The sequence below is a fragment of the Emydura macquarii genome, unplaced genomic scaffold (assembly GCF_026122565.2).
Source record: "Emydura macquarii macquarii isolate MOO-44397 ecotype Brisbane River unplaced genomic scaffold, CSIRO-AGI_Emac_v2 contig_705, whole genome shotgun sequence".
In the NCBI taxonomy this organism is placed as follows: domain Eukaryota; kingdom Metazoa; phylum Chordata; order Testudines; family Chelidae; genus Emydura; species Emydura macquarii.
Window position 1 is genome coordinate 1,801,285 of NW_027130842.1, and position 288,358 is coordinate 2,089,642.

General features: G+C 40.5%; 1 protein-coding gene and 2 long non-coding RNA genes across 3 annotated transcripts; 2 read left to right on the forward strand and 1 right to left on the reverse strand.

Moving 5' to 3' along the window:
* Positions 1–4,900: 4,900 nt before the first annotated feature.
* AHI1 (Abelson helper integration site 1) lies at positions 4,901–168,859 on the reverse strand. Its single transcript, XM_067542267.1, is given in 28 exon segments — positions 4,901–6,744; positions 12,725–12,804; positions 30,594–30,694; positions 32,074–32,236; positions 34,904–34,969; positions 49,804–49,862; positions 84,724–84,841; positions 104,133–104,335; positions 110,362–110,502; positions 112,070–112,200; positions 119,292–119,410; positions 120,111–120,214; positions 122,067–122,296; positions 123,826–123,949; positions 125,253–125,385; positions 134,599–134,751; positions 137,130–137,315; positions 141,329–141,424; positions 142,972–143,164; positions 143,954–144,173; positions 147,253–147,434; positions 148,200–148,510; positions 148,512–148,811; positions 153,979–154,100; positions 154,570–154,641; positions 157,562–157,586; positions 166,483–166,577; positions 168,681–168,859. Coding segments are annotated over 25 exon segments (3,768 nt in total). The 5' UTR covers positions 154,580–154,641; positions 157,562–157,586; positions 166,483–166,577; positions 168,681–168,859; the 3' UTR covers positions 4,901–6,521.
* Positions 168,860–184,289: 15,430 nt separating this feature from the next.
* Positions 184,290–241,635, forward strand: LOC137149145 (uncharacterized). Its single transcript, XR_010918676.1, has 4 exons — positions 184,290–184,423; positions 189,595–189,778; positions 193,573–193,755; positions 241,354–241,635. It is a non-coding gene; the product is annotated as an uncharacterized lncRNA (long non-coding RNA).
* Positions 194,873–214,806, forward strand: LOC137149146 (uncharacterized). Its single transcript, XR_010918677.1, has 3 exons — positions 194,873–194,970; positions 213,462–213,510; positions 214,500–214,806. It is a non-coding gene; the product is annotated as an uncharacterized lncRNA (long non-coding RNA).
* Positions 241,636–288,358: the final 46,723 nt, after the last annotated feature.

Sequence of the window (288,358 nt, forward strand, 5' to 3'; positions counted from 1 at the left end):
AACAGCGAGCCTATTCAGACCATGATTCTAAACTGGACCAGCCAGACCAGAGACCTCCCCATTCCCCCTGCCTTCCCCCAGTATTTTGTAGTTTTGAGAAATCTGTATTAATTTTTTTCAGCTCTTGAAACGAAATAAATGGTGGCCTCTTTCAATATTATTGAACAAAACTGAGCATGTCTAACATCCAGAGGGGCAAAAACAGAGTCTTCTTAGCCCTGACTCACAATACGTATGGAGTACAGTTGCTTTACTGAACATGGGGGGTACTGGACTAGATGACCTCCTGAAGTCCCTTCCAGCCCTACATTTCTATGATTCTATACCCTGACTATCACTGTCTGGTCTATCACTTTGACTCCTTGAGGATCAGGATCCAGGTCTGTATATTCTGGAGAATGGGGCAGGTTCCTTTCTTAATCTGAGTCGCAGTCTATACTTACCCAGGGACGTTCCAAGAGTTTGAAGCATGTGGCTCTGGGAATGATTGCTACTTTTGGAGAAATAATGTATCAATTTAATATTTCTCTGCTGTATTTTTTCAGCTATACCTGCATTTTATGTGACTACAGAGTTTTCAAACAGCTATATCATAACAGTCTGTCGCAAGTGTATTGGGTGTTTCAGTTTGCCAGACCTGTCATAATAAATTAATTACAGGATGTTGCAGAAATGGCTAAGTTCCAGCAGCATCTTGCACAGTTTAATATAGCCCCATTTCCCCATTTCAATGTATTTGTGGTTAGATAAATCCTCAGAAAATTTACAGCTGCTACAGACTAGTTTATTACACTCCCTTGCCTGTGCAGGAGATATAAGTGTTACAAGAATTTGATGTCTTCTCAGTGCATAGATTTTACTGATATTTCTTTACCGGTGTGGAAACTTTTTTCCGCTAAAAGTGGCATCTGCAGTTTCTATTGAATATTCACATCTGAGCATTAGACAGGAATTGTAAAACTGGTTTACCACAGCTGACCATAGTGCAAAGTGACAAAATATAGTCCATACAGACTATCAGGTGGTTGGAGTTTATTAGATGAAACACAAAGTGGCCATCCACATGTGTCAGAGCAAAATGACAATATAGCCTTTTGAACCTGAAGGGTCACAAAGTAATGTGTAAATGATAGCCCCTCATTCTACAAAGATCTCCAACCATGGGGAAACCTGCTCACGCATTGACCCCCGCCATCCCCACAGATTTCAGTGGGGTTCTACTTGGGCATAGGGGTCTGCACCCACCAGCTGTGATACAGCAGATAGAATGCTAGAGAAAACTGTGGCAAAAAGACACAGGATGATACTCCACTCATAGGAAAAGTGCCATAGAATCTTTAATGTACAAAACAAGAGCAGCCAGGAGGTTGGTGTGAGATCCTCATCCCCGCTCTAGCTATGACGTGTCAAAGGGCTTAGATCCAGTCAGGAAAAGAGTCCCCTGGTACAGGCACAGTGCAGACAAAGCTGCCCTCTAAGGACTGCCACACAAGTGCCCATATAGGGAATCTGCCAGAAGTGGGGATGGAGGTCCTTGTGCAGGAATAGGGCTGTGGTACCAGAGCTTCAACAGTTCCTGTCAGCACCAATCTAACTTATGGCAGGTGCCTCTTCAGACTCTGGAGCAGCCTAGGAGTGGGAGGGCACAAAGGTAGCTTTAAGTCACCATAGTCTCCTTTCCCCCTGGGCTGTGAATTCCATGCTGCACCTCTTAGAGGTACGGCCCAGAATCTTCCTCTTGTTTTCTCAGGTTTAATCTGAAGGACCCAGTAAATAGCACGGAACTCAGAGTACAGACCACAGAAGGATGAAGAGCTTGGTGGGATGATTAAAAGGTCTTAGCTCCTAAAGATTAAAAAACATGATGGAAGACACCAAAGCTCTGTTATAATGAGCCTTTCCGCTCTCTTCTCTTCTGTCTTCTCAAGCTCCAATTTCGAGTCGCTACATTCTCATACGTCTGCCCCAGACAGCAGTTTTCTTCTCAAGCTGCTCATTTTCCTCTTTCAAACCTCCATTCCCTTTTATTCCTTACGCTCAGTAGTTCTGTTCCAAATGCATACATTTATACTTTTAAGCAATAAAAAACTTTGAACTGATGCAATATGTTTTTACAGGCACAGCTGCACATCCATAAATTACTTTCTCCAAAACATTCTGGGTACTTTTAGGACAGAATGCTAAGCAAAAAATATGAAAGACCTGTAAATTAACCTTTCATCACCTTTAACATTCAGCAAATACTTCTATTTTTTCCTACTTCTAGACTACTACTACTACTACTACTACTTTTAGACTATACCATATGCACTGAAAGCTTGCCCAGTTTTATACTTTGCAACTGATGTAACTTTTTCTGGCACTCTAGATTATCCCCTTAATTGGAGAGAATACAGCTTTTATAAAATGAATGGTTAGGATAAGCACTAAACTGGACTTTAAGTCAACGGTGGAAAACTAGTTAAGCTGTTCCATCAGTCCTGTGGCAAACTGAAACTGATAGTTTAGTTGGGGATTCGGTTTAAAAATTAGAGCTGCTTAGTTTTAAGCAGTTTGATGCTGTACACTTTTAAAAATATACCACCACCACTAGGATAGAGCTAACGTCTAACACGCATTGTACTTGGAGACAAAAGTTTAAACAGGCACACATGCTAATGCAAAGGTAAGTATGAAACTGAAGTTCATACTAATTTCATATATGTTATAAAGGAATCATTAAAAAAAACTTCTGTGTTTACCAAACAAGTGTTTTGGCTTTAGCCTGTTCCCGCCTTAGATGAAGTATTTCCTATTCACCTTAATAATTAGAGCAGAAAGATGTGGTGAATGAAGTGCCTCATTATCAAGTTTGCATCCACGGTCTCTGCAGAATGGCTACCATGCCGGCTATTTTTTATAGCTGTCTGCTTTTGCTTGTGTTGGACCATTGTTACCCCTAAATGATCCTGACATTCAATTCTCTATCAGACAATCGGGTCCAGCCGGCAGATTTAGTTCACTAGTCAACAGAGACTTTCAATTGTCATGTTCTTCTGTGTTCTCATTAGCCCTTGTTTGACTGGGATCCATCGCGTATTGCCTTTTGAGTTGTGATGCTACAAATACACTACTTGTGTTTTATGATGTCCATTTCTTAAAGCATTAAGGCAAAAACCAAATGCAAGCTGATGGTTATGGGGGAATGCAAGGAAAAATGCGTAATCTCTTCCTTTCCATTTTAATTGTTCACATTTGTGTATTGTTCATCACATTCTTTGCTGAACCACAAATGCATGTTACCAAATGGAGAAACGTATGTATCCAGAAAAAAACATACAATAGAATCCCAAAACAACAAACTACTACTATACTGTTACTGGCCAGGTAGTTATAAACTTCTGTAATGTTTCATCTTTTTATATAGCTGTCTACCTGCTTTGTTTCAACAGTGATCACCATTATCATTATTACATTGACACTATTTGTGCCACTAGATCAAGGTTAAGTCGGTGTTTCCTCTACAAACCTCTCATGCAGGTATTTATAATTCTGCCATTCTGGGCTGTAGCTTAGTGAACAAAATCTCAGATCGCTAACATTTTGGGATGGTTAATGTTCATCTCTAAAAAAAAAATAGGGAGAAGGAAAAAAATTCAGATAATGTATGCAGTGTGCATTCTGAATCCTTCTGGGATTTTTTCCTTAAATTAAAATGTAGTCCCGCTAATTGTCTGGAAAGTTTCCACCAAGTGTGTGAAGTTCACCATTTTTTATAACTTTTTAAGTGTGTGTGCTGCATTACCATGAAAAAGGCATGCTACAAAAGGACACAAAGTTTCATTTCCAAGATTAGTTTACTAAACCACCCCCGTGCTAATACAGATTGACTTGACAAATAGAAAATGTGTTCTTCTACAGTTGGAAACATATTTAATATATAAACTGCATGTCTGAAAAAATCACTTATTCTTTTATGGTTGTACGTATATTTAAAATAATCTGAATGCCTGGAGGAAAAAAGTGGTGCCATTTCTCAGATTTCAACACTACTGAAAGAAAAAAAAAAGAGATATTTTTTAATGAATTTATTAGCTACATTTCTAAACACAGGTAAAAACTTCGAGTCCTTGATATTATGTTCTATATGTACTATTTTAAAAGATTAATAATAATCTTAATCTGACTCCTAATTTGGATATTGAAAATGGTTCAGAAGTGTCGTTTTGTTAAATGAAGATCTTTGTTCTTTTTCATTTCCTCTGAAATAAATGCAGATCACTCTAACACTGCAGTGAGGGAACACAAAGCAGTAAAAGAATCAAACCTCTATGAGGTGGAGAGAAAAGGATAATGCAAATAAAGCCAGTGATTCTGTAATAATGAGAATAGTAACAAAACAGTCTTTAAAAGTATATTTTCAACTCCATAAATTTTCATGTTAGATGTTTTATTTGATTTCTGTTATTTGGAGCCAGGCCTTGGAAGACACTTCTTCTGCCTCTTCTCTCTCAATCTGGAAAGTGTGGCAAAGCAGCTCTGCTCAGCTTCAGAGCAGTGAACGTAATTGGAGCCCTAGTTCGCAAGCATGAAAGGAGGTACTGTGCCTTTGATTAGAACTACCCTTTCTCTCTGGTGTGCATCTGAAGTGTTATTTTTATCTTCAGCATCCACAATGCCAAATTAACATTTTACTATGCTTTCCAAATGAGCACCCAGCTCTTGGCTACTGCTTCGCTCTCCCTGACGTGTAGCCTGATGTCGAGCGCTGCCCTTATCTTTAAATGTGACCAGTGACATTTCAAAGTCATATGATGGTGAAATTTTCCTTTCATAAAACATTAAATCCCACACACCTCACTGAAATAGCAGCTGAGCTGTATTTCTACAGCAGCTAGACAAGAAGCCAGGCTAAAACATTAAGCAGATTCACTACACAGGAATAATATGCTTTAATAATATATGGCTAGGGAAACGACACATAGGAGTTCATTATCACCCCAATGCACACATGTAACTCCCATTTAGGATAATCTGTAATTTGCATACATACACACCTGGGGCAAACAGAGCCCATACCAATTTCCATGAATAAAGGATTTTTTTTTTCCTGGGGAGATTTACGCACCAGGAACATGTTTACAGATTTTTATGTCTTCAAAACATGTGCAGGGACGATACTACAATATATGGCAACTAGTCCTTTGCATCTGGGTGCATTTCACACATCAGTGCCCAACATTGTTATTTTCACTTCTTTTTTTAATGGAATCAAGTGCCCTGTCTACTAAATAAGGGTTTTCTAATTTTATGTTATTTATTGCTTCAGAGGTGGAGGGGAAAGATTTTCATAGCTGAGTAAAAATAAACTGGACACTGTCAGAAAAAATACCAGCATTAACTGATGGAAAGTATTTCATTTAATATCAAATGTAAAATGTTTGATAGTATTGTAAGAAGTTATTGAAAAATTAATAACGGTTCACAACATAATACTATTAATTTTAAAAAATAAACTAAACATATAAAGCAAATAAATACTACACACAGCATAAAATAACAAACTACCCATTTTGATATGAAACATTTCTTCAAAACAAAATAAAATACATTTGGCAATGCTATCAGTTCAGCAAAAATTGAATGTTACAAAGTTTTAATGCACATTTATATATGTATAAAAACCCTTCATTTTAAAAATCAATGTACCAAAAATATGAATTTTCCAGTCCCTACTCATTTTGGTGAGATTTACTCGTGAGTAGTTCCATTGAAGTCAATTCTCTTGCATTGGTAGGTGTTCACCAATATGAACAAGGGTTGCAAAATCTAGTCCAAAATGAAAACTCAACAAGACATAAAAAGTGTGTGTTTTCATAAAGACCTGTGTAATGTCAAGATTCTTTCAGAGTGGTCACATGCTACATACAGAATACTGTCAGTCTTTTTATTTGCAAGAAAACAAAAACTGCTAACACAAAACCTTCTGTCCTGGTCAAGCTTGTTTCATTTTAGGTCACAGAGTACTAACAATTTTGGACTTCACTCTACCACTTTTGCTCATGATGATTTCAGTGGGACTATTCAAATGTGGTCCGGATACAAACAAAGCCCATTGAAGTCAATAGGAATCTTTCCAACAAGTAAAATTTTATTCAGCATGAGAAAGACTGCAGAATCAGAGTCTAGATTATTTTAAAATGCATCTGTACATGCTGCTCTTGAGAAATATGAAAGTCAAACTTCAGGCTTTAACTGTCTAGAAGCCCAATCCTGTAAAGTGCTGGATACTCATGTTTCATTAACCTCGGTAAGAGCTGGAGGTGTCTGGTTCCTTGCAGAATTAAGTTCTACACTACATGGCATGTCTTGATTGGCCATGCGGGAATTTTGTGGGTTTGTCTATGTTTAATGTTTTGGTTTTCAAGTGTTTTTTTTTAATCCTGAAAGTGAGATCATCATTTCAGCACAAATCCCATTCAAATCCAGTTTTTGCATATAATATTCTGAATGTGATGCCAATATCTGGAGTTAAATGATGACTATACTTCATAACAGTCAGGCTCAAAGGCAACATTTGTCTTTCCACCTGCATGTGAGTTTTTCACTGCTCTTTTCTTCTTCTTCAGTTCCACACCATGGGTTCTAGGTTCCTCTTCAACACTGTTAGTGGTAATTGATAATGCAGGGATGTCAAGAGCCATTACATTTGGCTGATTTTCTGTTGTATCATTCTTCACTATCCTTTTCTTCTTCTTTGTACCTCTATTGGGGGATGGGGAGAGAAAGAGGATAAGAAACCTATAGAATTAATTAAACTTCCGAGCATTTTCCACCCACAGCTGACATGATAAAACAATTGTCTGCCTTTCCCCCTTGAATATAGTGATGAAACAGCTGTAAGTTCTACTGTGCTACTACAGAAACAAAACAGACAAAAGCACTACAACCAAGTATGGCAGTCTCTATTCCAAATCCATTGGTTTGCTTTGCAACGTATGTTCTAACAGTCCTGTTTGATGACAGCTGCCCGTGGTTTTTAAAACCAACTAGAGCCTTGAGTAATCAATAAATTTAATTATTTTAAAAGTGTAAAATTATCAACCCTCCTCTGTGCCCCCCGAAATGCCATTACAAAATATTTTTCATCCTCCAACTTCAATTTCCACAATATTCCAGTCAAAGAGATTCTTAGTTTATTTATTAATTCATCCACTCTAGGAAAATCATGCAAAGTGGAATAACTCAATTGATCATTTAAAGTATCTGAACTGGGATGTATTCATAGAAATGTAAGCTGCTTTCATTTTAACTAATGTATTGGGCACTTCATATAAGCACCAAACACCATGCTTCAAGCCAGTTTCCTTATGTACCCTCCCCAACTGCTGCCACCCGATAATGGGATTGTGCTGGCCCTCTACAGACCTCCAACGGGAGCCGGCATTTGAGTGCATTATGGTGTTGCAACCCTCATCAAGGCAAAGTCAGGGCCCTCTGTTCTGGGCAGAAATTGATGTAATCTTACTTAAATAATTACATAGCTCACAGGTGCTGACTTTTGTTTTTGCCGGTGGGTGCTCCTCTCTGCCCCCATTGCCCGAGGAGCTCACCTGCCCATTGCTTGCTCCTTTCTGGCCCCTTTTGCCTTAAGGGCGAGCGACTGGGGGGAGGGAGGGAGAAGGGACAGAGAAAAGCAAGTGGCAGGTGGTGGGGGGGGGGGGTTGCAGGGAAAGGGGCAAAGCGAGGGTGGGGCCTTGGGGAGAAGAGGCAGGAGTGAGACCTCGGCATGGAAGGTGGGTGGGGCCACGGTCCACATGTTGGTGGCCCACCCACTTCTCAGGAACTTCTAGCGGCGGTGCTCCAAAGGTGGCAGGAGGGCACGCCTCCAAAGGGAGGTGCACCGCATCTGGCACTTCTTGCCTCATGTGGGGAGACTTAGCCTCCCCAAGCCTCATACACCTGCTGCCCATGCTGTGGCTCAGATGCTGAGCACCCTCTATTTTTTCTCGGTGGGGGTGGTCAGCAATTCTGGAACACGCACGGAGTTGGCGCCTATGACATATCTTAGATTGTAAGCTCTTTGGTCAGGGGCCATCTTTTTTATCTGTGTTTGCACAGTGTTTAGCACTAGGAGGTCTGGGTCCATGACTGGGACTCCAAAGTGCTACCACAATAAACATGAATAAATAATAAGCTCGGATGACTGAAATCCAAAGCTTGTAATGAGCTTCATGGAGTTGCAAGGCAGAACAATAGTTGATGTTGGTGATACTGCTCTAGTGCAATAAGCATTCATATGCAAGACCTTCAAATGGCAGTCTTGCTAAAGAAATGAAGGTCATTCACCTGTAGATGGAGTCCTTTTGAGATGGACTATGCACATTCACACCCCTGGGATGTGGCGGCAGTACAGCTCCGAGCACAGCATGTTTGACAGCAGCGCCTGTTGGAGCTCCCTCATGCCCCCTCCTTCCCTGATCCTCAACATTCTGAGAGGGAGACTATAAAAGGGGCATGGCACTCTGGCCACCATAGCTCTTTCCACCACTTCTTCGTCAGTTCCAAGATTACATTAGGAGCTTGGGAAAAACAGGAAGGTGGGCAGGGAGTGTGAATGTGCAGAGTCCATCTTTAAGAATTCCAGTTTCAGGTGAGTGACCTTCATTTTTTCTCTTCAAGTGGCCTGTGTACATTCCCACTCATGGAATAATTTGATAAGCAGTTCTGACATGTGAGGAAGATAGGACAGGGAGTCCTAATTAAATAATGACTGAAATTTACCAAAGTGAGCATCTGAATGGGAGGCTAGGTCTACTGCATAATGTTTTGTAAATATGTGTATCGAGATCCATGTAGCATATCTTCATGTTCCTACAATTGAGAGCTGAAGTTGAAGCCATTCTGACCACTAGTTCATGAAAATGAATGGCTTCTTCTCATGGGAAAGATGTTAAAGCAACTTCTACTTTATCCTCAGGAGAGGTTTCATCGTCAGGAATTCCATGGGTCCCACTGATTCTTCCTTCCTCTGAAAGTATTTCTGGGACTACTGACAAGAAATGGTCTCTATAGCCCAGTGATTGAGACTGATCTGGGAGCAGCAGATCCAATGAATGAAGCTTCCCCTCACCTCTAGGAGAGGATTGATCCCTGTAAGGACGAGTTGTGTTCAACATCACCATAACACCTAGGTGAGGACCAGTAAGGTTATCTGGCACAAGGAGGGAATTGCCAATCCTGTCAATATGTTGTATCAGGTTCTCTATCATAATACCTACTGGGGTAAGGGCATGCATGGTCTGTGTCTATGTGAACTGTGTAGAGCAGTTAAGCAGCATTTGCCCTGATATGCTTTCTTGAGAACAGAAATGGTAAATTAACCTGTCTGTAACAATCTAATTCAATGTTAAATTAAGGATCTGATCTCTGATATTAGGCAGTAAGTAAAGGGGAAACTAGAGGCCTTAGAATATTGAAAAGAGAGGAAAAACCTCCCAGGTGATCCCATAGGTGTTCTAATGGGAGGGAATGAAAGGTCTGGGGGAATCTGAATCTGCCCTGTGATCTTTTGCATTTTCTTCTCTTCCCCCATTACCCTACCGAGGGGATATAGGGATCTGTGCAACCTTAGGATCAGATTGTAATTGTGGATCTGGGTGACGTGTTTGGGCAACTACCATTATAGTAAATGTTGATGGTACTAAGGAGCCAGAACTGATATGGTTCTTGCATTAGGTGCATGACAGTTCTTTAGGCATTTGCACTGTGCCATGGCCTTACCCTTTGCCCCAGGGTGTTTTCATAACTGACCTGAGAGATCCAAGAGGGATCTGGAACAGTGCTTTACCTGCTAACAGGAGTCATATCTCACACGATGATCTTATCTGGAGTAGAGGTGCTGGATGCGAAGGGGTGCTCCCACTAGGACTGGCTCTGCTAACAGAGGTTGACACATATGGTGTTCCATTAAGTCTCAAACTGGGATCTGATGATTTATGATCTTTTGGTACCAAAGGTTTTGCTTTCACTCCAGGAGCAGAGGACAGCACCTTCAGCAGGATCTTGAGTTTTTTATTCCCTGTGGGGCTAAGGGCTGACATGGACCTCTCAATACTCACAGAGGTGGGTAGGGTGTGACTGCTAGCACCTCCTGAAGTACCAAGACTTGGTGCTGGTTCTGACACTCCTTGTGAGCTTTTGGGATGAAGATGCTGCAGACTGAGCAACATGCAGGAGAGCATTCCTTTCCCCAAGCACCAGACACCTGGTATGGGTATCCAAAGTGGGAATACCACAACTCTTAAATCCTGGTCTCTTCCTCTGCTGTAGAAGCCCGAACCGAGCTGTGGGAACTAATTAAAACTAATAAAATAAATATTTTTAAGAAAGAAAACCAATAAAATTTCTAATATTAATCCTAACTAAGAAATCTAACTAATGTACCCAGTCTTCAAAGAGGATGGATCAATCTGGAGAAGTTCCTGGTCTTCCTGCTGCTGTGTTTGGAAGGAACTGAGGTGGCTGGAGTGTCCTGCCCCCTTTTTAAAGCCTCCTTCTCAGAACAGTCAGGAACAGTGAGGTTAGTGGCAGGAGTGGGCATGAGAGCGCTCTGGCAGACACTGCTATGTAACGTTCCACTATCAGGAGCTGCACCACCAGCGCATCCCACGAGTGGGAATGTGTAGAGGCTACTTGAAGAACAATTAGAAATGCATGAAGGATGTTATCGCCTCATACTTTCTCCATAAGGCACGGCACTTCCTGTCTTCAGAGATCATGAATCTTAACATCCAGTCCAGATAATGTATTTTCAAGAACTCTGACACACAGATCGATCTCCTGAATCCTGCTTAAAACTCTTCCTATGTTTTTATCTCTCATGACTGAACCCTTATCTACATGGATTTTTTGCGTGGATTAACTTCACAATCTCTTTCTCTGCTGCTTCGTTTGCACAGATAACTGGCTCCTTTCTTTCAAGATTTCTTTCTTTCAACATTTCTTTCAAGGTTGCAGAGGAATTTGAGAAGAATATTGTTTTAGGCTCAAAAGCAGGTCTCCCCATGATGTCAGACAAGGCAAAACAGCAGGAAGAAAACGAAAGGTTTGAAAAACCTAAAATGTCCCTGAGAAAGGAGCCCAGTAAAAAACTTCCCTGTCTATCTTTCAATTTAATCCCCTTTCCTTCTAAATTAGCTCCTTCCTGACAGGGCAGAGCAGCAGACTTTGAGCAGGAGTGTCTCTCCCGCTCCTATTGTCAAGTTCAAACTACCTCAGCATACTCAAAGACTGAGAACTAAACCTCTCTGTAGCACTGCTGCCTGCCCAAACAGGGCAGTGATGACATGAGGCACACCCTTCAGTCCCTCTCATGTTTAGAGTGGCATCTCTGTGTCACTCCTACTCCCCGCTGCGTAAGAAGAGAGACTGTTAGAATTTAAATTCCATTGACTCACTCAGGCATCCAGCATCTTTCTGAACGGCAGCTGAAAGGGTTCTTAGGCTCTTCATTTCCTTGATACAATCCAGCATTTGAACCAGAATGCCAGTGTGACCTACTCTCATGACACACTTACTTCTCATTTCAATGAAGACCATTATATACCTAGTAATACCCCCCAAATCCTGAATCTGATCGTATCTTTGTAAATTCCATATTTTATAAATCCATGGTCCTACACTCTTCAGAAGACACTTAAAAAAACAAACAAACCAACCCACCTTTGCTGAAGTTTAAACAATGCAATCCTATCACACTGTAGCCCGAGTCTTATCTTTAAAGGACTGTACCAAGTCTCTGTGTACTTCTTCTAACCATGCATTTTTTTCTTGAAGAAAATCCTATTAATACAGTTATGCTCAAAAGTCAACCTCACATTGTGTCATGGTGCAGTTTTACAGCCCCTTTCTCATGGCACATGAGTGTTAAGCAAACTTTCTCTTCACCATTTATTTCTGAATCTACACACAGAGATGGAACAATGAGGATTTCAAGACGTGGTTAAAATTAGAGATATAAAACCATCTCTAATATTCAAGCATAGATTATTATATGATCAGCTCTCCATTTCAGTGGGGGGTTTGCTTTTATGTATCAGCTAACACAGTTAATGACAAGCAATGGAAGTATTTTCTAGGCATTTTTCAAAAATAAATGAATGCAAATAATTCAAATAAGGGTTAGGATAGCTGAAGATGACATGGAAAAGCAAGAATGTAAGCATCCCCATAAAATGTTTTGTCAAAATATTTAGATCTTATTTATTTCAAAGTTTCACACATTATATAGATACATATATGTGCACGCGCGCGCACACATGCTTAAAATACAAATGCAATAATGAGGGATGCTGGCTTGTTTGTCTTCTTTACATGTGACAAACTCATTCAATTTACATTAATTAATTCTTAGAAGGTGCAAAAAGCAGTTGGCAGCTCATAACAATATGGGTTAATCAAAAGAGCTGAGGGATGTGGCATGGCAATCCTGCACCTCTGGATTACAGCTCAATTCTCTTACATTATACTCCTTACAGTATCTCTGTAACACACCTATGCAAAAAAGTACAACAAACCATTATTTCCTTTTCACTTTATTTTTCTTAAACACTTCTCTAGACCAATTATACTAAATTTAACTTCTTGTTTTGCTGTCTCGTTTAAAAGAACAAAACCACCCCTCCACCGACAATATCTCAGTTTCCTAAGAGCAGTTGTAGAAGTAACACTGCCAATCGCTTACTGTGTCGCAGGTGAGTCTATATCTGTGTCACGCTCTGAGATAAATTTCAGGTTCCCTGACTTGGTGATGACTGCTGACATCTGCAAAAGAAAACAAGCAGGAAGGTAGAAAGAAGAAAGACAATGGGGCTAACACATGTACATTGAAAACCCACCAGCTTCCTGAATAAGGAGAGAATATACCCAGTCTGAAAAAAGAATGTCTATCAGCCATGAAGTCTTCACTCCTATGTGGTTAAAAACAAGGAAACAGTTCCCTGCTTTAACAACTCTTTGCAAACAAAGACAGTTTTCAGGTGTGTGGCAAAAACAACGGGTTATGAATCTTTGCTTGAATGAATCTTAAAACACACACAGACTGTAAGGGATTAGGTTTATTTTAGCTATTGAATTAGTAACTAAAGAATGCTGAGGAGTCACCCCATCACAGCCTTAACTAATGCACAAAGCTGCCTGCTTCACTTCATTGGGGTTTCGTTAACCTAGACTTGAGGATTTTGTTCAAAGTGGTTCAAATCTCTTCAGATTCGTTTGGAGTTTAGGGTTCATACAGACTCAAAACCCAAAGTGAATTCATGCACAATTTTCTAGTGTCCTATGAAACCAGTGAGGATCAGCCCAGTTTGCACTCCATGTCCATAAAGCCTCTCTAATCCTAATAGGATTGGGACACGCCTTTACCACAAAAATTCCTTTCAGGAGTGGGAAGGAATGGCTCAATGGGCTGCAACTTCCTCTGCCCAAGGTCTGATGTCTTCCAGGACAGAAGGCTCTACTGCCTGCTCTTCCTCCTGGAGTCTTCAGGGGCATCAGGTGGCCATTCTTGACTGTTGAATTTTCAAGGAACAAAGGGCACAACTGGAAAGCCTACTGCCTCACTCGCTCTCCCCAGATCTTACTCAGAAAAGCTGTCCTGGAATGCAACACGTACCTCTCATCATGCAGCACTTACTCCTACAACTTAAGTACTAAGCCTTAGGATATGCATACACCACAGCTGGGAGGTGTTAGTCCCAGCTCTGGCAGATGTACACACGCTAGTTCTGATCAAATTCGTACACACGCTAGTTCTGATCAAGTTCGTGTGCAACAAATAGCAGCATGGCCATGGCAGCATGGGCAGCAGCTCAGGCTAGCCACGTGAGTATGTACCCAGGATTTCAGATGGTACTTGAGCAGCTAGCTCAAACCACCACAGCCATACTGTTATTTTTAGCTAGCACATGTATGTATACCTGAGCTGGGAATTACCACTTCTAGCTGCAGTATGATGTATACTTGGGGTAAATCCACATGGCAATCAGAGGTGTGATTGCAGCTTGGGTAGGCATACCCTCCCTAGCTTGAATCTAGCTAGCACAGTTAAACATAGCAATGAAGATGCAATGGCATGGAGCCTAGCACAGGTTAGCAACCCAGGGTTCCAGGTGGGGTTGTACACATTAAAGCTAGCGTGGTATGTCTACTTCAGCTGCAATAATGATTGCAGTGCAGACATATTTAGGTCTAAGGAGCTCCACAGTACCTTACACACTTGGCTACAAAAACCACACAAAGAAGTTTGGGGCATCTCTTGTTCCATGCATAACACCACAATGCTACAAGAGGAAGCGTTCTTGTCTCTCTGCAGCAGATTGAAAGGGCTCTGCACCCTAGACAAATCTTTCTGATTCTGAAGTGGATGGGCAGAAAGATAACAGGCCTAACAGGTGATTTTCTGAAAATTGGGTAGTGCTCCCCATGGAGATTTTCAGACACTGGAGCCTGAAGGAAGGCAAGGGATTGAGTTGAAAACCTGGTATTTTCTAAAGCTAGTAAATTTTTCCAGGTAGCTGATAAGAAGTATGAACTTAAAGTGAATGCAACCCACAAAACTTGGACCAAGTTTATGAACTTTTAACAAAACTAAGTTAAGTTTTGGGTTCAAATCGAAACTAAGCAAAACCCTATGGGTTTTGTTTTGGACATTTCAAACAGCTCTATTTCTTAAATTCACCCTACTGATTTACACTAGAGATGGACCCAGCTACGCCAACTATAGAGGTACTCTTATCTGCTCATAAATCACACATTTATTTCAGTACTCTCATACTCAACCCTCACTACTCCAACAAATAGCCAGGTACCATATCCTCTGCCATTATTCTCTTTGAAATCCTCTCTCAAGAACCACTAATAGTATTGGGAATAAAAAGTCCCTTCAGATCCTCCTGAGTAGCTGATGTAACTACTGGAAATAGCACTCTCAAAAGGCAGCAAGCACCTTCTGGGAGAGATGTCAAGAAAAAAATGACCATTTTTGATAGTCTGCCAATTGGTGACTAAAGTTTGTATGGCCTAATGGGTGAGGTATATCATGGGCATGCCTTCTCTAATCTAAACAAATAAGAGAAAACAAATATTGCCTTCAAGGTAATATGATCTTATTATAAAGTTAGGTTAGCTTCCCTATTATAAAATGAAATAATAATAAGGCTTTGCTCTTCGATAATTTCATAGCATTTAAGGCAAGAAGAGAACTTTGTATCATACAGTCTGACCTATCGAATATCACAGGCCTTTAAATGTCACTCTGTAGTGAGCCCAATAACTTGTGTTTGGCTAAAGCATGTCTTCTAGAAAGACATCAAGTCTTGATTTGAAGACATTAAGAAATGGAGAATCCACCCCTTCCCTTGGTAATTTGTTTCAACACTCAGACCTAAAAATCGGTGCTTTACTTCTAATTTGAATTTGTCTGGCTTCAGCTTGCCATTGGCTCTTGTTATGCCTTTTTCCACCTGACTGAAGAGCCCTTTGGTAGCCAACATTTTCTCCCCCTGTAGGTACTTATGGTACTTATACAATGTAATCAAGTCACTTCTCAGTCTTCTTTCTGATAAAATAAACAGATTGAGCTCCTTAGTCTCTCACTGAGAGGCATTTTCTCCAGCCCTTGAATCATATGCGTGTCTTTTTGCACCACTGCCAATTTTTTAACATCTTCTGAAATGTGGGATACCAGAACTGGACACGGTAGTCTAGTATCAGTCTCGCTAGTGCCATATACAGAGGTAAAGTCATCTCCCTACTCCTACTCCCCTGCTTATATATTGGCCTATATATTAGCTCTTTTTGCCATGGCATCACACTGGAAGATCATGTTGAGTTGCTTGTCCTCTATGACTCTTAGATCTTTTCAGAGTCACTGCTTTCTAACGTACATTTCCCCATTCTATAGCTCTGGCCTGCATTCCTTGTGTTTAGATGTATAACTGAATCTGACTGTATTAAAACACATTTTGTTTGAATGGGACCAGTTACCAAATGATCTAAATAACTCTTTATGACTGTACTGTCCTCACCACTGTTTATCACTTGCCAATCTTTGAGTCATTCACACATTTTATCAACAGGGATAATAAAACTTTCCATCAACAGTTTCAAACTCCATCACAAACGTTAATGAATTAAGCCTCACAATTCTACAGTCAAGCATCATCATCCATATTTTGAAGCTGGGCAAACTGAGGCACGGATGTTAAATGACTTGCCTCACAGTAAGTCTGTGGCAGAGCTAGAAATACAACCCAGATCTGGATCCCAGTACTGGATGTTAATCAAATCACTAGATCATGCTTCCAATAACATTAATTAAAGCAAAGTAAACAAATCCAGTCTGCATTAGCTGTCGCGTAAGCTCCTGCTCCTATGGTTGATTCTGCTCCGTCAAAGTCAAAGAGAGTTTTATTACTGACTTAAATGGCAACAGGATCAAGCCCCTAATGGCCAGGGAATTCATGTATGCACATTACTAACAAGAGCCATGTTCAAACATGAGCCATCATGACACATGACTTCTGAAGAGGTTCCAACATAGTTTCTTTGGCTGGTGCAGACAGGATCACAGTGTTAGAAAATACCATATCCAGTCAGTGAGTGTATTAATGTGTAAGAGTATTGGTTATGACAGAAAAAACCTTGGTTAAATTCACACACAAATCTACATTAACATAATATAAAATTTGAGACTGTACACAAAAGAAGGAAACACACTGTCACTCTCTGATAACGATATACAATGGAGTGCGTTAAAGGGAGTGTAACTATGAGTGATTACCACATTTTTCAGTGTTCACACCCTCCCGATGTTTATTTTTTCTTTTTTACACTCCTTTTCTTGCAGTCAGAGCTAGGCCAGGTCATTCTCTCGGAGTTTCCCACATGAAAGAAATTAAGGCTTTTCATCTTCTCTATTTTCAAAAAAAGGATAATACAGACAACAATCGTTAAGAATGGAATCTCTCTCCTAACTCTGTTAATACTGCAATCAAACATCTGGCTTTACTAGACAGGGGAACCTCATTAAACTGCACTGCAGCAAAATGCAAACCTAGCCCAAAAATGGATTGTTGAGTTTTTCAGAATGAAGCATAGCCAAATGAGATTCTCCCAGAGTCACGACTAATGAGGGTAATAGCTAGTTCTCCATAAGAAATGTGGCAACACCCCCATCACCTCCTGGTCAGTCGCTTCCTGAAATATATTATATATGTATATATATATGTATATATATATAGTTTAATTTTAATTAGCCCACAATGCTGATGTCTTTTCTCCAAACTCAGCACTCATTAGTATAAAACTTCACCAATCCACAGTGGGTCTTTCCAGTTGATCAGTGATGTTCTATCATACCTCTGTCTGATACAGTATTCTTCATATTATTAAAATCACGTTTTTGTTAAACTTAAAAGCTGAGTAATCTGCAAGCAGTCTCCCTGTCATTCATGGGGAATTAAAAGGGTTCTGTGCTGGTGATACAAAGAAAATAAATCTAGTGATAGTTAAGATTATAATTATGGGCTATGCAAATGCACTCAAATACTCCCACTTGTCAGTGAAGAGATCCTGGATTTGTTGAGTGTTTACAGAATCACAGAAATTCTAAATGGAAAGTATCACTAAAGCAGTTTCTATTTTAGCAAGGAACTATTTTTTTTCAACAGGACCACTGCCTCAATCAGTGCACAAGATGGATGGTGCTCACTTAGGGGACATCCCTTAAGGGAAGATCTATGAATGGAGATTCTCTATAGCCTATTAAGGAGAAGAGAATTGAAGAGGATAAAATATGGGTAGGATCTGATGAGAAACAGTCAAGTGAAAAAGAGTCCCATTCAATTACATCACATAATGGCAGACAGCTAAAAGTGGCAGTTTTTAAAGTGCTTATATACAAATGCTAAAAGTCTAAATTCTAAGATGAGTGAACTTGAGTGCCTCGTATTAAATGAGGATATTGATAGAGTAGGCAACACAGAAACTTGGTGTAATGAGGATAATCAGTGGGGCACAGTAATAACAGGGTACAAAATATATTGGAAGGAAGACAGAATAGGTTATATTGGTGGGGGACTGGTGCTATATGTGAAAGAAAGCATAGAGTGAAATGAAATAAAAATCTTAAATGAACCAAACTGTGCCAAAGAATCTCTATGGATAGTAATTCCATGCTTGAATAACAAGACTATAGCAATAAAGATATACTACCAACTACCTGACCAGGATTGTGATAGTGACTGTGAAATGCTCTGGGACATTAGAGAGGCTACAAAAATAAAAAACTCAATAATAATGGGCAATTTTGAGTAATCTATCCCTTATTGTCTAGTCCCAATTTCTAGCAGTCAGAGGTTTACGAATACCCAGCGCGTGGGGTTGTGTTCCTGACCGTCTTGGTTAATAGCCATTGCTGGACCTACCCTCCATGAACTTATCTAACTCTTTTTTTGACCCAGTTATACTTTTGGCCTTCACAACAGCCTCTGGCAACGAATTCCACAGGTTGACTGTGCATTGTGTGATGAAGTACTTGCTTATGTTTGTTTTAAATCCGCTGCCTATTAAATTCACTGGGAAATGTTAGGCAACTTTAATAACAGGTGGTACTACCTGACCTGACTATGAGAAAGACTACCTTCATTCTTCATAGGCCATTAAAAGTATTTTTCCTTCATAACTTGAAGTCAATTGAGACTCAGTGAGTCCAGCATTCTAACATACTTAGTATTAGTGACCAAAGCAAACCAGATTCCAAGAATCAAATGGCTAATTTGCAATTGTTGGGGCTGGGATTTTCTTGATGTGAGATTGCTAACACAGGTATCTGAAGTTTTTCTATCCACAGAACAGATAGCATGTGATACAGACAGCAAGTTCCCTCATTCTGCCCCACCTCAACCTGCATGCCTATTTCATTCTTTGCCTTTTGACAGAGACTGCCAACAGGACCGTCAAAATTAGTGCCAACTGTAAAGGGATATTTGTTTTCCTTTTATTTACTTTTTAATTTAATGATATGGCCATTTGTTCCCTAGGAGGTACATGAAGATCACCCCTAGCCTAGTATGATGGAATAATTATAAAAAATAAATATTTTGCACTTCTATAACACCTTCCATTCAGGGATCTCAAATGCTTAACCATCTATTTAGCCTTATAACACCTCTGTGGAATGTATTATTGTCTCAATAATGCACATAGGAAATAGAAGTAAGTTACTTTCCTAAGGTCACACAGAAAGCCCGTAGCACAGACAATAATAGGACCTGGCTCACAAACATATACTCAATGGTAAGACCATCCCTTCCTGCCCTAAATTACAGTTTTAAATTTATGATTTGCAGATTGTGGCCTAGTTCATCTTCCAAAGATTTAAGTGTGTGTGGGGGGTGGGGTGGGGGGAGCGGTCCTCTGCATGCAGGTCCCTCCTGGCCTGCTTGGAAGGGGATGAAGTTTGTCTCTCCATGGCAACATAGTCATTCTGCCTAGAAGCATGTAGATGCCTCATGTAGAAAGTGCTCTCATGAGTTTTGGAGACAAGGTTGGGAGGAGGGCCATGCCACCACTTCTTGTTAATTCTGCGTTATTTCTCCCCATTCTAGGCCCCCTCCAAACACTTGCCCATTTAATGGATAATTGGCAGGGAACTCTGTAAGGTGAATCCTATAGAATTTTCTTGCCCCCTTTTTGGGACGTAATATGGCCCCAAATTACTTATATAGACAACGGATATTTTTAAATTAGACTCACCCTGGCATATATATTTCTGACACTATCAGCTCAGTTTTGAAGGGTTAGTAAAGCACAGGGCTCCAAACACAGTGGAGATGTGGAACTCAGTTTTTTTTGTTCCTTGTAAAAGATATTTTTCTGAAAAGCATTTGCATGAGGTTTTGTTTAGTGCCAACCCTAAGTTAGCACTTGTTAGATTCTCCAGCTATGAATGCGATAGCATTTATATTCAACAGGCAAGGAAGCAAGACACTCCTGACTGGAATGAAATGGGTTACATTAGCTTCTTTCAGCCTTGGGGTCACAGCTCCAAGTCATCTCTCATCTGCTTGTAGGTCTGCAGAAAAATCTCCACAAAATAGTTCAGCCCTGTTCAATAACAGGCTACAAAGACCCAAGATGCAAGCAAAGGGGAGGGAAGGAGAAGCCTGCCTGTTCCTGCCTGCTGTTGCTACTGCCATCCAAGTCCTGCAGTAGTTTTGTTTCTCTTTCATCTCTCCTCACAAGATGAGGGACTTAGAGATGATGAAGATCAGGCTGCATGGACTTCATGGTCTCAACCACTTAAGAGTGAGTGCTTATCAGCTTCACATGATCTTTAAGTGGCACCTTTTCACAGCACCCTTGCTATTCAAAACCAGATGCAGTTTCTTGCTGTGACTCAAATAGCATTGTAGAATGCAAGCAGAAAGAATTATGAGATGGAACACATTAAGGCCATGTCTACATGGAGGTACTCATGAGACTTAAGGCAAATCAACTAAGGGTGTGAAGTCAATGCACATAAAATCCCTATGTGGCTGCTCTAAGTTGGGAATGAAGTAGCCTTAGTTTGTTGTAACTCAGTTCTCAGATGCAGTTAGAAAACAGTTGAGAACCCCAGTGTAGAGAGAGAAAGGCACACCCCACTTAAGCTTAGCAAGTGAATAATCTAGCTAGAAAAGTGCAAATTAAAATGTTGGTAACAGTGGCTACTTTTGAATAGAGACATTTCAGAATGACAAAATAACTGAATATCTGCAGATAGCATCATAACAGATCAAAAACAAAAGATGGAATATGTTAGTGTCTGATCTCGTCCACCAGAGAAATACCGTTTACAGGTAACAAAATTGTCTGTTCTCTCTGGATGGGTTTTTAGTATCATTTCTTTCAGAAAAGACTATGATTATTTTTCCAAGAACAAGAAATGGAACTATTCTGTCAAGAACTGCATTTGCTGAGGTGTATGTATTCTATAATGTCTAGTGATAGTTTGTGTGCAAGACCACACAGCAGCTTTGCAGATTTATTCTAGGGAAGCACTGTCTCTGTCAGTTCAGGAGATGGCATTGCTTCTAGAAGAACAGAACTTTAAGCATAGTGGACAAAACTGGACCTTGCATTAAAGCATTATTGAAACACATTCTGATCTGATTAGATAACACCAATTAGTGGGGCTTCAGCCTCTTCTTTGGCTCTTCAAAATGCACGTACAACTTTCATCAACTTGCAAATCTTTTGTTCTGTTTAAAGATGAATGTTAGAAGGGCTATGAAGTGAAGTCATGGAGGTAGTTCCTTGTTTAGCTGAGAAAAGGCACAAGGGAGGGAAGATTATATTCTATTTTTGATGGACTCCAGTGCAAAACTCCAGACATAATATGTAGAAATACTCTTGAATAATGTTTCCAATCACTTTCAATCTGGAGTCCTGATACACTAAACCATACCCTGCAAATGGATCCAGGAAGATGGACCCCTACAACATGAAGAGCCCCAAGGATTCAGGGGTTAGTCCACATGGACTCAGTTGCAAGACGGAGGCCATAGAGAGTTGATGGCAATAGCCACTTCTGGTGGTGGGGAGGGGAAGAGTATTATTTATTTTTGTTTATTTAGATTTATAAACATAAAGAGTGCTTATCCTAGGCTCTGGTCAACCTCATATATAACTTTCAGAATAGCACTAAAATGAATTTAGAGAACGGTTAGTACCGCCTCTCCCCATGCCCAAGAACAGAGCAAGTTCACAAGTGCTTATAACAAAAGGGGCTCCTAACTAAATTTTAAACTTTGTTGGATAAAAAGAGCCCTGTAATTGTACACCATGAAGATTCTGAAAGGATTTTATATTGACAGTTTAGATGTATGTTGTAATTAAAGATGAATATGAGCTAATTTTGTGGCTGAGGAGTTAAGTAATTCAAAAGGCAGGAGAACGAAATTTTGCATGAAGTTATTATATTATGTATACAAAGTGAATGGTAGAAAGTGATGATACCCCCCAAAAAACACAAGTGGATCTTATACTGAAAAAAATGGTCTGTATTTGCAGGACTCAAAGTACTCTCTAAAAAGTAAAATACTTTGCCACTGATGTGATTGGATTAGTCTATTATAAAATTCTAAGGCTCAGATTAGTTATTGTAATACATTTAAATTGTCTCTTGCCAGCAACCAAACCATCTCAGTTCTATTTTTTTTTTTTTTTTTTTTTTTTTTTTTAAGGATTTAGCCATATGTGGAATCCTTTGTGACCCAAACCACATTAATCTTCATCTATTTTTTTTTAAGGTGCACTTATCAGTCAGTTAGGACTTAAAAATATCAAAGAACAATCACCCTTATAACTCTTATTTTAGCGGTACTTGTAAACTTGTCCCCTTAGTGGTACCTGTACAAGCTGGCTCTAGCGCCCCCTGCAGTGGCATGCACATGTGCCTGCATATAGGCGCTGCCAGCTCCCCCTCCCTCTCAGTTCCTTCTTGCTTGAACTCTGACTGAGCGGGTGTGGAATGGACATGAGCAACACATTTCGAAGAACAACAGTTGCAGGTAAAAGTAACCATTCTTTCTTCTTCAAGTGCTTGCTCATGTCCATTCCCAACTTAGGTGACTCACCAGCAACTTAGGTGTCCCTGGAGGCGGGCAGGAGTTCGTGGACGTGACATTTGAAGCACCGCTGTACCGAAGCCAGCATCGTTCCGCGCTTGCTGCATCAAGGCATAATGGAACGTGAAGGTATGTACTGATGACCAGGTAGCTGCCCTTAAGATGTCCAGCATGGGGACATGTGCTTGGAAGGCCGCAGATGACACCTGCGCTCTCGTTGAGTGGGCTGTCAAGGACACCAGAGACACAACTCCAGCATTTTCATAACAGGCTCAGATGCAGGCTGTGATCCACTTTGAAAGACGCTGCGAGAAAACAGGTAGACCCTTCATCTGGTCTGCAACTGCCACGAATAGCTGTGTAGAATGATGGAAGGGCTACATCCTGTCGATGTAAAATGACAGGGTCCTTCTCACATCAAGAGAGTGCAGATGCCTCTCTTCACTGGAGCTGTGCAGTTTGAGGCAAAAGACAGGTAGGAAAATCTCCTGATTCAGGTGAAAATGGGAGACCACGTTAGGCAAAAAAGCTGGGTGCAAGAGTAGCTAGACCTTGTCCTTATAAAACACTGTGTTAGGTGGTTCTGATGTTAATGCCCTGATCTCTGACACTTGCCTGGCAGACATGATAGCGACCAGGAAAGCAACCTTCCAGGACAAGTAAGTGAGGAAGCACAAGGCCATGGGTTTGAAAGGTGGTCCGGTGAGCCTGGATAGGACCAAATTCAAATACCACTGAGCGGAAGGGTCCCTTATTGGCGGGAAACGGTTTTCTAGTCCTTTGAGAAACCTAGTTGTCATTTCATGTGAAAAGACCATTCTACCTCCCACCAAGGGGAGGAAAGCAGATATGGCTGCCATATGGACCTTTGCTGATGAGATGCCCAATCCCTCTGGTTTCAGATGGAGCAGGTACTCCAAGATTGTTGGGATCAATGCCTCTGTCAGGGACATGCCATGTTTGGTTGCTCAGCAGATGAAGCCCTATAGGCTTAGCCTTATAGCCCTATAGGCCGATTTGGTCGATGGCTTCCTGCTCTCCAGGAGCATGCGCTGAACCTGGGTTGAGCAGGCCTGCTCCTCCTAGCTCAGCCATGGAGCATCCAAGCCGTCAGGTGGAGGAAGGCCAGTTCTGGAGGAGCAGGCGACCTTAATCTTCGGACAGAAGGTCCGGTCACAGCAACAGGGTCTAATGCCTGGGTCCCGCCATGTCTACCAGCATCCCGAACCAATGTTGACAGGGCCACGCTGACACTACAAGGATGACCTGAGCTTTGTCTCTCTTCACTTTAAGGAGAACTTTGTGGATCAAAGGCATTGGAGGGAAGGCGCACAGGAGGCTCCCCAACCAGGAGAGGAGAAAGTTGGTGGTGATAGAGTCTGCACTGAGACCCTGATGGGAACAGAAGCAACGGAACTTCCTGTTGGCCCTTCTGGCAAGGAAGTGAACTTGGGGATTGCCCCACCTTTGGAAGATGTGAGCCGCCACCTCTGGATGGAGGGATCACTCGTAGTGAGAGCAGAAGAACCTGCTGAGACAGTCTGTCAAACAGTTATTGACCCCATCGAGATGAACTGCTATTGGGTGAATATTGTGACTGATGCAAAAGTCCACAAGTGCATGGCCTCTTTGCATAGGGCAGGGGATCGGGCTCTCCCTTGTCTGTTGATATAATACACGGAGGTCATATTGTCCGTGAGAATCTGTACCACCTAGTTGGCAAAATGTGGTAGAAAAACGGCACAGGCTAGATGAGTTGCCCTGAGTTCTTTGATATTGATGTGTAACCCCAGCTCCTCTGAAGCCCATGTGCCATGGGTCTTCAGGGAACCAATGTGAGCTCCCCATCCCAGGTCCGAGGCATCAGAAATCAGTGTTACTGATGGCTGTGGTGCTTTGTAGGGCATTCCCAAGAGGACGTAACCCTGATTCATCCACCATACCAGGGAGATAAGTATTTTTGGAGGGACTGTGAGTATCCTGTCTAGGTGGTGCCAGATTGGAGAATACACTGATGCCAATCACATCTGGAGGGGTCTGAAGTGCAGTCTGGCCTGGGGAACCACGTAGGTACAGGCTGCCATGAGGCACATCCTCGCTGTTGTGAGGGGATGAGTCAGAATGCGGGTTATAATATCTGTCATTGCCCCGAATCTTTCCTCTGGAAGGAATGCTCTGGCCCTGGATAAGTCCAGCATTGCTTCGATAAATTCTATTCTTTGTACAGGGACTAATACCGATTCCTGTTAGTTTATTAGGAGGCCCAGTGCCTGATAAACGCTTTGGGTGATTGTGATGTTGCCCTGAACCTGAGACCGTGACCTACCCTGATGAGCCAGTCCTCCAGGTAGGGGAACACCTGCACTCCTCCCCTCCTGAGGTACGCCACTACCACTGACATGCACTTGGTTGAGAGGCCAAAAGGGAGCACCACAAACTGGTAATGGCGGTCGCCTACCATAAACCTCAGGAACCTCCTGTGATCAGGGAAGATGGCAATGTGAAAGTAGGAATGCTTTAAATCGAGAATGGCATACCAGTTGCCAGGATCCAAAGAGGGAATGATGGTGGCTAGGGAGACCATGAGAAATTTCAGTTTTCTGAGATACTTGTTGAGGCGTCTTAAGTCCAGAATAGGCCTCAGCCCTCCCTTTGCCTTTGGAATCAAGAAGTAATGGGAGTAAAAACCTTGACCCAGTAGGTATCTGGGAACCTCTTCCACTGCACCCACCTGCAAGAGTGCTTACACCTCCTATTTGAGGAGTTGCTCGTGAAAGGGGTCACTGAAGAGGGATGGGGGGGAGGGTGGGTGGGAAGGCGGGAGTGAGGCAAACTGGAGGGTATAACCAATAGCTACTGTGCTGAACAACCATTTGTCTGATGCTATGGTAGCCCAAGCTGGGAAGAAATGAGCTAAATGAGAAGAAAACAGAAGGGGGGCTGGATCCATGGGTAGAACTGGTAGGTTGTTCTTGGATGCAGCTTCAAAAGGCCTGCTTTCTCCCTCAGTTATGGTGGCTAGAGCCCAGTCAAGGACTGGCAGATGACAAATGGCTCTGGTGCCTCTTGTAAGCTTTCTTTTTCTTCTTGTAGGAGTCTCTGAGGGGGTGCACCCCAGATCGCTGCTCATGATGGGGCTTGAAGTGCCTCCTAGAAGAAGAAGGTGTATAAAGGCCGAGGGACTTCAAAGGAGCCCTTGAGTCCTTCATGCCATGCAGTTTGGAGTCTGTCTGCTCAGCAAAGAGGGCTGCGCCATCGAAAGGGAGGTCCTGGATAGACTGCTGGATCTCTGATGGGAGACCTGAGGAATGGAGCCATGACGCCTGCCTCATTGATATCGCTGAAGGCCATCATCCTGGCTGCAGAGTCCGCTGCGTCGGAAGTCGCTTGCAGGGATGCCCTGGCTACCAATCTCCCCTCTTCTAAGATGACCTCTAATTCCTGTTTGGAGGAGGGGGACAATGAGTCCGCAAACTTGTCCAGAGACTGCCAGATATTAAAGTGGTATCTACAGAACAGCATCTGTTGGTTTGCCACTCGTAGCTGCAGGCTGGCCATGGAATAAATTTTTTGACCGAACAAGTTGAGTCTCTTGGCATCTTTATGTTTAGGGGTCGCGAGCTGACTTTCCCGTGTCTGTCCCTTTCATTGGCGGCTGTGACGACCAGGGATCCCAACACAGGGTGGGTATAGATATATTCAAACCACTTTGCCGGTACATAATATTTTCTTTCTGCCCTCTTAGAAGTGGGGTGCAGGAAGGCCAGGGTTTGCCACAGAGCCTTGGCCAGTTTAACAGCCTCCTCATGCACTGGGAGGGCCACTCTACTACTACTACTGATGAGGCCAATATTCCAGAAAGTTCGTCAACTGGCTCATCCAGCTCCTCTATCTTGAGGCCCAAGATGGAGGCGACCCTTTTCAATAAGCCCTGGTGTGACTTAAAGTCGTCCATTGGCACCACATCCTGCGACCACCTCGTCCGGCAATGATGAGGAAGAGGCTGGTATCTGAACTGGGGGAGGGGCCTCTGTTCTAGGTGGGGAGGAACCCACAGGGCCCAAGGCGCGTTAATTTTCATGATTCGAGTCCATATCCAGGTGCAGTGCAGCGCTCGGAGGAATGGAGGACTGCGCTACCAATGTTCCTCTCACAGAACCAGCCTATGGAATCCCAGAGGGAAACCCCCACCAGTACAGCCACAGTCCAGGCCATTGAACTTGCGGCCACGTGCCCATTGCTGGCATCGTGGGGAAACTGGGCACCGGAGCTGGGGCTTGCCTAGTCTGAACAACTTCTTCGCTGTCCAAGGATAAAGTGCTGCAACCCGACGGTCAGGGTGGTGCCATCTCTGAATACCCTGCGTTGCCATGCAGAGCACGTTGTTGATGCACTGGTGAGCGGCATGAGGAGCCCGAATGCTGGGTGTGACAGGACCAGCTCTTGTCCTTGGGCTTCCTGTATGGACTAGGTGAGCGGGGTTGTGGTGCTGAGGAAATGCGCCATGAGTCCGGCGACCTGCGTCGCTCTATGACTCCATGACAGCGCTCCGCTCACTGCTGGTCCTCTGGAGAATGGTGGTGGGAGCCTCATCTGGCAGTGTCCTGACCCAGGGAGTGTGATCTCAACTCTGGGGCCCGCCTCCCACCAGTGAATGGTGCTTCTGTGACGTGGACTGTCAAGTAGATCTGTCCCTCAATAGGCTGCCCCTAGGCGCTGATGACAAATTGCGGTGTGGCATCCTTCGTCATCTGCGGTACTGGCAGTGCCGGGAGGTCCTTCGTCGATTGGAAGGCCTCTGGAGTCAACAGCACCACTAAGCGATGAGGGCCTCTCCCACTACCCTGAGTCGGTGGAGGGGCCGGTGCCGGAGTCAACGCTTGCAGGGGTGAGGGATCCTTCTGAGGCGGGGAGGGTTGGCGGCCTGACGCAGGTCTCGCCAGGTCCCCCTTAGCCTTCTTCGCAGGAGAGTGTCCCCGTTCCGTGAGTCTCCTACTCCTATATTAGAGACGGTAAATTGGACATTCTGTCTTACCTCTCTAACACATGTGCATGCCACTGCAGGAGGTGCTAGAGTCAGTCTGTACAGGTACCACTGGGGGAAAAATTTTCCGGCACTGGTGCATGTGGCGAGCACACACACCTACATTTGGAATGGATATGAGCAAGCACTCAAAAACCAACATTTACAACGTAAGTAACTCTTCTTTCCAAGGCCAGAAGGGACCTCTGTGGTCATTTTTAAATATCTGAACCCCTCTTATTTCTGCTGTATCTCTTTTGAGACAGGATGATTGGAATGGAATGCAGTGTTACAGGGATGGCATCAGATATATAATGGTATTATAATATTTTTAATATTATATTTTAACCCATTCTTTATAGATGTATAAACTAATATTTTGTTTGCCTTTCACACACCCACACAATTCCCTTTCAACAATATGGCCTTAAAAAGAAGTAAATGACCCTGCAGACTGTGGGTAGCGTTCCTTTACCAACTTGGTTATTATTTGTTACAAATTTGTTGTGATTGATGTTCACTGTTACACCGGAAGGTTGTTGTGATTCAATAATCTAATTTGGTTTACTCTTGATAAAAAAATTTCAGGACAAACAAAACACCTATCTTTATTAATGCTAACTACTATAGATCTTTCCCTTTCTAATTTCTATGTGTCTTTGTAAACAGAATTTCTAAAGGTAACACAGATGAGCTGATTAGGCTATCTACAGCTGGAATAAGAAGATAGAGGGAATGGGCAGAGGTTTTCAAATGTCGATCAGTGTAATTAACCAAGAAAATGATCATGCAGATATTGGGAAAATCCATGTTAGACTATATAAACAGAAATTATTACTGAATGGCGAATATAATATCTTTTACTATATTTTGGCCACTGTGCTTTACACTAGGGTATACATTTGCATTTAATTTACGCTTGCCATTTGAAACACTGTTTTGGCTATGAGTTTTTTTACACAGTCTTATAGTGGAACAGCTATGAAATAAAGAAGCAGTAGAAATATTTCAGAATTATTATTTCTGGTCAATATAGTGATTAATTTTACAAAAATATAATTAGAAGTATTCAGTAAGCGGATTTATGATAATTGTTGGCTTCAGTAATAGAGCTGAGTGAATAATTGGAATAAATAATTTATTTGTTACATTTCACCTTTCTCCCCCCTATATGAAATGTTATTTCTACACAAGGAGGTTTCAAATAACTTTGTGAATATTTAAATCTCAAAATTTGCAATATGTTGGTAACATAAGTTACATGGTGGTATTTTCTTTTTTGGATGATTTATTTAACTAAGCAATTCAGTATATATTTTGAACCTTATAAAATTTGAACTTCATTTTGGAAAAATATTGAAAATGGTAAGTTAAAATTATTTTTCGTAAGTATTTATGGTAGTGAAGTTTGATTACTTGAATGTTTGTGGGACGCAAACAGAAGAGGGTCACAAACACATTCAGTTAAAAAATCATTTTTAAATTCTAACTAACGTTCCCTGAATTTGTATGTTTACTTTTGCTGACAAATTATCCTATGGTTTAAGGCAGTAATTTTCACCCTTTCTTCAGTGGATGAGAATATTACTTATGGAAAGGTTCTAATTTGCATTGTACGGAGATGCGAAAGTTACAGTCTGTTTTACACATACCCTTTTCCATATATTTTATCATCTTATTCTCTGTGATACACCAACATTGAATTTCTTTTCCTTCTTATACATTTCCTGTAACTTGAGCTGGGACAGGTATCTGTATCTTTGTTCTAGTTCTTGTGCCCTGAATTCACTCTGCCAAGCCTTAAAGTTGTGTAAAAGCATGGAAACAAGAATTCTACAATGAAACAAACAAACATATAATAGAGAATGAGATACATAGGCAATAATACACAACGTGATGTGAGCTTGCCAATCATGATCATATACACCTTGGGAATAGTGATATAACAGGTCCCAGCAGAGTCCATAATATAGCTCTACGGTAGGATATTGGCTGATGAAAACCCTGCTATGGAGTTATTTTATTTGTAAAGTGGTTTAATGATTAAAAATTACTTTTGTAAATGTAAATTTCAGAAATATGTTAAATATTTTCAATGGAAAATAGGGTTTTTTTGGAACAAAGAAAATGGGATGAACCTGAAGAAAGAGGAAGGGGCTAGAAGAAACAGTATTCTACTTCTGTTTATGGATTTCCCTGCATCTCATCCTTCACTCCTCCAAATTAGACAGATGATATAATAGGCTGCATCACTGTAGACTGCTTTCTCCAAATCACCTGGAGGGAGTAGGGGCTGATAAAAGGGACTTCAGCTCCTTTTGAATGAAAAATATCTGTTGCTCAAGTAAGCAGGTTTGGATATAGCATATCACTGTTGCGTGAAGAGGCTTTAGGATCCCCAATGTGTGTGTTAATTAGGAAATTATTACATGGATTGAAAACTTCTTCCATCAGTCATATCTTAGCTAAGCCATTTGATAAATAAGAAATTTTACAGAACAAGGAGTGCAATTATGCAGAGATACACACACATGCCTTGTACACTTGCTGAATGCCAGTATCTAAGTAACATAAAGTAACATAAAGGGTGATCTTTACTCATTTATCTTCATACTCATCTTTCAGTAATAATGTAGATATGGGTCACGTTCCTGCACTCTTTGAAATAAATGGGAGCTTTGCCATTTATTTCAATGATGCTTTGCTGTTGACTTCAATGAGAGCAGGAGCAGGCCCAGCATTTAATTGACACATCACGGAGGTAACTGGATCCACTCAACAAATTTGCATTATACACCAGCTGAAAACAGAGTTGTTTGCCTAAGAAAAGGTTCTGCATGTTCAGTATTTTATCAAAAAAGCAGGAAAATTAAAATGCATGTTCTACAGTTTATTGGCCCCTCCTCCCAAATAATTACCGCATGTGGAGTTGGATATTTTTCTTCTTCTGTTTGTTCACTATGTAGAAGAGGAGTAGAATCTGGTACTAATCCAGAAGACTGTTCCTCTTCATGTTCGGCTAAAAACATAACACATGATTAAATTCACCATTATGTTTGTCATGAAAGTTATGCAATTAAGAATGTTGTTAATGGAAATGTATGTTTTACTTCATGTGAACGGCAGTGATATTATTATCTGGTTAACACTGAGACGGTTAGCTTAGCTGGTCATAAAATATTTTTCACAGCATATTTTAATTAGAATTTTCCTTTTTTTAATTAAAATTTTCCAATAAGCACTAATCTTTAGCATGATTATTTACTTTAGCCTAGTTATTACCACTACAATCATAAATAGTTAGCAACTATTAAAAAAGGATTAGACATTTATATGAGTAAAGAATAGCATGTGGGGTTATAGCAACTATATTTTAAAGGCTATCAAAAAGTACCATGCTCACCGCAAGTAACATAATATAACAGCATAATATATGATGGTCACATATCTCCTAAAGTTATTTTGCACAACTGGCAAGGTTTATTATAGGATTTATTTCCCGAGCAGTAAAGGCCACTGCTGAAGGCTGGATCCCAGATTAGATCAAACTTTGGGTTGTTCGGGTTAGGGAATTCCTATGTTCTAAATACCAGTATCATCACTAATTTAGAAAAGAAAATTAGTTAACTGTAATTCTTATTCTCTGAAGAAATATCCCAGTGGATTCCTACCCTTGGGTCCATGTTTCCAGCATGAAGCAGACAGATGTCCCGTAATTTGAAAGGTCTGAACTGATAAGGAACCCGTAGCAGCAGAGGGGCTCCCTACGCTGCTCTCTATGTTCTGTGATCAGTTCTTAGTTTAGTTTTGAGGTTCAGGCTGCATTAGTGCACTATTGAAATTGTTTTTAATGGCTAGGACCCAGCACCAAATTCAGAACTCGTACTTGGGATAGCTGCTTTAGCTGACATTCCTCTTTTAAATCCTTGGACTGGAATGAAACATTCTCCACTGGAGTGGGGAAAAGTTGTGCAACTTCAACAGCTAAATTAAAGTCTAGAAGCCTGACATGGCTGAGTCTGGGAGCTATTACCGAGTGAAGCCTCAGATGCTGTGAACTGTCTAGATGCTGTGGGAGCCCCAAAGAGCTGCAAAGATACTATGTGAACCAGGTGGTTGTGTGCGGGGGGGTAAGTGAGGAAAGGGGTGGTTGGTAACTGCGGAGATACTGTGTGAACTGGAACGTGAGACTGCAGTGTTGATACTTTCAAATGTACAAAGTACTACATGTCAACACGCCATTTTATACATAATTTCTGCATCAGAGTAAATTCTTGATATGTCATGTGTATTGTATAAACAAATACATTCAGAATTATAAAGCAGTATAGCCTGGTAAAATCTTGGACCATCAGTTAAACCCACACCGGTATACCAGGAAGAGAGCAGTAAACTTACTTTCACCAGCCACATAATTAGTTGGAAAATAGCCTTGCTGTCCATTTGCTAGGCTGCCAAACCACCAGTTATCATTATCTTTGTATAACACTTGGATAATGTCACTGCGATGGATGGTTAGCTCATCTGATCGATGCGCTGTGTAGTCATAAAGAGCCACTACCTAAAAGAGAGATAAGACCACCACATCTTTATCACAACTGTGCCACAGAGAAAAAAGCCCAACATTCACTTCCTCTTGCAGAAAAGCAGCTGAAACCAAAGCTGCACTTTGGTAAAAGCTGAGGCTGTCTCACTTTTTGCTAATGGGATCAGGGGTGGTGGGAACGCAGCAGGAGAAGCAAGATAAAGGACTGTGGGATTGTAGAAATGGTTAAGAACATTCAATACACTAAGATTAGCTTCAAAACAGCAGCTGTTAGCTTTATAAGCAATTAACTTGTTAAGCAAAACAAAAAAAAAACTTAGTACATTCACTTTCTCAGAATTGTTACACCACTTTCAGATCCAATTCTGTGCACATGCACATTAAATATATACATTTGAATAAATACTTCAACAATGTGACTGCTTTACTAGACAGAAAACTCCAATGGAACCATTTCATTGTAAAACTTTATTTTGATCCTTTCATTTATTTGTAATGTTTTGTTTTGAAACAAATATCTATTATAAATGTTTGCATATTGGGTCTACATATTACCTACAAAATAGAGCCATTTGCCTTTGAAACATACTACACTGTTGCATCAACATTTCACTAGAAACATTTTAATAGTCTTCTCCCACCTTTCATAACACATAGAATACACAACCACCAATCACAGCCTTTCTGACTGTCCTGAAAATAAAAATACCATGGATCATTTCTTATTTAGCTTCCACAACCATATGATCAGGGTGTGATTTCTGTCCCATTTTCATCAAGAGAGAGTAAAAAAGAGTAAAATGAACAGAGGAAGTTTAAAAGGATACTGGAATCTCCACCCTCCCCAGAACTCACCCAAAAAAGATATAATACTTCAACAACTGATCTCTAATCTGGAGCTCTACTAGACGAAAAGGCTAGGGACTGCTGCTTGCAACGGCAAGTGGCAGAAGTTCCAGCAACCGTCAGAGGCGGAAAGAAGGAACTGGGGACCCGCGGGGACAGCAGCGCCCTTTATAACGCGACATGAGCGCGGCACTCCAGGGGGCGCCTGTGCTGGCCCTGCGGGGCTTGCTAGGGAAAAAGTTCCGGGAATCTGTGCACGGGGCACGCACACACTAAATTGGAATGCATATGAGCAATCACTCGAAGAGAGAACAGCGTAGTTACTACTAGACAGGAATCTATCCAAACCTCCGCCTAGCTGCCAGTAACATAACTGAAGGACCAAAGAAACTGAATACCTCCCTCTCAATTATAACTCTCCTCCCCACATCAGGAAAGGCAAGCATGCTCAAAAACAATACAGAATGCCAACTAGTTGAAAAATGTAAGGACTCTTTGGAGATAATACTGCAAAAAGTTCACTTAAGGTAAAAGGACCATAACTTGAGGTAAATATTCAACAGAATGCATAAAATGAAAGCAGACCAGAAAGTGCTGTGCATTTTTGCAATGTCTTATAAACAAAATTCACAGTATTTCCATAGTAAAATGCTCAGCAGTTGTCCAATGTCTGAAAAAAATTACAAAAATCTAGTGACTTGACAAACTTGCAACATGCTTAAAAACAAAAGCAAGGCAAATCAAAATTTTGGTACCATTGTATTTTGTATTGCGATTGATTTAGGGAAATTAGGGAATCAATGATTAAAACAAAAGTGGAAGTCACCATTATTTTCATGATCCCATCTGAGATATCTGAACTAGAGCTGGGCAAATAACTACTTTTTTGGTTCGCTGGCAGTTCCAAAAAAAAAAAAAAAAAAATTGGGGTTGAACCAGACCCCAAAATTCCAAAAACTTGCAGGAAATCAAAAAAGTCTGTTTTAGATCCTGTCTATCTGGCAGGACCCCCACATGAGGTGGCAAAGGGTACACTTTACCATGGCCTGGAGGCCCTGGCCCAGGCTGCAACCCCCATTACCATGAGGAAAAAATTGAGGCTAAATTGTAGATCATGCCTGACGATATTTATAGAAACTTATTTCCCTTTATCTATTGTCCAGATCTTGGTGTTCTACAATGTGGCAAGAATGGTTAAACCACCTAGCTATCTTGTCTATTCAGTGTGAACTTGCAAGAGAAATTGACTTTGGGGGGCTAACTCATGATTTTGCAATGAAAAAGGCCAGAAAAATAAAGCTTTAAAGTTAATTGGCCTAATTATAAAATGTTTGCAGTCACATTGGTCCATTAGAATAAAAAAAAAAATCAAGACATTGACAGGATATAATACCTTTATAATGACCAAAAAGTTACAAAATAGTTAGCAAACTTGTAGGACTCTCAGGCTGGGTGTTATGTTAAACAAAAACAGCAAAGAGGGGGCATTTTTCAGAAATGTAGAATATATAACAGTAATTTCAGAATTCAAACTTTTTTCGTGGCTCATGAGATTGTATGTATGGGATGAGGGATTGTGGCATGTATGTGGGAGGGGGTCCGTGTTACAAGTTTGTACTAGGCCCGAAAAAATTATGCTTGGACCCTGTTATCTGGTAGGTAGTTACATTCAGCCAAAATGTTTGGTTTCCAGGCATTTTTAAAGGGCTAGATTTAGAAAATGGTTAGAGGAGGAGGTGTGATGGTGGTGATAGTGATGGTGTAGATTAATCTTTCCAAAATGCATAAATACAGTGTAGCAGGTATGGAAATAATAAACAATTGCACAATACTTACTATCTCTTGCACTGGTGTAGAACTACTAGCTCCTCTCATATATGATGTAGCCAGAGGATCATCACCCTAAAAGAAGAAATTATTTTAACATTAACATGCAATATTTTGGTAAGGACACTTTTCCAAATGAGCATTTGTTATACACTGTAAACACAACGGTGTACTGTAATAAATATTAATTGTTGTTTTTCCTAGGCAAAATACAAATGATGTTGGATAATATTCCTAACAATATTGATTACAGGTATTTAGGAGAGGATTTAATTAAAACTCCTTTGTTACAATTACACCCCTGAAGACAACTCGTTGTGGTAAAAAAAAAAAAAAAAAAAAAAGGCTGATAATGAATATTAATTCTGAGCATGCCTCATTACAAACTACACAATGGTGGTAACCTGGAGACAATGCAGTGAATTTCCCTTCCAACTATTATGTTGAAACTGATTTTTTTTATTATTAATATAATGGCTCATTTTTGGTGATTTGAAACAATCAATCTTTTCACTGTTGGTTCTTAACTGCACTTTGCTGCCATTATTTATTAGCATTTCACTGAAATAAATGGAATATTACCTATAACTAGCATTTCAGTAATGCTGTAAATGTGCTCAAACCTGGATGTACCAATACCTGGAAAGTTTGACATAATTCAAGTAGCTGAACTACAAACCTTTGGCAGGTTTCTCCAAATGTAGAAGTATTTGCTGGAAGTAGATTTAGAATTGAATAATTATGACAAAACTGTTTTTCTCCACTATACCGAAAGCGGTTCCCTCGTGGTAATTGAACTGATACAAGGTATTGTCAGTGCTACTGAAATAGCTAAGGTGCCACTTGCCTAATTTATTAAAGGGAAAACCAGATTTGCCTGGATTTTTTGCATGCCAAAGGGTGCATACTACAACTCAGAATACAAACATTATGAATACGTGAGCCAGCATGTAACGAGGGTGAAAAGGACTAAGATATTTTAATGGAAGAATCAACTATGGGCATTTGGAAGTGGCATTTCAACCCATAATGAATTGTGCCAAATTATAAACCATTTTAAAATACATGAGAAATCTCATTCATTTTACCAATTTTTCTTCCATCTCATACTCACTTCAAATGTTTTCAGCATCTATAACTTTCTCTTTCCTTCCCTCTTAAAAAACCGTTTTTTTAACCTTTTTTTCAAACGAATGCACATCTTAAATTTGATGCTATTTTTATTCCCTCAGTATTATTTCCATTAGGCCCTCACCGTGTCTTTTTCAAAGGATCATCATTATAACAATCTTCAGCAAGGAGAGCAGAATTTGTGGTCTTCTTTGAAATCTCAAGTGACTTGCATTCCTGCCTTTGCAGAACTATAATGCACTTTCATAGGATGACTAGTCTTAACCCATCTAGAAGAGGGTTACTTGGTGATCATGAAACTTAAGCTTCTCTAAACTCATCTCTAGCTCATTTATGATACAATATATAATACGCAATATGGCTTTTGCTATATTAACCATACAATAATAGAATTATCAAAGTAAACAGCTGCAGTCAATTCTTACATTTTACTAGCATATCTATTCCTACAACAAAGTGCTACTGAATTTTTGTTATGTTACACACACGGAGTAATAAATCTTTAAGTCTGATCCGATAAATACACAGGCTCTGAACATATCTATATTACAGTATAGTTTAAGGGACTTGTAAATGGCATGCTGGTAGTTAACACAGCCATGCAGGTTTCAGCCCATTCCTCATCTTTCATTCTCTGAACTGAGAGAACTCTGCAGGCAGTGTGTTTAGCCTGGAGGGTGGGAGTTGCTGTTCAACAGTGATTCATCAGGATTATTATTAATATTATCTAGGTAACTAGTTAAGGAATTTATATAGCCCCCATTACCACACTGAATTTTTCTCTTGCTCTTTCTTTTTTTTTAAAAAGATATTTGTGTTCTATAGAAGGTCTCATCAAGTTTTCCTTAAGAGTGAGGTGAGTTGTTAGGAAATAATATTTGGAAAGCCATGAGCCACCCCCTAGAATATTTGGAATGTTCTCAGATGTTGTGTTAAACTTTTTCAATAACGTGAATCCAAAGAGTTTCCACTTGAAGGAGTATTGGTATATTTTTAAAATGGCAGACATGACAGTGTGTGAGTACAGACCCCATCCAAGAGCTGGCATAGTGAGAGCTCAAGCAGCACTATGATCACAGCTGTATGCTTCAAACACGAGGACTATCAAGACAGCATGGTGGGGTCTGCTGTGGTGAATAAGTAATTTCCCCAGTACACTAAGCTTTCATCTACATTTCAAAATAATACCATGGAGATATAGGTGGCTCCTCCAATACTTTTAAAGCATGATTCATTTTCACAGTGTCAATAAAACGTAACAACTTTTTTCAGAATCGTGCTCAAGCCTTGGACATATCTGTCTCTAGCATGAACACATCATTACATCCCCCTTTGCTGTGAAGTGAAAACAATTCAATCATGTTGTATTCAGATTCCCTGCATTGCTGTTTTTGGAGCATAGGATGAATGTGTTCAGAGGAGTTGGAGCTAGCACACTAAGAGCCAGCACACCTGTGTATGTACTCTTACTCTTATTTGGTCCTTTCACTATGTTTTTTAATTTGGGGTATACATTTAAACTGACCCTCTATTACGGTGTCTTTAAAACATTTCCATGCAGCTTGCAGGGATTTCACTTTTGGCACTGTCCCTTTTAATTTCTATTTAACTAACTTCCTCATTTTAGTGAAGTTCCCCTTTCTGAAATTAAATGCTGCTTTGGTGTTCCCTTGCCAAAGGGATGTTAAATTTTATTATGTTATGGTCACTATTACCAAGCAGTTCAACTCTATTCACCTCTTGGATCAGTTCCTGTGCTCCACTTAGGACTAAATCAAGAATTGCCTCTCCTCTTATGAAAAGTTCCAGAGGGGTAGCCATGTTAGTCTGTATACAGCAAAAACAACGAGAGTCCTGTAGCACTTTAAAGACTCGTTGTCTCTCCTCTTGTGTGTTCCAGGACTAGCTGCTCCAAGAATCGGTCATTTATGGTGTCAAGAAACTTTATCTCTGCATCCCATCTTGAGGTGACATGTACCCAGTCAACATGGGGATAGTTGAAATCTCCAATTATTATTGACTTTTTTATTTTTATAGCCTCTCTAATCTTCCTGAGCATTTTACAGTCACTATCACCATCCTGGTCAGGTGGTTGGTAGTATATCCCTACTGCTATATTATTATTCAAGCATGGAATTACTATCCATAGAGATTCTATGGCACAGTTTGGTTCATTTAAGATTTTAATTTCATTTGACTCTATGCTTTCTTTCACATATAGTGCTACTCCCTTCACCAGTACGACCTATTCTGTCCTTCTGATATATTTTGTATCCTGACATTACTATTCCATTGATAATACTCATCCCACTCAGTTTCTGTGATGCCTATTATATCAATATCCTCATTTAATACGAGACACTTAAGTTCACCCATCTTAGTATTTAGACTTCAAGCATTTGTATATAAACACTTTAAAAAATTGTCACTTTTTAGCTGTCTGCCATTAAGTGATGTAATTGAATGAGACTCTTTCATTTGACTGTTTTTCATCAGATCATACCCATATTTTATCTTCTTCCTTTCTCTCCTTCTTACTAGGATATAGAGCAGTTCCATTAATAGATCCTCCCTTAAGGGATGTCTCTGTCCAAACCATTTGTTTCTCCACATCTGTCGGCTTTCCTCCAGCTGTTAGTTTAAAAACTGCACTATGGCCTTTTTAATTTTACGTGCCAGCAATCTGATTCCATTGCAGTTTAGGTGGAGCCCATCCTAGCTGTATAGGCCCCCCTTTCCCAAAAGGTTCCCCAGTTCCTAATAAATCTAAACCTCTCCTCCCTACACTATCGTCTCATCCACGCATTGAGACCCTGCAGTTCTGCCTCTCTAACTTGTCCTGTGCGTGAAACTGGAAGCATTTCAGAGAATGCTACCATGGAGGTCCTGGACTTCAATTTCTTACCTAGCAGCCTAAATTTGGCCTCCAGGACTTCTCTCCTATCCCTCCCTATGTCATTGGTACCTCCATGTACCACTAGCTCCTCCCCAGCACTACATATAAGTCTGTCTAGATGTCTCGAGAGATCCGCAACCTTCACACCTGGCAGGCAAGTCACCATGTGGTTCTCCCAGTCATCACAAAGCAAGCTATCTACGTTTTTGATGATCGAGTCCCTCATTACTATTACCTGTCTTTTCCTAATAACTAGAGTTCCCTCCCTGGAGAGGTATCCTCAGTGTGAGAGGATACCACGACACCATCTGGAAGGAGGGTCTCAACTATGGGATCGTTTCCCTCCATTCCAGTTTGATGTTCTCCTTCCCTGAGACTTACTTTCATCCTCCTCAACGGTACAGAGGTGGTCCTACTGGAGGTGTGGGACCATTTTACCGTGTCCAGGAAAGTCTCATCTATGTACCTCTCTGTCTCCCTTAGCTCCTCCAGTTCAGATACACTGGTCTCCAAAGCCTGTATGCGGTCTCTGAGGGCCAGGAGCTCCTTGCACGGAATGCACACATATGTCACCCGCCCACAGGGCAGGTAATCATACATGTTACTTTCAATGCAATAAACTGGATACCCCCAACTCTGTTGCTGGACTTCTGCCTGCATTCTCTTTTTACTCCTGCAGCTCTTTCTTTTATTGTTTGTTTTTTATCGGGAGGGGAGAGGTAGTTTATTGTCTTTAGTTTACAGAACGTTAATGAAATGTATCTAACCCCTCCCCTCCGCACTCTCCCACTCCCCCTCTAAACTCCCTTGCAAAACTCCTGTTAGCTAGCTCCTCTGGTCACTTAGGACTGGGCTTTTCAAACCCTGGTTCTCCCTGAGTAGCCACACCCCCTGGTTAAGGGTTGATGGGTGCTGAAGATATCGGGGACCAAAGCCTCATTAAGAAGCTCTCAGTCTTGCTTAGGAAGCCACTAGTATCAGCACACAGCTAGCTAGCAACAGCCCCCAAACAAACAGACCACACGATACATTTCAGTCAAGCAGCAAGCACACCACAAACACACACACTACAGACAACAAATTCACCCCAAAGATCACATAGTCGTGCCTTTGTCACCTGGGAAACTCCTTCACAAAATTCCCCCGTTAGCTGCCCCTGTTCACCTGATTTTTTTTTTGCAGCCTTATTGCTAATTTGCTATCACCCCTAGATCTTTTTCACTATTATTACTTATTATGGATATTGTGGTAGCACCCAGAGACCCCAATCAGGTTTGGGGTCCAAATGTATTGGGATTTGCACAAAAATATAGGAAGACACAGTCCCTGCCCTATAGCTTATGGTCTAAAGATTCAAAAGAACCAAAAGAGATAGGAAAAGGGCCACTACACACAAGCAAAGTGATAAGAGTGATGAGGGCAATACTGGTGGGGGATGATGTCTCATTAGTTCCACTCCTCCTTTCTTTGTTTATTGTAATTATTGAGGCAGGGGTGGAGGAAAGGAGAAGGGCAGGAGAGGGCAGATGAATAAGCAGGAGCAAGGAAGCATAAGGAGGACCCTGAGGGGCATGAAGGAAAGAGAAAATGGTGAAAGGAGAGCAGTTGGAGACAAGAATGGAGAAGGAGCATGGAGGGCAGAAAGAACGCTGGTGGTAGATGTACTATGAGGTAGAAGGGTGGGAGGATGTTGAGACAAACAAGCGATTAGCATACAGAATATAATGGTGTAGTCTGCTGGCGACAGGCTATCTAGGAGGTGTCAAGATTTTGAGATTGAAGAGGGACAAGGGACACCCCTTGGACCACTCTAGCAGGTTGTTGCTTGGGAAGTCCTTGTCGCTCCAGGGAGCTGCTCCCTCCATTGGGAGATCCTGCTGTGTCTCCCTTAGACCATATAACTGGAGAACGGGAGCATAGCTGAGCTAGGGAAAAGTATCTTTTCTTAGAACCTGCAGATGGAACAGGTGCTGAGCTGGGTATTTTCTCCATTACTACTGATGCAGTTCTTTCAGGCAGTTATGATATTTTCTAGATTTCTACTTCCCACTCAGTATGTGCATTCCAGATTACTTTTTCTCAGGTGTATTAAGCTAGTATTTTTCAAAGCAGATTCTCATTTTTAATAAGACTGGGACTTCTCAGTTTGGAAAAGAGGCGACTATGGGGCGATATGATAGAGGTCTATAAAGTCATGACTGGTATGGAGAAAGTGAATAAGGAAGTGTTATATCTCATAACACAAGAACTAGGGGTCACCAAATGAAAGTAATAGGCAGCAGGTTTAAAACAAACAAAAGGAAGTATTTCTTCACACAATGCACAGTCGACCTATGGAACTCTTTGCCAGAGGATGTTGTGAAGGCCAACACTATAACAGGGTTTAAAAAAGAACTAGTTAATGGAGGATAGGGCCATCAATGGCTATTAGCTAGGATGGGTAGGGATGCAAAACCATGCTCTGAAGTGTCCCTAGCCTCTGTTTGCCAGAAGCTGGGAATGGGTGACAGGAGATGGATTCGTTGATCCATCCTGTTCTGGACCATTGGTCTGACCAAGTTTGGATGCTCTTATGTTATTTTCTGCCCATGTTTTTGATCTCTAAACCACTTTGTATTATTGCTCTGCCCTGATTAGTATTCAAAACTCCTTCCAGACAAGTACCATGTGCAAATTTTTACTATGATATTCACTCTCTCTCCTAGATTAACAAATGTAAAATAAGGCTTGTCCAGCATCGGTCCCTCAGTATCCCACCCACAGCATTGCTAACCCTCACGCACTTAAAAATCATGAGTCTCCCCACCACATCTTGATATTGGCTTAAAAATCATGAGATTATTAAAAAACATAATACATTTTGGGTTCTTTTTATTTTACTTGACATTTCTGAGCCTTTAGGATGCACTCAGGTCACATTTTCCAATTTTTCTTTATAACTATGAGGGCTAGAAACTTACTTTTAAAAAAAATGAAAATTGTGATTTTCATGTAATCACGTGGATTCTGAAGCCAAGGCAAATATTGCAAGATGTGATAAAATAACAAGAACTGCCAATACTGCCAGACACTCCCCCCCCACAACTCTGTTCTATCAAAATATCCCTTATTTGTTTGTTTAGTCTATTTTGGGTATGCAAGAGTATGGCAATCTAAACCAATTTGTATTATATTTGTCATGCCAGATTTTGTGAGACTACTTTACTAAATTCCAAATATAGTAAGTTTTCTGCATACATACATACATACCTACACTAGATGTCTGGATTTTATAAGGACAGTCCTGGTATTTGGGGCTTTGTCTTACATAAGCACCTATTACCCTCCACTGTCATCCTGATTTTCCACACTTGCTATCTGGTCACCCTAACCTACACAATCCTTATGTACAACACATAAGGACGTTCTCTTGAGTAAGGAGCCAGTACTCTTTCACTGGGTGTATTTTTGTGACTGGAATGATCCTGAACCATAGATAGAACCAGAAGAAAAGTAAGAAAACCTTAAACCAGTCATCTCTCAAAAAACAGGGAGCAGATGCAAAGAGAAGTAGACCAAAGAGGTATCAAAAGTGGCAGTCTTAAAACACAGGCAATGCACAACCATTTACTTAACCTGAGTAATCAAATTATACACCCGACACTTCATAGAAATTCACATCCAAAGAGAAAAATACCAGGAAAGAAACGACTCTTTACCTGTATCTTTCATATAGTCTGGAATCTGACATCTGATTCTCCTCTTTCATACTATGCTTGATTTATACCATATATTTCTGATGCCTACAATGACACTAACCCCTATTTCACAACTATGTAAGAAATAGGAAAATCAGGCCCTAGATGTCTTGCTGGGTGACTGCACTGTTTGCATTTTTGCTGAGCGTAAGAGCAACCAGACTCCCTTCAAGGTGACCAAGAGACCAAGGAAAATTGACATCAATAACTCCCACTTGAGTTTCCCCACCTTAGAAATCCTTTAATTTTTTTTTCTAGGGTTCTGCCAGGAAAATACAATAAAGCATAGGAATCAAGGAAATACACTTCCATTTCTTTATTGCCTTTCTTTTAGTCCCACTCTACCTTTCATTTTATCCCTCTTTTCCATTTCCTTTACTGTCTAGAGTTTGCTCTTTCCCTCAAGCATTTATAGGATGTCCATCATAGTGGTATCAAAACATCAACATCAAACTAAATCTTGCTTCTCTCAGACAAAAAGGATCCTTTTCTTCAGATCCTTCCTCCTACATATATGCAATATATTATCTCTCCCCTTTTATTCTGTTTTCCAGTCCCTTTTACTTGCCTATGCTATTCTTTCATCTCTCTGGTCACCCCCTGTTCTGTTCACACATCTTTCACTCCTTCTTTGACCCTCTTCCATGTTGTCTGCTCTTTCCTGCTCATTTTTGAGACTACTGTTAAATGCTCCCCTTGCTTATTTACTGTTGTTTCTTTTCTTCCTTCTGCCCACACACAATCTCTCCAACTTTTGCCTCTTAATATCCTTTTTCCCTTCACTTTCTTGTTCTTTAACTTCTCATGTTCCTGACATTCCTCTTGCTGTCTTCTCCACTCTCTGGAACTGTAATGAGAAGAGCACCAATGGATTTTGTAGGCTGACTTCTGGCTGCTCCACTCCCATATGTTCATGAATACATAAACAGTGTTTCTGTTTGAAGTTAAATCCCCAGTCCTGCAATGAGCTTCATGCATTTGGACACCTAAATCAACATACACTTTACTGAAATCAGTTGAGCTCTAGATGGGCACAGAGGTCCACCCGCATTGAACTCATTGCAGGACTGGGGATAAAGAAAGAGGTTACAATCTAAAATCAGCATCCCTTTTTCCTCAGTTATGGGAGGGAGAGTTGCAGCTGCAGGGACAGAGAACTGAGGTTTTCTGGAGATCTTTCCAAGTTCCTCCACTGCAGTTGGGAAGTTAGTTAGGACCTCATACTCTTAAAAAACTTAAGCCATAATAAAGAAACAGCTAAGGGGAAGAGTAAATAGATAAATGTTTTGCAGATTTCCAGATCGCAAAGTGGAGACCAAATGACATCACCAGCATGGCGCCTGACAATGGAACTATTTAAAGTGTTTATAGTTGCTTCTTATATTAGCAATTTCAGTGTTACTGGGTGGTGAGGGCTGTGCATGCATGCACTGGATTATTCATGCACGTTCACTGAGCACACATCAAGAAGATTTGGACCTTAAAGTGCCTTGAAGAGAAGAGGCACTCTGAACACATAAAGGAATTGTATATGCATTTATTGTCATCTTTCCTGTATATACTGCAAAGTTTTATTTCTACTACTCAACACATAAGTTATGATATTGGGATTTCAAGTATAAGGAAAGTAATAGGAAAGCATTTCTAATGACAAAGTTTGCTTATGCACTTAGGTGCTGTTTTTCTTTGATTTGCAAACAGGTTCTTCACAGCAAGGGAGCAAATATGTGGACTGTCTTCCTTTACCAATTAACTATTAACTAACTCTTTTACACCTGCTGACAAGGGCAGTGGAGACCAAAGGTCAGAGCAGGGTCAAATCTGAGGCTGAGAGAAGCAGAGGAGTTCATAGTCAAGTTCCAGGCCAGGGCTGATACCAAGGATCAGAGTCTGAGTCAGTTTTCAGGTCTGGGTCAGGAGGCAATGTCCAAATCGAGCCAAGATTGAAGCCAGGAGCTTGTGAATAGGAAGCAAGAATGGTTGAGGTAGTTACAGGAGATATGGGCTGTTGTTTGGACACTTCCTGGAATGCCCCTTGGATTTATATAGGGCAGGGAGCCAATCAGGAGCCATGAGGCTGCTGCCTCATGTTCACTGCGGGTGATGGGTAGAGGAGTGTGAGCCAGTTACAGCTGCCGCTGGGTGACAGTGTGGAGGTGTTCACTGCCTGGCAGCTTTGCAGGCCTGGTTCAAGACCCACTGGGCCTTACATTACCCTCTCCCCAGGCTCTCCTATCCCGAGGTGCCCTCTGCCTGGATGGGCTATTATGAGGTCAGGAGCATGGACTTGGGACGCTGGCTCCCAGGATCGCTGTTCTAAGGCATAGTCCTCCCAGCCTACAAGGTACCAGAGAGAGCTAGAATTGATTTTGAGTCCAGTTTTTCATGGACCTCATACTTGTGCTCTTGGGTCCACTTCAGAGAGGGCAGTGGTTGGGCCTAGTGAGTGAAGGGGTTATTGGAATAAATTTTTAACAAGGATACGTGGAACACTGCATGGATTTGGAGGGATCTGGGCAATTAATGTATGTCTTGAATTCTTCTTGGACATTATGGATCAGGCACACCCAGTAAGCAGCGGCAGGATTTGGTGGAGGTGACAGATACAGCTTGGTGGAGATGGAGACCATAGCTTGGATAGAACGAACTCTGAGACATGCTCAGCGTTTCTGTAAGCAAACTCTGCTTGGGGTAGGAGGCTTGACCAGTTCTCCTGGTGGAAATTAATGAAGCACTGCAAATATTGCTCAAATACTTGATTGCTCGCTCGGACTTACTTATCAGTCTGTGGGGGTTAGGTAGTGTATTTGTAAGCACAGACCCTGAGCAATCACAGGGTTTTGTGCCAAAACCACAACAAAAACTACAGACCCTGATCAATTGTGACTGACTTTGGGAGTTCATGGAGACAGATGAGTGTGCCCGATAGATGCAGGGAGCTTGACTATGAAGTCGAGGGTAATGGCTGCTTAGAGTCTGGATGGGGTTTCAGAAGGCATTAGAGTGCTGAGGGGTTTTGAGTGTGGCATCTTGGTGCAGGAATCAACATACAAGTGGATTGTTGTGTGCATTCAGGGCCACCAGGAGTGGGTGGCCAAAGAGAGGGTCTTAGAGCCTACTAATGGCAAGTCATAACACAGCCATAATCCCTCTAAATGACGGGGTCACAGCAGAACATACCAGCAGCCTTTGATAGAGAGCAAGCTATCCTAGACCTGGTGTTGCCCTTGGCTTGCTGTCTCAAGTTTCTTGGGAGGGGGATCCTTCCCTGCAGCTGAGCAGATCATTAAAGCCCTACAAATCCACAGATATCTGCTTTATATCTGTGGATATCCGCATCTGCAGACCATTTTTTGTGGATGATGGATTGGATATGGATCTCAAAGGCAGGGAAGCAGCTGTCTGCAGCCCATAGCTTTTGAGGCTGCTTCCTTGCCTTTGAGATCCAGGGGTGAGGGCTGACCACTGATCAGCTGTTTCGTGGGGGCCCCAGGGGCTGGCCACCCATCAGCTGTTCGGCTCCCCTTCCACTCCTCGAGGGCTGCTGATCAGCTGTTTGGCACCCCCCGCCACGGGATGCCAATCAGCTGTTCCATGGGGCTCCCCTGCCGGCTGCCAATCAGCAGTTCCGTGGAGCCCCACCATTCAGCTGTTATCCATGGGGCTGGTTATCCAGGGGCTGATATCCATGCAGGGCTCTGCAGATCAGTGATATGAGGTCTTCAGGAAATGCAGCATCCAGGATGTTCTGGGGCTAAAGAATGCATGGGGAGAGAGGATGGGAAGAGGACTCTTGGCTGGTGAAATATTCCCCTTTTTGGTACAAGGCATTAGCAGTCTTGTTCTGGGCCCCTGAGTGGTAAATGATGGTGAAACTGAAGTGTGCAAAGGACAGGGCCCAGCAAAGCTGCATCTGGTTCAGCGTCTTGTCTCGGTGGAGGTACCTGGGTACCAAGCACCCACCACATAGCGGCAACTCTCGTCAAAAGCTGCTTTGACGGCTAGAAGCTCCTTATCTAGAATTTCATAGTTCTGTTCATCTGCAGTGAGTTTCCATGAATAATACACGCAAAGTAGGAGGTGCTATTGGGGACCACCTCTTTCAGAGGGTATGGGCCCAATTGCCACATTGGAGGCACTGGTCTTGACAACAAAGGGTCCTGATGGGTCGGGATGTGACAGGATTGGGGTGGTGATAAAGGTCATCTTGAGCAGGACGAATGCTTATTGGGCCTCTGGAGACCAGCAGAAGGTGGTATTTTCGAGGAGATGTGCTGTCAATGGGGAAGTGTGGGGAGTGGATCATCCTAAAATGAAGGATTTCCTGATGATCCAGAATGGCAACTTCTAGAAGCAATGTTTCTTGTGTCACTGGCCCCAACAACAGAAGCGAACCATCTATAGTTTCCAGTAGATCAGCGGTTCTCAACCGGTGGTACGCGTACCACCGGTGGTACGCGGAAGTAGGCTGGGTGGTATGCGAGGCCACACCGCCAAATGTGCCGCAGCGGGATGGGCCCTCCCACCCACCCTTGCGAAACTGTGCAGCCGAAAAGGGGAAACGGCAGAACTGTTTCGGCGGAGGGCAGTGTTTCTGGCATGGAGCTCGCTGCGAAACTCCATGGAGCCTGCTGCGAAAGTGGTACTTGACCTGACTGTACCTGACCCAAGTGGTTCTCGGGGAAAAAAAGGTTGAGGACCGCAGCAGTAGATCAAGGACCACCTTTGGTTGTACAAGAATAGCCAAAGCTTGGGCCTTATTAGCATCTATGAAGTTGTCTACTGCACCAGAATCTACCAGTGCCCACTGTGGGGGAATTTGGTAAGACTCCCCTGTAATATCGAGGCAGACCCAGCCTAAGGCCACAGGGAGCGCTCACTGTGCCTGAGGTGTGTATCGATGAGGAGTAGGTGGGATGTTCTCTCTCTACCAAGCCTCACTGTGGTCATTTCCCAAACCAGGCCATGCTAGAGTTCATGATGGGCAGTTGCATGGTAGATTCTCCACAGTAGAAACATAGCTTATGGTGGCAACGACACCGTTCGTCCTCAGGGATCACATGGTGGTGGGTGGTATCCAGCTGCCTAGGTTCAGGTTCCAGGTTGGAGATAGGTACCAATGGGCATGATGCCCAAGACCTCTACCTTTCCTCATGTCTCTTGCAAAGCTTTTTGTTTATGCTTATGACGAAGTCAATGAAAGCATCTAGGTTGGTTGGGAACTCCACATGAGCTAGTTCATCCTTAATTTCCTCATGTAGTCCCCACCAGAACTAGTAGATCTGGGCCATTTCATTTCACTCGGTGTCATCTTCAACAGTAAGAATGAAGGGACTCCAATTTTATGTGGAATATAGGTGACTTTGGGACTAAAACGTTGGACTGATGTTCCTCAAATTGAAAATGTTTGAGAAATATCATCCAAGTTAGGTTATTATCTTGAAAATGGGAAGCACATATAAATGAACACTTAATATTGAATCTTAAAGTGTACACTCAGTGTAAACACAAGGGAAAGTGTTAATAGTTGCATTAAAATGCTATAAGCATAGAAAAAGAAGTAACATCTTAAACTATTGTAGTGGGCTTTGGTCTTAATTAATACATCTAATATCCTGAAACTACTATAAATGTTACTTCCTTGGGTTTCAGATGAATATGATCCTTATTTGACTATAGTCCTTCAGCATTTAATGAGCATGGGAATCTATAATCTGCCTAGAGGAAAAACTGTGCCAGGCTGCACTTTACTGAATCCCACAATGTACAAACAGAAAACAGAAAGGCAAACACAGCTGCCTCAGCAAAGCCTACAGGGATAAAGAAAATAAAAAAAAAGATGAAATCAGAAGTATGTGAAATAATCCAACTCCTGAGATTAATCAAACATACAGCAAAACTATTTTGACCTACTTTGTCCTTAATTGGCAACATTTACTTTCAAGAGTATCACTTCCATGCTATTCCGACTGTATTTATAACATCACTAGAAAAAGGGTTAATGAAAATATACTCAATCCCACCAAGTTTAACAGAAAACTGCTAATTTATTTATAAATCCCTTCCCAAAATGAGTCAATTCCACAGATACTTTTAGGGGCTGCTGTAGCAGAAAAGCACTGTAATACATATTGAATACTTCATAATTTTTCCTAATAATTGGCTATCTAGAATTAAATATGTATAAAATATGCAAACAACAATAGTCACTTAGCCAACCGAAAAAAGATGAGTGCAAAATATATTTTCAGTGTTTTTCTCAAGACAAGTCTTATTTACCATATCTGCCTCATACAAAGACATAAAAGTATTCTGTGAAGGAAAGGTCTGAATAAGATGAAAATAAAAGAATGGAACAGGTTCTGGGAATTAAAGACACAACCTAATTTATGTCCCTTTCTGATGAACCCTCTGGCAGTCAGCAGTTAGCACGCAATTACTGTAGCATATTAGGTCAGGACATTTTGACTACAGGCACCAGGGGCTTAATGTCACAATACAAGAGGCCTATTTTTTTTAGGGGATGCACACTAAGTGTTCAGTACATCACCTCTTCCACAACTAGTCCCTCCTTGATATTTTAAATATATATATATACTTTAATAATCTTATAGTTTTAGTTAACTAAATGTATAGAGTTTGGGGTTCTTTTGTGTTGGGGGAGAAGGATCAGGATGAAGTATACATCATTACCAACCAATTCCTATATATGCAATAAAAGAAATATGCAGAAGATATCTGAAATTTCACTTTGGTTACCATAAGCCAACTGGTACAAACTGCTTGAAAAGAAAAGACTGCTGCAAATTGAGCCAAGAGCCAATTTTAAGTTACAACCACCTTTTTCTCTCCTGACTTAGTATTGCCTATATTCCCACTAAATACCAGGAATACAGGAGTGTGATTCTGACACATTCATTTCTAAACAAAGAGAGAGATAAGACAATTTTTTTTTTAAATCTCTGACCTCTGTGCCAACTATATGAGGTAAAAGCCTACACAGCCACAAAGAAGGTTTAATTGAAGATACTTCTTTTGTGAATAAAGGGAGGTAAGAAAGCTTTTCTACAAAGCAACTTGTGAAGAATGCCACTTTATAGTTTAACATTATCAATTTTTTAAAATGCATAAATAGAATTCCTTACCGTCTGTAGTCTTACTGATGGTATTCGGCTAAGAGGATTTCCTACTGGGCTGAAACTCCCTGTGAAAAGACAAGGCTGTGAATTTTTGCTTGTTATTCCCTTCCATCTAATAAACCACTTTATTTTAAAAACATCATGTTAGCAGGACATGTTTCACAAAACTCTAATGAAAAGCAGCAGCATCTTTCAGTTGCAACTACACATCCTTCAGTCAGGAACAGCTGGAGGGTTTAACTAACTAATAGACCTGACACAAGGTTAGCTAATCCAATATTTCCATTCAAATGATTCAGAGCAATAGCACAAGCAATGTCCACATGCCACCTCGTGCTCAGAACAGACACTATTATCTAGGCTAGGCTGCCGTTCTTTTGATTGTATTTCTGAGTAGCACATACAAAGTTTCAGTCAGAAATGATCACAAAACCTCTCAAAGGAATTACTTCCTTATTTTATCTGAAAGAATATGTCTATTCAGTATCTCCCTTTGATCATCTGACTTTCTACCACAACACATCTTGCTGTTTATTTTATTCATTCTTTATACAGTGCATTTGAAAAAGTGCTACTTGTAGATGTGTTTCTTTTGAAATTATTACATTGCTTAAGCTCAAGAAAATCCTATCATCATCTATGGATTTATCTTTTTGTTATTGGTTTCTTCTCCTGTATATCGCCTAAGAAAACATCTTTAAAAGATAGACATCTGAAAATTGCTAAACAAGACAATACTAAATGCTGTAGCTTTGCTCAAGATATTTCACCTTTCTTTTTTTCTCAAGCAAGTGGAGCAAAGGGAGGCCAAACATCACAGAGTTAAGCTCACCAGCTTTTTGCCATGAGACACCAGGGTTCAAATCCAAGGTTAGGTTTCAAGTAAAAATGAGTTCTAAGGTCTCGCTCTAGTCTCCCACCACAAAACCAAACTTACAAGAGGTAATAGTTGCTCATAAGGAGCCCAGAGTTTGAATAATGGGGATTTTTCAGGTTAAGAGTCAGGTGAATTCACACAAATCCTTAGGAAACCTTGCACAACCTCCACCTGCACTATACCCCTGGGAAGCCAGTGGTATTAGTCATATTCATAAGAGATTTACTCATAAATATTTAACCATTGGAAGATATTTATACATGTAATTAAATGGTGGAAGCTCAAAGAGCTACAATTTGTGAGGCCCTGGATTTTGCAAATGTAACCCACGTGCCTAACAGGGAGATACTTGTTAAAGAGATCTATTTGGGATGGGATGGGCTGGGGTAGTAGGAATGAGCTGTGTCTGGGGCATTGTTGCTAGGCAGATGCACAATTAGCACTCAACACTCAGAAGTTTCTGAAGTTGGGTGTGGTAGTTTTGGGTATGCTCAATAAGTTCCCTGTAGCTGGACTGAGAGCTGAGACAGATTCCATAAGGTCAAGTAGTCAGGGCAGCTGCTTTGCAAAAAGTCATGTGTCCTGCGAGGGTTGGGAGAAGCTGAGCACAGGAGCAGAAAGCAGGCTGTTTCTCCCTAATTCTGAAGTTTTGTAGCGGTTAGTGATATTGCTAACCCTCTAACAGGGAAGCCTCGGCAGTGTGTTAAGTACAGAAAGGGGAAATTGGGAGAGAAAACTAATTTTTTATTTTAATTGTATACTTGGAATGTTTTATTGCAGTCAAGCTTTTATAGTTAAATTGTTTCAACTAGTATGATTCACCAACTTTTCTTTTATTTAAATGTGATGATGGGGAAAGAGTCACTGAAGTTTTGCTATTCTCAGTATGTATTTTTCTTGTAACAGGGTGTTTTTTTTTTTATCTGTATACTTAAACTGAGTGGTTGGTTAATTAGTTAGCTAACTGAGTGATTTCAGTAGAGGAGGAAAAATCTGCATGAATTCCAGCTGAAGATTTCTATAAGCAAGCGGAGGGAAGATGTTGTTGCAGTGCTTTTGACTCAGCAAACTATATAGATTTTGGTGATCAAAGACAATAACTGAGACTCAGGAAACTCGGAGTTTCTTCTCATTGTGTTTCTGTAGGGACTGACCTGATTAGATTTGATTTCTTTTATTTATGTTTATGTATAACTGAAGATTATGTGGATTATAAAATAGTTATGTTATATTGTAGAAATTAAATTGTTAAAATTATTGTAAGATTTTATAAAGTTGGTACTTAAGAATTAAGTTAATTCCTTTTGTTCTTTTTGGACTTGAGAGTGGGGAGGCTGCCTGTAATCCTTGCTGAAAATCCTTAATGACTAAATTCTGGGTTTCCAGGTGCTTTTCTAGAGGAGTTGGCTTTTTTTAGGCTCTGGAGAAGGGCAGTGAAATAAACGCTGGCCTACCCAAACGTTACACAAACACTTATGCATGTGATTAATCCCCAAGTCAATGGGACTACTACATGCATTAAAATCATTCATGGGCTTATGTATCTGCAGAATCAGAGCCTTTGTGTATCAGAAGTAAAACGTAACCACTATTACATACACAGTCTATGCAAAGCATGCACAGGATTTAAAAGGAAACTGTCCAGTTAAATTGCTCATTTTGTTAAAAAACAAACAAAAAACTTGTACAAAACTCAAGACCACCAGAAATGTTTTCATGATTTAAAAAAAAAATTTCCACTAGAAATAGTTTTTTTAAAATTTTAAACAATTAAACTTTCTAATGCTATTTTTTCCAAATCAAACAATGCAGCATTGTGCTGGTTTGTGAGAATCTGAAGGTCACATGAACTCAAAAGAGACTAAAAACAATTGAAATGTATTAGCCCTGGTCTACACTTACCTGGAGTCGACAGGAGTTACACAAGCTATGCAGAGTAGCTTGCATAACTCCCGTCGACTGCTGTGCTTCCCTTCTGCGCGGCGTCTTCACTGCACTGCGCTGATGGGAACCATGTTCCTGTCGATGCAGTGCTACGCTACTAGAGGGGGTGGTTTTACTGTGTCGACTTCTGGATCGATTGAGTGGGTCTTCACTGACCTCTCAATCAATCCAGATAGGTCGATCTGACGGCAGTGACTTTGCTGCCGTCAGTATAGACATACCCTGAGTCTATTTTAATTCGCCAAGGTGAGAGAACTGCAGAATGTAAATATAGCTAATGAAAAAAACTAGATTTGAAAATTCTTTAAATTTTAGTAATTTTAGATATTATTTATAACAGAGATATGGAATTTGAATTACTTGTTTTTTTAATCTCACAGTGCCCCTTTAAGGAAAATGTATATTACTTGTCAGGTTCCAAGATAACCATTTTAGGGTCCGATACTGCACATCCTTACAAAGGTGAGTAATCCTGTTCAGTTAATTTGCATAAATGTCTGCAGGATTAGAGCCAGACTGGCGTCTTCCAATCCCGCCTTAATAAGAGCCAGTCCATAGCTGTACTGCCGGAAGATAAAGCAGGGCCCAAATTGTGACTCTGAAAGATTTTACTCCCTTATTTTAATGGGTTTATTATAGTTTGCTGTAAACCAAAATAACTGATTGAATCTTAGCTTTAAAAGTCTGAGACAGGGAGAAATTTTATTTAGAAAAATCCTTTTAAAATAAAATTTTTTGGTTCAAAGTTATAAAGTTAAAAAAAATAAAGTGTAACAATGTATATGTTTAATGTTTTTATGACTCAAGAAGAAATGAGTTAAAAATAAAATCTAGGTTGATTAATCCAAGAAATGATAATAAAATAGGACTCAGGTTTTTTTTAAATGTAGTGAACCAGATACTTATTCAAGCTGATGGTTGGAGAGGCACACCATATGGAAGAGTGGAGGGAAAAGGTTGGTGTATTAAAAATAAATGTTTATATTGATACTTCAATTATGGGCCTATAAAAAGATAAATCAACGGAAGAAGAAAAACAAAATACACTGTGACAGAGCAATGAAGAAGGGAATATTCAAAACTAGTGTATCCACTTTAAAAATGTAACATGTATCTTTATGGGTTGCCTAGTGACTATTCCTGGCTCAAGTGGGGAGCTAAAGGGTTTCCTGCAATCAGTGGGGGGCAATTAATGCAAATCCCTCCTGCAAGTAACACTTCTGGAGAAGCTTAGCCCTCTGGGGAGACAGCACATATTGATTTGACCTTGGTCAAAAAGCCTGCTAAACTGAATTGTAAACTGTATAAAGTTTCTCACCCTGCCATACAGAAAGAAGTTACTCATCATCAATCCAATAACAGAGATGAGACTGTAAGCAAGAGGGACCGCTCCTGGAGAGGGACCAGAAGTATTCTGGAACTTGCCCGAGTCTCCATATGGAAGATGGGCTGGTAAACTAGGTAGATGTATAAGCTGTTTATTGCTTTTAAGATATGTTTTTTCTATAATGTTTTTTCTGTAATGCTTTTGTTCTGAATAATTCGTTCTTTGCTTTATGAAAGCTGGCTGGTCACTGGTTAACCCTGTCACTGCCCCTAAGAAAACAGGACTGCAAGTGCTGATCTAAACTCAAATCCTGCTGAGATAATCAGTGATTTACAAGGGTCTGCATCCTAAGGCCCAGGTCTAGAGGTAGAGACTCTCAGGAGTCTACCCTGAGAGCAGTGACTAATAGAGGCCTGAGACCTAAGAGGGTGCCTTCAAGGAGGCCATGAAGGGATTAGAGGTGCAGTTAGCTCAGGAATTATGACACATGCAACAGAAAATAAATTTTCCTGCAGTTTTGCAACCTTTCAAGAGAGTCAAGGACTGAAACAAAGAAACTATAATATGAACAAAACCCTGGTTTATTATTGATAGAGTTTTAATGTTGATACTTCATTTTATCACAATACTGTGGCACCTGTCACCTCCAGTGTCATCATTTTATATGATTTTTAACAAAAATGAAGGAAAGAGCCTCTTTAAAAACAGTGTTTTAGCCTTATAAGCTATAAAACACTATTATAGGCTCATGAAATTGTATCTTTAACAAAGTGTGCCTTCTAATGAAAGTCAATACTGCTAGGCTACTATAGGAGCATAAAACAATACAATGCCAGAAAACATTTCCAATTACTCTGTGATTAAAAGCATTTTCTAGGAGTTATTACAGTCCTCTGCCAAAGTAATCAGCTAATTCATGTAATTTTTGCTTCAGACTGAATGATAAACTGTACACTGCACTTTTACAGTGTATTCACTACTCCACAGAGACAGCATTATTTGTTGGCAGTGGTCAGGCCCTGCTAAGGCTTGAAGTAATTATTCAGTTTTCTCCATATAATCTTTGGTCACCTCCACTTCTTTTCTCTAGACTTGCCCTATGGTTCTTTGTGTCTGTTGTAAATCTCTTATTAGTCATTTCATCCACATGAATTTCTTCTAAATCCATGTTTAAACATTTGCTAAAAAGTCTGGTTCATTCACAAAAGAAGATCCATTCAGCAAGTAGGTGAATATCCAATTCCTCTTCCTCAAATGGTGCTAAGTAGAAGCCCAGTTTTTTAAGCAGTTCTGCGCAGTTGTTGGTTTGACAGTTCCATTCTCGATGAAGCATGTAAATTACACTGAGCAGGCGTGTGATTAAATTTCAGCCAGGCTTGGTTTGGTTGTCCCTCACCCCTTTCCAACCACTATAATTCAGTATTGGAATTTAGCAATCAGAATTATGGGAGGACATTTTCATTTTATCTGGTGACTTACAATGGAGAGACAGGAACCTGTTGTCCCACTGGGTCTGTCATTTAGTCTAAGCCTGTATAACGGTCACTAAGTCTTTTGCAGGGCTGAACCTGAATGAACTTCTTAAACCAGGTTACTTGTCCTAAACAATCTCACAGACATTTCAGGATCACTCACAGAGAACAAGTTTTATAGTTCCAGATGATCATCCACATGAACTCTTCCCATCAATTTTCCTTCTTAGCAACTCCTGCTGCCGTCACTTTCAGATCCTTAAATGCCCTGAGAAGCTGGTTTTCCCTGTGAAAGTACTACAGCCTGGATTGCTATGCTCTCTGTGGCTCTGCATTGGTTCTCCCAGAACTTTCTTTACACATATAGTCTCACATGAGAGGAGTAAATAAATCATTCTTCAAGAGTATGTAGGCTAATGCCTAGAAATCATTACAGCCTCTCAAAATGAGATGTACTGCAGCTCCTTGGCATAACTCCAATTCAGGTGCAATGTTCCTCTGTGTTCTGGATCACTCTTATGTCCATTGATTATGTTTGCCATGAGAATAGGAAATTATTAACTTTGCATAGCTTTTCCTTACGTTTTTTTCCTCACAAAGGGTCATTTTTCACTATTTATGGCCACAAACCCTCCTAATCCATCTGCTTTACACATTTTTGACAAAGTCCTCCCTCCAGTTACCCCAAAATTTGCTGAATTTAGGTAAATTCCTCAGAAAGGATGGGCATCTTTTAGTAAACATTTTAGTCACTTACTTTTTCAGACAGCTAGAAACCACAGTACCTTATTTCTGATTGATTTGAGCAACAGAGTACTGAAAGTGTATCTTTACCCTTCTTGCCTCCAAATTGGCTATACATTATGTGGTGGGTATCCTCATTCAACATAACTGTATCTGGAAAAATGAACTGGGGACTAGGCAGTTTTCCCACCTTCTAAAATGTGTGTCTGAACCACAGGAGCCCTGGATGGTCTTTCACCTCCCCAGTCTTACCTAATCACTTCTGTCTTTAGAAAGAGTTAGAATGTGTGCGAGTACCATTTTACCAGAACATTGCTCTCTGTTTTGACTAATCCTGCCACAGCTTGGCCACACTAAATCCATCCATTGTATCTATAGTCAGAGTTTCAAGCAGAATAATCAACAAAGAGCGCAACTTTTGTTTCACAGCCATGATGACATTGCCATAAAATGGCATGCTCCATGATCAAATTAAAAAAACACTTATTTAAAAGGAGTGTCCTCCTGCATCATATAATTTTTAAAAATGAACATAAAAAAATCTCAAAAAACCCACACGAACAAAAACTTTAAGAGTTTGTAAATATTCACATGGCCCCATCACCTAATATTTGAGCACCTAATACCAGTTAATTTTAAATGCTGCTTTTAAAACAGACAGAGAGCTTTCAGCATAGAAGTTAAGTTTTAACTAACTGTTAATTTTTTTCTGTGAAATTCTCTTGGCACCTCACTTCCTTATGCCCTAAAAGTATCTCAAAATGTATTACTCTGTAACATCAAAAATCTCCAAGGATTAACCGAAACCCCATGCAAACCATAGTACATAACCCAGGATGTGTTTTCAAAAATCTTCAGAGAACCATAAAATAAAAAGAGAATGCCACTGACAAAAGAATTTAGAAAAGTTAAATTTAAACTTATTTCTGTACAAATGCTTTTAATGGTTAAAAGAGTCACAGCACATAATTCTGTTTCTTGGCTATTTTTCTTTGGGTTTGAAGTTTATTTTTAATCAATGGTTGTCTCACAGAAAATCTTTTCCAGGATACCAGGTCTCTTTAAGTAGACATGGCTTTTTAAAATGTATATTGTGTCCACTTGCTGTGCTGGATGGTACAAACATATGTCAGGTAGAATGAAAAACACTGAAAGAGGATACACTGAGAGCTGAGTTGGATGTGTGCAGATCAGCTCATGGTGTCCTCCCCCAACCCTTCTTTCAGTTTTGATACAATCTCTACACTAAATCTAAGGCAAACTCCTATAGCGAAAATCATTCAAATATGCACAGAGGCATATTTTAAATTTAGCTATTAAGTAATATGATGCAAATGCTTTTTAAATAAGCAGAGTAATTTCTAATTCAGGCTTCATACAAAAAGGCTCTTTGAAAGTCAAAGTCATAAGAGAAATATAGCACTCGCCTCTCACTGGAGTTGTATTTTCTAACCAGGTATATATATAGTACAGGAGAAAAATACTCTTGTGTAACTATGCAGATATATATTTTTCCGCCGCAAAGGCTCTAACATCTTAAGAGTTATTCTGTAATATACCAAATAGGTTTCATTACATTTTTAAAAAGTTCATAGATTTACTGAATAGGAAAACTTTGTTTTCCTTCACTTAACTACAAGATCACAAAGACTTTGAAAGCCACAACATACACCTATTTTCTGGTGTGATTCATACATAATAAAAAGTTGGAATCACTCAGTTGACATCACCTAACAATTTATTTTGCTAGGGAAGAAAGAGACTGTGCTCTAATGTCCAATCCTCACTACAGATGGAGATCTGTTTGAAATAGTAGCAATACATGGTTCAAACATAGCTTTCTTGTAACATGACTTTGGACATAGTAGTTTGTCGGCCAGGGCCAAATTATATTAAAAAAATCATTTCAACAAAATTTACTCTTCAGTGCAATTTTGGAAATTAGTTTTGCTCACCGTTAGTCTTTTACCACAACGGTTGGGTTTTTGGGTTCAAAACTAATCTGGGGTTGAGGTGAGGGTTGAGCTGCATTTTTACCACTATTTTTAGGTTCCATATATAGCAAAAATGAGGCCAAAGACAAAAAGTTAACTCTCTTAGGCCTCAATCCAGCAAAACATTTAAAACACGTTTATTGAGTTGTCCTCAAAGTCAGTAGTACTCATGCATGTCCTTAACTGTGTATGCTTTGCTAGATTAGGACCCCAGCCTAAACTAAACAGATTAAGGTGGTAATATGTGTTAGTTGCACTCAAAAAGACAGAATATAGCCCTGTGAGTTTGCAGAATGAGTTCTCCCATTCTTAGGCTACCTCGATCGCACATAGGTCAGTTTACACCATTACTATCCCCACTCCTCCATCTCCTTCTTCCCTCTCTCATCTCTGGGAACCTCTATGGCAGTTTGAAAAGATTCTACTGTCTCCCCAAAGATGGTCATGGCTTTTTACTCTGGGTTCCAGTTTATCATATAAATCCCACAGACTTTCCACTTTAACAAAACACACAAAAAAAGACAAAAAAGCAATAAACTTTCTGTTTTCTGTTCTAATTTGCTTGAAATATACAGGGAAAATTTCCCTTCAATTATTTTAAAAATCAGATCCACATGAATTGCCTTCATGGTATATAAATAATGAAAGAACATAGCTGTCAGCCCCACTGTTCCCACTTGTCACAGCTCTAGATCAAGTGCAATCTGTTTGATCTGGCTGGCAGCCCCAAGAAAAGTCCATTAAGCCAATACAGCCTTACTGAAACTTAGTGCAACAGAATTTTACTTCTACTGTTTTTCCCTCAGCTTCATGGCATCACAAAATCTTTAAAGACCAAAATTTACAATTTACAAAAATAAACAAAGTTTATGCCAATTATATTAGATTGTGTTGGCTACTCAAGATATTAAACCACTCAAAATCTACATGGGAAGATATAAACTTCCAATAATTAAAAAAAATCAGCTTTGTCCAGTGGTTTACTAAAGTTAGAAACTGGCTTCAGAAAGGGATTTTTAGCAGAAAAGAATTGCATATGGGTCAGCCTATGTATACACTTCAATGCTACAGTGGCACAGTTGCAGCACTCCAGCTGTGCCATTGTAGTGCTTCAGGGCAGATGCTCACTACAGCAATGGGAGAACTCCTTCCAACACTGTAGTTAATCCACCTACCTGGAAGGTTTAACTTTGTCACTCAGAGGTGTGGTGAGTGACATAGCAGGGTCGACCTAACTTTAAGTAAAAAGGAACATGCAGTGGGAAATAACATCCATATTACAGAGCTGCAGGCATATTAATGAATCTACTACTAGCTCAACAAGCAATTTTCCACTGGATTCCCAAACACCAGTGACTGGGCCAACTTCTGGCCTCTTACAGATCAAATCTCAAAATCAGCCATATTTTGACAGTGACACCATATAAAAAGTGTTATTGTGCCATACCCCCTCACTAATAATTCCTACCGTAAGCAGGAGAAATCCACGTGCCGGTGGTGGTAGTGATGTAGGTCCACCCACAGCTTCTATCGCTGAATCAAGGGTGTACATGGACAGATAAGTAGACCATGATCTGACCCCTAGGTTGCACACCAGAATAATCCTCCATAACTGAACTGTGGACAGGACTCCATGGATTTGTGGAGAGCAATATTTGAGCCAGAAAACTTCATTCCATTGCTTTTCCTCTTCTCATGGATTTGCTGGCATTGCACATAGGCACAACCAAGAGGAAGAATTTGGCCCAATATATAATTAAACTAAACCTGCTGCATCACAAATAAAAGCAATAAAAATTCCCCACATTATAATTAGAGATTAAAATCAAATAGATTTCATAGGCTCTGCACCTAACCATTATTTCTTGGTAATCTAAAATCAGTTAGTGCGAGTAGTTTTTCTTGCAAATGTAATTTCCTACAATATATAAACACTACAAGTAGTAGCTCGAGTCCAATACACTGTTTTAAAATAAAGAGCATGGAATACATTCTAATAAGATCAATCTGCACTACCCAATAGCCAAACACAGACTGACCTGATAAGCAGCAGACAGAAATTGAAACTGTTCAGCATATTTAAGAATTCTAAGGGATCTCCTTCCTGCCAACAGTAATAATTTTCCAAAAGAGTTGGTGGGATTGGATCATTGGGCAACTGAGAAACTGAAGGAGAGTGCCACAAAAAGACGCTCATGTGATGTTTTCTGTAATATTCCTTTCCTCTCAGGAATATGTGTGTTCAACATACACTACTTTGACCATCCCTTTTTGACTTTACCTCTTTTTGGAGCTCTCAATTCCACTAGTGCACAAATAAGATGAAAATTTATGTGTGAGAGAAGAGAGCAAGGTTTCCAGAACTGTCCATACCACATTTTTTTCTCTCAAATTCTTTTTACATTTACAATCCAGAAAAGTTACACCTAAGATATTATTAATTTCCCCACACTGACAGGGAATGTTCCCGTTTTAGCTATATACTGTTGGTTTTTCTTTTTTTAAAAAGAACTCTTACAAAAATATATCCTTCTTGTGGAAAAAAACATGTATCTGACATGTTTGCATGAGTTCCTGTTATGTTACATAGGACGGTTATATCTCTGTAATATCCCTCATTTCAAAGGGATGTCACTCATTTACTTACCACACAAATGTAGTGCCCTTCCACTTTACTGTTGTAAATTATTTGTATAAAAAATGCAGACTCTTAAATGAGGTTATGGAAAGTGTGCATAATATGCACTGAAACTTTTAACGAGTCAGTTTCTGTGTAACACACTGGTGTGCTTCAGAATTCACATCTCTGGGCACACTGGTGCACGGTGTGAACAAGCCATTGAGGAATATGTCTCACATTGTTTTAATCTTCCTGTGTTAATAGTTTTTGTGTGAACCTTAATGTGGGTCTTTATCACACACTGAGTCCCAATTGAGCTAACCAGGTTGCGAGGTTTATGCCAGTCATAAAATGAAATTAATTCAAGAAAGGGGAAAATCAAAATTTGGGAAGTACCAGTAGCTTTAATTGTCACACTAACAGCTGAAGAGCTGCACTTAATTGTAAATTAAATTGTAAATTGGTCATTTGTGATTAAAAGCCCTTAAGTATTTTTTTTTAAAAACCCAAGAACATGCTAATTAATAGTACATAGCATTACATCATTATGGCAACAGATACTATGATCCTTGTAATTTTCAGTTGTTTCTTTCCACAAAGTGGATAAGGGAAAATGATGCAGACCTAGTGTAATTAAGCCTGGACCAGGGTGCTGAATGGATAACATCACTGAGATAAAGGCAATGGTTTTCACAAATTGTGGATAAAATATACAAAAGATTTAAGGAAAAACTGGATTATGCCACATAAATTATTTTTAAATAACTGAAAATTTCTCTTCAAAACTGCAAGTATCTTGAGAAAACAATGATCCTTTTGCAAGGTTTACCCAGGTTGATAAAAAGGGGAAAAAAGTAAGTTCATATGTGAAGTAAAAAACGAACCTAGTTTTGTATTGCACTGATGGTGCTTAGCGTTTCCGTGCTGAAGATGTGTTCAAGAGGTACACAGAGTGTGGTTCTCTAGGCTTGTGGAGAGGAGATGCCTCACACAGAGGTTATAATTTCTGGGTATGGTCATACTGCTGCTTCAGCATCACTGTTTTAAAGTACCCCCTACTGAAACAAAGTAAACGGAATTTACTCAACCCTTGAAACAAGCTTTGTTTGGCTATTACAAGAAGAATGTGACTGTGACCCAGATCCAGCAAAGTACTTAAACATATACTTAATTTTAAGTATGCTAGTACCGCTACTGACTTCAACAGGACTACTCACATGTTCAAAGTTAAGCACATTCTTAAATTGTTTGCTGCATTGGAAACTATATTAGGAAGAGATATAGAAGAATGAAAATTAGATAGAAAAGGAAATCCAAAATAATTTAGTTTACTGGTTCCCCAACTGACAAGAAAAAAAAAATCATAATAGGTAGGTAACATTTCAGGAGTCAGGGTAAAATTTCAACTATAGTTAGTATCACACTCACACTTATGATAAGCAGTTTATCATATTGCTTTACAGATGAGAAACTCTCGCTAAAATCCAACATCTTGACTGAACTTAGACCACCATTATTTTACAAATTCACCCATTAAAAAAATCTGCAATGCAGTCTCCTCAGTAGAGAAACTGACCAGTCACTGCATGCAGTAAACTTGTGAGTTTCTGTATTGCTCACTAGGTTTAGTTTGTGAATTGAGTTTTGACTAAAAACAAACAAAAGTGATGAGCCTTCCAATCAAAAGCACTTGAAGAACATATGCAGTATTTTCATCTCATTTTTGTTCAGGGAAAAGATTTCCAGCAAACCCACATGCAGTATTCTGGAAAATATAAATCAGCTTTATCTTTGAGATCTTTAATGTGACCACAATAGCTACTGTTCGCACCTCAGCCTATTTTCCTTCTTGAGTTAGCACTTTCAGCAACTACAGAATGTTCATTTCCAGAAAACACTACCAGGAAATCCTATGACATCACAGCTTGCCAAAAAATCCAGACCAGTATTTTATTAAACCTAAAAGATGCAAGACCATGACCTGAGAACAAGTCAGCCATAATAGACTAATGGTAACATCTTCAAGAGTAACTGAATAAGAAAATGGTTGTGCATAGTAGATATGTCTTACTACCATATATTTAGAAAATAAGGCCACAATTCTTAATGGACTTTTATCCATGTTATTTTCCAGTATATGAAGCTGTTACATTATTGGATATTTCGAGGAGTAAAGAAATGTGATGCAACTTGCATTATACATATGCATATGCAAGAATTAACAAATATTTTTAAAATTTAAGATGTTTTACAGATAAATTGAGGTATGTTAAGGAGCTCCATTCCAATCATTGAAGCATGCATGAAAAAGGCGACTTCTAATTAATTTCCTTTTATATTTGGAAATAGAGTAACACTATTTTAAATTATACAGCAACTTTTTATAAGAAAATCGCAAAAGCACTTTACTGCCAAACTAATTGTCATGGCAGCCCTCTGAGGTATATCAGTATTGTTATCCCCATTTAGAATAAAATGAAGCACAGAGAAGTGAAATGGTTTGTCTCAGGGGTGTAGTCATAGGTGGGCATGGGTGAGCCTTGGTCCTCCCAATTTGCTCCTAGGCCCACCAAAATCTGAGCCTGTGTGTGAACACCACTGCCTCCTCTGCACCAACAGTGTCAGATTGCTCTAGGGGCCAGGGAAGGAGACGGAGAACCTTCATTTCTGGGAGTGTCCTCTCCTCTTCCCACAGCTGTTCCAGATCAGTCAGTAACTGCCTTGCCCCCTTCCCTTCTCCCTCAGCAACATGGAGGAAGGGCACACATAACTAGCAGTTAGGGGGAACACAATCCTCTGCAGGGATCTGTATGGGCTTCTCACAGCCCCCACAGATTGGGAGGGAGGGTATGTAGCCAAAAGTTGCAGGGGTCAAAGCCAGGATGTTGCAGCTACAGGACAGAAGGGAACTGGAACAGTTGCTTCTTCAGCGTGGGGAACGGCACATTACATGAGAGGTACTGAAAACACTGGGTAGCTGGGACAGGAGATGGGGTCCAGGGTGCCAGAGCCAAAGAAGGCTCCAGCCAAACTCTCAGGTCATTGCCTTTCCATCATAAGCTGGGCCCACCCAAATTTCCATTCCTAGCCTTGCCACTCATTTATCTATGTCAAAGCAGCACATTATTGGAAGACCTGGGAAGAGACCAGGAATTTTGATTTCCAGTCCTTTTGTCTAGTTACTAGTCCACAATGTCTCCCACCACTACCTCAGGGGCCCCTTTTGACTTGGAATCTATGAAGATGAGGCTGAAGGCAAGAGTGAATATTACTCTCTTTCTTGAATTTACGTTTTTAAAACTGTGAATCTTTTTTATACCCAAAGCGAAGAACAGTCTTTTGTTGAACCACTTTGTTATATCTATCAAAAGGGAAAATTTAGGGTTTAGTTTTGAGGAGGAAAGTCTGCATTGTGATAACCTTGTGCCAAAGAAATGGAATGCCAAACCCTCTGTCAATGAAGAGGGATGGACCATGGAGAAAATCTTGCATCTCATAGTACCACTGCAAGCTGTGGCCTAGGATCAACTGAAGCTGTCAAAACTGCCTTGCTCCAACTAATGTACACACAACCTCACCAGACAGTAAACTCAGATAGCTGCACAGCAGATGCAATGATTTCATCCTTCCATAACTCACAGCTCCAAATCTGCCAGCCAATCTGATGCTATCTGGCCATTTCACCAGTGGCTCCAGCCCCATTCCATTCTGGGCTATCTACACCTGTCTCCATTTTTCACTAGAAAAGGACAAGTTCCTTATCAAGTGCTGGATGAGGAAGAGTTGAAGGACTATAGATTTGTGAAGTTTGTGATCATTGAATGGCTTGAGAATAGTGGAAGAACTTGAACAGATTATCATCAGAACAAGCCTCTGGGTTGTTTCTCAATGATTAAGAGACTTTGCTACTTAGATGTATAGCCTTTAAGGCCAGAAGGGACCCTTCATTATCATCTAGTTCGACTTCCTGCACACTGCAGGCGACAGAACCTCACCTACTCACTCCTGCAAAAGATCCATAACCTCTATCTGAGTTACTGAAATCCTCAAATCTTGACAATTTCATCTCTGTAACTTGAAATCTTTAAATCAAACCAGCAAGCAACTCCTGACCCATGCTGCAAAGGAAGGTGAAAAAACCCAGGGTCTCTGTCATCCTGACTCCTGGGGGAAAATTACCTCCCAACTCCAAATATGGTGATCAGTTAGAACCTGAGCAAGTGGGTGAGACCCACCAACCCGACACTTGGGAAAGAATTCTGTTGTAACTCAGAACCATCCCTATCTAGTGTCCCATCTCCAGCAACTGGGGATATTTGCTAATAGCAGATGTGGATGTGCCATACGCCATTGTAAGCAACCTCATCATCCCATTCATAAATTTATCAATCTAAGTCTTGAGATTAGTTAGAGTTTTTGCCCCCACTACTCCCCTTAGAAAACTGTTCCAGAACTGCACTCCTCTGATGGCTAGCAACCTTTATCTAATTTCAAGTCTAAACTTGTTGATGGCCAGTTTACATACATTTGTTTTTGTGCCAACATTAGCCCTTACTTTAAGTAACGCCTCTCCCTCCCTGATGTTTTCTCTCTATAAATAACATCAGAGGTATAATCACATCCCCTCTCAGCATTTGTTTTGCTAGGCTAAACAAGCCAAGATCCTTGAGTCTCCTCTCATAAGGCAGGTTCTCCATTCCTCTGATCATCCTAACAGCTCTTCTATGTACCTGTTCCAGTTTGAATTAATCTTTCTAAAACACTGGAAACCAAAAATTTATCTTTATGAAAAGTGGTGAAAGAAGGGTCCACCATCATGATCCCAAGTTTACCGACCCTTCTTGCCAAAGGAGGTGACTTCCATGGAAAGGAGGGATACAGAGCATGAGGCTAGCAGTTTGTAGGGGGTTTTTGTTAATGAGGATAGAACTAAGCTGAGATCCCATTGGGAAGCAATGGGTTGAACAGGCAGGAAGTTTCTAATGAGGCCTCTTCAAAACCTAGCAGTCAATGGGTGTGTAAAGACTGAGTGTCTTTCCACGGGGGAGAGGGGATGAGGGGGTGAAAGGTGCTAATTGCCACTATGTGGATCTTGAGAGAGCTGAGGATGAGACCTGATGTCTTCAAAGACAGCAGGTAGTCCAGAAGGAGAGGAACTCATCACCTCTTCTGGGGTAAGCCCCTTCTGTTGGGCCTAGGAGGCGAAGCGTTTCCACTTGGCCTGGCAGGAATGCTTAGCTGACTCTTTCCTGCTGCTGAAGAGGATGTTTTGTACCTCTGATGAACACTCCCATTCTAGAAAAGATATCCATCCAAATACCATGCTCTGAGGTGAAGTTTTTGTGAATTGGCATGTCTGATCCTGCCCTCGTGCTGCATCAGTAGATCAGGGAAAGAGGGTATGGGGATTGGGGGATGGGCAAACATGCAGAGGAGTTTGGGAAACCAGAACTGTTTCGACCAGCAAGGGGTGATCAGGATGACAGTCACTCTGTCTCATCTGAACTTGTGGAGTACTCGTGGCAGGAATGGTGGAGGAGGGAAGGAATAGTTGATCCGGTTCGACCTATGAAGTATGAGTCTGAGAGTGGGGACCAAGAACCCGCTTGGAGCAGTATGTCGATGACGAGAGAGGGAAAGAGTTCTCTGGTCAAAGTGATCCCCCAGTGATCAAAGATATCATGCACTATGATGTCGTGTAGTTCCCACTTGAGGTCGATCACAAACTGTCTGCTGAGTGACTTTGCAATCACATTCTGAGTCCCCAGGAGATAGGCTGCAGATAACAGGATGTGATGGGTGAAGCACCAGTTCCAGAGATTGACTGCCGCTGTACACAGAGCCATCGACTTCATGCCCCTTTGTTTGCTGATGTAATAAACAGTTGTGGTATTGTCTGACATGATAAGAACATGATGGGAATGGATGAATAAGAGAAATGCCTGGCATACCCTCCTTACAGTCCGAAGTTCCAGAATGTTGATGTGCATCCTGGACTTCTGAGGAGTCTATGTTCCCTGTGTCGTATGTTCTTCTATGTGCGCTCCCCATCCTGAGAGGATTGTCTTCTATGGGGAGGAGGGGAGAAAGGGAACCCCTAGGCAAACCTGCTGTGGATCTGTCCAACAGTGGAGAGAAGAGAGTATCGTGGGGGGACTCTCTGCATAAGATTCATGGTGTGATGCATGAGTGAGTAAACACTCTGGAGCCACATTTGGAGGCAGCAACAGTGAAGGCGAGCAAAGGTGGTGACATATGTGCACAAGGCCATGTGGCCAAGGAGGAATAGACAAGTCCTGGCTGGGACAAAAGGACTGTTGACTGTGTGGGCTATGAGTTCTTGCGGAGTCTGGAATCTATCCCTTGGTAGGTAAGTTTGTGCTTTGACTGAGTTGGTGGAGACCCCTATAAAGTCTAGGGTTTGTATGAAGTGTGACACTGATGCTGACTCCAAGGGAGGAAAGGAGTAAAAGCAACATGGAGGTTGAAAGATGAGCTTCGCATCTGGACCACATCACTAGGAGTCCAGTTGTCGGGCTAGGGGAATACAAAGACCCCATAACACTTGAGGTAGGCCACCATGATGAAGAAAATCTTGGGGAAGACCCTGGGAGCATCGGTAAATCCAGATGAAAGGACTGTGTAATGAAAATCGTGCGAGCCAACTGTGAACTTTCAGGAACCATCTATGGGTCAGATGAATGTCTGTGAAAATAAGCATCCTGTTTATTAAAACTTATAAACCACATGCCTTCTTCTAATGATGGGATGATCATTGCTAATGTGCCAATATGAAACTTGGGCTTGTGGATGAAGCTACTGAGATGGCGTAGGTCCAGAATTGACCTTCATCCACCTTTCTTTCTGGGTATCAGGAAGCTGAATAGAAACCTATACCTTGGTATTCCAGAGGAACTGGCTCTATCTTCCTCTTTGTGGTAAGGAGTTCACCTCTAGGGTCAGGATGCTGTTGTGAGAGTGGTCCTTGATGATGGAATGGGGAGGGAGCTCAGGATGAGGTAACATCATGTACTCAATCATATGACATTTAGCACCCACTTGTCCGTTGTTATTAGACTCCAAGCTGGTAAGAAGAGTGCTAGACGACTCCCAAAGGGAATGGGGTGATTGTATGGCAATAGAAAAGGTGGTTCAAAGCTCTTTAGATTCCCTCAGAAATCTCTTTTCTGAGGAGGTTGCATCTAGGAGGAGAAAGACTGAGGGCAGACCCTGAGGATGACATCTTTCAGGCTTCTGATGCTTCCATAGTGGTTTGTAAGGCCTCTGATGGAAAAACTGGGAGGTTCTGCAATGCTGGTGATGGATGGTAGAGTTTACATTTTGGCCCAGGTATGTAAATGCCCAAGGAATGAAGTGTAGCTATTGAATCCTTGAGGGTGTGGAGGGAATCGTCTGTTTTCTGGTGGAAAAGATGGGATTAATTGAACAGGAGGTCTTCAATGGTATTTTGTACCCCCCTGGCAAAACAAGAGGAATGGAGCCACGATTCCCTCTGCATGACCATGCCTGTGGCCACAGAGTGCAATGAGATATTTGCCGCATCCACTACTGATTGAAGCGATGTCTTTGCTACTAGTTTCCCCTCTAGTATTGCCTGGAAAAGGACCCCATCTTGTTGTGGCAGTTTTTCAGCAAAGTCCTCCAGTTTGCTGTAATTCAGGAAATTCTATTTGGCAAGTAATGCCTGATAATTCGAAATCCTGAACTGAAGCCTGGATGAGAAGACCTTGTGGCTCAAAAGATCTAACTGCTTGTTCTCCTTGTCAAATGGGGTGAAGCATGGATGCTGTTGTCTAGCAAGCAATGAGTTAACTGGGGGGGGAGGGGAGGGAGGGAGAGAAAAGAAACTCAGGCCCCTTAGCTGGAACATAGTAGTGTTTTTCTGCCCTCTTTGGGGTAAGCATACATGTGCCCGGTGCATGCCAAACTGTTCTAGCTGGCTGAAGGGTGACGTTGATTTGATTGGCAGGCCAAGTCTAGCTGATGCTGATGAATGGCGTATGTCCAGTAGCTTATGTTGAGTGTCTTGGATCTCCTCCAGGGGAATGTGCAGCTCTCCTGCCACTCTACACAGGAGATCCTGGAATTGGCAGTTGTTGTCAGGAGATGCTGAAGCCACTACTACATCAGGTGAAGATGATGGGAATCTTTCCTGCTCCAGCAGTACCGTCAGAACCTGACTGAGCACGATCAGTTCCAAGCATCTATTTGAAGGTGCCTGAGATGAGGAGATAGGTGAAGTTTGCCTCACAGAATGGACAGGTTTTAAGGGTGGGTATTGGGGCCAGGGTCCCCAGTAGGGCAAGAATGATGGATCCAGAGGGTGCTGCAGTGGGAACCAGTGACTCCATGGTGGCTGAAGTGGAGGACATCACCACGATGTAGAAGGCCTTCACTGGTACTCGTAGTGATGCCAGGGGATGGAGGTATGAACTATGCCCCTCATCTGACTCCTCCAAAGACAAAATTTCGGAGACCGGTTTCATCGGCGGTACCATCAGAAACATGTATACTGCTGAAACAGTGGGTTAGGGGTGCCTCAGCTGTGACAAGTCCTGAGTAGGAGATATATTCTCCTTGAAAGTAGAAAGTTCCAGAAGGTGGAGGCTTCAGCTCTCCCAGGGCAAACACTTCCTGAGCTCTGGTGCTTTTCCTGATCTCTGTGGAGTTAAGGATATTCTTTCTGTCCCCAGAACTGGTACAGAAACAGTTGTCTTCCCTGGATGGGCAACTCTCAAACTCTGAGGGACACCGATATTGACTGTGTGCGCGGTTCGGTACTTGATAACGGTGGATCCGTCAGTTTGTGCGGTCTCTTTTTGTATTTGTGCGCTTTGGAGCATACTCCCTCCCCATAAATGGAACTCATGGAAGGAGTGTCGCCTTTCTTAGATTTGGAGGAAGACTTACTGCCATGCTTATGTGCATGTTTCCTTACCTCATGACTAGGTCTCACGGTGGGGTCCATAGTGGTGGTACCGCCAATGCCAGACTCTGACTTCATAGCTGGAGGCGCACTCCTTGCTGTCTCAGGCTGATGTACTGGGGGGTTGCGTTGCCTGAGTCCAAATGAGATCTTGTGGCAACTTCCATGAGGTGCGTCCAGAAAGAGACAGTGTCTACGTGAAGGCAACTGAGATGGGAAGATACACGTATGGCTGTGGAAAGACTGGCAGATACTGTACCTGGATTCAATGTGGGCTTCTTCCAAGCAATAGAGACAGTGTTGATGTTTGCTGCTGATCAAGAAGGAACACGGGCAGGAGGTGTAGATTTTAAAGCCTGGAGTCTTTGGCATAGTCCAGTACCCGTATGCGGGGATGGGGGTACCGTAGAAACAAACCTTCATAAGTCTCAAACTAGTAAAATACTTAAGAACTACTATATAAACAGTAAAGTACTCTAAAATTAACTATGTACAGCTATATATTTTTAGAAGTGCGTCACACACAAGATAAGACTAATAGTTCTTACCCAGACCATGTGGTGATGAGAAGTAACTGGAAATACAGTTGGTCTGTCCTATCCTTTACCAACAAGGAGGAAGACATGAGGTGAGCCACGGGTGCATGTGATGGACACTACTCATTCAAATTCTCCAGATTCAGATGCATGGCGCGCATGCAAAAACCCTCAGTGGAGTACAACAGGGACCATCACTTAAAGAAGAAATAGTAATGGTTCAACAATGAAGAGACTGTAAAGGGACAAGCTGATTTGAGGTATGGGCAGACTATGGTCAGAAGAGATCTGTTGCTCCATGTCTCCACGGGTAGGTTTTTCCTTCTATATCTTTTGTGACACGTGGGCTTACCCCACTACAAATACCTAATTACAGACAGGAGAGCAGACACACCAACTTTGTATTGCAATGAATGACCAACTACCATCCTTTGGAGGAACTGGAAATACTTCTGTGCCATCCCTGATATAGAAGCAATCCTACCACTACTTTCAAAGATGAGCAAAAAATAGAGTATATGGCAGCATAATAAATCTTCCTTATAATACAGGGTGGCCTCTCAGAAGTTCTGTCAATATCTGCAAGATCAAAAACCAAAGATGAGAGGCTAGGAATACATGGTCTTATCTAGGGAAGGCCCCATGAAGAAGTATCCTAGAATCTAAAGAAATGGAAGCAGTCAGAATCAGCCTTTGACCTCAGGGTTTGAGACCAGATCATACTGATCAACAAGACTCATCAATAAGAACATAGCTGGAGTCCTTGTGCAGGTAATTTCATTTTTTCAGACCTTGAAAGGCTGATGGTTGATATCTGAGCATCTTCAAAGTGAACCTTGCATGTCATGTGGCAGAGGCAGGGGTTTCTAAAAATGTTGCTTCATTCCTTCAATCACAGTCCTGACGTAATAACATAATGGTAAAAGAAGCTGAATAAAAAAATTCAAATTCTGAGACCATTTTAGAAAAAGCACAATTTAATTTTTACTTCCTTTAAGTGAGAATGTTTTAGTGTATCTATAAAAAGGAAAACCAATCAAGTGTCCCTAAAATGACATTTTGCCATTATGAGCAATTGCCTACAAATAACCTTCAGTTCCTCTCACTGGTAAGTTTTAGCACACATGCTACACTGCACAGAAAACATCAAAACAATGAAAAGTATAGGGCTTGGTTTTCAAAACAATGGCCTCTTCATAGTCATGTGCAATGCTCTATAAGGAAATACACTTTTGATGCATTTTTCAAGCACTCACAAATAAGAGCAAATTGGTTTTACAAATGAAAAGTCCATCATCTTTGCACACAGAGAAAAGAATCCATAAAATGCATATACATGTTTTAAGGGCTCAAAAAGTGTGTGCACAGGCACATGTGTATACCAGGAACAGATGAGGTTCCTTTAAAAACAAGGCCCCTGTTGTAAGTGTATTTTGTTGTTTGCCCAATTTCCAAAACTAAAGGCCAAGTCCAGTAATCCAGCACACAGCCCTAATGGCAGGTATCTCAATGGTAGGGAAAAGAGGACCAAGGGAAAGAATCATCCCCCATACCAGAGTGACCACAGCCCCCATATACTCTGCCTCAGGAGATGGTGGTGGTAGAAAGACTGGAGAGAGCCATGCAGAAGTGTTCTGCCCCATCCACCTCATGCTCATTCCCATGCAGGGAGTCCCCCTTCAGACCTGAACTTTATGCTGTGCAGAGGGTGTGTACTCCATTGCAGAGCCCCTGGGCAGTGAAACTGCACTGGTTCCACTGCCAAGAGCAGCTGGATTTTTCTCAAAGCATTATCTTGTGAGCATTTCCTGCCTCATGGCTCTCTAACTTCAAAAAAAAAATATAGTAATTCTATTTTCAAAGGACTAAAAGTAGTTAACAGGATCTCTCAGTTAAGACCGAATTAAATTTGGTTCTTTTAGAATAGCACATAATTGAAAAAATAAGGGCATATTCAGGCCAAATAATTTTTGGCAGATTAGTTCTACAATGCTACGTCATACCCTGATTTTGCAACCTACATCCATTGCTGCCAAACAGAGAGTAATGCTTCATTTAATCCACACCCTTGTATAATTTTGGCTGAGAGTACTTCCTTTACCCTGAAGGCACAGCAGTAATTATCTTAACATATACCAATTTAAAGTAAATATAAATGATGTTCTCTTGATAAAGTTTTGGGAATCTTCAAAGATTGCTGTTATTGTGCTCTGTATTTAGTATAGTTTTCAGTCAAAGATTGTAATTAATATATCTAGAAGTAACATGAAAAAGAACACATAATAGAGGAACGTGCATATCCTTGATCTCAGTATAAACAAATACACTGAGCTGAACTAGAAAATGCAAACTATTCTGACATTTGTATTTATAACAGTTAATCAATCAGCCATAGGAAGCTGGATAAGCAACTTTTAAAAACAGAATAAATAGATGGTTCTCATTAGTAAAGTAACAGACGCAAAAATAATTAACATTATTCTTATTGTATGTCAAAACATTTTTGGGGTTAGATGAGTCTACTTACAAAGATCTTAGGTTTTCAAATTAAATATTGTATAATTCATTTTTACTATTCCTTTTATATATTGAAACACTTATAGTTATAATACTCCAGAGCTAGGGCCTGTATTCATGTTCTGGGCCAGATTCTGGACCCCAATATAGTCCTTTTGTGCTGTTTCAGAGGCCACAGAGCAGGCTTATTTGGCTCCCTGGAGATTCTGGCTCTTGGCCATTCCCCTCAGAGCCTCTGGGATAGGAGGCATGGCAGGGGAAGAAGGGCATGGCCAGAGCATTTGTCCAAACAAATTCTTGGCGGCCATTAAAGCTGGATATAATTCAGAGCATCCCAGAGGCTGATCTAAATTACACTAGGAGCTGAACTGGCCCTCAGCAGATCCAATATCAGGCTAGCATAAACAGAGCTCAGCTACAGCTGAGGACTGAACACATGTGTTTAATTCCCACTGAAGTCAATGAGAGTTTTGTGTACAAAATTACTGCAGGATGTTGCCCCCAAAACATAAATTGTATGAAAAAAATGGCCTAGACAGACACTAACAGTGGGAGGAAGTATGTGAGAGGAGTGAGGCTTAAAGAAAGTTAAGTTTTCTTTTTGTTCAATAGTTTCAGTTTTTCCTTTGTGATGAATAAGTAAAAACATTTGTTTTGAATTTAACAAAAAAGGTTTTTAAAATAACATTTTCAGGGTTTTTTTCTCCCCTTTTCTCACTATTTTTCCTATAAGGAAAAGTTAAAATGTGAGATAAAAGTAACACTTCAACTAAGTGCCTGATCTTTCCCACCATGGGAGTAGTTACAAGCCAAAGATTGTCCTAAAAGCACTAGGTTGAAAGAGAAATATATATTTCAGACCTAATGCTCAGCTGGTTTACATCGGAACAACATAATTGACTTTAGTGGAGCTATGTGGGTTTACACCAACTGAGAATGTGAGCCTTTTAGTAAGTGCTTTATGGCTCTACTCAATTCTTTTTATAAAAACATAAGGAAAAAAAGACCATTTTTTTGGGAAGACAAATCTAATTTCTTATCCAAATCCTTTGTGAATGTATAGTTTAAAGTGACTTCGTGCAGTTTACAGTTAAAATTAAAATCCAGTCTAACAGGCAGCAGGTTTAAAACAAACAATAGGAAGTATTTCTTCACACAATGCACAGTCAACCTGTGGAACTCCTTGTCAGAGGATGTTGTGAAGGCAGAGACTATAACAGGGTTCAAAAAAGAACTAAATAAGTTCATGGAGGATAGGTCCATCAATGGCTATTAGCCATGATGGGCAGGGATGCAAAACCATGCTCTGAAGTGTCCCTAGCCTATTTGCCAGAAGCTGGGAATGGGTGATAGGGGATGGATTACTTGATGATTACCTGTTCTGTTCATTCCCTCTGAAGCATCTGGCATTGGCCACTGTCGGAAGACAAGATACTGGGCTAGATGGTCTGACCTAGTATAGCCATTCTTATGTTCAGTCTATGTAAAGAGCTGGAGGAGAATATTATTTAAAATAGCTTGTAAATCTGGGCCAAATAAGCAACTGGAGTAATATTAACAAAAATGTAGAGACTAAAAGGGGAAATATATGCTTACTAACAGAAAGTGATTGTTTTCTAACTAGCCTCTCTGATATCAGGGTCTTTTTTTTTTTTTTTTTTTTTTTTTAATTGAGTAAACTTTATCGAAATAGTTTAGGGGAAAAAGGGGAAGAATTTTGTTTCCAAAAAGACGTGACATCACCTTCTGTATTTGGATACTGTCCATGGGTCCATGCTCTAATTAGAACGTTAGTAGTAACTAAATTATACAAAATGTAACAGCGTGATTTTTTCTTCTGAAGATTTTATAGATCAATAGAACTATTGCTCACAGAATTATTTCCTTCCTTTTTTGTCAAATTATTTGACACACACAAGACTTTACATTCTGTTCTATTTTCCTGTATAACTCATGATTTTTACATGGTTTAGTTACTATAGATATATCTCTATGGATAAAATACTGTAGAGATGCATAGCTGAAAACTGTAACATTAGCCACAATGATTGATCCAACATTTTTACCTCTTGTTGTAAAGTGATAATTTACAAGGAATAAAAATAATTAAGAGCCAGGTTTTCAACACATTCAGCACTCAACAGTTCTCAGTTGGGCACCTAAATGAAATGACCAAATTTTCAAGTGTCTCAGCAGCCTAAGAATGGGAGCTACTAGAGCCGAGCACTTCTAAGAACCTGGCCTCTTAATTTATGGGCATAAATGGAAGAGGAGAAAATTCAGAAAATTTCACCACAAGATGACTTTATCTCAAAAGTGTGTGTGGTAGAGACAGAAATGGAGAGTAGAATATATGGTAAAATAGAAGAAAACCAAAACGAAATATTACAGTCTTTATGTGTAATTCTAAAGGAAAAGGGAATGATTTACAGATGAGGGTATAAATAAAATGAATCATAAAAGAAAGAGACTAACGCAAGAGATTTTAACTCCAAGATTGCCTTTTCAAATTAAGGCCAGGTCAACAGTGAACAAAAGTTCACATCTCTTTCTCTCTTCCAGCAGAAAAAGGACATAGGAAAGGTCAAATACCCCTGGGAACTAGAACATAAACAAAGCAATACAAATACCTCTACTTCAGCCTGAGGAGACCTTAAAAGGCTTTGTAGAGGTGCTACAATTAATTTCCCTTCTTTCCAGAAGGGATACCAAAAAGGAAAGGATGCAACTGTCACAAAACAAGTGATATTACAAATGCTGAACCTCCTAAAAAGATTTACAAAAGAATTTTCAAAGGGCCTTCTTTGGGTACTCCACTGAGGATTTGGGCCCAGATACTCAAAGGTATTTAGGCTCCTAACTTCCACTGAAATTAATGAATGCTAGGAGCATAAATATCTTTGAGGATCTGTTCTATGCCCAGCTTTGGGCATAGAAAGGGGAATTTTCAAAGCACAGTGTGGGATTGTTCTTTGAAAAATCTGCTCTCAGTACTGGACACCTAAACTTTCTCTGTGCCTATGGCTCTGCTGGACTCTCAGCTACTGGAATTTTCAAAACCCATACGTCACTTCTTAAACCCAGACAGCTTCCATTCAACCACAGAATGCAGCACTCCTTGCTATGGGAATTATCAACTAAGTTCACAGAGGATATCACCTACATCTGGAAAGGCTTACTAGGCCACCAAGGGCTGAGAACAAGAGCAGAAACAACACCCTACCCTCCCAACTTTCAGCCCATAAGTAGTAGTTCTGGTAGCACTGATGACAATCAAGACCACCACCTGCAACTCTGACCCCTTCCTTCCCTGGACAGTGAAAGTGTCATTGTTGGATGTTAGTTTTATGAATGCTCTAACAAACATTTTAATCTCTATTTTCTAAGCAGTGACACCAAGAAGCTAGTAAAAATCAGTCTCCAGAACCACTTGTCTGCTCCAAATGTTCTGGATTCCCCTCAGTACTCCTTCAGGCAAGGACATGGTACTGAGACAGCACTTGTCTCCATGGCATTTGATACTATTAATCACAAAATACTCCTGTCCCAGCTCCAAGAAGCTGCAAGGGTGAACGAAAATACTCTAAAATGACAGGTTCTCTCTCAACTGAACACAGAGGCCCCCAGTGGGCCCATCTCCAAAGCCTTCACCGACAAAGCCTCAATGCTCAATCCTCTTCCCCGTAATAGTTAACATATACATATAAAGCTATTGGGTGAGCTAGTGAGACAACACATGTTGAAGCCAGCACTGTATAGATAACACCGAGATCTGCATTTTTCAGAACTAAATGCAAAACTCATTAATTTAGGTTTCCCACAATAAGTTCTTTACACATAAAAAAACACCCCTATGAACTAATCAAGCCATTTCTCCCAAAGGCTGAGAGGAAAAGTGTGAGAATATTATTCCTAATTTTAAACATTTGGAAGGTGTTCAGATACTATGGTGATGGTAGTCATATAAGTACCTGATATACAGAACTTGCTATTTAGAGATCCATGAGAATTTTATTTGTTATGTAAATTCAATTCCAAAAGATAGGTTTCTCCCAAAACAAATCACTCCCAGAACAGATATCCTTCTTAGCACACCTTCACTGATCCTCTGTACCATTGAAAAAAAGATGGTCTCTCCAGGCCAGGGTTAGGGCAATTTAATATTGTAGTGTGGGAAAACCTACAATGCTGCGAGCCATGCTGCACTTTTTCTGTTTGAGAACTTCAGTTTCCAGGGCTGTCTATCCGGCACCTAATTCCCTGAGGCCCCTCTGAAGATCCCAATCTGTATCCCTATGTAGCCAAAACCACACTAAGTTTATAACAACATATATTAATATAAATGATATTTTCAGATTTTCACATTCTGACTTTAATTAGTGTATGTACCTGTCATTTATATAAATACCTTCATTCTTTCAACCACTGAAGAGTACTTCATAATTATTTGATCATACATACAGAGGCTGCTTACTCTAGATACTAAAATGAGTACAATTTAACTGTTAATTTTATACAAGATGATTTTCAAAATTAGATTGTGGACAGATCCTTGACTTAACACAGTTCCTCTGTAATGGTCCTACAGGTGCACAGGAAAAAAGCCAGATGAAACCAGTTCCTTAAAGAAGTACACCCCAGGTGGCACAGAGTCAATATTAGGGATGTAAAAGGTTAACCATTTAAACAGTAATCAGCTGTTTAAATGTTTTAAACAGCTGATTACAGTTTAAAATGGGGGGCGGAGGGGAGCAGAAGTATAATTACTTTTCTCCAATCCTTTTAATGGTTTCTGGAGTAAGGGATGTGGTCAAGGGGAAAGTGGTATGCCCCAATTATCCCACACTCCTGGAATGGGCTTTTGGGGCTCTGGGCAGCTAGTAGCAACTTAAAGCATTCCCAAAGCTGCTGTAAATTGTTGGGAACCAAGCTGATCCCAGGACTGGGGAGCTGTAAAGATGGCAAAGTACCTTTGCCTCCACTCCCTCTCAGTCATACGCTTTCACTCAGCACATCTGAACTGGACCAGTGGATCCAGCTTTCTACATTCAACTATTAAAAAGTAAGACACACAAGCTGTCTAATTTCAATGTTGAGTGAATGGCAGTGCTCGCTGTTCTAAGGTACATAGAATTTTGCTGTTAATTATAATCATGTTTTTAAATTCACAACATGAAAAACTTACTACTTCAGCTTTGACATGATCTTCTGTACAGACTTACTACAAGAAGCAGTGTTTCACTAACAATATTGCCAAGTGTTCAAAAATCACAGGTTAAGGTCCAGAAATCATTAGCTTGGGTTAAAAGTCATTACATTTTAAAAATGATAAATTTTGGGTTCTTTTTATTTGTCTTGTATGATGGCTCCGAATTGTGTGGGGCTTTTCTTGTGCCTGTAGGGTTCATCTTTTCAAGCCTCTCTCCACACCCAGGAGTGCTGGAAACTAAGCTTTCATTTAAAAAAAAAAAAAAAAAAGTCAGATTCTTATATTAATCACTAGACCCCAGGAGCTGGGGTTTTAAGAAAAACAAAATATATCAAGACTGATGATAAATTCCTGACACACCTTTCTACCTTCCCCCTCCAAAAACAAAAACAAAAAACAAAACAAAAAACAAGCCCCTCCAAAACCCCATATCAACCTAAAATATTAATACAATTAAACACCAAACGGTTTTTACGTTGTAAAGGAAGAAGAGCCAGAGACTCCAGGAAGGCAAGTAGGGACTTCACCATTGCTACTAGTTTTATGTGGAAGGTGCTCATATACAGTGATGGTAGCAGTATAAAACTCTAAGAGGAGATAAAATCATGAGAGCTGGCAATACTGCAATCATAATCAAGGATTCTAACATACATATTAGTCACAAACAGTAAGCATCTTTGCATAGGGGTGGAATTTTGTTACAAAGCTTTAGCCTTTCCCCTTCAACAAGAGAAAATTAGAGATTTGGTGGGTATTTAATCAACGCAGAATCATCTATCAGAATGTTCTTTTTTGGTATCCTTTACAGTTGTAAGATTTTGATTTTACCGTTTATCTGAGACCACAATCAAATATATATTTTAAAGTAGTCCATCAAATATAATGGAGGATTTAATTGCAATAGGCAGCTCTACTAATATCTTCAGAGAGAAAGAAAGAGTCCTTTGAAGCTGCTTTCGCTTTCTGTAGCTGGAAAACCCCCTTGACTATCAGCTGTGTTAACTGAGAGAAACATTTTAATTGTTCTCATCTTTGTCACCATGTTTTTTTTTTTTTTTTTTTTAAATACAAGAACCATCATGTTCCTAACACAGATGTAATTTATTGTTAAGAGCAGGTTTAATCCATTGTTTTCAGTGAAGCCAATATTTTAGATAAACTCACTGGGCAGTATTTGCAGTCAAACAGCGATCTCTCATAAAGCCAGTGTTAATTATTAGGTCAATTACTAATTGTAATAGCCCCAAATCTGAAGTTCTTATATAGTCTTTGCTCAGCAAACTCCTCCTGAACTCAAAGGAGAATTCAATGTGGGATGCCTGACAATGTCAAGATTGGGCCCATTTTTTATTTTTAAAATTGTGCCACAGATGTAAAAGGTACTTTAGAGATGAATAGGAAGGTGAAGTCTCTGCCCAGAGATGCTTACAATCTTAACCAAGACAGGTAAATAAAAACTGTTAATGTGTTGTGTCCTCCACGGAATGAAAGTTTAGAAGCTGGGGGCATTGTTGTTTCTTTATTAGTTAGTTTTTAAAAAGTAATGACCAAGAAGATGGGATAGCATGGAAGACAGTAGAGAGAGGAGAATATGATACGGAAATGAAGGGAGTGATTAAGAGGGAAGGGCTTGGATAGTGTAGTGCAGGAGGGTGGGATGAGATAATATCAACACTGAAATGTGGGGAGGAGCAGAGTTGTGCAGATTGAGAAAAGGAAGTAAAAGGAGTCTGCACTTGACTGCAACGGGCAGACATCAAAGAAGTTCTCTAAAGCTTTTGTGTACATCTAGCATAGATCATGAAATCTCCTATTACTCAACAAGGAAATTTCATTTGCTCCACACACAGCAAAGGCTCAAAAATAGTAAGGGACTTTACTCCATTGCTACTCTGGATTTGAAGTTGGTGAAACTCCCTTCAATCCAGGCTATTTGCTCCTGGCACAGAGAACAGGATTTAGCCCCGAAAAAGCAGCTGCTTTAGTACTGTTCACATCTTCTACGAGCTCTTCTTAAGAGTTTACCCTCAACATTTTGGCAAAAGTGTTAAAGTGCTTAGGTTTTTTTTTTTTTTTTTTTTAAATAATTCATAGGCCCCTGGAATAACCATCCATGAAGAAGCCAGCATTACTGTGCAACTGAATTTGCTCCCCCACGAGATCAGCAAGATATGGCCAGATAAATCAGATAACGGAGAACATAATCTGACTGACAAACTATGAGAAAGGAAGCAAGGAAGTCACAGCTAAAGCACAGGACTGGGAGTCAGAAAACCTATGTCTGACAAACTTCCTGTTGAATTTAGGGAAATTGCTTAATCTCTTAGTGCCTCTGTTTCCCCATTTGTAAAATAGGAATAAGAATATTTACATACAGGTGCTGTGGCATTTATTACATTAGTGTTGGTAAAGTTCCACAAATGTTAAATATTACTTAGGAGCCAAGTATATTACATTATATGTGAGTATAGAGGAGAGAAATTCTTAAATACTGTATTTGCTGGCTAATCAACAGATACCTTTGAATGAGACCTTTCTATCCTGCCCTATGATTATCATATGTATGACACAGTTTAGGGACATAAGACCATAATCAAAAAAGTTTCTAAAATGGTTACAAGGACAAAAAACTATAATTATTGTTGGTTTGGAATTTTCAGCAATTGTATTGTCTGAGAATGTTTAATTTAAAATATGACATTGTTTTTTAAAATTCTTATGATCTGTTTAGGGAAGCAATTTTACAAATTTAGCAATAGACATTTCAATTATTTTTACAAATATGTGTAAGGAAGAGCTACAGCACAAAAGGCAATCTCCAATTAAAGTAAATCGATGAAGAGAAGGAGAAAGGCTGTGAAGGAAAAAAACCTGGCAAGTACAAGAAAGGGATCTTTCCTCTTCTTTAAGAAATGTTCAGGAAGGTATGAACACAAAGACAAGTTTACGTGACATTTCTAATAATCCAAGTTTGCTCTTACAGCAGTAGATTTAGTAAAGGAAAAGGGATATTTTAGAAGGATAAATTGCATTGAACAATATCTTCAGTGTCTTATGAACAAAGACTTGCCTTCAATGGTAGAAATATATATCCTTTCTGTGCATCTCATTGTTCTTGCAGGAACGTATTTACCATAGCCAATTCAAGAATAGACTTGTTCAGGTTTTGTACAAAAGAAGAATTTATGCAGCTTCTCAAAATTTTGATAAAATATGAGATTATATTTGTGATGGGGCATACAAACACCACACAGGGCTGGAAAGGGTTAATGGATAGTACTAGGTCCAGGTAGCCCTGTCCCTCCAGTCCTGCAGCACATGCTCCAACTGGAGACAGAGTTGAAAAGGGAGCAACCCAGCTAAGGAGGAGGAAGCTGGGGAGGAGTTTAGACAAACCTAGAAGGCTCCTGACAAAAGGGGCCAGAGAAACCTCCCCGTGGAACAGGACTATATGCTGAGCCCAGTTGGGACTAATGGTTTATTTCTATTTCATTTTCCTTTCTTCCTTATCTGGGAGCAGAAGCTGAGGGAGAAAAGCAGTAGCAGGAAGGGTAACTCAGAGGGCCCTCTTGAAGGCCTAATACTGCTCACCCTCCTACAGCTCTGGGTCAGAGTCTGCTGGAGTAAGTGGGCCTAGGCTCCTGTATCACTGCCCCCATGATTGGGTGAATGTTAACCACTATGCCATCCAGTCCACCAAGGACCCTCTTACAATATTGCATGCTCATGTCCCTATATCCATGACACAGAGTATGTGGTAGTGGTTACTCATATTCTTTATTAGTATGATTTTTAGAGGGGGAGGTGAGGGAGACCAATACATATTTTTATTCTTATCATGGCTTGTAAAAAGCTTCAGAGCATCCCCCTTGTCTCAGCTACTGAAACTAAACAATGATGACATCAAGTATGGTAGCATTAGAAGCTCCAGGATGCCAAGCATTTTAAAATTATTTCTAAAGCAATAATGTAAACACTACAAAAATTGATGTTCCTCACAGAAGGGCATTAGGGTTTGTTGTAAGGGAAGGCTTCAGATGACCAAATGCATGTGGGGGAAAAAAAGTTGAAATTGCTACATTTATGGTAACTCGTGTAGTACATCTACTAAAATTGCTGGGGGATATTTGGATAAAAACTGTAGCAGTACTAGTTTTCTTATTCATAGCTACTTCTGCAAGATCTTGCAAACTCAAGACAAATCCTTAGTATTACCTCCATTGTCACTAGCCACAAGGTGGAACACCCAGCTGTTTTCTACTAAGGAGAGCTCCTGGATGACTACATTTCCTTCTTCAAAGAAGAGAATGCTGCATGTGCCAATGCTGCAACTTGGTCTTCATCACAAACATCAAACATAACATTATGCAGGTAGTAGAACATGCAGCTACACTAACCATATGCTTAAAAAGAATTTTTCATCGATGGTAGTATGCGTGTACTGTACTTAAGGGCTTTGTCACACTGAGGCCATAGTAGCCATCAGGAATTCTGTTTTGAGGATTATTACATCCTTACTGGCTCCAAAGGGAGAGTCCCCCTGAGTATTCTCAGTACTAAAGTCAGATCTCATGAAGGTCTGTTTGTTGGGGAATTATGGCGAAAAGAGGAATACTGAAGGGGAAACATGGACTCGGCCCTTGAGGAAACTTTTCATAGTCAATGAACACTAAGAATCCATTATAAGAGGATTTGCTGCTACACATGCCAGATGAATTTGAATAACCAGAGTAGGTCCCGACTTTTAAAAAGACAGTACACAGTTCAGAATACAAGGTAATTAGGGAAACACAGGTTCTATGAGGCTCTGCATGCTCATATGCTGAAATATCTCCATTTCCATGCAAATTCCATAATATTCAAAACTAAAACTAAACTAACAGTAAGAGCTACACTGAAAGACACCAGTATCTTTCTTCACACTTGGTAGCTGATGGTGAAAAATAAACTACCTGAGGGAAACTTTTTCCTTATACTTCTATGAAAACAATTCTGGCATAATGATACAAACATGGTAGTGCAACTTGGAAACTGAAAATATGGCAAGTGGCGTCACTTAGGATTCTTACAAATTTTCTCATGGGAAAGTGCATTTTGTCTATGCATTCTGTAATCTTTCTAAGGTGTTTTTTCCAGGAATCTTGATTTTCTGGTTGTTCCAATTGTGTATTTGAAAGATAATTTAGAAGCCTATTTTCTCTAGTGTTATTTGCATTTTCTCAGCTTTACTTACTTCACAAAGAATGTTCTACATTTAAGGAAGGCGCTGAAGCATAGTCAGTTTTGGCAACAATGGATTGTAGACACACATGCATGCACAGTGATAGCACACATTCATGTTTATCATTCTATGTAAGAAGCCACTATCAACACATTTATCTCATGCCTCTGTCTAAAGGAAGATAAAGGACAGTATTCTGGTTTTAGTTTGGGAGGTATTATTTACTGAGTTAATTACTGCCTAGATTTAAAGTGTATGTTCATTTTCTTGAAAGGACCATTTTACTTCATTTAAATGTTCATTCCAGGAGCTGAAATATTAATAATATTTACTGCTTTTATCAGATCTTCACACTTTCAAAGCACTGAACAAATATTAATTAAACCTCATCATATACATGTGAGGGAAATAGTTATTACTAAGGTACTGTTATCACCTCTTTACTGATCAGGAAATTGAGATACAAAAAGCTTAACTGACAGAGCCAAAGTCACACAGCAAATAAGAGGCAGAGGCAAATTAGAAATTCATCTCCCAATTCCTAGACTTATGGTCAATTCTTTACCCCACACTAGGAAAAAGCATATCAATCAGTATTCTGACTGAAAAATCTTTCTGATTCAAGACATAATTTTTAGTACCTCTTTTAGCTAATTCCATATAAAAATAGAAACCATTTCTCTTTCGCTACCAAACTACATTAAATATATATTTTTTTAAATCTCTATTTCCTGTTTCTATCTCATCATATGGTATCCTTTTTTCTTGTATCTGTTGCCCTCACCCCAAGTTACAAAATAAAAATCCTTTAAACTAACATACTATGTGTTTGTACAGTACCTAGCACAATGGGGACGCATTCTTGGTTAGTCCTTAAAATATGATTAATAATAATAACCTAACAGTTTTATAGGTCATTTTAACAGGCACTCCAAACAGACATCAAATATGCTGTTTTGCTATAAATTATTATTTTGATCACAACTGTAATTTGAAACCAAGATGTAAGAATTTCACAAAACAAAATTCTGCTGTGTTTAGTCTTTTTTCTGAAGTCTGTGGATATATTTAAGCATTTTTTTAAAATGCTGTTTTTAAACCCAATTATAAGTTTTGTATTAACAGCCCTGTAACTAGCCCATTCCCAATTTGCTGACAAACTGTTTTCCCTCTTTTCCTTTTTCAACAATTATTCATTTTAAAATGCGATTACTCATTTAATATTGTATGTTGTGTTTAAAGTACTTTGACACAAAAGATGATAAAATCTAAGAAAATTTAGAACTAATTCTTTGTACTGAAACCTTAGAGTAACAACAAGTGTCCAGCTGAAGAAAAAACAGTTTGAGGTAATGGTTTAAATATTGCATTGCATAAGCAATAGCACATATAGTATCTTGACCACTACATGAGGTGCTGCGTACTAACCTTGATTAATATAACCAAGAGAAAAAAAATCATCAGCTAAAACAGCACCCATACGTTAGAGACACTAATCAAATTAGGAAAGAGGCTCACCGTTTTGAGTAGTGAAAGGATACTGAGGAATCAGTGAAGTGCCCGGAGTACTTGGCAGTCTTAACTTGGAGTGTGGCGAGAGCAGTGATGGAGCCGGAAGCATGAGATTTGAGCTGGTCTGTAATAGGAAAGGCAAATCAGAAAGTAAGTTGTAATTTCCTGGGTTACTTACTGATGCAAGAACTGGATGAGAAGTATTTGCTTACCGTAAATAATTATTAAATTTTAGTCAGAATGAGTGTCACATTGAAGGCAAAAGAGTAATTTACATAGGTTTTTTTTGGGGGGGTGGAACATTTGGGAACAGAAAGTTGAAAACTATTGGTGGTTTGAAGTGTAATTGAAAGCTTAAATGCTTGAAAAAAAATTGAGCAGTGAAAAACTGATAGAATAAAAAAAAATCCTCCACAATACAGAAAGAAAAATAACGTACATTTGTTTACATGGGTAATAACTCTTATTCATATTGGTGTATCAAACTATTTGTATGACAGACCAAATTTAGAAATGAAAAAACACTTCATTTTAGTATTTTAAATCACTTTGTGTTTAAAGAGAGTACTTATGAGGAAAGGGTTAAAACATAATCAAAGTAGAAATTATTCTTTGCAAGTTGTGCACCATATTTAGACCAAAACATCAGGTACTTCCTTTATGAAGACTACACAAAAGACACCTGTAGTACACATGCTCATTTCCACAATGATGTAGATAACATAGCTGCAATCTGACTTGCTATGGAGTTTCTTTGCATACATGCAGCCACCACAAATATAAACCCTTCTCAAAACTAGTCCTGATATGTTATCCTAGGTAACACATGTAAAATATATTAAGACGATTTAAGGCATTTACATAATCAAACAAAACATTTTCTTGTGTGTCACACCTATTGTCATTGACTGTCTTTGATCATACCATCAAACAGGTGGGAAAAAAATACTAATAAAATACCACAACAAAATTCACCGAGTTTCCTTTAAATAAAATCAGTGTAATTGGTTGAAATTGTTCCCCCCCCCAGTAACATAGATACAAGGGGGGGAAGGCGGAAGCAAGCCACAAGTATGTTATCAAGCATGTTCATTTAGGATTTAATCCAAAATCCATTCAGGTCAATGGGAATCTTTCTTGTGACTTCTGTGTGTTTTGGATCAGGCCCTTAAACTTAAGCTGTGGAGAATAATGATGACCTATTTAGCCTATTTCTATTTTATTAGTCTCTAAATTCTATTTAAAGAAATGAAGACAAGTTACAAAAGAGGGCAACCATTTGCTTGCTTTCAGAATAAGTACAGTGACAAACACTGGTTGTATAAATTATAGTCTATGTTCAATAATTTCCTAGGCCTCAATCCTGAAAAAACATGTATGCCTGAATTTAACTTTGGGCTTGTCCACACCCACACACCCACACCCACACCCACACACAGAGTTTGCAGCAAGCTAGGGTGTAAATGTACCTTGCACTAGCCTGCAATGCACTAAAGGTATGTCTACACTGCGGAGTTGAGCTGCAGAATTCAGAGGAGCATAATTACACCACGCTCATTGCATTGGGGGATTGCGTCCTCACCATCCGCCTTACATCGGCAATCAAAGCAATGCACTATGGGTAGCTATCCCACAGTGCAACTACCGGCAGGGGCATTTGGGTAGGTTTTCATCCTCCCATGATGCAACGTCTTCCCCACCCCCTCCTTGTCCCAGTCCAAACAAACAGATGATCACCTTTTCTCATCATTTTTTAAAACCCGTCACTCTCTGCTGCGCACACGCTATTGCCTGACAGGAAGGAGCCTGCTCAGCTCTGCATTATTATTGTGAGCGTCACAAACACCTCACAACTTATCCTATAGTATTTTCAGGGGCGAGACAGGAGCCCACTGGGCTGAAAATTGCGATGTTACTGCCTTGCTACAAGTCATAGAATGAAACAATTCCCGTTTGTTGCAGGCAGTCATGGACCATCTGCAGTTGGTGGAATGCCGCTTTTGGTCCCAGGAAATAAGCACTGACTGGTGGGATCGCATAGTTATGAAGGTGTGGGATGATGAGCAATGGCCGCAGAACTTTCATACGAGAAAGGCCACTTTCTTGGAACTCTGTGGAGAGCTCTCCCCAGCCCTAAAATGCATGAATATTTGCTTGAGACCTGCTCTGACAACGGAAAAGAGAGTGGCCATTTCTCTGTGGAAGTTAACAACTCCAGACTGCTACCGGTCAGTTGGGAATCAGTTCGGAGTCAGTAAATCCACCATGGGAGCAGCTGTGATACAAGACTGCAGGGCCATTAATAGACTTCTGCTAAGAAGCGTAGTGACTTTGGGAAACTTGGAGGACATAGTGGAAGGCTTTTCTACAATGGGGTTCCCTAACTGTGTGTGTGGGGGGTAGGAGATAGATGGCATGCATATCTCTATCTTAGTACTGGACCATCTTGCCAGAGAGTACATAAATCGAAAGGGATACTTCTCAGTGGTTTTGCAGGCCCTTGTGGATCACAGCGGATGCTTCACCAACATCAATGTGGGGTGTCTGGAAAGGTGCATGATGCACGCATCTTTAGAAATTCAGGTCTGTTAAAAAAGATGCAGGCGGGCATTTTCTTCCCTGACGAAAAAATAAATATTGGCCATGTTGATATACCAACAGTGATCCTGGGGGATCCTGCTTACCCCTTGCTCCCCTGGCTAATGAAGCCCTACACTGGGCACCTGGACAGCGAGGAGGAGCGTTTCAATAATAGACTTAGCAGGTGCAGAATGGTGGTGGAGTGTGCATTTGGACATTTAAAGGCACGCTGGTGCAGTTTGCTCACTAGCTTAGACCTCAGTGAAAGAAACATTCCAATAGTTATCTCTGCCTGCTGTGTGAGCCAGGATGTATGTGAGACAAAGCAGAAGTTCCCATCGGGTTGGGTTGTGAAGGCAGATAGACTGACCGCCAATTTTGAGCAGCCAGATGCCACCGTAATGTTTAGAGCTAATTGTAGAGCGCTGCGCCTTAGGAAAGCAGTGAAAAACCACTTTTGCAACAAGACACAGCAATAATGTGCATTGCTTATCCGTGCTGTGCTTTCACTTCGCATCTCCTATCCATTCCCCACTGATACAGTTTCACCCTGTCCTCTCCCCCGCCCTTTATTCCCTTCTTAGCAATAAACAAACAGTAATGAATTGTAAAAGCAGTACTTTTTTATTGGTGATCCTTCACAGAGGGGGGAAAAGGAAGATAATTTAACGTTCCGCATGCATTGTCTGGGGGGCTGAGAGGCGATACAGAACCCAGTTTGGCTGTGCACACAGGAAAGAATCACACATTCCCACTCCTTAAAAGGGCCGTCGCCTCTTTCTGCCCCCCTCAACTAGTGACAAGTGGAGCATGTACTGCACCCTGCTCAACCTCCTTCTAGCCCATTTGGGGGTGGGGAAAGAATGCATTAGCTCAGTTTTGCAGGGGCTGCATAGGGAGTCTCTCTTGCTGTTAAGCTTTCTGAAGCTCAACCAGACGTCTCAACATGTCTCACTGATCACACATTATATGCAGCATCTCATCTTGTGTTGAACGCTCATACTCCTGTGCTGCCTTCCTGTTGTCCATGTCCATGTTCAGTTTGTCTGAATGAAATTCTCCATGCTCTTAGCTCTGTGTCAGCAGTCACAGACACATTCATTATCTCATTCAGCATGTCATCCTGAGGTGTTTTTTTCCACCTTATCAGCGACTCTGTAGGAGCATGAGACAGTGTGTTGAAGGCCATGTTGTCCACTGTAAGGGAAGCAAAGCACAAGGTACCCATTGTTAACTCATCCCATGGATGAAAAACGATATTGCAATGTAAAAATAACTCCCCTGAACATTCCCACGGGAAGGCTAGAACTGCATACCATTGTCTAACTATTGCAGGGTTTGGAGTGCCGTTCCAGCCACGGTAAGTAAGGGGCTAGTGCATCCATTTTAGGGAAATCCCCAATGCCTATGCTGCACAAGTCCATGCTTCCCAGAGCAGCATGGATGTTGGGTTCCCATTGTCCTCTATAAATCAGGCTTTGAAGAGGCAGTGGAAAAAGTGTGAGTGAGTAGGGGTAACTGTCTCTGGAGGAAAAAAAATGGGCTTCCGTTTGAGGATTCCTGAGGCCCATAGTATTAAGACTTGCAGTGTGCTGAACCAAGAAACCATCCCCAGCTGCGGAATAACACACACTTCAATAAACTTTCTTGGGTGGGTAAATGTGCGCCATATTCTGTAGGTAACCATGAGTCATATCAGTCTGCCTAGGGTCACACAGGCGGCAAGGGAGGATTTGCTGCAAGCATCTGGCTACAGGCCTGGCCCTTATGCTGCTATGCTGTGTTCCGCCATGATACCTGCACAATTAGTAGCAGAGTGGCGGGGGAAAGTATCCTATCACTGTGGAAGAAATAAGGCTGCCTTCCCAAGAAACTTTCTACAAAGGATTGCAAAGTACCTGGAAATATCCATGGAGGATTCTCGGAGCATCCCTGTGTGTATAATCATCTTTTCCGGGGTGAACCCAATGCTTAAGCATACCTACCACAAGGAAGCACAGCCCCACCACCACACACACCACTTTTTTCCCCACTGGTACAATATTGTGGACTGGGGATATAACCAAAGAATGCAATTTGCAGGGCATACTCACCAGATGTACCTTTCCCAGCATCCTGGTTTATCATGGTTTCCTGCATCCGGCTGGGCTGCTCCTATGTAGCAAACAGCTCCTGGATTTCAGGGAGAAGAGATACCCCACTCGCCTGCACCCTGTTCTCCTCTTCCTCCTTCTTGTCCACAGAGTCATCCTCATCCATCCTGGCCTCGGATTCCCCCGAGGTATCTACGCTGCATGGTGGTATAGCGGTTGGGTCTCCGCCGAGAATTGCATGAAGCTCCTTGTAAAAGCGGCATGTTCTTGGTGACTAACCAGAATGACTGTTAGCTTCCCTAGATATGCCTGTCTCCACTCTTTGATCTTAATGCAGCACTGCTGCACGTCCCTGTTATGCCTCTTCTCCAACATGCCACAAGATATCTTCTCGTAGATATCCAAATTTCTTTTGCTGGCTCGGAGCTGAGCTAGAACAGACTCTTCGCCCCACAGACCGATGAGATCCCTGACCTAAGGTCGGCTCCAGGCTGAAGTGTGTTTGGGGCATGCAGTTGCCATGATCAATTGTGCTGGCAAACTCTCTCCAGGCTGACCTAACAGGAAATGGGAATTCAAAATTTCCTGGGGCTTGAAGGGAGGAACTGTTTCCTGTTTACATGGCCATGGTGCAGCAGAGGGCAAATGTCCAGAGCAGCCACAACAGAGCATTATGGGATATCTCCTGGAGGCCAGTGATGTCGATTTACATTGCGCTCTGCCTACACTGATGCTCATTTGACCAATACAATTCGACTTCAGTGCTACACCACTTGCGGAGGTGGTTTTATTAAGTCGAATTTTACCACGATTTAGGTCAGCGGGACTGACATGCCAGTGGAGACACACACATTATGTGGTCGACGGAAGCTGCATTCTGTTGACTTACATTATCAGTGTAGACCAGGCCTAAATGTCTATGTTTCACACAAAAAGTTCTGTAGCACATTTTGATCTACTCCCGTTTCAAAGTAAGGTAGAGATCAAAGCATACTACACATACTTAAGTTCTTTGTTGAACTGAGGCCACGATGCTAAATTGCAAGCAATTGACAGGTTGTCATTCCATACCTTCACTGAAGTTATTCTGTGTACATTTTCAGTGATATGTTAGCCACAAAGCAGTGATACAACTATTAAATTATCACTGAAATACTAGGCTTTCAGCATGTTGTGTGGTTTTCATATTATAGCAAGAAGGTTGCAATACGGCTTTAATCCTATTGTAAGCTCTTTGGGGCAAGGACTATCTATTATTATATGTCTGTACAGCACCAATGACAATGAGGCCCTGATTTGACAACTACATACTACTGTAAAATAAATATTTTTCAAAACCAGCTAATCTGTTTTGCTCAGCTTTGGGTTAAGTGTGATACAAAATGCATAAAATCAGACTCTAAATGCAGTTTTAGAGAAGAAGTGAAATATGTAACATGTAAATTATTTTAGTACAGTATTTAACTCACTTCTCTCTTTAAATTCAGTTTTCCTTCTGTATGCCCAACAACCTCTGTACATACCACACTGTATTGCTTTGAAGTCCAGTCCAACAGACTGGACATACATTAGAGAAATAAATTCTCCCTTTATGTTTTTCTCTTAAGAAAAATGGCCCTTATTTAAAATACAAACAAAAACGCAAAACAATTCATGCCCTCATTGCCCCACTCCAAAAACCCTAATTCAAGGCACTTACTTTTTGTAAAAGACTGACATACTTTGTTAATTTAAAAGTTTTCATTTGAAAATAAATCTTATGGCAATGGTTCTTATTCTGTAACTGACTCCATGTGGGAAGACCTCCTATGCAGAGCCCCTAGAAGTAAACAGAGCTTTGTGAAGGCATCAGAGCCCCCCCCATGAACTCAGTTGCATAATCAGGGCCCGCGTTTTCTTCCAGGGCATTCATTTTCTGCTATTATTTAAAATCCCATTTTATAAACATATTAAACAGTGAAGAACAGCACTACAAAGGGCTAGAGAAGTCATATTTAGATAGACACAAGATAATGACTTTTTTATTAGCACTGTTTCAAATCTGAAGTATGGATGTGTTAAGAAATTATATTTTAAAAAGTACTTTGATGCTTATGTATTTTCTCTACTTTTTCCAATAGACAAACATGTAATAATACCTGTGGAACAAATAGACTGAAGCAATCACTATTTTTGAAATGTATGCTGTGGGAAGGGATTGCTAAATACCTTTACAACCACAAGTAAGGTTGGCTAAGATAGCCAACACCAATCTACTCATTTTTCACAACATATTTTGCTTGCTTCATGCAAAAACCACAGTTTATCAAAGACACAGTTTACTACCACCCCTAAGTTGAGTAAAGCTAAAAGTTATAAAACCCAAAGTTTTTTCAGAGATAAAAAGAAACCCACAATAATTTTTGCCAAGTTTAAACAACGCTGCTTTGCATTCTCTTTTTTGTGTTATGGCAGCTCTATGCAAATTATGCAAATATACATTTCCAATAGTACTAGTTCTCATGTTAAAGTAGTGAATTGTATGTGACAGAAGAAAGAATACTGCAAGATTTGACAAGCTAAAAAAACAATTTCTCTTTTACCCTGACAACTCAGTTTTATGACCTTTGCAACTGATATTATTAAAATTTTCTTATGTACTTGCAAGTCAAATTAAGTTGGCTAGGTCTGTATTACTTCTTATCTATTTAGGTTTTCTTTTTGAGGTTTTGTGCCTTTAGGGCATACTGTTTTTAAAGAAGACTAAGTAGTTTTTAAATCATGATTTTGTGGATTTAAGAAGTTGACAATGCAATCAGGTACATTTTATTTTTACCATTTCTTTTGTTCAGTATTAGAATTGATCTGTATGCAATAACATTTTAATATAAAATAAAAATATACTGTCACAATTTTTTATGTAAAATCTGAGTCAAGTTTACACATTTTTTTATTATTATTATTTGTATTACAGTACCACACAGTGTCCTCAACTAAGATGAGGGCTCCGTTGTGTTAGGCATCGAAGAAGAGCCTACCACACTAGGAGCCAGTCCTTGCCTCAAAGAGCTTCCAATCTAAATAGGCAAGATAGACACAAGGTGGGTGAAATAAAGCATCCTCCTTCAGGATTGGAGATACAGAAAGATCACATGACTTTCCTAAAGTTTATGATAGAACCAGGAATTTAATAAATATCTCCCGAGTTCCAGTTCAATGCCTCAACAGCATGGCCATTCTTCCTCTCTGTGTTCTCTTAAAACACAAACATTTCTATAATCATCTGGACTACTAGGCTTCTTCCTTGTAGCCGTAAGTACTTGTGATTCCCTTTATAAGCCACACAGAGAAACAGTGATCTTTCTTGGATTAGATTTAAGACAAATGTTTCTACATAATAAAATATGGAGGTACCGCCATTTTAATGGGATTGGTCAATAACATCACCAATAGCAATGGGAAGTATATTTGTCTTGCTTAATAAAAGGCATGAGGATTATGTAACCTTCATCTCTCAAGAGTTTGGTTATTTTTCTTGCTAGTGTAGGATATGGGGAGGGAAGTTCATGATGTTTTCTTCACCAATTAAGGGATAAAGCTTCCATTGGTTCTAGTCTGGTTTCTTGCAAAGAGATATGGTAAACTGAGCATTAAAAGTTGTGTCTCACACAAACACCTCAATCCAGAGGGCTTTTTTTTTTTTTTTTTTTTTTTTTTTTTAAACTGACTCAGTGAACCTTTCCTGTGATTGCATTTTCCCTCCTGACTGATGGGATATGGTGCTCTCTACTATCTCAGGGGCTTCCAGACAAATAATGCAAAACCCTATTCCTGTTCCTCCCTACCTGTTGACAGAAAACACTGTGGCATGATTTTCTGGTTTAATTTTAATACATTTTCAGGAAACCAAGCAAAATCTTGACATACATATGCAAAGCTCTCTTGCTCTAACATTTATTTGGCACCTGAATTTTCCCCCCAAACATAAAAACCTCTTTGAGAGTTCCCAAAGCCAGACTGTGCAGCATAATAGTGGTGATGTTTAAAAAAAAAAAAAAAAGACATTTTTTGTGAAATTGAATTAGAAACCAGTTTAAGCTAAACCAATGTGAGTATACACACAAGAGTTTGCACTGGTTTAATTAAATTGATTTACAAAAATCACATTTTCAGTTACACCAGTACAACTTTCTTATGTAGATAAGGTCTCAGTTCCCTCGCCTGATGATTCATTACAAGGCAGTTTGGAATTGGGAGAAAGTTAAAATAAACTGACCAGATTCACTCAGAATGAACTACACATTCCATTTTTGGATGCAAAACATGTTAGATTCTTTCTAGTGGGTTTTTCCGTTTTTTCTTTAATGAGAGATTTCAGATTTAATCATCATTTCAGGCTGATTCTTATTGTTTCAAATGATTGTATAAAGAATAAAAGGAAACTGTGAAACAGTGTTACCAAAATCTGTAAACATTTTCAATCTCATCTGCTCTTCCTTTACTTTCAATCGACACCTTTAGCATTTGGACCATGACTGAACTCACACAGGGACTCTGCAGCAGAAATGGATGGAATCGAGTGACATGAAATGCCCACAATTTCCCTCTGCACCAGGAGGCTAACAGTGGCTAGTGCAGCCCCACTAAAAACAAACAACAACAAAGAGGTAGCATTGGCTGGGATGTTGCTACATGTAGTGATTCAATCTACTACCAGGCATCCCCTGTAGGGAGAGTTCCCATGGGCTCCTATTGTAGATTCAGGCTGCCCTCTCTCCCAACAGAAACATCGCTGCCTGCTCTTCCAATGATGACTCTCCCCACACCCAGGGGTCAGGCAGATGTAATTTGCTCTTCTTTGCACCTGCAAGAATGATTCTGGCACCTGTGCTCTAAATATGACAAATATTGCATTATTCAGATGACATAGTTCACTTTGTTCAGGAGAGAGAAAACAAAAAGAGCGAAGAACTTTTCTTTGTTAATACTGAACAAACATGGACAGGGAAAAACAAGTAAGAAGACAAAGAGATAAGGAATAAAGAAATAAAATTACACCACCAATCTGTAAACTGCATTTATTCATGAGGTTGTCTTCAAAAGACAGAAATATTCCTTGGGTCTCTTTTAGTAAAAGATAGAACTTGTGTGGTGTGGCAGCCGTCAGCTCCCCTCTAGTGGGTCCCACGCTTGTACTGTCTCTAGTGGGACAGGGCGTGTCCAGTCACCCCGTCTTCCCTAAGGAGGGGGGTAGGGACCCGGGCCCACCCGCTCCTCCGGGTCCCAGCCCAGGGGCCCTATGAGAGGCAGCTATGTGCTGCTGGCACCATGTTCCCAGCTGCACTGTCTTCCCCGGGCTAATTTTCCCCCTCCTTCTGGCTCCTTGAGCCGGACACCTTTGTTTGTCCACAGGACTCTGCACTTTGTTCTGCTCCTCCACTTTTAAGGCAGCACTCCACTTCAATCCACTCCACAGCACGGCACTCCTACTCCTCCTGCTTGTGCCCTGACTGTTTGGGGCGGAGGGCTTTTATGAAGCTCCTGGCTGGTCCTTCATTGGCCCCAGCTGCCCCTAATTGCCCCCTAATGGCACTTAGTTAATCAGCAGGGAACAGAGCCCTGAGCATTCTTGGGCTCACATACCTCCCTTCCAGCACTCTCCTACTGTCCTCTGTCCTCGCTATCTCACAGTGGGGTACAGGACTATGCTAGAGTATGGCACTACTGCAGTACATTCCTCACACTGACATAACCATGATTTAAACACAAAGCACAGAGGGAAAGAAATAATAAGGCAGCAAAAAGAAACAAATAATAAATCAAACAAGGTTATGGGTTTATAGAAAATGGGACAAAATCTAGTTACAGTATTTCATTCTAACTAATAATAAATTGGGACTGTGCTCATATAGTGCTGTCACTAAGGCCAAATATAAATAGGAAATCATATCCTTTACACAGTTCAATCTCCAGTTGTGCTACAGTTAAACACCAAGAAGTTCCCTTTCTTCTTCACAGCCCTGCTCCTACAAGTGAATCCACATGGGTCATCTGAGCCCTATGGGGTGCCAGGGACTGATCATGCAGATTCAATTCCAGATTCAGGAGCCATATGTGTAACTCCTGTTGATGATAATGGGAGTTAGGTGCATCCTGCAAGGGGGAATGTTACTCCTTGGAAACTATTTTGACATTACAAAAACATTACGGTAATAGGGGAGGAAGAGCTGCTTAAGGACTAGATCACCAAAATGGGAGTCAGGAATTCTGGATTCTGTTATCAGCTCTGGTACTGACTCACTGGTTGATTCTGGCCAAGTCATATCTCTATGCCTCAGTTTCTCCAGTTGCAAAACAACGGCAATGTTTTACTACCTCTCAAGTTCGCTTTCATAATGTTATTTTAAAGTTTAATTGATATTAGAGAGCCACAGATAAAAACTTTTAAAGTTCAGGTTATTATTCTTACAGGGAAAGAAAAACAATTGAGGCCTCAAGGGCCTGATTTTCAGGAAGATGAGACCCAAAGTTCCCTCATTTTCTGCATCCATGTGGACACTGTTCATCAAATTGCTTTTGTGAGGGAGGGGAGATTTTCATAAGATGAAAAACTAAAGGAAAAGCAGTTATTTGGTCAGCTCTTTGCTTATATGGGTAACCAAATACAAGAGCAATTTATAATCCTGCCCCTGCTGTGGGCAGTAAAGTGTTTTGGAGTTAAAGCTGGACATACTTAATCAACTGACAAGGAAAGTAACTACATAATCATTTCCAAAGGCCTTACTTTTATTACACACTATTTCTTTAGGAAATATACAGAAAAATTCTGGTAAAGCATTTTTATACTGTTAAATATTTTACTGATCAAAAGATTTTAATAATTCTTCAGGCATTTTATATTAGTGATCATGTTTTGTGCAATGGTGATGGCTCAACACTATTTACTGACAAATAGAGGCAATAAGGTTTACATGAAAATCTGTATCCAGTATGTACTGCTTTACATTTTAGGACTTCAAAGCCCAATGCCCTTACAGTGTGGCTAATACAGCATATCCTTACAATATTATTCTTTGAGGAGCTTGGTCAAAAGTTATCATACAAATAGAATTTCCTAGCAAAGTAATGCAATTTGTATTCTAAAAGGAAAATTGTCTGCAACAAATCGAATAAAATTTTCAAAACCCTAAGGAGCCTAAGTCTCCAGAGTTACCACGTTATGCAGGCTATCTCGAACAAATGCCTGCACGTGCCTCCTTCTATGACTTTATACCATGCCTTTCCTATGATATCCGACAATTAATAAAACCCTCAAAACAACACCCATGCCATGTAGTTGGACACATGGAAACTAAGGCAGATGGACACGACAAGAAGCTCCAATACAGTTTATTAAAATCACTTAACATTTCAAAAATGTTTTAATAAATACAGTGTGGTGTAATGTAAAGGCTTTAGTGGCACTTGTTTAGAATTACCTGCACCACCCACTAGTGAATAATGTGGCCATCCCCAATGCAGATCAATATAACTTTCATATGTTGCCACATATTCCATAGATTCTGAGGCCAGAAGGGGCCACTGTGATCTAGTCTGACCTCCTGCATTGTGCAGGTCCTAAAACTTCCTTGAAAAAAATCCTATTAAATCCTACATTAGCACAGTATATAGTAATAAACTGTTTAATTTCTTCTAATAGATTATTTCATTTCTGTTTACTTTAATAGTTCAATTCATGTTTGAAATGCATTGCCTTCTCTGCACAGCATTGCATTCTTTGGTTTAATGGCAACTATTTGGGAAGGAAAAGTTAGTGTGTCACATCTCCTTACCTGAAAAATATTTTCAGCTTGTTTAAGGCTCCAAAAATTGTATCACATATCACAGATTACATGGGCAAGATCCTCAGTTGGCGAAAAGAAAGGCATATATACTCAATTTTCATGCACACAACCCTTATCAATGTTACTCTGCAAAATGCTTCTGCACCCTATTGACAGCGGGGAATACGCAGACTAGAAATAGAGTTTGTAAATGCCAAAAAACCAAACAAACAAACAAACCAAGCAACCCACAACCAACTACATAATGCCTACATAGTGTGACAGTCTGTATCCTTATGTTCATCCTTTTTACAGGACTCTGATAAATTTTGTACAATGTATGCCTTGTGAGGTATCATTTGAAAACTCAATCTGCTGAACATTATTGTCCCAGTAAAATATGTTTGGCAACATTGTATATAAAGTTATAAAATTCTACTGTATAAGACATGTCCCAAGTCCAGGGAAACAGCTTCAAACCAGTTTCCCAGAGACAAATGGCTAGCCAGCACCTCAGCTAGGTGTCAGCATAATCAAATGGACTATTACCTGGTAAAGTGGCCATTCTTTCGCAGGAAAAAGGGTCTGAGCGAGAAATTTACATGTTGGCAAAGAAACAGCTGGAAGTTCCTATCCCACAGACTTTCTGTCTCCTGAACCTCAGCTGGAGATGATTTTCAAAGAGGAAAATAACTATAAGAAGAGAGAACAGAGGACACAAATAATCTCTCTTCCTTTTCTCTCCGCCCACCACATCAATAATGCTTGAAGGAAAGGAGCACTAGACTGGGGGGGAGGTCCTGGCTGAAAGACATCCAGTTGGTAAGGCTGCAAAAGGTCAAGTGGTGAGAGACCCCCTTTTGCTTTAAGTTCACTTAACAAGGTACGTTAAATATTAGTTTCATTTTACCTTTTATTTCTTTGTAAACAATTCTGATTTTTATGCCTCATTATTTGTAATCACTTAAAATGTATTTTTCTGTAGTTAATAAATTTGTTTTATTGTTTTATCTCAACCAGTGTGTGTTTGGATTGAAATGTTTAGAAAACTCCATTTGCAACAACAAGGTTTGTGCATATAATTTTTTATTAATGAAATGACGGACTTTCTATGAGCTTCTGTTGTCCAGAAGAGCACAGGGCAGTACAAGACGTACATTTCTGGGGACAATCTGGGCCTAGGAATTTGCTGGTGTTGTTCTGTAATATAGTTCAGGAGTGGCTGACTAGAGCACTCATATATAATACAGCTGGGAGTAATTTACATGCTAGAGGCAGTGAGAGAGCAGACCAGGAGTGGTTGCTCTCACAGCAAAGCAGTATAAAAGGCACCCCAAATTGGAGAATTGAGGGGACAAAATAGTTCAACACTCCTGATTGTATCCTGGGGAATGTCATGCACAGAAATGCTTTCTCTCCCCAACCTATTATCAAATACAAAAAATCTAATTATAAATAAACTCTGTAAGTCTCTCCTAAGCCTTTTCTCTGTCTTATTGTTTTAATACCTCAAGCTTTCCCCTCTACCTATATTTGTTTTTGTAATTTAGGCATTTGATTGTTTGCAGGTTATATTCAGTGTGTTTGTAGAGTATTATCTTGTAATTAGATTGGCTGCCAAGAGAACTTATTAAGGCAGAGTTGTCCCATTATAGTGTTTGTGTGTCTAGGTAAAATACATTTAATAAATGTCTGCATTAATCCTTTTAGATGGTGAGGGTGTGGGAATCTACTGAAATACCATTTTACATCCTGTTCTCTACACAGGGAACATTAAAAAGTATTTAAAAATAGATAGGAGAAACAATTTTTTAAATTAAAATAAAAGCACATTTTTACAGTAGGATTTCTCATCCATATCTATTTACATCCTTATGTAGCAAAACAGGAATTCAGAAATGACATATATGATGTTAGAACATAGTTCTCGTAATGCATTATAAACATAGGTTTAATTCATGATCTAGTATATTGTTCAATTACCTTTAATAAATAGTATGATACTTGTTTTACTATTGTACCCTTTTCGTGGATTGAAATGTTTTATGTTTGGGGTGAAAACAGTTTAACTATGAGTTTATTATTTCTAATTACAAATAGTTTTAGATTTATGGTCCTACTTCAAAAATGGGAAGCCAAGTATAATTAAAATGGCTCCCCAGAATTTGTGCATGCAAAGTTATTTTGGAGGAAAGCTAAAGCTTCCTTAGGAAGAGAAAAGGGGCACCTTCAGCACAGATTACAGAATATCAGTATCCCCTTTAAGTGATGGTAGATGAATATTTTTAATATAGAACTGATTGAGCGCAGGGACTCCATTTCTTCTGCCTATATCAGTACTAAAATATCCACAAGACTAATACGGCTTTTACAAAGTTCTGATCATTTGCTGTATACTCATCTTGAAGTTTTCTATTTCCACATGGAAACCTGTAATAGCTGTTATGGGAACCCCTATCTTTCTGATCTGAATTCAAAGCCAAAGTTGTTATGCAAGGTATTCCAGGATGTACTAAATGAGAGAAGTTCTTCGGGGGAGGGGGAGGAAGAGCCTCAACTGGTATAAACTGGCAATGGAGCTATGACAATTTACACAAGCTGAGGAGCTGCCTTTTGGTCTTTACTGCATACAAAAAGGACAAGTTGCCAGCATCTCCTACTTTACCACTTAGATCGGTAGTTTTCAACCTGTTTTCCACAGACCGCTGGGAGTCCTCAGAATATGTCTAAGAGGTCCATGAAAGGTTGGCATTACCATAGAACAGGGGTTTTCAGCTATGGTCTGCGGATCCCTGGGGGTCCACAGTCAATATCAAGTTTTCCAAAAGGGTCTGCACCTCCATTTGAAATTTTTTTAGGGGTCCACAAATGAAAAAAGGTTGAAAACCACTGGCTTAGACAGTATCAGTATCATGTTTCAGCAGTGCTTCAAATTTTTGTTTCAAAGGCTGCATACTCTTTCAGATGAATAGTGGCACAGGTTCTGTAGCTTTTTGGTTTTTACCAGTAGGGAGATATTTTACAACTCAAATATATTCTGCAAGGGGACAATTTGAAGGATTTTCCAAAATCAGTTTTGTAGACATATAAACTAAGGTTATGTCTACACTGACGGCGGATCAACTGAGTGGTCAGTGGAGACCCGATCAGGAAGTTGACCCAGTAAAACCACCTCCTCAAGTGGCGTAGCACTGTGTCGATGGGAATGCAGTTCCCGTCGGTGCAGTGCAGTGAAGACACCGCACAGAATGCAAGTACAGCAGTCGACGAGAGTTACGCAAGCTATTCTGTGTAGTTTGCGTAACTCCCATCGACTGCCGCCGAATTTCCAGGTAAGTGTAGACCAGGCCTAATGCTAAGAAACAGGACATTGGAAGTGATTAGAAGTCACCTGAAATAAAGAGCTCCTGGTTTCTCTCATACTAAAGATTCTCTGAGATAAGTATATGCTGGAACAGTGGTTCTCAACCAGGGGTACGTATACCCCTGGGGGTACACAGAGGTCTTCCAGGGGGTACATCAACTCATCTAGATATTTGCCGAGTTTTACAACAGAGTACATAAAAAGCACTAGCAAAGTCAGTACAAACTAACATTTCATACAGACAATGTCTTTATACTGCTCTATAAACTGTATGCTGAAATGTAAGTACAATATTTTATTCCAGTTGATTTATTTTATAATTATATGCTAAAAATGCGCAATTTTTCAGTAGTGTGCTGTGACACTTTTGTATTTTTATGTCTGGTTTTGTAAGCAAGAAATTTTTAAGTGGGGTGTGCAAGACAAATCAGACTCCTGAAAGGGGTACAGTAGTCTGGAAAGGTTCAGAACCACTGTGCTGGAAGACCACAAAAACCATAACAATTTTTATAGCTTGTACAAAGGGGAGATCTCTTAATTTTAAATCCTAACCCTCTGCTTTGCTGCACTTAAAAGACTTAGAACCTGTACCAGCTGTAGGTTTTCAGTAAATGAAAATTTTTAATGATCACTTCAATAATTTTTTTTCAATAAAAATGTCCAAAAAATATTGAGAATAGTGCATGAAAAAATGTTAAAAAAAAAAAAAATTGCTCAGGAGTATTTTGACGTCAGAGGTAAGTAACTCAGCTGACATATAGCTGACTCCAAGACCAAGGAAGAAAAATTGACTTGTTACAAATGCTGTAAAATACTAGGTTTTCCATACTTCTAAAATGAAATCATGGAAGTTAGTAGTTTAATTTTGGATATTTAAAAAATGTCATTTCACAGCCCTAATGTAACAGTACGAAATCTCTTCCCCACAACCACATAATAAGAAACTGGATGTTGACCATTTTTTTCCTGACATAAACTTGTCTTGCGCTGAAGTGTCTCATCAAGCTGAAGTTGTCCCATCATAACAGAACAACACCATCTTCCAATCATGACAAAGCTAAATTGGTATTTTTGTCTACTAGTTAACAGTGGAAATTTTACTACATAAATAGAGAATTTCAATAGATAAGTCACTAAAAACCTATACGTTAGATGAACACTCAGGCATTAAATGTTTTGCCACTGCAGTTTACTCTGACTTGAGATAATATAAATTATGAACATTAATCCCCAGAGGCACAGATAAGTAGTAAGTGCTTCCAAGATTTACTATAGTGTATATCAATCCAATTTCTCTGAGGCAGAGGCCAGCCATCCACACTTGATTCACAAAGAAAATTCAGGTGTGTCTTCTAAGATTAAGAGAATATATAGTAACTAATTTTACTAAATATAACCTGACTTGATCGCCTAGTGCTAGTGCTGTGCACTGCTAAAGTTGAGACCAAGAAACAGTCCTTCACTCTAGTCTCCTGTTCTCTGAGCTAACAAGGATGGAATGCTTCCGAGGCTGTATACTTTGCCTTGGGGAAAAGAAGAAAAAGAAACTTTTTGTTTTATCCACTAATGCCCCCTTCCTGACAGGAGAGGAGCAAGGTTGACTGGGTACAAAGAACAGGAAAGAAGGTGTGGCCACAACATGACTGAAAATGATTCCTCAGAGCTCATGCAGAAGATGAACCAGGAATGGAGAAGACACAAAGGAATAAAAAGGATATATGCTTATATATAAATCAGATCAACACTGAGCCTATATGGTTAATTTTTTCAAGATAGATGCCTAGCTTGCACATGCAAAATGCAGGTGTGTACAAATTATGTATGAAAAGCTCACTTATGTATGAAAAAATGGGCAGTTATATAAGGTGAGTTTTGTGCATGCATCTGCAGAAGTTGTAGACACAATTCAGATATATGGTAGAAAATTTAGCCTTTGATACATACATAAACTAGATTATCAGGATACACATGGACCTAATGTCATCACACAAATGTAATAATAGGAAACAACCAACCATAATTATTTTAGCTTCCTGTCACTCAAGTAAACATGATCTTATGTGCAAATATACAACTGAACAAGTGCTCTTCAATATAATGATTAGTAAAAGAAAAAGCAGGTGAGATAAAAGTAAATTTTCTACAACAAATAATTATTTTAAAGTTTAAATACTAGTGATGTCAAACTGACAAATGCATGTTAATTAAAAAAATGAAACCTCCATAAAAACTATTTAATAATTGCATGAATATTTCTGAATTAGTATTAGTCATGTGAATTTACAGTCTTGAAAGATATGGTGTAACTATGTAACTTGTAAGAGACATAGTATAAACATATGTCATTTTTAAGTAATGCCAAAAATTGTAATTATGTGTGTTCATTCAAGACTTGCAAAGTTCTTTTCTTGGTACTGATACAAGCATGTCATTCGCTTTTGGCAGAGATGTAGGATGGTTGTATAATTTGGTTTTTTGCCTCCAATTACATCAGAATATTTACATATCAGTAGAACTTTGTTTTTCAAATTTAATTACTGATCTCTGATTAACCATAGTTGAGTAGAACTATGTCATGCATATGTATCTAGGCACAGATTAAAATCTGAAGGCACTGTTACCCCACAGGAGATTAAGGATGTGTGTCTTGAAAAGTATCAAGCACATGTCAATTTCCTCTAATTAGTATTAGTATTCCTTGTGTAACTATTGTGCACCTGTTTTAGAGACTGGTCTATTTTCTGCCTACACTGTAAGTGGAAATATTATTAATAAATGTTTAGATTAATCTAGTGCAATGATGTAGCAAAACTTTTTGTGAAACTTCCCCGACAGAATGAGGAGGACAGAAAAGGAGTCCCTCTGTGTATTGTGACTGTAGGCAACACAGAGTTATCAGCTGTGATCCACTGCTGTAAAATGCTCACAGTTACAGTGAAATTAACCAAACTTTTAATCCATTTGTCAAAGTGCTAATGGTTACAATTTCCAGAATGATTAAATTATAATAAATATCAGACAAATTAATTTATACTCAAAAGAATTTAAGATGTTAAACATGAGACGTTAAACATAAAACGAATGCAGATTAGCTGGTTGTTGCACACTCTTATTTATTTTGTGAACCAGAGTTAAAAATGCATACTGAGTTTAGGAAAGGATTTTCTGGAGGTGCTATGCATCCTAGTCGTGACTAGCTGAGTTGTAAATGCCACCAAATTTTATCTTCTAAAATGCAAAAATATGATGAAGATGGATCTCTTAAACACACTCAGGATATGTAGGTATATAATTCACATTAATCTTAATGGGTGTTGCCAAAAGAACCCCTGTTCACGAATGGGTGGTAAAAAGAGATACCAAAAAATAACTTATGTTTACATGTTTTAGTTTTCCTCTGAACAGGCACAATAAGTGCATTGACAATAATGGGAGTTGTGTTCATACATCAAAAGGAGAATAGATCAACAAGCAATGAACAGATGTTTTGTAATATGTGCTTGTGCTATATAGACTATAGGCACTGTATGAGAGGACTTTATAGTTTGATTGGAAATATAAAGAAATTTGACATACCATAACAGAGTCAAGTTTCTGCTTCACTTTCTGCATTCTCATAGATACTCTTGCAGCGCTGACAAATTGATCTGCTGAAGACATTGTTGAATCTTTCTGTGCAGAAATATGAGAAGAATTGCTAAGAATTTGTGGTCCTCTGGGTGTTGTTGATGCGAGTGACCCACTGAGATCTTTTACTATTTCAGCCTCCTGCTGTGCAACTGCAGAAATAATCAACATTAACATTTTATGTCAAGTTTTAGTAGTTCCATGAAACAAATCACACTGAGTTCATAGTTCGTATTAAATTCCAACACTTTGCTGAACAAGATAAATGATATGCAAAAACCCTACATTAAAAGAAAATTTAGGTTGCATAGTTGAGTTAAGAAAGGCCAGTTTTACAGTTGCCTAGGCAACCTTAATTCTGTCCCTCTGGTGCATGCAATGAGGCAGAGATCTTGTGGCAAAAAAAAAAAATAGTATGTGATTATGTCATTAAAGACTGTATCATAATGCATACACACCAGAGTGCGAAACAAAAGTTGCATGGCTTGACTTTGAAACCTAAATGTCTTATTGTCTTAGGGTTGTTTGTATGTAATTTAGGGTTTTTGTTGTTACTGTATTGTTAAAGGAACACAGCAAAACCAAATCTCATTATGTCTGACTATGTAACAAATTCTTTAGCATGTATTGCTTATCATGGCTGAAACCTGAACTTTCACTACTGCACAGACTTATCACTTGAGCTACAGGTCTAATTACAGTAGCTGTTAACAGGAGTAGGTTGTTCTCCCCAGGGAGGGAGAAGTACTGCTGATGTGATGGCACCATGACCTGGATCCAAGGGAAGCTTGGCACAACTTGGCTCCTTTTAACCCTTCCCGCACCCGATGTGGTGGGGGCTGCTGTTCAACATGGTACCCCCAGAAAGGCAGACAGGTCACTAGGGCAAGGTGCTGGGTCCCTGGGACAACCAGACGGGGATCCCAGTCACAGTTTCTCACCACCCCATTTCTACAGTTGCTCTGGCAGCTCCCTGATGACCCCAATAACTGTCTGCTGCTGCTTTGCTAGGGGATGGACCTAGTTCTTCAGAAAATTAAGGTTCAGTTATTTTGGTATGCTGTGGAAGTTCTTCTGAGGAACATAAGCAAGAAAAGGGAAGTGACAATTTTAAACAGTTTGTAACTCAGCTAAACCCAAATGGGATTTCATGGACAAAGAAAAGGAATTTCTCTAGCCTGAGGGCTTTCTCCCTGCCAAATTTCAAAGTCCTTCTGCAAACAATGCAGATGTTAGGAGCTTCTCAAAAAAGAGCCACAAGAATCTTTAACAATGGAAAGTGTTAAGCAACCTAAATATAGAGATAACTATCAGCTCCCCCTACAAATACAGGGCTTCAGTGCATACAACATATGAAGAGGCAAAGAGTAAATTATAGAAAACCTCAAAAAATAATGTAAAAGTTATGTGCAGTATTCTGAACAAGTCAGTAGTATGGATGTGGTGAATCTACAATTTAAGTTCAGGTAGTGTAGGAATATAAGCAATAATGCAGTATTAATATTCAGTTACCAAAACACAAAAAATTCAGATGGCGATTGTTGTGTGTGCTTGCTCTGGTTCCACTGACTTTCCATCAGAATTAATGATAAAGGTGCTACTGGGAAAGCCATATGTAAAGTTTTGAGGAAACTCCGTCATGCCACGCTCAATAGTGCAAAAGACTCTGGCCCTATGTGCCAGGCTCCATCCTGTCACTCTCTCCCAGTGCTAGAGAACCCTGACACTCTTCTCTTATCACTCACTCATTCACACTTGCACACACATGTACTCGCACTCTCTCTGCTGGTCCATCTCCCTCCTGTCACACCATCCCTGTTCAAATATCTCAAAAAAAAAAAAAAAAAAAAAAAGCAGCTTCTCTCATGTCTTGATTCCAGAATGCCCTCTTTCTTCCTCTCCCAGTACACAAGCTTGACTTCTTCCCACTGGTGGTATTCACTATCCTTTATTACTGAGCTGATTCATCACAACCCTTAGTCAACAGTAGTTTTTTCATAATAAAAATAGTAAACTATGACCTTAATAAGGCTGCCCTATACAAGTAAAAAAAGTAGCTGACTGGGCATTAAATTCAAGTGATTCATACATTTTCTAACTTTCAATTCTTATAATTTTTTTTCACACAAATGAGATACATTACAACTGATTAATGTAGCTGCAAGTAGCAAGAGAGAAGAATACTATTCTCCAAATGGGAAGAGGGGGATAAAATTTAAAGGTCCATTTTCCAAACAATTAAGGAAAAAGTATAACTGAAAAAACACAAAGTACATTTGGAAATACAAACTAAAGGATAAATTATGAAGACTAAATTAAACTGTAGGCTTCTAGTTTAATTGAGGTTAATAACTGGCTGGGTCCAGTCCAGCAGGTGCTCACAGATGTCACCAAGTGGGCAACTTGGACTGAAGATCCTGAGCTTTTAATACAGTTCTTTCTTTCTGCCACTAGATGATGCTATTTCTCGTTCTCTTGCTGCCTCACTGCTTCTACCGGGGTTGCCCTCAGGTTTTTCCAGCCTAGCAGTACTGAGCTTATTTAGAGAATAAGCTTTGGGAAATATTTCAAAAGTTGACAACTGAACACATTTAGGCACAGGAGATATCCTGCAGGAGCAGGCCAAGTCATGCAGAGTAAGATATTGAGCAAAACAGCTTCAGGGCTGGGAACCTCAGGTTTTGGGAAAAGGCTTTTGGCAATATTCTTTGCAGGGCCATTAGGGTCCAATTAAGCAACCACATGGGCTAGCTGCCAGGTGTTAGACTGATAAAAGTTGAGCCCAGTTGCCTTTTAGCCACACACTTAACTTCTACAGTTTCTAGACTGTGGCATCAGGAAGACAAAGGGTTTGAGTATTCCTTATATCAATTTTGCCCTTTGTAAACATTTAAAAGATACTTTTAAACCAGCTGATCTAAGTCAAACTATGGGAATCTTAAAAAAAGGTATCAGTGACTAAAATTAATATTAATGTATGATTAACTCCTTCACACCGAAGCAATGAAAGACAAGCTAATATTTGTAACCAGAAAGGAACAAAAAAAGTTAGTAGCAGACTGTGTCAGAATGTATCAGTGTCCAAACCCTACACAATACTGTAATAATCTTTGTGTGAGGTATTCCTTTTGAGGTATTATTTCAAAACTCATAATTTGCTGGTCACAAATTACTGTGACCAAATAATCTGTACAGCAAATTACATTACCCTACTGTCCTGATAAAATGTCTGTGGCAACACTGTATGTGAAGTTATAAGATTCTACTGTATGATGTTCTTAACACATGTTCCAAACTCAGGTTGGCAAATAAGCCTGTCTCAAACAAAGAAACGTGCGCTCTGCTTATTTTGCAGTTAAGCAGTAAATAGTCATCGCGTGGGAAGAGAAACAAAAGAAGCTCCAAAAGGTGAGGAAAAAGCAGCAGGAAATATCCTTCCCTATAGACTCTCTGTCTCCTGAATCTAAGATGCAAATGATTTTCAAGAAAGGGGCTGACACCATAAAAAGGAAGGACAAACACTCCCAAGACACTCCTCCACTCTCTCTCTGTTTTTCAATTCACTGCACCAGAAAGGACAATGGAAGCAGCCACTGAACTGGAAAACAGGGTCCCAACCTAAGAAGTTTGGTCAGTAAGACTGCTGAGAGCAGGTGGTCACGAAACTTTGCTTTTAATTTAACATAGTTTGTTAAATTAGGCACCAGTTGTGTTTCATTTTTATTTTTTTGGTAACCATTTTTGACTTTTATGCCTCATTACTTGTACTCACTTAAAATCTCTCTCTTTGTAGTTAATAAACTTGTTTTATTGTTTATCTAAATCCAATGTGTTTAAATTGAAGTGTCTGGGAAATTCCATTTGGGGTAACATGGTGTATGCATATTATTTCTATTAAAGCCATAACAGACCTCATATAAACTTATATAGTCCAGGAGAGGGCTGGGAAGTACAGGACTTGCATTTCCGGGGGGAAATCTAAGATTCAGTGTCACCCTGCAGTATACCCAAGGCTGGTAAGGGCCAATGTGTGGCTGGCTAGCTGAAGCACACATACACAGACAGACCTGGGAGTCACTTGCATGCTGGAGGCTTTTTGTGATTAGTCCAGACTGTAGGCTACAGCAGCAAAGCATTGTAAAAGGCACCCCAGGTTTAAGGGCAGGGGTGATGCAGCTATTCATTAGGCTGGATTGTATCCTGGTATGTCACACAGCCTATTCCCAAAAGACCACAACATAGGAAATGGCTTACTGATGAGAAAAGATCAGTAACTTTGTTAAAATAAGATGTGATACTTATAACTATCAATGTAGTCTTAGTGTGATCTTTGTTTTACATGTACATAATCCCTTTGACTGCTCAAGACTCAACCATGTTTTCTAGTTAATAGAAAATGAATTTCCATGAGGCATACAGTTAAACAGCTATGAAAACTTGTCTAATTCAAGAATGTAATTTTGTTTAGTGACTTCAAATAGCTAATTTTCTTCACTTTTATTGACATAATTTATGCACACATTAAATAAATATCTACGTAACCATAATGCAAATTAGTTCTCAGCTTTAATTTGAAATGATAGGATATGTATTATATGCAAGAAATAATCGTTTTTGTTTCTTTGTATAAACAAAGCAGACTGCTTTTCAGAACTGTGTTAGGACCCAATTTAGGAAAGCATCCATGTTGAAGAATATACTAAAGCACATGCTTAAATGCTCTCCTAAACAGGGATAGATTTAAGAACATACTTCAGTTGTTTTCCTGAATCAGGCCTATCATCAGTTATTAATCAGAGAGACACAATTATCTGTGATTCTCTAGTCAAAGAGCTAAACAGTATAGATTTGTTAGTGGACTACAAAGTTAGTATTTAAAACTAACTGTTAATTCTTTCCATTTAATTTTTTCAGTTAAATCACATCAGTACAGTAGACGGAGGATTTGAACCTTAATCTAAAATGGTAAGAGTGGGTTTTTTAAATTATTCACTGTATATTATCAAGATCATGACTAAATGGAAAATTTGATATTTTGCGTTAACTATTCATCTTTATCAGCACAAAATGCAGTTATTACTTTACAGCAGATGTAAACTGAAAAAACCCAAAGTAAATAAAATATTACAAGTTTTCATAATATACTATATATTCACCTTTGTCATGTCTGCCGTCAAGATGAAACATGACAATTGAAACAACATCCTCAACTAAAATAGTGGCGCTATTGAATAGTAATCAACAAAATTTAAAATCAAGAAATCTACCAGTTTAAAAGATGAATTAAGTTCATAATTAACTCTACACCAGTGATAGCCAGGGATCCTAGATTTCTGTGGTAAAAACCCCAAAATTCTTCTATAAAAAAACCCCCATAAAATCTGCTTTTTTCCGTGATTAAAATGAAACGCTGAACGTTCATATCCTTAGCCAGAATAGGGAGTCCCACCGCTGGGGGTGTCAGCCCGAGCCCCACTGCCTGGGTTGTCAGCCCCAGTTAAGTTAATATGGTGAGCTGGATAATAGAGGCTCGGATAAACAGGGTTCTACTGTATATATTTTTGGTTTTCCACAAAATGTAAAAATTAAAAGATTCTCTGTAAAAATAGAAAGTGTGTGTTTTTCTGTGGCACACAGATTTCTAGGATCCCTGGTGATAGCACACTTGCCATGGAATCCCACTGCGAACTTGAATTTGTCTACAGAGGACCGACCAGGTGAGTCTATATTTTCCTCAAAAATTAAACCATTTTTATTCAGCTTTTCAAAATTATTTTATATCCTATCAAGCACAAAACATTAAGATTTTCATCAAATTATGTGTGTTTTGAGAAAACACAAATTTGCCTGACTCCATAATCCATCCCAAGACTGAAACGGGGTGCTAGTGATTGACATGACATCACTAGTACAACTTAAATTGCTGAGGGTATGCCCTGGAGTGGGATGTGATGACAGGTCTGGAATTCAGACGAGCAAAATCAGGACAAAAAGGTAAATCTGAAGCAAATTCTATACTGATCTTAAGGTGGTTTGGAGATTTCAGCACAGTTCTTGCATGGAAGGTTTCAGGTTTTTGTTTTGGTTTTATTTTAAAAAAAGAACCTTTGCAAATCACTTCAAAAGCTAAACAAACAGCTACCAAGATTCTTATGTATCAAGAAATGCTCTACAGTACCTTTGTAATCATAAATGTACACAAGTATTGGCTGGTTTTGACCAAAGGCACAAAATGATACCATGTGTTCATGTGGATGAAAGGCAACATCTCGAACTGGAAATGTGAAGGGGAGGTCAGAATACATAGCTACTTGGTCACCTACAAAAGGAAAAACAGAGTTCTTAATTCGTACCGTCATAAACATTAGACATGATAATGCTGCAACTTTTTATAATATCCACCCACCTTTCTCTATAATACTTATGTTACCAAAACCTTAGAGGACAGGACTTCAACTTTGTATTTTAAACTAGCTTATAACTTGGAAGGCATCCACTTAAAAAAAAATTAAATGGCACATAACCATAATATGTGTTTGTGCTTGTATCTCCTTGGGAAAATGCTTGTTATCTTAGTCACATGTTTTAGTCATGTTGACTGAAATTGAGCACACAATTATTTATAAAAATTTTGTCCTTGATCCTGAACTCAATGGAACAACTTATGTCTATAAAGTTAAACACATGCATAAGCCTTTTTAGGCTCAAGCTTTTACTTACAAACTCTCTGTCTTCCTACATTCCACCTATTTTTGATAGGTACTGGGCAATTTGTGCAATGTGCAGGAAGTTTTGAACCTTGGTTGATGAAGATGCCTCCAAAAACAACTGCAGAACAGACCTGCCTGCCTAAATGTCAGTTTTTAAATATTTAATGTTTTAAATACCTGTCATAATTTGATATAAAAGAACAAAACAGAAGGTCAACAAACCAAACTTTTGTTATTAACCACTACGTTTAATTTCCTCTGTGCTACATACAGTATAATAAGCTTAATTTAGGATACGTCTATACGTACAGTGCTGCTGCAGCACGTCTGATGAAGACGCTCTATGCAGAAAGCTCTCCCATCGGCATAATAAAACCACCACAAGCGGCAGAAGCTATGTTGGCGGGAGAAGCTCTCCAGATGCCATAGCGCAGTCCACACCGGTGCTTATGTCGGTGTAACCTATGTCGCTCAGGGGGTGGTTTATTCACATCCTTGAGCGACATAAGTTCTGCCCACATAAACTGTACTGTAGACATAACTTTACTCAAGAAATTCTCTGACTCTTACTTATTTGTGCTTTGCCTGAGCTTTGTCCAGCAGGGTTCTTTTGTATTTTAGTGGTATGTTGGAACTATCCAGTTTGGGGGACATTTATGGAAGCATAACAGTCCTACATCTAGGTGGCTATATATATTGATTTTTCACTTATTGGCAGTCTTAGTTACTCGACTGTGCAAGTAAAATAAGCAGTTCTTAATAAAAGCCTGATCCAAAGCCCATTGATGTCAACAGAAAGACTCTCATTGACTTCAGTAGGCTTTGGATCAGGGTCTTAATCTGCACAAACAAATACTTTGGTATCATATATGGAAAGGACAACAGAACAAAAGACCAAATTATAAGTGTTTAATCCCTACTAGAAATCTGAGGTACTTCCTGTGATTGGGATTTATTCCCATATGAATATGATTGTTAACTCAGAACATATAACCAATAACACTGATATACAATGTGGAGTTTAGATGTATAGACTTAAGGACTTCAGCCTGAATTTTTATTTTGCAACAAGTAATAAAATGAAAAAAAAAAAAAAAAGTTTTTTTTTTTTTAAATCTCTCTTCCAGAGATCTTGACAACCTGACCTAATATTGTAAAAAGTAATTGATTGGTTACCTGTTTCTGGGTTCCAAACATATGCTATACCATCTTCACTTCCAGAAAAAAGAAACGTTCCACATGGCGTTAAGGTACTGTGAATCTTCTCTCTATAATTCGTAGCACCCATATATTTCTTTGTGGCCAAACTAAAAATAAAGAATAGCCTGAGTGTGGCAGTTACTTTCATAACAGACAAAATCTCCCATACCTCGTGTTTGAATTTTCTGCTGGATGAATAATACTAGCTCAAGATCTCATATTCCAAGTAGTCACCAGTGCACTGCACACTTATTCATTGTGTCCCATATTTTCCATCAAACCTTTCCCTTTCCTGGATTTCATAATGGCACTTTTACCTAGATAGTACAGGGAAACGCTTAAGTCCATACCGTTGGAAACGGCAAAGGAATACCCAGATCTGGAGAGCAGATGCAAAAGTTGTCTTTGCACTTCCCTAATTCTGGACTGATCGTTTGCTGGGCCTAAGAGGTTGGACTGGGGGAGGAGGGGGTACTTTTTCCCACCTCTGCCAACAAAATCTCTACCCATGTAAATTGCCAAAATGAAGTGCCACTCACAGTAGGTTGTGCAGATATTCAAAATATGACTGGGCTCTCTTAATTTAGCTCCTCCTCCCTTCGGTGGGCTTAAATATGCCCAGGGGCTTTGCTGGTTTCCTTGGACCTGGCTCCTTCTTGACTGGGGGGAAGGGGAGGTGGCAGTACTCCCAACCACCACCCATGTACGGCACCAAAATTAGATTTTTTTTTTTTAATTTACATCACCATAGCACCTAGGAGTCCTAGTCATGGACCAGGACCCCACTGTGCTAAGGGCTGTACAAACACAGAACCAAAAGACGGTCCCTGCCCCAAGGAGATTACACTCAAAGGCCATGCCTACACTACAAACTTTGGTCAATTCACATTACATCAGCTTACAGCCACCAAAATCTGTATATCTCTTGGGCACATGCATACCTGGCTGCTTATGTCAGCACTGCATATACTCAGCAGGAGTGTCTATGTTGATGCAAAGTGTGGACTATTGAAAGTAGGTATCCCAGTGTGCTACACACTGCTGTCTGGTCCAGTGCCTTTTGGGAAATCTTTGCAAGGTGTTATGGGATACAAATGACTCATCCAGGGATCTCTGGGAGCTAGAGGTCAAGTTCCCAGCATGTAACTTTCTCCATTCCATTCATAGCCCATAATTTTCACACCTTTAAAAAAAAACAAAAAAAAACAAAACAAAAAAAAAAAAAAAAAAAAAACACAAATCCAGGCAGTACTTTTTGGTGTCTGCCACCTCTGACAGAAGCACGGAGCCACAGAGTTCTGCACTATTCCCATGAATGTTGCAAATATAGAACACATGATCCTCTGGTATTTGCAGACCTGCATGAAGTACTACAACTATGGAGGACATGAAATTTCTTCTAAGACAGATTACTGTGAGACATAGTGAGAACCAATTAAAGGTTGTTGATGGCATTCATGGAGCAGCTGCTGATGGTGGAGCATCGCTTCTGGCCCCCCGAAACGAGCACTGACTGATGGGACTGCATCATAAAGCAGGTTTGGGATGATGAGCCATGGCTGCAGAACTTTTGCATGTGAAAGGCCACATTCCTGGATCTGTGCGCCAACCTCACCCTAGCCCTCCAGCAAAGGGACACCAGAATGAGAGCTGCACTGACCACTCACTTCTGAATTGTGATTGCACGCTAAAAGACTGCAACACCAAATTGTGACTGGTCAATGGGAAATCATTTTGGAATTGGACAATCCACAGTGGGAGCCCTTGTCATGCAAGTGTGTAGGGCCATTAATCATCTTCTGCAATGGAGAACTGGACTCTCAGCAATGTGCAAGACATAGTGAATGGATCTGCAGCAATGGGGTTTCCAAACTGCAGTAGGAAAACAGATGGCATGCACATCCCTATTTTGACACCAGCCCTCCTTGCTACAGAGCACATCAACATAAAGGGTACTCTTCTATAGTTATGCAAACCTTGCTTTACTGATATCAATGTGGGCTGATCAGGGAAGGTGCATGATGGTTGCACCTTTAAGAACACAGGACTGTTCAGAAAGCTGCAAGCAGGGACATTCTTTCCCAGCCAGCCTATTACCACTTGCGGTGTTGAAATGACATTAGTGACCCAGCGGGACCCAGCGTACACCTTGCACATGAAGCCACACACTGACCACCTTGAAAGCACCAAGGAAAGGTTCAACTACCAGCTCATCTGGTGCAGAATGACAGCTGAATGTGCTTAGGGTACAGCAAAAGGATGCTGCAGTATTTACTCACTTGATTGGATCTCAGTGAGAAAAATATCCTAATGGCTACAGCTGTCTGTGGTGTCCCGCATAACATCTGGGTTGCAAAAGGGTGGAGAACGAAGGTGGAGCAGCTGTGTGCTGACTTTAAAGAGCCAGACACTGGGAATGTGAAAGTATGGAGCTCAGTATGGAACTATGTGATTGAGGGAAGCTTTGAAAGAGACTTTAACAGTCAGATGAAGTAGCATCCTGGGCTGAACTGTTCTCCGGGCCTGAAGCTTTGAGTGCTGTTAGGAACTGTGTGGTGCTTGCTGTAAATTTATAAATATGACTGCATGTTTTCCTGAAGATATGAGTTATGTGGTGTTTGCTGTACATTTACAAGGACAGTGTGCTTTGAGTACCACTATGTATTCTGCAATGTGTGCTGTAAACTAATGAAGATATTTTTATTCTCCAAAAATAGAAATGTAGTGAGTGGCAAAACCAATGCAGAGAAACAAACAATAAAGGCAATGCAACACAAAGTTTTAACATAAAGTAACAGAGTGGAATTTTACAATTGGAAAGGCAGCAAACATTTTTGTTCATTTCAGTGCATAAATGTAGTCCAGTGTGGCTACACATACACCAACCATGGTTCTCACAGGTCACTGATATGAAGCTGTGGCTTTTCTCTCTGCTTCCTGATGTGGAGTAGGGGTAAGGATGTAGCCCATGATGCCACATGTATGTTCAGGGGTGCAGGGAGCAGCGGTCATGGAGTTCTCCAAGGACTAAAAAGATTTTTGGACTGGGGGTGGGGGGGGGGGAGAGGGACAACCAGTGTCTGCAGTATTTAGGTGCCCTGCCTTAGAAGACTCATTATATTCCAATGCATTTCTCTCTCCTTATCTCCTGTCCATTCTATCACTATGGAAGGGGCACCCTTCAAGGCTGCCATGCCAGAAGCTGCTGATAACAACAGGCAGATTTACCATTGGATTTACAATCAAAATGGAAAGAGACAGGTAAGCTTAAAATTCCCTTCCCTTAGTCCCATAAATGCTTTTAATAAGAAATGCTTATTGACATTTCAGTTATTGAGCACCTGAGCACAGTACCACACTCCAGCCCCAGCCATGGTGAGTATGGTCTACTGAGGTGAATGAAGAGAAAAATTCTCTGCTGCATGAAAAAATAAAATTTCAGTCCCTATTCCATGGATACCAGTATAGGGCAATGGCACTGAATATTGACACTATTTTCTGTAAGTGTTTGTGATTTTAGCTGATATCTCATTTCTGACAGTAATAAAAGCACAGAGAATACAGCTGCTACTGGATCCCGAAGCGACCCGGGCCTGTATGCTGCTAGCCTGTTTACTGCAATGGTGCCAGCCAAACTCATCGTGGAATGGCGTGGGAAAGAGGAAGAAATAAGGCAGCCAATTCCTGACCTTCAGGAGAGGATTGCAGAGTATCTCGATGAATGTTTCATCATGATCTCTCAGAAGGATAAAAGGAACATCCCTCTGTAAATAAACGAAGTGCTCTGCACAGCCCAACCTCCCACCTAACCCAATAGGAGAATGAAAAGCCCATGAGAATTCTACCTCTGTTTGTTGTACTTCTACCTCTTCTCATATGAGTGAAGCAGTGAAGGGTTGATACTTGTATCTTATTAATGTGGAGATGGTCCATCTTTACATTTAAAGAATGTAAGGAAAAATGTATATACACTTACCCAAAGTCCCTCCCCCCTTCATCAAGCTCATCCATGCTTGTCTGGCAGGACTGGCCAGACTGTGGGAGAGTCTTGAACAGGTTCTGGCTTGTGGCATGGCAGGAGCCCCCGGCCACGTCTCCTTCTCCTTGCTATTCATGGAACGTTTCTCTGTCTCAGACTCCTCTGAGCTATCCACAGTGATCTGCAGGATGCTGGTGGTGTCTCTGCCAAGAATGGCATGAAGCTCATTGTCTCACGAGTCTGTGATGCATCACCAGATCTATTGCTGGCCTCCCTGGCCTTGTGGTATTCCTGGAAAAGTTTCTTGGCTTTCACATGACACTGCTGCTGAAGCTGCTCGTCACCCTTTGACTGCATGCCCCATGTAATCTGTTTGTAGATCTCCATGTTTCTATGTCTGGTCTGTAGCTGTGCTTGCACGGCCTCTTGTTCCCACAGGCCTAAGAGACACGATACTTCTGTCTACTTCAGGCAAAAGCATGTCTAGTGTGTGGTGCTGCCATGGTCGGCTGAGCAGTTGAACATAACGAGGGTGAGCTACTAGGTGTGGTTACCAAGGTGGGCAATCAGGAAAAGGCATTTTTAAAAACACATAGGAGTTTTAAAGGGGTGAGGTGGCTTCCAATCTCTGTGACCCGCAAGGCAGTGGAGTTTACAACTGTGACCAGATTGGTTACTGTTGTAGAGATTGAAGCATTGTAGAATAGCTGCTGGAGGATTGTTAGGGTCCATACAAGTCACACTGTATCTAACTCACACTGTGTTGAGCTCAGTAGGTTGACCATAGCTACACGCCGTTTGGTAAAAATGATTTTACTGCATTGCTCTAAGAGGGTGCTTATGTTGGCCAGAGACAAAGTTAAGTGTAGACACAAACTGGTTGATGAAAGGTGATTTACATCAACATAACATTCCAGTGTAGAGTAGGTCTAAATGTACAACAAGAGACAGATGGATACAGACAGAACGATAAGGAAGTACTAAGAAACAATGATGTCAGCATGATAGGCAGTCATCTCAGCACACCAAAAGCTTCATTGTCGTCACATTTTTATGGGCATTACAGAAAAGGAGAATTTTAAGGAGGATAATGAAGTAGCTTTGAAGATGTTTATGGGGAACTCCTCACAAGCATGAGGGATGCATTAGAGAAAGCACAAAGGTGCTTCATTGAAAACTTAACAAGTGGGCAATTGAGACTGGTATCATGGGTTGATCAGAGGCAGAAGCAGACATCTTGATAGTGAATAAAAGTTGATAAGTAGGTGGGGATAGGTCTTGAAAGTGAAGACAAAGTTTGTTTGATGCACCTGAGAAGGGGAATCAGGGGAGGGATACTAGACATTCATCTTAGAGATGTTAAGCAGAAAAAGTCAGCAAGATTGAAACATAGCCTAGACATAAGGACCTAGAGAGAGGTCCAAGTCAAAGAGGCCCACGCTTTGGGCCTGAATGACAGGCAGGATGCTGATGTCATCCGGTGATCAAAGAAGAAAATAGTGGGAAGTTTACTTCACAATCACAATAACTAGAAACTTTTGTTTTTTAAAGTGAAACTAGATTCTGAAGGACATAATAGCAGCTCCAAAAGGGTCCACTACAGCACATGGGTACATACCTGCTGTTTACAAGTCTTGGCTGGGTGACATCCCAATCTACAGTTCTTTGGCTGCCAGTGGCTCCAGCAGTATGTAGGGAAACCTTCGCCATGTCCACTTTCCCCTTTCACCCCAGCAGGCAGGGTGGTAGCATAGGAATTATCATGCTGGCTCTACTCCTCTGCACCATCCCCCTACATTTGTATAATCCTCAAAGGACCCGTTACAATGACTGTGCGCACAGATTCTATGGGCGGTTCAGTGAAAAGCAACTACCTAGCCCCGAGGATCTGAGCTTTGGCCTCTCCATCAAGATCATTCCAAGGATACACCCTCTGGCAAGAGGAAAATGTTGTAAGAATGGTAAGTCTCTTGGTAGCCCAAAACATCATAGCCCAAGAAATTTAAATAGAGTGATCTGGGGAGAGAGCTACATTATAAATAAATGTATGTTCTGAAAAAATGTCCCTATACCTCAGATAGTTCCTTGTGCTGTCAGTGCTTGGAAGGTATTTTCCCCAAGAATCTTTTCTTAATACATTGGGGAAAATTTGAGTGTCTGTGTATGTGAGGGGGTGGGGGAAGATTAACATAAGCACAGATTTTATGCTTTAACACTATGTTCTCTTGTTTTTCTGGATTTAAGTTTTAGCCTTAGTGGTACATTAACTTAGGGTAGATTTGCTTTTTGTTGTTTAATTTCTTTATTTTTATACTAATGATTTTAAAATATTAAAAATAAAGGGGAAAAATAATATATCACAGATTAGATTTAAATGTCTATCCACCCATCCATCTCATGTACTTATGTGGTCCCTATTGTCATAGTATCCAAGCACCTCACAATCTTGAATGCATTTACCCTCACAAACCATGAGAGGTAGTGAAGCGCTATTAGCCCCATTTTACTGAAGGGGAACTGAGGCACAGAAAGACTAAGGCTTGGCTTACACTAGGCACTTACACTGGTATAGCTACTTCTTTCGGGGATGTGAAAAAATCCTGGTGTAGATCGTGCTAGGTTCTTCTTTCGACCTAGCTACCGCCTCTTGGGGAGATGGATTACCTATGCCAATGGGAGAACGCCTCCTATTGATGTAGCTAGTGTCTACACTGGAGCACTGCAGTGGCACTGCTGTAGAGTTTTAAAGTGTAGACATACCCTAAGAGTAAAATTTCCAGAAGTGCCTAAGTGACTCAGGCTCCTAAATCCCACTGAAAGTCAGTGGACCAGGCTAAGTTCCTAAATACATTTTTTAAAGGAACTTGAGAGACCTGAATTCAAATCCCTGCTCTGCTACAGACTTCCTATATGAGACTGGACTTCCTGTATGACACTGGAAAGTCAATGACATAGGGTAAGTGCCTAAATAATTGTTTAAGTAGGACTTCGGTACTTTTGGAAATTCTAACTTCCATGACTTGTCCAATGTCACAAAGGAAGCCTGTGGCAGAGCAGGGATTTCTATCCAGCTCTCCCAAGTCCAGTCTAGCTCCATAACAATCAAACTATCCTTCTCCTTCTGAAGTATGTATTTAATAATTTTAGAACATTTTATTGCCATGATGAGTCTACCTGAAAACACAGAAATCTATGCATTAACTATAAAACCCAACTTACATTCTGAGATCCATAATTCTCAGAGCGCTGTCTTTGGCATGGATTAATAAACGTCTTCCATTTGGATGTACCTCTAAATGATTTATTGGAGTCCCTTTAATATCATTTTCTTTTATTTCCTACAATGAGAAAATGAAGTTTATTGTAATGCAAGACTAATGTTATAAAAAACAAAGTTAAGGAGGTCACTATGCTCTTAACTCATGCAATTGGCCAGGGGAGGGAGGAGGGAGTGCAAGAAAAGATTAAATGTATAGTTCAAAAACACAAGTCATTTTAAAAAGCAAACATTTGTTCCTAGACGATACTATATCCCAAATCAACAAGTTTTAGCCCAGATCAAGTTTTCACACTCAAATGACAGATCCTATTAAAACTATGAAATCCTGAAAACAGGGTTGATAACAGAAATGCTGACAAGACGTTAACCATAGAAGTGTGAACAAAGCTGCTTTGACAAGATACATGGTCTGCTATTTTAATTCTATCTATGGAAGTACAAACAACACGTTACTGTGTGCAAGTACAATGTCACCATTTCTCAGACATTTGCTACAGAAGCTGATGCTAGGAATAAGCATTTATATTCTCTACTTACATTATCATATCTAAAACTGTGACAAAATCTAGAAATCCCCAGCCAGTGAATCACAGAATGTTTTATTAGCCGTTTGCAAAGTGTTAACAAGACATTTAGGGGAAATTCACTTTCCAACCACACAAAAGTAACATGAAAAAGTAATTAAATGCAAATTAGATGGCTAGATTTGAAACCACTTTACATAGAAGTTACCTTGCTAATTAAAAATATTTGTATACCTTATTAATACTCCAATGTTGCACTGGATGTTGAGATCTTCCTTTGACAAAGGTATTCCAAACGATAATCAGACCCGAGCTGTCTCCTGAGAACATGTGAAGTCCTGTAAAATAATAATTTAACTTATGTAGTAATAACAGCAAGATTTTGAAACAATACTAAATGAACAGCAGGGGATATATGAGCTGGAGACATCTCTAAAATTAAATATACATTGGAAACTATCTTATCAGTGCTAGTAACAGTTTTATGGTAATTTCCACATTCATGGATATATTATAAACTGAATTACAGCCAATATTTGAACAGCAATGTTCTGCTTCCATTTTCTCCAATTAATGCAGGATAGTCAAAAAGCCTACATTTTGCTTATAGTACATCACAAAAGTCAATATCGTAAATTCCAAACAGAATAAAAATGTAAATACTGTAATACTTACAATTAAGTACTGTGACTATTTTTAATTCAGATGCTAAGTTTGTTTTATTCAATGTCTTTGCTTTTTAGTACTGTCTTCTAGGGTGTGATCATTGAAATCAATGGAAGTCTTTCCACTGGCTTTAATGGTCCAGTGAAGACCCCTGCTGAGAACAGGCTAGACAAGAGCAAAGGCAAATTTCCCTCCAACTGCTGCCTTTCAACAGATGCTCTTAAACCAATAGTATATATCATTTTAAACAATGAAATAGGAGTTTCTTTCTATGGTTGGCTGCCACGGCTATCACAGAAACAACGCAACTACACGTTAGTGAAATACCTATCTGAAAAACCCATATTCCAAAATACAGATGTTCCATTTTATGGGGGAGTTCCTCCATTCACATAGCATCAACTCACATCTCCATCTAGTTATCCATTTTACAATGTCTCTCCAACACCTCTTCCTGGATGTCTTGCCATCAACGTATCCTTAACAGTGCCAAAACTGAACTCCTTATCGTTCCTCCCAAACCTTCTCCATTCTCTGTCATTGTTGAAAAGTTCACCATCCTCCCAGTTCTCCAAGTTGCAACTTAAGACCATGTCTACACTACAAGTTACTTCGGTATGATTTATGTCGCTCAGAGGTGTGAATAATCAACAATATATAAATTATACTGACCTAAGTGTCCATGTAGACAGTGCTATGTTGGCAGGAAAGCTTCTCCTGATGACATAGCTACCGCCTCTCATCAAAGCAGGCATTAAACCGATGGGAGAACTCTATCCAGTGTGTTGATGTATTAAATTATTATTTACTATCTGTAATCTGGGCATGTCAGAAAGATAAATAAGCAGACAAAAGACAAGTCATCTTCCTCTTTGAATCCATCCACTAGCTCTCTCATTCTCCACCCTATTAGATTCAAACTTCTGGTCTTTGCCTTGAAGTCACTACATAATTCTGCCTCTTCCTACTCATCCCACTTTGTCTTTTTTCACATTGCCTCTCCACCACTCAGCTTAGCCCATAATGCCAGCCTTGACACATCATCTGTCTGCTTCTCCCACAACAGTCTCCATTCTTTATTTCATGCCAATTTCTGCCATGACATAAGAAACTAGCTGATTAAAATAGCTAGCTAGAGGGTCAGCTGTGGATAATCTATATATCTAGTTTAAAAAACTGTATCATCAAGACCAGGCCAGTCATCACCTTGACCCTTTTACATTACATTGTAATCTTTCCTGTGCTGTCTGCTTATTTATCTTTTTGGCCCAGGCTATGTCTTCCTATATGTTTGTACAGTCCCCAGCATATTGTAGACACACCCAGATTACAGATAGTAAATAATAATTTAATACATCAACACACTTAGTGGTAATAGTAGATCTGAGAGACACATTTTAATAAAATAATAACAAAATAAAAACATTTTATTTTTTAAACAAACATCTCTGTGAAACAAATCAAACTGAGCATGCATGAACTGCTCTTTGCTTGCGATGCAATTATGACTTATAGTGAACATACCTTCTGCATCAAAACACAGTGTGTTGATGAAACTTTTGTGGCCATCAAACTCTTGTAGCAACTGACCATGGATCTCTTTCACTTTTGCATTCCAGACCCTAATCACAGAGTCATAACATCCTGTCACCACAAGATAGTCAGCAACTGGATGGTACTTTGCAGTGTAAACAAATGAAGGATGAGGGAAAACTCTCACAGAATTTGTAGCCTGGGTTTCAATTTTCCACATTCTAAAAGCAAACAAAATTAGGATAATTGTCTCATAACGTAGTGCTTTCTAGCAAATATTATCATTATATAAATACCAAATTTTGTGCTACTGTTCTAGAAGTAAATACATTGGATCTAATTCAATCTAATGGATTTTTGCAGCGATACTCAAGAGTTTGATGTAGAACATTCCAACAGGAATTAAGCTTCACATGAGGAGGAGGTTTTGAACTCTGGAAATTTAGCTTCCGCCATGTTGCTAGCATCTCTGTTCAGGCAAGGGGTCTAGCTTACACTGAAACTTACTTAAGAAAAAAATATTTTTAACTAATTATGTGAACAAACTAACTAGTAACTAACCAGTAAGATTACTAACTAACCCCACTAACACTGTGTGCAGAGGAGGACACTACAAGGCTTCCATCTTGCTGCTACACGAGGTAAGACAGAATAGAGGGATAGCTGGGCCCACTCTGCCTTTTATGCCCTCAGGCTTGGGTGAAGGGTGCAAAGACATCCAGGCCAAAGGAAAGATCCCACTGTACACAGCTGGCCAAAAGAATCTGCTCTCACACCCATGCATATCAAGAATGGAAACAACATGGACAGTCACTTGAAGAACTTGATTTCCCCTCTGCTCCATAGAAAAAACAATTAAATTAAGACATTCAACGCATACACTATGGCAGGCATAACTCTTTGGGAATTTTAATTATGCAGCTGCCTGTAGCGCTATGGAGTTGCACAGCCAAGGTAATAGCTAAGAGATTTTGTGTATCTATACTTCAGTGCAGATTAAAACCCCTAGGAGGTTACCTATATGTAACATATGGCCATAATTTTTCTTGCTTTCAGGTGTTTTTGTTATGTTGAGGAAGCTTTAAAAACCTCAAGATTTGCTGCTTTAGTACTGCATTATTGTAACTTTTTAAATGTATACACAAGAGGGGAAAAAAATATCAGAATTAAGATTCCCTATTCCAGATACGGTAATTTACCTTGAGTTACACATTTAACAGCCTAGCCAAGAATTCAAACCACTATATATAACTGCAAAATGATGAAGCTAAAGTTACTATCTGAATTCTAAAGTTTCAATTTCCTGCCTTGTGTATTCAAATTTGCAACGTTAATATGGCATGAAGATTGGCTTTTGCATATAGAATACAGTAATTTCTCCGAGGACTAAATGTTCCAAATGCCTATTGATTTCTGTAAAAGCTGCAGGCTCTTTTTTGAAAAATAAGGCCATTTATTTAGAGACTATATTTAGGCAACTACATTTTAAACTCTTGGATCAAACACACCATACATATTAAATCAAACATGGTAAATTTATTCCCCCAAAACTATAATTCTATCACAACTTTCTGATAACATTAACAAATAACTCAAATTACACTCAACTACATGGTTAAAAGTTGTCCAGCACAGTTTATGATAAAGACACAGCTGGATTCCTATAATTACCTTATAATTACATAATTACCTAATTACAGCTTACCTATAATTTTGACAACAGTTGCCATAACATTTCACTCATACTGACCTGACAGTGCCATCAGAGGATGCAGTAAGGAGGTACTGATTATCTTTTGACCAACAAAGATCATATACAATATTAAGGTGGCCATAAAGTTCTCTCAAGTATTGTCCAGAAGGAATCTCATACACTAATGAAAACGTAAATAAAAAGATTAAAAATTTGGAAACATTTGAAATGGTGTTTCCAATATTGAAGTATTGATTCTTAAAAGAAAATCATTTAGTGCCAAGATTTTATTTATAGGATTTATGACTGCATGTTCCTAAAGAAATAAAAATCTTCAAATATGGAAGATGATGATGATGCAACCAACATTTGGAATATAATTACTACAAAGCTACGTATAGTTCTAGGGCCAAGTCAATGCTGGCATAAGTGACTTCAACTCCATTGGCTCCTAATTTTCATAATTCAGAATCAGATAGCTGCTGGGTATGCATTGTTAATAATTGAACACATCTGCAAGCATCTACTTCCATCTAGTGGTTCATGGATATGTCACAAGTGCATTAATCCTTTTAAAAATTCGATCAGACAGTTTACACTATCAGGGATGAACCTTGTACATCAAGCAAACATTTTTTTTTTTTTTTTTTTTTTTTAAACTGATTGCTACTTGGCCAGCTACATAAGAATATTAATAGTGAGGTCAATTTTTTGGTGATCAGCAAGTTTTGTAGAGAAGCAATATAATCTTGATAGGCTACTGTTTAAGTACTTTCATTTATAGGTTTTGCCTTTTATTCTTTGTGGAGATAGAACATTGCTCCCAAGAATCTCAAAAATCTTTTATTATATTGTGTTTTAAAATGCAGCAAGTGACAGTTTCTTCCCAGAAACAGCCCAGGATCTGAATAGTATTGCGAGTCATGAGTGAATTGCATTGGGAGGTTTCTGTGAAGACAACTGCCTGGCATCTCCAACATTATGCCTGGCTCAAGTAAGTGTTTACTGGTTCATCACTTTCATAAAAAGTGAATTACTTCACAAATTCCTTTTCCCCTATAAAAACAGCCTACGAAAGGGGCAAATTATTTAACTTAAAAACATGTTATCAGAAATTGTATTTCTGCCACAGACCAGACTCAGATTTTCCCTGGATGCAGAAATACTGTAATATCAAGCCTTTAAATTCGACATGTATATTACCACATATGAAAAGTCATACTGTCTTCAATCAAATCAGGCAGCCACTTAGCTAAAGTGGCCTTAGAGCAAAGAATATTTACAATGCTGAATTATTAAATAAATTTACAAAAGATTATAAACTGTTAAAATAAAACTTCTATGCACCAAAAAGTAACACATTTTTCTTTTAATTCCAATCTACACACTCTTCAAAATAAAAAATAACTAAAGGCGGGAAAAAAGAGCTCTTTGCATATATTATGGCTCTATGTTAAAATAAAAGTAATAAATGCATAACTTACAAATAATGGGATAACCATCCCTTCCTGCACATGCTGCTGCTAATTTTCTTCCATCTTGAGAAAAACGAATACAGAAACATCCCATATCTCCTGCTCTCAGTGAAAACAGATGCTTGTTTGGTATTCGACAAGTCTACATTTCCAAATCAGAAAAGTTATTGCATAATTGTGAATACACAAAGCTTAAAAAATGTATTCTCTCTCATTGTATCACATGGGTTTTAAAAATTTGCTGATGTATTTGATCCTGTTTCTAAACAAACACCACAAGAGTAGGTTACTTACCTGTAACTGGAGGTTAGTTGACGTGTGGTCGTTTACTGTATTCCACACGTGGGTGCGCACGCACACCACATACCTGAATCCGAAAGTGCTTCTTAGCTATGTTCATTAACCTGCATGTGCGTAGTGCGTCCCCTCGTACTCCCAGCCGAGGGCATAATACGTTGTGCGGGTCTCCCTCTCATTGTCTTGGAGTGTAGTTCGAAGCAGAGGGGATGGAGCACAGGTAATGGAATACAGATAGGGACCACACATCTCGAAGAACCTCGTTACATGCAAGTAACATCCTCCTCTTCTTTGCATGATGGTCCCTATGTGTATTCCACACGTTGGTGACTCACAAACAGTGATCAGTGCGGAGGTGGGTGCGGGGATGCAATGGAAGTGTGGTCCACAATATGGCCTGACCCATTTGCTGCCACTTGTGCGATGATGTAATACCTTGTTAATGTGTGGACAGAGCACCAGGTGGCTGCCCAACAGATGTCTTGCCAAGACACGTCAGCCAGTGAGGTCGATGTGGTGGCTTGCACTCGCACAGAATGAGCTGTGACTAACAGGAAGCATACACCAGGCTGTTTGTAGCATTCACAGATGCACCCTGAGACCCATTTGGAGATTCATTGGGATGAGAAGGCTTGACCCTTGGATCATTTGACAATGGCCACAAATAGCTTTGGCAATGTGTAAAAAGATCGAGATCTGTGAAGGTGGTAAGTTAGTGCACAGTGGACATCAAGGAAGCATAGGATCCTGTTAACGGCAGAGGCATGTGGTTTGGTGCCGAAAACAGGTAGGTAGATGCACTGCTTTAGGAGGAATTCTGACATTACTTTTGGGAGGAATTTAGGGTGGAGCTGTAGGGAAATCTTTTCCTTGTGGACTATAATGTAGTGGGATCTGCCATTACGGCTGCTAGTTCATTGATTCACCTAGCAGAAGTTATGGCTGTGATGACAGCAGATCAGGGCCAAAGGTCAATTCACTCGTGTATTAGTACAGATCAAAGTGAGTAACGTATAAGTGTGTATTCAGATGTTTAAACTTCGTGAAAACTAGTGGAATGTTACTTGTATTGTTTTCATTTATCTGTTCCTGTTATAACGTAATAGCAAACATTTAAATTGTGTATATGCATATAACTAAATAACCTATCAAAGAAATCTTTTGAAATGCTAATAAAGGACTTTAATCAGAAAAGTTGCTAATTCCAAAACAAATGGCCATTATCATGATTACTGGAGGTCAAAAGACTAAGTGCTTCCCTCACTCATTGTAATCAAAGGAAAAGCCCATGTGAATAGAGACACTGTCAGCTTGTCTTCTTTTAGAAGATGTAAAAATGAATTAAAAGAAAGATTATTCATCTCCAAACTGTTTGGACTCCTATAGGGAAGTACCAGATGCAAATCAGAGATCCCCAGAGACAATCTGGGTACACTGAAAGACTTTTGGGAAACTGGCTGTTTATTACATCACTGCCATCATTTGGCATTACAAACTGTGATTCATCTGTACATATATTTTACCTGCTTTAACCTCTCAATAGCTCTCATTCTTTTTACTTAATAAACTGTTAGCTAGTTTTTATAGAATTGGCTTCCAGCATTGTCTTTGGTATAAGAGCTGGAGTACCAAGTGGAGTACCAACTGGTCTCCCGGGACTGGGAGAAACCTGATGTGGTGTGATTTTAGGTTTAAGTAAATTTTATCACAAAGTTCAGTTTGTGTGAGTGGCAAGACAGGCTGAAGAGTCTAAGGGGACTCTCTGTAACTCCATGGAAAGACTGGTATAGTGATCCAGGAGTTCACATTTGTTACTGGCTTGCTGAAATCTAATTACAGAACATACCACCAGTTTGTGATATCTCCCCTTGTTTTCTGACAGTCTGCCCTGAGGTAGGTACTCACAGCTGTGAGCCACTCCAGACAGCATGATAATGGCTACCAGGAATGTCACTTTCATCAAGAGGTGAGAGAGGGAGCATGTTGCCAAGAGCTCAAAGGGTGGCTTTGTGAGGGTGAAGAGGATGACATTAATGTCCCATGAGGGGGGTGGATTTTAGTACTGCTGGAAAAGTGTGGAGTAAACCCTTCATGAAGTGGATGGTGGTGGAGTACATAAACACTCGGGTGCCATCCACGGCCAGGGCAGGGGGTGGGAAAGGCACTGACTGCTGCCATGTGCTTCTGTATAGAGTTGAGGGCTACACTGTATGTTTTAGACTCGTAGACTTTAGGGTCAGAAGGGAGCATTATGAACATCTAGTCTGACCTCCTGCATAATGCAAGTCAAAAAACCTCTCTCACCCACTCCTGTAATAGACCCATAATTTATAACTGAGTTACTGAAGTCCTCAAACCATGGTTTAAAGACTTGAAGGTCCAGAGAATTCTCCAGCAAGGGACCCCTGCCCCATGCTGCAGAGGAAGGCAAAAATCCCCCAGGGCCTCTGCCCATCTGTCCTGGGGGAAAATTCCTTCCTGACCCCAAATATGGCAATCAGCTAAACCCTGAGAATGTGAGCAAGACTCACCAGACAGTAGAAAGAAAGAATTCTTGGAAAGAATTCTCTGTAGTAACTCAGAACCCACCCTGTCTAACATCCCATCACAGCCCATTGGGCCTATTTACCGTTAGTAGTCAAAGATCAGTTAATTGCCAAATTAGGCTTTTGAGGGCGAAAAGGTAGTCTAGGACAACTAGACCAGATGCCGCACTCAATGAGTGATAGTGTCGGTGAGTCCATACCATGAAGTGTCTCCATTTTGCTCGATAGCATGCCTGGGTGGCTTCTTTCCTGCTCTGAGTGAGGATCTGCCATACCGGGGTGGAGCATGCCCAGCCTAATCTCGACCCCCATCCAAATACCAGGCTGTGAGGTGAAAAGGGACTGGACTGGGATGCCGGATTCTTCCCCGATCTTGTATGAGTAGATCTGAGAATGTACGAAGGCAGAGCAGTGTGCGAGTTGAGAGTCTGAGGAGGTCTGTGAACCAAAACTGACGGGGTCAGAATGGGGCTACAAATATCATGGTGGCTCTGTCCAAGTGAATCTTGTGCAGTACTTGCAGAAGGGGAATGGGAGGAAAGGCATAGCAGAGGTCTTCTGTCCAGGGAAGGAGGAGAGTGTAGCCCCACCAGTTCTCCCTTATTGCTCCTCTGGAACAATAGAGGGCAGCTTCTGGTTCTCATGAGTGGAAAAGAGGATTCACTGAGAGGTACCCCAGTTCTCAAAGAGGTATCGTAGCATAGCATCCTGTAGCTCCCACTTGCTCTCACTTCCTGCTGAGCATGTCGGCCAAGGAATTCTGGGTCCCTGGGAAGTTCATGGCAAGTACGTGGTTTTTGATGCACCAGTTCCAAAGGTGGAAGGACTCGGAGCAGAGGGAGGAAGACTTGGCACTGCCATGCTTATTGATGTACACCACTGTGGTGATGTTGTCAGAGAGCACTTGAACATGGAGGGACTAAATAAGCGGGAGAAAGGCCTGACTGCTCGGAGCTATAGCACATTTATACACATCCTGGCCTCTCATGACATCCACACTCCCATGTCCATGTGGCGGTCCAGGTGGGCTCCCCAGCCTTCGAAGGAGGCATTTGTTGTGATAGTGACCAGTGGTGTGGGAGAGGCAAAGGGGGTGACCTTGGAAGGATCGTCTCACCATGTGAGGGAGGATAGCATGATCTGGGAAACAATGACTCTGGTCTGCATTTGGCTTGTGCTGGGTCTGTAGATGGAGAGGAGCCACTCCTGTAGGCAATGCATGTGGAAATGCGTGCAATGTCATATAGGCCTGATATACACTGACGTCGATGGGAGATATGCAAGCTACGTACTGTAGCTTGCATATCTCCCATCAACTTACTTACATTGCTGTATCGCAGTGTCTTCCGTGCACTGCGTCAACGGGAAACACCTTCCATACTCTTTTCAGCCAGGATGAATTAATAGCGTCAACTGGAGAGCGCTTCCGCGATTCATTGAGCAGGTCTCCACAGCTCACTCAGTCGATCCCGCTGCATTGATCTGAGCAGCCCTGTCAGTGTAGACATACCAACAGGTACAAATACAAACAGGTACAAGGGGAGAGAGAGAGAGACAGACAGACAGACAGACAGTGGTAGACTGTGTTGAAGATGTCTGCGACACAGGTCCATGATGATGGACATCAGTATTGTGAAGTGGTCCACTGGGAGGAAAGCTCTTGCCACGATAGAGTTGAAATGTACGCCGATAAAGCATATCATCTGTATCAGTACAGACTTTTCCTCATCGGCGCAAATACCTAGTGTGTGTGAAGGGTGAAGACTGTGGAGGTTATTTCCTGGGTGATAGTGCCACGAAGAGCCAGTCATTAAGGTAAGGTTGTACCGAGTAGCCGAGACGGTGAATTTGGGCTGCTACCACAGTGACAACCTTTGTGAACGCTTGTGGAGCTGTTGCTAAGCCAACCGAGAGGAACGGAAATTGGTAGTGTTGGTGTCCGACTTGAAAAAGGAGAAACTTGTGGTGGACTGAGTGAATATCTACGTGGAAGTAACATCCTTTATGTCGAGAGCCAAGAACCAGGCTCTATGGGGGAGGAAGGGAATAATCAATGCCAGTGTTACCATACAGAATTTGTACTTTCTGATAAAGGTGTTCAGCACCCGAAGATTTAGAATGGGGTGGCACCCTCCGCCCTTCTTCAGGATGAGGAAGTACGGTGAGTAGAAGCCTCCTCCCTTATATTGAGGTGGGACAGGCTTTATGGCCCCCTTGAGGAGCAGAGTGTCCACTTCTTGTTGGAGAATGCATTGATGGGATGGGTCACCAGAGAAAGTTGGGGGGGGGAGGGGTAAGAGTTCTATGAGGCATGAATGAGAGGAATTCTATGAAGTATCTATGGTGGATAACCTCCAGAACCCAACTGTCATGGTGATCTTGCCCCAGCTGTGGGCAAACAGGGCAAGAGGTCCCCCAAAGATGATATCAGGGAAGGTTTATGGGTCCCAACCTACAAGTCAAAACAGGTTTTGGCTGCTGCTGGGAAAGAGTCGAAAAAGTGGTTGTGTCAGAGGTAGGGAAGTGCGGCCGTTGCAAGCAGTGCCGTGTAGATGGCACCTCCTGCTGGTGATGGTAGTAGGCTGGGTAGGAAGCATGTGGTTGCGGACGGAGCAGTTGTCTCTACTGCCTGTGTCTTGGGGCCGGGGTGTATATATCAAAGGACAGTAGCGTGGCGCTGGAGTCCTTCAGCGAATGAAGGGATTTATTCGTCTGTCTTCTTGTGCAACAAAGACGAGGTCCTCATCAAAGGGGAGGTCCTCAATTCTATTTCGGAACTCCCTGGGAAAGCCGGACGATTGTAGCCACGAGTCCTGACATATGACGACTCTGGTCGCTAGAGAGTGAGAGGACATCTCAGCCATGTCCACACCAGTCAGGAGGCCCATCTTAGCCACCAGTCACCTCGCATCTACCAGTACCTGGAATTGCTGTTGGTCTGATGGCAGCTTGTCCTTGAACTCTGCTAGCCTGCTGTAGTTATTATCAGCTAGTAAAGCCTGAGTAATTTTGCAATCCAGAACTATAGTCTTGCCGAGGAGCACACTTTTATGCCTAGCAGGTCTATCCTGTTTGCAGCCCTGTCCAGAAGAGTAGACTTCTGTAGGTGCTGGCATGCCTGCTCTGCTGCTACATGGACAACAAGAAAACTGGGGGGTGGGTGTGTGAAGAGAAAATCCGCCCCTTTAACAGGCATGAAATACCTCCTCTCCGTTCTCTTCAATGTAGGGGCACAGAAGACAGGAGTGTGCCATACTGCCCGCATCACTTGAAGAATGGTTTCACTAATGGGTAGAGCTGCCTGAGATGGCTCCTGGGGATGGAGACTGTCCAGGAGCTGATGTTGTGGGTCCTGGACCTCTTCCAGCAGAATCCCCAGGTCAGCCACCCTCTGGAACAAGTCCTGGAACTGGGGATGGTCATCTGGCGGAGAGAGCAAGAGAGGAATAAGTTCCTCATTCAGTGAGCATGAAACAGCAGTGGGGACCAGCAGAGCATGCAGTACCCATTTGATGTCTACCTCTTCTTAATAGACTGATGGTGCCATTGGGCGAACGAGGGACAGTCAACACCTGTGATGGTGCCTTGTATCCATGGTAGGAATCCCAGGGTGTGCAGTATGGCCAAAAAGAAAGGTCCCTGAGATGTAGTGGGTCCCATGGTTAGCGGTACCAGGCCTCTGCTGCCAGATCATATGCTGGGTGGGGTAAGGCAGTCTGGGCCGCTAGTCTGAACTTCGGCGGGACATCAGAGAAAACAAGGCTTTTGACTCCGAGAACTCATCGCACTCTGAAGACAGTTCCAGCAATGTCGGTACTGGTAGGCTGCGGTATGACAATAGGACAGGCTTCTCTGGCAGCAGCAGCGGTTCATCCTCCAGAGTGGGGATGACGCTGGTGAGTGAGGGTCTGGAGAAGAGTGGAGACTGTGGATACGAAAGGATCAGCTCCTCCATCAATAAGAAAGGCTCAGAGCGTCCAGGAGTCCGTGGTGTGCCTCTGGAAATGCCAGAGGGCCCAGCTGGTGTCAGCCTATTTGGGAGGTGCAGAGGCACCGGCAGAATGGGTGGCGCATATGCTGGTGACTGTTCCGGACCCGTGGGTACCAGGGCAGTCATTGGTGCCGTTGGATTCTGTTTGCGCCTGCCTTTACCTTCCACAGGGGGAAGTGCACAGCATCTTACCTGACCCAGTTCAGGAAGAAAACGCTCTCTTAAAAGCAATCCGCCATGGGGATCTGCTCTTCTATCCATGAGTATGTTTTTTACTCTGATGTTGGAAATTGTCTTTTGTCTTTGGTACCAAAGTATTGGGAGCATGCAAAGTGCTCGGAGGGACGCTCACCATTGGTAACAGTCGCTGTACTGGGGGTGACGCTGATACCAGATCTGAGCGCACCCTCAATCTCATGACTACCTCCATCAAGTACTTATGGAGGTGAAGCTCTCAGCTTTCCAGGTTTGGGGCAACAAGGACTTGCAGATGGAGCAGCGAGCCACGATGTGTGCCTCACTAAGGCAATAAAGGCATCTCTGGTGCTGGTCGTTCACAGAGATTGAGCGCGGGCAGGAGAAACAGTTTTTAGTCCCCGAAGGATGGCAGGGGGGACATTCCCCAAATGGGGGAAGAACTACACTCAAATGACAACATAAAATTACATACACCTATCTATCTACAACTATATATACTGAATGAGGAGTGATCACTCTTAGCAAAACAAAGTGCAAAGGAACAGAGATTCTGACACAGGCCATGTGTCGGTAAGAGGTAACTAGAGAAGTGTTGACCCATGCTACTTATTATACCTTCAACTGGGAGCACAAGGGGACACACCACACACGTGCCGGTCAACGGACACTACTAAGAAACACTTCTGGACTCAGACACATGGTGCGCATGCACACCCACATATAGAATAAACATAGGGACCAGCACTCGAAGAAGCAGCCTGATTCTGCAAACACAAGTATGCAACTTTACTCAGAAGAATAAAGTTATAGAGGTGTTTAAGTGTTTAGAGTACTGGGGACATAAGGCCTGATTCCAAAGCCCACTGAAATCAATGGATGTATATTGATTTCAAATGGGCTTTGATTCAGGCGCACAGTGATTAAAAACAATAGAAGAGAAATGCATTCACGTGGAAGACAGTAACAAAACAGTTTTGAAACAGAAAAGTTCCTTAAGTTTCCCAGAATGTATCAGCTACTTTGTTGCATATTTAACAACTCTTTCACTGTAGTAAAAATATAAGCAATTTAAAGATTCTATAAACAACAAAAGAAAAACAAAGCAACCTTCTGCGTGTGCACTGGTTATTTTGATTTTTAAAATCTTTCATTGCTCCATGACTTCAACAACAGAAGTTAGTAAAAGGATTCTTTAAGGCAATCCCATTAATGCATGTGTGAAATATTCCTTTTTAACTGAATTTTTTTTTATTGATCCTCTTCTGTTTTAATAATCTGGGGAAACAAGGTTTATGATGTCTTACCATGTTGATCCTTTTGAAACTTTTCCACAGGTCAAAATTCAGCAAAATAAATTGTCAGTATCTGGATCTCTCAAAAACACAACTTCTACAGTGTTTACATGGACAAGTTTAATAATAAATATTTGTCAAATTTAATATTTGAGGATGTCTAGACAATATTCTCAAGATTATAATCCACTTAATTTGGCACATGGATTTATTTGCCTTTCTGCAAAATGGCAAAAATTAGTCATGAAACTTTTTGCCAAATAATTTAATTTAAACATACACAATTGTATGCATTCTAACATGTCAAAAACAAAATCATTTCCATATATCTTTTGATCTTTAGACAATTTGCTGTTTTAAAACAATTTGTTATTTTTTCTAACATTTCCTTGTTACTATTTAAATATCACTGGTTGTTATTAAATATGAAAGAAATAAAACCGCTGGCAATTTTAAAGACAAATAATATAATGTCACAAAATCAAAGTACATAATCAAACAAAAGTCATTTACACATAAAATGAAATCGGGATTTTCTTTTGAACAAATAGACTTTGTATAAAGGTTTGTTTCTTACATGGCATCCAGCAGTGAAATAAACCCATTCCCATTCTGAGAATAAATTGAAATGATTATATGCACAATAATGGATATACAGAAGGTCCCCTTTGTATGACCACAACTTTCCTACATGTGGTGGGAATCCCTGTCTGAGAAGTGGGCAGGACCAGAAGCACCAAGAGTGGAGCTGAACTAACTCCTCTCCATCCCCACTAAAATGGTGAAACATCCTTGGAATTAGTAGTCCCAATAACCATGCTGTCAAGGAACTGAAGAGCGCTGCAGGGGTTCCTTGATCTAGCGTGGGAGCATACTATGCATGCAAAGAGCGCCACCCTCCAGCAGGTTCATGAGTTTTTGGACCACCCATCCACAACCCCAAACCCAACTTGTTTTACAATACTTATGCTGTAAAATAACCTTATTAGCAGACGGTGGATTTTTTTTGTATGTTTAAAAAAAACATTCACCTGTCCAGGCAATCTCATCCATTTAAATTGCTCCTTTTTCTCATGTGGACCATATTCACTAGCTTTTTTTGATACCTCATTCTGGAGCTCGCAGAATGACGTGCTACCTTGTTCTTGCTGAACAGCCATCATAGAACGGAAAGAAGGATCTACCTAAAGGCAGACAAAATAGCAATAGTAAAATCAATTATTTCAGGAAAACACAAAATGTTTTAAGTACAGTGAAATATTTCACAAAATTGAAATAGTCTATAAAAATGTTAGATCTAAATGTATTTTTTGTAAACACTGAAAGAAAATTAAATGGGGGCAATCTTTGTATGTGAAAAATATCCGAAAGTATAGAAATACATGCTGTTAAAAAGTAATATGTAAAATACTTCCACCAGAAATAAGTGAAATTCTTTGTCAAATATAAACGAAGTGTAATGAAAGTAACCAACAAGCTTAAACTGATGAAAAGTAAACCGGGGTGGTAAAATTCTGTCAGATTGTTGAAAAATCTTTTAGTAACACAACAGATTAATGCTTTTCTGTTTTATTAGCCTTTTCCACAATTGGGCCCAATTCAGTTGAAGAACGAGTACTCCCACGAAAATCAAGCTAATCTACCAACTGCAAATCTAACAAAAACACTCCACTCTTTACCTAAATTCACACCGGGTGACAAGGGCCAGCAGAGGCTCTCTGCATTAAACAAACTCTGCATAAGTGCTGCACAAGTGGACTGCACCATGTGTGGAATTAATTGTGGTGGGAGATTGAATTTATAAGTGATTGAAAAATCGCTGCTAATTGTGCTTAGTGAACTTTTCCTAAGATTTGAGCAGAACCTGATAATTGCACAAAGGAGACAGAACATCATATAGCACGAGAGCAACGTACATGATCTCTGTCCAGCCTGACTGTCACAGTGGCTACTGAACTCAGGCTCCTGCTTTGACAACTTTCATAAGGAAAACTGTAAATATCTTGATGAAATGCATAATAAAATCCCTCCAAGAACATGCCTTAATATCAGGGAAAAGCAAGTCACTTCCCCCTTTGTGCCTCTATTTTCCCTCCTGCTCTTTGTCTGGCATGTCTAGGGCCAAGAACCATCTCCTACTCTGTTTGTACGGTGCCTAGCACACTGGGGCACTCTAGGCACTACTGTAATACTAATAAAACTATGTGTGTAATGCATGTGTTATTCCATTATAGCAAACAGTTACTATTGCGCATGCAACAACTGCAATTGCACTTAGACCCATAGGTTTCAGTGAGAATATGTGCAGGAATAGAATTATGCAGTATTAACTGTCTGCAGGATCTGATCTATCCCTAAAGTCAGGAAAAGCAAAAGATAAGAGTATTTAACAAGAACAAAATTTTTAAAATACTATAAGTGTGCAAAGGATTACATTCACCTGTGGTTCTGAGGGCCAGTATAAAACACTCTCCACCACTTAAACCGTACATGGGGCAATGCAAGGGGACTGTGGGTGCATTGGCCATGTGGAGGTGCCTATCCACTTGCATGTTCCATGGAAAGGGTCAGTGTATTAGAAGGCCGTCATAGGGATGGGGCAGAGTAGGCCAAGGGCAAAGTCCAAAGTCCAGTGGATCTAACAATGCATGCAACTAGTGCAGAAGACCTGTGGCTGCTATTCCAGACTATAGGCTAAAATAGTGACAGAGGGCTACACAACAGCTTACATGTTGGCCTTGGATTGGGAGTGTGAATTTCATCACCCCACCCCCACTTCACCCAAGGGTGACCAGATAACAATTGTGAAAAATCAGGTCAGGGGCTGGGGAGTAATAGGTGCCTATATAAGAAAAAGCCCTAAATATCAGGACTGTCCCTATAAAATTCGGACATCTGGTCACCCTACTTCACCTGCATGTCAGTATTAAACAAAAATAAGGAATCTGTCAAGATTACAGATACTAAAGAAGCCAATAATAAAACAATATTCATAATATTTAACAAAATTTTATTTTTAAGTTCCTGTCTGGGGTTGTTGGAGCAAATAACCATAGCTATTGGGAACTTTAGGTTTCACCTCCTTTAAAAGGTATTAAATCAGATAAAAAATGCATTTTCTTATATAGTTTTAAAAACCAAAATAAAAGCTAGGAACCAAATTGTCCTCTCACTTACTCTACTTCTACACCAGTGTAATTCAATTAACTTCAGTGGAGTTTGGCCCAGTTTTCACCAACATGAGAGGAGAAAGAGGCCCAAGATGCTATATGTCAGCCTGTAAGTTTCGAGGAAACCATTGGCCAAAGAGCAGGAAATTCAGAGTAATGGGGGAGACTGTATTTGAACATTTTTACAGGAATTTGTAGAGTATTGAGCAGATTTTTGAAAAAAGGGGAAATATTATGATACAGTGTGCTTAGTATAGCATGTTATGAAGGAGGGTGACAGAAAAAAAAACTAAAAATGTAACTTTTCATCTGATTTTGGTTAAAAATAAATAGATTGGATGGATCTTAAGTATTTCTGTTTATATATAAATATGTAAATTTATTTAACTTACATGATCTGGTAGTTTTATGCCTTTTATAGTTACATATAATGTTGATGGGTAACGATTTCTAGGACCTTTTGTCCACCAATCAAAAACCTCAACTACATTTGATTGTGTCCTGGTTCTTGGAGGTGGATAATATAATTGCAGACGTAACTTCCCATCAGTGTTTAGGACTCCATTTGCACCTACAAGCTAAAAGGTAATTTAAAAAAATTACAGAAATTTACTACTTTAGTTCAAAATTCATACAAGTCATTGTTCACATTGACACCTTTGACCAAGTAGGGGCTCAACTTATTATTGGGGATAGTTATTATTCCCATGAGTGATGTCCCATTGTAGTCAATGGATTACTCTTGAGAGTAAGCAAGCACTACCCTACTATGTTTGCAAGATCAAACCCTACAATAATTCAGAAAGCATTCCATTTTTGATGTGTTGCTTCATACTGGCATTCTTCTGCAGTCTTTTTCTTAAAGTGATTGGGGCATTACAAGTTACATTTTGTTGAAATAATTCAGTCAAATAAGATTTTGCAATAAATATTTTAGCTGTATAATATTGCCACAAAAATAGAGAGAAAATTTGTTAAAATAAATTTTGTAATTTAAAAAAAATATTTTTTGGTAAAAGATCACATAGCACTTGAGAGAAACTAAATATTTATATATTAAATAACTAAATAAATATATTATCTACTCCTGTACTGCCTCAATCTTAAATGATGCAAAAGTACAATACCTTTAAGTGACAGACCCAAGCAACATTTACTTCCTGAACAGACACAAGAAACAAAACATCATTCTCAGAGGATTTACCATCTACAACCCTCTGACCACTACATACAACTCCAAACATGCTGAACAGCTCTGCAGAAGGAACTCAGAAAAACTGAGGAACCATCACCTCCACCTTAGGAATTCAGAAGGGAATTCAAGAAACAAGAAATCACCACATATTCCCACACATTGGCATAAAAAAAATAAGGAAACATACTTGGAGATCATGCAGGAAACCAAAACAAATATAAAAAAGCTCTCTGATGACAGCCATCCAACACAAAAACAAAAAATGAAACAAATTACAACTCCACAAACAAACAGAACACCATCTTTGGAAGAAACCACAATGCCAGGACCCACCAAATGGACACTACATGACACCTCAACATAACCGATCTATCAAGACTACCCCTTATTGGAACTAAGTAGTCCAAGGGACTAAACTTCTGCTTCACCACAGAACTGGATACCATGCTAACATGTGGAGAACTAAAAGAATTCTGCCAACTCTGCTTCAAGGAATTCTTTCACAACAGAGACACCACCGCCCACAACTACCTCCCCCCCATCAATAATCATAAGAAAAAAGAAACATCTGATTGGACACTCGCCCCAGCAGATAAACCACACACTGGCTCATTACATTGATTGCTTCAGGGAAAAAAGTGACTGACATCTGCTACAAATATTACATCCACCCCAACTTCTTTACCATAGAAAAGATAACAAGACAGTCCCTGAAGTCCAACCACCAGATAGCAGTCAAACTAACAGACAAAGGGGGTGTCATTGTAGTCCTTAATCATGCTGACTACGTCAACCAGGTCAACAGACAACTCTTTCACACCACCTGCAAGAAAAAACCCAAGAAGACCCCTACACCACAATTCTCCCTGGAATTTAAAGATACCAGCAAATCTTTTTCCAAACAACTCCAAGAAACTCCAACCAGACAATTGCTATGCTCTTGAATGAACTCAGAAAGAAAAATGATAAAAGACAAAAATACTTCATTACTTGCAGGTGAACACTTTTCACAAAGCAATCACTTCGTATCTGATCTTTCAATACTTGTCCTAAAAGGAAACCTGCACAACACCATCAAAAGGTGAGCCTAAGAAATGAAATTCGTAACTCTAGTAGACACTAAAAACCATGGACTCAACAGGTTTCATGGCTCATTATGCCTAGTTGTAACACACTTCACTGCCTGCTAAACCGCAATTGCCCACTTCATTTTAAGTGGTCTCCTACAATGTATGAATCCCATAACTATCTGTCCCAACTTATATTTAGCTTAGACACACTGTTTACCTTTCCCAGACATGAAGAAGAGCTCTGTGAAGCTCGAATCCTCCAACAGAATGGTCCAATAAAGAGATTCATCTCACTTATTGTAATGCTTGGTATTTTATCTCGGTGGCAGGAATGGAGCAAACGGACAAAATGATTTCAACTTCAGCTTATTTATTAAATGCAATAGCGTAAGAAAGACAGGAGCGGGAGTCCCCTGCCATAAAGAAACAGGAGTTCCAGCACAAGTCTTAATGCAAAGAGTATGATGAAGATACAATTATATCCACAAGGATATAAAGTAACAACTTGCAGGTATGCATGGGCATATTACACTAAGGGGAAGTGCCCACGCTCATTATTGTTATTGTTATCATTGGCTGAGCAACAGCAGCAGCAGCAACAATTAGTAAACAGTGAAGTGAACCATACAGCAAGAAAAAGACCTAACAAGAGGATACCTACAGCAATATACTCCTGGGGGCCCATGGATCTAGTAGAGATAGATTTATTTAAGCTGGTAGAGGAGCGCTTACCAATACAAGAACGAGGAGACCCATACTTCGTTCTGATAAGCGGGTGGCATCCAGGGAACCGTCCTGACCGAGACATCCGCTAGCGCTTCCACGGATTCATGGAGAGTCTCCCTCAGGGGAGGCTCCCGGGGGTCTGATATACCCTTTTTCCCTCCTCACCTCAAAGTAAGTCTTACCCAGTAATACATGACGTATATCTCAATCCCTGTAGGGATTGGGCCTTAACACTTGGTTACTATTAGTCTATTGGTAGTTGGTTAGGGACTTTTTGGAAAGAGGTGACGTTAGTTGTTTACCTTAAAGAAGAACTTAATTATAGCAGTACTTCTACTTTATTATTATCAAAACAGGAATCATTTAGCTTATCAAGCATCAACAGGTGTATGTTGTCGTCTCGGGAATTTCCAGACCCCATGGCACTTCCTCCTCTGGCCCAAGGTCGGGCAGAGGGCAGCGTCTGGGTTCTGCTCCTGAGAGGCCTAAGTCTTGCTATACTTGCTGCAAAAGCTTAGCAATGCTTTCAGGGCCTTGCTCTTGTCAAGCTATACTGATCTCGCGTCACAAAGTCTTGCGCACCCTAACACTATCTTGTCTTTCCCAAGAGAAAAAGGCATTCAAGAATGTATTACATTTTTCCGTAAGAAGTAGATGTGCAAGAATCCCTATTTGCAACATCACCAACTCCTTTCCAGAGGGAAAGATCAAAAAAGTTTAATATTAATGTGTGTATTTAAGATAAAATGTTATATTTTTAACATTAGTAACAGCTCCAGAAATCCAGCGAGCCTTAATACAGTGCCACAAAGAACAGCTAGGTCCCTGCTCCTGCCCCCAGTTTTTCCATGCCCTAGTGAAGAAACTTCTTTCTACAGGATCCTGGTGGAGGACAAAAGGTGGCAGCAGAAGCAGCAGCCCTCCCACTTTCCAAAATCACTCGACTAGAGTTCCCTCCATTCAACTAAGTACCGTGGCTAAGTATTAGAGTTGGAAGACTAAGGTCTGGTCTACAGCTACAACTTAGGTTGCTCTTGCTACATTGTTCAGAGGAGTGAAAAATTCACACCTAAGAAATATAGTTAAGTCAACCGAAGCCTCTATGTAGACACCACTATGGTGACATTTGGATTCAGCTAAAAGCTCCATTAGAATTTGGAATAGCACTTAAACAGAAGACACTAACTGCTCTTGAAGTAGTACTTCTGATCCTAGATGTACAGAGAAGCCATCCATGACATTTATCAATTGATTAACCTTTATTCAGATAGCTTCTGTTTTTCTGGCAAGTGCTGTGCTTGACAAAGAAAATACATTTTTTCATGCATTTTGCACATTTAGCTGAGAAATATCTATTTTCTCCATTGCCACACCTGCTTTCTCTGAATATCTACATGATTTTTTAATAGCAAGAGCTTTCTCTGGCTGAATCTGGCTCTGTATCCTTGGTTTAAAATACTTTTTATTTTTTGTTTTAAAAAGATTTCCCTCTAAGTAATTTCCCACCAAGTAATTGAAAAGCTAGCTTTGCCAATTTCTTTTAGATATTTTATGCAGGTTTTTTATTCTTCTTTTGATTTTGTTTTTAAGTTTACAATACCTTTAGAAATGCCCAAGAGATTTTGCGAAAACCACTTTCCTGAATTTGCACTTCAGAGTTGGCTCTTGCTTCATCCATGCTTAAGAAATCAAGGATCTGTAGATATTAATTAGAACATATATCATATATTCCCATTGAAAATGCACAACTGAAGGTATTCTAGATATGATTCCAGGATTTAAACAGAATTCTCACTTTACTTAATATTATAAAAATATAATTTACTAACTATACAGTGTCCACATCTACCACAAGAGATATTTAAACACATATCCCACCACATCAGCATTATGATCTTCAAGAACGTAAGTCTCACTTAAAAAAATGTAATGAGACCGAGGTGAAATAAGACACTTTTTTTTTTTTTTTTTATAAATAATTGAACAAAACCCTTCACAAACCCTCTATATGCCCCCAAAATGACTGCAAATTTAATCCAGACAGAAACATGTGGTCAAAAAGATCATTTTCTTTTCCTAGCTTCATTATTTTGCTAGACAATTCTCTTGATTTTCATGGTCTGTAACCAGAATCTCCTCAATCTGACCACTTCTGCAACTTTACATATCGTGCATAATATTAGAGGTACAATCCATCCTCGGATTTATGGCCGAGTAAGTCCAATGAATCGACAGAAACTGCAGGCTCTCTTTTGAGGTAAGATTTTTTCTGGAACTTTGTTTCCATGAAGCCTCAATTGTAATCACTTTTGTGATAAATCACCAAAACCTCTCAATACTTTGAATGTAGTTATTTTATGAAAATTACAGACCATGAAGGAACACCTGGCAGTGTTATTAGACTGTATGTGCAAAATTTATTTAGAAAAATATATGATAGGGATATGAAAAAACTATTTATTGCACTAGGTTTCCATTTCCACATTAACACTATACAAACTCTTTTGTATATAACTATCTATAAATACTGACTATAATTATGCTCAAAAACATGTTGGGAAAATACTTTTCCATTTTTCATATAAACAAATGTATTTGAGGCTGAAGTAGTTATTGCTGTGAGAGAAATTATGGAGAAACAGATACTTCGTTTATGACAAATACGCAAATTGTCACCACTCACCTGGCCCTGGGAGAGTCTATGGGCTACATGTTGACTAGCCTTGTTTACGTATACAAGGAAGAGGTGGCAGCACTGAGGGGGGGCAGCCACTAGCAGCCTCCGGTGTTCGGCACCCAAAAAAAAAGAAGTGACCCTACCCTATTCTTCTGTCAGCAAGACATGCCAGCGAAAAGAGAGGTGGGTATGCTCCATCCTTTTCAAAGGGTATCATAACTCCTAGTCTGGAATGCCCTTCTCAGTCCTTCCTGGAAGCATTCTGATTGTGTGAATAAGACACATTTGCCAAAGTATTTATTTATTACACACAAAAGAATCCTGCTGAGAAAGGGATTTTAAAAACGGCTTAGTATTGGCCTAACTCTGCTCCCATTGGCTTCAATGGGAGCACAGCTGGCCAATGCTGAGTGTTTTTTTAAATCTTAACCCGAATATATATATTCTCTTAAAAAACAATGATATTCCAGCAATATAACTGAAAATCATAAATAAAATGCTGCCAGAAAGAAATGGTCAGAAAACGGCAACTTGAAAACATTTACTGTAAAATATTTCATCTGTACCTCAAAGAACAGGACTACTCTGGGGCTTTCTTCAGCATCTTGAAGGAAATACCTAAAACGTTCATTAAATATGATTTGTTCCTCCCATTCTGGAACTGTTGATTTAAATTGTCGGAAATCATAAGGCTGGGTCATAATAGGAAGAATGTGCTCCACTCGCTCTTGTTCATAAAAAGAGGAAACCGCCCGGTCGCTGTTTAAAAACAAAAAATTGCAATTGTCAATGTCTTTCAAAAAAGTAAGCAAAGAACAAAACACTGACTACTTCCAACTACTGTAAACAGAAAAAGTACAAGATATCCATTCCCTTCATTTTAGAAAAAAATATTCAATAACTGCTGCAGTTCTTAATGCAACTGATGATATACAGGGCATAGTTGGAGTTTCAGATAAGCTGGAGTTTCAGATCCCAATAATTAAACATTTTGATTGGGCCTGATCCAGAGCCACTGAAGTCAATACAAGTCCCACTGACTTCAGTGGGCTTTGGATCAGGCCTCTCATGAATTACTGGCAGAGTTGGGAACCGGTAAGTGAAAAAATATGAAGAGAATGAAGAACTCAACTTCATTTCAACATTCTTATGGATGTTTTGCAAATAAGCAAAAAAAATCTTTTATTCATGCCTCAATACTTCTGTTTGCTTATTCTCAATGAGGCTTCTAGAGATTCTGCCATTTCTCTCTTTGTTATGGGAGAGAAGTCAGACACATTGCAAATGTATGCGTCTGACCAGCTACACTGCTATTACGATAACGTGTTCCACGTGTGAAAGAAAACAATAGGTCCATTCCTGCAAACACTTATAAATGTGCTTTATTTTAAGTATGCAAGTTGTGTGGGGTGTTGCAGCAATGAGACTACACAAATACTTAAATTTAACATGTATGTAAATGTTTATTTAAGTAATTATTTCCAGCAGAAGGAGACATGTGAAGGTTTTTTTGGGAGAAGGAGGGAGGAAACAAATCAGTAAAATCACCTATGCTCTTTCTTGACATACAAACCAGTTTTCTGATCAATCACATGAATCTTGACCATGGGATGTGATACCATGAGATCAGTTTTAAGCCTATCAGTTCGATGGATGTAAACGCCTAACACTAGGCTCTCATCAACAGCAAGTTCGGATTGAGTTGAAACTTCTGGACTATTTGTTTCCTGTACATTTTCTGCAACAATTTCGGTGTTTTCTTCTAATGCTAGAAGCAAACAAACAAACAAACAAAAAAAGAGATATTCAAGCAGAGGCTAGTGACAAGTCATAAGGATTAAAAATCTATCACATTTTCACAGCAAACTTTGAATTAAGCTAATTATATTTAGTTCAGTTCTTTATGCAATAGAGTGTTAAAATAAATTCAACAGATTTACAGCATTATACATATGTATATTTGTCTATATGCATGTGTTTAAAAACAAGCATTCTCCACCCTGTGTTTATTAAATTATTGAACCACAACTCTTGCTCTTGATTTGCATAGGCTCTTCCCTGAGACTTCAATATACAAGTAGTCATCCACAATAATAAACTACAGTATGTATGCCCATTGTCTTTTATGATTTCAACAGATAAACAATATTCTGTTGAATGGATATATAATGTGATTTAAAATATCTTACTATTCATGAATTGCAAGAATAGCATAAGAATATTTAGCACAATTAGCTGAATCTCCTAGACCAGTGTTTCTCAAATAGTGTTCCGCGGAAACTGGGGTTCCGCAGGACAAGTTGAAGGGTTCCGCGAAAAAGCAGAATCGCGCCGCCAAAATAAACATAAATCGGGCGCCGCTGAACAGCTGTCAGGGAGCCGCCGATCAGCTGCCATCGCGCCGCTGAACAGCTGATGGGGCCGCCGATCAGCTGCCATCGCGCCGCTGAACAGCTGATGGGGCCGCCGATTAGCTGTTAGCACGCCGCCGAACAGCTGATCGCGGCGCAGAAAACGGCTTAGATAGCGTGCTGCCGAAAAGGGGTAGATTTCTTGGACTTTTTGGCAGAGGGTCTGGCATGGCTGGGCAAGGGTTCCGGGGGGAAATATAATTGAGAAACACTGTCCTAGACTATAATAGGCACTTATATGGGTGCACCAAATTAAATTCTCCAAGAATTCAACCCAAACTAGGAAACAGAAAATATGCCATATGCTATCTTACAGCATTGGCACAGGAGCACCGCTACAGTTAAGGTTGCATCACATCATCTGTTTAAAGGTCAACCTTTTCTAAGTCTTCTAAAATCAACATGTTTAGTCGGATTTCTTTGAAATTTGGTGTGTCTCGTGGGTGCATGGTAGGGTTAATGCCCCAAATTTGGAGTCATTTAAGCCAGGGGGTCTGGAGATGTATGCCCTGCGGAAAACAGCCATTTAAAAAAAAGTTTCAGGTGGGTAATTTTTTCCTCCCAGAGCTCGAGATCAAACTATTGATGTGATGCAAGTCAAAATGATCTCAATTTATCAAGTTTTACCCAAGGCAGTGCATGGAACTCACTAAATCTTTGGGAGGTCCAAACTGAGAACAGCATTTAAGAAAATGTACATTTTTTTTTCACTGCACATGCACCAATACAGAAAGAGGGTTTCCAGTCCTGTCACGTATATGCTCAATTCTTGTAAATGGTCTAACATCTTAACAGCTAATCGGATTATTATGAAATTTATAATACTTCACAAGGTGCAGGGTGGTGTTAGAAACCACATTTAGGGTCATTTGACTCCAAAGTTGCAAGCCCTCCAAAGAAACTTGTTTCCTTTTGCCGCCTTGTACTGTTAAACTGAGAGGCAATTATGACTGGATGAACCACAGACCATATTGAGACTCATCGCTATGAACTCACACTTCAGTTAACACAACTAAGGATAAATTGATGACAATCCCCCACCTAAGACAAAAGGAGTTTTGGATTGAGGAGCTGGAGATTGCTACAATTTGTGAGTCATGGATGGCAAAATAATCAAAGTCTGTGGCGGTGGGAGTAGGTTAGATGTGTGAATGCATCCTTGGAGGGGCATTAAGAATGGACGAGTGGGGGATAAAAGGGAGACTGGGTTTCGGGCTGCAGCGAGGGAAAAGGGGTTAAGGCAGGGGTGTCAAACTAACTTCCAATGGTGGGCCACATTTCAATAAAATGAACTTAAAGTGGGCCATACCCGTGGGGCGTCTTACCCTCCACTGAGAAATCATGCTGCATCCTCCCTTTCGGCAGCAGTTTGCGGTGTAATACCCGCCGCTGAGAAGACTCGCAGCATCCTGTCTTTCGGCGGCAGCTCCAGGGGAATTGCCGGGCGGCAGCCGCCAGAGGCCGGAAGAAAAGAGTTGACGGGCCGTATACATCTGCCAGGGGCTGAACCAAAGAGGATCGCAGGCCGGACAAAAAAGGTTTGTGGGCTGGATCCGGCCCCCGGGCTGCATATTTGACACTTCTGGGTTAAGATGGATGGATGGTAGGGGAAGCAACAGAGGTTGGGGGCTGAGGTAAGGGAGGCATGGGACCTCCCCCAGCTCTGCCAATGCACCCCAACCACTCTGCATTCTGCAGCTCTGCCAGTGCACCGAAATCACCTGCAGCCGCCAGCCCTGCCAGTTCATCCCAATCTCTCTGCACACCAACCTGCCTATACCCCACAGTTGTCAGTGCACCCCAATCTCCCTGCACTTACCAATTCTGCCATTGCACCCCAACACTTTTCCACTTTAACATAGTTATCCTTCACCCCACACATGGAATGTGAGTCAAATTATAGGAGGGGGGTAATAACATCAATAGAAACATTTGTATACCAGGAAGTGAAGACATCAGGGAGATGGATTCCATGGTTGCAGTGTGGGGGCTGAGGTACAGTAGTGGAGAGGGGGACAAGTTGTGTGGGGAAGGGGGAATGCAGTGCATAGGTCAAGGACATGGTTTATCTAGAATCCTGTGGGTAAGAATGAATAGGTTGCAAAAGGAGGTGAAGAGCTTGTACATTTCAGCAACTGTGGAGGTGGCAGAGTAAAGGCATGTGTATGAATGGGGCATATCGTTGAAAGAGGGCAGAGTTAAGTATGCATGGGCAACCTTCACTGTGCATTTCCTGATTTTGAGAAATTTGATTTTTGCTTAACACAATGCTCTGCATCGGGACAACATGCCACTAAGCAATATTAACTCTGAGTTAACAGTGTTTTGCTACTGAATCTAAACCACTTTTGTCCCACTGATAGGAACAAGCATCTCTTAGCAGCAGCAATGTCTTCCAGTATGAAACCCTGACTATAATATTTCGATTTTGCAAACCTTTTTTAGAATTCTTTTTTGCTTTCTTTATTTTAGATTTCAGTTTTTCTGCATCTTCCTCCTCGTGCTCCTCTGTGTTCATTTCATCTTTAGAGTATGATGCAAGCAGTCTTCCTGATGACTTCTTTTTTTTGGTATTATCTTCCACTAGGTTATGCTGCAGCTCAGCGAGGGACATAGCACTGCAATGCAACACACATCACTGTCAGCAAGTACGTACTATTTTTGTTGTTAATCCATTAAAAACTGTTGACTTTTGAAACTGCCTCTGCCTGCCTTTCCAATTCATTACCTCTCCATCTTCAAAATCCTATAAAAAATATATTGTTTAGCTATTACGGTGATAACTGTGGCACACATTCTTGAATGGTCTATCCTTAATTTCTCTCTCCTTTTTATTATCCTAAATTTTATCTTCTAAATCCTAAAACTTACTTCTAAAATGTTTTCAAGTAGTTATAGGACTACTCATGTGCATAAATTTAAACAAACTCTTTGCAGGATCAGATCCACAGTTCACATGAAATAAAATATACTAAAGAATCATGCATTCTATTAGTTGAGTGCATAATTAATTTTGACTTGAGACAATATTTTATTAATGCCTGATTTTAATCTGTCTGGCTTTCAGCTCAAGTCTGTCAAGGAATGGGGTCCACAGTGAATAACTGGTAGGTTAAATGTAGTATTGCAACATAAAAAAAGTTCATTCAATTTTGTAAGTTCTTACAAATAAGTATGAATCTTGACAACATTTTCAAATATCATGTGGTGGAAGGTTTTATTGGTTTTTGGGGGGGGGAGAGGGAACCAACATAAAATCATCTGGCCAGTTCAGAGTTAAAAAAAAATTCTTGCAGCTCTATCACAGGACTCTTTCCCCATCTTAAAAATCAAACATTTTGTTTAAAATGTATACATGCATTGATTACAATTTACCACTATACCTTGTTTCAGCTTCAGATACAACTGGCACTTCTTTCTTCTTTTTCTTCTTTTTGCCCACTTCATTGTTCAATACAACTTCTTGGCTTTGAACAGTGGAGGTGAATTCAGACATCTGTTCTTTAAGTTTTTTTCTTATTTTCTCTTTAATTGCATTTGCCTCATCCTCAGCCACTTGCAGCTGATAGGCTTGAATTAGCTGTTCTTCCTCTTCTAATTCAGTTACATCTCTCGCTTCATTCAAGGTATTTTTTATCTTGCTGTCACCTTTTTGATGAGATACATCTGTTTGTGATTTACTTTTTTTTTTTTTCCCTTGGAAAATCAGTAATCTGTTTTTCAAAACTCTCCAATTTAGTTTCATACACATTTTCCTCCTCATTAAATTGTTCTTGTAACACTGCTTTCTTTTTCTTCTTGTTAGACTTTGGTTGCTTGTTTTCTTCTCCACTAACAACATCATTGTTTATTTTTTCTGCAACTGAAGCTTTGTCTCTTAGTTTGTTTTTTGTAAACCGGGGGCTCTTTTCCTCAGGATTATAAGTGTTGTTTATAATTACCTCATCACTTCCACTTTCTTTAGCTAGATCAAGATTATTTTGAAAGGTGTCAAGCTAGATATAAAAATAGAATATAATTTTAAGTATAAATCATATGTAATGTTACAATAATAAAAATACTTTTATACATTATCAGTTTACATTACATTGTGGAAGGTAAAAATGAAATTAGTCATCTAGTCATTGTTTTTCTTGTTTAAACCTAACAAGTACCAGATGGAACAGAAACAGATAATTTTCGCTTAAAATAAGTATTTGGATTTGGGCAGCTTTAAATCTGTACTTCTTAAACAAACACCTTAAGTGAATATTCACCACACAGTAAAATTCAAAAATATCTCTATGACCAGGACTACTCCATAATGATATATCAATGTAATACATTTTGAAAGATCTGCAGAAATGAAATGCAGAACCAAAACATGTCTCAAACTGATATAAATATTGGTGTTAGAGATGCTAATGCCTGTTTGGACTCCTTTTTACAATGAGCAGTGCGCCCAAGTTTGGCAACGAAATCACATTTCAAAAGACAGACTTCATAAAATTTAAGAACTAACAACTCTTAAGATGACAGCTCTTCTAAAACTATGGAAAAAATTCTATTCATAAACAATTCTTATTAAAGGAATAGAGTCAACTTGAAATCTAGTCCATTTAAAAAATTTAGTTAAAAGTAGTTTCAGATAATACACCTACATCTGAATCCCTGTGTCAATTTTTGTGGTTTTGCAAAATACTTTTTTAAAGGTTTTTCTCTCCCTATTGCTGAATGAAAAACCCACGTAGACGACATGACAAACTTACTAAGGGCCTGATCCTGCAATGAGCTCCACACAAGTGCATCCCTGAGCTTGCGTTGAGCCCCAGTGAAGACAGTGGCGCTCCATGTGGGCTCACAGGGTTGCACAAGTGAAGCTCAATGCAGGATTGAGGTGTTGACTGCATAGGGGAAAACAAACAGTAAAAGTAACTATACAGAAAGAGCTTTCAGATGCACACCAAAAAAAAAACCAAAAAAACCCACAAACCCCAATACAAAATACTCCACTAATTAAAAATATATTTTCCCCCTCTGATTCTTCCAATAAAGATATCTTATTTCTGTGGTTCTCAACATTTCCCTTACTATATTTTTCAGTAGCAGGACAATCCTGGGACTCCCTTCCCATCTAGCTAGGAATGGCACAGAGGCCAAAGCATCCTTACTACGTTTTCACAAACCCCAGGTTGAGAACCCCTATCATAGCTGTTACTTGTAAGCAGCAGATAAAAAAAAATCTAAGACAAACAAATTTTAAATTGATAGTGTCCCTTTAAGTAACTTAATAGTTTTTGTAGTCCTCTTCTGGGTTGCTAGGTTTCTGGGGTTTTTTTTTTGTTTTTGTTTTTTAAATACTTAAGGACATTATATAAGAACATGACATTTAAATATTCACCTGATCTGTCTACATAATGCAATTAAATAATGCCTCAGAGGTTGTGAGAGGGTTTAAGGAAGGAAGCAGGCAGGTCGAATCCTAGAGATGGGCAAAGCATTTAGCAACAAAGGCAAACACTTTTTTGGGATCTCTGATTTTGTAGAAACTCATTTCTGAAGAGTGGGAGAAGGATATGGTTGACCCTTCTTGTGGCTAACCAAGAAAAGTTGATCACTCCCTATCTGCCAACCATCTGCCTCCATCACAAGTTTCACCTCAGTTATCTTATCTGCCAAACCTTCCCCTCCACCCTTGATGAGGAGAAAGTCTGTTTTAGCCATGACTGACTTTACAGTGGGGGATAAAGATTACAAAAGGAGGAAGAAAAGACATTGGAGATGTAGAAGGAAGAAAGGTTGGAGGGGGAGGGGGGCTTGAGAGAGAGAGAGAAAGAGAATTACTATTCATACTAGAAAAATAAGTTGGAGGGATAAACAGAGTGGGAGTAAAAATGCACCAACATAGAGCCAACAAAGAAAAAGGCAGCGAGTGAAAGGAAAGAGAAGCATAAACCCAGGGACAGTAATGCAAAAAATGCATTACTCAATAGAAAATTTCATGCTAAAACATTAAATCAAATAATTCTATTAAAAGTGGCATGTAAAGGAATAGAAGGACAGGGAATGGGACTGCGTGCAGCGATGTTCATCTAGGGTAGCAAAAAACCTACAGCCAGCCCAATATTCACACACCATTTCAGTAGGTGTTTATTTTTAGCTACATAGAGAGTACTTCAAATTATGTAGTATTTAATCATGAAAATACTCATCATATGAATTTAACCTTTTCCTGCTTAGGTAGACCAACAACATCATTTCCATAAAAAAGCCAACGATCTATAAGGAAGTGGCAGATTATGCACAGATAATTTAAGAATGACAGATAAAGGAAGAAAAAGAAAAAGATTTTTACAGTAGCTAAAAAATGCAGCAGATTATATACAAAACAAAATGAAAGAAGGCAAAGCATACGGAAACACCAATTGATTTTGGATAGATTATCCTACTTCCTAATCTGCATTTTTTAACGGAGCAGATTTTACCCAGGAAGTATAATGAGTGAAATTATTTGACAAATAATTATAGAGGAACAATGACGACACCATAGTCAAGGTTGTGTCACTCTTTTGTCTTTGACAGGACCTTACTCCTTCTCTGTAGCTGAGGAAGTAGTTTTCTTTCCAAAAATAACTGGGAATTAATCATTTACATGTCTGTCATTTTCTGAAATTATCCTGATATGCAAGAAGTGTTCCTTCAAAGACATCTCAAAAGATTTTATGACTGGAGATATTTTGACTGGTGTCTTACATTTTTTGTAAGCTTTGTGCAGTTCATCATCTCCAACACCCACACACGCAGAACGACAAACTCCTTTGTCCACTTAAATTTAGTCACAACTCCTAGCAAAATAGAAGCTCCTCCTAACCATATCAAACACTGTCCCCCAAAAGCTGGCAAATTACAAGAATATCAATACACTCTACAGGTAACACAAAATTGCTGGGGGGGAAAGAGGGTGGAAGAAGGGATTTGGTGGGGAGCTCAGACCTCAAAGCACTCCAACCTATGCAACCTTAATTCATGCCATAGGTATATATGCATTATGATACAGACTTTTATTCTATGATCATATACTATTCTATTCAAAGGACCCCTGCCTCATTCAGTGAGCAGGAAGGATGGTGCTTTGGGGATGGATCAGGGTTATACAATGAAGGAAACTGTTGTCTGTAGGACCTCTGCCTCATTTAGGGATGACCAGATGTCCTGAATTTTTAGGGACAGTCCCGATATTCAGGGCTTTATCTTATAGAGGCACCTATTATCACCCACCCACTGTCCTGAGATTTCACATTTGCTATCTGGTATTTGCTATCTAGCCTCATTTGTTGTAGAAGTTGGAGGTATGTAATGAAAAGACAGTATCATAGTTAAGGCAGTTAATTGCCCCACTGAATAAATGGATTCTATTCCTGCCTCTGCCACAATGTTCCTGTGTGATGCAAGTCAAGTCATTTATATGTTCTTAATTATCTGAGTGGTCAACATGAGACATACGGGGCTTACAACTAAAGTTAATGGGAGTCATACTCGAAACATATGAAGCGCTATTAAATGCTAAGCACTCTGGAAAAAATCAGTCCCTATGCCTTATTGGTAGATGCATTCCATTTGCTGGGCACTCAAGTTGGTCATGCAAATTAGTGGACACTTCCAACCTTAATCTCTCTGTGCTCCGCTCCCCCATTGTAAAATGGGGATAACAACTTACCTCACAGAGGTATTTTGAAAATAAATTAATATTTTTGAAGCACTCTGAATCCATGGTGATAAGCGCCATAAAAAAGCCCATGAGAAAATTAATAATTTTGCATTCAGAACAGGCTCTGAAGAATATGCAGTCAGGCCCAAAGCCACACACAGAGTGCTGAGGATGAAACGAAATATTGACTAGCCTACCAACTGAGTGAGCACTGTCCATCCTGTGCACTGAATGCAGCAGAGTTTTGTGGAAAAAAATAGTATGTGGTCATGCAATTAAAGACAGTAGCATAATGCACATGTACCAGTGGCATGAATTAAGGTTGTACAGGCTGGACAGGGAACTCAGGAACAGAGGGATAAAAAGCAAGCAGTGCTTGGTGAAGTCCAAGTTACATGAGTGGCCATTTTGGTGAATGGGAGAGTTAACCAGGGCTTCAGGTTGAATGAAGGTGAGGAAACATGCAGGTAAGGCAGTGTTTTCAACCCATTGTCTGCAGACCCCTGGGGGTCCACAGATTATGGCTGAGATTTCCTAAGGGTCCGCACCACCATTCGAAATTTTTTTAGGGGTCCACAAATGAAAATGTTGAAAACCACTGAGCTAAGGGTTTGGATGGGTCATCACCATGGAAGCTGAAGTCACCAAGGATGAGTCTGGGAGACTATGAAAAGAGGAAGACAGAGAGCCATGAATCAAAATCAAGAGAGGAAGGCTGATGAGGAGGAATTGGGTGGATGGTAGAGGATAGCAACCTGGAGGATGAGAAGAGTCATATTCAGTGCTGCTCAAAAGCAGAGACTAAGTGGGAAAGGGAGTTCTAGTGTGATTTAATTTTGTTTGCATATTCTTATTTTCATGATACTAGCTTTGGAAAATGTAATAAAGATGACATTTACCTTCATTACCAACTAGACAACTGATGAGCATCTGTAAAATTCACAGACATGAGCTAACTACTAAGTAGCTAAGTAGTTAGCTAAGAGCTAGCTACTAGAATTAGTATTAGTACTAGTATTAGTGGGAACAATCCTGCAAGCCCTTCACACATGACACTTTCATTGAAGTTAGTGTAAGTTTGGAAAGCTTGATGAATGACCTCCAAAATGCTATTGAAAATCATGGCAGATAAGAAATATGTTGACACAATTTTAACTATAGGCATATCAGTAGGTACCATTTAACATTAACCTTGAATTACATTACTAGTATATCAAGGTCACTGTATGTTATAAACTACGGGGGTTTACTTTTATTACTCAGCATGGACATGAATAATGAATAAAAGTCAGACGTTAAAAATGAAAGGTATCTGTTATGAAGCAAATACCACATTTTATTTTCATAGTGCTTGCTAACCATTACAGCATTTCCTTTTTGCAGGGAGGGATAAGCTATACCTCCTTTGCTGAAAGACATGGGATTTTTTCCCACCAAGGCAACCAGAATCACTGTTCCTATGTTGTCAAACTCACCACAATATTCTCATGGGAGTGAAATTTTTTCTTCTTTAATTTCTTTTTGTCTGTTAACCCGGAATGGCTCCTGAAGATTTCCTCAAAGCGAACCTTGGTTTTTGCCTTTGCCTCACTCTCCACTGGGTGGGGGAGGGAGAGGGAAAAGTTAAAATAAAATTAATTGGCTCAAATAATTAGGTTCATTACAACAGCTCTTTTAGGAGCAAGGAGCAGCATTTTCACTATAGATGAATTACATTAATCAAGACTTTTACTTTACCTTGTGAAACTAACTGAAAAAAAATTCCCATTTACAATGGCAACCAGATGAACTCAAAGTAACAATATATGTAGAATCATCTATCTATTTTACATGACAAGATAATTCTCAGATACATAGTTAATAGGTGAAACAATCAATTTTATAAATCTTACATATTTTAAATAAAAAAATTTCATAAAACAAAACATAAAAATAGCTGTAAGCATTGACCAATAATTAATCCAAGATGACACTAAAGATCAATAGATGGAAGTAACTTTTGAACATTCATACCCAATTCTAAGAATATAATGCATTTTGGAAACTAAAAATGTAGAAGTTCTCACCTGGTGGCATTTTCAGTCCTATATTAAGAATGGCTCAATACACTACACCTTTCTTTCTCAAAGTTCAGCATTCTGTAAAACACACACCAACATTCAGAATATTTTAATTAACAAAACTAAGTTATAGAATTTATACTATACATTTGTGCCAGCCTTAATATCTGGGTTGGCAATACTAAGAATAAAACACACTGATCTAAATAAACCTAAAATGCAAGTCAGTTCATAAAGAATAATACAAGAAATTCTTCTCACCATATAACCAGAGTGCTATGCAAAATAAAATAGATTCTATTTTCCTTTAATTATTGGCATCCTCTAAAGCAGTGGTTCTCAAATGGTGTTCCGCGGAACCCTAGGGTTCCGTGGGCTGAGCAGAAGGGTTCCGCGAAGAAACTGTACCGTGCCACCAAATGTGAGTAAAATCCGGTGCTGCCGAGCAGCTGCTCGCGCGCCGCCAATCAGGTGATGGGGCCGCCGAACAGCTGCTCGCGCGCTGCCGAACAGCTGACGGGGCCGCCGAAAACAGCCCTAAAAGCGCGCCGCCGAATCAAGCAAACACCGCGCCGCCGAAAAGAGGAAGATTTCCTTGACTTTTCGGCGGACAGTATGGCATGGTCGCGCAAGGGTTCCGAGGGCATGGCATGGGCGTGCAAGAGTTCCGAGGGTGGAAAGAAATTGAGAAACACTGCTCTAAAAAGAGATTTTACAGATTCGCTTTTTAAAAAAATGACAATTAAGAATCAATCCTGCACACCGTCCTCACTCAGACAATACTCCCAATGAAGTCAACATTAGTTTTGGCAGAGTAAAGATCATAGGACTGGGCCCTTCTTACAAAATGTGAGCTGTATTAGTTCTAAAACACACCTTGAGTGGATATGCCAAGCATAAGTTCAAGGAACTACTGACCTATCATAATGTACTAAGTAGGGTTGGGTGAAATTTATTGCTCAAAATATTTTTCCTCCCCACTCCAAAAATGCAAATTCAGCAACACCAAAAACACTTTACAAATGTGAGCCAGTTTCACTAAATTTTTTTTATTGAAACGATTATAAAAAAAGTCTGAAAAATACAAAAACATTTTGTTTTGACATTTTCTAAATGAAGTGTTTTGATTTTTCAGTTTGAAATAACTTTTCATTTCAAAATTTCATTTAATTTTATTAATAAAAATACTAAAATACTCAAAAATCACACGGAAATTGACTTTTGATACATCAAAAATTTCAAAAAAAATTTCAGTTCAATCCGAAGTTATTTTTTTATTATTCAGAATTGCCAGCAAACCAAAATTTAATTACCTGCACAGATCTAGCACCCAAAAAGAGAGAAACAGATACTATGCATTAACATCTCATTATGCCAATTCCACCTCTTGATGCAAGGCAATCTTTTGAGATGGAACAATACCAACTTCTTTACATTCAGAAAGCCGTTTGAAATTGGCAGGGATGACCAGAACTGGCTTCACATGGGGGGTTAGGACGAGCATCCTTTGTTGTAAAAATGTACCTTGTCATTTCTCATCTAGTAACAATGTTTTTTCCCCAACAGAGATATCACTTATTTCTGGCTCAGAAACAAAACTATTTTAATGTTATTGTTAAACTATGCATCCTTATGGTCATAACACTTAAAAGAAATGAAAACAAGAAAAAATGTTTTTTAAATAATTATGTCCTAGGGGGTATTTTTTTTTTACTTAGAACAGCATTTCAATTGTAATATTACTAAAGTTAGATTTATTGTCACTATAAAGTATGTGTCTCAACAGGATACTGCTGCTTTGCATACAATTCAAATTCATAGTCAGATAGAAATAGAAAACATTTGCTATTTTAAGATAGAAACCAAAACATTGTTAAATTATAATACTGTATGTTGGAGTCTATCAATTACTTTCTTTTTTGGGGAGTAAGGAAGGATATTTTTGTTATTGATTTTATCTTCTCAAGAGACCAAGGACCAAGAAAGGGACAAATAATGGATACTCCCAAGTTTATAAAAAGAAACAACTGAGGTAATACATAGGACAAAAACAATAAAATATGCATACTGCATACCTGCTCTGTATCTGTCTAATGGCTGAAATACCTTCATTGGTATCCAAAAATACACCACAAAAAAGGTCCACTAGCACATTAATTTTGCCCACAGCTGATCATCTTGCCAAGCATTCTCTACAGGCGAGGCTGCTCTTCTCACTACCACTTCTTTTTTTGTGAGGGAGTCCTATAAACTACACAGATCCACAGCCTTGACTGAAGACCATGCTGCCCTCTACCCATCACTATTGTCCTGCTAAATAAATTATCCCTTTCAGGACAACAAAATTAAAGCCCATAATATTAATACTGTTATTTTTATACGATGTAGTTAGAAGATAGAATTACGTAACATTTGACACAGAGCCTTCAATCAATGGTACGAGAGGTGTAAATATAGCCATTAATCTACATGGGTAAGAACAAGGATGTTCACCCTGTGTAATCTCATTTTAAAATAGGAGAGATTTAATCTTGGGTTAAAGTTCAGCAATCAGAGAAATCCAAAATGACAAAACCTAGAGTTTTTCTTGGGATCAATCTACTAATTAATCAATTATTTTTCTAGCACATTGATATAAAGCAGTTTCCACCAACAATGACAATACACATACTTCAGTATAGAGTTACATTCCAGACACCATGAGATAATCAGGGAAACAGAAGTTTGCAGCCAGAGATTCTAAAAACTTCCTGTATATTTTCCTGCAGATTTTCTCTATCTAAACTATCCTTTTTAAAGTATAGTTTTCAAATTCATCAGGTTTCAAAAATAATCTTCAGAATAGCAACTAATGTACTGTTGATTATTATCTTGTGTGTCTACAAATAGATACTGAAGCAGCAATATTACTAATATTTTATACTTCTATAACACTTTCTATCCTGAAAGATCCTAAGGGCTGTATAGACTATACTGCATAGAAAAAAAAAATACTTACATTGACAACAGAAATGCAGCCACACCTGGATATAATAAAACAGAAAAATATGTCTATTGTTAAATACTACACTACAGGAATTGAAGAATTCCTTATCCAGTATGAACCACGGAGGAATTTAGGTAGGTAGACTGTAATTACACGATTTAGAATTTGATCAGATTAGCTCCTCTATGCTCTTGCAAAAAGTGAAATGCAATTTTAAAATTACCACAAATGGTCATGACTTCAGATGTTATTTGTTTACATCTGACCTGAAAAATAGCATATGCACAGCAAAATGCTTCCCAACACTGAACTGGGACACTGATTCAGAAGATTGGCCAATCTCCACACTATACAGGAGAACTTTCCATTTTCCTTGGAGGTTTCCCATCCAAGGATTCACAGGTGTAACCACTTAGCTTGAGATCTGACAAGACTGCAACCCAGAATTGTACGACAAAATAGCACTAAAAATACAAACTATTGCTATTCATCATTTATTATTTATGTAAAACCAAAAAGTGCACTAGTTTTTATTCATTCACCTCAATGGGGTACTTTTGTCAAGAGGATGAATAACTAGACATAATTCCTGAGGCCTTATTAATACCATCTACATGTCAACTTGGCAACACCAGTTAACATAAATCTTCATTTCAAAGAAAGCGTGGAATTAAATACAGTAAAAATCATAAATGAATCAAACTGTACCACAGAATCTCTATGGACAGAAATTTCATGCTTGAATAATTAGAGTACAGCAGTTGAAACCTACTACCAACCACCTGAACAGGATGGTGACCGTGTCTGTGAAATGCCAAAGGAGTTTTGAGAGGCTACAAAAACAGAAAACCCAATAATAATAGGGGATTTCAACTATCACCATAATGACTAGGAACATGTCACCTCAGGATGGGATGGAGAGATGAAATGCCTACATATTATTAATGACTGCTTCTTGGAACAGCTAGTCCTGGAACCCACAAGGGGAGAGGCAATTCTTGATTTAGTCCCAAGGGCAGCACTGGAGCTCATCCAAGAGGCGAATATAGCTGAACCACTCAGTAACAATGACCATAATGTAATTAAATTTAATACCCTTGTAGAAGGAAAAATAGTAAAGAAACAGCATTTAACTTCAAAATGAGAAAGCTAGTTAAATAGAAATTAAATGGAATAGTCACAAGAGTCCTGTAAGCTTCACGGAAATTATTTTAAAACACTATAATAGATGCTCAAACTAAATGTATATCCCAAATTGGGGGGAAAAATAAGAACCAAAAAAAAAGGCCACCATAGCTAAACAACAGAGTAAATGTGGCAGTTAGCAGTAAAAAGGCATCCTTTAAAAATTGGAAGTCAAATCCTACTGAGAAAAACAGAAAGGAACATAAACACTGGCAAGTCAAGTATAAAATATAAGTAGGCAGGCCAAAAAAGAATTTGAAGAACTAGCAAAAGACACAAAAACCAATGGCAAAAACATTTTTCAGTACACCAGAAGTAGTGGGGCCAAAAAAAATTAGTGGGGCCTCTGGACAAATAAGGGGCTAAAGGCAGCACTCAGAGAAGACAAGGCCATTCCAGAGAAGCTAAATGACTTTTTTGCATTCACCTTCACTGCAGAGTACATGAGGGAGATTCCCCACACTTGAGCCATTCCTTTTAGGTGACATGTCTTACTATCTCAGACTGAGGTGTCAATAGAGGTGGTTTTGGGACAAACTGATAAAACAAACAGTAATGAATCATCAGGACCAGATGGTATTCATGCAAGAGTTCTGAAGGAACTCAAATATGAAATTGCAGAACTACTAACTCGGATAAGTAACATATCACTTAAATCAGCCTCTGTACCAGATGACTTGCAGATAACTAATGTAAAGCTGATTTTTTAAAAAAGTTCCAAAGTTAATCCTGGCAATTACAGGCCAGTAAGTCTAACTTCAGTACAAAGCAAACTGATTGAAACTATACTCAAGAACAGAATGATTAGACATATAGATGAATATAATACATTGTGTAAGACTCAACATGGCTTTTGTAAAGTGAAATCATGTCTCACCAATCTATTAGAATTCTTTGAGGGACTCAACAAGCATATAGACAAGAGTAATCCAATAGATATAGTGTACTTAGACTTTCAGAAAGCCTTTGACAAGATCCCAAACCAAAGACTCTTAAGCAAAGCAATCAATCACGGGATAAGAGGGAGGGTCCTCTCATGGATCAGTAAATGGTTAAAAGATTGGAACAAAGAGTAGGAATAAATGGCCGGTTTTTACATTGGAGAGAGGTAAGTAGTGGGGTCCCCCAAAGATCTGTTCTAGGACCTGTGATGTTCAACATGTTCATAAGACATTTGGAAAAGGGGGGTAAACAGTGAGGTGGCAAAGTCTGCAGATGATACAAAATTAGTGAAGTAAGATTAAGTCCAAAGCTGACTGTGAAGAATTACACAAAAGTAGGTGACTGAGCAACAAAATGGGAGATGAAATTCAATACTGATATGTGCAAAGTAACAGAATCATAAAAATGCAGGACTGGAGGATCATCTAGTCCAGTCCCCTACACTGAGGCAGGACTAAGTATTTTCTAGACTCTCTCTGATAGGTGTTTGTCTAACCCGCTCTTAAAAACCTCTAATGACTGAGATTCCACAAACTCTCTAGATAATTTATTCCAGTGTTTAAATATCCTTAGGGCTAGGAAGTTTTTCTTAACGACTAACCTAAAACTCCCCTGCTAAAATTTAAGCCCAATACTTCTTGTCTTGTCCTCAGTGGTTAAGGAGAACAATTTATCACCCTCCTCTTTGTAACAACCTTTTACAAACTTGAAGACTGTTATCACTCCCACCCTTCAGTCATCTCTTCTCCAGACTAACCAAACACCATTTTTAAATTTTTCCTCATAGAGCACATTTTCTAGACCTTTAATTATTTTTGTTGCTCTCCTCTAGACTTTCTTCAGTTTGTCCACATCGTTTCTGAAGCGTGGAGCCCAGAACTGAATACAGTTGAGGCCTTATTAGTGCTGAGTAGAGTGGAAGAGTTATTTCTTGTGTCTTGCTTACAACACTCCTGCTAATACATCCCAGAATGATGTTCACTTTTTTTGGCAATAGTATTACATTGTTGACTCATATTTAGTTTGTGATCCACTATAATCTGCAGATCCTTTTCTGCAGTACTCTTCTTAGGCAGTCATTTCCCATTTCGTGTTTGTACAATTGATCATTCCTTCCTAAAGGTTAGTACTTTGCATTTGTCCTTATTGAATTTGATTTAATTTCTCCAGTTTGTTAAGATCATTTTGAATTCTAATCCTGTCCTCCAAAGCACATGCAACCCTTTCCAGCTTGGTAAACTTTATAAGTGTACTCTCTGCCTTTATCCAAATCATTTATGAAGCTACTGCATAGGAATGGACCCAGGACAGATCCGTCTTGATACACCCTTCCAACTTGACTCATTAGAAAAATATAATTCCAACTATACATACAAAATGATGGGGTCTGAATTAGCTACTACCTCTTAAGAAAGATCTTGGAGCCATCCTGGATAGTTCTCTGAAAACATCTGTTCAATGTGCAGCAGCAATCAAAAAAGCTAACAGAATGTTAGGAACCATTAGGAAAGGGATAGATAATAAAACAAAATATCATAATGCCACTATAGAAATCCATGGTACACCAGCACCTTGATTACTGCATGCAGTTCTAATTGCCCCATCTTAAAAAAAGATACATTAGAAAAGGTAGAGAGAAGGTTTATGATTTGGGGTATGAACAGCTTCCATACGAAGAGAGTTTAAATAGATTGGGACTGTACATTTTAGAAAAGAGACAACTAAGGGGGGATATGGTAAAGGTCTATAAACTCATGAATGGTATGGAGAAGGTGAACAGGGAAGTGTTCTTTACCCTTTCACATAACACTAGAACTAGGGTCACCCAATGAAATTAATAGGCAACAGATTTAAAACAGTGCAGTGTCAATCTGTGGAACTCGTTCCTTGTGTATGTTGTGAAGGCCAAAAGTACAACTGGGTTTAAAAAAAAAAAGAACTAAAAAAAAAAAAAAGCCAAGATGGTCAGAAATGCAGCCCCAGGTAAACCTCCAACTTCACGGAGGATAGATCTGTCAATGGCCATTAGCCAAGATGGTCAGAAATGCAGCCCCATGCTCCTAATGTCCAACCTAGACCTCCCTCCCTGCAACTTGAGACCGTTGCTCCTTGTTCTGTCATCTGCCACCACCGAGAACAGCCTAGCCCCATCCTCCCTAGGTAAACAAGCCCAGTTCCCTCAGCCTCTCCTCATAAGTCCCTCCCTAATCATTTTTGTTGCCCTCCGATGGACTCTCTCCAACTTGCCAGAGGCTGAGACAGGACAACAAGGGATGAATCACAGAATTTGCTTTTTATCCCTGTTGCAGAGCTGCTTCGGTCCCCAGTCTATAGCTGTGCATGGGATTCTTTCTTCCTAAGTGGAGGACTCTGCACTTTTCTTTGTTCATTCCCTCTGAAACACCTGTCACTGGCCAACATCAGAGATGGCTATTGGGCTAGATGGACCATTAGTCTCATGCAGTGTGGTCATTTTTATGATAATGAAAACAAACAATATGCATTTTACTTAGATTGTAAGACTTTTGGGGCAGAGACTATCTTTTTGTTCTGTATTTGTACAGGGCCTAGCAAATGGGGTCCAGGTCATCTAGGTGTACTGATAATATAAATTTATTATAAATGGACAAATGTAAACATCTAGGAACAAAGAATGCAGGCCTACTTACAGGATGGGGGACTCTATCCTAGGAAACAGTGACTGAAAAAGACTTGGGGTTCATGGTGGATAATCCACTGAACATAAGCTCCTAGTGCGATGCTGTGGCCAAAAGGCCTAACGAGATCCTTGGATGTATAAATAGGGAAATACCAGTATCAAGATAACATTATCTTTTTATTTGGCACTGGTGCAGTCATCACTGAAATACTGTGTCCAGTTCTGATGACCATAATTCAAACAGAATGTTGCTAACTGGAAAGAGTTCAAAGAAGAGCCATGAGAATGATTAAAGGATTGGAAAACTTGCCTTATAACGAGAGACTTGAGGAGCTCAATCTATTAAATGGCAAAACACTTTGTTAAAGCAGAGTTAATGTTGCCTGAGGATGGCTCATGCCCTTCCAGAACATCAAGTTCAGCAAAACCCAAACTTCTGAAAACCAGTAAACATACAGTTAAGGTAAAAGCCTATGCTACCTTAACTCTGCCCCCTCGGAGGTGGCAATAGCACTGGGAATTATCTGCATGCATACACTGTGTTAGATTTAGATTTAATAGTAGAGGAACAAGGTGGAGTGGCATGGAAGAGCTGTGACTGTGAGATTAGGAGACCCGGGGATTAGTTTGAGGAGTGTTAGAGCGCTATTAGTGCAATATGAGGAGATCTGGGTCTGAGCGCCAACCCCCCCATGAGTTTTATAAAAGGAAAGAGTAGCATATCTTTCCACTCTGCATCATTTCAATACAGAATTGTATAGGTTGAGTCAGTAGCAGGACACTAATATTATCAATAGAGAAGTCAGCTATGAGAGCAGTCTGTGGATTTAATGATGGGTAAGGAAAAGAAGAGGTTAGGTGGTATCCTGCGTGAAAGTGTGAAAGGGTTGTAAAAGGGTATGAAGTGATTTTTCAATTTTACAAGTGTTGTATTCTGCTGAGGGAGCAGGCTCAGTGTTAGAGTGTAGAAAAAGTGCAGCTGTCCATTACAGTGAAAAGGGAGAGACGGAGCGTGTGTGTTATATACATATCAGGACATCGCTCAAAGAGGGCAAAATTTAGATTGCGTAGGTTTACCTTAACTCTGTATTTCCTGGGTTTCAGAAGTCTGAGGTTTTGCTGAAATCGATGTTCTTGAAGGACACAAGCTATCACTGGGCAAACATAGCTCTATTCTAATGAAGTATTTTGCCATTTAGTTTCCTAGTTTTTAACAAACAGAAAGAAAAATGTTTGCTGGTAGAAGTTAATGGTCATTTAGGTTTGCCACTGACATGCTCCTGTGTCTAGGTAATAATTAGGCTTGGCACAGTTGGATTTTTTACATATATAATTTTGACCGATAGTATCAATACTTATTTTAGGCATTTTTTCTGTTTTAATTCATTTAATTTCCTGCAACTGTGAAAATTTATGCAGGGGCCAGAGTCAGACAGTACTTATTTAATGACAGTAGACATTGCAATTCAAAATGTTAAAGTTTTATAACCATTAAAACACAGATTGTCAACATCACATGTCAAAATATATGAAGTAAATATCCTTAAATCAGACTCTAGTTAAAGTTCTCAAGCAGCATTTTTCTCTTAGCCTATCTGTAAATTTCTATTATCAATGGAAATATTTTTTCAGTCTGTGTGTGTGTGTGTGTGTGTGTGGTAACTGATGTTTACCAATAAAAACCTAATCTTTTCACACCTAGTAATAATTAAAGGCATAGCTTTTATATAGTACTTTTCATTGATAGGTCTTAAAGAACTTTACCATCTGTAAAATGAGAATAATAATGTAAACTGAGGCACAGAAAGGTGAAGTGATTTTCCCAAAGTCATCCCCAACAGGCCAGTGGCAGAGCTAGGAACAGTCCCAATCCAATGGTCTTTACACTAGACCACAGGGTCACCATGCAATTCCTCAGTGTTCCTCCCCCTCCACTTCTATACATTTTGTTATAGTAGAATTAAGATAATGGTTGTAGTTTGAAATGTTTGCAATGTGTAGTTGCTAACAGGATCAGGGAGAGAAATCTCACACATGGTCTTTGTCCCAAAACCTTGATAGTTTTAAGACATGATTGTTAGAATAATTCTAAGCGTATGAAAGAAGATCAGTGTATGTCCACCTCACCATTCAGTCATAGAGTTCGGGGATGCAATCCAGACCAATAAAGAGTTGTGTCACCACTTGCCCTGCCATCCTGGGTGTCTTACAATGCTTTGTTGCGATAGCTACCAGCCTGGGATGCTCACAGACAGTCTACAAGGTCATGTAGGTCACTCCCTGAGTATCTGTGTGCTAGAGAGCCCTGGTTTAGCAGCTCTGACCCCAGCAGCCAGTCTACATCCCCATTCTAGCTTCCACTAGCCTTGGCTATATCCAGCAAGATAACCCCACCACACTTCCAGTCCCAGATTTCCTCAAAACCATGTGCCCTGAACTGTCTAGTCCTTTCCTGAACAGCTCAGAGAAATAAGATTTGTTACTCCTTTAAAGAGACAAAAGTACATTAAAGCTTATTAACTCAACTGGGAGAGACACCCTTCCCTTCAAACACAGCACTGAGTTGGCTTATATTTAAAAATAAAACAAATGTATTAATAATAGGAGATAGGTTAAGAAAGTGATGCCAAGTAAAAGAAATAAAAAGTTAGAAAGGAATACAAGCAAATAAAAGTGAAGATATGCATCTAAAAGTCCAAAACTTAATCTAGCAAGATACAGGCTTTGTTCAAGATGGTTTCTCCCGCCAATCTTTCTTCTTCCCATCCATAGCTGACTTTCCCTCAGTCAAGACCTTCCGCAGAAGTACAAGGTGCTGGCTTCCCTTGTCTTCCTAGGTGAAGGGGTTCCCCTCTATCTCAGTACATGCAAAGAAGGGGAGAATTCAGGGGAATCGGAACTACATGGAGTGGTTGCAGAGGGGTGGGACACTAGGAATTTTGACAGAGGAAGTTTTTTTCCCCAAACATTTAAGTTCATTCTCAGATTTCTGCCCAAGGTGGATTTCAAACAACAATTCTCTGAGCCTGCAGATTTGTAAAGTGGCCCATTCATCTCAATGAAATGTTCTCATCTGAAAGAGATGACTACAGCCTGGAACAATAGCTCTGACACATGTGATCTGCTCCATTCATGTCTGTGGGTGCTCCCATCCATCTGGCAAGGGGTAGGAGAGTTTCTTATATGTGTAAAGCATACCTGTTTTCAGTGCCTCACTTCGTCTCAGAAGTGTGTTCTTGGTGCATGCTCCAAGCATGCCTGTTCTAAACTCCCCAGTCCCCACACAGAAGGCAAGGGCTTCCCCAGACTCTGGTTCACATGAGATGGGGCGTAAAAGAGAGGGGCTCAGAAACTCAGAGAAAGGCAGGCCCCTCCAGAACCTGGCTCACATAATAGAGTGCAGGGAATAGGGTCACACCCCCATAAATGGGTGGAGTTCCCAGATCCTGGCACACACATAGAAGCAGGGAGAGGGCTCAGATATCACTGGAGGGGGCAGGGACCCCCAGATTTCAGAGTAGAGTAAGGAGAAGGGCTCAGCTGCTGCTCCCCTCCCCCCCGAAAAGCCCTGCCTGAAACTGGTTCACATGAGGGTGAGGGGTCACATCCTTGCAGATTAGCACCCCCTTCCAAGTGTCCCACCCCAACTTCCATCCCACATAGTTCCCACCCTCTGATCCCCCAATCCCTCTCCCCTTATTTCCACCTACTCTTCCACCCCTAATCACCCTCCCACTGAACATTTGTTTGTGTGGTTTATTTTCTTTTCAAAAAGTCATTTCAGCATTATCTGAATATTCTGCTATACATAGATTACATTTCCCCAAATTAAATCCCCTTCCCACCTTGCTAGAGGCAAATTGGAGCAATATGCATACTCTCTTTTACTTCAGATTCTGCCCTGGGATAGATTTGAACTCATAGCACCTGGGGTGGTATTCAAATTCAATGACAGCAACATGCCCTACGAGCTGCTCAGCTCCTGTAATGTAGAAGGAGTTTTCCAGTCTCAGATAGTTAACCTCCCTCCCTTCCTCTCCACATGTCCACCGTAATCTATTATGCAAGTAGTTAAGCATGTGAGGCTTGTGACGAGCCCAACAGAAGGAGCAAAATCTTTTTGAAATAATGTTTTAATTTGATTTACCCCAAAGGGCTGGAGGGTGCCAGGCATTCCATTGGGGATAATTCTCAAGTGTTGGAGATCTGGTGCAATGATCTGAGCCCTCAATTGATCTCTATCTGTGAACGAAAAAAAAATTGCCAGAATCTCTCAATTTTCAGAAAAGTCATTTCTTTCAGAGGCTGTATCTTGGAAATACCCCGGGTCAAATGGCCCAGATATGATCACTAACAGAACTCCATGAGGCACACCAAATTTCAAGGCGATCACAGTAACCATGTAGATTTTAGAACACCTAAAACAAAACTGGTCTTAAACTTAAATACAGCAGAGCCAGGGCATTGCAATAATTTAGTTCAACAAAGAGGAAGGCTAAAAAGTGACTTGATCATAGTCTATCAGTACCTTCCTGGGGAACAAAAATTTGATGAACAGCTTTTCAATCTAGCAAAGGCATAACAAGATCCAATTGCTGGAAGTAGAAGCTAGACAAATTCAGACTGGAAATGAGGCACACACAGTGAGGATAATTAACCACAAGAACAATTTACCAAGGATTGTGGTGGATTCTTCATCACTGGCAATTTTAAAATCAAGATTGCTTGTTTTTCTAAAAGATATGCTCTAATTCAAACAGGAATTAATTCAGGGAACTCCTATGACCTGTACTATGCAGGAAGTCTGTATGTATTACACATACAGCCCATGGGCCATATCTGGCCCACTGAAGAGTTTCCTCCATTCTGTAGACTTCCTATGAATCTACATGCCACTGGAGTCAGCATTACAGAGGCATGATTTGTAGAGCTTTAACTCCCCCTTGTAGACCTTGCTACAGTGCACAGATGTAGTCCTGTTTCAAACCCAATGTACACTAAGGAACATTTAGTACATGCCAGCAGAGTTCACATGGGGGAGTTAGAACGCAATACATTGGTGCACTCTAAAAATCACAACCCTGTAATTCAGACTCTCAGTTCCTGTAAAGAAACCCTTTATTCCTTTATTAGGACAACTGTCGTCTACTCATCAGGGTCCTCTCCTCTACATGATGGTGGGTTCAAATCCTGGAGAGTAAAAGAACAACCAGGACCTCTTGACAGCTAAGCAGCAAAACTGGCCCATATCAAAAGGCAGGATTTGGGAGAAGGCCTGCCATATGAAAAAAAATTGCGCCCCCTCCCCAGACTCTGTGATCACAATGGCCCCTTCTTGTTTTATAATCCATGAATCTATGACGCAGGCTATGGGATTCTATGAGCTTTCTATAAAATGTTGTACAGTAACAGTTCACTTTAGTTGCCTAATACATATTTTTGAATGACTGTCTGTATAATAACTGGTAATTAAGAAAATAAGAATAGGCTTAAGTAGAACAGAAGATAAAAATAAATACCTACACCCATTTCATCAGAATTTGATGTTAATATTTTGCCTAGCTAGAACAGCTGCCTATCAGATGAATATCAGGGAAAACAAATTGATATGAAAGTTAATTACTGGCACAATTGGTAAGCCAGATGCCTCAAAGGGAATGAACAGAACAGGGCAATCAACAAGTGATCCATTCTCTGACTCTCAGCTCCAGCATCTAGCAGTTGTCAGAGGCTTAGGGATCCGCACCACAACGTGGGGTATCATCCCTGAGCAGCCTAGCTAATAGCCACTAACAGACCTACCCTCCATGAACGTCTCTATTTCGTTTTTGAACCCTGGTATAGTTCTGGCCTTCCCAACATCCTCTGGCAAGGAGTTCCACAGCTTGACCAGGCCTTGTGTGGAGTACTTCCTTCTGTTCGTTTTCAATCTGCTGCCTGTCAATTTCATTGCGCGACCCTGGGTTCTTGCATTATGTGACGGGCTAAACACACCCGGGTCCACAGCACCAGGCCGGTCCCGCGGGGAAGAAGGGGTAGGTCTGCCGCCTGCGCTCCCTGGGGGGGGAGTGGATCTCAGGGCCGGTAGGGCAGGCAACCTCCACCCTCTCCGGTCGGAAACCTGCCCCGAGGGCTCGTGCGACAGCAGCCGGGCCCAGGTAAGTCAGGCAGATGGGAAGGGAAGGGAAGGGAACGGCCTGCAGCTCCGAGCTGCCTCGGCTGCTGCTGCTGACGCCGCCGCTCTGCCCCCGCGCGCGAGTCTGCCCGAGCCGGCAGGCAGCGGCCACTGCCCAGGTGGTCACTGCCGAGGGGACCCAGCTCAGGGCAGCTCCACCACGGCCTTACCCGCACAGCGCCCAGGAAGGGACCCCAGCAGCCGGGCACCGAATGTGCAGTTGCGGCGGGCCCCGGGCCACAACTCTAGGCGGGGGGAGGAGGCGCCTGGAGCGGGGACCCAGCCCCCTCCCCACTCACAAAACCCGGCCCCCCCGACCCGGTTCCTCAGCACGTTAGAGCGCGCGCGGGGCAGGGGGTGGGGGCTCGCTCGCTCACTCACTTTGGCTGCATCTCCTGCACCGCCTCTAGCTCTAGGGCAGCCACTTCTCCCCCCCGCCATTTGGTTTCTCCCATCCCCCTCCGCAGCCTCTCTCGGGCTTGTTTCGCCAAAAACAACAAACAGCTGCTGCCAAGGCAACAACGCGCCACAGAATGCGCATGCGCTTAAAAAGGGGCGCGACGCCGGGCGGGGAGAGGCCGCACACATCCGGGACTTCTTCGGAGGGTTCCTACCTCCCCCACGGCTGAGGCATGGCGATGAAACGCGCATGCGCCCCTTACAGTTCTGGGACGTCGCTGGGGGAGGAAAGGCGCATGCGCTAGGGAGTGACGCCGTGCACAGGAAAGGGCAAAGAGACGTGATGCGCTTGCGCCTGAAGCTAGGCCTTATGACGCCAGCGACAGCGGGGGGGGGGGGGGTTGGGCTTTGGTCGGGGTTAGGTGAGGTGAACTAGCCGGTTAATGCCCCCGCCCGTAGTGGGCCACGGGTGGGGTTAGCCGCGGCAGGGGTCAGCTCCGCGAGTCCCCAGTCTGGCAAGCGGGGGGCGGGGGCCGAGGGGTCGGGTGTTTTCAACCAACTCCCCGCTAGTTGCGTCACTTCGGAGATGTCATTAACAGTCGGATTGGTGGAGGGTGGTGTGACGTCATCGTTCCACCGGTCTCCAGGCTACAGCTGAAGTGCCGTCACACAGCAGCAGAGCATGAAGCCTGGAGCCCAGGACCTGTGTAAAATCAGTGTAGAAGGGCTTTGTCCAGGACATTTCTTTAATGGGCAGCATTGAGCACATCAAATCGCATGAACCCCTTTTCCTTCGTCCTTACCCCCAATCTAGGCCTCTTTAAGCAGGTAGAAGAACTAGGGTTCTAGCTGGGCAAATAAAGTGACTGATTTTGCAGATGTCAAAAATTGGGGGAGTGGTAAACATGAAGCACCCAGGTCACTGATTCAGAGCTATCTGGATCGCTTAGTAAAATGCATATTGTTTGTGCCCCATTTAATACGGCTAAAGGTAAGCGTATACATTCAGGAACAAAGAATGCAGGCTATACTTACAGGATGGGGGACTTTATCCTGGGAAGCTATGACAGATTTGGGGGAGGGGGTCATAATGGTAATCAAACCAACATCATTTGTCAGTGATGATGTGGCCAAAAGAGCTAATGTGATCCCAGGATCCATAAATGGGCATCTCGAGGAGGAACAGAGAGGTTATTTTATTCCTGTGTTTGGTATGATTGCTGCTGCAATATTATATCCAGATCTAGTGTCCACATTTCAAGAAGGATGTTGAGGACAGTTCAGAGGAGTCAAAAGAAATTATTAAAATATGCTTTATAGTGATAAGTTAAATAGATTGAACTCCTTGAGCCTAACAAAGAGAAGGTTAAGGGGTGACTTGATAGTTTATAAGTACCTACATGAGGAACAATATTTAATAATTGGTACTTCAGACTAGCAAAGAAACATCACAATGCAATGCCTGGAAGTTGAGGCTAGACAAATTCAGACTGGAAATAAGTTGTTAATTACTCTGTTAAAAATTAAGGCTTGGAACAATTTAGCACCAATGGTGCTGGACTCTCCATCATTGACAATTTTTAAATCAAGATTGGATGTTTTGCTAAAAGATATGCTCTAGGAATTATTTTGGGGAAGTTCTATGCTTTGTTACACAGGAGGTCAGACTAGATCAGGGGTGGCCGAGCCTCATGCGGCTCTTTGCTCATACAAATCTGACTCGCAAGCTGCATGCGGTTCTTTGCTCTGCGCATTGTATGGGGCTCTAAAGTGAAATTGACAAGCTGCTGCCAAAATGGACGGAGCAAGTGGCTCTTTGCGGTATCTATAGCTATTTTTTGGCTCTTCGTCTCTGACTGGTTGGCCCCCCCGGACTAGATGATCGTAATGGTTTCTTCTGGCCTTTGAAGCTATGATTCTTCCAGCATTCCAGAGCATCATTCATTTTTCTAATTAGTGATGTACAAGGGTACCTGTAATTAACAGATTAATATTTTTAACATGTTTTGACAAGTTAGATTCATGGTTACAACTTTAAAAACCTTAGAAGTCCAAATACAAAAATTAATATCCATAGGTCAGAACTGGGGGAATAAGGAGTTCTAATTATTCTTGTCATTGCAGTTTTATATCTTGGTGATTTTTTGTTTTGTTTTCAGTACCTATTGCCCACTTATCTTTATGTAACCCAGAAAAGAAAAGAAAAAAATATCTATGCATGATACTTGCAAGTACAGTGCCATACATCTTCAGGCACTTTTCTTAAATAGGCACAGGTGAGTCTAAGTTGTTCATGGACATTTGTTTGGAGAAAGAAATTTTATGGACTTGATCATAAGCTGGCCTTAATCATGTGCATAGTTCTAATAATTTCTGAAAGATTAGGCCCTACCTTTGTTATATGCAACTATTAAAGTACATTTTATTAACATTAGCACAATGATGACACTGACATTACCCAGTGTACAAGCTGGACTGATTAACAACTATATCCCCTCAGTTCTCCAACTTGGCATGCTTTTTTACATGGCAGTAGTAACTCACAGCAAAGCAATCTTCACAAACTGCCTCCAGCATGTAAGTTACTCCCAGTTATAGTATATGAGTGCTATAGCCAGTTACTCAGTGCAGAGCAACACCAGCAAATTTCCTTGTGCCCTACTTTCTCCAGAAGCGTACGTCTTGTACTGCCCTGCTCTGTCCTGCACAATACAAACATAAAATCCATCATTTTATTATTAGAAAGTGACATGCACAAATCCTGTTAACCCAAATGGAGTTTCCCCCAACCACTTCAGTCCAAACATACTGGGTTACATAAATCAGTAAAACAAATTTATAAACTGCAGAAAGATTGATTTTAAGTGATTACTAGTAATGAGGCATAAAAGTCAAAATTGACTACAAGACAATAAAAGTAAAACACAGCTAATACCTAATTTAACAAGCTAAGTGAATTCAAACCAAAGTTCACTCGCACCATGTGTTTCAGCAGTCCTTCTGTCTCTTTCAGTCAGGATCCCTCCCCCCACTCCAAAGCTAAACATTAATGATCAGCAAATTATGTATTTTCAAATGATACCTCACAAGGCATACTTTCTACAAAATTTATCATAGTCTTGTAGAAGGGGTGAACAGAGATACAGACTGTCGGACACCTAAATCATTTTCTTAACACTTCCATAATGGATCACACATCCTACAGTTTCATCTCAGATCAGATTATGGCTCCTCTTCCTGCCTGTGCTAGAAGGTCAAAATTCAGTGGAAGTTCTATGCCTAGACTCTGTAGGAATGCAAGTTAAAGTAATGATAGCAGGAATACTTTATTTGCATCATATACGAGCATACATGGAGAGACTAGCAAATGGGTTTAGTGGAGCTGCCACTACCCTTAACTAGGGCTGTCAATTAATGACAGTTAATACAAGCTAGTAACACAAAATAAATTAACTAGATTTAAAATAGTCTCACTAACAGTTTTCACTGCACTGTTTATAAATTTAAATTGATATTCTATTGTTTAATATGTTGGATGTTTTTCTACATTTTCAAATATATTGATTTCAGTTACAACACAATACAAAGTGTACCCTGCTTACTTTATTTTTTATTACAAATATTTGCATTGTAAAAAATAAAATATTTTTCAATTTGCCTCATACAAGTACTATAGTGCAATCTTTGTGAAAGTGCAATTTTCAAATGTAGAATATTTTTTTTATATACAGTACTGCACTCAAAACAAACCAATATAAAAAGTTAGAGCCTACAAGACCACTCACTCCAACTTGTTCAGATGACCACTAAGACAACAAACATTTGTTTACATTTACTCAGGGTTTAAAGTCTCAGATATTATTTCCTGGAGATCCCCACACCACACTCAGTCTCTGGGCTTCAGATGCGAGGGGGGTGTGTGTCTCAAGACTTCAGCCCCGTGGGATGTGGAGGGGGATGCGCAGGGGCTCCTGGAGGTTTGAATAGTTACTGGAGCTCCATTGCGGATGGCTCCAGCTGAATTTAAGCCCTGCATATACGAGATAATATTGCCTGCTCCTGAAAGTGAGAACAGGTATTCATATGGCACTGTTATAGCCAGGGTTGCAAGGTATTTACATGCTAGATATGAAGGAGCATCTGAATGTTTAGCATACTGAGTTATAGGCCCTAAAGTTTACATTTTGTTTTTGAGTACAGTTATGTTTAAAAAACCCTGACAGTTGCAATTTCTTTGTGAAAATGCAACTTCACTACAGTACTTGTATGAGGTGAAATGAAAAATATTTTTTTTACAGTGCAAATACTTGTAATAAAAATAAAGTGAGCACTGTATACTTTGTATTCTGTTGTAATTGAAATCAATATAATTGAAAATGTAGAAAAACATCCAAAAACATTTATAATAAATTTAAATTGATATTCTATTAAGTGTGATAAAATTGCAATTAATCACAACTATATTTTTCCTCACAATTAATTGCAATATTCTTAATCATTTGACAGCCCTACCTTAACCCCATGCTCAGATATAAGGTGTGCATGGGCCTCAGATGCCACTGCAGCCATAGTTTGTGAAAGTAGTAGAGTGGCTACACACCCAACCAAGTTTCCAGTCTGGAGGAGGTTTCTTTCCCTATAGTCATTTTAGATCTTCTTCAGTCTGCCTCTTTATTTGGGCATTGTTTGGGACTGGGATGTGCGGGACAGCATTTAGCTCAATCCTGATTCCTGGAGGGAAGGGTAATCCACAAGAAAGTGTGTGCCTCAAGTAGAAAGCAACCATTGGCATTCAGGGTGGGAGAAGGGATGTAGTGTATACATCATACATGCAAACATTTAAACATTCTTATATTAAGATTAACAACATATGAATCAACAAAGTGAATCTAGGTTTAATGTTCTGCTTTTATGTGGAATTACATCTACAGGAGTTCTGAATATTTAAAAAGAGCAAGATATTAGAGTCAGAGTTTGACATGCTAATCCAAGAGCAGAATTTTCCCCACATCTTTGTTGCAATATGCCCTTTGCATTATACAGAGTAGGACCAGTTGAGATTGAGCAGCATCTAATGTTTCTACTGCAATTTCAACCACAATTGAAGTGTTGTAATGGTTGCTATGGATTCCAAAGTCAGAGTGACATTTCTTTAGTTCTGTTTCCTGGTGCTGGAAATTGTTTGAAAGGAGATTTAGAATAGTTTTCTAGCTGACATAGGGGTACAATGGATTGCCATGTGAAAGAAAACTTGGGTTCTGGGTAGGAGAAGACTTGGGTTCTAGAACTATTTGAGGATGCCATTCAGTGGACCAGAGGAGATTAGTGCATGACAAAAGGTAGACATTCACTTCTTGGGAAACAAGGTCTTCCCTTTCTTCTGTCCTCTCCCCTCCTCTTTCATACTTCAGTTGTACTCTCCCCCTCTTCCTAATCTGTGTAAATCATACATTGGAGAAGTTGTGGAGATAATTTCCTAAGTCCTGCAAAGGCCAAGGAAGTTGGGAGCAGTGTCTGGGAAATCCAGGATTGGAATTTTGACAATCCTGAGAACAACAGGATGAGCTTTGCCTGAATATTGATGCTTAAACGAACTCCACTGGGAAAAAACCCAGAGCTAAAAACATGTTCCTAACTCAAGGTAAAAAACACTGGCCAAAACTGTACAAAAGCGGTTCTACTTTAAAAAAAAAAAAAAAAAAAAAAAAAAAAAAGGTAAACCTTGCACTTGCAAGAAGGAACCTCTAGATGTCACTTGGAAGTAGGAAACAGAAACAGGCTTTTGGGAAGGTTCTCTCAGTGGGCACCCAGACTAGAAATGTGAGGGTCCAGAAAAATCCTGTTCCGCCCCCCAGAGGCCTATTATGGAAAAATTGGAAAGTTTGGGAAAAATTGAAAAGAAACTTATGAAATATTTTCTCAACGAACTGTGAAATAATTTTAGAAGGTTTAAAATATTACTGCAGCACTTCATTCTTTCAAAATGCTTTCTAAAAAAAACAAACAAGTATTTCAAATGAAGTTATATTAAAAAAAAAAAAACTTACAGTATTAGGCAATTACAATTCCTGTGTACCATAGTTACCTATGTAATCTTCTGAGGCATATTACAGTCCCATGTCACCAAATTGTGCAAGGAAAAACATAATGAAGCATTTTGTCTAATAGTGCTTGCTGATAGGTGGACAAATGTACAGGAGGAAAGAATCAAACTGATAATATCTCAACCAGTTTTGTTAAAAAAAAAAAAAAAAAAGCATTGATGCAGCAGAACAGACATACTGCAAAGTATATTAGTAGTGAAATATATGAAGTACTAGAGAAGATTGGAAGTAGCAAAGTATTAGCTTTGCTGAGTGACAATGCCAGTAATAGAACTGTTATAAAATAAACAGCAGGATCTTATTTAGGGGATAAGGCAATATGCTGGTTTATTATGAATACAAAAACATATTTGAAAAAGCAGTCACACACACACACAGTTCTGCAGGAGGGGTATAATTACCAGTCCCTTGTTGCTCAAGCTGAAGTCACTGGCCAAGTGGTTCAGGCACAAGGGTGGAGCCGGATTCTTGTCAGTCACGACACAATGCTCCTTGGGGTATGCAGAACGAGCCCAAAGTCCAGGTTTCTTCTTCCCATTTTTATATTAATCCATCCCCATTCGGTCTATGGATCCTGTCATGTCAGATAGTCTCCTTGTTTGATGTAATCATCAATTACGTTTGAAGTTGTAAGTGTGACAGTTATCATTTCTTCATTCCTGTCTCACACTTCGGCTGTTCCTGTCTTTGGGTGTTAATTCCCCTGTTTTCAGGGGGTTCTCTTGATCTGGCCATCTAGGTTGTAAAGTTCTTTAAACAAAAGTTTCTTCTCTTCCTCCTGTCCTGGAAGCAGTAATTATGTTCTCACTGTTTTATCTCAGCACTCAAACTGCATTCATTCCTCATTCATGCTTACTAAAAATCATTACATCTTATTTCATTACACCATCCCGTACTTACTAATAACAAAATCCTTCCCTTATACCTACATCAATTTTATCAATACCATTTTACTAAAGGAAAATATAAAAATCATCTTTGCCCTCTCACTGCCCCATGATTTACACATCAAACTACATTCCTGATACACATTGGGCAATTCTCTTTACTTGCAAATTTTCACAATTAAGTTTCAATATTCACTTAGGGATGTAACAAACAGCAGGGCCGAATGTGTCAGAAATGTTAAATCACAAAGTGTTTAGGCAGGATGTTCTTATTCTTTTTCTCAGAGTGCTTCACATAGTACAGTGTCCCAGTGCAGGGGTCTACATAACAGCATTATGATGGACATCATAATGCACAAATATCCACACTGCTGTGATAGGATGTGCTTCCCGTGGCCTAAACCAGCTTTTTAATGCTTTCATGCAGTTGGGAACACTAGAAAAGATATATAAAAGAACAAAAGAAGTTCTAAACATGAAAAAATGCTCATATCGTAGCTGCTGTCTTTAAAGAACAAACAGAAAGAAAAGCATGGAAAGAATAAAATAGTAACACTGACTTTCTAGCAAAATGAGATGGAGAAAAATGATGGCATTTGAAATTTTACTAAAAACAAACTTCAATTATCACTTTTTCTGGAATATCTTGAAATGAATATTTTAAAAAAGTGTACACCACACTACCTGATGATGATATCTTCTGGGTTCACATGCAGAACTCTGAAGATTTTACAGCCAGTTTTTTCTACAATCACTATCTGAATCAGAAAAAACACTTGTCAGATATTCCTCAAGTTTTATGGCCAAGATGAAGTGCATTGTTTGAGAATCTAAGTGCATCTCTGCTCAAATCAGGAAGAAGTAAAAAAGTCTTTAGTAAAGTCTTAAAAAACCCTGCCAATTTCTGGCTTTCAAGTGCTTTAAGGGTACCAGTTGCTGAGGCTTGCACTGAAGCTGAAACCAAAAGTTAGCAAATCCCTGAGATCTAATATTTTCAGAGATTTTAAGGCTTCTAGATTTTTAATTAGTAATTTTATTAATTTTAAGTGGACTGTAATTAATAGAAAGAAGTTGTGAAAATTCCTCATCAGTTGGTATTCCAGTATGTTCTCCTTGCTAGATTAGTAGGGTATAGCATGACATAATATGTACAATTTGAACATAAGGAATTAGTTCAGTCTATTTGTTTAAATTGCCAGAGAATGGGAATCCAGAGTTGTGGGTTAAGATCCTGCCATATACTCTTATTGGGTGAAATCCTGGCCTTGTGGAAGTCAATGGATGTTTTGCCATTGACTTCAGTGTGGTCAGGCTTTCATCCACTGTGTCTCTTGGGGTTTGCTATATAAGCTGTGTACTTCACTATCCTCATCAGTAAAATAGGACCAATATACATTAGCTCACAAGGCAGTTATATTAAATTAATTGAGTATATGTAAAGTAGTTTGTCTCAGACGGAAGGTTTTAAGTGTCACGTATACTTATCCACCTCACCACGAGGTGGCAGTGTAGCAACACATCTAAGTTCTCAAATATTAGGTAACACTGTCTCAAATTTAGATAGATATAGAATTACTGTTTGATTTTTTTTAGCATATTACTATTTCACATTTATACAATTATGTCATTCACTGGTAGTGTGGCTACATTTTAATCTTAACTATTCTCCCTTAAATGGTATTAGTGTAAGAAAAAATGTTACGTCGTTATTGTCTCCTATAATTAATATTTCATTTCCAGATTACTTTCCACTGCACAGTCTTCCCTTAGAAAATCCTTTGTATAATATTTCTTGTTTTATCTCACTAGACTTATTTTAATCCTCTTGTAACTGGGATGGATTTGGAGTTGAAGTGCTTTTTGTTTGTTTTTTAAACGGGTATTTTCTTTATTATAGTCCCCCAAATCTTCAATCCTGTCTGTTAGTTGCATTTTGTCTATTGCACGGGAATATTTTATGCTTTGGTATTTCAGTAAGATGTTGTAACAGGGTGTACTCACCTCTCACGAGCACCCCCTCGATAGATAGAGAGAGAAAGAGAGAGACTCTCCTCTGTTTCCTCTGCTCAATGCCCCCACATCAGCCACTGCACAAGTCAGGCAGGTCTTCGGTGACTCAGCCTTCCGCCCAAGTCACACAAAGTCAGTGTGCAAAAGACAAACCCCTTCCAGGGTACACAGAATAATGTCCTATAGCTCTTCCCAGGCTCTGTCCTTTAACAGAGCAACAAGGCTCATCAGGATACCCTCAGTTAGGCATGTCCTTCTCTGTAGCCCTCCCTGGGCTCAGTCTTAGTGTATCCAACAGGGTCCTTCATGGTACCCTCAGTGGGGTCTGGCTACCTTGCAAAGGTCCCTGCTCTGGGATGGAACAGCACCCCCACGGCTTCCTCCCTGGAGGCTGTTTGCCTGCCATTTAGTCTTCTCACCCAGCTGGGTCAGTCTAACTGAGGGCCATCCCCAGGTGGGTGCCTGGCTTGGGGGCAAATCACACTCTGTGGGGGCCCCCCTTAACATCACAGGTTACTGTCACGTGTTTTGGGCAGGTCACTTCCTGAATTTCCAGCTTGTGGCACCACATGATGGGAACTCAAAATGCAAAATCCACCATCTTTGTTGTGGTAAAAATAATTGGGCTAGTGTGGTCACATTTTTGGACATACTTCCACTGTTTCTTAGGGCAGGGCTTGGCAACTCTCACCCTATCAAAGCACAGGCCCCCCAAGCATGGGGCCTGGGGCCATTGCCCTGACTCACCATACCCTAGGGATGGCTGTAGTCTCAGTTCAGCCCACTTTCACAGGTGTATCAGAGTCCAACTCTCAGCCCCTTCCCTGGGCCTCTTTCAACATCTTCCCAGGCCCCCACTTCAAGCTCCAACCCAGGGACCCTCTCAGTAACAGCAATAAGCCACATCCCTCCACTAACTCCATTTCCCTGGGCCATTTCTCCACAGCCTTATCTTTCTAAGAGTCCCAACAACCAGCCAGGAGCACCTTTCTTCCTCCCTTGGCCCCTGCCATCAACTACCTGCCTTGATTCTTGCAGCTCCTGCAGCAAGCCAGGAACCCTTTTCGTATTCCCTCACTCCTTGCCAACAGCTGCTTTGTCCAGCCTGTTGGTGACCAAATGTGGGACAAAGACAACAGTATAGGTTACCAAACCCCCCCCCATACAACCAGTCAGAAACCCATGTTACTCTCCCAATCCCTGCTGAGAATGAAGTAAAGTAGCCCTGCAGCTCCTTTTATACAAGCCTGCTAGGCCCTAATTGGCTGCTCCCTGTAGCCTCTTTCTGATTGGCTGCCTCCCTCACAGCCATTCTGCTTTGCTCTTTTCTGTGGTGGAGTGCGGCATGGTCACCAAACCTTCAGCAGGGGGCCTCAGGGCATAGTCCACCTTATCACAGATGTGTTTCATGTTGCCATTTGCAACATGACTATATACACAAACACAGGTCACAGTATTTAACTTTGGAAGCACTGTTGCATTTCTTTTCTAATGCAGTCCTGCCTTTGGTAGCTTATTATTCATTTTTGGTGGAGTCTTATTAGAGCTTCACAAAAAAGTTCATGATGAAATCTAACACTGTGAATTTACGTAGTTTCATTATGATCTCTATACTGAGCCCACATTTGTTGGAAGGTATGCTTATTGTCCTTGATTTATGGTTTCACATTGAAACCATGAAAAATTCTTATGATTTTGATACTAACAAGGGAGTAATGAACCTGTGGACCTAGCCTGTTAACAGCTGATGAGACCTATTAACAGCTGGGAAACTAAGTCCTACTGATTTTGTTGCAGGTGGCTCATAAACTCCATTTGGATACAATCAGGAGAGAGTAGTTCTCTGTATAGACAGTAATCTGAGTTTGAACAGGTCTGAGGTATGAAGTTTGGGAGGGAGGCTTAGGTTGGAGATTATGTTGGTTTTATATTAACTTGTTAGTACAGCTAAACCCCAGAAAAAGGAGGGTGAGTTTTGGCTGGGTTTCACTGTGATTTGGAGCAGGCTGGGAAACCAGGTTAAACTCAGCAGCTTCAACCAAGTTTCACTTTGAGATATTGAATTAATTTAAATCTGAAACCCAAAGTAAAAACTGAACTCAAAATGTCATATGGCCAGGCTGAACTGTGACTCCAGTGGTAAACTTATTTGTACAGGAATCCGGGTGAGCTAAACTGTTCAGTAGTGAGCCTCTACTGGCTTTGTGTATGCTAGAGGCTTTGTGCTGGCACCATACTCTGGTGTCTGGCCACCAAACTTGAAAACCCAAGTGTAGCTAAGGCTTCATTTCCCAACTTAAAACACTTGATCCTGCCAAAGAAACATGAGAATTGTGAGGACATGTACTCTATGATTTCAGTCAATGTAGTTTGGCACCTCTGAATTTCATTTTCAGTTCAAATGAAGTCAAAATCTCAGTAAAACTTGGTTAAGACTGCATCCAACTTACTAGACACATTTAAAAAAAAAGAACTGGTTAGATGAAACAAAGACAGTGAGTAGAACTGAATAAAATGCATCTTTCTTAGAGAGGAATGTGCAGTGGAAAGCATTTTTGATAATGCTTATAGTTTTAACACCCCCTCCCCCCCACCAACCAGTGCACATCCCCACTGCAGAGAAAACCTCACACTCTCTCTCTCCCCACTCCTCCTCCTGCTTTATCATCTTGAGCAAGAAACTCAGACTAGTGGTTTTAAACATACATATCAAACAGCTCACTTTTCATTCTTTTTCAGAAGCTTTACAACTTCCCATCCCCTTCTCCTCTATGGATAGCTTCAAGGCTCTGCCTATGGCAGGCTTCCCCCTATATCCTGACCCTCTTAACATCTTTATCACTAGTATCTGTGGCATACATTTGTGTGCAGATATCACTCAATTCCATAACTCTTTCAGCATTTTCTATCACCCACTCATATGTCTGCCTTGACTGTCATCTGAATAGAACCATAATTTCCTATTTAATCTTTCTTAGAATTAAATCCTTCTTGGCCGAAAAAAAAAACCCTCTTCCCTTCTCTTTTCCAGTCTCTGATTTCACTGTTCCATTTGCTAACTCAGACTGCTTCTAAAGCCAAAAATCTAGGGGTCATCCTTGATCCTCCCACCTCACTTTATCTTCCACATTCCATTTGTCTATAAAATTCTCTCTAACTGCTTTTGGAAAACTGTCTGTATTTGTCCTTGCCCCTTCTGAAATTCTTAGCCTTGCGGTTACCACTTTCCGTCTTGACTAATAAAACTCCTTTTATATGGTTTTCCTAAATCCCTACTTTATAAACTTCAGAGAATCTAAAAGGTAACAAAAGACTAGTGAGTGAAGTGAGAATAGTGTTGAAGACGTCTCTCACTGCAGGAAGTAGAATCTTATTATCACTGTTCTCTGTCACTATTTCCATGTCAATACAAAAGCAAGAGGGGGAAGTGTGGGACAAAGACACAGCAACCAAACCACAAAGACAAAAGTATAGGATGCAAAAATATTGTGACCAAAACCCTATATATGCAAAAACAATGCAAGTGGAAAACTTAGTTTGCAAAAGCATCACCAACCAAAGTATTGCAAAAGAGAAATATCAACATTCATTGATTTATTACTGAGTTAATCTATTAGATTTTTTTTACTTGTTTATCTACTAGACAGTTTGACTGGCAGTGTTTTTGCAAAGTGTGTATGATTTTATATGCTTTGTGTCTTTGCTATGTTTTGGTTCCTATATTCTTTTTTTGGCCAATGTTTTTTTTCCCTTGCTCTGTACTTAGGTTCTTGTGACCCAAGAACTCCTTAATGCCAACTGACAAGGAGCTTGCAGAATTTTCCTGATTCTGCTATGTACATTCTGGTTCAAAGAATGTCATGTGCGGTCTTAAATGAAAGCTGGGGTCATGGTGGTCATTAATATTGTTGTGAAATGTATATACAGATACTATATAAGGAGTTTTGAATATATACTGAAAATGTGTTTTCAGAATCTGTATCAAGGTAGGAGTCACCAGCAATATGACAAAACGTTTTCTGTGAGACAAATGTTTATTCACCTATCTCTCGGTCAGGATGTAAATTAAGCATTATAAGCTTACACAATGGGTGCCCTTTTACGAAAAAGTCAAAGAAGTGAAATCAGTCAGAAAGCAGTACACAGGAAAAACAAGCCACAGGTGGGTATCCTGTCTCTGATAAAGACAATGAATTTTGGGGCTATAAGTAGAAGGCAAAGAAGACACCCCCTCATTCTGCACCTAGAAAGTAAGGAGGTAGTGTATTTACATCCATGAAAATGGGATCTCAGTAAACGTTTGTTGAAAAGCTGCAAAACATTTTGGCTGAGCAACTTCTTTAGACTGGAAGGTAACCTAAAGTTTAGTCTCTAGAAAGCATGTCATGATTTAATTTTATATCTAACATTTGTTCCAATATCTTTTCTTGCTATCATTTGAACCTTAAATCTTTGTCTTAACTATAAATATATTGAAGTGCTGTGATATTATGCAAATTGCTGGTCCTGAGCTGAATCTTACAAGCTGGTGTTTATGCTGTTCCTTTGGGGATAGCAGTCCAGGTATTTCTGGGAGTAGCCAGTGATGGGCTGGATATCACTGGGGAACTCTTCAAGGGACTCGGGAACTGAGGTGCACCTATTGTTAACCTGCAAGGCAAAGTAAAGGGTGGTTTGCCGAGAGACGAGTGCTTGAGTATATCGAAGGTTGGTGGTTTTAGGGAGCAGAAGAGTAGCATTTATACCCACTTTGAACAGGTGTAGATGACTACACAAGGTGCAATGTAATGTTGAATCAAACTCTTTTAGTTTCTGGATAAATTATAATTTGAGAAAACATCTAGAATAATCTACCATGAAATAATCCTTCAGATTTTCTGTGTTCTTGGCTTTTCAGCACACAAGTATGCATCTTCTTAATTTGGACTAAAATTATCAGAATTCTTAGTGCAAACCATACAGTATCACAACCAACACTTAACTGTAGCCTCCAATATTGAGCTACTTGCTGGTTGAACAGTGATCATGTGTGCATGTATTGCTGATTTGGAAATTCCTTCCATAGCTTCCTACAACAAACAATCCATGTTATAGGCAAAGAAGAATTTAGATTGACTTCTGCTGTTCCACAGTCAGTTGGAGGACATGCCTGCTGATCTTCCTAATTTAGCCCATATGTTTTTCATTCTTTAAAAAAAAAAAAAAGTACAACAGAATCACTGAGTCACTTAGTGAAATATAATTGGACTAGTCTGTAAAATTATGTGCCTGCAGATACACACAAAACAACAACAAAGGTTTCTGGGCAGTCTAAGTGCAGTGGTACCATCAATGTAGATGAAAGCTATTCCGTTTGTTTCTATCTGCTAGTGATCAGATTTGCTGACCAAAGCCTGTCAAAAGCATTCACTTTCATCTAGTAATGACTGCATTGCAGCTGTGAACTACAAAACCCTGTTTGGGGAGGAAGAGAGATGGCCTGGCCTCCTTTTAAAGTCACCCTATGAAGGAATACTTGTGCCAAAAGCACTTTATGATATAAGAATAAAACAGTGGTCTTCCTGTCTGAAATGTCTGCCCTTATTAGTGGACTGACCATCACCTATAACTTAATACAGATAGGATACTTCAATTTCATAGATTATTGACAGTTAGAGTTCTGGTTTCCATTTGAAACAAATACTAATACGTATTTACAATGTCATCATGTCCCATGTGCCAGAAAGGAGGAAAAAGCTTTCTGCTACCTGTTGTTCTTAGGGCCCAAATCTGTAAGATGCTGTGCTGAAGTCTATGGAAACTGACAATGCTCAATCCTTGGCAGGATCAGGTCAGGATAAAATATGTTTATTGCTCTGTGGGAAAAATATCAGTCTCTTCTTTTGAATGGAATTACTGCCAACCAAGTCAAAAAGGAAAGTTTAACAAACAAAGAGTGGTAAAGGTCTACTAGAAAATATATTATGTCATAGTCAGCATAAAACACTATATTCTTTTTTTAACTATTTCAGTTTGGACTCTACACTTATTTCTTCATCATGTTTTTTGCTTATTGTTTTTTAATGGGTATCTGTATATTTGGAGGTCATATCTCTCACTTTACTCACACAAATAGTCCATTGACATCAGTAAGGCTACTTGAATGACAAAGAGATGGATGATTTATATCTGATTGGTTACGTTAGTAACATTCTCACATTTGGTTCAGAATTTCATAGAATGTACAAACCCTGCTCTGGACTGGATTAATGATCTGACCTGCAGTCATACCTGTGCTATGTCACATGCCAGAAAGGCTCCAGCTGGAAGGAATGAACAGGAGGTATACAGCAAATAAAAGGGAAGAAAGAGGCTTCAATGGGCTGTCTGCTTTGGTTGAGAGAGGATTTTTAGTTTGTGTAAGTGAGCAGAGTTGAACCTTAGGGGCCTGAGGCCCAAAGCCCGACTGGAGAAGTGGAAAGGAGCAATAGGGCTTCCCTGAAGGGAAGGGAACCATGGTTATTTGTCCACTTGGTAAGTGGTAAGATGTATCAGATTTCTCTGGGGCAAGGCAAAGCCTAGTCATTGGGAGTTTTTCCCTCTAGTGTGTACAAAATCTTTATAAAAACCTGAGGGACATGAAGAATGAACTAGAGAGGGAAGGATTACTCTTCCATTCCTCTGGCTGAAGCATGTTTGTTTGTGGCTCTTATGATGGCCTGTTGCTCCTCTACAGATAGGGTGCAATGCAGGCTCTTAACTCTTGCTGCTTCAATTAATGGATTTGTGCAAACGTTTTCTTCTAGTTTTGGCTCATGAGGTTTTCGTCCTGTGTTTTTGATGTGAACTTCCTGTTCACACAAACTGCAAAGTAAAAATCCCCTGCAGATACAGAGTTTTGTCTTTAGGTCAAAGTTGTATGATGCCTATGAGTTTCATGTGAGTTTTACCCCCAAACTGTAATTGCCCAAGTTTCGTGAGCCTTGCTTGAGTTCTGGATTTGCAAGGCTCCATTCTCATTTACACTAAGGTACACTGCCAGAATGGTGTAAAAGGAACCTTTGTGTAAATGAGAACCAGGCCTGTAAAGTTCAGAGTTTTAAGATAGCTTTGTATAGCTCCAACCACAAGCCAGTATTAATGGTGATCCAGTACAGGACTAAAGGGAATGCTGCATTGTTAAAGGTGTTCTCCTTCAGTTTAGAGGGTCTAAAGTCTCTGGCTGTGTTTTAGTTGGATGTTAAAGGTCCAAAGGCACTTTTTGAAAGGAGTAGGCAATGATCTGGGACATGGACTCTGTCCTTCCTTCAGATTTTTTTCTCTGATGTCCAGGATTGTGCTGACCTTGTTTTAAAAAGTCCGGTTTTCAAAAGATTTAAATGGGTTCTAGATGACTTAAAAATAAAAAATTTAAGACTAAAACTTCTGAATCATCTCTGCCTGCAGTCACTTCACTACTGATTTCTAACCCACTACCATTTAGAACACTTAATTATATTTTAAAGTATGAAAGGCCTCAAAGTAGCAGTCTGTTTTTATTTTAAAATGTCATTTACTGCTTTCTTCCTACACCTCTGGAAATACCAATTAGTGGAACAAACAAGGTCTTTTTCTTCTCTGGTTTAGGACACTTAATATAAGTTAAATAAACAAAGTGCCATTTTTTTTTGCTGTGCATGGAACATTTAAGAATGTTACTGTACTTTTCCTCCACCTTTCCAGATCTTAGTTGGGATTGGGTCTCTGTTATCCTAGACTAGGGAGCACAAGTGCTGTGAATCGATTTGACTCTATCCTTCCTGCTAGTTACTCACTAGATTTGTCGTATTAGCTGTGTCACTTGTTACCTCAGAGGTCACATGCAGGCTTTCATGAAACTGTTGAGGGCTTTCATTCTGAAGTGAAATATCAATTTATACAAAAGAGAAGGCATTTTGCTTTAAATGACTAATATCTAAAGTCTGCTGTGCCTCTTGAAATAGATACGGAGTACAGTTTTGTATGAATGTAAGTTATATAAATGGTGTGGTGAATCTTATTTTCATTTTGAAAGGAGAAATGCTTCACGTTCTGATGCAAGAATCAAATTGTTGCATATCACAATAAATGTACTCTTTCAATATTCTCAGTGCATAAACCAGGCATACAAAATAAATGCTCTTGAATCAGAAAAGAGAACAACATTTTGCATCTACAACAGGGTTTTGATATTTTTTCACTTATCTCAAGCTTGTTAAATCAGACTTCCCCACTTGCCAAGTTTTAAAATTTGAAAACAAAGCCATTTGTGACCTTGACAACATACAAAATACTCTGAACTTCCCTTTAAATTTTGAAGTTACCTTCCACTCCTCTGCCCCTATGCTCTGATAGCTATATTATGTCTAAACTAAATGTCCATGTTAAGTATTCACAAAACTAAACCTTTTGGCCAAGAATCAATAGGAAGCCTTCCTTCCTTACAAGACTCTTGGATGGTTATAAGAACTTGAAAAGAGTCTGTTGCAAAGGTGTCCAGTTGCTTATAGTTGTGTGTATATAATTTCATTTTACATGTTAAACAGTGAGCTAAACAAGAAAACTTCAATACTGTTTGCACTTTCAGTGAGATTTACAAATAGTGGTTCCCAATCCAGTTTAGTGCACTGGGAATTTGTTTTACTCACATGGTCTTAAAAGTTCAGATGAATTGTCAATCACCCTGGCTACTGGGAACAAACCAAATACTGAGATGAGACTCAAATAAAACATAGGATTGCTGCTGGCATAAGGCTTGCACACTCAATAGTGACTGAAATTGTTTTTCCAGAAGTGAGTATTTTATGCTCCGATCTCATGGTGATACATGTTGTATAAATACACACCGTCTGAAACACCCTTATCCAACGAGCTCACTCTGTAGTCACACTGAACTCTTTGCTAAAATGTACAGGAAATATTAAAAAGTGGGGAAGGAACAGCTGTAATATTAAGCTAAATCCATACAGCTCAAATTCTTGTATCAAATTGTGTGATGTTTGGATATTACAGTAACAGGAGGATTCTAAATGGATGGATATGTTTGTATCTGGGCCTACCTATTACAGATATGATACAACCCACATACAGGTAACATTTAACCTTCCACTTTGCCTTGTGGAGCTCCTTAGCATACAACCAATGTGTCAGCTACTATATCCCTTTGAGTGGCTAGTTTACTACACATGCAGCCAGTTAAGCTCCATTGGCTGGTGCACAGGGAATGAGGCTGGAACCGTGTGCCCAAGAGGAGTAAAGATAGAGCTACCCAGAACACAAGAACTGAGATTCTAGCTGGCTCCTATGGACACACAAGGGTGGGATGAAGGCTCCTTATGCTTTGCCTGCATACAACTGCATGCCTATTTAAGGGCAATGCAGAATTTGTCCCTAAATCATTCCACATGAAGGCTGTCTTCTGTTTATGTTGCCAATCATCTTACTGATCACATAATGGATTTTCAAAAGTGCTCAGCCTTGGTGTAACACTGTTCCTATTTAAAATGGATAGTGAAACTCCCACTGACTCTAACAGAACAAAGTTAGGCCAATGGTGAGCACTTCTGAAAATTCCCCCCAATGTGTGTGATGTTTTAAATGAGAAAGTTATTAGTAAAACAAAGTTACTTCATACAACCACTGCTTAGCAATAATATAATTCTTGCTAACTAAATTGAAGAATACTGGCTGTTTTAGAACCACCTAAGAAGTTAGTCATAGCCTATATCCATTATCTACTCTGTTTAATTGTAAATGAAGCAATTACTCATTACAGTTTCTGTCTGCAAAATTTTGTTTCTCAAGTTTGATGACAAAGGCAAATTTTTAACTGTTACATTTTGTGAAAGCAAGCAGATATTTGTGTGTGGAAACAGTAGTTGGGTACCCTGCTTCTCAATGTGTTCATAAGTAATTGTGGCACAGGTGAAAAATTAGAGGTCATCACTAAGAATGACGATATGGACCACCACAAAACTTAGGGTGTGTCTATGCTGCAGCTGGAAGGGTGCTTCCCAGTTGGGTAGACAGACGAGTGCACTAGCTAGAGCAGAGCTAGCACATAAGTTAGCAGAGTAGCCAGGGATAGCACAGGCAGTAGGCTGTGGCTCAGGCTAGTTACATGAGTACAAATATACTCGGACTCCCAGGCTATGTACTCAGGCAGCTAGTCCAAGCTGCTGTCATGCCGCTCCCTGCTATCCTGCTGTTTTTCGCATGCTAGCTTGATCAGAGTTAGTGGTTGTCTGCCTACCTACACAGGGAAGCACACTCGCAGCTGCAGTGTAGATGTACCTTTAGAGAGCTTCAGAACCAGAAGGTCAGTTCTCATTCCAGAAGTGAGAAAGATACAATGGTCTTAGAAAAAAAAAAATTGCAGAACACCATTTTGCTTATGTTTCATGTTTATTTTATAGTAAATATTTTTGGAATTTGACCATGTGACCTTTCTGTGCCTAGGGTAGCCACCTGAAAATGCCAAGGTCAGGGCAGGCTGCAAAAAGAGAGCAGATTCTCCCAGTGCTGGTGGGTGACACTGAAGCCAGACTTCCCAACCAGCCACGAACTGTGCTTTTGATTCCTCCAAGCCAGTTATCAAGAAGCCAGCCCACTAATACACACAGTCCACTTTACTGCATTCCAGTCTCTGGCTCCCAATCAGCCCCTAGGTCCAGTAAAGAGACGAGTTATTTAAACTCTATGCTCTTTACTAAAAAGGTTCCTCCTGACCCCAAAGGGTCAGCCACAGTACCAGATCAATGTAAGCTTGGATCTTACCCAAATTACCACGCTGCCAGCCAATCCTTTTATAATAAACCTTTAGTTTTAGTTATTAAATGAAAGAAACAAACTATAAGAGAAATGTTAAAGGATTAAAGCAATCAGATACATACAAATGATTTGAAAGTCCATATACATCAGGTTTTTAGAAGAATTGTGGAGATGCAGGCTTGTATAGTCCTCTAGTATACATCCACTACTTGGATGGGTCTCAGTCCTTTGTTTCACAGCTTCAGTTCAGTTGTAGATGAATTGATCCAGCGGTAGGTTAGTAGCTGAAGCTGAATCCCAACTGAAAGACCAAATGGATTCCCCAGGCTTCTGCCTTATATACCCCCTGGCCATGCTGTTTGTGGAGTTTTACAGGAACTAAAATGTAGTCCAGAGTCACATGGGCCAGTCCTGGTGACTCATCCGGTATATCCCTGGCTTCTCCCCGTGGGCCCCTTGCACCTGGGAATGTCTTAATGGGCCATTAAACAGGCTATTGTTCTGCAGCCATCCTGTCTGAGGTGTTACCCAGACAGCACAATTTGAAATGCTGATATATCAAACCTATCCATAACTTCCATCTCACATATAACACATGAACATAAACATCATCATCCTACTTAGTACATTATAGCCTTTCTAACAGTACCTGACATGGCATATCTCACATGAATTATTATGATTTTGACATATTGATGTTAAACAATATAACAAATGTCCCGTCCCCCCCCCCCCAGCCAACCAGCGTGACAGACCATACAAAAATCTTTCGGCTTAATTTCTGTAACCTGAATCATAGCACTGAATCTGCTTTGCTTTCAGGAGCAGTTGGTTCCATCAAACCACCTGAAAACCAATTATATATTCTTAACTGACCATTAATTTTAATGCTATCACCTTTGTATAAATGCTTTAAGGTGATTTGGGCTATGTCTAGACCGACGGGGGCAAATTTGCCACCATCAGATCTATTTGAGCAGAAGCGGAGACCCACGCAATCAACCCGGAAATCGACGCTAATAATCCACTTCCAGCAGGTGGAGTAACGCTGCATCGACGGGAGCACGTTTCCCATCGGCACAGCAAACTAAAGACAGCATGGTAAGTAGAGTAGCTTGCGTATCTCCTGTCGACTGCTGCTGAATTTGATGGCAAGTGTAGACATAGGTTTAGATACTATAATATGTCTCACTAGACTAGAATGCTGATCATGAAGTTTTTATACTATATCTTTGATTAGTGAATCCAATAAATAGTATTTCTGAGCTCCTTTGGTACTAACTTTAAAATGCTGACTTACTGAAATCTGAAAAGATTTGAGAGAGAGAAAATCCTTCAAGTCACTGCTGATGTCACAAAGATGGGCAAAATTAGACAGGTTGCACTGAGGCTGCATAATCCTGTGATTTGGTTTGTCTTTGTTAATATATTGACTTTTATGGGAACAACTATTGCACATTATCCACAAATACAAGATAGTTCTCTGGGAAACTATTCTCAAAGTCAGATAGAATATGACAAGTCAACTTCATATAGCTGGTATTTGCTAGTTTCAAAGTGAATTGTTTCACATTAATTATAATTGAGTATAATGGCAACATGCTTTTAAATCACAAAGTACTTAGTAATTCACTTTTTACAGGGCAGAAAAGGTATAAATGCGTATCAAGCAATCGTTGTCAGTTTGCATTTTAAATAACACAACTGAGGAAATCATGGACAATTGGATGTTGCTTAACTTATTTCCTTCAGTAAATCAAAATGAAAGCTGGAGCTCACAGATTGCTTGCACTAAATCCTTCAGAATTCAATGTTTTTAAGGACCCTTAAAGTCAATGAAAGGGAGACTCCATAATGGGGGGAAGATATACAGTAGAACCTCAGAGTTACAAACACTTTGGGAATGGAGGTTGTTCATAGCTCTGAAATGTTCATAACTCTGAACAAAACATTACGGTTGTTCTTTCAAAAGTTTACAACTGAACATTGACTTAAAAAGCTTTGAAACTTCACTAAGCAGAAGAAAAATGCTGCTCTTAATCATCTTGCTTTAAATAAAAAGCACAAAGTTTTTCCTTACCTTGTCAAATCTTTTTTTAAATTTTCCTTTAATTTTTTTTAGTAGTTTACGTTTAGCGCAGCACTGTATTGTATTTGCTTTTTTTGTTGTCTCTGCTGCTGTCTGATTGCATGCTTCAGATTCCAAATGAGGTGTGTGGTTGATCGGTCAGTTTTGTAACTCTGGTATTTGTAACGCTAAGGTTCTACTACAGATTCTGAGGTTCTACTACTTGGCAACACCAAAGTCTTTTCTTTGCAGGATTTTTCTCTCAATTCTAGAATATATTATCCCCCCCCCCCAACCCTAGATAAAGTTGTTTATTACTTACAAACTAGCCTCTGCAAGGTAGCCTAATAGACAAAGCTGTGTAACTGCTTTGGTGCTGACAGGCTATCATTACCCAAAAGAGCTGAGACAGCTGACTGCAGAGAGCGAAGTTCCAGTAGCAGTATTGCACCAAGGATCTCTCACAATTCAGTACACTGACCAGCACCCATAGGAGAGTATAGGTTTGGATTTGTTCCCCCCCACCAATTTATTCAGGTTTTGAGAAACTCATTACATGACTTAGGGGAGAGGCTTCCACTTTGCAAGGCAATGGCTTTCATCCAGTTGTACTGGGCTGTAGGAGATATGAGATGTCACAGACCTGGTCAAGCTCCCCTTGTTGGACACTCACTAGGTTCCTGTATTAGGATCCCTTGTTTCCCAGCCCACTTCGTCTGAGCAGCCTCTAGGCTCTGGCCTCCTAGAGTACAGACTCCCTGTTGGGTAACCTTTCTTGTAAGTGGGACCCAATGGCCAATCTGCACTAGACCCCAAGACCAGTGCTGAACTGCTTCCTCCCACTTCCAGCCCAGTTCTCCCTAGAAGCTTAAGCACACCCTTTCTCAGAGCTTCACCCTCACAGGTACTCTGGTTTCCAGTTCAACTCCTTGGAGATGTGTGAGAGTTACAACAAGGAACCTAGAGGTTTTACAAAGTCATCTCTTAAATACACATACTTTATTCATAGACTTACAGATCTTGCAAAAAAGCAATGAAATGTTCATGCCAAACCCCTTGCTCAAATGTTCTTACCACTTTAGGAGACTGTTGGGTTTTTAGCCAGTCCTTTCAGGGTCCCCAGACCCTCCTCTCGCTCAGCCTTCAGGTTTGCTCTCTCTGCCCCTGCAACAAGCTCTCCTTCCCTTGTTCTGGTCAGCTGTCAAAAGGTTCCTGGTAGCTCACAAAATATATCCTGTTTCCTGAACCTCCCAGAGTCTGAGGTTTTTAAAAGTCAGTTCTATCACCTTTTGACAGCAGAAAGTCCACCTTTCTTTTTTGAGATTCACCCACCTCATCTCAAACTTTCTGGTTTTGGATTAAGGGAATTCTGCATCATCCAGAATTTGTTCACTTTACACACTTATTGTGTGTCTTGTATGGACACTTTCTTTGGACATAATTATCTATAGTCTTGGTAGTCCTCCTGTACAACTAATATGAAACAAATAAAATATCTCAATGCTAATCAAAATATCTGTTTCAGCAAAACCAAGTTCCCATTCAGTTTTGACTCCATCTCCGCCACTTCCTTGACTTTCAATTTAATACATTTTTTTTTCTGTTTACTTGTGTATTTTAGTGCTAATGAAGTGTGGGGCTACTGTCTCTAGCTGGAGCCAAGAAAGCATCTCTACCCAACTCATACTGTACAGGCCCTAAACCCAGATGGCATATGCCAAAGAGTTCAGAAAAAGTTAAGAATAAAGTAACTAAAATGCTGACAAAACTCTGCAATCTGATTTATACCCGCTGCTATACTAGAGGACTAGAGAGTAGCAAATATTGTACCTGTCCCAATTAAAAAAGTGAAAGATGTCAGGGGATGATTTTCTGGGAATTAAAAAACAGTGAACCTTACTCCAGTAGCAGGTAACTTGATTGAAATAATTAAATGTGAACTAGAAAACAATTAGGGGATTGTGATAAAAGAAGGGCAAACTCACACGGCTTCTGTACAGAAAGAGCACACCTCTCCAGTATGCTTGCATTCTTCAGGCATGTCAACACAATAGTGGGTAAAGCAGACCTGATAACTAAATCATCCAGGAATTTCAAAAACTGTTGATAAAGACCAATTGCAAGAGTCTGTTGAGGAGCCTATGGCTATATCTCTAGTTCAACTGCCATGTAATCAAAGATATGATAGTATCTCAAGTAAGCATACTACCTTCCTGACTTCACATTTCCAGTTTGCAATTGCTGAATACTATGAAATTCTGGACAAACAGCTGTTTTTTTAAAAAAAACAAACAAACAAACAAAAAAAACTAGATCTGTGGCAGATAATGTAATAAAACAATATTTAATTTTCTAGTTATTTCTTTCCCATATCTCTACCACATCAACTACTTAAAATTAAAAGGAAATACTCATTTGACTCATTTTTATACACACCTAGTTATTTTAGAAGTATCCTAGTTGTTAAATTTAAAATATGCACATGCACTTAATTATTTTAGACCATCTATACCTTTTCCTAAAATACAGTAAATTAAATGGCCGAAGAATCAAAATTAATACTACAATACCAGATCACACATTATTGTGCTTTGAGACTTTGAAGGAGTCCAAGATATTCAGCTTTATTTGTCTGTTCCTGAATTCTATTTTTTTTTCCAGCTCTGTACTATCTCAAACATTCAGAGTGATCACCAAAAGTGGTTCAGGTGACATCGTTGTAACTATAGCTATATTGTTTACATTTGTGGTTTTTATTAGTTTCTGACTCTTGCCGTGGCAGTGGTGTGCTGATCAGGTGCTAGCAATCATACTTTTGATTACACAGAGGAAACCAGACAGGAAGAGGAAGCATGGGGCAAGAGAGCAAGGTCACAGAAGCTGGGTAAGGAGATCCACCACAGACAGGTTACCCAGCATGAAATCGCTTCACTTTTATGAGCCTGGATAGCCCTAAGGACTCTGAATAACCAAGAGAGTTGGACTCCAGTCCAGAGAATGCTCTGGAGTGGTAAGGAAAATGAGATGGGGATTTGGGTAGTGTTTTTAATATGACCTGGACTCATGTGCTTATGTGATTAACACATTTATGCTCTTTTATACTTGCACTCTGAGTGAAGTGTGTGTTCTCTGTTTTACAACTACTGTGTGCTCCTGAGAGACTTAAATTGTAATCCAGAAGCTTCAGCCAGGTGGGGTGGAGCTCAAGGAAAGAGATGCTTTAAGTAAGTGGGGTATCTTAGGTCAGCAGTTTGCTGTGCTGATTTAGCTATGCTGTCAGACTACCCTGTGGCAGAAGCTCCAGGTATATCTCAGATTGGATCTCACCTGAAGGGAAGAGAAGGCAGGGAGGGCAAAGAGTGATCTATCTCAGGATGATCAGAAAGGAGGCTGCCATCATGGAGACAATTTATGATGGAATTAAACATCTTGCTCTGTCCAGACAGCCGTGCCAAAAATGGATTGCCTCATGAGCCATTTGGCACAGGAGATTCTAACGCTTAAAAAATTATCTTGGGGTTCAGTGCTGATTCTGAGCCTAGAGCTGGGGGGTTGAGGAGCCTCATTTTCAAGAAAAGGTAGTAGACTGAGAGTGCCAGAGGAAATGAGGCCAAGGGAGAATCAGTGGTGCAATCTGCTGAGGTTGTCTAGCAGCGCAACACATATCTGTGAATCCAGATCACAGAGGCTTGGATTCCCTGAGAGCAATCCTAGACAGTGTCCAGGAGGGGATGCTCATTTGGATCTATGACACCTATCTAATTTCTGAATATCCTTAATTAATTGAACAACAGATTAGGCCTTAAATCTGTAAACAAGACAAGACAGCCAAATCTTACTCTTGTCCTTTTGTTATAACTTCTTTACTCTTGTTTTGGGGTGCATTGTATTTTTAATTCCAACTCATGGATTGAGTTTGAAGCACTGATTGCAGATTTTACCATGGTCACTTTGCCTTCCTATGCAGAAGGGAGTACACAGTAATTATTTTGAAATCTCTCCTTTCTGTGGCTGCCATGATGATACACAGAGAGGTGTGGAAATGCATGAACTAGATGTTACACTAAATGACAAATACTTTTCTCTTTTAACTGGCAGCCTTTAACCAGCAATGAAAATGGTCTCCAAGGTTTTACACTCTTGTTATGTTGTTGGAAAACCCACCATCGTGGGTTATTTACTCCAGAATGCACTCCAAACATTGTAAACCATTTCAAAATTCCAGGTAATCAGTTCCTCTCTGATACAGCATGTTCCAACACTTCTTTCAGCTCTATACATTTGCTTTACAATGATAATTTCAGCTTAGTGTCAGTCCCTACTATGCCCAGGATGCACTCTTTTCTTGAGTGCTTCTTGTGCTTTGTCATTTTAAATAAACCCACATTGATTAAAAATATCAGTTGAGACTAGCTTAGTGAATGTAAATCTGAATTTCAGTTTTAACATCTGCCCTCAGGAACCCTGGCCTGTGCTCATTCTTCTTGACTATGGCCTTGTTGACACAACATAATTAATTTGACCTACATTAAGTTGACATACAGCCACCACAGTAATTACTGTGGCTTTTCATGTCCACAGTACCCTCCATCTTCTGGTTGTGTGCATCCTCACCAGGAACACTTGCACAACTTAAGTGGGGCAGTGTGGGGAGCTGAGAGCCAGAGCTGTCAGCCCTGCTTGGGGCTCCTAGCTGGGAGACTGGCTGCCCCATGTTGAGAGTGTTCCCAGCTGACAGCTCCGCACAGCCTGGGTTCTCAGGTGATGTAAGTAATGCAGTGTCTACACAGACACTGCACTGCCTTATCTTCATTAACCTAAGCTCTATGCCTTTCATGGAGGTGAAGTTATTAGGTTAGTGTAGCGGGCAACGTAGAGTTAGGTCTACATAAGCCTTACGTCGATCTAACATGGTAGCATAGACCTGGCCTATGTGACTTCTGGAGTAGAAGCTGCAAGGCTCTGTTTAAAAGCACTTGCACATTTAAAAGTGCTCAAATAGGCATTTCATTAAGCAAATAAATAATAGTCATCTTAAACAAGGGCACATAGCTTAAAAATTAATTATAGCTTCTGTTGTGTGTGCATTCTGGTGTATTGTGAATATTTCACAAAGTTTGTGTCTTACAACTGAACTGCCTAAAATACATGGTACTCATTATAGACAAGGAATAAGTCAAACTTTCAAGTCGAATATTCAGTGACTATTAATTACAGCTTAATTATAGTGATTGCTCAAAATATAAAAATAAAAAACCTCATTCTACATAAAAAATGTGCACTGACTTAGGGCATTTATAGTGGGAACTTGCTGAGGGTGAAGGAATGTCTAATATTTGGTGTAGTAATTCTTAATTGGTACTTTTAAATAAATAAATAAATAAATAAATAAAAGTCAGTGCAACTTTTGGGCTCACTATAAAACCTATTTGACTTGTGGGGGGAAGCACAAGGGAGTCCTCTTTATCTAAAAGAATCCGGATTGGTCAGCATCATGATTTCCACTTCCTCTAGCTGTCTTCAGTAACTTGCTGCTAGGGGTTGAAGTGTGTGTGTGTGTGTGTGTGTGTGTGTGTGTGTGTGAAAGAAAGAGGAACATTGGGTTATTCTAGCTGATCTCAACATGCTGAACTGTTGTGGTGACCTTCTTCATGCACCAGGGTGTCCACTGGGCCACAGACACGACCACAAAGCCAACCCAATGACGCAAATCAGCAGCTGATATAAACAAGTTGACACAAACCAGAAACTAAGCTAGCAGTGAACCTCATGGGACTATAACAAAAAATAAAGAAAAGAAAACATCTTATTTTATAACTATAGAAATGCGATTGAAAGTCAGTGCATCCAATTTCACAAACAACTTAATCATGCCCTGTAATATGTGTGTTTAAGAGGTGAAATGGTCCTGTTTGTACACAGGGTGTTCCCAAAGCCTAGCATGTGGGTTGCCTTACTATTTAAAAGTACCTGAGGGGTGGTATGGGAGAATTGCTCCTTTGTGTATTTTTACTTTAGATAGGTCATGAAGATGCATGGCAGCAGGTACCCTCAATGAACTACAGGGATAATTATCTCTCCATCTCTTTATTGTTAACCAAATTCCATCATTGTATAATGATGTGCTTGCTTGCTTTTGTTACTGAATTCATCCCTCTTATGTTCTCTGCTCTTCCAAACGCCATTCCTCTTTCAGGACGTGTTACTTTATTGTTACTGTTCAGTCCTATCCCTTTTTAAGTACAAGAACACTGTCTCCTAGCCCAGGTGTATGCTAGGAGCCCCTGCCCTCCCTCAGCGAGTGAAGTAAGCTAAAGCAAAGTTTGGTTGGCATAGCTGTATCTGCACTGTGGGCTTTTGCTGGTACAGCTATGTCAGTCAGAAATCATACCCCTGACCAATGGATCTATACTGACAAAAGTTTGCAGTGCAGACCTGGCTCTAGCTACTGAACCCTATCCTTCTGCTAGGATGAGTTAGTCCCCTGATTGCTAGATCAGTTTCATTTTTCTGCCTAGATAGTATGGCTTTATTAATGAATCCTAACTAGTCACAATATTGGCTATACATGTCTCATTACCATAAAACCACTACAGAAAATATATATGGGGAACATTAAATTATTTTCCTCATATGATTGCTATACATTCTAGTTCAGAATGTCACATTTCATCTGTCTCGTTCGTTTGTTTAGCCCTACTCATTATGGGTAGCAATGGAGAGTGCAGCATTCTTGCATTAGAACACTATTAGGATGACAAATGATACACACTTTTTATAATTGTTTTATAGGCTCCCATTATAGCAGTATGATCTTATTTTTGATCACTACTTGATTTTATTATAATAGGACTGCAGAAAAGTACATTGTAAAAATCTGGATATGTACTTTGCAGGACATAAATGTCAAAGGTTAAACTATCAAACAAGTTGGAAAGGATTGAGAACTGAAGATCTGTGAGAGAGGAGAGAAAAGGAAAAAGTCTTGAATAGTGACAAGGAGGAAAAGAATAAGTCTTAGAACTTCTATTCTGATCAGCAGCCAATATTTCCAGTGCATCTTTGAACCTGACCCAAATTATCTGAAACTTTTGGGTCTGGAAACTTGAGCTAGAGGTCTCATGAGAACAGCTTTCTTGCAACTTTCAGTGATTCTTGTTTCTGGCCAAACCAAAGATTCTATGGGAACAGTCTATTTTGCTATATTGAGTCATGCCTCTGACAAGCTAAAAAGTAGAGATATGGATGAAGATGAAAATCATTTAGTGAAACAAAACTGTTAATACAGTCTTTCAAACTTCATAAGGCTTGGTTCAAGTTTTGGGTGAAAACATTATCTCTCTCAATGCAAGAACATGGGCACATATAAATGGTATTTTAAGATAGTAAATTTAAAACTGACAAAAGAAAATTCAGTTAATTTACCTGTGAAACTCACTATCACAAGAGGCTAAGACGTTATCAGAATCCCGAAAAGGCTAGACATGATGGAGCATTTATAGTTAGTTACACTAGGTGGGACTTGCCAAAGGAGTGGGGAAAGGGGTATGGGGATCCAGGCCTCTCTTTCCACTGGATCCCAGCCCAGGGCCCAAGCGGGAAAGGATGAGGAGAGTCTCAGTCCTCTCTAGCTGGTACAACAGACCAGCCTCCCCTGGGCCACTTCCTACCTCCCCTGTTCTTGCTTCAGTTTGGGTCATGGTCCCAGCACTCTGCTTCCCTCTCAGTGGAGGATTGTTCACACACACTCAATAATTCAGACAGTCAGTCTGAATGGGACTTCCTAGCTTACTTTTCAATGTCCAATTGCTCCCCCTTATGTGGAGTGGGGGAGGAGAAGAAAAGTGGATCATGTCCTTGACCACCTTGTCAGGTATTACCCAGAGTCCAGACTCTTCCCCCTCTTAGATCCCTCTGTCCCAGATGCTATAGCTTGTCTACCTTCCTGCATACAACCTCTCCTTCACTCTCACTCTGCTTGGCTGTCAGAGTTCCCTTTTAAACAGGTCCTCTATTTGGAGCATACTCTGCAGCTGCTGAGGGGTAGGGTCTTCTTGGCCCAGTACTGCTCCCTTAGTGGGGAATCTGTAAATCCCAATACACACCCTCCCTCTCAGGCTGGACATTGTGGTGTGAGTCTGTGTGCACAAGTTCCCTCTGTCCTGTGAGAATTCTGCATTCTTGTGATCTTTTCCTGCTTGGTGCAGCACCTTGAACCTGTACGGCTATAGTGAGAGGTATCATTGCATGGTCATTTATGGCATGCAGCCACTGAAGAGGTGCATGATCCATCACCAGATGAAACAGGTGGCTCCATATGTAATAGCCGGATACTTCGATAGCCCTCTTCCCTTCCAAAGCCGCCTCCTCAATTACTGAGTGAGAAATTTCTTTGTGGTGGGGGGAATTGACAATTTTCAGCTGAGGTGAAGGATTGGATATTCTCCTTCCTCTTCTTGGGACAACACAGGCTGATGTCCGAGGCATCTGTCAGCAAAATGAAGGTTTTGAAAAATCAAGGGGGAACAGTACAGGCTCCCAAATCAGTGGATCCTTCAATTTTCTGAAGGCCATGGCACAGTCATGGGCCTATTGGACCTTCTTGAGAGGGCTACTTCCTTCATCACATCTGATAACGCGGCCACAATTGTGGTGAATCCAGAAGAAACCATCTATAATACCCTGCTAATCCCCAAAACATCATACCTGCCTGTTTATGGTGGGCTTGACGCATTCTGCTAGGGCTTGGACCTTTCACACCAATGGGAGTAGGCACCTTCTCCCCACTGTATACCCCAGCTATGTCACATCCAGATTAGCTAGGCGGTAATTGGATGGGTTAGCTGTCAGTTCTCTGCTCCTAAGGGCCTGCAAAACCAACATGATATGCTTTAGACGTTGGTTCCGGAACTTGTTATAGATAATGTCACCAACGTATGCAGCTGCATATTGATGGTGAGGCCAAAGCTCCTGTTGTGCCTTCTCTAGATTCTGTCTTGTGAATTCACCTAAGGTCTTTAACTTTTCCCTCAGTCATAGCACATACTGTACTGAGTTAGTGGCCTTGAAACTCCATTCCTCCCATGTCTCACGAAGGAAGTCTAGTATTCCCCTCAGCTTTCTCTGTTAAAGTAATTTGAACAGGGGAACCCCACAGACATTGACAGGACCTCACTGATGAATAGGAGGGATGGAAACTGGCAAGGTTCCCTGGCTACAAACTTTCACAGCATAATTTTCAATCTATTGAATTGTTCCACCAACCTGTTAGATTTGGGGTGGTACATTGGTGTTCTTAAGGATTTTATTTTCAGCAGGCTGTACGTCTCCCTCATAAAGCTGGGATATAAAGTTTGCACCCTGATCAATAATAATGTCTCAGGGGATCCCTCCCAGATGAATACTTTCATAAGCTCTGAGGCAAGAGTGGATCGAAGTGGAATGGAATCGCCTCTGGGTACCGTGGGGCATAGCTTAGTATTATTAATGTGTGCTGGAAACCCGCTGCACTCTTCTAAGGGGCCTTCCAGGTCCCTTCTGATACTCTCAAATGGTCACAAGTGCAGTGGAGCCAGAAGAGTGTTCTTGCTCTCAAAATGGTGTCCTTCACACAGCGTGATAGTAATGCTGCATGGAGGATGCCATTTTGTAGAGCAAAATTGCATAGTCTGCACAACATGACCTCACACACTTGTGTGGAGGCTTTCTGCTAGTTTGCAGCCTATTCAGGATTACACCACTGCAAACAGTGTCCACACTACAGGGAGGGATATCAGGGAGGCCCAGGTGCCTTCTTGTCACTCATCCACTGGCATTCTGGGCAAGAAGTGAAGTCCTCTCTGCACTGTTACTAGGTGTCCACCTGGAGGTGAGTGTCACTTAGTCAAGTGTCTTCTCCTAACCCAGATGTCCCCTACAGAGTCTGGTGTATGCCAGTTGTAATATTTCCCATCATTATTTCTTTGCGATAAGAAGCTGCATTTTAACCTCTCAGGTCTGTTGGTCCTTCTCTGCTCTATATATTTATTTCCCTGTAACTTGGAGTGCTGCCACTGCTTCAGGAATTGTAGCTCCACCATTCCCTGTTAGCCCAGGTGCTTAACATTGGGTCATTTCTCTGCTCTTGCACAAAATCAACAATACGTAGGACTCTTTCTGGTCAGCTGGTTAAATCCTTCCTGTTATTCATCCCCCTGGAGGGAAGTTTGGCTTGCCCTTGTGGGGACATCTGTATGGGCTGATGTTCCTTCCCCAGGGTCCTCCTCCTTGTCTTTGCCTGCTAAGACTTGAAGCCTCTGAGCTACCCTGGGGACCCCCATGAAGCTAAGGGTGAAAAGTTTTTTTTTCCCTGGATGGAGCACAGAGGTGGCTCGCCTTGCGGCTGAATATTTACAACCAGAGCTATGGCTGGTGGCTATAACCATGGGAATTATATGAATACGAACAACCAGATGTCTGGCCTATTAAAAGGGCACAATGGGGGGGCCATTTGAATCAGGCAGTCCTTGAGGAACTATTTTGACAATGAGCACCAATAAGATGTCTTTGTAAACAGCACCATGCCATGCTATGACTGCTCTCTAGCTTGCACTATGTATCAATGTGAGGTGCAACCACTGTGTGCAAGAGACAAAGATTGCTTATTCTTCAGTTCACAGAGGATGTCTTTATTAAATAACAGTTATTCACAACACATGAAATGTTGGGCTGGAGGGGAAAAAGCAGAGCGGGGCAGTGTGAGCTATGACAGCTGGGTGTGAATCTAGCTATCGTTCTGGAAGCTGTCTGAAAGGGTAGAATGAAGAGGGTACCGAGATGGGTCAGGAGTTTGGTAGGAATGTGTGGGTGGAGTTTGGCGAGAGCATGGAAAGTAGTTCTGTATTAACTGCAAGGGGCGGTGGCGAGCATCCATGAATTCAATCTGCACCATTATGAGTGACTTTAGCAGCTCCATTTGCTCCCCCATAGCTTTTATCATGCACTTGTGACCTGCGATCACTTGCTCCTGGTTTTCCCTCCTCTTCTGCTTATCAATTTTCTGAATTTTGGACACTGTGTGTCTCCATACTCTTCTTTCTTTTTTTTTCTGCCACATAGAACTGGAGTTCTTGGAACATTTCCTTTTTTGCTTCTCCCTGGTCATTTTCTTATCAGCCACAGGAGTGGGGGGTGGTTTCCCTCAAGGGCACATCTGTAGAAGCACAATGAACAGAAGCATTATTGTGAGCTCAATAAAAGCATTGATGCATTACTGTAAAATACACCTCTTTCTCACTGTCCCCTGGCAAGCACACAGCTTGACGATCAACAAGGGCATGTGAATTATGTCTGGGAGGAGGGGACACTCAAGCTGGGGAAAAGGTTCTGGGTTGTTGTTTGGGGGTATTGATGCAGGTAGATGGGGACAAAAATTCAAATTGTGCCACCATTTTCCACAGGCAGGGGCCATGGAAGCTGATATCTCATTCCTGAGAGTAAGCAGGATGCTAGGGTGCATCTCCTCCATGCGAGCAGCTTCAAACTGGGTCCCTATGCCGCTTGCCTGTGTGCCACTTTGGTTCCTGCACAAGTGAATGCTGATTGGCATGGGAAAGTTTCCTACAACGGGGAAAGAAACAAAGCAGCTCTGCCAAGGAATCTCCAGCAAAGGATTGGCGAGTACCTCCAGGAAAATTTTCTAGAGATCTCTCTAGAGGATTCGCGTGAAACCTCGGTGTGCACAGCCTAGCTGAACAGGGTAACGGGAAGAACATGCAAACACAGATACTTTTGTGCATTTCTATCCCTTCAGCCAGCTGTATAATGTAACAAAGCAAAAGATGGCTGTACCTCATGTAACTGAGCAGCATCAGCTCAAACAAATCAGTTACCAGAGCTCCCCTCTCCTGCATCCTGCACACGGGGATTGAGAAGAGATCCTGGCTCCCCTGTCAGCAAACGACCCGGTCCCCTGCTCCACATTGTCCTCCAACTTGACCCCCTCATCCACAACTTCTTCGTTGGTGTTGTGTGATGTCCACTACCCCTGGGCCTCGGGAGATATCCACTGGTCTCGTGGAGGTGGGGTCGCTACTGAGGATGGCTTCCAGCTCCTTCTTGAAGTGGCAGGTCTTTGGCACCGCTCCAGAATGATGGTTTGACTCCCTAGCGTTTTGGTACCCCTGCTGCAGCTCTTTGATTTTCACACGGCAATGCACTGTGTCTCATTCATAGCCCTTCTTTGCCATTAAATGAGAAATCTGACCGCAAGTATCATAGTTCCTTCAGATAGAGCGCAACCAAGGCTGCGCAGCCTCCTCTCTCCAAATGCTGATCAGATCCAGAAGCTCCAGTGTGCGTCAAGCGGGAGAGCGTTTGGTGCATGGTGCCGCCATGGTCGGCTGGGAAGATGAGATGTGAGCTCTCCACGCCAGCCAAAGAGGAAGTAGAATTTCAAAAATTCCTGGGACTTTAAAGGGAGAGGGGCAAATGGCTGCAGGGCAGCAGAGTTCAAACTGACATTGTGGACATTGTGGGATGCTTCCTGGAAGCTATTTACCACGACATAACCAAGCGTGGTGTCTACACTGTTGCTTTGTCACTAAAAGTTTGATGCAAAAAGCTCTACTTCTCTTGTCGAGGAGTTGGGTCGGCGGGGGGGAGTGGATTGGAGTATGTACAGCAGCACTATTTTGGTGCAAAAAGCTGACTTTTTGTCAACAAAAGCCTCTCATGTAGACCAGGCCTAAGTTTCCCAGATCTGGGAAAAGCTCTGTGTAAGCTAGAAAGTTTGTCTCTCGTCAACAGAAATAGGTCCAATGAAATACATTCCCTCCTTCACCCTGTCCCTCTGCTTGGTTGTCATTGTCCCCTTTTAAGCTATGTCTATACTATATTCTAATCTTTGATACTTGTGAGTGAGTTTTGATATTATCCAAACCCTTTGTTGAAATGTCAGCCTCACGTGTAGTTCAGGGTATGCTATTTCTTTATGTTAATACAAATGATAGACCATTGCAATGGATAAAAGCATTAGTGAGCTCTAGTGTTAAGTAGCTTCAGTATTTAAGGCTCAGCTAATTATACAGGTAACTCTTTTTTTATTCAGATGAAAGCTATTTCTTCATCAAAGCCTTAGAACCTACTCTTGAACTAACTAAAACTTTCTATTTTAATATGGATTCTCAGAGGATTCGAGTCATTCACTAGACTGAAGGATTCCTCTGCGCTTTTTTTCATTGTAACTTTGCTCTTGGCATGCCCTCCTGGTCTAGCAGACACCTTTCTAAAGGCTTAATCCATAGGAACTTGTAGAGGATGGAAGAGCCTGCATACATACCTCTTTTGATTTAATTTCTTGAAGCTTTTTTAAATTTGCTGTTAAAACCCTTGTACTTTCACACAGCCCTAAGTGACAAAAAGAGTGAGAGAATCTGTCTCCATTGACAATGCATCTCTAACTCATGCTGCCAGACATGGCAAAACCTGCTAACCCAGGTAATAGTCTATGTGCAACCTATGCTGGATGCAGTCTATGCTTGCTGCAACACCGTGTGCACAGAACCATGAACACAGGGCTGCTAGGAAAAATCTCCCCCACACTCTTCCAGCTTAGTTTGCTCTTACAACATAACTGAAATTATTTTCTTCTTAATCCTTTATTGCCTTTTGGGAACTTCTAGTTTAACAACTTCATCAAGCTATTTAGCTGAGGTTAGTCCTACTTTGAGCAGGGGGTTGGACTAAATGACCTCCTGAGGTCCCTTCCAACTCTATGATTCTAAGAAGAATAGCTTAAATTTCACTTCACAAGGATTTTTTTTTAAGGCAACAACAGTATTCGTAAACGAAGTATTGTCTCCTAAAGCAAGGAGATCTAGGGCCTGATCCAGCTTCTATTGTAGTCTATGGGAGCAGGATTTAGCCCTTGGTTATATTAGCTAATCATAAGTAAGGATAAGACTATTTCACTTCTATGGAAAAAAACTCCTTCAGTTTCTGCCCCGTGCCCTAGGGCAGCAGGGCCAAATCTGTCAGCTTCTGAGAGCTGCAGGGACCCTGGAGCTCTCAGCTGCTGCAGGCTGTGAGAGTCCTGGAGCTCTCAGCATGGGGGACAGCAGGCACCCAGCAGTGACAGGGGTACCCCCTGTGGCTCTGAGGTGGTGGCGGGGGGAGGGGTTCTCCATGGCTCCAAGCTACCACAGGGGTACCTTGGAGCTTGGAGCTGTGGCTGGCAGTGATTGCTAGATCCTTCCCCTCCTGCAGTGGGGCTAGGCTCTCATCCCTGTCTCGGGCTTCAGTAGTGCCCGCTCAGCATTTCCCCCCCCATCCTCCCTGCCCCATTATTTTTAGTAGAAGTCACAGACAGGTCATGGGCTTCCGGGACCTTTTTATGTATTGCCCATGACCTATCTGTGACTTCTACTAAAAATAACCATCATAATCATTCTATCACTTGTTCTGCCTTCCACAGCTCGGTTCCTTCCCACTCCTTGTCAATCCCCAAAATCCCATGCCTCTTCACTCAGGCCAGAATGTTTGTCTGGTTGTTTTTTTTTTGGGCCTCATCAAAAACCCACTGAAGATAATGGCTTTGGATCAGGTCATTAATGCCTGCAGGCTATTCTGATACAACTGCATGCCTGAGACTGCCTTTCTGATCCCATCACCTTCTGCCCCTTTAAACTTCTTCAGAAAACACTTCTTCAAGGAGTCTTGTTTGTGTGCATATGACAGGAAAAGAAGCAGTTGCCTGGGAGCATAATACATGTATCTTGAGGGTTACATAGGGTATCTGCAGAAAAGATATATATCAGTGTCTGTGTTAGTTCTTCCCATGCCAGTCCCTCCCTACATTATCTTCTTGTTCTTGACTTAATTTAAATTGTAAACTCTGGGCTGGAGACTGGGGGAAGAGGATTCTGGCCAAGATTTTCAAAAGCAGTGATTCTGGGTGTCTGAAGTTCTTGTGTGCCCAATTCAAGAGTCTTGAAAGGTGCCTGACTTTTCAGAAAGTGCTGAGAACTGGCCGAGAACCCTCAGAAAATCAGGCCCCTTTAAGGTATCTCAGATAGGTCACTCAAAACTGAGACACCCTAAATTATTATTCACTTCATCTTGAGCTTTGTTTTATAAAGGTCCATGTATGGTTTGTAGCCCTTTTTATAAGAACCATTGTGGTTCAGCTTTTGTCAAGTGTGTCCTTGCTTGACCGAGCTCCCTGCAGCAATAGTGCTTATAACAGTAACTGAATCACTGTATATTTTTAATGATGAAGCTACTGGATTCCTGAAATGATTTTCATCTTCCCATTAGTAATGGGCAAACCTCAAAAGATTCTGAGGCCCAGATGGGTTCCTATAATCATCCAAAATTGGGCTGAAAATCTTCTGAGAACAGATACTCTCATGAGACTCATGGTATTTCCTGTTTCTCATCAGGCCAGAAATACAGTACCAGAAGAACAGCCTTTCTGTTCGTACTGTATTATGATATTTATGGCTGGAACCAGGAAGTGCCACAGTGTATAAAAATGAAAACAAACAAACAAAGTTAATGGAACCTTTTCAAACCTCAGAAAAGGTTCATATTTGGTTTGAGTTGTGGGCGAAGGCTTGGGTCAAGTGCCTCTTGATTTATTTAAACACGTTCACCCCTCCCAAGTCCTGTAGTGTATTTTTGTTCACAATTAAAGACTAACGTGCTGCTTTTTGAAGTCAAGCCCATGCTTTTTATAAAGCTCTCTGTTATAAAACTGACATAAGTCTGTTATATTTGCTTTCAACAAAATAATCATAATCCAGCACCTCTCTGACTAAAAATGCTTGCATCCCCCTGAGAGTGGTTAAAAAATATAATGTCCTGTAGGTTAAACTGGGGCCTACAACATTCTCTTGCAACCTATTTTAGTGATTTTTATTTAAAATGTTTCCAGTTGCACAAGCTGGGTACATCCACGCAATTTAATAGAACAAATGACAAAAGCCAGACTCAAATCTCAAGCCTAACACAAAAATACTTTTAGACATACAGTATCAGAGTGTGTGTGTGTGTGTGTGTGTGTGTGTGTGTGTGTGTAATACATTTATAAACTTTATATTGAAATGTACTTAAAATGCCCTCCAAAAAGTGCTTCTAGGGGTGTCTTCTTTGAGAAGCAGAGTTTCTCTGGCTATTTATATCTCAAGTGTATTCCAGCTGTATCAGTCTTAGTCTGTTGTTTCCACCTTGCTGCTCACGTGGTTTTGCTGTGGTGAATATGTGCGTAAATGAGGTTTCCTTGTGGCTTTTCTGCAGATACTGGTAAGTTACAGATTATGCAAGGTAGCAAGACCGTTTGCCATTCCGGATGTAGAGAGAACTAAATGACCTCTGAAATGCACTGTTTAAAATCTTTCTCTCCCTGTTGCTGTAGATCAGAGTCCTGGAGAAAACCTAGTGTGAGTCCCAAGAACCTTGCCTCAAAGAATTTTGTCCATGAGTGTATTTTGTGTTACACTGTATAAAGCTTTCTTGTAAGAAAGATAATCAAACAGAATCATAGCCGATTATGCTATGGCAGCTGCTAACTTAAAATTTCAAATTTAAAAGAAGCACCTTTAACCCACTCCCCAAATAAAACCTAAATATTTCAGTCTTGTTTCTGACTTCTAGGGTTCTTCACTAGTTTTGTGAGCTTGGATCCCTTCCTATACTGAGTATAAAGCTTTCCCACCAACAGTGGTAATGTCTGTGTGAGAGTTACATTTGTCAGAAAGCAAAAGAAGGGGTTTACCAGACCTAATAAGCCTGCTCCTAGTCCCACTCCCATTGAAGTCCAATTGCACAACTTACTCTGGCCCAGTGAGACAAATGCAATGAGGAAAAGAAGTTCAAGGGAGAACCTTGGTAAATCTAGTAAACAATATACACTTTGGGGCTAAGATTCTGGGCTGCATTAAAGCACTCCCACGCCCCTACTGCAAAATTGTTCTTTTCTATAGTTAGCATCTTCAATGGTGTAAAGCCATTTTGATTAACTTCTAATTGGTTTTCTTTACAATCTGCTCCTGTTCTAACAATAACATTTTTTAGGCCCCAATCTCACAAGGACTTATGAAGGACTCCTCTTTAAGCACACTAGTCCCATTTTGAAGTAAATAGGGACTATTTAACTTTTTAAGCAAAGTAAGTGTGTGAATAAGTCTTTGCAGGACTGGGCCCTGAGATTGTATCAGTCTCCTCCTCATCACCTAGGCCCAGATCCACAAAAGAACTTAGGTGTTACAACTCTGAATGTTGTGGCACCTAAAACTTAGGTGTCTAGAAAATCACAGGAACAATACTGAAATCCACAAAGCCTAAGTTCAGTGCTTAGGCTCCCTATACAATGAATGAGGAGAGGTAAGCACCTTAAAATGTGACCTACAAACCCAGGACACTGGGCAGGTAGCCACCTAAGCATCTCCTATTCGCTAGCTTAGAACAGGGATGTGTACCGAGCCCCACCCTTCTCACCAAGGTAGGCACCTCCTTTCAGCCCGGACTTATCTCTCCTAGCAATCCGCAAACAGGGACCTCTCTTCTAGAATCAAGTGGCTTAGTGTCTTTTAAGTAGCTTCTTATAGGAATGAGTTAGGCACCTGCCTGACTCCACACAAAAACTCCAGAGGAGGTGGGGTGCTGCTCCCCTTATAACTTTTAGCTCAGTGGTTAAAGAACTCACATGGGCTTTGAGAGACCTGGGCTCCCTCAGTCTCTCCCGTTGAAGCTGTTTGACTGTGGATAAATAAACAGGAGGAGACTGAGGGAGTCCCACGTCTGAATATCCCATAGCTCAGTAGCTAGAGAGCTCTCCTGCAAGGTGGGAGATTCCTGTTCAAATCCTCTTCTTCCCCTCCCTGCAGTTAAGGGTGGAACTGAACCTGAGCCTATCATGTCCCAGGCTCTAACCAGTGGCCTACAAGTCATAAGGTGCAGAGCTGCACCACCTCCTCCAGCCAGATTTTGATTGAGACCTGATGCAGTAGGCGGTCTCCTAACACACACACTGAATTGGGCCCTGTATGTGACTTAAGTGGATGAATGCCTATTGTCCCCCAGTTCATTAATTGCTCTGGGCCTTAGTGATGGGCCTGGTAATTTTCATAGGATGTTTTCTACTGTAGCTCTACGGGAATGGCAGGTTTCAGGGCTGGTGTCTGGCTTGAGGCTAGCAGCCACAATCATCTGAAAAATATGAAATGTTTATGTAATTGAGCAAAAATATATTTTTAAAAGAATTTAAATTATAATTCACAATTAGACATCTCTTGTGAATCTTGCCACTCTGACATGGCTATTTGCTGATTTACCTGATAATCAGCTGTAGATTTTAGGTTATAACTTCAATGACTCTACATTTGGCATCCCATGGAAATTGGATATTGGTGGAATGATGTGACTTTCTATTATGGAAAAAACATTTCAAAATTGGGTGATGCCCAAATGGTTGTCACTTCAGCCAGCAATTCCCAGGATTGATGGGTAAAGTGCTTATCCATAACATTCATTCATTGTCTGCTGGTGCTCTGTGAGGTGGGGGAAAATATATATAATCATTCCCTTTAAAGTGACAACATAAAATTGATTAGTGTAACTTGCTTTTCCATGCTGTCTTATAGTTGTTTAGAAAGATACTGTAGCTAGGTAGCCAAGTGCAATGGTGACTTTAACCACTAGAGCAAAACATAACTTTGAACTTTTAAATTCTCTTTACTGTATTTTAAGTTTCTCACAGACATTAAATAAAGTTAGTTTTCTAACCATGTTTGGAAACTTGGTTTTCTGTTACTGTTTGGGTTTTTTGTTTTGTTTGATTTTTTTTTCAGCTAAAAAAAAGGCAAAGTATACCTCATAACTAGGACATGTGCTGCTCTGCTATTGGAGACAGAAAATGAAGACCAGGAAGAAATTAGAAAGAGTTAGTATTTTAACTGGAGTCTGAAATAGGTCTTAAAAACAAACTGTCTCAACGATTATCTCTGTTTTGTGGTATGCTTCCAGTTGAAGTCATCCAGGTTAATAGTGACTAACAGTTATTACAATCCATTTGTAATAGACCCACAGCTTCCACATCCAAGGCAGGAAGGGATTAATGGGCTAGTGAAGGCCCAGTCAGTCCAAATCAAGACACCTGGAGCAGGAGGCATGCTTTTCAGCTTTTTAAAAGGAAGAGCTCTGGATGGGTAAGTGGGCAACCAGTGTCTGCTTGCTGACATGGGGCAAGACTGGTATGTAGCAGGACTTCTGGAGCAAAGGGAAGAGCTTATGTTGGACTGTGAATGCCCTTGGAAGGGGTAGAACTGTAAGCTGCTCTGTTCTTGAAGACAGAAAAAGCTGGAGGCCTTAGCCTCTGCTACCCAGAAGACTCTGGAGGCTGGGTGGAGCAGTGGAAGACCAACTAGGAAACTAAGGCTGGGTGGCTGCTGCACTGAACAACGCTGCAAGAGGGTGCACCAGTAAGCATGTACTCCAACATCATGGCTCATGGGGTACTTTTCCACAGCTCGCAGTGGGTGAGCAGCAAGCTGAAGGGAAGGGGGTGTATGATATGTGAAGGGTTCTGCTGAAGGCTAAGGGTTTGGAAGGCAGAAAGTTTTCCACCCTTCCTCACCCCCCAACACACACACTCTGCTTCCCTGCTGGAATAAACATTCTTCACCCAAAGGAAGAATTCCAAAGACACTGTCCTCTTTGCAGCTTGTGCCATGTGAACAACTTTTCTATATCTCACTGTCCTGTTGACTCCTTTCGCCTTTAAAAATGTAGTTGAAAGCATATTTTCCATCTTGTTATACCTCTTAATTTCTCTCACTCCGCTGTTCTTGAGGTCTAACACGTGTCTTGAGCTACACTAGGTGTGAAAAATACACTACAGCCTTATGTTGCAGAGAATCTTAGATAGAAAGAACTGAGCAGAAAGTCCAAGGGTCAGAAACTGGAGTCACATTGTTAGAGAATGAAACAGATTGAAATACCTCTTCAGCATGTACTTCTGCTCTCAGCCTGCTTGTAGACTAACACATGCATTTTAATGATGAATCGAAGTGTGGGTGGGTGGGTGTGGGAGGGGGAGGGAGACATGGATAACGTTTAATGACAAAACATTCACCAACAGGGACTATTTTACAGTAAACAAATACAAGAACATTTTTAACATCCACTGCAATTAGGGAAAACTTCTGCTGGCTTATTCATGTACCTGCCTATCTCCCTGCCTCATCAGTGCTTTATCTCTTTACATCTCTCATCATTCTTCATACTTCTATATCCTGAAGCGTGCTTCTGGTCTGAAAAGAGACTATAAAAGTGGCTCTTCTTAGTCAGCTGATCTTTGCCCTCAATGTATCCAGAGTCATACATGGTTATTTTAATGACAAATGTGGGTTGTGTTTTTTTTTTTTTTTTAAATATACCGAGTCTCTCAAATTCCTTTTAATAATGTAGAACCAACACAGCTATAATACTGTGAGCTGAATTCTATTCTGTTTGATTCAACCTCAGCAGAATGGTGATATTCCAGCTGCAAGACCAATACCTACTCTCAGTTGCAAGGTTAATTACACAGGTGCAACTGAGGGTAAAATCTGGCCTACAGAAATTTTATTTTTATTGATGATGAAGCCAGAAAGAACCTAGTTTGAGTCTCCTATCCTGAACCTGTTTGCAGGATTGACAGCTGGGGGGTGGAGGGGAATTCACTGGTAAACAGAAAATTTGATGTGATTTGTGTCTCTGAGTTCACGTGCCATTCTTAAAGTTTCTTCCCAGTGTAGAATCAGACGAACTTATTTCCCATGATTATTTGTTACTAATTGTAACTCTCTCTCTAGCTGTATAATTGGTAAAACATTTGAGAGAGTTATTTTAGATAAATGAAAATCTAAGGACCAGTCATGAATTTACCTTATTTATGGCAAAGGATACAGGCAGGCATATACAATAGTTCAGTGGATGCAACTTTATTTTTTATGTCAAGGAACTTCTGGAAGTACAGAGTAGCCCTCTATGCAGGATGGTATCTCTAGGGCATTAAAATACTAGTCACACAGCATACACAGGCTAAATTGTTATTAGCTTTGTGCAAGTGAACTAGACTCAGGCCAAGGGAAAAGGTCATAAAAAGCCTTTCCTTCCTCCTTGCACTTCTAAGCAAGAATCTAGTAACAATTCTAGTCCTGGTTCTTAAAGGACTACTCTTGGCTGGAACCAAAGAGGGAGAAGGTTGTGGGGACATGTTTATGATCAGAGTTGGCCTGGTACAAGGTGTACCCTCCACAGGTGGTTTCTGAACTGCTCTGGACTGTATGCCTTGTTCTTTCTGGTCCTCCCAACTTGACTTTCTGGCATCATGACTCATCTTGACTCCTGGTGTCTGACTTGTGGTTCTGATCTACAGTTTGTCTCCTGCTTCTGATCGCCCAGTATCCTGACCCCCCACTTGACTCTTAATTATGAACTCTGGCTTTAGATTTGGCTGCCTGTGACCCATCCGACAAAGAGCAAATGTGAAGTTATACATTGAAATAAAGAATGTACAGGACTGAGGACTCTGAAAACTTGAGGGTCACAAGGGAAAAAGGGCTGAACATGAGTTTCCAGCATGACGCTGTGTTCGAACAGGCTAATGTGATCCTTGGATGTATAAACAGAATATCGAGTAGGAGTAGAAGTTGTTTTCTCTTTATTTGGTAGTGGCATGACCACTACTGGAATACCGTGTCCAGTTCTGATGTCCACAATTCAAGAAGGATGTTGATAAATTGGAGAGGATTCAAAGAAGAGCCATGAAAATGATTAAAAGATTAGAAAACATGCCTTATTGTGAAAGATTCAAGGAGCTCAATCTACTTACCTTAACAAAGAGAAGGTTAAGGTGTGAGTGCAGGGTGAATAGAAAACTCTTAAAGCTAGCAGACCCAGTCTAAAAAGATCCAATGGCTGGAAGCTGAAGAGAGAGACACAGATTAGAAATAAGGTGTACATTTTTAACTATAAGGGGTAATTAAACAATAGAATAAATGGATGAATAGAATAAATGAATGAATAAATAGATGGATTCTCCATCACCTGAAGCCTTTAGATAAAAATCCATCTAGATTTAAAAAGCTATGCTCTAATTCAAACAGGAATTAATTCAGGGAAGTCCTATGGCCTGTGTTATGCAGGAGGTCGAACTAGACGATCTGACCTTTTTTATAACTTATGAATTTACAGCAGTGAAGAACTCCTATAACAGCTGTGTCTTGCTCTGCCCCAGCCTGTGACACACAGTGGAGTGAGGTGGCTGTCTCGGCTGTCTCCACCGGCTTTATACCAGTAGGGAGTTCCCCTCTGTAAGAGGATCTCTCCACTGACACTTTGCAGCTCAAATGTATCTATTTTGCACCACAAATGATTGGATCATAATGCAGAATCTGGGTCACTATATTTTCCATAGGATTGTTAATGATTGTTTAACATCAAAATACTAGTCACAAAATACTGACGCTCACTTAAAAATTTCATATTTTGAAAATTTTAAATGACCAGGAACATTTTTCAACCAATTCTAAACATTACACACACATCTGCCCAAAAATGATATCTTATAAGCCACTGTAAAGCTGCATAGTTTAATACAAAAAATCATGTATCTGAGCAGAGCAGTGCTTACTCATTACAGGAAAGCCTTATGGTTTACCTTCTATCCGTAATGGAAACTTGTCTTTTCAGCAGGTTTTCTTCCTGCTGTAAAATGAAATTCAGAAAAGGTGTCTGTTTTAATGTAAGTATAATTCTTATGCTCTCTAACCCTGTAAAGCAGATTTGTACCTTGTCAGTGACTTCCTTAGAAAAGTGTGGGTGTTTGGGGTGGGAGGAATGGGGATTCCTGTGACACAAAAAATCTACCAGAAGCTGAGGGCAAGAGCTTCCAATTGTATTTTGTCCTTTTTAGTACAATCTACATACTTCCAGATTATAGCCAGGAACAGAAAGAAAGTATAGATGCATGAGAAGATGAAAACAGCCAAACAAATTTACTATACTTCAGTTTTTAGAGATTCCAGCGTTGGGCTCGCTTTCAGTCCAGGGTGAAGGTTTAGGCCAGTTCTTATTTAATTTGTACAAGTTCATTCCTCACTAATAAAAAATGTGTGCATGTAACAAGACTGTTTCCTGTGCCGAGGAGAACCAAGAATATAGGGTCAGCTTGATCATCCCTGCAGCAGGGCTCCCTTCAATGGATTTTGTAAGAGGAAATTTCAACAAGAGTCCCTTGCCATATTGTCCAATTGGGGGGTGAAGTGGGGCTGGTAGAAAAAGGATGCAAAACCTTAGCCTCAAATATAGCAGACTGGCTGCATTAGCTCTTCCTTGTAATCTCCATTGAGCACAGGGATTTGCTCTTTCAGCCTACCAGGTCCCCACCACTCATATGTGCAGATCCCCAGACAAACAGAGAGAGGTCTCTATTTGGCAGGGAGGTGTTGCTGTAGAGGTGACTGAAACCTCATTTCATGCACGATGAGGAGATCCATGAGCCAAGGGTCTCCTCCATTATGGATATGAGCACTACTGTTCCTCACACTATTCTCTTAGAAGTGGTCTAACTGGGAAGACTAAAATATAAGGGTGGGGTATGTGTGAGAGAGAGAGAGATAAGGGAAACCTTTTGGGGGTGTGTGAGAGAGAGAACACATCACTGGTGAAGCTAAAGGCACAGGATAAGTGATATTTTTAGCATTCCTAGAAGAGTATTTTTTTCCCCACCAGGAGCATCAGCCTGCAGCGTACACAACTTTCCTGAGATCAGTTAATTGTACCCACACCCATCTCATCCACCCCTGGAGATTGTGATTGAATAGAAGGATTTCCTGGAATAAATTTACAGTATAAGCGTTGACCAAAATGTTAATAAATGACTGCAGGGCAGTTATTGAACATATATCAGTTGTCAAAATCCTCATCTGCCCTGTTCATTATGCATTAGGTCAATTAAAAGGGCTAGTACATATTTGTGTTTGGTTTTTTTTTCTTTGGACAGAGGTACAGTAAAGAGGAAGTGTCAGGGTAAGGTCTGGAGTTCAAAGGACGTATCCTAGATTAGGATGTTAGTTGCAGCTAGTATTCCATTATTGCTGAAAGAAAAGTTTGTGCCTCTGCACATACAATGACTCTGAAAAATGTAGAAGAGCTGTATGGGTCTACTGGACAAAGCACTGAATTAGACCCAAAAGATCTGGGTTCTATTCCTAGCTCTGCCACCAGCTTGATAGATGATTTTAGGCTCTGAGATAAAGTGACTTGCTGTTTCCTCTCCACCCTTTGTTTGTCCTGTCTATTTAGACTGTAAGATCTTTGGGGAGGGATGGTTAGTTAGCAACTAGCACAGTGCTGTGCTAGTTCTGGCTGTGGTCTCTTAGCACCACTGCACTATAACCCCTAAATAATAATGCACAGCAGCATGGAGACTTTACATTTCCTTTCTTCTACAGGAAGGAAAGGTCCCAGTAAACTCTGCCTCCTCTAGAATAATATAACTTTTTATATATTTCTTTTAAAATGTGAACAAAATCCTAATATTCTGGGAAGTGGTCACTTCACTAATACATAATGATCTAACTGATTTAATACCTGGATGTTGTTCTATGTCAAATATATTGCATTTGCTATATGTCATTGTACATCTTGGCCCATTTTCCCCAGATTAACTTCACAAGATGCTGAAAAGACTTTTGATCACCCAGAGTGGGTCAATCTACCTGAAATACTTCAGCAATACAAACAATTAGTGACATCAGTTTATTAACAAAAATAACTTGTTCCTTAAGAAAAACTGAAGATGCTTTTTTTTTTTTTTGGGGGGGGGGGGGTGGCTCAGAAAACATCTTAAAAATACAGTTCCCTTTTAAACTTCAAACCTGCTCTGGAATGCATCCTTAATGAAAACTGCCATTGCTATGGTGTGGGGTGTTTTGGGTGTGTGTGGAGGGGCGGGGGAATGAGTTACAGATTACCCAAAATATGGAATTGGTAAGAAACATGCAGAACCCACAAACTTTGTCACTCTTTTGTTAGCATACAACTGAATTGTCAGGGAAGGCTACAAAACTCTTCCCTTGAACACATACTTTTGTGATGACAAGTACAGTATCTTGCTAATAGCAGATCGAGGGTGCTTTTCAAACTTTTGCCCAAGTGAGTTAGGAATCTAAAGCTTTGTCTATGTGGGATTTTTTTGGAATAACCTAAGATGTGAATTTAAAATGATATAGCTCTTGCACTTACTTGCTCTCTCTCCCCCCCTATTCTGGCTTTTAACTTATCTCTTGGGAAGGGGGGGAAAAGCCACTCTTCTAGTAGAATAAGAGTGCCAATGCTATCTGTAACAATATTATAACTGGAAAACTTTCCCATGTAACCAAGGGCCTCATTCCACTGAACGTCAGACTTAGGGCAAAACTTTCAAAAGCACTGAAGTGATTTAGGAGCCTAAGTCTTAGTGGGGTACATTTATCCATATTCTGAATATATGGCACACACAGAAAAAGCAGTCCAGTTTCCCATATGGGTGGTGTGCATAATATTAAATTGCCCCTAGAAAGTAACAGAAGCAACCTAAAGCTCCTGTTGTCAATAAATGAGCACGAGGGGTAAGATTCTCCTTTGTGCAGAGGGCAATTACAGGGCCCATACACTAATTAAGTAGGATTTAAACATGATGTAAAAAGTAGTAGTGGTATGATGTATAATTGCATATAATGGGCCAAATTCTGCTTTTACACAAGTACTATCCCCACTGATTTCAGTGGGGATGCAAAATTCCTATTGACATCAATGGTTCAGAATGTCACCCCATGAAGTTGAATTGTTACCTATATATTTTGAAATTCTTATTGTCTTAATGGTGGGTACTGGTACTGTTATGTGGGGAGTACCACGTCTTCTGCCTGCAACCCCCCACAACAAAATTTGGTCCCTATGCCTCCTATCTGACATCAATAAACTTAACCTCAGATGTATGGATTAGGTGGCAGCCCTTCACATAAATCAATGCAAAGGACCTTGCAAAACCTCGGGTCAATTCTGGTGAGGCAGAGAATGTTATGACTAAAGATCTGAATGACCTCTGATCAGCGAATATAAAAAATGTCTGACAAGATTGGGGGACGGTAGTAATGGTCAACACACTGTAACTGACCTACAATAGGATAAAAAGAGACCCACACAAGATATACATTACTTAGGTTCCATAAAAAATGATCTGCTTTTGGGAGAAATCATGAGATGGACTCCTCTTCTGTTTCATTACACTAGGATTTTGTCCACCCTCTTATTTTGTCTTCACTTTTATAAGACTATACAGAATTCATACACACAAAGCAGAATTACAATTGTATTGGTAGCTACTTTCACTTGCCTTAGTATAGTCACATACAAACAAGTTAACCAAAAACACCTCTAAGAGTCAAAGCAAGCAGGGATGAACAAACAAACAGTGGGAGGGGGGCAATGAGGGAAGAGGGACAGATTGCTATGGGAGTCCTACTGGTCAGAAGCCACGACAGGGAAGGGAGAGCTAGTCCAGGGAAGGAAAGGACAGGTATACCCACAAGCACTTGTTGGGAGAAGCAGCAGTAATGGAGTGCCCAGCAGCAGCAGGAGCCAGTAACCAAGCCAGGAGAGACCTCAGTTAGGATGGTAGAAGTAGCAGGGGTCCCTCACTCTCCTCCTCCCTTTCTGGAAGCAGGCCAGCAGGCCCCCTAGGCAGCGACTGTCAGGGAGGCTACCAGCAAACAGGGCAGCAGGGAGGGGGTCTTGGCTGGGGTAGGGGACAGGACCTAGCAAATGCTGCTGCTACAGCAGCAAGGCCTGTTCTCTGGGCCTTACAGCTCCACTCCTACAAAAGGGGATGAGAGAGCAGGTATGTCAGCTCTGGAATGCCAAAGGCCCTTTTCCCTGCAGGTAGCGGGAAGGTTACTGCAGGGCAATTACAGGTACCTAAGCCTAATCAAAGGCTACTCCAGGCCTATTAATACCGCCCCCAACCCCTGCCCAGAAATTGGGAGAGAGAGAGAAACACACACTGTCAGAAGGCTTGTGGCAGCAGGAGGAGAGACATCCCCAAAAATAGAAGATAGTGCTTCTCCACAGGAGGGGAGCAGTAGACGAGAAAAAAAAATCCCAGACACCAGTGTGGGGGGAAAGACTGAGACTGCTCTGGCCCCAGGGCGACAGCTCCAGTGAAGGAGCCGGAGAAAGATACTCCCTGGGGTCTGGGCGAAATAGACTTACTGACTCACCCCCTCCCGGTGGGACGGAGGGGCATTCCACAGGCCAAACCAAGGCCGAACACTCGTCCAAAGTGGGGCAGATTTACCCAGGCCCGTTCCGCCAGAGGAGACGGCTGTTATCTGGCAAAACTGAGGGGGTGGTTTGCCACAGAAGATCATGATGGGCCTTCTGGCCTTAAAGTCTATGAGATACTGTACTGAGCATGGTAAATTCATACAGATTTTTAACAAGCAATATAAGTGTTTGTGACTGTAGTGGGTATGAGGCTTTGCACATCTGGAGCAGAAAAGAGGAATGATGGTTGCTGGAACATCTACACTGCCTGGAATCAAGAGTAATAGTTTTTGGTACCCTTACAATTTGCGGAAAGGTGGAAGGGGAATGTCTGATACATACTTCAGCTACTGCCATTACACCTTGCCATTCTGAACATTAAATCTGCTTCCGGTAGTATAATGCAACACTGTATACTGAGTGAGATATCAAAGGAGTTTCTTTTCATGTCTGCTCCAGTTGTCTAATGCAGCAAGTTTGTAAAATACATACAATCTTGTAACAGCCACAGGAGTGTCTGTTCGGGGCTTTTTCTTCCCCCCTTTTAAGGTACTTTTAAATTACCACAAGATGTCAGTGTGTCAGAACATTACTATGTAACTATTACTAGTAACATCAAATTTTGTGATGCATGATGATAATGATTAGAAGCCAAAATACTGACAATAAATTTGGATCCATTCTAACATCCTACAGAACATAGCAAAAATCAGCTAAAATGCAGCTTCAAGTCAGCAGATACATTAAAAAAAAAAAAAAAAAATCTTTGGCCAAATTCAGCAATAATGTAAGCTGTGCATATCTTGTGTAAATGAAGCTTGCAATATTTTTGTATTCAATGGGTGTGCAAAATGAATGCAACTTACATGGCGAGAGGGTAGAAATAGGGGAAGCAACTTATGGGAAGGCATAAGATAAAACAAGTATCCTCTTTAACTTATGCCCCCATCATCTTCAACACTTTCAGGGCCAAAGTGAGCCCTAGATTAAGATGGTACTAATTCCAATGAGCCAGATTCATACCTAGTGTTAATGTAACTATCGAAATTGCTACATTTCCTTGACTTTAATAAATTTAGTTTTAGACCTGGTTATGATTGTGGAGAGAGGTAGCACTTGTAAGCTGTGGGAAATAACCAAAAAGTTTGGTGGAGCCAATATCTGCTTCTCTGATGTAGTCTGCAACCTGGATGTCCTTTTGGACTCTCTCCTGCTTTCAGTTGCCCAGATAGCAGTGATTAAGAATGGTAGTGAGATTTTTTTTTTTTTTTTTGGATGGAGAGGGTGAGGGAGTTGTTTCTGTTTTTGAAAATTGCTCATGATCAGAAGGTGGCAGTCCATTCTTTGAGACGTGGACAGCAGCTATCTGTGCTTGTACTGCTTTGAGATGGGACTACTGCAACACAATCTACAAAGAGCTATGCCTGAAAAATGAATCAAACTTCAGCGGTGCAGAGTGTGGATGCCAGCTTGTTAAGTCATGCTTCTCACAGAGAGCATATTATTTGTATGCTCCAGTCAGCACTGGCTTCCAACATTTTTCTGTGTGATGTATAAAATGATGTGCCCATAATGGCTTGGGTCCTGGCAATTTCAGACTTCATCTCTTTTTCTTCTCTATGATACTGTAGTAAGTATGATTAACTGATGCATGTGAATTTGGTTTAAACAGGAGGGAGGCTAACAGCAGTACTTTTTCAATTTAATGTTCTTACCTCTGCAATTTATCTGCCATCGCTCTTTGCATTGTATCTATCGTTGTATCTAAGGCCTGGTCTTCACTAGGAAATTAGGTTAGTATAACTACATCACTTAGGGGTATGAAAAATCCACCCCACTGAATGACTCAGTTAAACCAACCTAACTACTGGTGTAGACAGCGCTGGAATATTGGGAGAATTCTTCCATCAACCAAGCATTGTCTACACTGGTGGTTAGGTTGGCTTAACTACATCTCTCAGATATGAGGATTTTTTTTTCACACCCCTGAGAGAGGTAGCTATGCCAATATGACTTTTCAGTGTAAACCAGCCCTTTGTATCCCTCCAACCATGGTTTGACAGAGTCCAGATCTATTAACCTCCAGGGGTAGCTGCAAGGCATATCTTTTTTCCCTGAGGGATTTATGTGTAGAGTTGAGATCTTTTGGTGAATCTTGATCTGCTTAGCATATGATTTATTTTTATAAATGAAGTCATCTAGAGTACCAGAAAGGAGCCTTTAATAAACAAATACTAGGGATGAATGATCCCCCCGACTGCAACCTGAGTTGGACACATTTAATCCAGAAATAAATCTCATCCCCATAGAATATCAAGTTGGTGTAAGCTACCCTTGCTTTGGACCTAGCTGAATCCTAAGGTCTTGGTTCCCATTTATACTAAGGCCTTTAGACACTGTTCCAGCATATCAGTGTCAAGGAACCTTAGTGTAAATGAGAATTGTGCTCTAAATTGGTAAATGACACTTATTCCTGACATACAGCTTGCATCTCCATTTATGTAGTTACTGAACTTGAACCAGGCTTTCTTGTGTTAGAGCAACAATAACAGTTTTAGGCTACTACAGAAGTTATTTGTTTTTGTTATGGATTCTAAATGGATTTTGCATCTAAATTTCATTGTATTGGGATTTACTCTTCAGTTAAAAAAATCAAAAAAAAAATCAAGGAGAAATACCCCATTACCAGAATGATGCTGAAGAGCAGCCAAGCATTTGGCATTGCTTGGTGGTCGTCTCAGTAACTGTTCACCTGCTTTACCACCTGCTTTAAAATCTTCACTGCCTATTTATTACATGCCTTCCCTGCTGGTAATAGTGTCATGATTATTGTGTGATGCCAACCCCTGGAAACCAGCAGGGAAGGCAGGGTTGTTATATGCACATACAGCCATTAGATCATAACAACGAAGCATCTGTTGGGCCTGTTATCAGTTGATTAATTTGGTAAGCACGTGATGGGCTCCTATTTTGTGTGGTGGACTTTTCAGAAAAGTCCTCCTGGTGCTGTTGTTTACCAGGAAAACTGATTAAAGAGATTTATAGGATAATGATAGAATAGAACTGGGTGATCATTTACTAGTGAGTGAAGGCAGCAGGTTAATCAACTTTCTGAATCCACATCTGAGAGTCACAAGCCTTTAGGGACAATCCTGGGATTTACTGAATGACTCACTCTGTGGACACTTCTCCCCCCAGTTCAGATGGAACAAACAAGGAAACAAATCAAATCATTTTTGCATTATAAGTCTGAGGGATAGCTTGCTACAGAGCCTAGAAACAGCAGAAGCTGACTGTGCAAAGGTTCCCCAAATCCTTCACCCTCTCTGGCTCACAGCTCTCTGTCCAGAGTCTGTATGACTTTTGCCTTGTTGCTGTCAGGACCTACACACAGGGCCTTCATCCTCTGGTTACAGAGATCTCAGCAACCTCCTTCCTGGTGGCCCTACCAAGATGTATGTAGGGGAGTCCATATCCTAGCTCTATCATGATGTGTAGGCCTGATGCTCTAAACCAGTGTTCCTTAATGTTTTCAGGTTGGTGATCCTCTTATTTGAAGTGTAACAAAAATGTTTGTGACACCATTACTTGTTTTGCTTTACAGTAAATGTATCAATATCTATGATACAACTGTACTTTGTGTGTGTGTTGAGAGGCTGACAGAGCTAGCAAACAGGAGAAGTTTTTGCACGAGCGTTCTCCAGGTGAAAGAGGAACTACTGTGTGACCACTGGCATGACTTTGTTTGCCATGTGCCTGCTTCCTCAAAGCTTATGGTGTGGTCTGTTTTGTGGGCTGTGTGCTATCCTTTGATCCTTAACTCCTTTAGGATCCTTCGAGAAAGGGCTGGGGTTAACTCAGGGAGAACAGGGGTTTAAAAAACCAGATCTTTAAGTGAACAAAGGAGTTTTGCAAGAGCGTTCAGAGAAAGCGTGAGCACCAGATACACCTAGCATATTTTAAACTTAGGCCAATAACACCTTCCCCAAAAAACAAAACACCCAAGCAAACAAAAAACCCTACAAGAGTAAAAATAATGCCACAGAAATCCAACAGCACAGTGGGCGCTATCCAGTTTATTGCACTGAACACAGAATGTATGATTACCTGCCTTGTGGACAGGTGGCGTATATGTGCATTCAGTGTAAGCAAGTCATGGCACCAGAGACAGAGTATGGACTCTTGAGGCCAGAGTGGCTGAACTGGAAGGGCTAAGGGAGACAGAGAAGTATGTAGACAAGAATTTCAAGGACACAGTAGAGCAGTCCCACCTCCAGTCTGAAATCCTCTGTGCTATTGAGGAGGATGAAAGTGTTGGGGACTGGGAACATCAAGCTGGAGCAGAGGGAAACAATCCCATAGTTGGGACCCTCCTTCCAGATGATGTCATAGTATCATCCTCTCGCACTGAGAATACCCCTTTGGGGAAGGGGACCCCAGTTATTAGAAAGAGACGGTTACTATTAACGGGGACTTGATTATTAGAAATCAAGATAGTTTGGGATTGTGATGACCAGGAGAACTGCACGGTGAATTACCTGCTGGGCACAAAGGTTGCAGACCTCTCAAGACATCTAGATAGACTCATGTGCAGTGCTGGGGAGGGGCTGGCAGCTGTGGGATATGTAGTTACAAGTGACATAAGGAAAGGCAGGAGACAGGTCCTGGAGGTCAAATTTAGTCTGCTAGGTAAGAGATTAAAGTCCAGGACCTCCAAAGCGTAGGCAACACGTGAGTGGGAGGGGTCACATGCCCCCCAGATTTCTGCCAGGGAGGGTTCACACCAGAATGTGACCAGCAGCAGCCTTTCGGCATTGTGTGGTTGGGGAGGGAAGGGATGGGAGCTGCTTCCAGCCACATGTAGAAGGGATGACCAGGCCAATGTCTTTGCAGTGCTCATCCCTTCTCCCCCCCACCCCCCGCCTTCTTTCCTCCTGCGGCTGGAACAGCTCCAGTCCCTTTCTGTCCGCACAGTGCCAAAAGGCAGCTGATGCCTGCAGGCTGCTGCTGGCCACCGACATAACCCAGCCACCTCTTGTCCCCTGACTGCAACACAGGCAGGAAAGGGTTAAGCCCTAAGGAGGCGTTGTGCACTAGGCCAGGAACCTGACCGCAGTGGCTTCAGCGGCCAGGGAGCCCTGCCAGAGGTGGTTCAGCAGGGAATGGCGCCTAGGGGACAGAGCAGCCCCAGGCTCCCTGGGGCCAAGGCCCGGAGGAGGGAATGTGGGAGGGGAGAGACAAAGAGGATGCTAAGGCCCTGCCTGGGGAGCTGCTGTGGAGCCTGTGAGTTTGGGACAGGAACGGGCTGGAAATCTCTTCCCTCCCCCCCATCACCTATCTGAGGGACAGAGACTTCAGAGAGGCTCCCCCATGCCAGTGCTGCGCACATGTAGCACCCTGTGCGGGCGGGTCTTGGACTTTCCTGGTGTGCCGGCCTTGCTAGCGGCAGCTGGGAAGGAAGGAGCCCACTGGCCAGGCTGCAGATGTGCTAAATGCTCCTACAAGGGGCTAGTTCTCTGCATAGCTCTGGGAGTGGAACGCATGGAAAAGCAGCAGGGCTGGAGGGATGAAGGGACAAAGTGGGAAGGGGACAGCAAGAAGGGAACCTGGGGGGAGGCAGCAAGGAGGAGAGCCAGCAAAGGGCTGATGGGTGGGCAGCAGAGGTGAGACGTGAGATGGTCACATGCCCCCAACCTTTAAATTGTGCCTCCCTCCAACTATATACAGTTATAAGTCGCCTGTGCTCCAAGGTATCATCTCCGAAATGCTTCCAGTTTCCTGCTCAGAGTCAGTTAGACAGGCAGAACTGCAGGGTCTCAATGCGTGAATGAGACAGTGGTTTTGGGGGAAGGATTTTAGATGTATTAGGAACAGAGGAATCTTTTGGGAAAGGAGGAGCCTATGCAGGAAGGATGGGCTGCAACTAAACCCAAAGAGAACCAGTTTGCTGGCATGTAAAATTTAAAAAGTCATGGAGTTTTTAAACTAAGGGCTGGGAAAAGGCCAGCAGGTGCAGAGGACCACACAGGTTAGACAGACTCATTCCTTAGGGGAGGATTTATTAAATGTGATACTTTATCCGAGTCAAGAGAAGATGATAGAAGTTTATAAAGTACAGGTAGGAACTGAAAAGAAACAGTCAAACAAAGAATCCCATTCAGTTACCTCACATGAAGGCAGAAACTAAATACTGACAAATTGTATAAGTGCTTGTATACAAATGCTAGAAGTCTAAATGCTGAGATGGTGAACTTCAGTGCCTGGCATTAAATGAGGATATTGATATAATAAGCATCACAGACTTGGTGGAATGATGATAATCAGTGGAACATGGTAATACCAAGATACAAAATATAGGTATGACAAAATAGGCCACACTGGTCGTGACAGAAAAGCAGAGTCAAATATAATAGAAGTCTTAAATGAATCAAACTGTACCATATAATCTCTATGGATAGAAATTCCATGTTTGAATAATAAGAATATATCAGTAGGAATATACTACCAAACACATGACCAGGATGGTGATGGTAACTGTGAAATATTTAAAGATTTAAGAGGCTACAAAAATAGAAACCCCAATAATAATGGGAGATTTCAACTATTCCCATATTAACTGAATACATGTCACCTCAGAAGGGGATGCAAAGATAAAATTTGTAGACACCATTATTGACTGCTTCTTGGAGTAGCTGGTCCTGGAACCACAACCAGAGAGGCAATTTTTGATTAAATCCTACATGGAGCACAGAATCTGGTCCAAAAGGTGAATGTAGCTGAACCACTCAGTAATATCGATCATAAAGTAATTAAATTGTATTTAATTTAAGGGAGAGGAAATACTAAAGAAACCCACCACAATAGCATTTAACTTCAAAAAGGGGAAAGGTAATTAAACAGAAATTAAAAAGAACAGGCAAGAGTGAAATGCCTGCAGGCTGCATGGAAACTAATTAAAAACACCATAATAGAGGCACAAACTAAATATAGACCCCAAATTAAAAAAAAAAAAAGAGGTTAGAGGAAAAAAGGCGTCCTTTAAAAATTGGAAGTCCAACCCTACAAAAGAAAATAGAAAGAAACATAAACACTGGCAAGTCAAGTGTAAAAGTATAATTATGCAGGGCAAAAAAGAATTTGAAGAGCAACTAGCAAAAGACACAAAAAGAAACAGCAACTTTTTAAAGTATATGAGAAGCAGGAAGCTTGCCAGCAATCAGTGGGGCCACTGGATGATCAAGGTGCTAAATGATCTCTCAAAGAAGACAAGGCATAACAGAACCTTAATTAATTATTTGCATTGGTGTTTGCTACAGAGGATGTGAGGGAGATTCACACATGGGAGCCACTCTTTTTAGATGACAAATCTGAGGAATTGTCCGTGACTGAGATACCAGTAGAGGAGATTTTGGAACAAATTGAACAGGACCAGATGGTATTCACCCAAGAGTTCTGATGGAATTCAAATATGAAATTGCATAACTACTAACTGTAGTATGTACCCTATTGCTTAAATCAGCTTCTGTACCAGATAACTGCAGGATAGCTAACATAATGCCAACTTTTTTTTAAAAAAAGGCTTCAGAAGCAATCCTGGTAATTACAGGCCAGTAAGCCAAACTTCAGTACCCAGCCAATAGGTTGAAACTATAGTAAAGAACAGAATGATCAGACACATAGATTAACACAATTTGTTGGGGTGAAGAGTCAACATGGCTTTTGTAAAAGGGAAATCATGCCTTAACAATCTATTCAAATTCTTTGAGGGTGTCAAAAAGCCTATAGACAATGGTGATCCAGTTGATACAGTGTACATGGACGTTGAGAAAGCTTTTGACAAGGTCCTACACCAAGGCTCTTAAGCAAAGTAACAAGCCATGGGACAAGAGGGAAGGTCTTCTCAATGATCAGTAACTGGTTAAAAGGTAGGAACAAATGGTCAGTTTTCACAGTGGAGAAAGGTAAATAGTGGGCTCCCCAAGGATCTGTACTGGTACCAGTGCTGTACAACATATTCATAAAGCATCTGAAAAAAGGGGGTTAACAGTGAGGTGGCAAAGTATGCAGATGATACAAAATGTCTCAGGATAGTTAAGTCTACAACTAACTGTGAAGAGCTACAATGGGATCTCACAAAATTGGGTGACTGGGCAAGATAATGGCAGATGAAATTCAATGCTGATGATTGCAAATTCATGCACATTGGAAAACATCCAACTATACATACAAAGTCATGGGGTCTAAATTAGCTGTTTTCACTCAAGAAAGAGATCTTGCGGTCATCAGTGTAGTTCTTTGATAACATCCACCCAATGTGTTGCAGCAGTCAAAAAATCTAACAGAATGTAAGGAACCATTAGGAAAAGGTAGATAAAACAGAAAAATATCGTAATGCCACTGCATAAATCCATGGTATGTCCACACCTTGATTACTGCATGCAAGTCTGGTAATCTCATCTCAAAACAGATAGATTAGAAAGGGAAAAGGTCTGACAGAGAAGGACAATGATTTTGGAAATGGAAAAACTTCCACATGAGGAGAGATTAAAAAAGTCTGGGACTGATCAGTTTGGAAAAGAGACCACTGAGTGGAGATATGATAGACTATAAAATCATGAGTGCTGTGGAGAAAGTGAATAAGGAAATGTTATTTACCTCTTTACAAAAACGAGGGGTCATCCAATGAAATTAATAAGCAGCATGTTTAAAACAAACCTAAGGAAGTACTTATCCACACAACACACAGTCAACCTGTGGAACTCATTTCCAGTGGATATTTTTGAAGGCCAGAAGTATAACTTGGTTAAAAAAAAAAATTAGATAATTCACAGAGGATAAATCCATCAATGGCTCCTAGCCATGATGATCAGGGATGCAACCCCAGGCTCTGGGTGTCCCTAAACCTCTGACATAATTTTTTTGGGCCCAGTACAGACATGTAATATGGGCCTCCTCCCACAACATACCACAGTCCTTCATCCCATATATACAATATCATGAGCCATGAAAAAAGTTTGAATTCTGAAATAACTGTTACATATTCTACATTTCTGAAAAATGCCCCCCCTTTGCTATTTTTGTTTAACATAACACCCAGCCTGAGAGTCCTACAAGTTTGCTGACTATTTTGTAACTTTTTGGTCATTATAAAGGTATTATTTCCTTTCAATGTCTTGATTTTTTAAAATTCTAATGGACCAATGTGACTGCAAACATTTTATAATTAGGCCAATTAACTTTAAAGCTTTATTTTTCTGGCCTTTTGCATTGCAAAATCATGAATTAGCCCCCCAAAGTAAATTTTTCTTGCAAGTTCACTTTCAACAGACAAGATAGCTAGGTGGCTTAACCGTTTTTTTCAGGCCACAAGCCTGGATCTTTGAAAAGACAAGAATCAGCTAGAGTAGCACTACTCTTTCCTGCTTCTTGTAAACCTTCTGAATGTGGTGTTACTACCTGACTACCTTCAAGCATTAGATTGGAGTCACATGATGCATGTTCTGGCAGCTTTTCTTTATCATCAATTGCCAGTGCCACAGACACAGTGTCTATATTGAAATAATTTTCATCTTGATTTTATTAATCTGCTTCCTTAGTTAATATATTGCCTGACTGCAGAAAGGCTTTGTCTGATTTGAAAAACTGGACGATAGCTTGGTGCCCTTTAGCTTCTTTTAGTTCCCTTTATTTTACCTCCTTACGTTTCTGGCTGCCTGATTTGTATTTATAGCCACCACCAGACATGGCAATATGGGATGTGTGTGTGACTGTGAGTGAATTAGACACTTACTCACATATATTTTGGGCCTGCAAATCCTACCAGAAGAAGCAGCAGCCCTGGCTCCCACTGTCTTATGGTGCTTTGCTTTGCCCATCCCACCAGCTGTTCCTCCCTCCTGCCTATGCACCAGGAACTCTGGGACTGGTAGTTCTTGATCTTGATATGATAGCCCATGTCACAGAGAGGAGCCCAAATCTCTCAGTCTCAAACTACATGTCCTACCTCACTGTCACTGGCATTCACTATGTTAGAGGTCTATTCGCTACTACCTTTTTGATGAAAATTGAAACAAAGTTACTTAGTGCTTCTGCCATTTCCACATTTTCTGTTATTGTTTTTCCTTCCTCATTGAGTAATGGGTCTATCCTATCCTTGGTCTTCCTCTTGCTTCTAATGTATTTATAGAATCTTTTCTTGTTACGCTTTATGTCTCTAGCTAGTTTAATCTCATTTTGTGCCTTGCCCTTTCTAATTTTATCCCTCCATACTTGTGTTGTTTGTTTATATTCGTCCTTTGTAATTTGATCTAGTTTCCACTTTTTGTAGGACTCTTTTTTTTGTTTCAGATCATTGCAGATCTCCTGGTTAAGCCAGGATAGTCTCTTGCCATACTTCCTATCTTTCCTATGCAGTCGGATAGTTTGCTCTTGTGCTCTTAATAATGTCTCTTTGAAAAACTGACTGCTCTCTTGAACTGTTTTTCCCCTTAGACTTGCTTCCCATGGGATCTTACCTACCAACCAGAGTTTGCTAAATGTTATCGTGGCCTCTGAGACAACACTGAAATGCTACAAGAAAATAATTTTTTTCTTTCTTACCTCGCTAATAACAAGCAGTGCCAGAAATCTCATGAAATAACATGTTCTGACAGCCCTTTTCATCTTAGTTATGGAACCAAAAAGATTTAGATCATCTGCTTCCCCTAACCTGGAGTTTCCCTTTTGACCCATCAAACACCCTTGGTTTAAGCAGGAGTCAGTGCGTTGTCTTACAGGCCAAGTAATAAAGATATTGAGTAATTCAACTGTGCAAAGACTTGCTGTAGTTGCAACAATGGGACTCATGTCCTGGTGTAAAATGAGCCCATCCTCACTCATACTAAAGTGCAGTCTGTCAAAACACAGCCTGGAGCCAAAGCAGCATGTTTTGGAAGAAAAATATGAATAATTTCATAAAGTGCTAGGTGAGAGGCACTGATAAATTTATACTGTGTGTGTGGGCAGAATAACTATCTCAAACTCCATTATTTCAAAAGCTATGGAATAAACTGAAAATGGATGACGATAAACCATCCAGAGCAATCTCAGATTGTTTTCATAGTAACTAAAAGACTTCAAATGGAAAAAGCATAAACACTTAAAATCCCAAGAAAACCTTAGCAAAATACATGTCTTAAACAAAAAGCTTAGTGGTGTGGTGTGTTTATAAGACTTGTGAAGCAGGAGGCAGTGTGGTTTAGGAGACTAGGCATGGGATTGAGAAACAGGAGTTCCTGTTCTTTTAACCCAGGCTCTGCCACTAATTCACCATGGGTCTGATCCAATTCCTGCTGAAACCAGTGGAAAATTTCCTATAGAATTCAATGACAGCCTGATCTGACCCTTATGTGGCTTGGGCTTTAGGAAAGTTACACGCAGCTAAACTTTCAAAAGTGGCTGGTGACTTTGGAGTACCATCTTTTTGTCCTATTTCTTTTTCCAGAGGCACTGAGATCCTGGGTAATCAGCATGGCTGAGAAATATACTGTAAGTGCCTCTAGTCCCAAAAATTTAGGCACCCGAAATCGGTGGTAATTTCTGAAAATATTGGTCTTAACCTCACTGAGACAGATTCGGCCCTGTTCAGATTTACCACTGTCATTGCTTATACCAGGAATAAATTTGGCCTCTGTTCCCCTAGCTGTAAAATGGGGGAAATTACACTTGCCAACTTACTTCATTGGGATTTGATTAGCATTAATGCTTGTATAGTGCTCTGAAAATGTTATATTATGGTCGATTTCAGATGATCTGAGCTATTTGGATAATAAATATATGAAGATAATCCAGTGTCTGACTGAGAGTCAGTAGAAATAATGGCAAGCTATTGGAAAGGAAAGTTCAGATAATGGGTGTCATGCTGTCTAGAATGGCTCATGACCATGAGTGCCAACCTCAGGGCAGGCTGTCAAGAAGCAGGGTAGAGACCCCAAACTGGTTGTGTGATCTATTTTTAGATTTCATCAGCCCAGTAACAAGTGTGAATTCCTAAAGCACTATAACGGTTTGACCATGGAGTCTTGGACATTAGGCATTCCAGTCTATCTTGCCAGACAGGCAAGCTAGACTTAGAGATAGGTGGCTGCTATACACTAAAGATCACAACATAGTCAGGTTGCTCCCAGTTCCAAGAGACCAGTCACTTACCCCAGCTCAATTCGTAACTTAGATTTCTTACCAAAGACAATGCTTGTAGCCAATCCTATAGTAAACTATCTAAGGATTTATTAACTAAGAAAGTAAATGAGTTCTTACAAGATTAAAACAGGCAAACATCTACACAGCCTATGAGTTACAGTCTATGGTTTTAAAAGGTGACAGAGTTGTGCTAGTTTGTCAGCTCTGAGTGTCGTTTAAGGCTAATCCAGGTTGACCCTGGGAATCTCTGCTTCTGTTTCATAGCTCTGGCCCTGTAAGAGTCCAAACAGCAAACAATGATAAATTTTCTTGTCAGCTATTTTTATTTCCTTCTTCCAGAATTCAAGCTGATGGGACTTGCCCTTTTGCATGTAGCCTGTTCGTTGGTGCAAGGGAGCAATTAACAAAGTCTTTGTGGTGTCCATGTCCCACAGTGGTATTGATGGGCAGGAGATGATCCCTCCTGACTGGGTTCACAGTTTCAGAGCAAACATTTTTTACAGTTACAAATCAAAAATGTAAGTAATACCTTATAACATGTAATAAAGATATAAGTGAGATTAATGCATGCAGCAACTTACAAATATTTTATAATGTCTAAACACATTGTTATAAATCCAATATTCATCTTAACCATACTGACTCACAGGTCAAACAGACTGGTTTCCAGCAATGAATTTGTCAGTGTTTGGCTGAGGCCTAAAGCCTTGGCAAGAGCTGGCACCTGATGTGCCAGCGTCACAATGGGCATTTGGACAATTGAATCTTTGCTATTTTATTGCCAGCTGTTTGGAAAGACCTATTTAAGTAACTCATTCTTTGTTTATGCCACACATGAATAATGTGATCACGGCAAAGTTATGGCAATAAAACATGTACTGTACAGCCCATAAAAATCTTCTCCACTCCAATACAGTTTGATATGCTTTGTTTGAACTGACTGAATCTTTAAAAATGTCTTTTGACACAGGGTTCCATACTGCCAGGAAGGAAACATTAGTGAAGGAAATATTGTCCAAACAAGAGGTAGAGAGAACAAAGACTGTTTAATATCTGAGAATCAGCATTTCATAATGGGCTATAAAGGTTTTCACGTATAGCTCAGGATTCAGATTCAGCCAAGGGCATAGTGGCAAACCTCTAATGACTTGGTCAGCGTGAAATTAGTAGGGTTGTCACAGCTCAATAACTAGTGCCTGGGAGTGAAATCCTGTCCCCTGTGAACTCAATATGAGTTTTGCCATTGACCAGAAGTGGGGCCAGGATTTCACCCCAGATGTCCACCTCACAAAAACAATAATCAGAAATGGTGCTCTGGAAGGCATTTGTAATGCCCTGGAAATAGCCTTCTGATATTCCCAAGCATCACTGTAGAACAGCTGCACTAGGGAGACTGTCTCAGGATCCATGTAGGGTTATGCTAAGCCCAGAACATGTTGAAACAAGACTCTTAGGAATTTAGTCAGTACAGTGTGGCTGTTCATGCATTGCAGATATGACAAAATATACAGCTCAATGACGAGTTTGTGATTCAAACAAAGTCTTAGTAATCTGGGATATAACAGCGTTATTGGCATAAAATGTCCAGGAATTACTTCTCATGGGCACTGAACTAACTCATCACTCTGTACAGGAGGTTGTCTCTCTGCGGTCGGGATTGAGACATTTTTCAGGGCCTATTGCTTTGTGTGTGTGTGTGGGATGGACTGCCTGAGTGCAAATTTAAAGCATGGCTGCATTGTTTTGAGCTCGGGAAGTCATTTGTTCTACACATGAAGAAGGAGAGAAGGGGAGGCAAAGCAAAAGAGAGGAAGGGAGGGATAAGAGTAAGGGGAAAACGCTAGAACTTCCTCCCACCATCTTGAAAGCAGCTGCCAGGCAAAAAGGGAGCTTCAGAGCTGTGAATACAGCTTCTTCCTTGGAGATACCCAATCAAAATAGCTTCTCCTAACCCTCCTGGGCACACAGCGTAGGCTCAGTTAATCATGGAAAGAACTGATACTGTATACAAACCACATCACAGTAGCAACTAATCCAGTTTAAAACTCAAAATGAACCAAGAAAAAATTGCCTCAACATTTCCACAACCAGTTAGTAGAAACAATTCCACACTGAACTTGACAATGTTGGTAGTACCAGCAAATTCTATGCAAAACACTGCATTTTTACTGAAGCCTCATGAACTTGAAAGGAGTTCCATTTTTAGCACTTTTATTTTTTGCTATGCCTATTGTATGCATCTCTGGTATGAAGCAGTCAAAGCCTGGAGCGGAGAAGAAATGCAGGAGTAGCTCTAGGACTGCAAAGTTCAGAAATTAGGAGGAACTTAAGAATTGAAAGAGTCTAAATAAAGAAAGACACACACACACAGAGCAGTGGGGGAGGCTTAGACACTCACAGGGAGCAAGAACCCATCTATTCTAGATTATATGAGGGAGGCAGGTCTTATCCCCTGAAGGGGCAACAGCTCCCTAGATCTGGCTACAGACACATGAGGGAGAATGTGCGGCTAATAGGTCCCCACTCCTACTAACCCCCAAGTCTTCCTCACCTGAGTCCCCAACCCCACTCCTCTCCCAATATCCCCTTTCCCTTGCTGCACCCCCTACCCTCTCTCCTCCTGTTGTCCCCAGTCCTGCACCCCCAATACCCCTCCCAGGAAGAATTCACGTCTATTCCTCCCTACCCCCTCCCAAATACTTTGATTACATTCCTCCCAAAATAAAACTGCCACCCATGATTCCCAAATTGGAGCAACCTCCAGCCTCTCAGTGCAAAACTCTTTTTTTCTTATGTGGGGGTTTGTCATTAATTTATGCTTAGTTATGCATCATTAAGTCTGTGATTCATCCAGTCGTTAGTACCTTTCAGTTTAACAGTAGAAGGCAGCAGAAGGAAATCACTTTTGAGGGGCCCTATAATTTGGGAACCCCTTAGTCAAATGACCCCAAATTTGGATCACAAATGCTACCATGTGCCTCCATGAGGGACACCAGATTTCACAGCAACCCAATTCTCTGTTTGGATTTTTGAGCACTTATAAGAGTCGAGCTTTAAAGCGTATAAAGTGGCAGGGCTGGAAACCTTCTAGCCATTTTTGTGTTGGTGCATGTGCAGCATAAAAACCATACATTTTCTTAAATAATGTTCTCAGTTTGGGTCCTGCAAAGGCTTACTGGATGCCATGCACTACCGTGGGTAAAACTCAAGTGGTTGAGACCTTTTTGACCTGCATCATATCAGTAGTTTGAGCTCTAGTTCTGGGCAAAAACCAAAAAAAAACCCCCAAACCACCAGCCTTTCCCCTCCCCTCCCCCCAAAAAACAAAAACCAAACCCCACAAAACGCACCTAGGAACTTTTTTTAAAATGACTGTTTCTTTGGGGGGGGGAGGGGGAGGGGGGAGGCTTATCTCCAGAATGCTGGGCTCAAATGATTCCAAATTTGAGTCACTAAATGTGCCCTGCATCCTGCTGAGGCACACCAAATTTCAAAGAAATACAGCCCAGCGTGTTGATTTTAGAGGACTTAGAAAGGTTGACCTTTTAACCAGATGTCATGACGCAACTTTAATTATAGCGTCGCATCCATGCCACTATAATATATAAACTTGACAAAACCTAACGTCAACTCTGTTTTTTCACTAACTCTCAACCGACTTGGCAACTAAGGAAATTTTCCTCTGGGTTTGGGAGGCTTGTTCTTTCATGCCTTGGGTATTGTTCAAAGTTTTGTGAATAGCTTGCAGGTGACTTGATGCTGGAGCAAGTGCAAGTCTTTCTTGTGATAATAGGAGACTGCCTGCACTTGGTTATACTGGTGTAGTGGAGTGGTGTTTGAGAATCTGTTCCGATATCTATCTGGCCTTCATTGACTTATGTTCCTTCTGTGTCCTGCTGATCAAGGCTCAGTGGAGTGCATATTTCACCATCCGTCACATACATGTTTTTGTCATGTGTTTGTAAAGGGCAAATGTATTTGTGATTTTGGGGGAAATATATATGCCCATCCACAGCTACGATATATGAATGAGGATTTATCTGTTCCACTCATGTAACTTGCTTGCAAGTGCATGATATGTCCTAAGGAAATAGTCTGAGTTTGATAGCATCTCCCAGGTGTGGTACTGGGAGTTCTTTAGCTTGTCAGTCATAGCAGACTTTGGCCTTTGCTGTCTCTCTTCCTCTTTTGTCTGTTGTTTCTTATAGGCACCAAAATATGCATATGTCTTGATATCAGGCATTAAACTGGGCTGATGTGAAGGCCTTCTGTGGAAGTGTTTATGCATTCATGAATGGCTTTCCATATATTTTCCTCTTGCAGCTTTTCTTTAATAGCTTTAGCAATTTTAACTGATTAATTGGCTTTGTCATTTGGCTATGGTATGGTGGTGATGTGATGTGACTGAATTCCCATTCCCAGATAAATTGCCCAAACTCACTGAGAGTAAACTGGGGTCTGCTGTCTGAAAGTGGCCACTGAAATGCTTCATTGCTCTGTCTATGAAGTTTACTTGTTAGTATTTGGCAGTTCATCTAGTTTCCAGAAGTCTGAATAGAAGTCTACAGTAACAAAGTAGGTTTTTGTGTGATTTGTGATGGAAAAAGTCCATTCCTACTTTGCTCCAAGTTCTGAAGAGGATGCTGTGTATTTTCATTGTCTCTTTTTGCTGCTTGGCCTGCATTTCCCCACATGTACCACAACTGCTCATCAGCTCTCGGATGTCCTTTGTCATGTTTGGCTATTATATAGCATCTCTAGCTTTCTGGATACAGGTTTCTATTCCAGAATGGCTCTGATGTATTCTCAAGAGAGTTTCTGTTCTCAATTATCTGGGTATTATGATGTCATTGCTTCAACTGTTGTATTTCACCTCATCTGGATAGTTCCAGTATTCTTAAGAGGCAGGTGGGGTTTCTTCCATGGTGTCTCTCCATCCTGACAGAATGATGGATGTGTGCACTTCATAAATCTTTGTCTTGTATAGTTTGTTTTCAGATTCTTTCCAGCCCCTGCTTTGAATCTAGCACATAACTGGCTCGGCCCATGCTTTCTATCAGGCTGGGGATCTCACATTCTTGTTTAGTTGCCAGCTCTTTGTGCATGGCTGCTCTGGATAAAAAGTCAGCTATGTACACCTCAGTCCCTTTCTTGTAGTATACTTATAAATTTAACACTGCAGTTTCAGTAGTGTGTGCTGAAGGCTTTTTGGGGCTGCTAGCAGTAGCTATGGAAAAATACTCTCTTGAGTAGAAAGTGATAAACCACTTATGCTTTTCTGTCCTTGAACATATTGGATGAACTTTGCAGGTGAGACACTATTGCAAGACTTTCCTTTTCTACTTGGGCATATCTTTGTTCTGTTGTTGATTGTGACTGGCTGTCCCTTTTGTTGTAGGAGTGATGCCCCAAGCGTCCCCTCACTTTCATCACATTATATGGTTGCCTATACATTCACATTGTAGTATTTCAGAATTGAATAGTTGGTCACCAGCTTCTTGATATGTGTGAGGACTGCATCATGTTGAGCTCCATAGTGCATCTTTGTCAGGTAGTTGCCTCAGGGGTTTGCACACATCTGGGAGGCTTGGAAGAAACTCATTCTTACAAATCCTATTAGCTTATGAACTCATTTAATATTGTTTAGATGTGGACACCTGCAGTATTGCCTGTACCCTTTTCAGGGTCAGATGGTATCACTTGGGTGATCAACAAGTGTCTCATGTATAGTATTGCAATTTCTTGGTTTTATTCAAGTATAGATGTGTTTTTTGGCTTTTTCTAGCAGACAGATGAAGTTGTGGTCTTGATCTGCCACAACTTCCGCCATGAGGTCTGTGCATTTATGTACCAGAATGTCATCAGCAAATGCTGTTCTCTGTGAGTATACTTAATACACATTGCTGTGGGCACTGATATTCTTCCATTGCAAGTTTGATTCCAAACAGCGTTCTCAACAATCAGTGTCTACCTGCTGGTGTAAAAAACGTGCTGAAATAGCTGCCTTCTTTGTCCGGTACAACTTGCCAATATTTGTCTTTGGCATCAAGTACTGAGAATATTTTTGCTTTTGCCGAGTCAGGTAAAACTTCCTCAGTTGTAGGCATTTTGTAGTGAGCTCTTTTTAGTGGTTTATGTTTAAATCGCTTGAGTCTATGCACAACTTTCCTGGCTTTTCGATGGCTTTCATGCTGCTTATCCAACTTGGGAGCTCTGACTTTAGCAATGATGCCTTTGTTTACCATTTGTCTCACTGCTCCTATTATTTTTTGTCTTTTAATGCAATGGCTACTCTGCAAGATAGATACTGTATTGGCTCAATTATTTTATCTATTTCCAGGTGTAACATACCTGAATGACATCCTAGTCCTTCAAAAAACATCTTGGTGACCTTTTATAAGCTTTGCTGCAAGGATGCCACAGTGCATCGTCTGCCGTAGATACGTATTTTTGCTTATGCATTTATGTATGAATCATTTCTCCCAGATTTAGGGCTTGTCTACACTTAAAACTTACAGCAGCTCAGCTGTACTGATACAGCTGTAGGAGCACTTGTGTAGACGCGTTATGTTGATGAGAAAGCGCTCTTCCGCCAACATAATAAAACCACCTAAACGAGCGGCGGTAGCACGTCTCCCTCCGACATAGCACTGTCCATACTGGCGCTTATGCTGGCATAACTTTTGTCACTCATTGCTGACAAACAGCACTGAGCGACAAAAGTTTTGCCAGCATAAGTGCTAGTATAGACAAGGCCTAAGTATCACCAAGTTCATGCGTTCCCTTAGCCGAAGGCAGTGTCTTCTGAGGTGTTTTTGTACTACCGCAAATTCCAGCATGTATGCTTTTCCTGAGTATTCTGTTTACTTTGTCCTGTCGTGCCATCATATCATTTTAATTTAGCGTTGCTTGGGTTGTGATTTTTGCTTTCTTCTCTTTCACATTGCTGAGGAAAACTTTTGTAGCCTAACACACTCACTGATGCCCCACTATTTGACATTCAGTTTCCTGTTTGTGTGCTGCAGTCTTGTCTTTACATCTGGTGATAGCCAAAAACAGGGGTTTGGGGGCGGGGAGGGGAATGGTTTGTAAGTCTGACTATTTTCTAATGCATTGATATTAGACATGCAAACATCTCCTCTTATGAGTCAGTGTTTGCTTTCTCGATATGGTGCATTTTGTTTTTGGTGTCTGCAAGCTTTGCCATTATGATTTCTCATCACAATTATTGCATATGATTCCACATGCAGAGCCTCTTCCATTATTCTTTTGTTCTCCACAGTACCACAGGTGTGTCTTTGCATTTTGTTTCTCTTCTGTGCATTTGCTTTAGCACAAATTTTTTGCTTAATTTTTGGTCTTTAATTCCTTGTATTTTCATACTTTTCCTGTGCTACTACATTGGGATGTGAGCTTGTTCACTATTTTTGTGTATATCTGAAGCTGTTGGTACAGTAGTGTGGGCTCTCTGAACACTTTCATTTGAGCTGTATCCATCACTAAGTAGTTAATCTTTTAAGATCTGATTATTGCATGAGTCAGTCATCTTGCACAGTCTGGCAATATACTGATCTATTTCTCCAGATTCTTGATTAGTTGTGGAAAAGATACCCTTTGCACAGGACGCTCCTTGCAGGCTGCAAATGCTTTTGGAGTGCTTCTAGCATTTTCCATAGGTCCTCCCACTCTGCTGTTGGAGCAGATTTTGTCCATTACTGCCTGATACTGTAGTTGCTTTTATTTTGTTTTCCATTTTATCCATCCCAATTACAATTTTGTAGTCTTTCAGTTGTGAGCTAAAGTCTGTCCATTTGCAAAACACATCCCCTTTCATGCCCATCTGCTTGGGGACCCTAATTTGGTATGCTGCCATGATGGTTTTATTTTTCAAAATTCTTCGTTTCAGATATCAGATACCTGCAGGAGCCAACTCACATATGACACTATGTTCAATGTGCAAGCACAAAAGGATAGAGAGCCAAGACAGTGCAACATTTCAGCTTTATTCTTTCTTCCACAGATACTGTCCTCTCTCATCATCAACATACCTATCAAGTATTCCGCATTGTCTGGGACATCCCACATGTGGCTTCAGTTTTTTTACAGTTGGTCTCACATAGCCATTGCTGTTTCCTTGTTTCTTGGATCTCATTGGCTGTCTGTGTCAATCCACTTGGCCAATCAAGTCTTAGAGGGGGCATGGTTTGGAACTGTAACCCCACCTTTTGCCCTCACCACATCCCCAGCCAGGCCTCTCCTGTGGAAGAGAAACTACAAAGGGTGGGAGGGGACAGTGTTCCCCTCTGTCTCACACACATGCAGTTGGGGGGAGAGAGGGGTTCTGAGATGCCCAGAGGCTGCCTACTCACTCTTTATGTGGGCTGGGACTCTCTCTCTCTCTCTCTCTCTCTCACACACACACACACACACACACACACACTTTGAGATCTCTGGGATTTCTAGGGGCAGCGGCTGCCCTCATATATTCAGAGGAGGAGGTCTCTGGGGATGCTAGGGGCTGGGATTGCCCCCTCCACATCCTGAGGGGTCTCTAGGCATGTTAGGGACTAGGACTGCAATCACAGAATACAACAACAGTGAACATTGGTGCAAACAGATTTTTTATTTTATTGTAAATAATGGCTTTCTACATGAAGTATGCTTTTCATGCACAGAACCCTTGTTTAGTTTCATGATAAGAAGTTCCAGTCTCTTTGCATGCTTGTACATATTTTTTAATAATAGTGTGTTCAATGAAAAAAATGGATGTCCCTCATTTCAAGGTGTGTTGTCCCTCATTTCAGGGGCTAGGGGTTGAGAGGTAAGCTCATCAAGCACTTTCTGAAAGTAGAGCTCTCTAACCTAGAATTCCTAGGTGTTACCCTATACATGAACATACTATCATGCTGTAATGCATCCTATGGGGAAGCTATCGTAACACTGTGAAAAGGAACAATTAATTATATCATTGGTTGGATCAGGTCCTGGTTTGGCCTCAGGGAATTGATGGTTGATCTCTTCTTGAGACTCAGACTAGAATAATTCAAACTATACTCATGTTATCAGGGTGATTATAATATCAGCACAAATACCTTGTGTATTCCAATGTAAACTAGTTCCACATCAAATCTTCAATTGATATCTGTATTTTCAGCTTTTCTCCCAGACCTCTAGCTCCAAGAGATGTTAAATTCTAAATTTCAGGTGTTTCATTTCTTGAGGACAAATGCATATGTGTGTGCTATCATAAAATCCTAAATCTAGGAGAAATAGGCTAACAGTGGATGGCAGTAAGCTACTGAACATTTCCTGTGTTTAAAAAAAAACAAAACAAAGTGAACTGGCTTTGTTGCCCTAGCAGGCCTTTTTGGACCATAGACTGACAAATCATGGACTAAGCCCATGCTTAAATCAGCTGGAATAGATGTTCCAAAATACGGTATTTGTTAAGGGATACTGCAGCATAGGGTCGGAAAAAACCTCTAGTGACTCATGGTTTTACTATAGTTACAGTGCTGGTCACAGCACATTGAAAAGGGGAAATAATTTTGAAGAGTATAAGAGTGCTTTGGGTGCTGTCAGATCCAATGTGACAGCATCAAATTAATATCTGGTATTAGAAGGTCACATGATTCTGTTTCAGCTAACTGGAATGCCACAGCATTTAATACATTTAAGTGGATATTGTATAGGAAACGACAGCCAGGGGCCTTATTATTCTCCCACCGTAGGATATGGCACTGGTGAAGTTATTCAACAGTACCCCAATTTTAGGGAAGCCTCCTTATTCAGGATAGCTTAATAGGAACAGATTTCAGGATGTGCTGCCTTGAATCAGGAATGCTATGTGATGGGATAATCTGATCCGAAGGCACTTGCATATTCTGAAAGAAGGCAAGCTGTTAAACTATTTTAAAAGAAAATCCCATATTCTTTTCTGCAGTGAAGATTATCAGGATTGTATTGGTGCCTCTGATCTCATTGATTAAACCCCAGGTTTTGCAAATGTGCAGCTTGGCAGCTCCATTAACAGCCTCAGTATGGGAACGATATTCTGCATGTCCATCTTGCTGAAGATCAGTTCTTTTTTTTATATGTTGATAAGGGGTGAGAACAAGAGGATGAAACCTCTCAAGCAGAAAGATTGGGATGCTGCTTAATGTCATGATATGACACAAACATATGGCTTCCTTTATCAAGCCAGCTGTGGTTTACACAAATCTTGAATGGGCTCTCCATTTTGGCTTGCAAAAAACATTAGGCCTGACCATACCATGTACTGTCCTGAAAGGTCACCTTGAGTCCCCCAGTGAGTTTATTTAAAGGCTTTTGGAGTATCAGCTGTCCAGCAGATAGCTTCTCAGATTGAGAAACATTTGCTTGTTTATCACTTAGGAAAAGAATAGTGTTAATGAAAAAGGTACCTGCCTAAAAATGAAGGCTATGGCCACTCACAAAGTAACTTTGGAAATAAAAATGTGTTGATTTTGGGTAGGAATGGACTGTTTCCTCTCACCATTCACATTTAGTATGGGACACTATATTAAGCTGGGCCCCAATCAAGCAAATCTTTATAAGTAGCCCCACAGAAGTCAATGGGACTATTCTGAGAAGTAAACAGGGTTGGGCCCTTAGCAATTCACAGCAGTTAAATGTGCAACTATCTGCCATTGTGTGAATTAAAGAAATAACCTTCGTAGGCAGGTTATTAACTGGGAGGGGCCAATAATGACCACTTGCTAAATGCCCAAGAACTCATTATAAGGAACTTTAGAGACTAGAGACACTCATCTACTTCATTCAAAAGGCAGCTTTATGAAAGAATAGGGTGGAGGTGAGGGGAGAATTTTTTGGAGGGAGTTGGACAAATCTACACTTTTGCAAAATGTACAGTATGACTTTTATCTCTGTTGATCGGTATGTGGAAATCTCCTCTATTATCATGCAAATTCTACAGTTGTTTGAGAGGTCCAGGCTCTGGAAACTCATCAATATATTGAATTGGCTTAATGGTTGCTAGCTGCAAGCAGAAGTCTTGTACACCAGCTTCCAAATCCCTTGTTATTTATGACCTATGTTGATAGACTATTGTATCCTACAGAATTGCTGTGCAATGTGCATGAAGATCAGACGTTCTGGTGATGGGATGCACGGAAGTATCTTAACAGATCCATCATTTTGGGATTTGGGCTTGGATGAGATCAGAAGACTGCCTGAGGCTCAGGCTTGAACTCCACAGTTATTAAGAGTGCCAAAACATGAAGCGAGAAATGGATTTAATGAAGTGACATCATGCAGAGTGAAAGCCTCACAGCAACTGATTCAAACTTTCCATTGAAGAGTTCAAGTTGGATACGGGTGAATTAAACAAACATCAATCATGTCCCAGTTCAACTTAAATTATTTTTTGGTGGTTTGACTTGTTTTCTGACACTGTCCAAATGTTAACATAAAAAGAAATCAACATTTCTCTCTATGAGTGTGTCTATGGACACTAAAGCAGTAGCTCTGACCTCTTTTTTAGTCTATTTTGTCTTTCTTCATATATGAATGGTGTCTCTTCATTCATCTCTGAGACAAGAACCCACTTTCTTGCCATTCACATCCTTCCTTAACACTTACTATTTGAGCCCAAATACTATCCCATGTTATGAATAATGCTCTCATGCCATCTTACCTGCACTCCTACTTCTTTAGGTCATCTTGAGCCTTTTTTTGGGTGGTTTTTTTTTTCACTATATCATGTGTAAGCTTTTCAGGATCTTGTCTTCCTATGTGTCTAGCGTAGCACTAAACAGGCACAGAAAACTCTGCAAAAACCATTATGATTGCATGGTTAAGTACTCCAAAGTCATGAAATGCCAAAATAGAGGTTGCCCAGCCAATCAATATATCATCCAATATTTTCCACAGTCTTATGTACACATGGAGTTCTATATTAGCTGTGCACCTTATTAAAAGACTGTAGGAAAGAAATTCTACATAATTATATGGTAGTCTTTAGTTAAATAATCATATTTCTAAAATACCAGCATGGTTTATTCATGTAAGGGGATAGAGCTAATGCTGCACAGGCACCCTTAAATTGTAATGCTCTGTTTCTCACACCTTTTGAAACCCAGAACAGGGAGTGTTCTTCTATGTGTACACTGCAACCAGGAGGTATGATTGACAGATAGACAGACCCAGGCTACAGACTTGAGCTTGTATATGTCTACATCTGCTGCAATCACACCTCCCGATTGCCGTATAGACATACCCTTTTCGAAGCTTCATAGAATTTAACCTAGAGTGTATGCAAGGGCCTTTCAGCGAGGCAGTGGAGTTATGCTTATACTGTATATTGTACTCGGGATTGCTGTAAAACAGAAAGGAGGCAGTCTGAATGAAACAGGGCGCCTGTGGAACCTACCTCATTCTCTAGTAACCTTCAATATATTTTTGACTATATAGCTAACTTACCATACACATACATATGTACATAGAGTGTGCACCCATTTTTTCAAAACATTACTATGTTTGTTGAAGAATACTGCTATTCCTTTCATGCTTTCTGTGCAATTCAAAAAATAGTTTGCAAAGCCTCATGACTTGGCCAAAATCAAAATCTACATTCACAGGAACACTCCAAGGCACATCTCCACAGTGGGGCTATTTCGCTGCCAAATCTCATCTCTCAGCCTTTGGCCCTAGAGTTGTGTTTTTGTTTTGTTTAAGTCAAAGAATGATTTTATGATGTGAAATGTATATCCATTCACTCTCCTCTGACTAGAAAATAGATGAACCATTTTCTTTCAAGTTCAAGCCTTCCAAAAAAGCTCTCCTTTTGGTAAAGACCAAGTGCAGAGGACTGCAACTCAAGAGGTGACTGTTTCAGAAAATTATGAATGACTGAATACAAAGGCTTAGAATGGAAATGCCTTAGCTGAAGTGCTAGTGACACATACTGTTATCTAATGGTTTTCTATAGCACCCATTACTGCAGTATTTAAGCATTGTACATGTAATGTGTAAAATACACTGCCTTGGTAGTATGAAAGTTAAGGAGTTATACGTCAATGTAGAGCAGTAATGTAGCGTTTTCTTGTTTTATAACTATTCCCTTTTATTTGTGATGGTGCCCACTATGTAATGAGTGTTTTTCAAACATTCAGGACAGTCCCTAGGGTTAGGCCTCGTCTACACTAACACTTATGCCAGCAAAACGTTTCTTGCTCAGGGGTTTGAAAAAACACATACCCCAGAGCAACGTAAGTTTTGCCAACATAAGCGCTAATGTGGACAGCACTATGTTGGTGGGAGATGCTCTGCCACCAACATAGCTCCTGCTGCTCATTTAGGTGGTTTCATTATGTTGGGGGGAGAGCTCTCTCCCATCGACATAACGCAACTACACGAGCACTCTTACAGCGGCACAGATGTACCAATACAGCTGTGCCACTGTAAGTTTTAAGTATAGTCTAGCCCTTAGACAGACAAATAGAGGTTAGGGAAAGGGGAAGGAGAACAAAAAAGAATGGATTGTTTTTATACAAAGGAATCAGATTCACCACTGTTAGCATGTTCAGTCCAGCATCTTTAAATACTGGTTTATACCAGATGTGGGATTGGACTGTGAATAAGGAGACAGTAGCTACTGTAGTTACTCAAGAGGCTCCACTCTTTGACAGTTAAATGCCAGATTACTTGGAGCTTGTGGAACAAGTAGTACAAGATGCAATACCAGACTGTTTAGTGGTTCTAATATGAACTGAGGGTAACTATTGAAAATTGAAAGAATTGAAAATGCTTTGCACACAGATTAACAGAATGGGGAGTCTAATTTAACTTAGTCTGTGAGTCCATGTATAAAATAATCATATAAAATACCTTCAGTAAAAAGATAGGATTGTACTTCAGTTGATACACAGAGCAGACATACCTCACGGCAATTCTTCAGTTTTCTGGACAAGTTCCCACAAAACCATATCTTCAGCATACTGATGAGGGAGAGCTAAGTCAACTGGAAAATATTCTTTAGGTTTATAAAAGTAGTAGTAGTATAAAAGTAGCAAGTCTATCAGTGTACAATAAATTGTTAATAAATAAGACTACAAGCAGAGCTAGTTGCCCATGAAAATGGGCATAAATGTTTTAGTTGTGCCAGTCAGAATTAATAGTGCGGGACTGGAAATCTCAGAGGGCTGGTGATAAAACTGAAAGATTCTGTGTCACCTGTACAAATTTTGCCCAAAGTTGGTTATGCTTGATTGATACCGTCATCCTAGTGGCTAATCAGGAGCCTATGTGAAATGAATCAGTAGTATCAGCCCAGTTCCTGGTAGACAGTTGCCAACATCACAAAACTGCCATCACAGTTAGTGCTGGTCAAATGCTGCAAAACCAGTGTGCAAAACCACGTTCTTGTGAACTCTCAACTGCCATTCTGTGGGACCACAATAATACCTTTCCTTCGCTTTTTGTGACTATTTGCATGAACGGTTTATGTTCACACAGTGTTTGGGTTATAGCTGCTCTTCAGATATCTACCTGTGTTCAGCTATCAACAAAGTTATTGGTGCATCAACACAAGTATTCAATACTCGTTATTCACTCTTCAATATTGTACTAGTGAAAACATCCATTTCACTAGGAAATGGAAAAAATAACAAAAGTGACCAATTGCTTAACATAAATAGTTGCAGTAGACAATTCACAAGCACAGCCTAGATGGACATTTATTTACATATCACATTACAAATATTCCCAAATAACAAATGGAGGACTTGCAGAAACTAGGATAAGCTCATGAACAATTCTCACCCAAAAGATGTAATGGGATAACTTCTAAATGTATCATTAGATAAACAAAGAGGGCAGACTATGCTTACAAGATGACAAACTCTATCCTGGGAATCAGTGACTCTGAAAGAGATTTGGGGGTCATGGTCGGTAATCAGCTGAACATGTGCTCCCAGTGTGATGCTGTAGCCAAAAGAACGAATGTGATTCTTGGATACATTAACAGGGGAATCTCAAGTTGGAGCAGTGAGGTTATTTTACCTCTATTTGGCGCTGGTCTGACTGCTGCAATACTGTTGCCAGGTCGAGAGCCCACAATTCAAGAAGGATGTTGATAAATTGGAGAAGATTCAGGGACGAGTCAAGAGAATGATTAAAAATTGGAAAACATGCCTTATAGTGATAGACTCAAGAAGCTCAATCTACTTAGCTTAACCAAGAGAAGGATAAGGGTGACTTGATTACAGTACATAAGTAGCTACATGGGGAACAAATATTTAATAACGGCTTTTCAATCTAGCAGAGAAAGGAATAACATGATCCAATGGCTGGAAATTGAAGCTAGACAAATTCAGAGTAGAAGCAGGATGTAAATTTTTAATGGTGAGAGTAAGTAACCACTGCAACAATTAACTAAGGTTCATGGTGGATTCTCCATCCCTGACCATTTTAAAACCAAGATTAGATGTTTTCTAAAAATATGCTCTAGAAATTATTCCAGTGAAGTTCTATGACCGATTTTGTTATACAAGAGGTCGGGCTAGATGATCGCAATCATCCCTTCTGGCCTTGGAATCTATTGATCTCACTAGCTGTAGACAAAGTTGCCACTAACTGACATAGTTGTTACTAGTTTCCAAGGACAGAGTTGACATTGAGACTTAACTGACCTTTAATTCCTAGGGATTGTCCTGCAAGAATAGCATTTGAGGCATTTTGATGGGCAGCATGGAGAGGCCTAACTATCTATTTTATGGTTGGTGGAAGACATTTGTCTCCAGGACTGTCACTCCAGTGCTTTCCAAGGCACTAAATTCATTTAGATTTCCTTTTTTAAAGGAAAAAAAAAACTACCCTGAACAATTTTTTTGCCTTTGTAAACTTCTAGAGTTTATCTTAGACTGATGGTTCTGTTCAGCTCGTTATTGCTATAGAAGTACATTTTTATACTTCTGATGGGAAATTGCCACCTTCCTTTTTGGAAACTTTATTCTCCATTATCAAGCTACCACAAACTTGATGTTTGTGGCATGTGTACAGAGCTAAATGGAGGAATAGTGTGGCAAAGCTGGTAAAATGTGACAGGAGTAGTTTAAAAATTAAAAAAAAAACAAAAAAAAAAAAACAGCTTGACCCTGAGACCAATGTGTCAATTTTAGTTGGGTATCACTATTTATATAGGATCTGAAATTTGCTAGATAGCTCAGATATGTGGAAGATAACAAGCCCAATGGTCTGAAGAGCTTGCAAACTAAATAGAAAATATATAAGGGACTGTGGGATGCAAGATGAGACACTTTTCCCATTTCTGATTAATATTTTACCTTTTTTGCTCTTTCAAGACTGAATGCCCTTCTAGTAAGATCTGCATTTGTCAAGCATAAGTTAGTGGGCTCAATAGAGGAGTAACTGGATGAAATTCTCTGTCCTGTGTTTTGCATCAAGTCAGACTAGGTGATCTAATAGTCCTTCTGGCCTTAAAAATCTATGAATTTTTCCTATTTTCTCTACTTATTTAATTAGCTGTAGCTTAAGTCATGTCTGTTTGCTTTTTGATTGCCAGTATGTTTGCAGTCTTACCCAGTGTTTATCTTTTTACTCTTTACAATTTTTAATTTTTTAGCTAGATGTCCCCTGCTTTCACATCTTCCGTTTCACCACTACAGGAAGATGTGATGTTAGTGACTTAACTCAGACATTTCCATGAAGGTGTTGATTACATTATTAGTGATAGAGGCTTCAAAATAGCTTGCAGGTGTTAAACGAGCTTGTCTATGGAAATATTCATGTCATATTTTCTAAAGGTGAATGTGGTGTGCTTTATCACAGTTTTAATTACATATACACCGCTATCTCTGCTCTACTTGCAAATGCAATGGCTTGAATCCACCACACTTGTAACAGTGCAGTTTCTGCATTATTATTAAAGTTTATTGCAAACAAAGTGGAGCCAGAGGGTTGGTTAAACAAAATCACATTATAGCTATGAAAACATGGTAGCCTCATTCTGGCTAGCTTGTGTTTTATTTTCTCTCTAAATATTGAATGCTGGGATAAGCATGTGTGTGTTTATATAAAATCATACATCTGTGTGTGTGTATGGTGTACACATTCACGCTGGTATGAAATTCTAATAGCTGCTTATTAAAATTAATAATGGAAAAAGCTGAAAAATCAGGCTAATAAGGTTTTGTCAGAACCCATAAGAATTCCATACTGCAAGGTGTACAATATATTGTTCTAAGTTGAAATGTTTTGCCAACAGAAAAGCTACAGTATATGCTGAGGGCTTGATGAGAAAGATCCATCCCACCCCATTTTATACACACCATGGCACATTGGGTGAGGCTTATTTCCTTTCATAATGTTGATGAAGCAATACAGGAAAACCAAGTTTCTATATCAGTGAATCTGCTAAAATTACTGCCTTTCTAGACAGTGAATATGTCATGCACATGTACATCACAGAAATAGTGAAGATAAGACGGACGGGAAGCACGCAATCTGGAACAAGCAAGGCTTTGGCACAGCTGGTGTGCGTGCAACATGGATGAATGGTTTTCTCAAGCTTAACTTCCAGACTAATTAGTCCAATTTCCAGTATTTGTGCATGAGGTCAACACACTAATTTTTCAAAATTGCCTCAATTTGGGGATGATGGGAGAGGGCACAGAAATCTTGATGGTCTGCCAGTCGGAAGCAATCATACTGTTTGAGGGTGCGTCAATTCCTTTGCTGCTTGTCCACTGAATCTTCCAGCTAGCATATTCATGGCTGTCCAAGATTCTAACATTTCCTGTTCAGGAGCCGGATGGAGAGGAAGCTCCATGTGCTTCCTGGTTTTAGAGGTGGCACAATGAGAAGGGCAGCCAGTAAAAGCAAATGTTCAAAGCATAAGAGGATTTGGTGACCCTGCAGAAGTGGAACTTCATGTCATCCTGCTTGAAAGCAATCATGGTTCCTGTATTTAATTAACTGTATGACTTGATGATAAAGCTCCTCCATCCCCTTCTTCCCCACCATCCCCCAAAAAACATTTAGAGGGTACAGGCAGACTTTGAGAGAAAAAGGCTATCTTATTATTCATTTCTGGACTTAGATCAATCAAGATAGTTTCATCCACATATCACCTCACTTAGACAACAAGGCATCTTGCTGGTTGTGATTATTATTAGAGCAGGCCAAAACTTGGGAGTTACGGTTTGCAAGAAGTTTTGATATGTTGGAATTTGCTTTCATTTTGATTTGGAATGAACCCAAATTTACTGAAATTTCCCTGAAAATTTTGTTTCGGAAGCACTGACACATGGTGTTCCTTAAGCAAAAAATGTGAAATTGACTTTCTTGTCACTTTCACTGCTGCTATTCCATGTATGGAAGCCCAGAGCCAGGGCTTTCAGGCTTACTGACCCCAAGGAGTGTGCATGGGCTCGAGAGCATATTCAAAGGGCTGGCAGGCTATCTGTTGCAGAGCCATTGACCCCAGAACGCGGACTCCCAGCAGGTTTCCAATGGAAACCCACCTGTAACTTCAACTAAAGTTGTATCAATCTATAAGAGGTTTGACTAAACATTTTGCTTCAGTGAATCAGTATTTTCTGGTGAAACTAAGATTTCCTGGAAATTTTACTACCAGCTCTAATAATAATAATAAGTGATTTTAAAGCTCAAGAAAAGTGCCAGAAAGGATGATAGCTTTGAAGAGTAAAATTCTCTAGAACGATTCTCCTTCTGCCATCTGCTGTGCCTCTAGCACTGCTGCAGTCCCATTTTCTGCCCCTTAATGCTTTTGTTGCCATTTTATTTTCCGACTTTCTCTGCATCTAGCAGAACAGATCCCAGCTGAGGTCAATCAGTGTAGCTCCATTACTCATTTGAGCTATTTTGACTTGCATCAGCTCACGGTCTTGCCCAGAGAGTCTAGGGATGTGAAATATCTTTCTGTAGTGACTAGAATGTTATAAGTACAACAGGTGGAACAGATGAAGCCAGAAGAGCAAAAGCCAGACATGCCTTTGTAACTCTAATGCACATCTGAAGGAACAGAAATCTTGCCTTCCAAACTAAACTTTGATCATTTAACACCATTGTAAAGTTGGTCTCACTATATGGCACTCAAACTTGAAGATTTAAGACATTACTATCTAAACTCCAAGTTTTCGTAAACAGCCACTTTAGACAAAACCTCAATATCAGATGACCAGAAAAAATCACAAACCGAGAACTCTGAAGGAGGACAAAACAGAAATCGATAGGACAGGAAATTATCAAATGAAAATGAAGATGTTAAGAAATAAATGGAGGAAAGACCCAAATTAGACATTAGACATTAGAACCCAGAGGGCAAGAGGCAACAAGGCAGAGTAACGTGGAAACACACAATAGAAGCAGAATTGAAAGTTATCAAATGCAGGAGGAAGCTTAGACTGCAGCAGGATACTGGCATAGATGGAAGGCAGTGGTGAAGGCCCTAATTCATAGAATGGAGAGGTATGAGAGAAGAGAGTGACTGGAAAAACAACAATAGAGGTGTGTAATAGTTTAAACACTCAGAGTTCTCATGGAGCCATTTCACCCTTTTATGCATTTGCTCAGCAGGAGACACCTTGCATTCCCTGAGTGTGAAGTGGGATCGTGCTGCCATGGCCTGTGGTGATCCACACTTGTAAATGGGATGTGGCTGGTTGCCTGGGAGCATGTTGGATGGGAGTATCTTGACAAATTAAAGAGTTGGTCTGAAATCACCAAGATGAAATTGAATAAAGACAAATGCAAAGTTACTTCATTTAGGAAGGGAAAAACGAATACCCAATTACAAAATGGGAAATAACTAGTTAGGTGCTAGTACTGCTGAAAAGGATCTGGGGGTTATAGCACATCAAAAAATAAATTTGAATCAACAATGCAGTGTAGTTGCAAAAAAGGCTAATATTATTCTGGGATGTATTAACAGGACCGTTGTATGTAACACACAGGAGGTAGTTGTCCTGCTCTACTCAACTCTGGTGAAGCCTCAGCTGGAGTGCTGTGTCCAGTTCTGGGCACCACACTTTAGGAAAGATGTGGACAAATCCATAGGAGAGCTACAAACATAAAAGGTTTAGAAAACCTGACTTATAAGGAAAGGTTAAAAAATCTTGGCATGTTTAATCTTGAGAAAAGAAGACTGAGGGTAGACCTGATAATATGTTTATAACATGTTATAAAGAGGACTGTGGCCAATAGATCTCCATGTCCACTAAAGGTAGAAACAAGAATTAATTATCTTAATCTGCAGGAAGAGAGATTTAGGCTAGAAAAACTTTCTAACTATAAGGGTAGTTAAGTTCTGGAACAGGCTTCCAAGGGAGGCTGTGGAATCCACATCACTGGAGGCTTTTAAGAACAGGTTAAGCAAACATCTGTCAGAGATGGTTTAGGATGGTTTACTTGGTCCTGCTATAGCTCAGGGGACTGGAGTTGACGACCTCTCAAGGTCTCTTCCAGCCCTACTTTTCTATGATTCCTATGTCCAAGACCCCACCCCTTTTTCACTGATCTGTGGATAGAGGATGGAACTGGGTGTGAGGGGGAAGAGTTAGAGTATGTCTACACTGATGGCAGCAAAGTCGCTACTGTCAGATCAACTTATCTGGATCAACTGAGCAGTCAGTGTAGACCCGCTCAATCGATCAGGAAGTCGCCGTTAGTAAACCGCCTCCTCAAATGGCGCAGTGCAGTGAAGACACCACGCAGAACAGAAGTACAGCAGTCGACGGGAGTTATGCAAGCTACTCTGCGTAGCTTGCGTAACTCCTGTTGACTGCCGCCGAATTGCCGGGTAAGTGTAGACCGGGCCTTATAGTTGCACTTTTAAAATAGTGTAATAATAGCTTAGTTGCTACTTTGAAATGTAGGCTTTCAGCTTCTCAGGTGGTATTTTATCTGTATCGCTTCTCTGTAGGGAGAATGTTTCTGGCAGCTGTCCTTTGACTAGAGCGTCTCTACAACATGGGCTGTTGCCACTGCAAAAAGCCACAACCTAGCTCTGGTTTCCTAATTTAAACTCAGGAGTGGTAGTTTCCATTTCCATGATTCCAGTCTAGTGAAAGAGTGAGCATGGTCTCTTGGTTACAACAAAAGACTGGAAGTTAGGAATTCTGAGTTCTATTCCTACCTCTGCTATTGTCTTGCTGTGTGTGCTTAGACAAGTGGAATACTCTCTCTGCTTCATTTTTCTCCCCTCTTCTGTTAAATGGGGATTATATTTGTGTGGCTCAATTTATAAGCATTAGTTACATGTTTTAGGTTTTCTGGTATAAGATTCTCTATAAAATGCAAAGTATTTAACATATAAATCTGGAATCAATTATTAGTTGTCTGCACTGATTGAAAAATCTGTGGTAGCTCGATTTTAACAGACTTTGGTTGGGCTAGCAGTTTCAATTCTCCTCAAGTTTTCCCATTGACTCTAGCCTGTTTTTCTGGTTATTTGGTTAATTTGGCAGCCTTATCACCTTTCCTGGCTGATGAGTGTTTCAGCATTATCTGTGGCTTCACTTCTCCAAAGCATGAGGGTACTATAGGTTCTCATAGAAAAGGTCCCCAGATTTTTTTTTTAACATGGGCAAAATACATTTTTCCCTAGCTTCATTCTTGGAAATGGTTAAACCATTTTGCCTGTAACTTAAATAAATCAGCCTAGGGCAGACCACCAGCATGGAAAGTTTCAGCACAAAGCTATGAGCAACTGAAGACATTTTTTTCCAATACATCCAGGGGTGTGCCCAGAAAATTTAACTTTGATCCCTTTTGGAGGGGCACTTCTATGCCCCACCCTGGGAGGAGCTCGCTTCCCCCCACCCCCAACGTAGGGTGACCAGATATCCTGATTTTATAGGGACAGTCCTCGATATTTGGAGCTTTTTCTTAGGCCATGTCTATACTGACTGCGGCAAATTCGCCGCTGCCAGATCGATCTTTCCGGATCGATTGAGCAGTCAGTGTAGACCAGCTCAATCGATCAGGAAGTCGACTGAATGCAACCACCCCGTCAAGTGCCGCAGCGTAGTGTAGACAGCACGCAGAAGGGAAGCACAGCAGTCGAAGCAGCTACTCTGTGTAGTTTGTGTAACTCCCATCGACTGCCGCTGAATCGCCAGGTGAGTATGGACCAGGGCTTATATAGGTACCTATTACTCCCCACCCCTGTCCCGATTTTTCACACTTGCTATCTGGTCATCCTACCCCCACCCCACCCAGGCTGTGGCCCCAGGAGGAACTCACTCTTCCCTCCCCGCCGCCACGGTCCCAGGGCTAGAGTTCTATATCCCCAATGGCCCAGGCCTCGGCTTGCTCCTGGCTTGTGCATGACCCTGCATATGCCCTGACATACTTAGGTGCACACAGCCAAACCGGAACATCTTTAGAGAAGCCCCTACCTGTTCAGGTGGCTTGCTGAATTGGGTGGGTGATGGGCAATAAAAAGTGCAGAGGGAGTAGCAAATGCCTATACTTCTCACTGAAGTCTGCCGTTAAGAGTGACTTCCAGGTGAGCGACAGATCATTGCTTTGAAAGACTAATTTAAACAGTTTGGCAGTATGAACAGTTGCCAATTGATCTAATGCTCTCTCAAGCGGATTCAAGGGTTAAATTCAGCCCTGGAGTCAGTAGGCGCAGTCCACTGATTTCAGTGGAACTGTATCCATTTATATCAGAGCTGAGTTTAGACAATTAATTTTAACTTAATATTGCATGAACTGTAGCGCTTAACATCTGCAACTAAATGTCTGACCTCACATCTTTCAGTGCTTTGAACCCCTTTCAAGTGGCTCTCTCCAAAGCAAAAACTCTGAAGGGATCATCTTTCATCTCAAAGTTAAAAAAGAAAAAAAAATAGCAACCATTATTTCCTGGAACAAAAACACAACTGGTCAGACTCTGTATCAGTAACTGAGAGCAGAATCTGACCTATCCTTTATAATCCAGTTATAACTCTTGTGCAAAAATGCTTATTTGTGTTTTTTGTTTTTATTTGAAAAAGCCATGGACATGAGATTATCTCCTTTGCTCTTGAGACCTCAGCCTGGACTATTCCAATTAAACCAGAGTATCCAGATGAGATGTAAGTGACCTGTTTATTCAGAGTTCACAGGATGTTCACATTGGCTCAGATCCTTCAAGAGAAGGTCATTGCAGATTTATATTTTCATTTTATGTTATTGATTGATTGCAGTAGTTAGCACAGTTGGTATCTTGAAAGGGATGCATTGAAATCTCCCTCCACCCCTGTGGACTGGCTGAGTAACAAGGCTGAGTTACTTTTTTGAGAAGAAGTGGAACAGAAGATGAATTTTGAACCATTTCACTGTTAAAGCTGTTAATACAACAAACAAACAGCTCCAGTCACATGGCTTTGTAAATTCCTTATGAACATTGGTTCCTCATCATCAGCTCTCCCCACGCTCTCTTTCTCTCTCCACAAGGTCTTAGACAGAAATTGTCCCTAGGGACCCATTTTAGAGACCTAAAGTGTGCTGACTCTCTGCAGAGGAGTGATTTGCACCCCGGTGGAACTTGCCAGATACTGCAAATAAATAAATACAAATTCTACAATTTTTACATTTTGAAATTAATTTAATTTGACTGAATAAATTAGTCCTATAGTGCAACAAAAAGCCCCTAGCTAAGGCTCTAGCTTCAGTGGGTTTTGGATCAGGCTCTAACTGTTTGACTATATTTGTGCCATCTTTTTACTTTCTGTCAATATTCTATCACAGACGTACTCAAAACTTTCTCATAGCATACACCCTATCTCAGTAGAGAGAGTACTCCCATGGGCTGCCATTCATGATCTCTCTGACCACTTCACAGAATTTATGATCATACATCATCCCTCTGGCAACTGCAGCAATTGTTTACATGGAAGAGCAATGTGTATTTATTTATTTTTTTAATGTGAGTTGGCAGATGGTAACAAGGACGACAGTCAGAATTTGTGAATTTTTTCAGTCCTAGGTTTTGATCAGCAGATGGTTTGTGAACAGCTCATTTTGAATTTCAAACGTCAGACATTCACAGTGAGCTGTTCACAAACCATCTGCTGACCAAGAACTAGGCACTGAAAAAATTCGCGAATTCTGACATTGAGAAATTCACAAATCATCTGTGGACAACTTACAAATAGCAAAAAAGATAATTTGTCAAGTTATATAATATGAATGATTTTCCCAGATCTAGTCCTTATCAAAAAACATATTAAAACATTTTGGGGAGGCAGTCAAAATCCAAATTTGAATTTTGCAAAGAGGAACCGAGGAATTGTCATCAGACCTGAAGTCCATCTAGTCCATCTGTTCTCTGACAGCAACCAGCACCAGCTGTTTCAAAAGCAGTAATGGAATAATCTGGCCACAGAGAATATTTCTTCCTAAATCATATTAGTTATTGACTTATGCCTTGAAGCTTGAGGATTTATATTCTTCCACAAACTCCTGGGGGTTTTCTTTAAATGCTATCTTTGGATGTTCTCATTATCCATATAAATGTTCAAACTTTTTTGAATACTGCTAGACTGCTGAATCTATGGTTGATCTATGGTAAAGGCTATGCATGCCTCTTATAAAACAGAAACAAATGATCTGCCCAGAATGCCTGTAGATGGCAATAACATTGAAAGGGTGAATAGTTTTATCCATCTGGGTAGATGGTTGACAGCAGGAGGTTCTTTACCTGAAGAAGTCACATGTCAGATCAGTTTTGTGTCTGTGGCATTCCAGTGTCTTCAAAGGCCACTGTCTTCACAGCAGGATGTCTGTGTGCCAACTAAGATGAGTGCTCGAGGCAGCAGAGATGACAATTCTGCTGCATGGAGCAGGAACACAGCCACTAAAAACAGCTCAGGAGAAGAAACTAACCAGTTTTCAGTGCAAAAGTTACTGCATATTCTTAACATCATTGGTTTGATTTTTGTCACAAATAAAGTGATGCTTCGACAGTTCTAGCAAGTTGTGGTCTTGCACTAGTTAAGAACAAGATGACTGCAGTGGTGGGGTCATGTCCAATGTGCAGAAGTAGGTACACTTTTACAGAAGATTCATAGAGCTGAGGTTGAAGTAAATAGAGCTCAAGACCGACCACAAATGAGGTTGGAAGATGCAATTTTGAGGGATTTAAAAAGCCAAAATCCTCCTATATTGACTCTTGCCGAAGGAAAAAGACTTACAAGGGACCCTTCCAGATGAATGTCCATTCTATGTGCCATCACAGCTACATCATAACCATATGACTCTGCTGATGATGATAGACTCTTGGCTCCTGAGTTCTTGTAGCAATGAGTCCCACATGTGAATTGTGCTGTGTTTTTAACTGTCCCATTCATACTATCCCCCTACACCAACAGTTTGGAACCTAGGGTTGGGTGGAGCAGAGTCAGCTATGCCAGCTTGTCATAACTGAGGAATTTTTTATTTTGTATGAAGGGGAATTGCCAAACCCAACAGTGCGAAGGGGACTCACCGAATGTAGAGCAGGTTTATGCCCAGAAGTCTATAAGCTCGAGCACTATTCTTTTTAATAAAAGCATGCCTTGGAAAGCATTCCAGTGTTAAGATTGGAGGCAGAAGAAGAAATCTCAGGCCAAAGACAGATGGTGATGAGTACTGGATATGGCTGCCAGATGGTGAGGCAAAATATTAAACTGTGCCTCTTTTTGTAATTTATTTTGTATTGCATTTCTGCACTATCCACATAATATGCAGCATTTGTTATAGCAGGTAGCTCAGATACAAAAGGCCATTGCCTGACTTCAGTGTACAAATTCCCTTGACCTTTTGGAAGGAAAATCTGCAGTGTTTTCAAAACATATTGTACACATACAGTACTTCAGACTCATACCAAACCTTAAATGAAATCAGTGTGTAGTGTATATACTCAATAGATTAAAGTTGACCAGTAGAAAACAATAAAATATTGTTTGTAAAAGGCTTTGGCATAAAAGAGATAAGCATTGGGTCTGATTCTCTGTTCCCTTGCATGTTGTGTAGTCACTGCAACCTGTGTGTCAATTGCTATCCAAAAAAACAGTAGGGTACAGTAGGGTACAGCACAATGGGCAAGGCGATGAAGAACTAAGTCCATTACATTCATAGTCTACACAGCTGCTGGTGGAATACTGTGTCCAGTTTTGCTGTCAATAGTTTAAGAAGAATGTTGATCTATTAGGGAGGCTTCAGAACATCTGATGGCTGGAAGTTGAGGCTTGACAAATTCAGACTGGAAATAAGATATAAATTTAAGGGTAATTAATCACTGGCACAATTGTAATTATTGGGGCTGCTCAGTGATGGAGTATGCCCAAATGCCTAGTGTACCAGTAGTATTCCAGGTGCACCTCAGTTCACAGACCAGCACTGTAGGTGCTTCAGCAACTCAGTCAGACACGTGGCTAATGGAAAGAGTATTTGACTAGGGCTGGCAGGAAAGGAAAAGGTTGCTAATATCATAGGTACAGAGGCTTAAACAATTACAGTTCAAAGTGAGCAATAGCAGCTCCTTTGTGGGTCTCTAGGGCAACCCAATTGAGAATTAGGGCTTGTCTGGCCTAGTGGGTGGGGTGCCTTCTCCAGGCTTGTCTCTATTCCAAGCAGACACTTACCCCTAAGTGATCCCAGCCTGGAACCTTGTATGTCTACACAGCTCGTGCCAGCCGCCTCAGGATTGAGGGCTTGAGCTGTGGGGCTGTTTCATTGCTATGTAGACATCTGAGCTCGGGCTGGAGCCTGGGCTCTAGGACCCTGCAATGTGGGAGGGTCCCAGAGTTTGAGCTTCAACCCGAGCCTGGAAGTCTACACAGCAGTGAAACTTCTGCAGGTGTTTCTTTGTTGTGTAGCTATACCCTTAGTGTCTCTGATTCAGGCCTTGGTACACTGATTCCCTGCCCAGCTGCTGCTGCTGCTATCCCATAAGTCCCACACAGACCAGTACCCAGCTGCAGCTCCCAGCAGTCACAGCCTATTCCACATGCAGCTCTGCATACAGTTCCTGGAGGTGCTTTTCTGCAGCTCCTGGCCTAATCACTTCATTTCGTGGTTTAAAGACATTCCTTCTATCTGCTTATGAGAAAGAAAGAGCAATGGGGAAGGGGCTAATAGGATGCATTAGGCGAGGTGTTTTGAATAGAGATAGGGAAGTGTTAGCACCATTAAACAAGGTACTGGTGAGACCTCATCTGGAATACTGTGTGTAATTCTGCTGTCCCATGTTTAAGAAAGATGAATCCAAATTGAAACAAGTGCAGAGAAGGGCTAGTAGGATGATCCAAGGAGTGTAAGACCTACCTTATGAAAAGAGACTCAAAAAGCTTGGCTTATTTAGCCTAACCAAAGGCTGAGGGGAGATATGATTGCTCTCTATAAATACATCAGAGGGATAAATACCAGGAAGGGAGAGGAGTTATTTAAGTTAAGCACCAAAATAGTCACAAACAAATGGATATAAACTGGCCATCAACAAGTTTGGGCTTGAATTTAGATGATGGTTTCTAACCATCAGAGGAATGAAGTTTTGGGACAGCCTTCCAAGGAGAGCAGTGGAGGCAAAAAAATCTAATTGGTTTCCAGACTCATCTTGATAAGTTTATGGAGGGGATGGTATGATGAGTCTGCCTACGGTGGCATATAGCAAACCTGTGACTGCTAATAGGAAATATCCCCAATGGCTAGTGATGGGACACTAGCTGGGAAGGTCTCTGAGTTACTACAGAGAATTCTTCCCTGGTATCTGGTTGTTGGGTCTTGCAAAAATGCTCAGGGTCCAACTGATTGCCATATTTTGGGTCAGGCAGAAATTTCCCCCAGGTCAGATTGGCAGAGACCCTGGTGGGTTGTTGTTTTTTTTTTTGCCATCCTCTGCAGCATGTGGGCTGGGTCACTTGTAGGTTTAAACTAGTGTAAGTGATAGATTCTCTGTAACTTGAAGTCTTTAAATCATTATTTGAGGACTTCAGTAACTCAGCCAGAGGTTATGGATCTATTACAGGAGTTGGTGGGAGTGATTCTGTGGCCTGCAATGTGCAGGAGGTCAGACTAGATGATCATGATGATTCCCTCTGGCCTTAAAGTCTATGTGTGAATCTATGAGAAATAAAGTCCCTATTAAGTATATCTATCACAAATTTGTCCAGGGTTGTAGTGGATTCTCAAACATGGCAATTTTTAAATCAAGAGTGGGTGGTTTTTCTAAAAGATATGCTAGAGTTCAAACGGGAATTATTTTGGAGAAGTTCTGTGGCCTGTGTTAGATAGGAGGCTAGGCTAGATGATCATAATGTTCCCTTCTAGCCTTTGAATGTAATATTCATAGATTCTGAGTCTTTTCAAGGACTGAAGCTGGCAAAGCAATTGCAGAAAGCACTCAAGCACATATTTCTGCACGTGGAGGTGGGGGTAAAATGAGGCCCATTCATAGGTCACCTCTCCCTCTCCAGCACACACCAGATCCAGAACTATACAGGGAAGACCCTCCCACTCATTGAGAACATGTTGCCTTTGGGAAAGAAATTGCAGGGAGGGAAGCCAGCAGGCGACTGAAATCTGGCAGATCAGCTACAGAAATCATTGATGACTTTCTGCAGTTTTCCTTCAGAACTGTCTTTGCTGCCTTTGCTCACTGATTGTTCGTTCCAGGCCCTCCTGCCCCATCACTAACAGTTCTAATCCCCTCTCTTCCTTTAGTTAACCTCTTCCTAACTTAACCCGACTGAAAATATTTCAATAACAAAACAAAAATGGCAGCACTAATGTGACATTTGTAGCTATCGCATTGTTCACTCTGCTTGTGTGATTTATCCTTTCTCTTCCCCTTTGACTGTCTTGGTACACATAGGTAAACTCAGCTGGTACATGGGGAATGCATGCTACCTTTCAAAGGGTCTGCCCCATGAGAGCCCCCTGCAAGTTAGCCAGGATTCCTCTGGCGGTTTTTATTGAAATATGGACATTTTGCCCATGACTGCTAAATATCTATAGCTGTTTTCACATATATAAAAATATATCTATATCCTTCTGAAGCAGTATCCTTAGCAGTGACTAGTGACTTTTGAGTTTAAATTCAGCAGACTGGCCACTAATTCCAGCCTGATTTCCCCATTCTGCTTAGTAACTGGTGACATGATTGTCACTGGTCACAGTAAGAACATAAGAATGGCCGTACTGGGTCAGACCAATGGTCCATCTAGCCCAGTATCCTGTCTTCCCACAGTGACCAATGCTAGTTGCTTCAGAGGGAATAAACAGAACAGGGCAATTATTGAGTAATCCATCCCCTGTCATCCAGTCCCAGCTTCTGGCAGTCAGAGGTTTAGGGACAGTCAGAGCATGGCGTTGCATCCCAATCTATTTTGGCTACTAGCCATTGATGGACATACCCTCCATGAACATATCTAATTCTTTTTTGAACCCAGTTATACTTTTGGCCTTCACAACATCCCTGGCAATGAGTTCCACAGGTTGACTGTGCATTGTGTAAAGAAGTACTTCCTTACATTTGTTTTAAACCTGCTGCCCATTAATTTAATTGGGTGACCCCTGCTTCTTGTATTCTGTGAAGGAGTAAATAACACTTCCTTGTTCACTTTCTCCACACCATTCATGATTTTATAGACCTCTTTCATATTCCCCCCTAGTCATCTCTTTTCTAAAATGAATAATCTGTTTTTTTAATCTCACCTCATATGGAAGATGTTCCATCCCCTCTAATTATCCCCTCTAATAATTTTTGTTGCCCTTCTCTATATTTTTTCCAATTCTAATATATCTTTTTAGAGATGAGAGGACGAGATCTGCACTCACTATTCAAGGTGTGGACGTACCATGGATTTATAAAGTGGCCAGCGGAGGAGTGGTTCACATATTCCAAAGGGTAAAGATGAAAAATATTTTGGGCTAACAAGTAGCCAGCAGAATGCATATAAGAAATGCCTTTAACAATGGGGAATCTATCAAGCTCAGGATGTATGTAGTGGAAGTAGTGTTTTCTAATGCATCTCCAATGCATGTGGGAGCGAGGGTAGGTTGACAATGATGGTGCATATGACAGAAGTCTTGGAGGAATATATGTTTGTTCTAAACTACTATGAAACAACACTTATAAAAGAGATTGTTAAATTAAATTAAATAGTAATAAGTCACCATGACAGATGGTATTCACTCAAGAGTTCTCAAGGAACTCAAATATGAAACTGCAGAAATAATAACTGTGGTAAATAACTTATTGCTTAAATCAGCCTCTGTACCAGATGACTGGAGGATAGCTGATGTAATGTGAATTTTTAAAAAAGGCTCCAGAAGTGATCGTGACAATTACAGGCCAGGTAAATTGGCTGAAACTATAGAATTCTCAGACATATAGATGAACACAATACGTTGCAGAAGAGTCAACACAGGTTTTGTAAAGGGAAATCATGCCTCACCGACCTATTAGAATTTTTTGAGAATGTCAACAAGCATGACAAGGATGATCCAGCTGATCTAGTGTACTCCTTCCCTCAGCATTCATTTAGCTGCAAATCTGTAACATTCCCATTTCTCAAGGTTAATTAAACAATTTATTCTTTGATGTTTCCTGAAGCTCTTTTGCATTCAATGAGTCAAATTCTTCCACCATTTACACACATACAATCCATGAACTTCAGGCTGCATTTGGTTGGTATTTGCAAAATCTGTACGCCTAACATAGCCTGTATGCAGGCAGAATGAGGGTGGGAGGAGTGAGGAGCACAGGAATTATTCCCTAGCTACTTCCTTCGGGGGGCAGGTGACGAGGTATATGGGGAATATGCTGCAACATGTAGCAAAATACATGCTTTCCCTGCACAGCAGGGAGCTCCAGGAGGCATTCGCACAATGTGAGGCAGAACACCACTCCCAGGGTAAAGCTCTGCTTCTATGGCACAATGTAGCAGTTATGTCTAGTGTACCTAAAACATGACTCTGTGATGCAGGGGGGGACGACGACAGGAAGGAGTAGAGTGAGCTAAATTCTGCCCTCAGTTACACCCATGCAACTCCTGAGGTGTAACTGAGCAGAGAATGAGGCCCATAGATTTCCCAGGCCCCCCATGAGTTACAGCCTGTGTTTAGTACTCAGTCAAAGGACAAACTTGATGAGGAATTAGCCTTATGTATTTGGGCAACAGAATATTGTACATATATCTAATGTTCTGTGAGGAAAAGTTAATATTAGTGTATTCACAAAACTATTGTGCAGTGCTTAATTACAGGCCATACATGAAGGTAATATAACAGACAACATTGGGGCACTGTCACAGGATTGCAGGGTTCTTGTGGTGACTCTCCCCCTGTTAAAAACATATATAAAACTACTGAGTAACTTCTGCTGAGTAAATGTGGGAGGTGTGGCTTGTTAACTCCACCCAGATATACGGAAGGTGAAAGCCTCGCTAGAAAGAGGAAGATAGTATCTATGATGAGTAGGTGTCTCTAGGGAAACTACAGGAAAAGCCAAGTTTAGGGAAAAAGCTTAGGCTGAGGTATGTTCATTATTGCGTCCACTGCTAATATAGCCAAATAAGTTTAGGTTATACATTGAGGGCACGATTCCGCATTCCATAATAAAACTGGTGTAATGAAGTGGAAAATCAGGCCTGGCCTATGTATGCTCTGTTCAGAGCTTAGTGTGTACTCCACCAGCTCAAAATACTTGACCTTGAAGCCTATGGGAGTTCTGTGAGTGAAGGGCTTGCAGTATCAGATTCTGGGTGTCATAAAAGCTAATGTAACAGTTAATAATCACTCTTAAAACACAGCTGCAAAACGTGAACGAATGCTTTTCCCTTCCTTTTTCTTAGAAATACAATCAGGTTATAAAAGGCATTGATTTAGGAAAGTATTTTATCAATATGCTTTCACTAATTCGTATCATCAGATTGGACTGAACTGCATAGAACATTCCGTTCTTCCCCAAGGGCAGCCTGCTAAATGAGCCAACAACATCAAAACTTTGTGGGCAACGTGAGTCAGGCTTGCAAATGCTGTTTAGACTTTGTATACGTTTAGTCAGTAAATGGTGTAAATCGTATCAAAAGAACAGCACACACATAAAGCTCTTCCTGATTTTCTTTTATGTGGATGCTTGACCTCATGAACTTATTACATGTACAAATTAAATTACAAAAAAATCAAACTTCAATGTTTAAAGAAAGTTAAAGTTGCAAAAGTTAGAAAATTCCAGAAGTAAGGTTCCCCGTGTAAGCTTAATTTATCCCCCTTAATTTGTGCCCCCTGTGCGTATGTATTATAATTGTGTAGTCACACAGTGTTTTTTTCCACAGGATCCCTGCCTCATTCAGTGCACAGAAAGGATGGTGCTCTCTGAATTGGTAACTATTCAATATAATTTTATCCTGCTCATTCAGTGTGTGACATCAGGCCTTATTTATTGTACATCATAAACACACCCTGCACTGAGTTAGAATTATTTTTCCTCATGGGCTTCTCTGTGTGACACCCATCACTGTAGTATCTGAGTACTTACAAACAATTAATCTTCACAACACCTAGATGAGGTAAGATGGTATTATTATCCCTATTTTACAGATGGAGGTATTGAGGCCAAAACTGTCAAATCTGAATCCTTCCTATGCTGTCAGATGTCTGTTAGGGCATAAACAATACTCTGATGTCCTTGTCAATCCTGGGATGTTTTCTGCATGTCCTTTATCTTAAGTCTTCCTTCCTGAGTAGTATTCGAAGTATAGCATACTCAGCTCGATTGAGTAGTGAGACCCAAGTGAATATGTGTAATAACAACTGATACCTGTACTAGCAGCCAACTGCTCAGTGGTCATGGATCCTGAATTACTTGCTTACCCTTAAAGTTGCTTCTTCCAGGTCAGTGTATGATGTTACACAATGTAAATGAGATTGGTGAATCAGGCCCAATGAGTCGGAACAAATTTAAGCATTAGATTACAAGGAAGTTTTTTTTTACTTTAGACAACACTGCTTTAATTTTTCAACTCTGCAAGAATCCAGACTGAGCCACTGCCTGCATCAGGATGAACAGATAGTTCTTTGGGCTACTAAAATTGATATGCCAGAAGCACTGCTCTCTTACTGTCTGAGTCCTGCAACCTTTAAATGATTAGAAGCACTTAATTTTCACTCCACATCTATTTAAAAATGCACAATGCTTTGTTCATTGGGGAGCCGTTTAGTTGACAATTAGATGTGGAACTGATAAAACACGTTCACAGTGGAGACAGGAGGTGGCAAAGTACAGAATAACATGCAGTAGGATGCATAGCATATTGTGAATTATACAGAGGAAGGCGCTAAATGGCAACAAATCAAACTTTTATGTACAGCATGTTCCAAGAGGGATATAATTTATGAAGAAATAGATTAAATATGTAATAGAGTTGACATAATATGCAGAATAAATTTGCAGAATGGATATCATATGCACTGGAATGAAGAAAGCATAACATAATGGGTGCCAAGCATAGTGAACAGGGTAAAATGCTTTGTGAAACTGATATATAGCTTACTGAACTGATCAAAGCCTATGAGTGGATAAAGCAAACACAGTTGAATGAAGCCTATAACAAGCATGTGAAACGTACTGAACCAAAGGGACCACAGAAACAGACTAACTGCAGAGCATATACATTTTGCTTGGCTAAGTGTTCATTTCTTTTTCACAGTGTTTTTATTTCAGCTGGAAGTGATATGCTCCTTTTCAAACTTAGCTGTGTCTGTAGATTAGTTGGATAATTTTTCATTTTCCTATATAGCTTTAATATAACTTCAGTGACAGAAAAATTGTTCTGTTTCCCTATATCACTATTATAAATATAGTACATAGGTTGCCTGTAAAGACCAACCTGGAGCCCGAAATGAATCTGACAGTGTAGGTTCCTTATCCTCTAAACTTTCCTGTAGGCAGTTAGAGACCATAGTCTCCTTCTGATACACAGGAATTGACAGGTACAACTCCCAACAAATTAAAACATGAATATAATTAATCCTTTTGCCATAAGAATATACAAGATGGAAAATCATAGCAGTAAAATGATATATAGTAGGTACAAATTTAAGTTTATTAAGCCACTAAATATTTTTTGCAGCATTACTTATATATAACTTTACATTTTAAATCAATGTCCTTTAATTACCGTGTAGCTGCTATAAATACGAAGATGTCAGCAGGTGAGTCCAGGCTGCTGATTTAGATTCTGAATGTGAAATAATTCTTATATTTATTTGTGGGAGGCGGGGATAGATTCTGATATTTTTACTCACATTGAGGTACATTAACTTCACACTGTGCGTAAGGAATCAGAATGTGGTCCTCTTAGAGAGCTCATAAGTGTACTAGTTGCCATACAACACACAAAGACAGAGCCCCTGCTTCCCAAAGCTTACAATTTAACCAGAACCCAGGAGAGGAGACTAGGAGGCAACACAATTCAAAAACAAAATCACACCTATTTTTTTAATGATTTAATCTTAACTTTTATTCACTGTATTTAACTTTTATAGGACCCTCCACCATTGCTACAAGACAGTTCTTTCTCCCAGAAACTTTCCTACAGTCTTCATCCCCTTGCGCTGTATGAGATTTCTACTTTCCCTCAGTTACTGCAGCTTGCTGATGTCAGAGCATGGGATCAATGTCCCAGGGCAGTGAAAGTATTACCTATGCTCCTCCCTTGTTATTGCTGCTGCTATTTTAGATCATTTTCTTTCAGCATAGGGATTTCTTATAGGCCAGCCCACTGGAGCTGTTGAAGGGGGCTCCTGCCCCACAATACACATGCCTTGAGGAGGCTTCAAAGGAATCTGATGCCCCATGGCTCAGGTGTCTTGAAAGTGGCCCTGAGTTGGCCAACTTTCTGGCCACCTAACTGCTGCTGCTGATCAATTTGTGAGAAGAGTCCTCCTCTTTCCCTCCCCCAGTGTCCGTCTCTATGATGATTTGTTGAAATTATTATCATGTTTGTAACAAGGTGCCTGACTCTAGGACTGGCCAGAAAACAAGAATTCCATTTCAGTTTTTTATGTGAAAAAACAGACCCTCCCATCCTAAGACAGCCAATAGGTCAGGGGCTCGGGCACTCACGTGGGAGACCCAGGTTCCAGTCCCTTTCTGTCTGATTTGGAGCAGGGAATGGAACCTGTGTCTCTCACAACCCAGGGAGAGTGCCCTAACCAGGGGGCCTATTTGTTATTCTGAGGGCTCTCTCTCACCCCACTCTATCTTCCCTGGATTTGACCAGAAATTCCATCCTGGACTTGAGAAACCTTCCTGACAGAATTTGTTGTCAAAATCAATACATTTTTGTGAAAAGCTTCAATTTCAATTAATCTGAATTTTCTGGCCAAAAACATTTCATCAAAAAATTCCCAGCCAACTCTGTAGGATGCTCAAGAATGGTGGTAAGAGACTTGTCTTTATTTCTGATCCCATTCATGTGACATGGGTCAGTGTTACAAAAGGATATACTACTAGCACATGGTGAGGGGTCCATGTCTATTAACGCCAGTGGCTAATGGTACAACATTCAGTATCTATCCGGTGTTTAATCTGCTTAGTTCTTTCTTGGAACCAGTGAACAGAGTACACTGACTAGCAGCTATTGCTAAAGAGTCTGTGTGATCCAGTGAACAGAACATGGCATTGGGAAGCTAGGTTCTATTTCCAGCCTTGTCATTGACATACTGTGTGACCTTGGGCAAGTCACTTCATTGTTCTGTGCCTCAGTTTCCCCATCTGTAAAATGGGGATAATAACTACTTACTTTTGTAATGATATTTGAGATATACATTTTAAAAGTACTAGATACACAAGTGGAGCTGTTTAGGTCAGACCCAACATTATAATTCAAGTGGTGTTAGGACATTTACTTGAATTCTTATATCTGAACAGTCTTCCCCAGTAAAACTTCATGCAGCACAATATTTGGAAATAGCTTATTAAGATTACATTACATATTCTCTGTTTTGTAATAATTTCTGCATGTTAATTTACTGTCCATACAGCATATCACATTAGATCTGAAGACTGCTTTTTCATCTCATTCACTGTTTAGATTGGCATACATTTACTTGAAGAAAAAGCATTTAAAACACAGAAGGAAAGATCTTGCCAAGTTTAGTTGCTTGTTCATGCTTCTGTGTAAAACTTAGATTCCTAGAATTAGGGTTGGAAGGGTCCTCAGGAGATCACCTAGTCCAACCCCCTGCTCAAAGCAGGACCAACCCCAACTAAATCATTCCAGCCAGGGCTTTGTCAAGCCGGGCCTTAAAAGCCTTTAAAGATGGAGATTTTACCCCCTCCCTAGGTAACCCATTCCAGTGCTTCACCACCCTCCTAGTGAAAGTTTTTCCTAATATCCAACCTAGACCTCCCACATTGCAACTTGAGACCATTGCTTCTAGTTCTGTCATCTGCCACCACTGAGAACAGCCTAGCTCCATCCTCCCTGAAACCCCCTTTCAGGTAGTTAAAGGCTGCTATCAAATCCCCCCTCATTCTTCTCTTCTGCAGACTAAACAAGCCTAGTTCCCTCAGCCTCTCCTCGTTAAGTCATGTGCTCCAGCACCCTAATCATTTTTCTTGCCCTCCGCTGGACTCTTTCCAATCTGTCCACATCCTTTCTGCAGTGGGGGGTCCAAAACTGGACACAATACTCCAAATGAGGCCTCACCAGTGCCGAGTAGAGGGGAATAATCATTTCCCTCAATCTGCTGGCAATGCTCCTACTAATGCAGCCCAATATGCCGTCAGCCTTCTTGGCAATAAGGGCACACTGTTGACTCATATCCAACTTCTTGTCCACTGTAACCCCAGGTCCTTTTCTGCAGAAAGCTTAACAAGGCTCTGTGCTGCAGGACTTCTAGAAACTGTCAAAACAAAGTTTTCCCTGAGGACATCATGCCTGGCCATGTATTCCCGAAGGAGAACTAGAAATTGCTAAAGAAAGTTGTTCAGAGTTCATTTGGTGTTTAAATCCATAAGCAAAAGGTCAATGCTGAAAGCAGAGAACACTTTCAGATCAGTGAGAAAAATTATTTGCTGCAATACTCAAGGTGAAGCTTAAAGCTTGGAGCAGATTGACTGAACAAATAGGAAGGGCTCCTGCCCCAGTGATATTTTAAAATTTTAGGACTGAGGAGACCCAGGTCAAGTATCTCTGTCTGGATGCTAGATTCTAACAAGGTGCTAAAAGTTTAAAACCTTGAACCATACCCAGGTTACAGGATCTTCTCTTAAGAAGACATGTTTATTTTAACATTTCCATAAAATTGTAAATGGAATATGATATTTAGAGGTGACACTCTGAATTTTTTTTACTTTTGACAACACCCTTTTGCCACAAAAATGCTTCAGGAGCATTTTATGGCTCACATCATAACACAATGGATGGAATAATCCACTTGCATATTTAGGCAATTTTTTGATATAGTGGGCGAATATCAGATTTTCAGGGCTGTTGCAAAGCCTATTTTCCCATGCTTTCTCTGACTGGTTCACTGATTGGGATCAAAGCAGAGTATTTGTTTTGTGATGGACTTGGAGATTTTCTTATATTGACCCAGTTGTTGCTTTAAGATAGTGATTCCCAACCTGTGGCCCATGGGCCAAAAGTGGCCCGCGGGGGCTTTCAAAGTGGCCTGCCGCTCCCCTCCCACTGGCTGCATAGGGAGCTGCTGCCTAAGGACCTAGGCAGAGCACATTGCCGTGGGGCTAAAAGACCGGTGCAGGATCTTTGCTGCAGCAAAGAAGATGGGAGATCAGCGCTTCCCTATCCCTGGCTGTAGCGGGGAGCACAGCAAAGTGCTCAACCTGGGTCTCTAGGTGCTGGGGTCCCTGCTGGAGCCGGAGGGCGGGGAGATCAGCACTCCTTTCCCCCAGTGAAAACCTTCAAACCAGTAGAATCTTTTAAAGAGAATTCAACAATACACATCCCAGGACTTTGCCTCTTGTTTTAGTAGATGCTTTTTTGTTTTGAATTTAGATTTTGTAAGCAACCAATTTGGCCCATTTTTTAAAAGCTTTCGTTTGTTTTGCCCTTTTGACTGTCACTTTATTTGTGACCCTTGCCAGTTTTTTGTTTTAACATTTTTGTATTTTAACCCTTAGCCAGCATCTCTCTCTTCTTGCTTCTCCCCACGCTTTATTTTCAGTGGTATCCTTTGTCCTACAGTATTCTTAACCCCTGCACATTTTTCTGTCTTTGTTATGGCTTGCACATTAGAAGCCATTGCTGTCTGGGCACCTAGACACTTATTGAGAAGATTGTCTGGCTTTAAAACTCTCTCCTTTTGTCTGGTGGTTAAACCCCTGAGGTATGTATTGGAAAGCAGCTGTACGAAGGGAGGCCTGATGCTTAGATTCACTTTTTGAGGCCACGTGATCCTGGATGAGCAGCTTTGGGGTAAGGGTATTTCCCAGGTGTAAAGCTCAGGGTCAGGGACAGGAAGAATGGAACTGTGTATTACTCAGTTAGAATGGAAAGAGAACCAGAGGGATAGGGACAAAGAATGTTGCTTCTTGTGGAATAATGTTGCTTTAGCTGAAGTTTCTGCAAGAAGGAGTCATCTGTGTGCAGTTTATGACCACACATGTTCAAGGAGACTGGACTTTTGTTCATTTTGTAAGTAAACAAATCATACTAAGAAAATACCTGACTCTGCATCACTGATTTCTCCTCCAAATGGAAAACTGGCCTGCAACACCTTGAAATCTGCAAATTTGCCACACCATTATTGCTAGTTTTCCTGGCTTCTGATTGAGCCCTTAGCTACTACTACTCACTCCCCCTCCCTATTAGACTCATATCCTCTCCTTTGATCATTCACTTAGCCTGAATTTCATCTCCTTCTCTTGAACCACAAAAAGATATATCCTCTATCTTCCACCCACCCTGTGTAGCCCCTGATCTTGTGTTAATTAGTTCCTTAGCTCTACACAGACAGTCAGGCTTGGGTCTTCACCTTGAGCTGCATCCACACTGCCAAATAACAAGGCTAGGGCTGAGTTACAGCGGGACTTGAGCTCTGGCCCATCACTCTAGTAGGATCCTAGCCCCTGGGGCCTAAGAGTTTGCTGACCTGAGTCAGACTGATTTGTGTGTGGCAGAAGGGGGACCTAGGCTCAAACCTGAGTCAGATCCCAGGCTTAGAGTGCAGTGTAGACATACTTAACTGAAAACAGATTTTTAAAAAACCAAAGGCAGTGTGGTCTGATAAATAAACACCAAAGCAGGCCCAGAGTAAAAAAAAAAACTATAATATCAAATATACATAAATTACATCCCTTATTCACCCTATTCAACCTAACCTCAAGCACAAAAACATGAAATACCCATAATAATAAAACAAAAAAAGAAAACAAACATGCCTTGTGTTCCTTTTGGAAGGATCCCACGAATGTGCTTTGACATACGTTGAGAGGGAGAATATTCCGGAATCATGACTTCTATACATTTGAGATTATGCCACAGAATAAGCAGCAGTTCCAGCCCAGCCACTCTTAATCATCACGATGACACATAGGGCAACAGATGGTCCTTTGTGTAGACTGTTCCTGTATTATTTAAGGATTTATAAATGTAGTGGGACAACCTTGAAGGGTAATTCATTAAGAATCAGCCAGTGCAGTTTGTATTAAGCAGTGCAGGCATCACCTACTTTCATGGTTGAAGGCTATGAGCAGTAGTTCTACAGTAGCTATTAATAAAGTTAAAAAATCATAGCATGAGAAATAACACTCCCTTCTCCAAGGTATAATTCCTGGAATTGATCCCCCTAGATGAGTGGATTTGAAACTTGGGCACGATAGGGTTACACGAGCTTTCATAGAAGCATAGATTAGGGTTAGAAGGGACCTCAGGAGGTCATCTAGTCCAACCCACTGCTCAAAGCAGGACCAACCCCAACTTTCATCAAGGGTGCACAATTAAAATCCTGTAATGGAGGACAATGCGTTTTATTTAGTAAGACTTGGCAATCTTTGGTGTGGCTTGACAAAGCCCTGGCTGGGATGATTTAGTTGGGGTTGGTCCTGCTTTGAGCAGGGTGTTGGATTAGATGATCTCCTGAGGTCTCTTCCAACCCTAATCTTCTATGACTCTATGAATCTAATCAATGTTTAATCTCCTTTCAGTTAAAATTGCAGCAGCATTGGTGTACGTTTCTTTTCTGCTGTGACTCAGAATCAGAGGTTTTCAAACTGTGGAGTGCATCACCCTAAAAAGTTTGAAAACCACTGCCCTAGATGATATACTGTATAAGAATACTGGATCAGTTCCTCACTGTGGTAAATTGGCACAGCTCTATTGAGTTCACCAGTGGAGGATCTGGCTCACTGTTTTCTTTCATTAATTTTGAACCAAACAATTCCTCATAAACATTCATGGGCCAATAGCATGTAAGAATAAAAGCTTCTAAACCTCCAAGGCAGGATCAGTTTGAACAGAAATTGTTCAGTGGAGCATAGTGTCATTGGACATCTAGCAGTAAATCCGAGTCAATGACAGTTATTTTAATTCCAATAAATAAATAAATCATCCATTCCATAAATCCTATCGTCACTCATTTAGCACCTGATCCAAAGCCAATTGAGGTCAGTAGGAGTATGACTTTCATAGGTTCGGGATCAGGCCTGTAAATAGGGGTGAAATGGTTGTAGCTTTTACCCTAATGAAATAGAAAACTAGAACAATCAGACAAACAAATAAACAAAAACCAAACCACCAAGCTTCAACTTCATGAGAAATATTCTCTTTCCACCATGCTATTGTTCATAATAGAGGGTATGAGGGCAAGATCTATGGATTGAGTATAAGAACCAGGTAGTTCTAAATTTTAATTATAGCTCTGACTTTGTCATCCTTTGTGCCCCTGGACAAGTCACCTAACTTTTCTGCATCAGTGTCTCCATCTGTAAATGAGGAAAGTAATATTTCCCAAATGTCTTCTGAAGATTAATTAGTTAATGTTTGTAAAGTGCTTTGAAGAGGAAAATGTATTATTTTATATTTGAATGACATTGCTGTACTCAGTCAGCCCCCAGCTAGTTTTGCTTGCCCCTGTAATGAAATCATAATTCTCTGTTTTAAGGTATTACCTTTCGCTGCCATGGCAAAAACTGTCACAAATTTAGCATTATAGCTTTACCAAACAATCATTACAAAAATAGATTAGAGATAAACAGAAACATCTTTGATCTGCGAGCAAAAGGGGAAGGGGAAATAGTGAAAAACTCAAGCAATGTAAATGGATTTAAGTTTGAAGTGTGATACATCTGAAGACACTTTGCTTTTGACACACATTGAGTGTGAGAGGTGCTAAATTAATATCCACTTGAATGATGAATCTGTAGAATGTGTTTAGGACTTCGTGACTACCATGAAACTTCCAGATGGATATGGGCTCCTCTATTGCAGTGGGATACCTCAGAAGAGTCAAATAAATACCCAGAATTTGGGAATGCTTATCTGAACTGAACTGGTGAAACTTTTAAAGGTACACCCATACATAGCACAAAACTAACTGGAGTCAGATGACCACCACAATAGACAGCATCTCAATCTAAACAGGCACTGTAACCTCTCCCTTAATTGCCTTCTCATCTGTTACAGTTTGTGATTTATAGAAACAGTATCTTTATCTGTCAGAAGTTTTGTTCTTTAATCTTTTTGTTTGTATCAGAAATGTTTGAAGGCTTGGACAGGTTGATTTGAACTGGTAATGCATTTTTTAATCAATATTATTAACTTCTGTTCATTTTAGAAAGGTTATGGTTTGGGGTGGAGGGATGATATGTAACACATTGGAAACAATACCTGAAGAATGGGCACATGAAAAAGGAACTTTTGACTAGGGCGAAGGACTACACATAAAAAGGAGACAAATGGACATGTGACTGTTTTGAGTCAAATTGTAGTAAAATGAAGACTCTTCCTTCTTATTGCTATTGATGTTTTTTCTCTAATTAAAAAGCTGAGTCTTAGCTAGAGTAACAAAAGGATAAGAAACTCCATCGGGAGATGAAAGTGAAAGGGTTATGTAGTTTGGCAAGCAATGGAAGGAATGTGCGTGTGTCTTTCCTTCACCATATTGTGAAAGTAGAGAGTGAAAGGGTACTGCCTACGCTCCCCTCCCAACGGCTTGACCTTGCCGTGACTGCCTCACATTCCGCAGCTGAGTGATGTGTCTGTTTGCTTGAAGTGAACAAGATGAAAGCAGCAGCACCAGCCTCTTGCTTTGCCTGAGGCCTTTGCTTTTGAAGGAGCCCACAGCACTGTTTCACTTTGAAATGTCCTCTGGGGTTGAGGTGGTTGGCCTGAGAGAAAAACTTCCACTTCTCGGTTGCCTTTTTAGCTGAGTAGAGACAGAAGAACATGAATCTTTCAGTTTCCAGTTTCATTTGATTTCCTTTATATAGGTGTATATATATATATATTTAAATGTTACCTCTGAAAGCCATGGTTAATCACAAACTGAACCAAGCCAGAGTCTGCACAAACAAGGACAGCTTTCTGAAATACCTGATTTCAGTTCCATTGCCAAAAACAAAAAGGCAGTTCTCTCTTTAGTACCAGTAGTTCAGTGGCTAGTGCACAACAGGGACTCAGAAGTTTCATTCCAATCTTTGCCACTGAACTGCTGTGTGACCTTGGGCAAGTCTCTTCACCTTTCTGTTTACTTTCCATGCTTCGCCTGTTTCATCTATTAGACTGTAGGCTCCTTGGAACTGTCTCTTACTGTATGTTTGTACCATGTCTAGCACAATTGTGGTTGGGACCTCTGGACATTACCATAATGTAATAATGATAGCAGTACTCTGAAGAGATTACAATTTGTTCATATTAAGATACTACAACTCTGATTTGTTGTTGTGGTCTTCCTCTTTCTCCTCAGTAAAGTTCATCTTCCATTCTATATCTAGTACAACATGTACAAGCAATTCAGAGTGGAAGAAAAACAATATTTTTCTTAAAGCAACAGCACCCTCTCAAGAGCTTTCCTTTAGGATTTTTTTTTTTTGTCCCCTGAGAAGGTTTGAAAAAAAAAATTAAGACCAAAGTGAAGTTTTAGTTTAGCCCATACTTCACTCCTCAGCATATTTCAGCTCATTCTAAAGTATGTACTGTCTCCTTCAGAACCCAGCTGGAAATCTTTTATTCATTACAAAGGTCCAAGTCTGAGTCAAAATGGTTTCAGTGGTTTTTGTTCTTTGCTGGTGTTGTCTGGGAACAATTTTCTCAAGCTTTATAATTTATTTGTCATCTCTTGCTTGATATGCACAGGGAGAGAAGAGAGATCATTGCTTTCTAACTGAAAACAAATAAAAGAAGCCTTGGAATCTGAAAACAAAATGTGACTCCTTTGATTTCTTAAGTGTCGTATTTGAATTTTAAGGAACGTATTTATGTTGAGACATGAGAAAAGGAGTGACCACTGAAGCAGTGTCTTGTGGGAAACAGAAGAGGTGAAAATTGGAGCCTTCAGACACCATCATGCATGAATTGATCAAATAAAGATAGAAAAAACTTATATATTTAGATTTCTCACAATATTTAGGGAAAAATACACCAGTCTTCGATGCCTTTGCCAAAATTTTAAAAGCACAATCAATTAAAAGTGAAACCAGTCCCATACTTCCAAGCTAATAGTACAAACTCCATACCTCCAAGTCAACAATAGACTTCATAATAAAAATCAGACAGGATTCTCTCCATCTATACAAATGTCATCTATTGTGTCCCTTCTTCCCCCAAAGCCTGGGTAAACAGATGAACAGCATGCTCTAAAGGTCACCAAATTCAACCTATTTCAGACCAAGTGAGGGAAGTTGGTTCCAATGCTCTGGGCCTCTCATAGACAAAACGCTCCATCAGCATGCACTTCTCTGTCTCTCTTAGAGTGGGTGGCTCCAGCTCAGGTGCTCCTGCTGACCAGAGCTGTCACAGCATGATATAGTGAGACAGGTGGTCTCTCAAGTCACTCATGGCTTTCTATGTAAAAAAATCCATACTTTAAACTACACCTGAAAACAAACAGGCAGTCAGTGAAGACCCTGGACTACAGTGCTTCTACCAAAATCCACTGTTCCAGCATTGATGTCTTGAATTCTGCACCAGATTCAGTTTCTTAGCTGTCTTAAGGTGTAGCCTCATAGGATATGTCTACATTGCAATTAGACAGCCAGGGCTGGCCCATGTCAGCTGACTTGGGCTCAGGGGGCTCAGACTAAGGGGCTGTTTAATTGCAGTGTAGCCATTCATGCTTAGGCTGCAGCCTGAGTTCAGGGACCCTCCCACCTCTCAAGGTCCTAGACCCAGGGCTCAAGCCTGAGCCTGAGCCTGAACCTCTGCACCACAATTAAACAGCCCCTTAGCCTGAGCCCCGCAAGCCTGATTCAGCTGGCACAGGCCAGCTGTGGGTTTTTAATTGCAGTGCAGACATACCCATACAGCACACAAACCATCTAATCTCGAGATGGAAAAGGCATGGATCACAGCAACCTGGTCTGCATCCAAAAAAATAAGATGTAATCTGCAAGCCAGACAAAGATGAGTAAAAACTTTCTCAACTTTGACACTGCTGCTATGTAATCATTTAACAGCAACTGGGAATCCAACAAACACCTCAGATTGCAAACTCAAGTAACTAGCACCAGACACACACCTGCAGTAAGAGGGGCAGATGTCATCCCTGCCATATTTTCTGGTTGCTTCCCACAACCTACCAATGTCACATCAATCATACCTGGACTGAATTTCAGCCAGCTAGCGAACATCCAAGCCCTTAGTCTTCAAGGGCAGAAACGATCAAAAGAGGTCCCTCCTACTAATACACTAGGTGCACCCAGCCCTTAAAAATCAGGAGTTAATGGTTGGTCCATGACATTGGCCTAAATTTCCAGCTGCCTACCATCCAATTCCAGCCCATACACTAAATCAAAAGTGTTACCAGATATGTAAGTTGAGCCAGCACTTTAAGACCAGGAATTCTGGAGGCTATAGCCTGGAGGGGAAAGGAGTTCTGGAGTCATACAGCTGATTTTATCAGTGAGGCAGGAAATATTTGGCAGGGTCTATTGCTCAGCCTGGCAGAGGGGGCTCTACTGACTGCTACCATTTGTGAGGCTCTCCAGGGAAGTAATCTGACCCTTTTATACCTTCCCATTTCCCAGACCAAACAGATCTATCAGTCTAAATTTGTTATGCCCTGCTGTCATCCTATGAGAATGCTGCTGCTAAGATCATATTTTGACCCCATCACTTTAACTATGACACCCCTCTTTTTGTATCCCTTCACTGGCTTCTCCATCATATTAAACATAAGCTATTTGTCTTCACTTTCAAGGCCTTCATGACTCATCCCCATTCCATCCATCATCTCTCATTCAGGATCAAAAAGTCGGTGCCTGCCTCTGATCAGCCCATGATCCCAGCCTCCATCACCCACTTGTCAAATTTTCAAACAAGCACCTTTGTGTTTTCTGCCATGATGCCGCTCACAGTTGTGAGGCGCTCCCTGTAAACATCTGCAACACTAGCCCATTATCCTCCTTCAAAACCCTCCTTAAAACACTCCTCTGTGGGATACCTGACCACAGTTTAGGCTGTTGGTGGACTGAGACCACTGCCTATCATTTTGAAAAATATTGTCTCATTGTTTTCTTGTACCCCGAACTCTGTCTGTCTCTGTCCACCTGTTATTTCTTGTCTTATGCTTAGATTGTAAGCTCTTTGGGGCAGGAACTGTCTTTTTGTGTTGCAGTTGTACAGTACCCAGCACAATGGGTCCTGGTCCAGGACTGAGACTCCTAGGTGTTATGATAATATAAATAATAAGAGTGATCATTACCATGCTGTCCTTCCCCAGATTCGAGATCTCTTTCCCGCTCAGCCCAGCTCCCTCTAATGCACAAGTATTCTTCTCTCTGGTTCTAAACAGGCTCCCCAATATCCCCCAGGTTCCCTGACTTCTCTTTCAACTTTGATATCATTTCCTACCTTTAGTGATATTGCAGGGAGCCTGGGAAGAAGGCAGATCTGAAACCCATTTTTACAGTGCCTTGGCCAAGTGCTCTGTTCAAAACCTGTATGCTCCAAGGCTGCACCAGGCCAGAGTCAGCCCAGAATACAATGCTCTTTTTTCCTCTCTACATGAACTTCCTAGATTTGAAGTAAATGACCAAACTAGCAGAGATTTTGCAAACCACTGGGACCCCAGGAGAGATAACATAAGAAAGCTTGCTGGGGAAATGGAGAAGGGGCAGCTAAGTAGAACTTTTAATTTCATTATGAACAGTTTCAGTTCATTTTAGCAGAGATTATTTTTGGTTCTTAATTTTCCACACCTATTCAGCCATCTTTTATTCCTTCATAAAAGTGTTAATGTGCACAATAATATGCGTAATGTTATACACCATGCCAGAGTTTCCTCTCCGAAGCATGAAATATTATTGGGCTAAATTTATCCATAGTATCTGACTTTGGCTCTATTATTATGGCGACAGCTATTCATCTAAAATGTTGTTTTTAATATAGTCTTATTTCAGTAGTTATCCTGCTTTCTCTAAGGAGAACCACTGAAATCATTTCTGCTTCCATATGATCACCTTTTCTGCAATGAATTCTATTCCTGATTTAAGAGTGGAAATTTAAATAAATTGTTCTCATAAGCGTATGTATTTTATATGTGCTACTGTACCTTTTCCTGGTCTCTCTATATCTTTATACCACTGGTTGTTTGTATTACAATTCATAATGTGACAATAGTTGCAGATAATGATAGATTCCCAACTAAACTTGATCATCTGTAGTTTCATTCTGAGATCATGTTTTCTCATATAGCCACAAACCGGGATAATTTTGAGTTTAGAGAGTCTTAGAACTTCAGATTTGCCTGTGACTATTCTATGTGAATAATAGGGTGACTGTAATATGTAAATACCACATGACCAGATGCAGTATAACCACTGGCATAACTATACATTTTGGCTGAGGGATGGGCGACATGTCCATTAGAACATAAGAACGGCCATACTGGGTCAGACCAATGGTCCATCTAGCCCAGTATCCTGTCTTCCCACAGTGACCAATGCTAGATGCATCAGAGGGAATAAACAGAACAGGGCAATTATTGAGTAATCCATCCCCTGTCATCCAGTCCCAGCTTCTGGGAGTTAGAGATTTAGGGGCACCCAGAATGTGGGGTTGCATTCATGACCATTTTGGCTAATTGGCCATTTGGCTAATAGCCATGAACTTATCTAATTCTTTTTTGAATCCAGTTATACTTTTGCTTTCACAACATCCCTGGCAATGAGTTTCACAGGTTGACTGTGCATTGTGTGAAGAAGTACTTCCTTACATTTGTTTTAAACCTGTTGCCCATTAATTTCATTGGGTGACCCCTGTTTCTTATGTTCTGTGAAGGGTAAATAACACTTCCTTGTTCATTTTCTCCATTCCATTCATAATTTTATAGATCTCTGTCTTATCCCCCTTTAGTCATTTATTTTCCAAGTGGAACAATCCCAGAATTTTTAAATCTCTTGTCATATGGAAGTTTCTCCATACCCCAATCATTTTCATTGTCATTCTCTGCATTTTTTCCAATCTAATATATCTTTTTTGGGATGAGGCAACCAGAACTGAATGTAGTATTCCAGGTGTGAGTGCACCATGGATTTATATAGACACATTATGATATATTCTGTCTTGATGTCTATACCTTTCCTAATGTTTCCTAACATTCTGGAACATCCTAATAAGCTTTTTTTGGCTGCTGCTGTACATTGAGCAGATGTTTTCAGAGAACTATCCACAATGACTCCAGGATCTCTTTCTTGAGTGGTAACAGCTAATTTAGACCCCATCATTTTATTTTTATAGTGGAGGAGAAAGAATTTCCTAGGGACTTGAAGGGTGGTTTCCTTAAGGTGTTTAAAAAAAGACTGCGGTCCCAAAGCAGTGTAGGTTTTCTGACATGGGAAAAGGGGTGGCCATGCTCTGGATGAATCTGGATGTTGTTGGGGGTGCTAATATGGAAACCCTATCAACAGGTGAGTGAAAAGCTGTAATAAATGGAATGTGGACCTTGATGAAGCTCAGTGATTAAGCTGAAGTTTTTAAGCTCAAGAGGTGGTTGAGTGTGTGAGGGAGACAGAACTCTGAGGGAGACAATCCTCTTTGAATGCATCAGGAGTGGAATTGACTCCATTTCTGCGGGTAAGTCTTCCTTGTCAGTAGTTTCCTACTGTTCAGGAGTATGTTGTGTACTTTGGATGACCAATCCATCTCCAGGCCCAAGAGACATCCAGGAGCCAGGCCTTGAGGTGTAGCTGGGTGAGCTTGGGGTACTTTAGTTTCTCTGATTCTTGTGTCTGGAGTCAGAGATTGGCGAAGAGGTGGCTGTAGGGATAGGCGAATCAGGCTTGGGAACTGTATATGCCTGGGCCAGACTAGTGCTACAAAGATTATTTTGGCTTTGTTTTACTCTGTTCAGGCATTTGAGGAGGTAGCAGTGTCAGTAGGAAAGCATAGGGCAAGGCTCAAGGCCAAGGGGCCATGCAAGCATCTCCATTGCAAAATTTTGCCGCATTTTATGTTGGATGGGGTTGTGAAAAGGTCCATCTATGAGAATTTCCCATAGGGTTGGATTGCTACGCTCCCATTCATGGTCCTGGCAAAAAAGTCTACTGAGTGTGTCTGCTATGGTGATCTGCAGACCGGGTAGATATATTGTTGAGATGTCTGTATGGTGAGAAATACACCAGTTCCAAAGTTTTATTTCTCTGCACCTAGGACAGGGATCTTGCACCTCCTTGGTGGTTTATATAGTACATGATCACTCTGTCATCCGTCATAAGCCTGACTGGTTGTCCCATTATAAAGGGCAGGAAATGGCAGCATGCATAAGACCACTCAGAATTTGAGTAGGCTGATATGGAGGGTGGATTCCTGGGGAGTCCATCTGACTTGTGCTGTAAGGCCCTAAAAGTATGTTCCCCAGCCCAGCAATGAGGTATCCGTGATAATGGTCCTCAAGGGAAAGGATATGAAAATGGGGTCCCCATACAGACCTTCCACCAACTGAGGGAATCAAGAACCTTCTGCAGAATGGATACCCTCTTGGTCAAGCTGTGTTTGATGGGTGCATAGACTGTCCTAAGCCAGGCTTGGAGACACCTCAAATACAGTCTGAAATGGGGTGTAACGAATGTGCAGGCTGCCATGTGGCCTAGCAGCTACAGGCAGGACTGGACCATGGTTCAAGGCTCCTCTGAAGGGAGAGAAGGGGTTGATCATAGTGGTGAATCTGTCCACAGGGAAGAAGGGTTGCGTAAATACAGAATCCAGGGTGGCCCCTATGAAATTGATGCATTGGACAGTGTCAAAGTGAACTTTTCTTTCTTGAGTCTCAGTCCCATGGAGCAGAAGAGGGCCACAGCATTGCTGGTCATAGATTACATCTCAGGAAGGGACTGGCCCTTGAGGAACCAGTCATCAAGACAGCAAAAGACCATTATCCCCAATGGTGGGCACAACCAAAAGTACTTTGGTAAAGACTCTTGGAATGGTTGAGAGGCCAAAGGGGAGCACTCGGTATTGGTAGTAATAATTGCTAACCGTGAATCATAGAAAGTGTGTGTGAGTGGGATGCATAGCTTTATGGAAATACGCATCCTGAAGGTTGAGGGCCACAAACCCATCCCCTGGTGCTAGAGATAGTAGTATTACTGCTAAAGTTACTATCCTGAAGCTTTTTGTCCAGATGAATGCGTTTAGATTTCTGAGGTCTAGGATTGGTCTCCATCTTCCTTTCTTTTTGGGTACCTGAAAGTATCTGGAGTACAAGTCCTTCCCAGTGAAGGGAGGGGGAACTGGTTCAATCACCTTCAGGAGCAGAAGGGACCGAAATTCCTGTCTTATCACACCCCTGTGAGAAGAGTCCCCAGACTAAGGGGGCCAGGAAGGGAGGGAATGGAGCTGAAGCAAATGGTGTAACCTGGCGCAATGATTTCTAACCCCCATCTGTTCAATGTGATTTGCTCCTACAATGGGCTGAAAAGGGAAAGACAATTCCCACAAGGTGGGAGGGGAAAGGGCAGTGCAGCTGTGAGTCCATGGAGACTGAATTGTGGCTCTTGATCAAAGTATCAAAAGGCCACTAGGAGGAAGCTGTTGGCTGCTTAGTGTAGTGGATGAGGAATTTTTCCTCTGGTACCTAGGCCTCTTCCATAGCGGTTCTGCAATCCTCTGATATGCATGATATTGTGCTGGAGGAGATCTCTGGGCTGCTTGTGATTTGCTAAATTTCCTTTTCGTTGCATGTGAGATTCTTAGAAGCTTGGTGCTTGAGAGGTACCTGCACTGAGACATGAGTTCTCCTTACTACATAGCCTTGGAGGTGAGTTCCCCTTCCTCTTTGACTTCCTATCAGGGACCTTGTGCCTTCTCTTTTTAGAGTGCTTCAGGGATTTTGAAGCTGTCCCGAGACTTTCTCTCTGGAGCTGTGGAAGTCAATAGGACACTCAGATCTTCCAGAGTCAATGTGTGGTGGTGGGAGTTGGGCCCCAGATTGGTAGCAGGCCTCAAGGAATGCTCCATGAAGAACAACTTAGCTTCCTAGATGTGCTGTTGAAGCCGGTGCAGACCTTACACTTCGATGGACTATGTGCCACCCAGAGGCAGCTGGAGTGTCCATCGCTGAGGGGGAAAGACCTTTTGCAGGTCTGGCAAGTGTTAACCCTGAGGATCTGGGTATTGCCTGAGCAGAAAAAAAAGCTCCAAACAAAGGAACTAAGCCCAGGCAGGGAAGCTCCTAGCCACTGAAGGTGGGGATGGGATGGTCCCCCTCAAAATGCGCAGAAATGCAAGAAAAACAATAATAAAGTTGAAATAAAATAAAAATAAATAAATGAAAGAAAGAAAGAAGGGCAAGGCAAAGGGTTAACAAAGCAAACCAATGAATGCCACAATGTTCCATCTCAGGCCACTGGCAGTTGAGAAGGAACTGGAGTGGTGGCATATCTGCTCTTCCCTATAGGCCCAGCCCTTGGACTGGAGCACAAGGAAGTGCAGAATGCAGGCATGGACCCATGGACACTTCTACCAAAAAATCTCCGATCAAAGATGCATAGCTATGCAGGCACCTCTGGAGTGGAGCATCATAGGGACAAATACTCAAAGGAAAGTCCTGAATTTCAGCCATCTCTAACGTGACATATCTTTTTGTTTATACTTGTAATTAAGATTCATAGATTTTTAATGCCAGAAGGGACTATTAGATTCTCTAATCTTACCTGCTGTATAACACAGGCTCTAGAATTTCATCCCGTTACTTCAGTATAGAGCCCTATAACTTGTTTGACTAAAGCATATCTTCCAGAGAAGCATTCACTCTTGATTTGAAGACTTCTGGAGATGGAGAATCCACCAGTTCCCTGGGTAGTTTGTGCCAAGATGGTTTGCTGCTTGTGATGCAATGTGACAGATATATTATTAACATGACACAGAAGCCTTTTACAAGATGCACCTGAGAATCTTTTCTTTCAATATATAGTTCTTTGTATCTGCATTTATTTATACATCCTTCTCCTATGATTCCATTCAACCTAACAGATGCAACAGGTTTGGTTTGGGTCACTATTGAATTGGGATCTTTTGGAACATCTGGATACCATGTGATGTGGTGTTGATAATTTAGTAAGTAATATACTTTCCTGTGATTCAACACTGTATGTAATGTTGTGGAACTGGTAGTAGGTATTAGGCTGATGGTGCTGTTATCCTTTGGATGAAAAGTAAAACCAGGGTCCCTGTCTCATGTGATCATTAAAAGAAGTGGTCTAATCTCTGTGTCTAACCCCTTGGTCAAATACCAAGATGAATAGCTACATTCTGCTTACTTAACTCCGTCCTAGATTTTCTGATAGATATAGTATATTTACTACCATCCCCAAACCATTATATAGCATGTGGTAGCTCACATCAGTGGTAAATGCAGAGCTTCTTATGTGTAGATTATCTTTGTAAAGTGCTTCAGGATTAAAGATTACAGTATATAAATATAAGATCATTATTTGCAGTGCCTCTGGATAGTGGGAATTTGTATGTGTTTACAAGAGCTGAGAAGTTTCCCATTTATTTTCAATTAATTCCTTTTTCTGTTTCTTTCTTCCACTGTTCTTTAATCTCTCTCTAATATTTTTCTCTTCCTGGTTCTCATTCGTTTCTTTCCTCAGTTGCATTCAGACTTACCTTGACTACTCTGCTATACTCTGTGTTCCCTGACTCTCTCTGTCTCTCCCTGGCTATTGATTTCAGTGGATTTGCTGCACAGTTTGAACCTTTGGTATTTTCTTAGTGTGATGCCAGAATTGCTATGCAAGAATGCGTGCCAATGCATCAATCATGTGCCCAGAGCTATGGATGGGTACATTTTAAGTAAATCAAAATAAATTGTGTGTACATCTATATCTGTATCTATATACAGTGTGACTATGTATATAGACATTGCAGCTGTAGATATATATCTATAGATTCAGACAGAAACTTTTATTTAATAAATGAGAGACTGTAGGAATCATGGTAAAAAGGTTTCAGTGGTATGAATGTAGATGATTGCATTTCTCACAAGTGATTAAACTCATGAGCTGGCATTCCAGACAAGTATCAATAATAATACTTAGTATTTGCTTTCTAAGTGGTCTCTCTCTGTCCACTGAAAAAGAAAGTAATTACAGTAGAACTTCAGAGTTACGAAAACCAAAGTTACTAACTGATCAATCAACCACACACCTCATTTGGAACCAGAAGTACGCAATCAGGCAGCAGCAGAGACCAAAAAAACCAACCAAAACAAAACCAACCAAAACAAAACAGAAAAAAAAAAACAAATACAGGACAGTACTGTGTTAAACATAAACTACTAAAAAAATAAAAGTTTAAAAAAAAATAAAAGATTTTACAAGGTAAGGAAACTGTTTCTGTGCTTGTTTCATTTAAATTAAGATGGTTAAAAGCAGCATTTTTCTTCTGCATAGTAAAGTTTCAAAGTTGTATTAAGTCAATGTTAGGTAGTAAACTTTTGAAAGAACAACCATAACATTTTGTTCAGAACTAGGAACATTTCAAAGTTATGAACAACTTCCATTCCCGAGGTGTTTGTCACACTGAGGTTCCACTGTAACTTGAAGCCAAAGTTGCTCGACTGCATTTCCTATCAGTGCAATCTGTAAAAATCAAGGAAATTGCCAGTTAAGACAACCTTCATTCATGTCTTAACAATCAGACATCATAGTACCCAAACACCCACAGAGACGCCCCATCTCTACAACACACTCCCTTACATTTCCAATGTTTAATCAGCCACAAGGCCACCTGCCCAAGGATGTTAATCTGCAGGCCTGGCCTTGCCACTGCACGGCCTTGCTCCCTTCTACTGTGATAGCTTGATAATTCCATCAGCTTCTCTTTGCAGAGATGACTTTAGTAATGGAGAAGAAGGGGGAAATCTTTGTATATTTAATTGTAAAATTTGAAAACTATCCTGTTCCTGATCTACTGATGTGTGTGAAATTTGACGTTTGATGAGACTCTGGATCTTGGTAGGTAGATTCCAAAAAACTATGAGGATCTTTGTGAAAATTTAAAAAAGGATTCAATTTTTCCTCTAGTAAAGTTAGCAAATTTTTTAACACAAACACACACACACACACACACATGTATTTGTCCTTGAAAGCGTTAATATGGTAAATATAGAGACTATATTCAATCATTAGAACATGAAATGATGTATATGTTATAGGGCAGGTGAAAAATATGACGACTCTAGAAGAGCTGGGCAGGAACTCCATTTTTTCATTTTGCAGGGAATTCCACAAGTTGGAATTTCTTTCTGCTCCGAAACAGACAGAAAACAAACAAATAAACACAAAAAAATTCTAAATTTCCTGCAAAAAGTCATTCTGGAAAAAAAGAGTGTCAGGTAGATTGAAACATTTAGTTTCATTATTTTGAATCATTTAATTTGGACTTTGACTTTATTTTATACAATACCTTTTTGTTTTAATTTTAAAAAAAATGTGTAATTTTGACATGGAAAATCAAAATATCCTATTCTGAAAAGGTTGAAACATTGTGTCCTGACCTTATTGAAATGCTGTTTAAAATTTTTCTTTCAAAACTAATTTTAGTTGAAAGATCACGTTTCTGCAAAACATTCTGCTGGCAGAAAGACGTTCCATCAGAAAATTTCCAACCAGTTCTAGACTCTAGCAGCTTATATTTGACTCAAGGCCTGTAAGAACACTATGTTTTGAGAGGTTTTTAACCTTTAGTTCAGTTGCACCTAGGACATGATGGGCAAACTCCAGTGACATATACACAACAAATAATCCTGGCACAAGCATAACAATAATGTTTTGAAACCTCCCAATCTTGTGGTGGTTAAGGGCGGGAACAGTTTGGAGGTTAGGGCTGTCAGCGTCACAGGAAACATTTTCGTTATGCTGTTTGTATTGAATGACACTTAATACTGCATAACCTCACTCTGAAATGACATGGTGGCATGCATCTGCCAAAAAACACATGGTGTGAACCAGTTCTTTCTCCAGATGCTTTCTTGAAGACGCAATCACATTTTTTTGGTTAGGCACCTTGAAGCATCCAAGCTCCAAGCTGCAGTTTAAGCACACTTAAGACCAGCAGTAGTGGTAGTAGCTAATCATGGCTGGATTCTTGTAAATGGTTCAAAGCAGAGTTTCCGGCCAATGTTGCCTTTGTGCCCCATGCATAAACATTTAAAGGAAATGACATTTTGGATACCTTGAGGTGGCCATTACATAATATATATACACACACTCCTTTATTATCAATATGAAATTCTTCTGGTTTTCCCATTCAAAGAAGGTACTGCAGAAACCCATTAACTAAAATGTTTAGCATCCAAAACTGTGTTCTTAGTTTTGAATTTACTTACATGTCCTGTTTTCTTAATATGTTTGATGCTAAAATATCGACGCTCTGTGTTGGGAGGTATTTTATCCTGAAAGCGGACTTTTGACTGATGCTGCTTCTCTTCTCATTCAGTTGCTTTATTGTTTGGGTTTTTAAATCGGTCTATGCTGATTGCCCCAGTCTGCCTCCAAGTTTCACACCTCTTCTTTGCTCTTCAGCTATGTGATAGTGGCCAGTGGCAGAGACTAATGTACTTGGATCCACTTTTATATTTAGGAAAGGGGAGCAATCACTGCTTGAAATCTAATTGATACAACTGAGAATCGTATTGCAGCAAGACTATAGCAGTCAGTGTTTGCATGAGAAAATACTTAACAAGGGCAAAGTTTTCAGAAGCACTTAAGTCCCATTTTCTAAAGTGACTCAAGCACTTAGGAGCTTAATTCTCATTGAAAATCATTGGGACTTAGACTAAGTCTCTTGGGTGCTTTTGAAACTTTTACCCCAAATCCTTACCTGTTTGGAGAAGTCTCTTTTATCACCAGTCATGCTTGTTGAGTTCAGTCCATGAAATTTGGAAACTGAATAGGCTGCTAACTTTTCAAATAGATTAAACAGCCCTTCTCCCTGCCTGCCTGCCAAATTTACTAGTAGCTAGTTCAGAGCATTCCCCTTTGTTGTTGCACACATGAGAGAAATCCATTAATTTCAAGGTTGAGGTCATCACAACTTTTGTTGAGCATTTGCAGTGATCATCAACATGAATCAATTAAATTATTGTACTTTTTCTTCTAATAGGTGTTGATCTGGCAAAGTACTTAGCATGCACATAGCTTTAAGCAGATGAGTAGTCCTATTGGAACTAAATGTTTTGCTGGACTGAGGCCACAGATGTGGACCTCCATCCTGCTCCCACTGAATTCAATGGTAAAACTCCCATTGTGTTCAATAGCACAGGATCAAGCCTATCTCCTCCTCATTCATTGCTGCAGTAACCTGTGAAAATGTTGCATGTGATAGTTAGGACATGATGGAGATGATCCTCAAACACCAATTGAATGAAGATTAAATATTTACACAAATTTTGTAAGGTTTACTGTAAAATTCAGAGGGAGTAATTCCTGGTGATGGAAGAACCTCAGAAGGGTCTGAAGCTCAGTCTCAATAAGCATCTAATTACTTGAAATATCTGGACCGGAGACTGCAAAATTGGACTGAAAATCTTAGGAGAACAGTCTGTATTCTGGTGTCACTTTACCCGTCTGTGGCTATGGCTACGGCTACACTGATGGCGGCAAATTTGCCACCGTCAGATCGATTTCTCTGGATCGACTGAGCGGTCAGTGCAAACCTGCTCAGTTGATCCAGAAATCGACGTCCTAAGACCAGCAACAAATGTAGCATAGCACTGCGTCGACAGGAACGCTGTTCCTGTCGGCACAGCGCAGTGCAGACGGAGCGCAGAAGAGAAGCTCAGCAGTTGACGGGAGTTACGCAAGTTTTTTGCGTACTTTGCGTAATTCCCGTCGACTGCCACCGAATCTCACAGGTAAGTGAAGACAGGGCCTATGTTTCTTCTTCTGCCCTCTGTCTGTCATGTCTGTTTAGACTAAGCTTTTTGCGGCTGCCTCTTTTATAGTGTTTAGCACAATGGAACTTCTGTCTTGGTTGAGGAGTCTAAGTACAAATGTAATACAAATAATTAAAATAAGAACATTCTGAGGTAACCCATTTTGTAACTGCTGACACATTCTAAAAGGTACCTGCTTCACGTTAACATAGTTCAGTTTCAAACAAGATTATGTTAACATGAACTAGGAACCTTTTATAGCACACTAGGAGGGTCTACTACATGGGGTAGTTATAGTGCAGCACGTTCATGCACTTTACAAATCATGGTGAAATACTGAAGACTTGCATTACTTCTGTTTACAAAATTTGGATTTGGGGGAGCAGATATGAGATATGTTTGTGTTAGTGGTGCGAACAAGGAGGAAGAATATGACCAGATAGTTATTGTCACTACAAATTTTAACATCAATCTCCTGTCCTGGGAATTCATTATCTCCCTATTTTAGGCAGATCCCAGCTTGAGGGTCCCTATTTTGAAGAGGTAAAGAAACTGAGCTATTGTTTCCTGTCAAGGATTATCAGTTATAATCGGTTAATTTAGTGAATTTAGTGCCCAGAAAAGTTGCTGGATTGGCAGTCCTGTGGACAAGATCTCTCTTTAGCAACAGAACAGATATAGTATTGGAACAGCAGTGCAAACTTTCCTAGTCCACCAATGTCTTAACCTTTTCTGGGGAAATCTCCTCTAAGAATGAGAGACTAATTCAGTTTCATGCTCATTCAATCTTTAGTTTCTCTGCTGAGATTGCCAAATAGAAGTGCTAACTGTAGATGTGTTTGGGGCTTTTTTTTATTATTATGTGAATACTTGTGCACTAGGAAGTGAATTTACATAATCTTCGCAACTCTACATCTACTTCATCTACTTTACATCTTTTTCAATGCCTTTTTCAGTGCACAGCTTTTTCAGTGTCTCACCAAAATCTGTTTGTGGACTAGGAACAGCTAGCTAAAGCTGAACTGAGGTGAGACTAAGATAATGCTTTAGGAAGAGGAAAGCACTTTGAAAAAATTACCTCCTCCAGAGCAACTCCCTCTACCCAAGGCATCTGCCCTCAGATTGTTAAATCAGTCTATTGCCTTGGAAACCTTTTGACCTCCATCGTGCTATTGGTTACCCAAGTATCCATGACAACAAAACAGCTCTCAGTTCTGTAGGCAATTGGCCAGAGAAGTCATTCCCTATCTATCAAACACAGAATTTGTCACAGTGATCTGTGCATTTGTCACATCCAGGGTTTCCTTATCACAACTCATTTCATATAGAAATAAAGACACAATCTGTCAAGTGCTCTCTAAAATTCAGAACTCAATCTGCTTAACAACACAGACTGGTATAAACACATTACTGGTGCTCTGCGCTTTGTGCTGGCTTCCCATTGAATATAAGGCATCCCAGTGCAAGATATTTGTTTTAGTATTTTAAACTTTCCAGGGGATAGACCCGATCTACCTAAAAGGAAGCTTCTACCTTTGCAACAA